Below are 267302 nucleotides of genomic sequence, written 5' to 3'. Positions count from 1 at the left end.
GAAAGAGCCAACATGGCGAACTCTGGCATCCAGTTTCATAACCGCCTCCGACAGGGAGGCCAGCCAATCAGACTCACATGCTGGGGATGGAGTGTTTCTACAGCCAATCAGACTCACATGCTGGGGATAGAGTGTTTCTACAGCCAATCAGACTCACATGCTGGGGATAGAGTGTTTCTACAGCCAATAATACGCGATGACTCCAACCAGACCCGCCTTCTGCTGGTGACGCTTTCATTTCAGTTCAGGAAATAGAGAGGTTTGTTTTGTTCATGTGTGGAGAGGTGGCTGCAGTTAGTGATGATTTTACAACACGCTGTCTCCTTCTGTTTAAAGTATTTAGGCTGGGATGAAATGTTTTCTAATAATTAGTGATTTTTGTGTTTGTTTATTACCTGCACGGAGTTCCGTGAAAAGGAAAGCATCCCTTTTCTGTGTTGAATTTCACACACAGAGCGGAGCGCGTCAGTCGCAGCTACAGACAAGTCGAGCTTTTCAATGAGATGATTTACTGAGAAACAAACGCGTTGAAGCTCCAGCAGAGCTCTGCGCGATTCTGAAAGACCAAAGTAAAGTTACTCCTTGCAAAGCCTGTTGTTTGTGTTCTTTCTTTATCACACCAGAAGAAGTCATGAATGTATTTGAATGGGAAGGCTACAGTAAAAAAATAAATATTACTAAATAAGAACCGCAGGCGGTGTTTCTGATTGAAAAGAGGATTCCGCTAGACCAGTCTGAAACTCAAACCAGTGAAGATGGACGCGTCAGTGTGTCCGTGTCGCTCTTTCAAGACGAGCTCGCCTCTACCATCGAGCACGCAGTGAAAGCGGCTCTACACACCGTCTTGTGCGCGATTACTAAAGGAAAGCTGTCGGCAGCAAATTCACTGAATTCAGAGTGGAAATGGAACAAAAAGGAGAAAGAGAATGAAAGTCTGAAGCTGAGATTGGAAATATCAGAGAGCGAGCTGAAAGCTTTGCGAGGGTGTATAAACGCTACACATGCAGACATTAAACAACCTTTAATATTTCAAGGTAAGATTGATGTTATTGTGTGTTATTGCTTGGTCAATCAAACACCTTAAACTACCTTCATTGGAAAGATTTTGGTTAGAATTTCTCTTAAGACAATGTGAATAAAGGGGCGGCAGCAGCACCCTGCCTGCACCAACCTGGTGTAAGATCTTGGACCCGAGTGGTTCCACAAGTTCAATTAAGGGTTGAAGTTGGAGGAAGTAAATACAACACAGTAAGGTGTCAACTGAGTTGTATCATTTTATTGAGTCTCTAGATTGAGTCTCTAAATAAAGTACTTTGTTCAGCTGATGGTAAGCATAATTAGGAAACGGTCGCTCATATTGCTTATAAACATTTACTAATACAGGTTATTATTTAAGAGCAGAGATGAGTTTGCACGGGATACATACAATAGGGAGAGCCACACCATTACAAATGTATTTTAATACTACAAGGGATGTTATTGGATTTATATCTACAGGTCATGTGAAGTTGCTCAAGTAAGCTTCCAATGTTGTGCCTAATGATTATTACACAGGTGGAGTTTGTACAAAAAACATATTGCTGCACTTTAAAAAGTTTGAGTTGTGTAAATCACCTGTTTAAATGAAACTGCTTTGAGAATAAGCAGGCTATCCTGCTGTAGTCGCTTGTCTGCTCAACTTGCATCCTGCATTGACCATTTCCTTCAAAACCATTCTCAATACTGTATCAGGTAACAAAAAGACATTCCTCAGACACTTTGCTAAGACTGCAAGTCTCCTGGCTTGGTTTCTAAGCATGTTTGCAGTAGAGAAATGGATGTTTGCATTAGAACAATGCAAAGGCAGAACGGCGGTCATGATGGTGATTGACAGGGAGGTAGAAGTGGATGCAATGCTCCAGTGTGAGGCTACAGGAGGTGAGAAAGACCAGCAGCACTGAATCTTGTACAGGACGTAGAATAAAAAGATGTTCATATGAAAATGCCTTTTCCTTCACTTTGTTCATAGGAACACAAACACAGCGTTAACCAATAATTGCAATGTAGAATAACAGGAATGGTATCAATGCCATCATGTACCTAAACCACCAAACTATTATACCGGCTCACCCCTAAACGAAATAACTGAGGAACAGTAACTTTAAATCCCTGATCAAAGCAACTAACAAACCTAGCTGGTAAGTAAGAGATCTAATTGTATACAGTTTTGTTTCCCACAGATCCCAAAGAGAGCCACGCTATCCCTGAATCTGAAGCACAGGAAGGGCCAAAGATAGAAGCAGGAGTGCTGTGCAAGTCTAATGCAGGTTACAGAGCTGGCATGTGTTAAAGATGAAGAGGTCCCTCAACAGGAATGTGTTCCTATTAAAGAGGAATTCATAGAGCAGGAATGTGTCCCCATCGCAGAGGAACTTCCTCATGAAAATCATGTCTGTACACTTGAGGAGAACAACAAGCTGGGATCCAACCTGTGTGATGACTCTCCATCTGAATGTGAACTGGGATTTAGAGGTAATCTTACAAAACAAGCAGCATTGAGCTGCCTATTCATCCTGCAGAACCTGGTACTGAACACCAGCAGTGTGCTTGAGATTCATATTTTAACCAAGGGGAGCTGCCCAACCACTATGTCAACAAGGACATCACTGTGCTTGCTTCTGAGGCACCTGCTAGATGTGCAGCCGCTGCCACGCCTCTTTAGAATGCTGTGAGATCAGCGGTGTCCAATCACGCTCCTGGAGGCCATTCCACTCCACATTGAACAGGTTCAGTTATATAAAGTGATACTCCTGTGTCTGGATGGACACCCCTGTGTTAGATCTTTGCCTTTCCTCATTCCTGGTAGGCTTTTTGCAGTTCTGCTCCCACAGCTTTACAGAGCTGCAGGGATCACATGTCCCATCACTGGGTGATGCCAAATCCAGTTGGGTTCCTCAGCGTCACCAGAAGAAACATTTCAGTAGAGAATTTCTGTGGAGAATGTATGCAGCAGGATCACCAACATGAGTCTTATTTTATTTCTTACACTTTATGCAAATACAATATCATTTTTAAACGCTCATCTCACTGCAACTATCCCGAGGATTGTAATGTTTGCTCGCAATGCCACATTTCACTTTTGTGTGTCTCACAGTAAGCATTGCTGTGTTATTATTGTCACAGTACAGTACGTATGTGTGTGGAGGTGTTCTGTACAGCAGACCAGCTCAACAGATAATTTCTATATTAATTATTAATTATCAAAAAACAAATTAAATATTAGATACATTGCAGTACTATCAAAATGCAGGTACTAAATAGGATTTTTCATGATGCTCTGTTGGCTCGATTTAAAATATTCCATTTTAAACATTAAAAAAAGCATGTTTTTCATTTTCCACTTGGCTGACATGTTGACATCATTTTTGCTGTGACTGAAACTTGCGGGACACTAACTGGTGAATGAATCCACCTCATCTCAAGCAACCAATCACTGAACTGCTCATTCACTTGTGTTCAGAACAGTGCATGTGGAAGAATTCTGTACAATAACCTTTGTCTCTCTTCTCTTTCTTTCTTTAGCTTCTAAAGTAGATGAAGGAGAACACGACTCCACTCTATCACCCCAGTGCAAAAACGCTTCTAGAGGCAAACCACAGTGCAAGAAACACAGAGAAACAACACCCCAAGAAGAAAATGTGAAGACATTGAGAACTCACTCAGTTACAATCCCTTCCTTCCAAGACAGACACCCACTTACTGTGGAGAGTACAGCGACGGCACATTCTGTATGTTTTAACAATTCTGAAACCCAGGGCAAGTTGAAGACCTTACCTCATTCTATTAAAGGTGGGAAGAGTTCCTGTCAATTAGATGTTCCTAAAACTCACAAGGGAAATCCCACAGGAGGGACTCCGTGTTCCTGAGCTGATTGTGGGAAGAGTTTCAATCATATATCACTGCTTAAAAGACACCAGCGCATTCACACAGGAGAGAAACATTATCACTGTGCTGTTTGTGGGAAGAGATTCAGTCAGTTAGGAAACCGCACAAGACACCATAACATTCACACATATGTGTAATCCTGTCCCTGCACTTAGTGTGAAGAAGTTAAGTCAGTTGCAGGCTCTTACAGGACTTGAGAACATTCTCAGAAATGCAGACACTTGGGGACACCTAAACAACAGGAGTGCATTCTACTAAATACAGAAATGATTTCCATTACACGAGAGTAGATGTTAAAACTTCATGCTGATTTGAACTCGGCTCTCGCCAAGATAAGCACCAACTAAGACGTAGCTTTACAGTAAACTAATGTGATCCATATGCGTCTCCATCCATTTACGTTTCCTTCCATATGATGATGTAGATATCCTTCTGTCTGGTGTTAATGGCTGAAGTGTAATGCTGGCTCCAGGGATCAGCTTATTTTGCCTCCCTGGCGCATCAGCACACACAACGGCTGCGATGCTGGCTCCGGGGATCAACCAAAGTGCGGCCTCCCCAGCGCATCAGCATGACAACCGTCTGGATTGAGCTAAGTAGGGTACATCTCTGGGGTTTTCAAGTGGGCACCTTCCATCCTCAGTGTTTCGTCGACTAGCCCACGACACCTCAAGAGGGCTCGACGGTGATTCTGGCGTCCCAGCATCACCCCCCTCCGTCCCCCACTCAACTCAGCCCAGCTTACTTACCTGTCCCCAGCCAGAATCTTTCCGTCTCAACCACAGCCAGTTGCTGCTCCTCTCTGCTGCTTCAGATAAGTTCTTCACTGTGCGACGCAACTCTTGGCCACTGAATCCGACGTCTCTGAGAAACCGGGTTGTAGAGTGTGCCACAAATCCTCGACAACCCACTTCCACTGGGTAAACCCGAACTCTCCATCCTCGCTGTTCCGCTTCAGTGGCTAGTTGAGCATACCGCAGTTTCTTCCTCTCATACGCCTCATCTACAGCGTCCTCCCATGGCACTGTTAACTCTACCAGGTGAACAAGGCGTGCTGATCCAGACCACAAGACAATATCTGGTCGAAGGTTAGTGGTGGCAATCTCAGGTGGAAAAATAAGCCGTTGACCAACATCTGCCAGCATATTCCAGTCTCTAGCAGCTTCCAGTTGTCCTGGGCGAGGATTGGTTTTAACACCTTTTCTTGGTGGTTGCTCTCCTGGGCGGAGGAATGTTGTCTTTTGTGTGTAATGTTTTGATGGAACAGGTGGCAACTTATTGGTCATGTTACGCTTGTCTTCCAATGCTAAGGCCAAACATCGCAGCACCTGGTCATGGCGCCAAGTAAACCGTCCTTGGCTAAGAGCCACCTTACATCCTGTCAAAATGTGCCTTAATGTTGCAGGTGATGAACACAAAGGACATGAGGGATCCTCTCCTACCCAGAGGTTTAGGTTCTGTGGTGATGGGAGAACATCATATGTTGACCTGATGAGGAAACTGATCCTGCTCTGTTCCATTGACCATAGGTCTTGCCAGCCAATCTTGCGTTGTTCCACACTCTCCCATCTCATCCATTCTCCCTGTTTGGCCTGGGAAATGGCCTTTATACACCTCATCCTCTCCTCCTGCTTTTGCACCTCGTTGACTACCAGCTTCCTTCTTTGAGCTGGGGCCGCCTTGTGCCATGTAGGAGGAGTTGAACTGAAACCAAGACCCCCTCTTCCATGCTGAACTTGCCCCATGATATCACCAATTCGAAGGGCAGCCTTTGCATCTTCCACAGCTTTCTTTGCCGCCCACTTTCTTCCAGTTTTCAACACAGGTGCTGCCTCCCTTACGCATTTATCGCGTGACTCTACTAATGTCATTTCCAGTCTGACCTTGGCGCACTTAAACTCCTCGGTTAGAGCAGAGACTGGTAGCTGCAGTATTCCTTTACCATAAAGTCCCACTCTGCTGAGGCAGCGTGGAACTCCCAACCATTTCCTGATGTATGAACTGATTAAAGCTTCCAGCTTCTCTACTGTTGTCAAAGAAACCTCGTACACAGTCAGTGGCCACAGCAACCTCGGCAGTAGACCAAACTGAAAGCACCAGAGTTTTAGTTTACCTGGTAGAGCGCAGCTGTCTATGCTCTTCAACCCTTCCACTGCTTGTTGTCTAACTTCTCCCACACGAACTGTGTCCTTTAGATCCCCGTCGTACCATCTCCCAAGACTCTTCACTGGCTTCTCAGACACTGTTGGTATTGCCTCACCATTAATGAAGAATGTTTTATCTACTACTTTGCCTTTAATTATAGAGATGCGCCTTGATTTAGTGGGCTTGAATTGCATTCGTGCCCATTCAATGTTATTGGTTAATTTGCCCAATAATCGATTAGTGCAGGCTACTGTTGTAGTCATGGTTGTCATGTCATCCATGTATGCTCGAATTGGTGGTAGTCGCATTCCAGAAGCCAAGCGCTCTCCTCCTACTACCCATTTTGATGCCCTAATGATTACTTCCATTGCCATGGTAAAAGCCAGTGGAGAAATGGTGCATCCTGCCATTATTCCAACCTCTAGGCATTGCCATGTAGTGCTGAATTCTGAAGTTGAAAAACTGAATTGCAAATCTCCAAAATAGGCTTTCACTAAATTTGTTATTGTCATCGGTACACTGAAAAAATCAAATGCTGCCCAAAGTAGTTCATGTGGCACTGAACCATATGCATTAGCCAAATCCAGGAATGTCACATGGAGCTCCTTCCTCTCCTTTTTAGCTGATTGAATTTGTTGCCAGATCACATTGATGTGTTCTAAGCAACCTGGGAAACCTGGAATGCCCGCTTTTTGTATTGAAGTGTCAATGAAGCAGTTCTTTAATAGGTAAGCTGACAATCTCTGAGCAATAATGCTGAAGAAAATCTTGCCTTCTACGTTTAATAGGGAAATGGGACGAAACTGACTGATGCTTGTAGAATCTTTTTCTTTAGGTATAAAGACTCCACCTGCTCGGCGCCATGCTCTTGGTACAACCTGTTTTTCCCATGCCACTTTCATCAATTTCCACAGAATTCGTAGAACTCCTGAAGCACTCTTGTACACTCTGTACGGAACTCCATTAGGCCCTGGAGATGATGAAGCCCTTGCTTTTTTCACAGCTTGCTCTATTTCTTTCCACTTAGGTGCACAGTCCTCCATTTGGTATTCTGGTGGATTGATAGGTGGGATGTCTGACGGAATTGACATAGGCTCCTGCCTTTTTGAATCTGTATGTGTTTCCTCCAAATATCTCTCCAGCTCAACCTTAGATGCTTTTAGTGTGCCATTCTTCTCACTGGTGAATAACTTCTTTACAAATTTGAATGGGTCTTTATAAAAGTTAGCTCTCGCACGCTCCTTCTTTTTGTAGCGTTTCCGTAGGCGCTCAGCTCTGCGCAATGTTGCAAGCTTATCTTTTATGACCCTTTGTAAGAGATTGAGTCCCTCCTTCTGACTTTGTTCTGCTCTTCTCCATTGGTTCCTCAGCTGTCTCCTTTCTCTAACTAAGCGTTCAATCTCCTGCTGCCGTCTAGACTTTCCAGGAATAGTTTGTACTTTTTCCTTCCTTTTTTCAACTCCAAACCTCTCACTTCCATATGCGTAGATGATGTCCCCAAATTTATCCAGCTTCTTTTCAACTGTTCCACTTAATCTTTCCAATGCAACGCAGAGATCTGTGTTTACTGTGTCCCATGCAGTTTTCTCACAAGCTCTTGGCCATTTAACTCCAGGCTTGTGCCCGTTGAGGTTCTTTTCTCTCTTATGCTGGTTTGTCTGACCGGGTTCACAAGGATCATTAGGTTCATCACTAACTGTGTCCATGCAAGTCCTCCTCACATCTATGACAGGGGTGCTGATATCCTGCGAACTGTGGTTTGCTTCCTGTCGCTGGATTTCATTCGACTGACTTGACTGACTTCGTAAGAAGTACTGATCAATGCGAGGCCCTTGTCCCTTCTCCCTCAAGCATTTCATTCTCCCTTGATGAATCTTCAAACCCCTGACCGTTGTCGCCTTGCTCCAGCCGCAGACACAAACCTGGAGTTCCATGTCTTTGTTAACTGCAGATCTTGAACTAGTCTTTTGTGAAGTACTCTCCATACTCATATCCGTTTCCGTTCCTAAGTCGTTAACCGTGTTGTCCAACGTTGAGTCATCTTCCGCCCCCGCTCTCGCAGACTCTAGGGGTATTTTTCTCTTTAATTTCTTAGAAGCCTTGGGCGGGTGTCTCCAGCATCCTGTAAACACAGAGCTGGATACTGCCGACAAGGGTAGCTAACCCTTACCAGCCCCAATGGGGTCTCTTTCCTCCTGTCAGCTGTCTCTCCAGGCTGTCACAAGGTCTTTCCCTTGTTGCCAGCTGCACTATTCACAGCAGTCACTGGACGTATCCAGATCTTCATGATTTCCATTACACGAGAGTAGATGTTAAAACTTCATGCTGATTTGAACTCGGCTCTCGCCAAGATAAGCACCAACTAAGACGTAGCTTTACAGTAAACTAATGTGATCCATATGCGTCTCCATCCATTTACGTTTCCTTCCATATGATGATGTAGATATCCTTCTGTCTGGTGTTAATGGCTGAAGTGTAATGCTGGCTCCAGGGATCAGCTTATTTTGCCTCCCTGGCGCATCAGCACACACAACGGCTGCGATGCTGGCTCCGGGGATCAACCAAAGTGCGGCCTCCCCAGCGCATCAGCATGACAACCGTCTGGATTGAGCTAAGTAGGGTACATCTCTGGGGTTTTCAAGTGGGCACCTTCCATCCTCAGTGTTTCGTCGACTAGCCCACGACACCTCAAGAGGGCTCGACGGTGATTCTGGCGTCCCAGCATCACCCCCCTCCGTCCCCCACTCAACTCAGCCCAGCTTACTTACCTGTCCCCAGCCAGAATCTTTCCGTCTCAACCACAGCCAGTTGCTGCTCCTCTCTGCTGCTTCAGATAAGTTCTTCACTGTGCGACGCAACTCTTGGCCACTGAATCCGACGTCTCTGAGAAACCGGGTTGTAGAGTGTGCCACAAATCCTCGACAACCCACTTCCACTGGGTAAACCCGAACTCTCCATCCTCGCTGTTCCGCTTCAGTGGCTAGTTGAGCATACCGCAGTTTCTTCCTCTCATACGCCTCATCTACAGCGTCCTCCCATGGCACTGTTAACTCTACCAGGTGAACAAGGCGTGCTGATCCAGACCACAAGACAATATCTGGTCGAAGGTTAGTGGTGGCAATCTCAGGTGGAAAAATAAGCCGTTGACCAACATCTGCCAGCATATTCCAGTCTCTAGCAGCTTCCAGTTGTCCTGGGCGAGGATTGGTTTTAACACCTTTTCTTGGTGGTTGCTCTCCTGGGCGGAGGAATGTTGTCTTTTGTGTGTAATGTTTTGATGGAACAGGTGGCAACTTATTGGTCATGTTACGCTTGTCTTCCAATGCTAAGGCCAAACATCGCAGCACCTGGTCATGGCGCCAAGTAAACCGTCCTTGGCTAAGAGCCACCTTACATCCTGTCAAAATGTGCCTTAATGTTGCAGGTGATGAACACAAAGGACATGAGGGATCCTCTCCTACCCAGAGGTTTAGGTTCTGTGGTGATGGGAGAACATCATATGTTGACCTGATGAGGAAACTGATCCTGCTCTGTTCCATTGACCATAGGTCTTGCCAGCCAATCTTGCGTTGTTCCACACTCTCCCATCTCATCCATTCTCCCTGTTTGGCCTGGGAAATGGCCTTTATACACCTCATCCTCTCCTCCTGCTTTTGCACCTCGTTGACTACCAGCTTCCTTCTTTGAGCTGGGGCCGCCTTGTGCCATGTAGGAGGAGTTGAACTGAAACCAAGACCCCCTCTTCCATGCTGAACTTGCCCCATGATATCACCAATTCGAAGGGCAGCCTTTGCATCTTCCACAGCTTTCTTTGCCGCCCACTTTCTTCCAGTTTTCAACACAGGTGCTGCCTCCCTTACGCATTTATCGCGTGACTCTACTAATGTCATTTCCAGTCTGACCTTGGCGCACTTAAACTCCTCGGTTAGAGCAGAGACTGGTAGCTGCAGTATTCCTTTACCATAAAGTCCCACTCTGCTGAGGCAGCGTGGAACTCCCAACCATTTCCTGATGTATGAACTGATTAAAGCTTCCAGCTTCTCTACTGTTGTCAAAGAAACCTCGTACACAGTCAGTGGCCACAGCAACCTCGGCAGTAGACCAAACTGAAAGCACCAGAGTTTTAGTTTACCTGGTAGAGCGCAGCTGTCTATGCTCTTCAACCCTTCCACTGCTTGTTGTCTAACTTCTCCCACACGAACTGTGTCCTTTAGATCCCCGTCGTACCATCTCCCAAGACTCTTCACTGGCTTCTCAGACACTGTTGGTATTGCCTCACCATTAATGAAGAATGTTTTATCTACTACTTTGCCTTTAATTATAGAGATGCTCCTTGATTTAGTGGGCTTGAATTGCATTCGTGCCCATTCAATGTTATTGGTTAATTTGCCCAATAATCGATTAGTGCAGGCTACTGTTGTAGTCATGGTTGTCATGTCATCCATGTATGCTCGAATTGGTGGTAGTCGCATTCCAGAAGCCAAGCGCTCTCCTCCTACTACCCATTTTGATGCCCTAATGATTACAATATTGAAATATTAACTGAAAACAAAATAATAAACTTGCTTGATAAATAGGGTCACCCCTAATCACAATCTGTTCAGATCAAAAACTCACCAAAATCTGTGTTCATCATGTTGTTGAGCATTCTGATTGTGTTACATCACATTAGTAATATATTAAATAGATTGTTATTATGAGTGCAAGTTTCTCTTTTTTTCCTCCTGCATTGCTCAGCCTCTTGCAGTGTGTTGTGTGGAAACTTCCCTGATACCATGGTGAATCTGCGGTACCTCAAGACCCAGTACAGTATACCACAGTTATCATGCGGGCAGCTTGAAGTGGAAAATCAATACTGTTTCCATCAGGGTGCGCCAGAGACCTTTTAGCACTTTAATGGGCTGCATACCATTGCTTCTTAACAAGGTGATTTCTGTTCCTGCTCCTGATGCTCTGGGGGACTCTATTAAACAAACAGGCACAAGGTATTTAGAAATCACAGCTTTATTACATCAGCTTAGATTCTCTCGTGTACCAGTTCTCTGTGCATGGAAACAACATTTTCATGAGCCATCTGTGAAAACAGCACAAGAACTTTACACATGGCTAATTTATATAGCAACCCCCACCTTTCCCCTTCATTTGCATGACGTTGTGTGAAAGCCAGGTTTTCTCAAGTAAAATAAACTGAGCGAATGGGAACCCGAAAAAGCATTTTGCGCAAGACATTTTTATTAAGCAATTCCAGTGGTTTGCAGAAGTATTCACCCCCCTGCACAAACTATTGCTGTCTGTTAGTTGCAGCGTTTCAGCCAAATACTTCAATTCGATGCATTGCTTCAAGGGTTCAGTCGTGTTTCCTCAGGTATTACACTGTCACATAGTTTAATATAGCAGCAACTCATTTAGAGCAAGAATACATTGTTTCGGCTATTGAGTCGGCTGTTTCCCATGACCCTGGTGATACCGAGTGTTTTCCTAGTATCAGCGTCGGCATTACTGTGTGTTTGGCATGCTTGCTGTACAATCTAGCATTGAATAACAAACCTACACTATGCCAGGACTTCGTGGCGCAATGGTAGCGCGTCTGACTCCAGATCAGAAGGTTGCGTGTTCAAATCACGTCGAGGTCAAAGCTTTCTTTATCTCTATTTCATTTTTTAACGTGTTTGCAAATACTAGTTTGGAAGAAATTTAAAGTACAGCAAGTAATAATTGATACCTTTAAGCTTAACAGACCTTTAAGAATTAACAACGAAGACATAAAAAGGGACACGACACCAGCAGTGTTCAAGTCCATCACCTTAACCACTTGGCCACGACTACTTGGTGCAACGTCCCAAGATCTATAAACACAGACCATATATATCACAAACCAAGAACAAATACACACACTTCGTTTTTAATAACATTTTAAATCGGACTAAAATAGCGTTCCTAGCACAGATTGTATTTTTGTTGTAAACAGACTACTTGGTGAAGTCACTGAAAAATATTTTGTGTCCAAACATGTTAGCGAAAGCTGGTCAGGTTTGGATGTAAGCTTAAAAAATGAACGCATTTCAAGGTCGTGTGCTCTTCAAGAACGTCATGTTTCAAGTCCAAACCACTGTATTATTTTTTTCCCTCCTTCGATATGTGCTGTTTTAAAACATAAATAATGTGTTTAATATAAATTGTGTGGATATCAAACTGCTTGCACACCCTGGTATGTTTCACAGGATTGGTAGATGTCCAGTTATTTAGCTTTTCTGTTTGAATAGTCGCTACACACCCTTGCTGCTGCAACATGGTAAAAACAGCTGAACTCTTTGAGCTGTATAGAGACTCTCGGTAGTTTCAAACAAGTTTTTCTAACTTGTGCGAGGCACTACCGTTCCTCTCAATTGCAACAAAATTACTAATTGGTCATTGTCATATAGCAATTGCTATTGTAAAATGTGTGCATTGTTTGTAACTATAACGATATTGAAATAAATAATCTTACTTTTTTGGGTTGGCTTCAATCCGTTTCTTTTTTACACTTGTCATTACATCATTCATGGAGCAACAGTTGGTATGTGCGTAATAAACCCATTCTGGCCTTGATACGAGAACCCTAGTGTGTGCTGAAATAAATAATGCGGTTTTCTGCTGTAACAAACGCAGCTTGTCAGGATGGCCGAGCGGTCTAAGGCGCCAGACTCAAGGACTCCGTCTTTCCAACGAAATGTGTGTTCTGGTCTCCAGATGGAGGCGTGGGTTCAAATCCCACTTCTGACAGTTCACTTTTACTTATTTTTAAAAGGAATAAATGTGTTCATTTTACTATAAAATATTGTTTCAATGAAATCAACAGCTGACACCAAACTCTTGTCAGCACTCAATACCATTTTAATTTCCATTTTAAATCCGACTAAAATAGTGTTCTTAACACAGATTGCATTTTGTTGTAAACAGACTACTTGTTGAAGTCACTGAAAAATATTTTGTGTCCAAACATGTTATTTAACTTAAGATTGTTTTAATATTCCAAATAACATATTACTTTTAAAAACATCTCCGTCTACCACTGGATAGTGGTCTCAGGCTGGGGTGCGGACCATTGAGAACAGTATAAACGATCTATTACTAGACGCAGCTTACAGGAGAAATGCCCTCGTTTAACATGCTAGGATGATCGACTTCGGCATTCTCCAACTGCTGTTTACATTTTCTAACACGTTATGAGAACGAATACAAAGTTTGACACTTTCCTTGTAAGTGGGGGTAAGCACAAGTTATTTTCAGATGTAATGTCTTTATTTAAGCTCATCTAGTCCTGCGTAATGCAAATCACATTACTATATTTTTATATCAGTCAAGACCTATTTAAAGTGTTCTTAAATAGTTTTAACATTAGCTTTGATCAATTTGAAATTTGCTTATTGATTTAAGCAACTGAACAATTGTAGGCTTGATGGTTTCTTTTTTCTGCGTTTCTACCAGTATGAGATACGCACTCAAAATGTGTCCCCTTCCTTCAACAACCCCCGACTGAAGATTGGAGTGTCATCACTAGCAGCGAGCAGGTGCCCGAAAACAACACTCATTGTCAGCTCGGTGCTGAGGAGAACACACCCCCACTCCTCCTGGTGGATACCGAGACCAATAACTTCAAAACATGTTTTCCATAAACGAGGTGTTCCATTAACAATACAAACTAACTTGAGACAGCCAAGTCGTTAAAGTAGACCTTAAGTGTGTCATGTGATACAAAAGCAAGTTTTGGCATTTTTGCATTGCCTGCCTCGTCCAACAAGCTCGAGGCACAGCACTCAGCGCTGCTGCATCGGGACACAGAGGTGGATTTTAAAGCGACTGAATCAACGAGCTGAGACTACTTTTTAAAGAAATTGAAAACATACCTCTAATATTTAGTTAATCAATTTATTTTTTGAATTCGCAAATGGCAGAGACTACATTGCCAATAAAAAATCTGACAATCTGAATTGCTCGTATCAAGCTGTGATGTAGCCTATGAGAATCGCTGACATAAATCAGGGGGAATTAGCTCAAATGGTAGAGCATTTGCTTAGCATGCGAGAACTAGCGGGATCGATGCCCGCATTCACCAAGTACTTTTAATATATCTGCGTATTTAGTCCCAACGCATTATGGAGATACATACAGTGTGACAATTCTTTGTAACAGAGACGCCCACCCTACATGTGTATTTTAAACCAGTCTCCTAATTTGTAATATTCCCGACTGAAAAACTGCAGTGCGCCCTCCATCGTATGCCTTCCGAGAAGCACAAAGGGATATTTTTTTTATATATTTTTTTAGCAATGGAAGAGTTTATGTTATTTGGGAATAAATATAAATGGCTTGAAGTTTGCTTGCATTGGTTTGAATACATGCAATTATTACACTTTCCTGCCCAGTGTTGCTTTCTTCTTAGATGTGGTCTCAGTTTCAGGTGAGAAGTTTGGTCTCTGTGGAGCAATCGGTTAGCGCGTTCAGCTGTTAACCGAAAGGTTGGTGGTTCAAGGCCACCCAGGGACGATGCTTTTTGCATATCTTAATCACATTAGAAAATGGCAACGTAATATGTTATTATTAACTACAATTACACTGAAGAAAAAAATGTTCTCTGTTTTTTAGTTCAAAATAATACAAAACAAAAAAAATTCTTGCTGTTTGCCGAAACCTGGGATCAAACCAGGGACCTTTAGATTTTCAGTCTAACGCTATTTCGGCTTGACAAGACTCTTTTTTCGAGATAACATTCTTTTTTAGAACAGTTGTAATATAATTTAAGTACATTTCTAAACAATCCGCTACTAACTAACTCAAAGCGCTATAATTTATTTCAGCTCTTATGAAAGACAAGTATCCTTGCGCATTATATGATCCTTGATTGCGAAATGTAATATTAATTAATTGCCTTCAGTTAATATTTTAGAAAAACTACTTTGCTAACAGAAGAAAAACAAGCTAGCAGAGGATGGTTTCGATCCATCGACCTCTGGGTTATGGGCCCAGCACGCTTCCGCTGCGCCACTCTGCTACAGCTGCCTCATCACTGAATTACCAAGCAGCAGAAAAAAACTGAACATCGTTTTAACCAGTCACACGGCAGTGGCCGGGCCAAACCATGGAAACGTCGCAAATCAGAGATGATCCGTTTTCTTTTCTCCCAAAAAAGGTATGCAAAGTATGCAACTTTGCTGCCCACTTTGATCACAGGCAGTTTTATCCCCCCGTTTCGGCTGCCAATTCCAATATTCTGTCTCTAAAGCATCTTAAATCGTGGAAAGCGCTCTTTGTTTAAAATTACACTGAAGACTTATTTTGTTCGACCAGGCTTACAATTAGATATGTTCTTGTTTTTAAGTAGAGTTTGTGAAGCGCATATGGGGCGTTATAGGATACCGAGACCAATCCCTTCAAAACGTGTTTCATTCTATAAATGATCCTTGCAAATATAGTCTTAACTTTTATTTGCAGACCGTCGCCCCCAACTGGCAAGCTCTACTTCATATGAAACAATGACTGGGCAACAATGAGGTGTTACATTAACAATACAAACTAACTTGAGACAGCCAAGCCGTTAAAGCATACCTTAAGTTTGTCATGTGATACAAAAGCAAGTTTTGGCATTTTTGCACTGTCTGCCTCGTCAAACAAGCTCGAGCCACAGCACACAGCGCTGCTGCATCGGGACACAGATTGTGGATTTATAAGCGACTGAATAAACGAGCTGAGACTACTTTTTGAAGAAATTGAAAGCATACCTCTCGTTGAAATATTTGCTTTTTATTTTATTTATTTATTTTTTGAATTTGCAATTGGCAGACTAGTCAGACAATCTGAATTGCTCGTATCAAGCTGCGATGTAGCCTATGAGAATCACATGCTCAATTCAAGGGGAATTAGCTCAAATGGTAGAGCGCTCGCTTAGCATGCGAGAAGTAGCGGGATCGATGCCCGCATTCTCCAAATAGTTTTAATGTTTCTGCGTATTTAGTCCCAACGCATTATGGAGATAAATACAAAGTGTGCCAATTCTTTGTAACAGAGACGCCCGCCCTACATGTGTGTTTTAAAGCACAGTCTCCTAATTTGTAATATTCCCCATACTGAAAAACTGCAGAGCGCCCTCCATCGTATGCCTTCCGAGAAGCACAAAGGGAGATTTTTAAATATTTTTTAGCAATTGAAGAGTTTGTGTTATTTGGGAATAAATATAAATGGCTTGAAGTTTGCTTGCATTGGTTTGTATACATGTAATTGAGATTAGACTTTCGTCCAGTGTTGCTTTCTTCTTAGATGTGGTCTCAGTTTTGGCTGAGCAGGATGGTCTCTGTGGCGCAATCGGTTAGCGCGTTCGGCTGTTAACCGAAAGGTTGGTGGTTCAAGCCCACCCAGGGACGATGCTTTTTGCATTTCTTAATCACATTAGAAAATGGCACTCTGATACGTTGTTATTTCTTCCAATTACACTGAAGAAAAAAATGTGCTCTGTTTTTTAGTTCAAAATAATACAAAACAAAAAATTCTTGCTGTTTGCCGAAACCCGGGATCGAACCAGGAACCTTTAAATCTTCAGTCTAACGCTCTCCCAGCTGAGCTATTTCAGCTTGACAAGGCTCATTTTTCGAGATAACATTCTTTTTTAGAACAGTTATAATATAATTGGGTACATTTCTAAACAATCCGCTAGTAACATATAATCTCAAAGCGCTATAATTTATTTCAGCTCTTATGATGGACAAGTATCCTTGCGCATTATATGATCCTTGATTGCGAAATGTAATATTAATTAATTGCCTTCAGTTAATATTTTAGAAAAACTACTTTGCTAACAGAAGAAAAACAAGCTAGCAGAGGATGGTTTCGATCCATCGACCTCTGGGTTATGGGCCCAGCACGCTTCCGCTGCGCCACTCTGCTACAACTGCCTCATCACTGAATTACCAAGCAACAGAAAAAAACTGAACTCATCGTTTTAACCAGTCACACGGCAGTGGCCGGGCCGAACCATGGAAACGTTGCAAATCAGAGATGATCCGTTTTCTTTTCTACCAAATACGGTATGCAAAGTATGCAACTTTTCTGCCCACTTTGATCACAGGCAGTTTTATCCCCCAGTTTCGGCTGCCAATTCTAATATTCAGTCTATCTAAAGCATCTTAAATCTTGGAAAGCGCTCTTTGTTTAAAATTACACTGAAGACTTATTTTGTTCGACCAGGCTTACAATTAGATATTTTCTTGTTTTTAAGTAGAGTTTGTGAAGCGCATATCAGGCGCTATAGAAAATATATATTAATAATTGATTGATTGACTGATTGAATGTTAGCCTGCGTTCGGTCTGGCAGGTTTAATTTTTCAAAAGACAACGCCAAAGGGTCTGATAAATGACACTGTAATTATTTGAGATGATGCATGTAGACAATAATGTAAAAAGGGTTGTTTTCGAATTTGTATCATTTAATTTCATTTTTCTTTTTAAATGTAGAGCTGTTTTATAGTTATTAATGTATTATTATTAGGCTTGTAGTATTAATATTATTCATAATGTTCATTATTAACGTCGGTATTGTCGGTATTAAACACAGACAGATATGAGGTTCAGTCCAAACAGAGCGCCGAACTCAGCGAGGTCCAGCAGGGGACAGTAACTTCACACGGGGCCATTTCATCAACCATCACCTCAGAAACACAAACAAGCAAATCATTATTATTCTCCATTTTTAAAAGTCGCTCAGCGCTCTCCTGTAGCAGAGCGTTAAGTCATTTAAATTCAGCTCCGTGTGCTTTCTGAGCGGCTCACTTACTTAACGCGCCTGAATGCATCGCATTGAACACAGCGCTGAAAGAGCCAACATGGCGAACTCTGGCATCCAGTTTCATAACCGCCTCCGACAGGGAAGCCAGCCAATCAGGCTCACATGCTGGGGATAGAGTGTTTCTACAGCCAATCAGGCTCACATGCTGGGGATAGAGTGCTTCTACAGCCAATAATACGCGATGGTTCCAACCAGACCCGCCTTCTGCTGGTGACGCTTTCATTTCAGTCCAGGAAATAGAGAGGTTTGTTTTGTTCATGTGTGGAGAGGTGGCTGCAGTCAGTGATGATTTTACAACACGCTGTCTCCTGCTGTTTAAAGTATTTAGGCTGGGATGAAATGTTTTCTAATAATTAGTGATTTTTGTGTTTGTTTATTACCTGCACGTAGTTCCGTGAAAAGGAAAGCATCCCTTTTCTGTGTTGAATTTCACACACAGAGCGGAGCGCGTCAGTCGCAGCTACAGACAAGTCGAGCTTTTCAATGAGATGATTTACTGAGAAACAAACGCGTTGAAGCTCCAGCAGAGCTCTGCGCGATTCTGAAAGACCAAAGTAAAGTTACTCCTTGCAAAGCATGTTGTTTGTGTTCTTTCTTTATCACACCAGAAGAAGTGATGAATATATTTGAATGGGAAGGCTACAGTTAAAAATAAATATTAATAAATAATAACCGCAGGCGGTGTTTCTGAATGAAAAGAGGATTCCGCTAGACCAGTGTGAAACTCAAACCAGTGAAGATGGACGCGTCAGTGTGTCCGTGTCGCTCTTTCAAGACGAGCTCGCCTCTACCATCGAGCACGCAGTGAAAGCGGCTCTACACACCGTCTTGTGTGCGATTACTAAAGCTGTCGGCAGCAAATTCACTGAATTCAGAGTGGAAATGGAACAAAAAGGAGAAAGAGAATGAAAGTCTGAAGCTGAGATTGGAAATATCAGAGACCGAGCTGAAAGCTGTGCGAGGGTGTATAAACGCTACAGATGCAGACACTAAACAACCTTTAATATTTCAAGGTAAGATTGATGTTATTGTGTGGTATTGCTTGGTCAATCAAACACCTTAAACCACCTTCTATTGGAAAGATCTTGGTTAGAATTTCTCTTCGGACACGTTTTAAAGTGTTTGATTATTATAAGCGTTGTTAATAACACAGTTCTGTCCTAATATTGGCTAGAAGGAGTCTAATCAAGGCATTGTATTATTTTATATATTTAAATAGGTATTCTAGAAAGTACTAGATTGCTAAATCTTAACCAGTCTAATTTAAGAGGCTTCAATGGTATCCTTCTGGTAAAGTGATGTCTTGTATAGAGTCCCACTGAGACAGTCACAGACCATATTGCAGAGGGTTAGAATAATGATTTGTGATCTAATATCAACATACAGGCAGCATCACATCGGGTTTCAGTGTTTGATTGAACTGTTTGACTGCGAATCTATTGTTAGATAAATGGTTTCATTGTATTCCGCTCCAGTGCTGTTGAGTTTGTCTTTGGTACAGTCGCGGCTCATTCGCTGCTCGTTCTTTTGCTTTAGTCCTGTTTCCTTCTTGTTCCACACACACACATTTACACGATCTTTCCAGACCTCACTGTGTGAATAAAGGGGCGGCAGCAGCAGCACCCTGCCTGCACCAATCCGCTGTAAGATTTTGGACCCGAGTGGTTCCACAAGTTCAATTAAGGGTTGAAGTTGGAGGAAGTAAATACAACACAGTAAGGTGTCAACTGAATTGTATCATTTTATTGAGTCTCTAGATTGAGTCTCTAAATAAAGTACTTTGTTCAGCTGATGGTAAGCAGAATTAGGAAACGATCGCTCATATTGCTTATAAACATTTACTAATCCAGGTTATTATTTAAGAGCAGAGATGAGTTTGCACGGGATACATACAATAGGGAGAGCCACACCATTACAAATGTATTTTAATACTACAAGGGATGTTATTGGATTTATATCTACAGGTCACCTGACATTGCACAAGTAAGCTTCCAGTGTTGTTGCTAATGATTATTACACAGGTGGAGTTTGTACAAAAAACATATTGCTGCACTTGAAAAAGTTTGAGTTGTGTAAATCACCTGTTTAAATGAAACTGCTTTGAGAATAAGCAGGTTATCCTGCTGCAGTCGCTTGTCTGCTCATTGTATTTGACACATTGAAACTTGTATTCTGCGTTGACCGTTTCCTTCAAAACCGTTCTCACAATACAGGATCAGGTAACAAAAAGACATTCCTCAGACACTTTGCTAAGACTGCAAGTCTCCAGGCTTGGTTTCTAAGCATGTTTGCAGTAGAGAAATGGATGTTTGCATTAGAACAATGCAAAGGCAGAACGGCGGTCATGATGGTGATTGACAGGGAGGTAGAAGTGGATGCAATGCTCCAGTGTGAGGCTACAGGAGGTGAGAAAGCCCAGCAGCACTGAGACTTGTTTTGTACAGGACGTAGAATAAAAAGATGTTCATATGAAAATGCCTTTTCCTTCACTTTGTTCATAGGAACACAAACACAGCGTTAACCGATAATTGCAATGTAGAATAACAGGAATGGTATCAATGCCATCATGTACCTAAACCACCAAACTATTATACCGGCTCACCCCTATACGAAATAACTGAGGAACAGTAACTTTAAATCCCTGATCAAAGCAACTAACAAACCTAGCTGGTAAGTAAGAGATCTAATTGTATACAGTTTTGTTTCCCACAGATCCCAAAGAGAGCCACGCTATCCCTGAATCGGAAGCACAGGAAGGGCCAAAGATAGAAGCAGGAGTGCTGTGCAAGTCTAATGCAGGTTACAGAGCTGGCATGTGTTAAAGATGAAGAGGTCCCTCAACAGGAATGTGTTCCTATTAAAGAGGAATTCATAGAGCAGGAATGTGTCCCCATCGCAGAGGAACTTCCCCATGAAAATCATGTCTGTACCCTTGAGGAGAACAACAAGCTGGGATCCAACCTGTGTGATGACTCTCCATCTGAATGTGAACTGGGATTTAGAGGTAATCCTACAAAACAAGCAGCATTGAGCTGCCTATTCATCCTGCAGAAACTGGTACAGAACACCAGCAGTGTGCTTGAGATTCATATTTTAACCAAGGGGAGCTGCCCAACCAGTATGTCAACAAGGACATCACTGTGCTTGCTTCTGAGGCACCTGCTAGATGTGCAGCCGCTGCCACGCCTCTTTAGAATGCTGTGAGATCAGCGGTGTCCAATCACGCTCCTGGAGGCCATTCCACTCCACATTGAACAGGTTCAGTTATATAAAGTGATTCTCCTGTGTCTGGATGGACACCCCTGTGTTAGATCTTTGCCTTTCCTCATTCCTGGTAGGCTGTTTGCAGTTCTGCTCCCACAGCTTTACAGAGCTGCAGGGATCACATGTCCCATCACTGGGTGATGCCAAATTCAGTCGGGTTGCTCAGCGTCACCAGAAGAAACATTTCAGTAGAGAATTTCTGTGGAGAATGTATGCAGCAGGATCACCAACATGAGTCTTATTTTATTTCTTACACTTTATGCAAATACAATATCATTTTTAAACGCTCATCTCACTGCAACTATCCCGAGGACTGTAATGTTTGCTCGCAACGCTACATTTCACTTTTGTGTGTCTCACAGTAAGCATTGCTGTGTTATTATTGTCACAGTACAGTAAGAATGTGTGTGGAGGTGTTCTGTGCAGCAGACCAGCTCAACAGATAATTTCTATATTAATTATTAATTATCAAAAAACAAATTAAATATTAGATACATTGCAGTACTATCAAAATGCAGGTACTAAATAGGATTTTTCATGATGCTCTGTTGGCTCGATTTAAAATATTCCATTTTAAACATTAAAAAAAAGCATGTTTTTCATTTTCCACTTGGCTGACATGTTGACATCATTTTTGCTGTGACAGAAACTTGCGGGACACTAACTGGTGAATGAATCCACCTCATCTCAAGCAACCAATCACTGAACTGCTCATTCACTTGTGTTCAGAACAGTGCATGTGGAAAAATGCTGTACAATAACCTTTGTCTCTCTTCTCTTTCTTTCTTTAGCTTCTAAAGTAGATGAAGGAGAACACGACTCCACTCTATCACCCCAGTGCAAAAACGCTTCTAGAGGCAAACCACAGTGCAAGAAACACAGAGAAACGACACCCCAAGAAGAATATGTGAAGACATTGAGAACTCACTCAGTTACAATCCCTTCCTTACAAGACAGACACCCACTTACTGTGGAGAGTACAGAGACGCCACATTCTGTATTTTTAACAATTCTGAAACCCAGGGCAACCTGAACACCTTTCCTCATTCTATTAAAGGTGGGAAGAGTTCCTGTCAATTAGATGTTCCTAAAACTCACAAGGGAAATCCCACAGGAGGGACTCCGTGTTCCTGGGCTGATTGTGGGAAGAGTTTCAATCATATATCACTGCTTAAAAGGCACCAGCGCATTCACACAGGAGAGAAACGTTATCACTGTGCTGTTTGTGGGAAGAGATTCAGTCAGTTAGGAAACCGCACAAGACACCATAACATTCACACATATGTGTAATCCTATCTCTGCACTTAGTGTGAAGAAGTTAAGTCAGTTGCATGCTCTAACAGGACTTGAGAACATTCTCAGAAATGCAGACACTTGGGGACACCTAAACAACAGGAGTGCATTTAACTAAATACAGAAATATTAACTGAAAACAAAAGAATAAACTTGCTTGATAAATAGGGTCACCCCTAATCACAATCTGTTCAGATCAAAAACTCACCAAAATCTGTGTTCATCATGTTGTTGAGCATTCTGATTGTGTTACATCACATTAGTAATATATTAAATAGATTGTTATTATGAGTGCAAGTTTCTCTTTTTTTCCTCCTGCATTGCTCAGCCTCTTGCAGTGTGTTGTGTGGAAACTTCCCTGATACCATGGTGAATCTGCGGTACCTCAAGACCCAGTACAGTATACCACAGTTATCATGCGGGCAGCTTGAAGTGGAAAATCAATACTGTTTCCATCAGGGTGCGCCAGAGACCTTTTAGCACTTTAATGGGCTGCATACCATTGCTTCTTAACAAGGTGATTTCTGCTCCTGATGTGTTGAATACTCCCCTCTCTCTCTGGGGGACTCTATTAAACAAACAGGCACAAGGTATTTAGAAATCACAGCTTTATTACATCAGCTTAGATTCTCTCGTGTACCAGTTCTCTGTGCATGGAAACAACATTTTCATGAGCCATCTGTGAAAACAGCACAAGAACTTTACACATGGCTAATTTATATAGCAACCCCCACCTTTCCCCTTCATTTGCATGACGTTGTGTGAAAGCCAGGTTTTCTCAAGTAAAATAAACTGAGCGAATGGGAACCCGAAAAAGCATTTTGCGCAAGACATTTTTATTAAGCAATTCCAGTGGTTTGCAGAAGTATTCACCCCCCTGCAAAGTTTTCACATTTTGTTGGCACCTGAGCGTACTCCACGACGCTTTCAAATTAGACTTTACATGTAGAATCTACACAAACTACTCCACATTGATAAAGTTAAAGGTCACAAAATTAGTGAAATAGTTTTAGCCTGTATGTACTCAAAGTGGTTTAACTTGTAGATAATTACATTCAGGCATATAAAGACTTTCAAGCTGCAACTCACATAGTGAACCAACAAAGCAACCATGAAGACCAAGGAGCTTTTGATACAAGTCAGGGATAAAGTGGTAGAGAGGCACAGAGAAGGGTACAAGAACATTTCAAAGGCTCTGATTATCCCTCTCAGCACAGTGAAGGCCATCATTAAGAAGTGGAAGATGCATCATACCACCCAGACACTACCCAGATCAGGTCGCCCTCCCAAACTGAGCAGCTGGACAAGCAGGAAACTGGTTCGGGATGTCACTGAAGCCACCAATGACCTTGAGAGATCTGCAAAGTTCTGTGTCTAAGGTGGGAGTCAGCATTCACACATCAACAATAAGCCAGTCCCTACACAAAGCTGGCCTGTATGGATGGGTGGCAAGAAAGAAGCCATTACTCAAAAAGCAATTGAACTACTGGTGACACATTTGCTTTTTATATTTCCATATTTCAGCACATGCATCAGTGATGTGATATCCATCAAAGTTCCTTTGAAATGCACAATCAGGTGTTCAGTGTGAGCAGTGGTCACGCTTTATTTGAAGTGCTGCTTGTTTAGTCTAGTAACTGTGAGCAACGAGCTCATTAAAACTATCAAACATTGTTCATTGTGTTCTTAATGGTTGGTTAATTAAAAGGTAACCTATTTATGTACTAATAATGTCATATTACTGGAATTGGGAGTGGTTTGTTTAAAGGAACTATTGAAGCTAGTACTGTATTAATGTTTAGCAGTGAGATCAGGTTTAGTTTTATTACCGTATACTCACTAGGAATTGACGCATGCGCTTATACTTGAGTATGTGCTGTTTTCTGTGCAGGTGCAGTTACTCCTTTGGTTTCATATAGAAGCTTATGCACCTGCATTTGAGTGTAATGCAAGGTGTGGAGGCTCACATGTTCATATATTGCATTACAAGTTAAACACCATATTTATTCTTTCTCTTTGAATTCCAAATGTTGTAAGACGGATAAGGGTGTCTGCTAAGAAATAAATAAATAATAATCTTTTTAGCTTGTAATAATATAATAATAATATCTTTATTTTTATATAGCACCTTTCATAGTGGACCACCATCTCACAGTGCTTTACAGAGGTAGGCTGTGAACTGTGCATTATATGCAGAGTCACTTACAATAGGGCATTGATTTAATAATATAAGAAAAGTTATGAACAAAATCAGGGAATTTAATGCATCAATACTTTTCTAGTAGCTGACTGATCCCTGGCTTTCATCTAGTTGGCTTTTAAAGACATCCTAATGACTCTGCAGCAGCACCATTCTAGTGACCCATTTCAAACACTCCCAACTCTGTGAGAAGTGTCTTCTCTAATCCTTCTTTGTTCCAGGCTAAATAGATTCAGTTCCCTTGTCTGTTGATTGTCTGTTAACTCCACTGCAAGGGATGTTGCCCAGTCGGAGGAGCACGTCAACCCGAGCCCTTTTTGACTCTGGGTGTAATAATAAATGTGTCAATTAGCAGACGCTGTTATCCAAAGCAACTACACAGACTAGGGAATGAACTATACACCAACAATTTCTGCTGCAGAGTCACTTCCAATAGGACCTCGGTTTTACATCTCATCCGAAGGACGGAGAACAAGGAGGTTAAGTAACTTACTGTGAGAAGATGTGTCTCCTAACCTCTGTCCTAAGTCTGTCTCCACTCAGTTTATAACTGTGTACTCTAGTCCTGGTCTCTCTGCTGTGCTTAAAAGAGTGACTACAGTTAACTCCAACTTTTTAAAAGCTTTTTAGTCTCCTCTAGTCTTTTTTTTGGTCCAGACTGAATAGATTTAGTTCCCTCAACTGTTCTCTCAGCATATTTAGGGTTGGTTGAGTGTACAAGGAAAACAACTGACTCTGGAGAGGAGTTACCAATCAATGCCAGCACACTGGAGATCCAGAATTCAGAACACAGAACCAGGGAGGACATTCGGCCCATCAGTGCAGCAGCTGATTAATCTCAAACCTGTTAAGTCGGGTCTTAAAGGATCCCAGCCCTAACAACATGACTTGGTAACCCATTCCATCCCCTCACCACACTCTGTGAGAAGGTGTCTCCTACCCTCCATCCTATAGCTATCCACACTTAATTTCCAACAGTGCCCTCTGACCCTGGTGTCAGTGCTATGCTTGAGGTATTAGTTTGGGTGAACTTTGTCAACACCTTTCAAGTTTTTAAAGACTTCAGTCAAGTCCGCCTAATTGTTCTGTGTTCAAGCTAAACAAATTCATTACCCTCTTCACAGCTCATTCCTTTAAGCCCCGGGATTAGTCTTCATCTTTATGATTGCATCCCTGTTGCTGGTAGAAATAAGTCTATCACAACACCAAGGTCTTTCTCTCACACCCACTGTGTATTTCAATCCTACTTTTTTCCTTCTAAAAAGAGACTTGGTAATACATTTGTAAAATGTTTCAATAAGAAACATGCACTCCACACCGTACAGCAGCTGACTGATTTGCTAATGAAAGAAGCAGCTCAACCACAACACCTGGTATAATGAACATGTTTGTGAGCCAGGTGTTTGCAGTACTGTACTGTAGATATGAAATTCCAGAGAATGCTTCATTTTGCATGACTGATAACTAATCATTCTTTTGCCTTTAATACTGTATATGGGGCCACCTGTCTGCACCTGCTGATCCCAGCACTGATCCTGCTCTGTGTTAAGAGAACAATGGAGATCACTGACACTGTGTCAATAGATTTGGATCATAGGGTATAGAGGAAATAGTTTTCAAGTGAAGTATGGAAATTTGGAAGAGGAGGGCATCACACAGTATCACAGTGTAGAGAAAGAAAGGGTCCTTGATGAGGGTTTAGTGGTGAAGGAGTGCATTTGCCAGGGAGAGGGTATAAAACAGAGCAGGGTGCAGGGACCAGAGCAGCTGAAGAGTGGAAAAGCAGCATCAGCACCTTGTCAAGATGAAATCCTGGACTACAAGAGCCATTCTCCTCTCGGTCCTGACAGCATGTCTTCTGTCAGGGGCTGGTAAGACTGCCTTTCTCCTGAGTAACATGGGGAGGGAGGGAGGGATTGCATTGATTGCCTTCAGCCTAAAATAAATGGGGGAAGAGATGGCATTGACTGACTTTCATCAGAATAACAGAAGGGTAGGGAGATAGCAGACAGTCTTCCATGAGATAACATAGTGGAGAAGGCAGGCTTTTCCTCAATGCTGCATCATTGAATAATCAATTTATCATAAGAATATCCTTCTTTGTTCTTAATTTGTACATTGCCATTTAAAAGAATGATTCCACCCCCTCCATTTCCTCTGTGTGCAGATGCAAGGAGCCTCCTTGAGGACTCTGAAGAGCTGGGAGATGATGATTACCAGGCCAGCAAGAGAGAACTGGGTAAGATCCATTCTTCCAGAACTCAATCCCATAATAAACCATTGCAGGGTGTGAATAAAATACACTGAGATTTTAAAATGTTCATTCAGTTTGATTTACCTTTTTCACAAAATATACATATCCTTGAAACATATAGACCTGCTCTTTCATTTATTGTGCTAATATTCAAACCACTTTTTATACAGCAGATTTAATATAATAATTTATTTAAGAGATATTAAAAATGCAAACTGTTTACTGCAAGTTGATTTATTACAGTTCCTTGCCTTATATAATATGTGGCACTTTAAAGTGGTTTATTTATATAATATTAATTAAACTATTCTACACTGTTGCAGTTATTAACAAAAGTGCAGAATTTTATGACCATAATTACATGTTTTCAATACAGATACAAAAATCTTAATACAATTTAAAAAAAATCCCAGTTTTCCTAATCGGTCCGTTTGCATTCTCCATTCCATGCTGTCATTCCTTTCATAGCACTGGATACAACACAGGACTGTTCTCATTAAAAATGTAACCACAGCCTGTGTTTACAGATCTCAGCAACACTTTGGAAGACTCAGAGGAGCAGGAAGGAGCACTGGAGAATAAGAGAGCGCTGGGTAAGGAAAGAAAGAAAGAAAGAAAGAAAGTAAGAAAGAAAGAAAGAAAGAAAGAAAGAAAGAAAGAGAAACAAACAGAAAGAAAGAAAAAGAATGAAACAAAGAAACAAACAGAAAGAAAGAAAGAAAGAATGAAAGAAAGAGAAACAAACAGAAAGAAAGAAAGAAACAGAAAGAAAGAAAAAAAGAGAAACAAACAGAAAGAAAGAAAGAAAGAATGAAACAAAGAAAGAGAAACAAACAAAGAAAGAAAGAAAGAATGAAATAAAGAGAAACAAACAGAAAAAAAGAAAGAAACAGAAAGAAAGAAAAAAGAGAAACAAACAGAAAGAAAGAAACAGAAAGAAAGAGAAAGAAAGAAAGAAAGTTTCTTATTTGCAGGATTTAAGTTAAGCAATGACAAAAAAGCACAGTCTTGCACAGACCACACAATTTGTTTAGAAACCCAATCTGACTAATCATCGCTAATCATGCATAACATCAAGGGCTACTGTATATCCAGGAATCTCCTGGTTAAACCTCACAGCTCTGCATTGCAATGTAATGGGGAACTCTCTGCCTCCCTGTGTTGAGTGTCCTATGAAGCTCTCTTCTCCCTGTTCCAGAGGCAGAGGATTCAGGTGACAGTGATGCTGAACTGGACAGTGATGGACTCAAAGGAGAGCGGGAGTTGGGTGAGTCCTTTGAAAAGCACGTCTGGGTAGTGTGTGGGTACAATGTTAAACCTTCAAGAGGAACACATTGTGAATTACAGATGATAGACTTAAGGCCAAACCCCAGTGAATCTGAGCACATTTAGCTGCTGTTTCTCTACTGGCACTAACACAAAGTGCCCAGATCTGTTTCCTAATGTACGTCTAACTGTATAAACCTATTTCTGTTTTACCTGATAGGAGAAAATATGATGGAGAAAAGAGCTGACAGTGAGTACAGATGGCCTGTAGCTTCTTCGGTTGAGTGTCTGTCTGTCTGTCTGTCTGTCTGTCTGTCTGTCTGTCACACTGATGCGGAAGAGGAAAACACAAAGCTTGAGGGATATACACTTTGAAAATATTTCACCTGTTTGCATTTAACATGTGAATTTAAATGTGTTGATGTAGCACCTTTAATAAGACGTATTGTATTAATCGATCACCTTAAATGTCAGTAAGAAGGATCGCCCAACTGAGATATAATAACTTGACTAAAAGGTTGTCCTGTTCCCTTACCTTTTTATCAATCAATATTTATTTTATATAGCGCCTTTCATAGTTCACCACAGTTGTTTTGTGCATAAGTCTGTGTGATTCTTTTCATATGTAATGCAGACTGAAATATCTTTCTGTTAGTAAGTGCCATCACCATCTAGTGCATAGCAGTCTTTCTATAAAGACACTTTGACTGATCCAGCCTACATTATGTACATATATCTAAGACAGGCAACTAGAACTGAAGAGCAGCTCCTGAACTCAGGTGAAAACATTGTAACACACACTCTAACAAAATGAAATCTGAAGCTCCTTACTGTTCAGCAATCTTCTTTAATGTACATTGAAATCCTAATCCAAATTTGGAGAGTTCCTCAACATGGTCTGTGTTTAAATAGAAGGGATGCAACCTACTGTTTGTTTAATGATCTTCACGTGCTTTCTGTCTCCTGAAGTGGATTCTGAAGTGGTCCTGACACAGTCCATGGTAGTGAAGAAGGATGCCCTGTCCAAAAGATACTACAGAAGTAAGTGTGTGTCTCTCTGGAGCTGGCTCCTGGTTTGGGTGAACTGCATGGATTGTAGACTGAAGGTCAATTGATTGAAGACATTGAGAAACACTTCAGTATTACAACATATTCTACCATGGAGTGGTTTCATAGTTCTGGACAGACTGGAGGAAACACTTTGAAATGTGCCCCTTGGTGTCTTCATTAAGCCAGTAACAGCTATCAAAATCAACTGATATTCTAAGAGGAACAGAAAACATTCCAGTAAATGGAACTCAAACATGAATATAAAGTGAACTATTAAATCCAATAACCACTGTTTCTGTTTTTCTTTTTCTTTGGAACAGCTTACTGTTGTAAGTATTTTATTTTATTATGGTACATTAATATGTAGAAATGAATTGTATATATATTTTTAAATTGTATTTAATGGTGTATGTTTATTTCATTTCCAGATTATAGCATCTGTGCTCGTGGTAAGTGTGAATCTGATATTTAAATAAAAATGTGACTGTACACTACAATACAATACACATGTACTGTGCGCGTCACAAGAAATGAATACATGTTAACAATGGGGCCTCCTACAGATGATGTTGAGAATATGGAATGGGGTATTATTGTATAATAGTATGAATTAGCTGCTCTTAATAAGAAATGCCATCTTCATTTAATACATACTCACATAGTGAGGTGTTCTGTATCCTGTGGGAGGGGATATAAAGAAGGAGCCCTGGCTTTGGATTTTGCCAATAATAGAAATGTACAAATAGAGAGACACTCCTTTGAAATATACAGCTCTCTAATACACTACTGAGGCCACTACATCCTTCACTCTTTAATCTCTACCCTCAGAAAAGGCTGCTCTGTCTATTCAATGACCTGACCATGGAAGTACTATGTTTAACTGCTCTTGTGAAGCACTTCCTCTGCAGGACTCCTGAAGGAACATAGTGCACCCTGTGAACTTACCATGACAACACCAGTGATTTACCGTTTAAAAAATAAATAAATAGAAAAAAGCAAGAGTTACCAGGACATCAAGGGGAATACAATGGAGAGACTCGGAGCGTTAAGCCATTTCAACGATGAGGTCTTGTGAACCATTCCGTGCACCCGGATACTGGACTTTCGCTGGCTGTAGTAATTTTACTACAGAATACTACACCTTGCAGTAAAAAAAAGTTAACCATGCCCAGTGTTAAACATTATTATTATTATTATTTATTTCTTAGCAGACGCCCTTATCCAGGGCGACTTACAATTGTTACAAGATATCACATTATACATTATTTCACATTATACAGATATCACATTATTTTACATATAATTACCCATTTATACAGTTGGGTTTTTACTGGAGCAATCTAGGTAAAGTACCTTGCTCAAGGGTACAACAGCAGTGTCCCCCACTGGGGATTGAACCCACAACCCTCTGGTCAAGAGTCCAGAGCCCTAACCACTACTCCACACTGCTGCCATGGTGGAGGTTGTGTGATGGTCCGCAAGTTTCAAAGCCCGGTCCCAGAAGCAGACCCCAACCCGTGGCAAGTTCCTTCTTTCAATCAGCTGGTGTTTCACTAAACTCCACACTCTTTAGCCTCCCCGAGTCGGCCTGCAGCCCAAAAATAGCACGCCAGTATCAGATTGTAATTCCTATTTGAAAACATACCTATCATTACTTTTGCATTTAATGCAAATTATTAGCAAACAGCATTTATAAATTAAATAAAATACCTTTAAGTGCGTTGCTCCGGCTGGTTGGTTAATGGAGTCAAAATTGAGTTTTTTTTTATTTATTTTTTTAGTAAATCGTAAAAATATACTTCATCTATTCAGGAATACAGTATTGCTTTAAGACAACTGGATAAAACAGCACCAGACACTACAGCACAATGCATACCAATAGGATTTATATGGAGACGAGCCTTCAGCTCCCACCGAGAAGAAGACAAAGAACACTTTGAGCAGAGTTCTTGCTTCAGAGTGAATCGTGGATTTCCTGAAGAAGCGGGTACAGAGACACTGGGTGGGGTACATAAATCTTGCCACCAAAATTCCCCAGATATTCCCCAGATATTTCCTGACAAGCTAAGTAAATATAACATCATCCTTTATGATATCTTGGAGGGGGCTATAAAAAGAGAAAGGATCAAAACTCACCATCTTTTCATGCACATCACTGCTCCCCGGAGAGATCTTAATAAATTCCAATTGCTCAATATATCGAGATCACTGGTTAAAAGGTAGGTAAGTTTTTAGTTTTGTTATATATATATATATATATATATATATATATATATATATATATATATATATATATATATATATATATATATATATGTATATATGTATGTGCGTATATATATATATATATATATATATATATATATATATATATATATATATATATATATATATATATATATATATATATATATATATATATCCACGTGATTTCCACAACATGATGGTTTAATCATATTGATAAAGTAGTATACAGTTTAAACACATTAGAAGCTGTTCAAGGACGCACATTTTAATGACTAGTCAACCAGCTAAAAAACATTATTTGATTTTCCTGTCTATTTTTAACAAAGACAATGACGTTTGCAGACAGCGTTAGTGTTCTGGTCAGCGAGAAGTACTGAATAACTGTTTGCACTGTTCCGTGTTTGTTTTCAACTCATTGAAAGATGACATTCTACAATGATATTTATCCACTTTACCCTCAACAAAGGACGCCCTTCATCTTCAACCTCAGCCAGCTCATACTCATTCTGGTGTTTTTAGTCCTTGCTTGCAGTTTCCTTGTTATACTAACAGTCATTTCTAATGAGAAAATACTGTTTCCAGCTAAACCGACACATGCACCAAAATGTGAGTGTAACCTAGATTATTCTGCTCCAGTTTCGGACTGCAAATGCATGTAATGAACTTCTCTTCCAGTAGGCGTCGCTTAAAACACAAGAATCCACTGTTATTTAATATTAATAACCCGCTTTCCAAACACTACACACTTAAACAAGGAGGCTGTGTGGTCCAGTGGTTAAAGAAAAGGGCTTGTAACCAGGAGGTCCCCGGTTCAAATCCCACCTCAGCCTTTGACTCATTGTGTGACTCTGAGCAAGTCACTTAACCTCCTTGTGCTCTGTCTTTCGGGTAAGACGTAATTGTAAGTGACTCTGCAGCTGATGCATAGTTCACACACCCTAGTCTCTGTAAGTCGCCTTGGATAAAGGCGTCTGCTAAATAAACAAATAATAATAATAATAAACTAGATAATATATTCTATCTTTATGAAACTTTATTTTGTAATACATATCACGATGCTAACAAATATAAAACGCCTTTTTATCTTTTGTTTACCATTTATAAAATGTCGCGAACCACTCAGCCTGTTTTCTTCCTCGACCCTCAAAAGAGAGCGGAACGTTCATCAATGATCAAGAACAGCTACAGTGAAGCAGCATTCAAGACCCGCTTCACGCTCAGAAGAAAACACTGTAACTCCTCATCATGGTTAGCGAGACCAGACACTTTAGACACGCATTTCACAAGAATCAAACTATAGAAATGATCCCTGAAAGTATAGTCTTAACAAATATGTGGGTAAAACAACTTCCCTACTCCCGGCATGATGGTGTCTGATTCGGTTTCCTTTCTAGTATCACACTTGTTCATAGTAATGTTAATAATTGCCAATGCGTTTCAAACACAAAACTCACGTTCTGACATGGTTCCATAGTGTAGTGGTTATCACGTCTGCTTTACACGCAGAAGGTCCTGGGTTCGATCCCCAGTGGAACCTTTGCAGTTTGTTTTTACAATATGACTCCCTGGTCAAGACAAGGTAGTTCTGGGTTTGGCCGATCATTAGATTGCGGATGTAAGGTCTCTGGTCCCATCGTAGAAGCAAGATAGTTTATTCACAAAAAATACATACACATGTATTTATGTTTCTTTTGTTGGTAAATTAACCCAATACATTATTGCATTCTGTCACGTCATTAGATGAGCAAAGCCCCTTTGTGCCAGTGCGCATTCAGAGGAGACGCGCTGAGAAAATCCGTCTTCTGTGTCACTCAGTACTGCCAGCTTTTCCCTATTGGTGATATATTGGTCAGCACAGCTGCTTTCCAAGTAATTGACCCGAGACGATTCCCAGCCAGTATAACTGTGTTTATGCCCACGTTTCAAATAATGAACATTATAAAAGCAAATCGCATTGTTTTATGTTTTCTTTACATTTAAAGCTGAGAATCAAACACACTTCCTTTAACTTCATAGCCCTGCTGGCTACGAACACGTATTGAGTCGGCTGTTTCCCATGACCCTGGTGATACCGAGTGTTTTAATAGTATCAGCGTCGGCATTACCATGTGTTTGGCATGCTTGCTGTACAATCTAGCATTGAATAACAACTCTACACTATGCCAGGACTTCGTGGCGCAACGGTAGCGCGTCTGACTCCAGATCAGAAGGTTGCGTGTTCAAATCACGTCGAGGTCAAAGCTTTCTTTATCTCTATTTCATTTTTTAACGTGTTTGCAAATACTAGTTTGGAAGAAATTTAAAGTACAGCAAGTAATAATTGATACCTTTAAGCTTAACAGACCTTTAAGAATTAACAACGAAGACATAAAAAGGGACACGACACCAGCAGTGATCAAGCCCATCACCTTAACCACTTGGCCACGACTACTTGGTGCAACGTCCCAAGATCTATAAACACAGACCATATATATCACAAACCAAGAACAAATACACACACTTCGTTTTTAATAACATTTTAAATCGGACTAAAATAGCGTTCCTAGCACAGATTGTATTTTTGTTGTAAACAGACTACTTGGTGAAGTCACTGAAAAATATTTTGTGTCCAAACATGTTAGCGAAAGCTGGTCAGGTTTGGATGTAAGCTTAAAAAAGGTCGCATTTCAAGGTCGTGTGCTCTTCAAGAACGTCATGTTTCAAGTCCAAACCACTGTATTATTTTTTTCCCTCCTTCGATATGTGCTGTTTTAAAACATAAATAATGTGTTTAATATAAATTGTGTGGATATCAAACTGCTTGCACACCCTGGTATGTTTCACAGGATTGGTAGATGTCCAGTTATTTAGCTTTTCTGTTTGAATAGTCGCTACACACCCTTGCTGCTGCAACATGGTAAAAACAGCTGAACTCTTTGAGCTGTATAGAGACTCTCGGTAGTTTCAAACAAGTTTTTCTAACTTGTGCGAGGCACTACCGTTCCTCTCAATTGCAACAAAATTACTAATTGGTCATTGTCATATAGCAATTGCTATTGTAAAATGTGTGCATTGTTTGTAACTATAACGATATTGAAATAAATAATCTTACTTTTTTGGGTTGGCTTCAATCGTTTCTTTTTTACACTTGTCATTACATCATTCATGGAGCAACAGTTGGTATGTGCGTAATAAACCCATTCTGGCCTTGATACGAGAACCCTAGTGTGTGCTGAAATAAATAATGCGGTTTTCTGCTGTAACAAACGCAGCTTGTCAGGATGGCCGAGCGGTCTAAGGCGCCAGACTCAAGGACTCCGTCTTTCCAACGAAATGTGTGTTCTGGTCTCCAGATGGAGGCGTGGGTTCAAATCCCACTTCTGACAGTTCACTTTTACTTATTTTTAAAAGGAATAAATGTGTTCATTTTACTATAAAAGATTGTTTCAATGAAATCAACAGCTGACACCAAACTCTTGTCAGCACTCAATACCATTTTAATTTCCATTTTAAATCCGACTAAAATAGTGTTCCTAACACAGATTGCATTTTGTTGTAAACAGACTACTTGTTGAAGTCACTGAAAAATATTTTGTGTCCAAACATGTTATTTAACTTGATTGTTTTAATATTCCAAATAACATATTACTTTTAAAAACATCTCCGTCTACCACTGGATCGTGGTCTCAGGCTGGGATGCGGACCATTGAGAACAGTATAAACGATCTATTAGTGGAAGTAGCTTACATGAGAAATGCCCTCGTTTAACATGCTAGGATGATCGACTTCGGCATTCTCCAACTGCTGTTTACATTTTCTAACACGTTATGAGAACGAATACAAAGTTTGACACTTTCCTTGTAAGTGGGGGTAAGCACAAGTTATTTTCAGATGTAATGTCTTTATTTAAGCTCATCTAGTCCTGCGTAATGCAAATCACATTACTATATTTTTATATCAGTCAAGACCTATTTAAAGTGTTCTTAAATAGTTTTAACATTAGCTTTGATCAATTTGAAATTTGCTTATTGATTTAAGCAACTGAACAATTGTAGGCTTGATGGTTTCTTTTTTCTGCGTTTCTACCAGTATGAGATACGCACTCAAAATGTGTCCCCTTCCTTCAACAACCCCCGACTGAAGATTGGAGTGTCATCACTAGCAGCGAGCAGGTGCCCGAAAACAACACTCATTGTCAGCTCGGTGCTGAGGAGAACACACCCCCACTCCTCCTGGTGGATACCGAGACCAATCCCTTCAAAACATGTTTTCCATAAACGAGGTGTTCCATTAACAATACAAACTAACTTGAGACAGCCAAGTCGTTAAAGCAGACCTTAAGTGTGTCATGTGATACAAAAGCAAGTTTTGGCATTTTTGCATTGCCTGCCTCGTCCAACAAGCTCGAGGCACAGCACTCAGCGCTGCTGCATCGGGACACAGAGGTGGATTTTAAAGCGACTGAATCAACGAGCTGAGACTACTTTTTAAAGAAATTGAAAACATACCTCTAATATTTAGTTAATCAATTTATTTTTTGAATTCGCAAATGGCAGAGACTACATTGCCAATAAAAAATCTGACAATCTGAATTGCTCGTATCAAGCTGTGATGTAGCCTATGAGAATCGCTGACATAAATCAGGGGGAATTAGCTCAAATGGTAGAGCATTTGCTTAGCATGCGAGAACTAGCGGGATCGATGCCCGCATTCACCAAGTACTTTTAATATATCTGCGTATTTAGTCCCAACGCATTATGGAGATACATACAGTGTGACAATTCTTTGTAACAGAGACGCCCACCCTACATGTGTATTTTAAACCAGTCTCCTAATTTGTAATATTCCCGACTGAAAAACTGCAGTGCGCCCTCCATCGTATGCCTTCCGAGAAGCACAAAGGGATATTTTTTTATATATTTTTTTAGCAATGGAAGAGTTTATGTTATTTGGGAATAAATATAAATGGCTTGAAGTTTGCTTGCATTGGTTTGAATACATGCAATTATTACACTTTCCTGCCCAGTGTTGCTTTCTTCTTAGATGTGGTCTCAGTTTCAGGTGAGTAGTTTGGTCTCTGTGGAGCAATCGGTTAGCGCGTTCAGCTGTTAACCGAAAGGTTGGTGGTTCAAGGCCACCCAGGGACGATGCTTTTTGCATATCTTAATCACATTAGAAAATGGCAACGTAATATGTTATTATTAACTACAATTACACTGAAGAAAAAAATGTTCTCTGTTTTTTAGTTCAAAATAATACAAAACAAAAAAAATTCTTGCTGATGCCGAAACCTGGGATCAAACCAGGGACCTTTAGATTTTCAGTCTAACGCTATTTCGGCTTGACAAGACTCTTTTTTCGAGATAACATTCTTTTTTAGAACAGTTGTAATATAATTTAAGTACATTTCTAAACAATCCGCTACTAACTAACTCAAAGCGCTATAATTTATTTCAGCTCTTATGAAAGACAAGTATCCTTGCGCATTATATGATCCTTGATTGCGAAATGTAATATTAATTAATTGCCTTCAGTTAATATTTTAGAAAAACTACTTTGCTAACAGAAGAAAAACAAGCTAGCAGAGGATGGTTTCGATCCATCGACCTCTGGGTTATGGGCCCAGCACGCTTCCGCTGCGCCACTCTGCTACAGCTGCCTCACCACTGAATTACCAAGCAGCAGAAAAAAACTGAACATCGTTTTAACCAGTCACACGGCAGTGGCCGGGCCAAACCATGGAAACGTCGCAAATCAGAGATGATCCGTTTTCTTTTCTCCCAAAAAAGGTATGCAAAGTATGCAACTTTGCTGCCCACTTTGATCACAGGCAGTTTTATCCCCCAGTTTCGGCTGCCAATTCCAATATTCTGTCTCTAAAGCATCTTAAATCGTGGAAAGCGCTCTTTGTTTAAAATTACACTGAAGACTTATTTTGTTCGACCAGGCTTACAATTAGATATGTTCTTGTTTTTAAGTAGAGTTTGTGAAGCGCATATGGGGCGTTATAGGATACCGAGACCAATCCCTTCAAAACGTGTTTCATTCTATAAATGATCCTTGCAAATATAGTCTTAACTTTTATTTGCAGACCGTCGCCCCCAACTGGCAAGCTCTACTTCATATGAAACAATGACTGGGCAACAATGAGGTGTTACATTAACAATACAAACTAACTTGAGACAGCCAAGCCGTTAAAGCATACCTTAAGTTTGTCATGTGATACAAAAGCAAGTTTTGGCATTTTTGCACTGCCTGCCTCGTCAAACAAGCTCGAGCCACAGCACACAGCGCTGCTGCATCGGGACACAGATTGTGGATTTATAAGCGACTGAATAAACGAGCTGAGACTACTTTTTGAAGAAATTGAAAGCATACCTCTCGTTGAAATATTTGCTTTTTATTTTATTTATTTATTTTTTGAATTTGCAATTGGCAGACTAGTCAGACAATCTGAATTGCTCGTATCAAGCTGCGATGTAGCCTATGAGAATCACATGCTCAATTCAAGGGGAATTAGCTCAAATGGTAGAGCGCTCGCTTAGCATGCGAGAAGTAGCGGGATCGATGCCCGCATTCTCCAATTAGTTTTAATGTTTCTGCGTATTTAGTCCCAACGCATTATGGAGATAAATACAAAGTGTGCCAATTCTTTGTAACAGAGACGCCCGCCCTACATGTGTATTTTAAAGCACAGTCTCCTAATTTGTAATATTCCCCATACTGAAAAACTGCAGTGCGCCCTCCATCGTATGCCTTCCGAGAAGCACAAAGGGAGATTTTTAAATATTTTTTAGCAATTGAAGAGTTTGTGTTATTTGGGAATAAATATAAATGGCTTGAAGTTTGCTTGCATTGGTTTGAATACATGCAATTATTACACTTTCCTGCCCAGTGTTGCTTTCTTCTTAGATGTGGTCTCAGTTTCAGGTGAGTAGTTTGGTCTCTGTGGAGCAATCGGTTAGCGCGTTCAGCTGTTAACCGAAAGGTTGGTGGTTCAAGGCCACCCAGGGACGATGCTTTTTGCATATCTTAATCACATTAGAAAATGGCAACGTAATATGTTATTATTAACTACAATTACACTGAAGAAAAAAATGTTCTCTGTTTTTTAGTTCAAAATAATACAAAACAAAAAAAATTCTTGCTGATGCCGAAACCTGGGATCAAACCAGGGACCTTTAGATTTTCAGTCTAACGCTATTTCGGCTTGACAAGACTCTTTTTTCGAGATAACATTCTTTTTTAGAACAGTTGTAATATAATTTAAGTACATTTCTAAACAATCCGCTACTAACTAACTCAAAGCGCTATAATTTATTTCAGCTCTTATGAAAGACAAGTATCCTTGCGCATTATATGATCCTTGATTGCGAAATGTAATATTAATTAATTGCCTTCAGTTAATATTTTAGAAAAACTACTTTGCTAACAGAAGAAAAACAAGCTAGCAGAGGATGGTTTCGATCCATCGACCTCTGGGTTATGGGCCCAGCACGCTTCCGCTGCGCCACTCTGCTACAGCTGCCTCACCACTGAATTACCAAGCAGCAGAAAAAAACTGAACATCGTTTTAACCAGTCACACGGCAGTGGCCGGGCCAAACCATGGAAACGTCGCAAATCAGAGATGATCCGTTTTCTTTTCTCCCAAAAAAGGTATGCAAAGTATGCAACTTTGCTGCCCACTTTGATCACAGGCAGTTTTATCCCCCAGTTTCGGCTGCCAATTCCAATATTCTGTCTCTAAAGCATCTTAAATCGTGGAAAGCGCTCTTTGTTTAAAATTACACTGAAGACTTATTTTGTTCGACCAGGCTTACAATTAGATATGTTCTTGTTTTTAAGTAGAGTTTGTGAAGCGCATATGGGGCGTTATAGGATACCGAGACCAATCCCTTCAAAACGTGTTTCATTCTATAAATGATCCTTGCAAATATAGTCTTAACTTTTATTTGCAGACCGTCGCCCCCAACTGGCAAGCTCTACTTCATATGAAACAATGACTGGGCAACAATGAGGTGTTACATTAACAATACAAACTAACTTGAGACAGCCAAGCCGTTAAAGCATACCTTAAGTTTGTCATGTGATACAAAAGCAAGTTTTGGCATTTTTGCACTGCCTGCCTCGTCAAACAAGCTCGAGCCACAGCACACAGCGCTGCTGCATCGGGACACAGATTGTGGATTTATAAGCGACTGAATAAACGAGCTGAGACTACTTTTTGAAGAAATTGAAAGCATACCTCTCGTTGAAATATTTGCTTTTTATTTTATTTATTTATTTTTTGAATTTGCAATTGGCAGACTAGTCAGACAATCTGAATTGCTCGTATCAAGCTGCGATGTAGCCTATGAGAATCACATGCTCAATTCAAGGGGAATTAGCTCAAATGGTAGAGCGCTCGCTTAGCATGCGAGAAGTAGCGGGATCGATGCCCGCATTCTCCAATTAGTTTTAATGTTTCTGCGTATTTAGTCCCAACGCATTATGGAGATAAATACAAAGTGTGCCAATTCTTTGTAACAGAGACGCCCGCCCTACATGTGTATTTTAAAGCACAGTCTCCTAATTTGTAATATTCCCCATACTGAAAAACTGCAGTGCGCCCTCCATCGTATGCCTTCCGAGAAGCACAAAGGGAGATTTTTAAATATTTTTTAGCAATTGAAGAGTTTGTGTTATTTGGGAATAAATATAAATGGCTTGAAGTTTGCTTGCATTGGTTTGTATACATGTAATTGAGATTAGACTTTCGTCCAGTGTTGCTTTCTTCTTAGATGTGGTCTCAGTTTTGGCTGAGCAGGATGGTCTCTGTGGCGCAATCGGTTAGCGCGTTCGGCTGTTAACCGAAAGGTTGGTGGTTCAAGCCCACCCAGGGACGATGCTTTTTGCATTTCTTAATCACATTAGAAAATGGCACTCTGATACGTTGTTATTTCTTCCAATTACACTGAAGAAAAAAATGTGCTCTGTTTTTTAGTTCAAAATAATACAAAACAAAAAAATTCTTGCTGTTTGCCGAAAGCCGGGATCGAACCAGGAACCTTTAGATCTTCAGTCTAACGCTCTCCCAGCTGAGCTATTTCAGCTTGACAAGGCTCGTTTTTCGAGATAACATTCTTTTTTAGAACAGTTATAATATAATTGGGTACATTTCTAAACAATCCGCTAGTAACATATAATCTCAAAGCGCTATAATTTATTTCAGCTCTTATGAAAGACAAGTATCCTTGCGCATTATATGATCCTTGATTGCGAAATGTAATATTAATTAATTGCCTTCAGTTAATATTTTAGAAAAACTACTTTGCTAACAGAAGAAAAACAAGCTAGCAGAGGATGGTTTCGATCCATCGACCTCTGGGTTATGGGCCCAGCACGCTTCCGCTGCGCCACTCTGCTACAACTGCCTCATCACTGAATTACCAAGCAACAGAAAAAAACTGAACTCATCGTTTTAACCAGTCACACGGCAGTGGCCGGGCCGAACCATGGAAACGTTGCAAATCAGAGATGATCCGTTTTCTTTTCTACCAAATACGGTATGCAAAGTATGCAACTTTTCTGCCCACTTTGATCACAGGCAGTTTTATCCCCCAGTTTCGGCTGCCAATTCCAATATTCTGTCTCTCTAAAGCATCTTAAATCGTGGAAAGCGCTCTTTGTTTAAAATTACACTGAAGACTTATTTTGTTCGACCAGCCTTACAATTAGATATTTTGTTGTTTTTAAGTAGAGTTTGTGAAGCGCATATCGGGCGCTATAGAAAATATATATTAATAATTGATTGATTGACTGATTGAATGTTAGCCTGCGTTCGGTCTGGCAGGTTTAATTTTTCAAAAGACAACGCCGAAGGGTCTGATAAATGACACTGTAATTATTTGAGATGATGCATGTAGACAATAATGTAAAAAGGGTTGTTTTCGAATTTGTATCATTTAATTTCATTTTTCTTTTTAAATGTAGAGCTGTTTTATAGTTATTAATGTATTATTATTAGGCTTGTAGTATTAATATTATTCATAATGTTCATTATTAACGTCGGTATTGTCGGTATTAAACACAGACAGATATGAGGTTCAGTCCAAACAGAGCGCCGAACTCAGCGAGGTCCAGCAGGGGACAGTAACTTCACACGGGGCCATTTCATCTACCATCACCTCAGAAACACAAACAAGCAAATCATTATTATTCTCCATTTTTAAAAGTCGCTCAGCGCTCTCCTGTAGCAGAGCGTTAAGTCATTTAAATTCAGCTCCGTGTGCTTTCTGAGCGGCTCACTTACTTAACGCGCCTGAATGCATCGCATTGAACACAGCGCTGAAAGAGCCAACATGGCGAACTCTGGCATCCAGTTTCATAACCGCCTCCGACAGGGAGGCCAGCCAATCAGGCTCACATGCTGGGGATAGAGTGTTTCTACAGCCAATCAGGCTCACATGCTGGGGATAGAGTGCTTCTACAGCCAATAATACGCGATGGTTCCAACCAGACCCGCCTTCTGCTGGTGACGCTTTCATTTCAGTACAGGAAATAGAGAGGTTTGTTTTGTTCATGTGTGGAGAGGTGGCTGCAGTCAGTGATGATTTTACAACACGCTGTCTCCTGCTGTTTAAAGGATTTAGGCTGGGATGAAATGTTTTCTAATAATTATTGATTTTTGTGTTTGTTTATCACCTGCACGGAGTTCCTTGAAAAGGAAAGCATCCCTTTTCTGTGTTGAATTTCACACACAGAGCGGAGCGCGTCAGTCGCAGCTACAGACAAGTCGAGCTTTTCAATGAGATGATTTACTGAGAAACAAACGCGTTGAAGCTCCAGCAGAGCTCTGCGCGATTCTGAAAGACCAAAGTAAAGTTACTCCTTGCAAAGCATGTTGTTTGTGTTCTTTCTTTATCACACCAGAAGAAGTGATGAATATATTTGAATGGGAAGGCTACAGTAAAAAATAAATATTACTAAATACAAACCGCAGCCGGTGTTTCTGTTTGAAAAGAGGATTCCGCTAGACCAGTGTGAAACTCAAACCAGTGAAGATGGACGCGTCAGCGTGTCCGTGTCGCTCTTTCAAGACGAGCTCGCCTCTACCATCGAGCACGCAGTGAAAGCGGCTCTACACACCGTCTTGTGCGCGATTACTAAAGCTGTCGTCAGCAAATTCACTGAATTCAGAGTGGAAATGTAACAAAAAGGAGAAAGAGAATGAAAGTCTGAAGCTGAGATTGGAAATATCAGAGAACGAGCTGAAAGCTGTGCGAGCGTGTATAAACGCTGCAGATGCAGACATTAAACAGCCTTTAATATTTCAAGGTAAGATTGATTTTATTGTGTGGTATTGCTTGGTCAATCCAGCACCTTAAACTACCTTCTGTTGGAAAGATCTTGGTTAGAATTTCTCTTCGGACACGTTTTAAAGTGTTTGATTATTATAAGCGTTGTTAATAACACAGTTCTGTCCTAATATTGGTTATAAGGAGTCTAATCAAGACATTGTATTATTTTATATATTTAAATAGGTAGTCTAGAAATTAATAAAGTACTAGATTGGTAAATCTTAGCCAGTCTAATTTAAGAGCCTTCAATGGTATCCTTCTGGTAAAGTGATGTCTTGTATAGAGTCCCACTGAGACAGTCACAGACCATATTGCAGAGGGTTAGAATAATGATTTGTGATTTAATATCAACATACAGGCAGCAGCACATGGGGTTTCAGTGTTTGATTGAACTGTTTGACTGCGAATCTATTTTTAGATAAATGGTTTCATTGTATTCCGCTCCAGTGCTGTTGAGTTTGTCTTTGGTACAGTCGCGGCTCATTCGCTGCTCGTTCTTGTGCTTTAGTCCTGTTTCCTTCTTGTTCCACACACACACATTTACACGATCTTTCCAGACCTCACTGTGTGAATAAAGGGGGCAGCAGCAGCACCCTGCCTGCACCAATCCGCTGTAAGATTTTGGACCCGAGTGGTTCCACAAGTTCAATTAAGGGTTGAAGTTGGAGGAAGTAAATACAACACAGTAAGGTGTCAACTGAATTGTATCATTTTATTGAGTCTCTAGATTGAGTCTCTAAATAAAGTACTTTGTTCAGCTGATGGTAAGCAGAATTAGGAAACGATCGCTCATATTGCTTATAAACATTTACTAATCCAGGTTATTATTTAAGAGCAGAGATGAGTTTGCACAGGATACATACAATAGGGAGAGCCACACCATTACAAATGTATTTTAATACTACAAGGGATGTTATTGGATTTATATCTACAGGTCATGTGATGTTGCTCAAGTAAGCTTCCAATGTTCTGCCTAATGATTATTACACAGGTGGAGTTTGTACAAAAAACATATTGCGGCACTTGAAAAAGTTTGAGTTGTGTAAATCACCTGTTTAAATGAAACTGCTTTGAGAATAAGCAGGTTATCCTGCTGCAGTCGCTTGTCTGCTCATTGTATTTGACACATTGAAACTTGTATTCTGCGTTGACCGTTTCCTTCAAAACCGTTCTCACAATACAGGATCAGGTAACAAAAAGACATTCCTCAGACACTTTGCTAAGACTGCAAGTCTCCAGGCTTGGTTTCTAAGCATGTTTGCAGTAGAGAAATGGATGTTTGCATTAGAACAATGCAAAGGCAGAACGGCAGTCATGATGGTGATTGACAGGGAGGTAGAAGTGGATGCAATGCTCCAGTGTGAGGCTACAGGAGGTGAGAAAGACCAGCAGCACTGAGTCTTGTACAGGACGTAGAATAAAAAGATGTTCATATGAAAATGCCTTTTCCTTCACTTTGTTCATAGGAACACAAACACAGCGTTAACCGATAATTGCAATGTAGAATAACAGGAATGGTATCAATGCCATCATGTACCTAAACCACCAAACTATTATACCGGCTCACCCCTATATGAAATAACTGAGGAACAGTAACTTTAAATCCCTGATCAAAGCAACTAACAAACCTAGCTGGTAAGTAAGAGATCTAATTGTATACAGTTTTGTTTCCCACAGATCCCAAAGAGAGCCACGCTATCCCTGAATTGGAAGCACAGGAAGGGCCAAAGATAGAAGCAGGAGTGGTGTGCAAGTCTAATGCAGGTTACAGAGCTGGCATGTGTTAAAGATGACGAGGTCCCTCAACAGGAATGTGTTCCTATTAAAGAGGAATTCATAGAGCAGGAATGTGTCCCCATCGCAGAGGAACTTCCTCATGAAAATCATGTCTGTACACTTGAGGAGAACAAGAAGCTGGGATCCAACCTGTGTGGTGACTCTCCATCTGAATGTGAACTGGGATTTAGAGGTAATCCTACAAAACAAGCAGAATTGAGCTGCCTGTTCATCCTGCAGAACCTGGTACTGAACACCAGCAGTGTGCTTGAGATTCATATTTTAACCAAGGGGAGCTGCCCAACCACTATGTCAACAAGGACATCACTGTGCTTGCTTCTGAGGCACCTGCTAGATGTGCTGCCGCTGCCACGTCTCTTGAGAATGCTGTGAGATCAGCGGTGTCCAATCACGCTCCTGGAGGCCATTCCACTGGGTAAGGAATGAAAGAATGAAAGAAAGAAAGAAAGAAAGAAAGAGCAAAAGAGAGAGAGAAAGAAAGAGAGAGAAAAAAAGAAAGAAAGAAAGAAAGAGCAAAAGAGAAAAAGAAAGAGAGAAAGAAAGAAAGAGAAAGAAAGAGAAAAAAAGAAAGAAAGAAAGAGAGAAAGAAAGAAAGAAAGAGCAAAAGAGAGAGAAAGAAAGAAAGAGAGAGAAAGAAAGAAAGAAAGAAAGAGAGAAAGAAAGAAAGAGAGAAAAAAAAGAAAGAGAGAAAGAAAGAAAGAAAGAGAAAGAAAGAAAGAAAGAAAGAGAAAGAAAGAGAGAAAGAAAGAAAGAGCAAAAGAGAGAGAAAGAAAGAAACAAACAAAGAAAGAAAGAGAGAAAGAAAGAAAGAGAGAAAGAAAGAGAGAAAAAAGAAAGAAAGAGAGAGAAAGAAAGAGCAAAATAGAGAGAAAGAGAGAAAGAAACAAAGAAAGAAAGAAAGAGAGAAAGAATGAGAAAGAAAGAGAGAAAGAAAGAGAGAAAGAAACAAACAAAGAAAGAAAGAAAGAGAGAGAAAGAAAGAAAGAAAGAAAGAAAGAAAGAAAGAACAAAAGAGAGAAAGAAAGAGAGAAAGAAAAAAAGAGAGAAAGAAACAAACAAAGAAAGAAAGAGAGAAAGAGAGAAAAAAAGAAAGAGAGAAAGAAAGAAAGAAAGAGAGAAAGAAACAAACAAAGAAAGAAAGAAAGAAAGAAAGAAAGAAAGTTTCTTATTTGCAGGATTTAAGTTAAGCAATGACAAAAAAGCACAGTCCTGCACAGACCACACAATTTGTTTAGAAACTCAACCTGACTAATCATCGCTAATCATGCATAACATCAAGGGCTACTGTATATCCAGAAATCTCCTGGTTAAACCTCACAGCTCTGCATTGCAATGTAATGGGGAACTCTCTGCCTCCCTGTGTTGAGTGTCCTATGAAGCTGTGCACTGCAGTCGAGGGAATCCTTCATTGCTTCATGAAGCTCTCTTCTCCCTGTTCCAGAGGCAGAGGATTCAGGCGACAGTGATGCTGAGCTGGACAGTGATGGACTCAAAGGAGAGCGGGAGTTGGGTGAGTCCTTTGAAAAGCACGTCTGGGTAGTGTGTGGGTACAACGTTAAACCTTCAAGAGGAACACATTGTGAATTACAGATGATAGACTTAAGGCCAAACCCCAGTGAATCTGAGCACATTTAGCTGCTGTTTCTCTACTGGCACTAACACAAAATGCCCAGATCTGTTTCCTAATGTACTTCTAACTGTATAAACCTATTTCTGTTTTACCTGATATGAGACAATATGATGGAGAAAAGAGCTGACAGTGAGTACAGATGGCCTATAGCTTCTTCTGTTGAGTGTGTTTCTGCCTGTCTGTCTGCCTGTCTGTCTGTCTGTCTGTCTGTTACACTGAAGCAGAAGAGGAAAACACAAAGCTTGAGGGATATACACTTTGAAAATGTTTCACCTGTTTGCATTTAACATGTGCATTTAAATGTGTTGATGCAGCACCTTTAATAAGACGTATTGTATTAATTGATCACCTTAAATGTCAGTAAGAAGGATCGCCCAACTGAGATATAATAACTTGACTAAAAGGTTGTCCTGTTCCCTTACCTTTTTATCAATCAATGTTTATTTTATATAGCGCCTTTCATAGTTGACCACAGTTGTTTTGTGCGATTGTTCTGTGTGATTCTTTTCATATGTAATGCAGACTGAAATATCTTTCTGTTAGTAAGTGCCATCACCATCTAGTGCATAGCAGTGAATTGAAAGCAGAAGGAAGCGTGATCCAGTCACTGGCTCTTCTATAAAGACACTTTGACTGATCCAGCCTACATTATGTACATATATCTAAGACAGGCAACTAGAACTGAAGAGCAGCTCCTGAACTCAGGGGAAAACATTGTAACACACACTCTAACAAAATGAAATCTGAAGCTCCTTACTGTTCAGCAATCTTCTTTAATGTACATTGAAATCCTAATCCAAATTTGGAGAGTTCCTCAACATGGTCTGTGTTTAAATAGAAGGGATGCAACCTACTGTTTGTTTAATGATCTTCACGTGCTTTCTGTCTCCTGAAGTGGATTCTGAAGTGGTCCTGACACAGTCCATGGTAGTGAAGAAGGATGCCCTGTCCAAAAGATACTACAGAAGTAAGTGTGTGTCTCTCTGGAGCTGGCTCCTGGTTTGGGTGAACTGCATGGATTGTAGACTGAAGGTCAATTGATTGAAGACATTCCAGTAAATGGAACTCAAACATGAATATAAAGTGAACTATTAAATCCAATAACCACTGTTTCTGTTTTTCTTTTTCTTTGGAACAGCTTACTGTTGTAAGTATTTTATTTTATTATGGTACATTAATATGTAGAAATGAATTGTATATATATTTTTAAATTGTATTTAATGGTGTATGTTTATTTCATTTCCAGATTATAGCATCTGATATTTTAATAAAAATGTGACTGTACACTACAATACAATACACATGTACTGTGCGCGTCACAAGAAATGAATACATGTTAACAATGGGGCCTCCTACAGCTGATGTTGAGAATATGGAATGGGGTATTATTGTATAATAGTATGAATTAGCTGCTCTTAATATGAAATGCCATCTTTATTTAATACATACTCACATAGTGAGGTGTTCTGTATACTCTGGGAGGGGATATAAAGAAGGAGCCCTGTCTTTGGATTTTGCCAATAATAGAAATGTACAAATAGAGAGACACTCCTTTGAAATATATAGCTCTCTAATACGCTACTGAGGCCCCATTCTTGTATAAAGCAGCCACTGCAGTGACTTCAAATGGACTGAACTCAATATATCACTTGTATCTTTCACAGTAAGGTACAGATGCTACTATGGTAAGTAAATGGATTCTACTTTATTTTATGCAGCAATCAGTGGGTTTTATTTATTATTTTCAATCAGGGCATGAATTGTTTATCAGTGTAGCTTTGCTGAGAGTCTTCAGTGACACAGTGACTAGAGTGCAGAGCTGCAGTGTGGAAGGTAGTGGGTTTGAGCAGTTTAGTGGTTAGTGCTGGGCTGTAGTATAGGAGTTAATGGGTTTGATAGCTCAGTGTTTAGAGAAAGTGGTGCCTTGCAGAGTGGAAGGCAATGTGCATGCTTGTGGATCTGAGTATTACTTTTTTATTCATTAGTCTTTTAGCAGTTGCTTTTCTCCAAAGTGCCTTCGAGACTAGGGGGTGTACTATGCATCAACAACTGCTGCTGCAGTCACTTACAATAGGACTCCAGTTTTACGTTTTGACTTGCTCAGGGTCACACACAGTGGCTGAGCCGGGATGTGAACCTCCTGGTATCAAGCCCTTTTCTTTAACCACTGGGCCACTGTCCCTGAGTAGCTCAGGGGGTTGAGTTCTGGGCTACAGTGTGGAAGGCAGTGGGTTTAAGAAGCTCTGTGTTAAAAATAGACTGTTCCTAATTATCTTTTCTTTTTTTGTGTAGCTCATCACTATCACTACTATTTCTACTACCATCATGGGTACCGCTGCGCTCGCAGAATCTCATCAAGCAGCTTCTTGAAGGATCCCAGGGTGTCAGCTTCAACAAAATTACTAGGGAGTTGGTTCCAGACCCTCACAATTCACTATGTAAAAAAAGTGCCTCCTATTTTCTGTTCTGAATGCCCCTTTATCTAATATCCACGTGTGACCCCTGGTCCTTGTTTCTTTTTTGATGTTGAAAAAGTCCCTTGGGCCAACATTGTCAATACCTTCTAGGATTTTGAATGCTTGAATCAGATCACCGCGTAGTCTTCTTTGTTCAAGACTGAATAGATTCAATTCTTTAAGCCTGTCTGCATATGACATATTCTTTCTATAGCAGTGTGGCAATGTGCTCCGCCCCTGTGTGAATTTCTGTGTTGTATGTTGCGTGTGTTAATGTTGGTGTATAGAGATTGGTACACAGGATATAAACGGGTCTGTGTTTCACGTGGTATTTAAATTGTATAATTGTATTTAGGCACGGGATTGCACATCACTGTACGTGCATTTAAAGTAAGTAATATGCGCGCACGAGGTTGCACATAATTAATTCACATTCTGGGATTCAAGTGAATAATTAATTATTAATTGAATCCCAGCACAACAGTATAAATAGATGCACGTTTCATTCATTCGTGGTTGTGTGTTCAGGGCGAAAGAACAGAGAGAGAGAGTGAGGAGAACGAGAACGAGAACGTGAAAGTGAGCAATTGCTACGTGGTGCTGCAGGACCAGCACAGTACGTGTTTGTTTAGTGTTCGTTTTTGTTTGTCTCTTTGTTTTGGCTACCAGTGCCGTGTTTTGTGTTACAACCTTTTTATTTTCTGTCTGTTACTTATTAAATGCTGAGCGCGATCACGCGCTCAGCTTCACCAAAACCCCAAGTCTCTGTTGTTTATTTCCTGGCTCTGGTCTGACGCTACCCACTCCGGCCGTCTTTGTGACAAGCAGCAATATCCTTTTTGTAGCGAGGTGACCAGAATTGAACACAATATTCTAGATGAGGTCTTACTAATGCATTGTAAAGTTTTAACGTTATTTGATTTAAATTCAACACTTTCCACTATATATTTGAGCATCTTGTTGGCCTTTTTATAGCTCCCCACATTGTCTAGATGTAGACATTTCTGAGTCAACATAAACTCCTTGGTCTTTTTCATAGATTCCTTCTTCAATTTCAGTATCTCCCATATACAGTCACAGACCACACTGTAGTGTTTAGATGACTGGATGTGAGGAGCTTTCTGTTAACAATGGGAGAACTGGGCTGACTGGGGAGGTAACTGCTGCCTATTTCCATTGTCTTGTTACTGTGTTATTACATTATGGACAGCAGTGGTGCTCTGGCTCCCTCTTGTATTCAGTGTGAATGATGGCAGTGTGTGCAGCTTGGCAGGGCACTGATGCCTGTTTCCAGGCTATACAAACACAGAGAGGGATTCAATCAAACACTAAGTTCACAGTTTAATAGAAGAGTGAATTAGTTCTATTTGTATATGTGTTCTAAGCGCTGCACTTGTTTCAATAAGTGTCATATTATGATATTTATAATGCACATTTTTATTACCTGCGTGCACTTTTCTCTATTAAATGTAATTTGCCATGTGTCTGCCCAGTTCTGAATGCTGTCTAGATCATTTTGAATGACCTTTGCTGCTGCAACAGTGTTTGCCACTCCTCTTATTTTTTGTGTTTGTAAATTTAACAAGTTTGCTTACTATACCAGAATCTAAATCATTAATGTAGATTAGGAGTAGCAGAGAACTCAATAATGATCCCTGTGGTACACCACTGGTTACCTCACTCCATTTTGAGGTTTCTCCTCTAATCAGTACTTTCTGTTTTCTACATGTTAAATACTCTCTAATCCATGTGCATGCATTTCCTTGAATCCCTACTGTGTTCAGTTTGAGAAATAATCTTTTATGCGGGACTTTGTCAAAAGCTTTCTGGAAATCTAAATAAACCATAAAATATGCTTTGCAATTATCCATTGTAGATGTTGCATTCTCAAAAAAAATCAAGCAGGTTAGTTAGACACGATCTCCCTTTCCTAAAACCATGCTGACTGTCTCCCAGGATATTGTTACCATATAGGTAATTTTCCATTTTGGATCTTATTATAGTTTCCATAGGTTTACATATAATTGAAGTCAGACTTATTGGTCTGTAGTTACCTGGTTTGGTTTTGTCTCCCTTTTTGTGGATTGGTATTACGTTTGATATTTTCCAGTCTGTCGGTACAACCCCTGTGTCAAGGGACTGTTGCATGATCTTGGTTAGCGGTCTGTAAATAACATCTTTCATTTCTATGAGTACTATTGGGAGGATCTCATCCGGCCCAGGGGATTTGTTTATTTTAAGAGCTCCTAGTCCCTTTAACACTTCTGCCTCTGTTATGCTAAAGTTATTTAAAACTGGATAGGAACAGGATGACATGTGAGGCATGTTGTCCGTATCCTACTTTGTAAAAACTTGTGAAAAGTAATCATTTAATATATTTGCTATTTTTTTTTTCATAGTCTATGATTAGACATTTAACCTCCTCTTTGAATGTTCTCTTGCTGTTAAAACATTTTGGAATTGGTTTTAGCCCCCTTAGCAATGTTCATTTATATCTATCTCTCTTGGCCTTTCTAACTTCCTTTTTGACTTGTGTTTGCAGTTCCAGATAGGAGGAGTGGCAAACACTGTTGCAGCAGCAAAGGTCATTCAAAATGATCTAGACAGCATTCAGAACTGGGCAGACACATGGCAAATGACATTGTGTTACAAAAGTGTAAGGTACTGCACACAGGCAATACATTTCTCCCGCCTTCCTTTCTATATTGGTTAATTGTGGGCTCTAGTTTTGTTTTTTTTTAACATCACTGAGTCCCTTGTCCCTGTGCAACCACAATGTAGAAACATATAGAGAATGTATGGGAATGGTCAATAAACATCACTGCTGTTTCTCTTAAAGCGTGTTTATTTATTTATAATACTGGGCCCTGTCTTAATACTGTATTACATTCTGAATATGAATATAGCTGAATTATTAATTGTTGATAATACTTAAAATACCAGATACATATTTAGCATTAAAAAGCAATACATGTGATTTATTTAACATTCGTTCATTATTTTGTGTATCAGCCGGCACACAAAGCTGAGCGCAGTGCGGTATACTGTAATGATGCTCCAGTCAGTCTGCCCGGACTGCACCTGAACCATTTTAAAAACACGAAGCCACTAATAACCTAATTTGTAAAAGTTAGTAAAGAATTGAGCTAATATAACGAAGCTAAATTTGAACTCATAGCTGGAGCAACGAGAGAGGGCGAGAGGGCGGGGCAGAGAAGGAGGGGGAGACGCTGCTAGGCAACCGGCTCGTGAACATTCCACTCCGCTGAGCAGAGACCGTTAGAATTTAAAAATGCGAATGTTCCAAGCGGTGTTAGGCGCTTCGTTAAATTAACACACCGTTGCTGTCATTTTAATTTTGAAGAAAACGATAGGTTGCGGATGCAACCCCGGTTCCCTGAAAGAGAAAATAACCATCAACATGAGATATTGCCGTCAGGCAGCACCGGTAGGCTGAGCTTTTATAGCAAAGCTGCCGATAGGCCCCCACGCCAGCTGCAGTGTAAGCCCGCCCCCCTGGGAGCTTACTTAACTGCGTGCGCGGGGATGCACTTCCTCTTTTGCTCTTCAGGCCGTGAAGGCTACCGGAGCGACCTCGCAGCTTGATGGTTATTTTCTCTTTCAGGGAACCGGGGTTGCATCCGCAACCTATCGTTCCCTTTCAAGTCGAAAATAACCATCAACATGGGATACAGTGTACCCTAGCTGTCGCGAGGGAGGATTCTCGGCAGTAGGACAGACTTACGTCATAACGCAACTGCGTAGGCAGTACATCTAGGCATATGCGGAGCTGCGCCTCAGCGTCTATGCTCGTAATGACACCTGTCTTAAAGGTGGAACATTCAACACCATGCTATCAATCACTCTATACTTCCGCATCCTGAGGCGTCGTAGAGTGTAAAACAGATGCTCCAAACAGTGGAGCAGAGGAATCCAGTACATTTAACCTGTAAAACCTCATGAAAGTATGCGTCGTAGCCCAACTGTCTGCCGCGCAAATATCAGACACCGGCACCCCTCGAAAGAGGGCCCAGGATGTCGCCATACCCCTGGTAGAATGCGCCTTCAACTGCCCTGGTGGTGGAAGGCCTGCAGATTCATACGCTAATTTAATAGCATCCACTATCCAGTGGGAAAGGCGCTGTTTAGACAGCGGCTGACCCAAATATCTAGAACCATGGCATATGAACAACTGTTCTGTCTGCCTCACAGTCTTTGTACGGTCAATATAACACCTCAATGCCCTCACGGGGCAGAGCATGTGTAACCGCTCTTCCTCTGGGGAAGAAAAAGGAGGAGGATGGAACGCCATCAACTCGACTGACTGGTTCATGTGGAACGGGGATATGACCTTTGGTAAAAAGGCCGGATTAGGGCGCATGGAGACCTTAGAACCGTCTCCTGCAAAACGAGTACAAGAAGGATGCACTGAAAGTGCATGTAACTCGCTCACGCGTTTTGCTGATACCACAGCCAGCAAAAATGCAGTCTTAATAGATATGAGCTTCATATCCACGCTGTGGAGAGGCTCAAACGGTGCCTTGGTAAGGGCTTCTAGCACCACATCAAGGCTCCACGACGGTAAACTGGTCGTTCTTGGAGGCCGCAAGCGTCTTGCGCCTTTCAGAAACTGAGATGCCAAAAAATGGCAACCAGGTGATAAACCGTCAATGCGTACATGACAAGCCGAAATGGCGGCTAAATACACTTTAAGTGTAGAAGGAGATTTCCCTTCATCCAGCAGTTTCTGCAGAAACTGCAATATTACTGCCATAGGACAGGAGACTGGGTCGTGGCTCTGAGCCAGACACCAACTCTGAAACAACTGCCACTTATACGCATACTGCGACCTAGTAGAGGGGGCTCTCGCACTCTGGATGGTCGATATAACTGCAGTCGAAAGCCCTAAGGCTGACAGGCGCTCCCGCTCAGGGGCCAAGCCCATAACTGCATGAGTTTGGGGTTCGGATGCCAAAGCTCTCCTTGAGCTTGGGACAACAGGTCCGCTCGCAGAGGGAGCTCCCTCGGGCGACCGTGCAGTAATTGCACTAGACTCGGGAACCATATTCTCCGAGGCCACCGAGGAGCGATCAGAATCACTGTCGCTCGCTCTACCCTGACCTTCTCCAAGAAGGCGGGGAGCATCGGAATCGGTGGAAAGGCATACAGGAGCCCTGGCGGCCATTCGTGAGCCAGTGCATCCACCCCCAGGGGGCTGTCGAGGTCCTTCACCGAGAACCATAGGGGACAGTGCGTGGTCTCTCGTGAAGCGATGAGATCGACTTGCGCTGTGCCGAACCATTCCCAGATGCGCTCTACCACCCGAGGGTGAAGACGCCATTCGCCCGCAAGAGGACCTCCTCTGGACAGGAGGTCCGCTGCGTAATTGACTCTGCCCGGCAGATGAACTGCACGCAGAGAGGCTAAACGCGGTTGAGCCCAGAGCAACAGCCGTGTTACCATCCGGTGAAGACCGGGGGACCGCAATCCGCCCTGGCGATTGATATACGCCACTACTGTGGTGTTGTCTGACCGCACTAACACGTGCTTGTCTAGAAGCACTGGCAAGAAGTGCCGAAGGGCGAGGTCCACTGCTCTGAGTTCCAGAGCATTGATGTGGGCTGACCTCCAGGGTCCTGACCACACTCCACGGGTCCCTGTCCCGTTCCAGACTGCTCCCCAACCTTGGTTGGAAGCGTCGGTTGTGATAACTTCCCTTCGGAAGACGGGACCCAAGCGCACGCCCTGGCGGATGTTCGACTGAACTTTCCACCAGCGTAATGCTTCCCAGCAGGTTCGGGATACCCTCAACCTGCGGTGCTTGTCTCTCCGCGGGTGCAACGCGAAGGCATTGAACCAGGCCTGCAGAGGTCTCTGGTGTAGTAAGCCCAAAGGAAGGGCTTGCGAGGCGGCAGCCATCAACCCCAGCATGCGCTGACACAGCTCCATGCTGACTGTTTCTCTCAACCTGAATAGGGAGAGACACCGCTCTAATGAGGCAACTCTTAGTGTCGATAGGGTCGCTTCCATGGACACTGAGTCCAGATGCAGACCCAAAAACTCGGTCTGTTGGCTGGGCACGAGGCGGCTCTTGTCTGGATTGACCTTCAGACCTAGCCGCTGAAGATGGTCTGTAACCATCACTGTGTGCTGTGCCAGCTGCTCCTTTGACTGCGCGCAGACGAGCCAGTCGTCCAGATAGTTCAGCAGTCGGATGCCTTGAGCCCGCAAAGGAGCTAAAATGGCGTCCATACACTTCGAAAAGGTTCGAGGAGCTAGAGACAGGCCGAATGGCAGGACGCAAAACTCGTAGACCCTGCTCTGGAATGCGAATCTTAGATACTTCCTGTGACCCGGACAGATGGGAACGTGAAAGTACGCATCTGTCAGATCTATGGTGGTAAACCAGTCGCCCTGCCGGACAGACTGGACAATGTGCCTGTGCGTGAGCATCTTGAACGACAACACCCGTAGGTATTTGTTTAGTACCCGCAGGTCTAGAATAGGGCGGAGCCCGCCGTCCTTCTTTGGCACAAGGAAGTACTTGGAGTAGAACCCCTGGTCGGTCAGAGCAGGGTCTACTAGTTGAATGGCAAGCTTCCTGAGCAATGCCTGTATTTCCACATTCAGAGCTGAGGACTGAACCACGTCCTTCACCACAGTTACCACCACCCCCCTGAAGGGGGGGGGGGGTTTAACCGGAACTGAAGGGTGTACCCAGTGAGTATAGTTTTGCGCACCCAGATATCGCTGGTGCATTGTTGCCAAAACAGAAGCTGTGGAACAGTATAGGGTTGGGTTAATGGCTGCCTGGTTTTCTCAGGGCTGCTTAGGCTTCGCTCGCTCATGAGGGGCCTGGCCAGAGCCACGAGGGCGTGGTCTGCCGCCTCCTCTAGGTCGCCACCCTGTGCGCTGCGGTCGTCCCCTTGGGATTTGGCCACGCGCTGCTGTATCCGCCGGGGAGGTCTTAGTACCCCCTGGACGGGGCTGGTGTTGCGGTGGTGTTCTACGCCACTGATGTTCTTGTGGGCGTTTGACCTGGAAAGGCCTACGCGGCCATATCGTAGCCAACTGCTGTGATGCCTCTCTAGCCTTAGCTGAGCTTTGCAGAATCTCTTCCACCGCTGGGCCAAATGTGTGCCCCTGTGTAATTGGGGCATCCAACAATGGAGCTTTGTCATGCTCCTGGACTCTCGCCTGCGAGAGCCAGAGCTGTCGTCTGGCCACCACCAGAGACGCGATGCTCCTGCCCTGGGCCCGCACGTTAAGCTGGGCTAGCTTGACCAGCAGCTGGGCAACTAGCCCCAACTCCGCTCTCAGAGACACTGAAGGGTAGTCTGGGAGATCCTTTATTAGCGCAGCCTGATAAACTGAGAGGAGGCTGGCCAGATTGGACAGCCTAACTGCCTCTGTAGCCGCCGAATAGCCCCTCTTGAGGTGCACCTCAGTGATCCTGCACTGCTTGTTAGGGCAGGTGGGGTCTTTCACCAACCCAGAGAGTGTTGGTGACTTCACCAACGCTGCGAACGCAGCGCCAACTGGCGGAAATGACGCCAGACCCGCTTCACTCGCACCTTGCATGGTAAAGGCAGCCGCCTTACGCGAGGTTGCCGGGGCGGAGGCTGGAGTCCCCCAAGTGGACTGCACCTCCTTAACAAAGTCTGGGAAGGCCGGAAGCATCCTAGACTGCTGGCCCTGTGCCAAAGGCGACTCAAAAAGAGAGCGCCTAGGTTCTTCAGTGGCAGGCCATTCTAAGCCCAGGTGGCGAGTCGCCCGCTCTACTAAGGACCATAAAGAGTCATCTACGCCTACCTCCATCTCAGACTCTGAGTGGTGGGACGTGAGCTCTGCCTCCACACTATCCTCTCCGTGGAGAGGCTCACCCTCTGATGCATCTCGAGAGATAGCATCCATGTCCCATGCGTCCTGTTGCGCAACTGGAACGGACAGGGGTTGTGGTAGGATGATCGGCTGGTTGACAGCCGGTCTGACTGGCTCCTCTGCGGCCCGAGCTGTGGCCAGGGACATGAGCAGCGATTGCTGCCCCATCATAAGGTCCATAAACTGAGACATCTTAATAGTAAGCTCAGTTACACCACCACGCCTGTCGCGACGAGGAGAACGGGAACATCCTCTCCTTCGGGGCGATCTAGAGCGGGATCTCGAGATCTGACGGGGGCGTTCACCGCGAGGAGAAGGGCCTCGCCTTACAGAAAGGCTGTGGGAGCGGTCTCTCTTGCGCCTAACGTCAGGAGATCGTTGACCAGGGGTAACCTGGGAAGGCGAACTCCTGGAAAAAGGCAGCTTCGCTGGCGGGGAAGCCAAAGAAGTCGAGGTGCGTGCACCGAGGCACCGAGCACCGAGCATCGAGGTGCGTGCACAGGTGCGTTGCGTGCACTGAGCCCAAGCACTAGGCGCCGAAGCGCTACACCAGGCGCCTAAGCGCTGACACCGAAAGCGCCGGAGCGCGTGTACTGCACCAGACGATCCACGTCAGCTGACCCGCAAAGCGGAGACGCTATGTGCTCTAGTACTGTGTCTGAGTCTCGAAAGACAAGGTTTTGTGCTGCTTATAAGGGCAACAGTTAATGCACTTGGTGGTCGTCTTCCTTATACTGTATGGGAAAAAAACTTTTTTTTTTTTTTTTGTTTGTTTGGACGCTGCAGCAGACACTACGTATGGTGTAAAACAGTGGGGCTATACTCAATAGCAGCCACGTGGCGGCAGAACGCGCCGCGGTGGGGGGGAGACTGCAATGCAGGCTGCACGCACACACACACACACACAAAAAAAAAAAAATAATTGTTACACAGTGTAATATGAATGTGCCTGTGTCTGATCGAGTCTCGCATCAAACTCTCCGTCTTCTTTATAATATAAACACATTACACCCCCCGTACTACACACGGGGTTTCCAGTGTAGTGAATTCAGTTCCAATAACTCACACACTCAAACATGAAGAGAACAACATGTTGTTAAGAAGCACTTTTTTGTGATACTAGAACAAGGTATATATAAGGAGTATTGATAATTTCACCCTAAACTTGCATATTGAAAGTAGCATGTCAAAGCAAGAAGGAATCTAATACGTAGATTATGCCTGTGTAATCACAACTCAGAGGCAGCCAGACCTATGGCATCACACATGGGACTACAGAAACTGGCAAGGGATTCTGGGAATTGTAGTTTGTTTGCAGTTTTACCGTTTTGTGGCTGAACGCTGGAGGCTGCATTAGCCACTGTATTCGATTTTTTTTTTAATCTAACGGGAGTAATACAAACTACACTAAGCAAAAATGTAAGAGATATATTAATGTTTTATATTTTGCATGTATATGTACAGAACTGTATAATAAAGTTTGTTTCTAGAATTCTGTTCTTTGCATGTGTGTGTTTTATAATATGCATACCTGTCAGCACTGAGCTTTCAAAGTAAGGGAGACTGCATGGGGCAGAACTCTGAAACAGGCCTTCACGGGCAGGGTTACCATATGACTTCATGCACACTAGAACACACTGGGATAGTTTAGGCTCTTCAACTCACACCCCAATACATTATGGGAAGTGTAGTCCTGCTGTGAACAGTGACCAAGAGGTGTAGAATGTACCACAATGCATTGCAATTGGAAAAGCCTGAATTGTCCCAATAAACAAGGAGTCACATGGTAACCAGAATGCATGCCTGCCACAGGCTTCCCATGGGCCCTAAAGTATGACCAATACAGACAGGAAGGAACTGCACTGCTGGAAATAGTGATTTTAGAACCTGAAATGTTAGCAAAAATAATTGCTTTTGCAAAAACTTATGTAGGAGCTGAACTGGAATTTTGATTATTAAAAAAAGGAATTGTCACGGACAGCTGAGTTGGGTGGAGGTGTAAAAATAATCAAGTCCAGACAATGGTATGATATGACACAAGTTGTTTTCTTTTCCTTTATTAGTGTCTGCAAACAGTGGTAATCAGGACAACAAACAAAAGAAAATGTCCAAACAAAAGAGAAACGCTAACTGAAATGTGGAGAGACAAAACAAACAACAAAGTAAAATTATCCAGACTCTGGGTGGCTGTCCTTGCCTTTCTGGCCATTCTGGTGTCCAACCTCCTGGTTGGTTGTCTCTCTTTTGAATTAGTTTGTTTATGTCTGTCAAAAAAGTCACAGTGAGCATTTGTTTGGTTTTATCCCTCAGTACCTCTCCCACACTCCTTTGTGCTTTCAGATACCACCCTCAACTGCTACAACACAGCCCCATTTTATGTGCTGCGGAACGCCCCCTGATCAGCGGAACACCAATCAGCAATTTTAATCTCCTCCCAATTCTGGGACTTTGCAGGACATTCCGTGTTGTTGCCCTCAACAAAGATGGAACTGCCATGTCACACCATGTCACACCATCTCTGTTGGGGCCTTCTAGGCTGGCTCACAGCCCGCTGGCGGCTGGGAGTAAGGCTTACAGCACGGGATCGCTTTATCTCGTCACAGGAATGTATTCTTATTTTAGTTTATTTAGGCGTGTATAATTATGATTTATGGATTGGTATGTGCTCCTTTTCTATGCACTGCACCCTCAAGTGGTAGTTTTCTTTATAGCTAATGAATTACAGAATTCAGTGTGGAAAGTAAACAATAAAGAACACAGATGACACAGTGAGGAGGAGCAGCAGCAAATACAGTTCAACTGAAGACAATTAGTTTGTACTTTTGAAAGGAGTTCCTGGTATGGAACATATTGCTGTAGTGGAAGGATTTTCCACTGGTTTTATTATTGGATGTAAGTTAATAAAAGCTTACTGTATTCTGAAGATTGGGAAGTTTACACACCTGGAATTATTCTAGAAGTTAAGAGCTGGAAGTGATGTGAAGCACAGTGACTGTATGATGAGTCGTAATGTAGAGGATACCTAGCCTACAAAAATTAACAAGTGGGAAAATTATTTATGAAGCCACCACAATGTAAATTTAAAAGAGACAAGAGAATCTGTCAGGGAGAAGGGCCCAACATAAGGGAAAGTGGACAAGCCTGGCTTTGGTGGACAGCTTTTAACTTTACACCAGCTTTTGTTTTCAAATGACCCCCCCCCCCCCCTCCATTACTATTTCTACACACGAGGCTTCAAAATAATTAACAGTTAAACATATATTCATAAATCAGTGATGCAGGGCTCTAGTTTGTTTCTTGTTGAAGCCTGGTTCATGACAATATATAAATTGTATACTGAAATAGAATTTCTATATGAAAATTGTTACCTAATACATATTTAATAAAAGGGACAAATGAGGGGGCAGGGGTTCTTCCTTAAATTTTATCATACTAAATAACTGAAAGTATAGTAATTGCCCTGTTACTGTTCAATATAAAAATAGTGTTACAGCTCAATGGAGGAGGAAAGTCTTTGCCCCCGGGTTCACACAGTGAATTAGTGAAGGGTCCTTGAGTAACACACCATATTGAGAATGGCCTGATCAGGGAAAATCAAAGCATTTGCTACAGCAAAGAGGAGGAAATCCCATTGACATGACCATTCTGACATATCAATGGTAGAATTAGTCAAGCACAAAAAAGAAGCTTTTACAAGTAAGATTTTTATTTATCAATACACACTTTTTGGCAGTTTCCAGAAAGATACAACTCCAGCTACGAAGATAACCACTGAACACACACCCATTGCAGCTCCCAGAAGGGACCACACATTGAATTGGCCTGCAAGAGAACAAAGAAATAGTTAGAGGAATAAAAAGTGTTATATTTTACTTGAACTGCAATTGTGTTCACATCATGCATATTACCACTTCTAGGCAGAAAGTGAAGGGACCCATCTCTCTTCAGCTCAATTGGGCCAGAAGACACAAACACCTTTAATGCACCACCATCCATCCCTTCAGCACTGCTACCTACAGGAGGAATTAGGAGGAGTCCATCAAATCAAACGGACAAAAAAGCATGCAAAATGTACCCCCCTTCTTAGACAGAGCTCTTACCAAGCCTCTGTTTCCCTGGAATGCACCGTCTGCTACAGAGGCTGTCTGATGGCCGGTTTGAATCACATATCACAACACTGCAGTGGAAGTAAATCTGAAACACAGCACACCTTGTCAAGCAAAACAAGCATCAATAGATCAGGCAGTACCATCATCCAATGAGGATTACTGAATTGAAAAACAAATATATTGCATCATAAGTGTTTCTTGCAAAAGTGTAGTTACATGTTTTCATTCCAACTCACTAAAGATTTGAGAACAGCAACTATTTGCTGCTTGCAAAGCAATCCAAACCATGCATTGTGGTACAAGATCCCCATCCTAACACTCCACTTTACCTGTCCTTTCAGTGCATCCCGGCCGCTTGAAGGAAAACATTTTCACTTCAAACCTCTTCAGATGGGAAGGGAACAGCACTCTTGCATTGCTGGAGACTGGGTGAAAGATGGTCAAGTACTCATCTGCAGAGTTCTCACAACTAGAAAGAGAAAGTAGGTCAGGAGCACATCAGCCACAACTCCAATCCCTAGGTTTTGTAGCAGAAATATCATATTCCAGCATCTTACCTGTCCACAACAACATCCCACTTTGGAGAGCTATTCCTGTCAGCAGAATAGGTTGCCCAGCAGTTCTCCAAAAACAATTCAGCCTGTGGATCCCTGCTGTACAGGATCTCTACCTCAAAATACAAGGGTCTTCGCAAGTACTTCACAACAGGGTAATCCTGAGCGCCATAGAAGTCATTGTAGGTTGAATCTGCAGAGATGCAAGGGAGAATTTTATAGGTGGAAACACACTACTAGAGCATCTATATTATTTAAATTGCCAAGTCATACCCAATGCAAGCCGCATGATGACTGCAAGGTCCCCCAAGCCAGGCTGGACTACAGGTGCAGGATTATTCTGGTACAAGAACTGCACTACCTTGGTGTCATTGACCAGGTAGTGACAGGCAACTCTCAACCTGGAAAGAGAAGATGAGGTTAGGAGAGTTTCAGGCTCAACCACAAGGATACTCAATTTGATTGCAATCCTTACCGGTAAGATGTGAACAGCACTTCATTCTCATAAGTCAGGAGGTTGTTGTCAAACTGGAAGAAATCACAAAAGGCTCAGGTTGCAATGAACTTGTAGATTTAGTATGGAGCTGCATACCAAGTTGCAGACTAGTTAATATGGTACTCAGGATCATCCCCAGCTGTGTACTAACTTTGTACCAATTTCACAATTTAAAAATAAAAAGCAGTGATTATGAATATTACAGTTAGATTATGTTTGTTACAGTTAGTATGATACCACAAGTCTGTCTACAGAAACTGCTAGACTAATTTGGTATTGTTTTAGTAACCGCCAAGAGGGCAACAGCAGTTATTTTGGATTTGTTGCAAATACACATTTGAATACACAGCTGGCAACTCTTGAGCTGCAATTGGTATTAACTCGTGTACTAGTTTAGTCCCATCCTACATACTAACCACGGGATCTTCCCGAGTTAGTACGCTCCTTCCAGTTCACTGCCATTGACCCAAAAAGGTCTATAGGCAGCACATGCAATGCCATAACCAAGAGTCATGTGTCGCAGCACCTTTGTCAACTGGACAAGCAGTTCAATACAAAGGTGGCATCCTTCAGATGTACACAATTCATGCAAGTAATTCAGCTGATGGAAAACACCAGTCACCATGGCTCCCCAGATTGATCCATGGGTGTTGTGGCCAACTTGTCAATATGTTGAACCTCCTCAAAATATGGTTTTAAATGTGTCAATACTAACCCTTCTAGTTGTGCCACAGGAGTTGACATTGAAGTAGAAAACCGCATTGATAGCATCAGACTGAAGAGGCCGGCAACTCGGATCCCTTAGAGTTAGTTGACTTGGAGACAAGCTGGGGACAGATTCCACTTTCTCAGCAAGAGCTGCCATAGTTCCATTGGTGAAGCAATCTGAAACACAGCATTTGGATCCAGGCTAAGGAAACAGATTATAGCTTCAATACCACTCCATGCAACCTTTGGCCAATCTCAAAAACAGCTAATTCTAAAGAATGCTTGGTCTGCAGGAGAGTTACCAATCATCTTTGTAGGGAAACTGCAGGACAGAGAAAAGTCAGCCACCACAACCATGGTCTCAATATCCTTCAAGGTCAAGTCAAGCCTGCTTCTGATGCCTGAAGAACTGATCACCTACAGAGACAATACATCAGGTCAGTAATGTGTTGAACCCAAGACAACTAAAAACACATTAAAGTTTCATCACTTACTTCATATGTGGCATCAACTGAATTGTATGGCAGTCATCCAGAAATTGGTAGCGTTGGCATTATACTTGTACAGGGCAAGCAGACTTCCACCAAGTTCTCTTGAGCCCACAAAAGGAACCCAGTTGCGACCCATGTTGCCATATGTTACCATGGTATAGAATGCAGCACCATCACAGTAGCCAGTTACTGTAGGTAGAACTGCAAGAGGAAGAGCAGTTGTCAGGGCAATGGACTGGATTGGTCAGAAAAGGGTAATTGTAGACCACAAACAAACAGTCAGGCACTTACTGATGTCTTTGAGAATGGCTTCAACTACAGCAGGATGAGTAAAGGGTGTATTCTCTGGCACTATATTCAGCAAGTAGGTCAGGGGCAGAATGTAGGTTCTGGTGTCTGGAGGAGTTACCTGAAAGAAAAGCAATGGTTTGTAGGATTAAACCCAAAGTCAGACAGCAAGCAACACATCCACAAGAAGCAAGTGTTTTCAAAGGGCAATTGGATGGTTGAACAGGTGGGATGTTACCTTTTGCTTCACATTGGGGTCCTCAAATGGCACCTGGAGAGTGTAGGTCTTGGATCCATTGGGAAAGACATGCTCCTGGACATTATAACCTTTTAGGTTGGCTTCTGGCACAGTTAACGTCTCTGATCCAACTATAATTTTGACCAGCTCCACATCAGGCAGGAATGTCCCCAGGGTCACATTGAACACTCTGGCTTTAGGAACAGTGTCTGAAATTAAAGCATGCAATTAAAATGAAGGCTATGAAGTGGAGCATTGCAACAAATCCCTTTGATTTACAGCATGTGGACAAGTTCTACATACTGTTTGTGACAACTGGTGGCCGAGGCATGAAAGGAGTGGTTATTGGATGAAGTACTGTGTACTTGGTCTTCTCAGGCCCATCTTGCCAGGTATGCTCCAGCATTGGTTCAATAGAGTAAGAGATCACATATGTGTTGTCCAATACATGGCTCTGAAAGCACAGAAGCATCTTAGGAGGAAAGCTTTAAAATGAGAAGGATTTAGAAGATGTTGAACTTCTACATACCTTGTAATATCCACCATCAGCTCCCACAGGAATTTTTACAGTGATTAGCTGGGGACCGACATCCAGTTTATAATCTCCATTATGAATCGTTGCAGGGTCAAGCTTGCAACCATCAACTCCCATTTGAACATCAAGGGTAGTAATTTGTTGTGTCGGAACAAGAGGAGGTGGAACACGGGGAACATTCCATGTAATCATCTGTTCTGTGAAGGCTGTTCCATCTGACAGAAAGGAACACCATAGACTTGGTATAGAAAATGCATACTTAAACGTAGAACAGTTCTTGAGCACCGTTACCCTCCATAAGCTTACTCACCAGTAGGACATGCAACTGCAGTGTCCACCATCATGACCATCCATCTTTGCTTATAAAAGGTGGTTGACCTTAGCACAGCCATTGGTACAGTTTGGATCTGTTAGAGGGGAGGGGGAATTTTACCAAAACAAAAGCAAGACGTGTCTACCTTCGTAGTCTGGATATACTGTACTGGAGAACAATGAAGCCTAGACTACTTACCACCTGAGGCTGGCTTTCTGTGGAGTTGTATGCAGCTCTAACCAGAATTCGAGTTGGTGTAGTGTTTATGCCATAGCCATTTGTCATGGCCTGAGCAACAGTCATAGTTGTCTTTCTATTTGCTGGGAGATGGAACACAATTTTCCAGATGCTGTTGTCAGCAGCAGTTGCCTAGCAAAGAAAAAAAAAAAAAAAAAAAAACACACATTAGAATAGGGAGTTTGAACACAAAGCATCCCCAGTCTAAAGGATTTGTCACAGCAGATGGCTTGTTTAATAAAACATGAACTAAAACTGAAGGGTGAAATTAACAATGTATCACTGAAACTGTTATATGATCACCAAACATCTCTAATGGAACAGAGAATCCTCAAATACAACTGCGTACGAAAGAGCCTACGTGAAAGCATGTGGTCTGGATCGGATACAGGCAGAGTTTGTAGCCACTCATTTGTACTGGACCTTAATATATCAGTGTAACAAACTTTAGGACAATACTTGAAATTGCTCCTATACAGCAGACTTCAAAAAAGGTATATCAGGACACATTTATCATGAAGGGTTTATAACCCTGCACATATGAAGCCACTACCTCAGTGGTTGAAATACAAGGCTTGCACACTGACAAGAAAGTGTTAACTTCACCACAATCATGGTTTTACCAAAACAAATAACAGAATATATGTATACAAAGCCAATGCCTTAAATGTTACACAATTCCAATATGACCACCCTATTGGGAGACAGGTTAAAGTTAATGGGGCCGTTAGATTTTGCTTCAACTAGATGAGACAGTAGAGTAGACCTCAATTAGGCAAGACCAAGGGGATGTGAATGAAGCAAATGCAAAGTCACATGATTCTACCTCAGGGTATGCAAGGGACCAATCAGGATCATCTTGAACAAAGTTTGGCTCAATAAGTGGCACACCTCTTCTCACAGAAACCTAAAGAATATTGAAATTAGTCATGAGTGAAACACTTCTGTAATGACAATTAACATACCCACACAACCCAACAAGTTATACTGAAACAGCATTATCACATCCTGACAGCCCTTACCTCCATGTAGTTTCTTTCACACAGAATCTCCCTCTCCACCCATGGAGAATAGCGGCATGTCATGCTCTGAACATAGGAGGAAGCTGAAGTCATAGCACTGTTTGAGAAGACACTGATTTGTACGTCTCATTCTGGAAACAAAGGCTAAAGTTAGTCCCAGCATGTCACCATTAGAAACAGGTTTACAAGAAATAAAATGATGACTCACTGTGTTCTGAGCAAAGCAACTCAGCACAGAAGCAAGGAACTTGGCATTTCCCAAGAAGTCAACAGTTAAGCTATATCCACACTGAGCAGCCAGTCTTGGAGAGAGGGACACAAGCGCCCCCTTATTGTCTATGGAAAATAAATTAAGTTGGCCTTTTAAGAAACTGTACACATGATCAAACAATGTAGAGATATAACAACGTGAACACCCCCACCGCCCCGTCCCATCTACTTTTTGCAATTTTTTAAAAAACTATTTATATTTGTAGAATTATACGCCCATTCGGAACAATAGGTTTAGAGTAAATTATTTCTAATTCTGCGCACTTGCAGTCAACAAATCTGACCAAGGTTGTAGCAGCACAGGTCTATTATTTAGTGTGATCAGCAACGCAAGAGTTTCATACCCTGTATTTGAAAAAAAAAAAAAAAACGAAGCCTGGTTGATGCCATACAGCGCGGGAGTGCTCTGTACTTAATTCAGGTTATTACATTACGAGTCAACAGGCTTTATACATCAAAAGCTTTCTATTCAAGAAAAATGATCACTCACCAATCACATTGATACGAAAATACTTTCCAACAAAAGACTTATCCAACATCATCATCATAACGATCCCTTGACATTCTGTCCTCACCGAGCCTGCAGAAGACAACGATACGTAAACACACAACCGGCAAATAAACAGGAAGCTGAAAGAACAGGTCTGCTGAAGTGACCGTTATCGTACCTAGAGGCGGGTTCTGCGTCCAAACTTCAGTGACTAACACTGCTAACAGCAATGTTATTCTGCATTGGAAAAAAAAACCCACGCAAGTGAGAAACACACAATAAAATGAACGTTTCTAAAGTAGAGAAAAAATCAACAATTACCCAAATCTAAGACAACACGGCATCATTAAATCCAAGGCAGCCCCGACCGTGAACTTCTTTCACCGTTATAAAGAAACAATAATAAAAACACAACCGTCAGTAGCTGAGTTTGGTGTTCCTTAGAGCGCAATGTGTTTATAAAGAGGTTCAGGTGCTAATGGGAGCTAATTAGCTGCAATTGATGAGCGCACCTCTTTCATATTAGTCCTCTAATTTTCAATCAGTACGTTAATTAAAATAAATAATAATAATAATAATAATAATAATAATAATAATAATAATAATAATAATAATAATAATAATCCATTTAGAAGATTGTACTTTGAATTTAAGTTTGGAAGAAGTACGTGCGGAACAAACTGGACTGTCACCGACAAGGACTGTCTGATTAAAGGCTCAGCTATGGAGGCATGTAGTAAACAAACCCCAATGAATAATAAAAAGCAGTCCGCGCAAATGAAGAAACACATTTATATCATGCAGGAATCCAGGCAGATGTGTTGCCTGCGCCAGTTTGAGGGGACGAGAATGACAGCTCGAGTTCTGATGTTAACATCCACAAGTCAATTACCCATTTTTACAATTTCCCCAGACTGATAGGTAGGCTAAGCAGATATTAAAGTAGACAATTTATTTGAGGCCACTTGATTTAAGAAACAGTGCAAAGCATCTCTTTAGCATGTCAGATTTGCCATGACAGGGGCAGTCCCGGGGAATAGAATGACCAAGTGGCAAATGGAAAGCACAGCGCTTAACCTGAAATACAACGCGCAGTATTGATTTAGAACAGACTAAACACAAATCGGATGGCGTGCTGGAAATTTGAATTGTAATCAATTTATTTAAGATTTGAAGTTCCCATTTCAATTATTGAGCTTAATTACATTCATTATTTTATGTATAATTAATTCAATTAGTGTGTTGAACATTTTCAATTTGATATATTATCTTCGAGTGTTGAGCTTTGTCTATTTGACAGCTGTTATTTCAATTCAAATGTTGAACTTTGTCGTTGATGTTTGACGCTCCGGCTTTTGCAGTTCACATTTTTGTTACATTCCACCTCTCATAGGTTTGAACACAAACGGGTTTATTTGTGAAATTGTCAGATTGTTTATTGTGTATCCAGCGATCTTCTGAACTAACTGGTTCAGTAGTCTGTTCCCGTGAATAGACAGCACATGTCTGAGGGGGGGGTGTTCTGTACAGCTGTGCATTTGAGTAAAGTTTGTCGCGGAGTTTTAAACGTTCCCATGGCAACTGAGTCAACAAAACCAACATCATCACGCATTGAGACGCAAGCTAAGGGCTAAGAAGTAAATGGTAAAAAGTGAAAGCAGTGTGAGTCAGTGGAATTTTTTGATTGTTTGATTTTATCAAATGTTCACGATAATCATGTATGTTCTGTAAATGCGGAATGCAATTAGTTGATATGTAAAAAAATGAATAAATGAATGGTGTCTATTCCTAACGCATCGGTAAAGTTCAGTATAGTGCCGCTTTTGTAGCAGCAAGCAGGCTTGTTCCGTCACTATGTAACACAATTTTTGTTCCTGGGTAGTAGGTGTTATTTCCTAATTGCTTATGACTCAAAAGTATAGAAAATGGCTACTATTCCCCACAAACTTTGCTTTTGTGACAAGGACAGTGATATTTTGAAATTTACCTTTTTCCAATGAGAAAACGGACGAATTTGTGTCTTTTGGTTCACATAAAGTCAGAAAAAAACAACATATGAATCCAAATTAATATGCATTTATACTAAAGTAATACAAAAATGACTACAAAAGATTTAGAAGTGAGTAGTTTTTCGAGATTTAAGATTATACTGTAAATCACTTTCACGAATCAGCCCCCAAATGTAGTCTCCCATCAAGTTCTCGTTATACTGTCCTTGGTAGCGGCATTCAAAGTCCATTATATCCTGGTGGAAGCGCTCGCCTTGCTCCTCCGAGTACACTCCCATGTTCTCCTTGAATTTATCAAGATGAGCATCAAGGATATGGACTTTGAGGAACATCCTACAGCCCACTGTGCCGTAGTTCTTCACCAGTCTCAACCAGCTCCACATAGTTTTCGGCCTTGTGATTGCCCAGGAAGCCCCGAACCACTGCGACAAAGCTGTTCTAAGCCGCTTTCTCCTTACTAGTGAGCTTCTTGGGGAATTCATTGCACTCCAGGATCTTCTTTATCTGTGGTCTGACGAAGACACCGGCTTTGAACTTTGCCTCAGACAGCTTAGGGAAGAAGTCTTGATGGTACCTGAAAGACCCTTCTCTTTACTTCTAAAGAAGGCTGCTCTCTCTCCGGAGGAGTGGGTACGGGGAGCTCATGGCAGTGTGGCACCGGAGCGATGGATGAAGGAAGGTCCGGATACGTGATAGCAGGTGCATTCTTGCCAGTCCGACATTTGGAAGGGTCCACCATGCAGAAGTAGCAGTTGCTTGAGTGGTCAGTGGGTTCCCGCCAAATTCTTGGGATAGCGAACTTCATGGCTCTCTTTTCCCCTCTGTACCATTCTACAAAAATACATTTATTTCACCCATGACTAATGTGTAAGAGATTCTCGCAACATTTTTCATATATGATATATTTATTCAATAACATTGAAAATTGTAAAACATTTTAAAATTAAAAACTTTTACAATTTTAAAAATGTTAACAAATTTTATAACATAAAATTCCGAGCAACAATTGTCCATCTTACCAGAGTTTTTTTTGCAGTGCTCGCAGGTGAAATGAGGTGCCCAGGGTTTGTCTTGATCCCCAACAGGCATGCCGAAATATGCCTCGTAGGCCTCACACATCTTAGCAGATGCTTCCACGGAGTACTTTTTCAATCTTGTCTTGATAAATTGGCCGCAGACATAGCAAAATGCGTCTGCCGGATGGTTGCAGCCTCTTGATGCCATCTCAGAAAAATGCAGATATGTATCCACTTAGGCAGCTGGAACTAAACTGAACTGGTGGGCTTAAGGCCCCTGTATTTATACTACTATTTATATTACTGGAAAGTTCTAGAAAGTTCTAGAAGTTACTCCAAGTTTACTCAGCACTTAATCTATCTGGAATGTTCTGGAAAATAGGTCAATTTCAAAATATCACTGTCCTGGTAACACGAAAGCAAAGTTTGTGGGGAATAATAGCCATTTTCTATACTTTTGAGGCATAAGCAATTAGGAAATAACACTTACTACCCAGGAACCAAAAAAAAAAAAAAAAAAAAAAAATTGTTACACAGTGATATCTGCCTCCGGTGGCTTCTTTGAGGATTGCGAACAAATTATGACTGAAAAAAAGATCAAGAATGTACCAATCTGGCGCGAAGAAGCGTAAAAAGAAAAAGACTGAGGAAGAAAAACAACATGAGAAAGGTATTGTATTATTTGATTTAGCTCCGTTTTTATTGCTGTAGCTTGCTTGCATGCTGGCTGTGCCCAGGCGCGTAGTCACAGTGTACACATTGAGGCAGCCGAGGCCCTCGGTAAAAATCGACTCAATTCTTAATTGTGAAGACCAAAATAATAATAAAAAATGTACCCACTTTCTTTTTTAAGAGTGTAAAATTTATATATATATATTTATATATTCACATTACTATAATCTTGGGCTGTGTATTTGCATCTATAGCGACCCGGCCTGTGCGCCAGGCAGCACCGGGACCTCTGCGACCGGTTTCCCCCGCCTGAAGTACTGTACTACTTCCTATCATCGATTTATACAGACAAAAAAATATTAAAGTTGAGTGAGAAACTGTGTGCTAAACTCGTTCAAAGCACGAGTCACAGTGTCAGCACCAGTCCCAGCAGTATCAGCACCAGTCTTACCGGTCAGCAGCAGTTACCAGTCCCAGCAGTGTAAGGCAACTTAAGTAGCAGTGAACCAAATGCAAGTCAATAAAGGTATGAACCCATCTACTTATTAATAGTGATGTTATATTCTTGTCCTTTTAAAATCACATATTTCTGACAGTGTGAATATGGTCATTGTAGGTTGCTGTGGTTTTGCTGGGAGACAATTAGTTTTAATCTTTGAAATAATATGGGTCATCAAATTTTAACATTAACATCATCATCCAAGAGACTTAATATTGCTTAGCAGTTTACATGAACAGTCTTCAGGCTTTGTAAGATGATAACTTTTACCTTTGTAACATGAACAGGATCTGCAAGAGGTTTGTTCAACTTTATTTATTTTTTGCCTCAGTAAAAATCTAAATGTTTATTTGTACATTGTATGTTTGCTCGTACATATGTGTGCTCTTACAAACGTTTCAAGAAAGACAGTAGTCTTAAGCCTATGTTGTTTTGATGTCGTGCCAAGTGGAGTGTGCTACTGGGGGGGGGTGGGGGTGGGGGTGGCGGGGTGGGGGTGGCGGGGGGGGGGGGGAAACCAAATCCTGCTTAGGGCCCCCAAAAGGCTAGTAACAGTCCTGTCTATTACCAGTACAAAACACACACACACACACACACACACACACACACACACACACACACTCACACACACACACACACACACACACACACACACACACACACACACACACACACAGGCAGCAGTTGTACAGTGTTATACAAGGAAAATAACAAGATATACTCATGACACGTTAAGTGTTGAGATGACGATATCACATTATTTTTACATTAGTAGCCTATTATTTATTTTACAGTTGTCACACACAGCCTACATAAAATAATAATAATAATAATACACATTTCAAGAATCACAAATGTATACAAATTCTGCCACCCTTTTATACAATTGGGTTTTTACTGGAACAATCTAAGAGGTACCGTAAAGTAGTTGCTTGCTAGCTGTCTGTCTGTCCATCCATCTAGTGCAGGAGTTGTTAACCCATGGTCCTAAAGAGAGCCTCAATCCTGCAGCGGCTCCCCTATAACTTTCCTGCCGTATCGGAGCGCCTGTCAGTCTGCGAGTGAACGGCGGTGTGAGCCGTGTCTTAGATCGCAGAACCTTCAAAGTAAAAAAATAAGATCCGTATTAATTTGGAATAGCATTAAAAAATTGACGCACACGTCTTCTTTTCATCCTTTCTTCATTCATCCCTTCCTCTTTTCTTTTGATATTTAGCGGAGAAATGGAACTTTTTATAGACCTCCTCGGAGTCTCCTCCCCACTCCCTCCCTCGCTTCTGAGCTCCGTCAGCGGGCACAGTGCCGGGTTTTGTATCCCGCCTTTGGCGCACAATGCCCCGGCTTGGCCCGTGTGGGTTTCCCGTCGCAGCCCCCAAGTGCTTCGTAGGCAGTGGCCCTCTATAATAGGCGCAGTCGAGCCGAAAGAGAGCACCAGACTCCAGCGGAGAGATAGCAGCAGCAGCGCCGCACACGAATACACCCGGCACAGAGTAGAAATGGGGACTCGGTCGATTTTACCAAGCGGTTCCCGTACTCGAAATGTCAAAGGTAAGTAAAAATAAATACTGAATCTTATGCAGTATGGATTTACATTGACAATGATGTGTTTTATTTATTTATTTATTGTCATTTATTTTAAGTCTTTGTTAAGTTTAACACGCAGTGAGGAGCATCTAATAACATAAATGAGCAGATAGACTTCGTTTGTTTATTTTTTTCATCTCTTTTCAAATATTCATTTATGTACTTTGAAATGTTATATATTTGATCATTCACATATATATTCAACAAAATCTATATTATATTATTAAATATACGGGTTTGGTCTATGTATGTATTTCTTTGTATCGCTTGTTTTGAGTTTGCGAACATGGTCCTTTTAGTATTCCTTATTTTTAGTCGTTTTTCCGTTTGATAGAAATGTCAGACATGCTCAATCCATATCAGGATCTGCTGCTGTGTATTATAAAGAGATTTCAGACATGCTCAATCCATATCAGTATCTGCTGCTGTGTATTATAAAGAGATTTCAGACATGCTCAATCAATATCAGGGTCTGCTGCTGTGTATTATAAAGAGATTAAAGACATGCTCAATCCATATCAGTATCTGCTGCTGTGTATTATAAAGAGATTTCAGACATGCTCAATCCATATCAGGGTCTGCTGCTGTGTATTATAAAGAGATTTCAGACATGCTCAATCAATATCAGGGTCTGCTGCTGTGTATTAAAGAGATTTCAGACATGCTCAATCAATATCAGGGTCTGCTGCTGTGTACTAAAGAGATTTCAGACATGCTCAATCCATATCAGGGTCTGCTGCTGTGTATTATAAAGAGATTTCAGACATGCTCAATCAATATCAGTATCTGCTGCTGTGTATAATAAAGAGATTTCAGACATGCTCAATCAATATCAGGGTCTGCTGCTGTGTATTATAAAGAGATTTCAGACATGCTCAATCAATATCAGGGTCTGCTGCAGTGGATTATAAAGAGATTTCAGACATGCTCAATCCATATCAGTATCTGCTGCTGTGTATTATAAAGAGATTTCAGACATGCTCAATCAATATCAGGGTCTGCTGGTGTGTATTATAAAGAGATTTCAGACATGCTCAATCAATATCAGGGTCTGCTGCTGTGTATTATAAAGAGATTTCAGATGTCAATCAATATCCGGGTCTGCTGCTGTGTATTATAAAGAGATTTCAGACATGCTCAATCAATATCAGGGTCTGCTGCTGTGTATTATAAAGAGATTTCAGACATGCTCAATCAATATCAGTATCTGCTGCTGTGTATAATAAAGAGATTTCAGACATGCTCAATCAATATCAGGGTCTGCTGCTGTGTATTATAAAGAGATTTCAGACATGCTCAATCAATATCAGGGTCTGCTGCTGTGGATTATAAAGAGATTTCAGACATGCTCAATCCATATCAGTATCTGCTGCTGTGTATTATAAAGAGATTTCAGACATGCTCAATCCATATCAGTATCTGCTGTTGTGTATTATAAAGAGATTTCAGACATGCTCAATCAATATCAGGGTCTGCTGCTGTGTATTATAAAGAGATTTCAGACATGCTCAATCAATATCCGGGTCTGCTGCTGTGTATTATAAAGAGATTTCAGACATGCTCAATCCATATCAGGGTCTGCTGCTGTGTATTATAAAGAGATTTCAGACATGCTCAATCAATATCCGGGTCTGCTGCTGTGTATTATAAAGAGATTTCAGACATGCTCAATCAATATCAGTATCTGCTGCTGTGTATTATAAAGAGATTTCAGACATGCTCAATCAATATCAGGGTCTGCTGCTGTGTATTATAAAGAGATTTCAGACATGCTCAATCCATATCAGGGTCTGCTGCTGTGTATTATAAAGAGATTAAAGACATGCTCAATCAATATCAGAGTCTGCTGCTGTGTATTATAAAGAGATTTCAGACATGCTTAATCAATATCCGGGTCTGCTGCTGTGTATTATAAAGAGATTTCAGACATGCTTAATCAATATCAGTATCTGCTGCTGTGTATTATAAAGAGATTTCAGACATGCTCAATCAATATCAGGGTCTGCTGCTGTGTATTATAAAGAGATTTCAGACATGCTCAATCCATATCAGGGTCTGCTGCTGTGTATTATAAAGAGATTAAAGACATGCTCAATCAATATCAGGGTCTGCTGCTGTGTATTATAAAGAGATTTCAGACATGCTTAATCAATATCCGGGTCTGCTGCTGTGTATTATAAAGAGATTTCAGACATGCTCAATCAATATCAGTATCTGCTGCTGTGTATTATAAAGAGATTTCAGATGTCTCAATCAATATCTGGAGCAGCAGTGTGGAGTAGTGGTCAGGGGGGCTCTGTACTCTTGACTGGAGGCTCTTGTGTAGGTTCAGTCCCAGGTGGGGACACACACACTGCTGCTGTACCCTTGAGCAAGCAGATACTTTACTTAGATTGCTCCATTAAAAAACCCAACTGTATAAATGGGTAATTGTATGTAAATAATAATATCACAATTGTAAGTCACCCTGGATACGGGTGTCTGCTAAGAAATAAAATATCAGAGTCTGCTAAACAGTAGAATGTATGCTGTGCCATAGGAGTCTCATTGAAACTGCTGTGCCATAGAAGTCTCATTGAAACTGCTGTGTCATAGGAGTCTCATTGAAACTGCTGTGCAATAGGGAGTCTTATTGAAACTGGCCTAGTCTTTTTTACTGAAGTTTATGCCATAGGGCTTCATCAGCAGGTTACAAGCTGACAAGCTAATTATTAAGTTGTATACCCTCTGTGTGTGTTTGTGTGTGTGTGTGTGTGTGTTCGTGTCTCAGTGAGTGTGTGTGTTTCCCTGTGTGTACGCGTGTTCATGTCTCTCTGTGTGTCAGTGTGCGTATTTCTCTGTGCATGTGTCACTGTGTGTGTGTTTCAGAATGTGCACCTGTGTCTCTGTGTTTGCGTGTCTATGATGTAAACCAATCATTCTGGTTTTCAAACAGCTTGCAGAGCAATAGTGAATCACTCAAATTGTGAATGAATGTGTAAATAAATAAATTAAACAAACTAATGAGAGAGTGGGAGGGAGAGGGAGGGAGGAAAAGGAAGTGAGAGAAAGAACAGCAGGAGGGAAAGCGAGAACGAGTGACTCGTTTGGAAGTGTAAAGGGATGAACTAATGAATGAATCAACAAATTAATCACTGGAATTCTCGAGACTGAAAGATACATAGAAGTTTATAACCGTTTGTCTGAGGGATGCTGTGACAGGAAATGACCGAGGTTGAGACTCAGAGACAGTTTAAACGTTCAAAAATAAAGTTTTTAATAAACAAAAATACAAAATAAACCGGCACAAGGGCCAACCAAAAAGGTTTTAAACATAAAATAAACAAAACAAAAAAAGCAAAACTTACAAAAATAAAGGTTTCCAGGCTGGACGTTGCCTTCACTGGATTCAAAAACAAACAACCAGAAACACAGCACACACAAAACACTCTTGTTTCTTCTCCTTCTAGAACACTCCCCCTAGCCAGGGCCTCTCCCCTGGCTTTTATCCCCTGTGGCTGGAGCCCAATTAATCAATAATTGCTGATTATTCAATTAGGGCTCCAGCCACATTCTCACATGTTTTCCTGGCACGGAGGAATTTAACCCCCTCCCTGCCAGTCCCAACCACGTTCTTAAAGACGGGGCAGTCCCCCGTCACAGATGCCTTTTCAAGCAGTCACCCCCTCAAATGTTAACATCAAAGCATATCAGTGTTTCTTTTTTTTTGGAATCGTCAATTATTTTTACCCCGTGATTTCTCCCCAATTTGGAATGTCCAATTGTTTTTAAGAAAGCTCCTGTCTCACTGCTTCTACAACCCCCCACCCCACCTCCCCACCTCCCCCCCCCCCACCCCCGCAGTGACTCCTCCTCGGCTGGGAGAGGCTGGAGACAGACAAGCGCACTCAAGCTTTAGTCCTCTGAAACAACACCGTACTTCAAGCTGTCAAGTCAAGCTGTCCACTTTCTTCTTTCTTTGTTTTTTTGTTTCTTTCTTTCACACTGCAAGCCCAGTGTAACACAGCCGGCTCACAGGCAGGCAGGCAGGCAGGCAGGCGGGCGTCTGCCACCCACAGGAGTCACTGGTGTGCGGTGAGACCGTGATTACCCAGCTGACTTGAGCCCCCCTGCCTGGGTGGCACTCTGCTAATTGTGCACTGTCCCCTGGGAGCCCCTTGGAAATCCTCTAGGAATCCCCTAGGTACCTCCTAGGAGCTCCTGGCCACAGCTGGCGATGGCATAGGCCCGGATTCGAAACAGTGCATTCTGCACTCCAGGGTGTGCCTTTACAGGATGCACCACTCGGGAGTCCCCTATTATTGTTAAAGATAATAAAATATTATAATCAGATTTGTAGGTCAACAGATCCACCATAAATAAAGCGGCTTCTTGTTCCTGATGAAGTCATTTCCACCATGCTGCTGATGTGCTGCTGTGTGAGAGTGCTAATCTGGAGTGAAATGTGTTCAGGCTTTCACACACACACATTGAGAAAGACACACACATTGAGAGACACACATACGCACACTGGAGCACACACACACACATTGAGAGAGAAACACACTGAGACACACACACACACATTGAGAGAGAAACACACTGAGACACACACACACATTGAGAGAGAAACACACTGAGACACACACACACATTGAGAGAGAAACACACTGAGACACACACACACTGAGAGAGAAACACACCAAGACACACACTGAGACACACACACACACACATTGAGAGAGACACACACTGAGACACACACATTGAGAGAGAGACACACACACACATTGAGAGAGACACACACACACACATTGAGAGAGAAACACACTGAGACACACATTGAGAGAGAAACACACTGAGACACACACACACACATTGAGAGAGACACACACTGAGACACACACTGAGACACACATTGAGACACACACACACACACACACACATTGAGAGAGACACACACTGAGACGCACACATTGAGAGAGAGACACACACACACACATTGAGAGAGACACACACTGAGACACACACACACACATTGAGAGAGAAACACACTGAGACACACATTGAGAGAGAAACACACTGAGACACACACACATTGAGAGAGAAACACACTGAGACACACACACACACACATTGAGAGAGACACACACTGAGACACATACATTGAGAGAGACACACACGCACACATTGAGAGAGACACATACTGAGACACACACACACACAGAGAAACACACCGAGACACACACACACACATTGAGAGAGACACACACACACACATTGAGATAGACACACACTGAGACACACACACACATTGAGAGAGACACACACAGAGACACACACTCACATTGAGAGAGACACACACTGAGACACACACAAATTGAGAGACATACACTCACTGGAACACACACACATTGCAAGAGAAACACACTGAGACACACACATATTGAGAGAGAAACACACTGAGACACACACACACATTGAGAGAGAAACACACTGAGACACACACACACATTGAGAGAGAAACACACTGAGACACACATTGAGAGAGAAACACACTGAGACACACACACACATTGAGAGAGAAACACACCAAGACACACATTGAGACACACACACACACATTGAGAGAGACACACACTGAGACACACACATTGAGAGAGAGACACACACACACACATTGAGAGAGACACACACTGAGACACACACACACACAGAAACACACCGACACACACACACACACACATTGAGATAGACACACACTGAGACACACACACACATTGAGAGAGACACACACAGAGACACACACACACATATTGAGATAGAAACACACCGAGACACAGACACACATTGAGAGACATACACACACACACACACACACACACAATGAGATAGACACACACTGAGACACACACACACATTGAGAGACACACACACACACATTGAGAGAGACACACACTGAGACACACACACACACATATACACACACATTGAGATAGAAACACACCGAGACACAGACACACATTGAGACACACACACACACACACACACACACACACACACACACACACACACACACACACACATTGACAGTGTTCTCCTCTATTCATTGTCTTCCCTGAATTATAGAAGGCGTTCCTGTTTTTCCGAGTATTCGGGTTCTTCTATAAATGTCACCAAAGTTTCCGAGCCTCTCTCTGAGTGACTGTTCGCCCAGTCAGTTCTGTTATGTGCTGAGAACATTATAGCATTGGGTCACTCGGGGTCAGGGGTCACTCTTAGAGAGATCTATGACAGACAACTGAATAAATGTTCATTGAGACATGACTTCAAATCTGTCTGTCTATTTGTTTATCTGCCTTTCTGTCTTGTCTGTCATTCTGTTTATCTATCAGTCTATCTCTCTCCCCTCCCTTCTCCTCTCTCACACTCTCTCCTCTCTCTCCCCACGCAGGCTCGGTGTCTGTCTGGCTGTTGCTCTGGCTGGCAGTCTGCTCCCCTAGCCCTGCCTATTCCTGCCCCAGGCTGTGTGTCTGTTACCCCTCCCCGATGACGGTCAGCTGCCAGTCTCAGAACTTCTCGGCGGTGCCGGCCGGCATTCCCTACGACAGCCAGAGAGTGTTCCTCCAAAACAACCGCATCACAGAGCTGCGGGCGCAGTCCTTCGGCTTCCAGACACAGGTACCATCTTGCCCTGTTCACACTTCACATTTATTTGTAACCCCCTTTTCTCCCTCAATTTATAAATTGTTTTTAAGACTATGTCTGCCTCACCACTGCTGCTGCTGCTGCTGCGATCTCCCCCGCAGTGACTCCTTCTCAGCTGGGAGAGGCTGGAGATAGACAAACGCACTCAAGCTTTTGTCCTCCGAAACAACAACGTGCAAGCCCACACAATAATCTAAATGTAATTCAATTCCAGTACTTATTTTGTTCATATATGTAGTCTTTTACAGAGTTTTTTAAACATACATATATAATTACAGGAAGGTAGGATGTCGGAGACAAATTGAAAATGTATGGGGGGGGTCCCTCTTTTAAGTGACACTATTTAACTGTCCCTTGAGTGCAGGTCTCTTAATCGAGGTTTGACTGTAACTCGAAATTGAGCTTGAAAATGATCTTCCTCTCTCTCCCCCACCTCTCTCTCTCCCTCTCATCAGGTCCTGTGGCTCTACTCCAACAACATCAGCTCCATCAAACCCGATTCCTTCAGCGACATGCGAGATCTGGAGGAGCTGGACCTGGGGGATAACCCCTCCCTGCGCACCCTCCACCCTGACTCCTTCCAGGGGCTGGACAAGCTGCAGAGCCTGCACATATACCGCTGCCAGCTGGGGACCCTGCCCGGAAACATCTTCAAAAAACTCTACAGCCTGCAGTTCCTTTACCTGCAGGACAACCTGCTGCAACACATCCAGGTGAGAGAGAGAGAGAGAGTTAGACCTCCTGTCTAATACAGTGCACCTCCAACCCTGCTCCTGGAGCCCCCCCCCACCCCCCCCCATCCTATCTAATACAGTGTGTCTCCAACCCTGCTCCTTGAGCCCCCCCCATCCCCCCCATCCTATCTAATACAGTTTGTCTCCAACCCTGCTCCTGGAAAGCCCCCCATCCTATCTAATACAGTGTGTCTCCAACCCTGCTCCTGGAGCCCCCCCATCCTATCTAATATAGTGTGTCTCCAACCCTGCTCCTGGAGAGCCCCCTCTATCCTATCTAATACAGTGTGTCTCAATCCTGCTCCTGGAGAGCCCCCTCTATCCTATCTAATACAGTGTGTCTCAATCCTGCTCCCGGAGAGCCCCCTCTATCCTATCTAATACAGTCTGTCTCAACCCTGCTCCTGGGGGGGGAGGGGTGACAGGAGGCAGATACATACAGGAGAGCTATAACACAAATAATTTTAATTTCATAATTTAACATACAACTTTTTGGTAGTACTGAATTTTCATGTGCCAAATATCAATCTCTGTCCCTCCCCTTCCCCCTCCCTCTCTCTCCCCCTCTCAGGACAATCTCTTCTCAGACCTGGTGAATCTCACTCACCTCTTCCTCCACGGCAACCGAATCCGAGTCCTGTCTGAAAATGTCTTCAGAGGGCTGGTCAACCTGGACAGGCTCCTCCTCCATGAGAACCGAGTGCGACAGGTCAACCGCAAAGCCTTCAGGGACCTGGGTCACCTCACCACCCTGTTCCTCTTCAACAACGCCCTAACAGACCTCCCTGCTTCGGCCCTCTCCGATCTCTCGTCCCTGCAGTTCCTCAGACTCAACGGAAACCCCTGGAGCTGCTCCTGCCAGGCCCGCCCTCTCTGGGAATGGTTCCGTCAGGTCCGGATCTCCAGCTCCGAGCTCCTCTGCGCCGGTCCCGAGGAGAGGAAAGGTCTAGATTTGAGGTTCTTGAGAGAAATCGATTTCGCTCCCTGCCCCATGATGCCTTACTATCCGAGAGCCCGCGTCACTTACACCTTCAGCACCAGAACGAGATGGTGGTTCCCCAAATCGGGCAAGGCAAGCGGGGGGAATTCGGACAAATCTAAAGGCTTGGATGGAAAGAAAGGACAACAGCAAGACAACAGTTACATCAGTCCAGATAAAAGTCAAACCAAAAGTTACGAAGCTGAGTCCACATTGACGAAAGTTAAAGAGCAAGACTACTGGGAGAAATATGAAAACGAAGACTCCACTATTCGTTGTTACAAGTTGGATTGTTTGAAAGAAGCAAATGGGAAATCCAGAGGCGTTTGTCCAGACGCGTCCCTCTTTCTCCTCTCTCTCTCCCTCACTCTCACCCTCTCCCTCTCTCTCACCCTTCACTTTCTTTTTCCTGAAACCATGTGAAGAGCATTTGTGAATTTCCCCTTAAAGTCTATATTGAAAAGATATTACGATTCAATTACTGCTCTGCAGTGTTGAGTTTCCTATAGACCAGCTCTGCTCTGAAACTGCTGTGCGATAACACCGTGTAACAATTTTTTATTTTTTTTTGGTTCCTGGGTAGTAAGTGTTATTTCCTAATTGCTTATGCCTCAAAAGTATAGAAAATGGCTATTATTCCCCACAAACTTTGCTTTTGTGACCAGGACAGTGATATTTTGAAATTTACCTATTTTCCAGAACATTCCAGATAGATTCAGTGCTGAGTAAACTTGGAGTAACTTCTAGAACTTTCCAGTAATATAAATAGTAGTATAAATACAGGGGCCTTAAGCCCACCAGTTCAGTTTAGTTCCACCTGCCTAAGTGGATACATATCTGCATTTTTCTGAGATGGCATCAAGAGGCTGCAATGATGGCATTCCTGATGGGTCTCCAAGGCGGTTTTACCAAGTTTCCCTGCTATCTTTGCCTTTGGGACAGCAGGGACACCAAGGCGCACTACCACAGGCGGGACTGGCCACAGTGGACCGAATTCTCTGTGGGAAGGAACAACGTCAAGTGGGAGCCACTGGTGGACCCCCGGAAGGTGCTGATGCCACCAAGTACATCAAATTGGGCCTTATGAAACAATTTGTCAGAGCTCTAGATAAGGAGTCGGCAGCCTTCAGGTACCTTCAAGACGTCTTCCCTAAGCTGTCTGAGGCAAAGGTCAAAGCCGGTGTCTTCGTCGGACCACAGATAAAGAAGATCCTGGAGTGCAATGAATTCCCCAAGAAGCTCACTAGTAAGGAGAAAGCGGCTTGGAACAGCTTTGTCGCAGTGGTTCGGGGCTTCCTGGGCAATCACAAGGCCGAAAACTATGTGGAGCTGGTTGAGACTCTGGTGAAGAACTACGGCACAATGGGCTGTAGGATGTCCCTCAAAGTCCATATCCTTGAGGCTCATCTTGATAAATTCAAGGAGAACATGGGAGTGTACTCGGAGGAGCAAGGCGAGCGCTTCCACCAGGATATACTGGACTTTGAACGCCGCTACCAAGGACAGTATAACGAGAACATGATGGGAGACTACATTTGGGGGCTGATTCGTGAAAGTGATTTACAGTATAATCGTAAATCTCGAAAAACTACTCATTTCTAAATCTTTTGTAGTCATTTTTGTATTACTTTAGTATTAATACATGTTAATTTGGATTCATATGTTGTTTTTTTCTGACTTTATGTGAACGAAAAGACACAAATTCGCCCGTTCTCATTGGAAATAGGTAAATTTCAAAATATCACTGTCCTGGTCACAAAAGCAAAGTTTGTGGGGAATAATAGCCATTTTCTATACTTCTGAGGCATAAGCAATTAGGAAATAACACTTACTACCCAGGAACAAAAATTGTGTTACATAGTGTAATGAGTCTTATTAAAACTGCTGTGCGATAATGAGTCCTATTGAAACTGCTGTGCAATAGGGAGTCTCATTGAAAATTCTGTGTGATAGGGAGTCTTATTGAAACTGCTGTGTGATAGGGAGTCTCATTGAAACTGCTGTGTGATAGGGAGTCTTACTGAAACTGCTGTGCAATAGGGAGTCTTATTGAAACTGCTGTGCGATAGGGAGTCTTATTGAAACTGCTGTGCGATTGGGAGTCTCATTGAAACTGCTGTGCAATAGGGAGTCTCATTGAAACTGTTGTGTGATAGGGAGTCTTATTGAAACTGCTGTGCAATAGGGAGTCTTATTGAAACTGCTGTGCAATAGGGAGTCTCATTGAAACTGCTGTGTGATAGGGAGTCTCATTGAAACTGCTGTGCAATAGGGAGTCTCATTGAAACTGCTGTGTGATAGGGAGTCTCATTGAAACTGCTGTGCGATAATGAGACTTATTAAAACTGCTGTGCGATAGGGAGTCTTACTGAAACTGCTGTGCAATAGGGAGTCTTACTGAAACTGCTGTGCGATAGGGAGTCTCATTGAAACTGCTGTGTGATAGGGAGTCATTGAAACTGCTGTGAAATAGGATAAGTCTCATTGAAACTGCTGTGCAATAGGGAGTCTTATTTAAACTGCTGTGCGATAATGAGACTTATTAAAACTGCTGTGTGATAGGGAGTCTCATTGAAACTGCTGTGTGGTAGGGAGTCTTATTGAAACTGCTGTGCAATAGGGAGTCTTATTGAAACTGCTGTGTGATAGGGAGTCTTACTGAAACTGCTGTGCGATAGGGAGTCTCATTGAAACTGCTGTGCAATAGGGAGTCTGATTGAAACTTCTGTGAAATAGGATGAGTCTCATTGAAACTACTGTGCAATAGGGAGTCTTATTGAAACTGCTGTGCAATAGGGAGTCTTATTGAAACTGCTGTGCAATAGGGAGTCTCATTGAAACTGCTGTGCAATATTGAGTCTCATTGAAACTGCTGTGAAATAGGGAGTCTTATTGAAACTGCTGTGCAATAGGGAGTCTTATTGAAACTGCTGTGCAATATTGAGTCTCATTGAAACTACTGTGCAATAGGGAGTCTTATTGAAACTGCTGTGTGATAGGGAGTCTTACTGAAACTGCTGTGCGATAGGGAGTCTCATTGAAACTGCTGTGCAATAGGGAGTCTGATTGAAACTTCTGTGAAATAGGATGAGTCTCATTGAAACTACTGTGCAATAGGGAGTCTTATTGAAACTACTGTGCAATAGGGAGTCTTATTGAAACTGCTGTGCAATAGGGAGTCTTATTGAAACTGCTGTGCAATATTGAGTCTCATTGAAACTACTGTGCAATAGGGAGTCTTATTGAAACTGCTGTGCAATAGGGAGTCTTATTGAAACTGCTGTGCAATAGGGAGTCTTATTGAAACTGCTGTGTGATAGGGAGTCTTACTGAAACTGCTGTGCGATAGGGAGTCTCATTGAAACTGCTGTGCAATAGGGAGTCTGATTGAAACTTCTGTGAAATAGGATGAGTCTCATTGAAACTACTGTGCAATAGGGAGTCTTATTGAAACTGCTGTGCGATAGGGAGTCTCATTGAAACTGCTGTGCAATATTGAGTCTCATTGAAACTGCTGTGAAATAGGATGAGTCTCATTGAAACTGCTGTGCAATAGGGAGTCTTATTTAAACTGCTGTGCAATAGGGAGTCTCATTGAAACTGCTGTGCAATAGGGAGTCTCATTGAAACTGTTGTGTGATAGGGAGTCTTACTGAAACTGCTGTGCGATAGGCAGTCTTATTGAAACTGCTGTGCGATAGGGAGTCTCATTGAAACTGCTGTGCAATAGGGAGTCTTATTGAAACTGCTGTGCAATAGGGAGTCTTATTGAAACTGCTGTGCGATAGGGAGTCTCATTGAAACTGCTGTGCAATAGGGAGTCTTATTGAAACTGCTGTGTGATAGGGAGTCTTATTGAAACTGCTGTGTGATAGGGAGTCTCATTGAAACTGCTGTGCGATAGGGAGTCTCATTGAAAGTGTTTGAGAGAGACCCAGGGAAAGCACTGTTTTAAAAGGAACTAATCTAAAAAGTTATATAAAAAATGAAATTGTGTCTTTCCTATAGACTTGCTCTGTACAGCTCTGCAGTGTTGATCTCTCTTTCCTTTTAACCTGTTCTGTACAGCTCTGCAGTGTTGAGTTTCCTACAGACCTGCTCTGTGCAGCTCTGCAGTGTTGTTTTCTATAGACCTGCTCTGTGCAGCTCTGCAGTGCTGAGTTTCCTATAGACCTGCTCTGTGCAGCTCTGCAGTGTTGGTTCCTATAGAACAGCTGTGTGCAGCTCTGCAGTGTTGAGTTTCCTATAGACCTGCTCTGTGCAGCTCTGCCATCTTGAGTTTCCTATAGACCTACTCTGTGCAGCTCTGCAGTGTTGAGTTTCCAATAGACCTGCTCTGTGCAGCTCTGCAGTGTTGAGTTTCCTATAGACCTGCTCTGTGCAGCTCTGCAGTGTTATTTTCTATAGACCTGCTCTGTGCAGCTCTGCAGTGTTGAGTTTAATATAGACCTGCTCTGTGCAGCTCTGCAGTGTTGAGTTTCCTATAGACCTGCTCTGTGCAGCTCTGCAGTGTTATTTTCTATAGACCTGCTCTGTGCAGCTCTGCAGTGTTGAGTTTAATATAGACCTGCTCTGTGCAGCTCTGCAGTGTTGAGTTTCCTATAGACCTGCTCTGTGCAGCTCTGCAGTGTTGAGTTTCCTATAGACCTGCTCTGTGCAGCTCTGCAGTGTTGGTTCCTATAGACCAGCTGTGTGCAGCTCTGCAGTGTTGAGTTTCCTATAGACCTGCTCTGTGCAGCTCTGCAGTGTTATTTTCTATAGACCTGCTCTGTGCAGCTCTGCAGTGTTGAGTTTCCTATAGACCTGCTCTGTGCAGCTCTGCAGTGATGAGTTTCCTATAGACCTGCTCTGTGCAGCTCTGTTCATAATGAATTACAAATTACACTTCTTTTAAAGTCTTTTGCCATTTCTTTCCCAGTTTTATGTCTCTCTCTCTCTTTGACTTTCTTAATTGCTACGAAAATCCCTACAAAATATTCTGCAACTGTTTTAAGATGTTTAAAGATGATATATATATATATATATATATATATATATATATATATATATATATATATATATATATATATATATATATATATATACAAAATGTGTTTCAGATGTTACAATTTGAAACTGTTTTCTTTTTAGTTTGGAATTGCGTGTATTTTATTTAATTTAAGTGCAAAATGACTTTTTTTTTTTTTTGAAGGGACTGGTCCATTTAGATGCAGTCAAAGAGAGGGGTGAGGGAGTTTGGACTAGTAATAATATTGTAATAATAATAATAATAATAATAATAATAATAATAATAATAATAATAATAATAATAATAATATGCACAATAGCCTTAGACCAATCACCCCCTATACTAACTATAATGGACTGTTCCGTGTTACTTTGTACTTTTTTTTTTTAAAAGGTGTTGAATTGACTGAATTTGTGTAATTTTAGGAATTTGTTTATAAAGTTGTGTATTGATTTTTTCATTTATGTATTTATTTGTTTATTTCGTTCATTCATTTTCATAAGTGTTATTTCTCAGGAATTTAAGATTTACAACATTTTATGGATTTTAAAAACAGCACTGTACTGTACTGGAGATCTGAGAGCCAGCTAATTCAATACAGTCCAGTCTAATCTAACAGCACGGCACTGTACTGGGGATCTGAGAGCCAGCTAATTCAATACAGTCCAGTCTAATCTAACAGCACTGTACTGTACTGGAGATATGAGAGCCAGCTAATTCAATACAGTCCAGTCTAATCTAACAGCACGGTACTGTACTGGGGATATGAGAGCCAGCTAATTCAATACAGTCCAGTCTAGTCTAACAGCACTGTACTGTACTGGGGATCTGAGAGCCAGCTAATTCAATACAGTCCAGTCTAGTCTAACAGCACTGTACTGTACTGGGGATCTGAGAGCCAGCTAATTCAATACAGTCCAGTCTAATCTAACAGCACTGTACTGTACTGGAGATATGAGAGCCAGCTAATTCAATACAGTCCAGTCTAATCTAACAGCACTGTACTGTACTGTACTGGACATTTTGGTAGGGAATGTGTTCACATGCGACAATTGACAAGCTCTTACCAAGATGGCAGCCCAACAACAAACAGAAAAAAAACAGAAAAAATATTTTAACTATTGTCATTCTTTTAACAAAAAAAAAACATTCCGTGTTGTATTGTGTTGTATTGTTATGTATTTTTGTAAAAAAAAAACATGTTGAATAAATGCTTTATTTTTAAAAAAAAAAACCTAAAAAAACACCTTTTGTGTTTCCTCTTTTCAAGCAAAATCCAATGGGACTTTATTTGATTTCATGCGAAACACACATACATCAAATATATTTCTGTCAATAAAAACATAATTCTTAAAGGTTATTAAATTAGTTTTATCTTTTCTTAATGAATGTCTTTTAAATTTGTAAAATTATAACCCATTAAAATAGAACAAATCGACAGAAATTAATGCATTTGTCGCTCGTTACCCTTTTTCATTTTTTTATTATTATAAAGTCCAGCCACTGTAAAATATCAGAAATTATCGCGATCGCTAAAACCCAGCCCATCACTGATGCATCATGGGAACAAAGAACAGTCGTTTGAATTTGAATACGAATATATTCAATATTTGACCAAAAAAGAGGGGATATGGCAGGTTGACAAGTAAGAGAATAATCTTTTTTTATTGTATTTTCTTAATTAAACAGGAAATAGAAAACTTTTTTTTTTCTCAGCGTCTTTTCTGTGTTTTCAACGTGTTGTGTTGTCAGGATACCGTACACACTTAACTCGCTCAGTCAAAAATAGATTTTTTGAAGCTTAACTATTTAATTTTTTTTTTTTGTAATATTTTAAAAAATTCTCCCAATTTGGAATATCCAATTGTTTTTTTTTATGGCGCTGCTGCAGCTTCCCGTATCGACTCGGGAGAACGAAGACTCATCATGCGCATCCTCTGAAACAAACGCCGTCAGCCACCCTAATCTTGTCACACTGCAACAGCAAAGCCAGCCGCACCTGGCTGTAGCGGTGTTTGAGGAAACGCAGTTCTGCCCACAACTCGCAGGAGACCGGTCGCCACAGGAGTTGCTGGAGCTTGTTGAGACAATGATTACCAAGCTGACCTAAACCCTCCCAACCCGGGTGGCACTCTGCCAACTGTGCGCCGCCCCCTCGGCGTTCCTGTCGGCGATGGCATAGTCTGGATTGGAACCAGCGATCTCCAGGCTATAAGGTACACCTTGCAATTCAGATGAAGCGCCTCAGCTGGATGCGCCACGCTCCCCCCAACAATTCAGCAATTCAGTAGGCTACGTTTGACCCGTTCAGTTAATCAGTGCAGTGTTTTTCACTAGTTTTCTGTTAGGTTATCATCTGTTTTCTTTCTCAGTATTAGCCGTGATTTCCTGGAAAATGTGACAGTGGCGACCTGCAAGTTTGGTCCATCCATAATTAAATACTCTACTGCAGTTACTGCTTGCTCTTAAATATAACTCTATTTAATGTATTGCAGCTGCTCTTATTTAAACTGCCTTTACATTGATTTCCACATTCCATTTTGCACTCGTTATTCGTCCGATTTGATCTCCATTCTGCTTCCAAGCTGATGGCTGGGAAGCCTATTGTTTCTGTTAGGATTAAATAGCTACGTATTTTGAAATAAAGATGTATTCATTATTATGAACGTTAACAGAAAGTATATTGTATTTACTTTTCCCATGTGTGCTTGCCTTGTACAAATCTGACAGTTTCAACAAAGGCATTTGACTTGGGTTCATTAGTTAGCCTATACTGCCATCTACAGCATTACTGCGAAAGCCGTTTACTTCTTTTGGATATTTTCACAATTAACCGTGCGAGCATGTAGTCGTGGCCGAGTGGTTAAGGCGATGGACTTGAAATCCATTGGGGTTTCCCCGCGCAGGTTCGAATCCTGCCGACTACGTAAGCTTTGTTTTTAATTGATTGTATGTGTTCATTGTTAATACATGTTTAAAGCACAGGAAGTCTGAAATATTACTGGTTGTACTTCATATCGCTTCGGTTCATTTTGTTAAATAATGTTCATTTTGGCACCATTACAAATGCTGTGGTTTCTTTAAAGAAGAAAAGCCATGGCCCGTACGGGGATCAAACCCGCAACCTTGGCGTTATTAGCACCATGCTCTAACCAACTGAGCTAACCGGCCACACACTCAAAACTTGATACTAGAACCCGAGGAAAATAAGTCCTGCGGACATTATGATTGTTCTACCAAGATGTTCTCATGTTAAACTGAACAATAACACATTCAAAGTATTGGAAAGGCATAATTAGAGGCCTCGTCATAATGAGGCAGTTTAACAGTGTGAAGGATGTGGTGAGGTGCAGGCTTGCGGTGACTTTCTCTCATTTAACGACCTTGTGATTTGAATACTAACAAGAAAAACAAATCAAATTACCAAGCATTCGGTGGACGTTTTAAGAAATAAATGAACAAAAAGGTTTGTCAGAAGTGGGATTCGAACCCACGCCTCCAGAGAGACTGCGACCTGAACGCAGCGCCTTAGACCGCTCGGCCATCCTGACTTACACCGACGACTTTGCACAACACTGCAGTACACTGCTGAACCTCCAATGTCTGACGCTACAGTAAATCACCTGGTGTGTGCGTGAACTTATTCTTTATCTGTTTATATTAAGGAGGGCGACCTGTTTCGTCGCATTCTATATGGGATCACAAGGACACTCCTCTTACAGACAGAAAATTTACGGCAAACAGAGCGATCGCTTCACGGTTAGAAACAAATCAGAACAGTCTGTTAGCAAATTAACTTCATGAAAAAAACACACAGGCATTACATAAATGTTACAGATATGTTTCGTAGACACAAAAGTTGTAACATAATTGAGTACATTTGTAAACTATCCGCCAGTAACAGACATTATCTCACATTATCTCTAGTTTCAAACGCATTATCACAGGCGGCACAATTACGACATGGAAAAAATCCAGTATATTTGTCCAGTACACCGAGATCTCTCGAACGTTTCAATGAGTCAGCCCTTAATAAACACACTCCGTGTTCATTTCTGTGTATATGACATTGTCTATACACAATACCTGCCATGTAAGCCTATTGGTATCAAACCGATCACAATTAATGTGATCCGTGTTTTCAGTCAGAATGATAGTTTTAATCAATCGTCGAAAAAGCAGCAGTGCTTTGCAACTGTAGTTCGTCTTGCGTACCTTTAGGAAAGATACCCACTCAGAACGTGTCCGCTTCCTCCAGCCCCCTAAGGAACACTGGAGGGGTCATCAATAACAGGGAGCAGCTGGCCAAAAAACAACACTCACTGCCTCCTTCACGCTCAAAAGTGAACACTCTCATTCTTCCTCGTGGATAGCGAGTCCAAACACTTTAAAAACGCATTTCGCTAGCAAATCGCTATAGAAATGATCTCTGAAAGTATTGTTTTATGGGCAAGTGGCCGACCGTCTCCCTCCAACTCTGAGTGGCACCGGCAGCTGTGCCGCTGAGAAATTAACAGGGACTTTCATATAATGCAATTGCTGTTGCCCAGTGAGGTGTTACAACAACATTTCAAACTCATTCCAAACTGCAGGCGGTTAAAAGCTTAATTGGGTTCAAGTTTCTCGTATGATTTAAAAAGTAGGAGCCAGTTGTCTCATTTCAATTGTCTGCCTTCCTCCTTTGCACTGTGAAGTCTATCAAATTTGTGCTTAAAATCTGAATACGATTCCCATTTGAATCGTGTATATTTGGTTTCCATTTTAGCAATATGCATACACACTGTTCTGTTGAGCTCCCAGGGTGTTATCTAATAAAACACCATAATCGGTTAGCACGATCGGCTGTTAATCGAAATTTTGGTGTTTCAAGCCCACGCAGAGATGATGCTTTTTGCATTTCTTTATCGCATTAGAAAATGGCACTATAATACGTTTTTATTTCCTCCAATTACACTAAAGAAAAAATGTGCTGTTTTTTTAATTCAAAAAATTAATTAAGAACAAATAACCCTAGTCGTGCTGTATACAAAAACCCGGTATCGAAGCAGGGACCGTTACAGTCTAACGCTCTCCCAACTGAGCTATTTCAGCTTGACGCGATGTTGCTATCGAGACAGCATTCTTTTCGTCACTCGCCTTTTTGTCAAGCCAGTAAACCTGCATGTAATGAGAAACGTTCAGCAGTTCGGAAACACCACAATAGAATCCAATGCCTTTGCAAATGTGTTTCCAAACTGTTAGTTTTTCTCCCAAATGCGGTTTCTCAAAAAATGGTTTTGCCTACATTTTATTATTATTATTACTTTTTCCAGAGTAAGACCAAAAGGCAAACATCCAGGAAATAGTTAAACACTGCTACAGCGCTTGAACTGTCTCAGCAAACGTTTAGCTCTAAAACGTGTACATTAAAAGTCTATTAACATCTTTAACACAATCATCTGTGTTCCAATAGCGGTTAATCCACATGGTGATCAATAAAGTGAATGCTGGCTTTGTTCACATATGCGCAAGACGTTTTCACGATTCACGCATATTCTGAACAAGCACACTAGAATATGGTAATGAAAGGAAAGGAAAATAACTGCTTTATTGGCTCTGGTCTTGTATCGTCACCTTGATTACTGTCCGTAAGAAAGTGGCATTAATCAAAAACCTAATTATGTAAGGTTCCCAATGCGCAAATACGCAGCATACTTAAACTTCTTCACAATCTTAAATCTTCCCACATGAATGTCAAATACGTACTGACAAGTACGGCCCTTTCCCAGTGTAACACTCTGCTGTGTTTGAACAGCAACGATGGCTTGGATATGATGTATTAAACCACGATACTATTGTTCCCACTTTCTTTATTACTACCAAATGTGCTTTTCGCGTCAGCCCTTGTGGCCTAATGGATAAGGCACTGGCTTTCTAAGCCATGGATTGTGGTTTCGAGTCCCATCTGGGGTGTGATTTTGTTATAGGAGGCTGTGTGGTCCAGTGGTTAAAGATAAAGGGCTTTTAACCAGGAGGTCCCCCGGTACAAATCCCACCTCAGCCACTGACTCATTGTGTGACCCTGAGCAAGTCACTTAACCTCCTTGTGCTCCGTTTTTCGGGTGAGATGTAAATGTAAGTGACTCTACAGCTGATGCATAGTTCACACACCCTAGTCTCTGTAAGTTGCCATGTATAATAAAAACGAACATAATTATGGTATGTTTTATTAGCATGAAATACTTTGTAGATCTTGTTATCTGCTAAGTCCGCTCACGCTAGCCAGAACGTGCTCGAGTGCTCTGGCAACAGCCATGAAGCAAGTCGATTTTTCAGTTCAATTAAATAACTACTTTGTTTTTGTGGATGGGGGTGTTTCTTGAAAAGATCAGTTAAATAGCTACGTATTTTGAAATAAAGATGTATTCATTATTATGAACGTTAACAAAAATTATATTTTATTTACATTTTCCACGTGTGCTTGCATTGTACAAATCTGACAGTTTCAACAAAGACATTTGACTTCGGTTCATTAGTTAGCCTATACTGCCATCTACAGCATTACTACGGGTTTCGTTTACTTCTTTTGGATATTTTCAAAAATAATCGTGCGAGCATGTAGTCGTGGCCGAGTGGTTAAGGCGATGGACTAGAAATCCATTGGGGTTTCCCCGCGCAGGTTCGAATCCTGCCGACTACGTAAGCTTTGTTTTTAATTGATTGTATGTGCTCATTGTTAATACATGTTTAAAGCGCAGGAAGTCTGAAATATTACTGGTTGTACTTCATATCGCTTCGGTTCATTTTGTTAAAGAATGTTCATTTTGGCACCATTACAAATGCTGTGGTTTCTTTAAAGAAGAAAAGCCGTGGCCCGTACGGGGATCGAACCCGCGACCTTGGCGTTATTAGCACCACGCTCTAACCAACTGAGCTAACCGGCCACACACTCAAAACTTGATACTAGAACCCGAGGAAAATAAGTCCTGCGGACATTATGATTGTTCTACCAAGATGTTCTCATGTTAAACTGAACAATAACACATTCAAAGTATTGGAAAGGCATAATTAGAGGCCTCGTCATAATGAGGCAGTTTAACAGTGTGAAGGATGTGGTGAGGTGCAGGCTTGCGGTGACTTTCTCTCATTTAACGACCTTGTGATTTGAATACTAACAAGAAAAACAAATCAAATTACCAAGCATTCGGTGGACGTTTTAAGAAATAAATAAACAAACAGATTTGTCAGAAGTGGGATTCGAACCCACGCCTCCAGAGAGACTGCGACCTGAACGCAGCGCCTTAGACCGCTCGGCCATCCTGACTTACACCGACGACTTTGCACAACACTGCAGTACACTGCTGAATCTCCAATGTCTGACGCTACAGTAAATCACCTGGGGGGTGTGTGAACTTATTCTTTATCTGTTTATATTAAGGAGGGCGACCTGTTTCGTCGCATTCTATATGGGATCACAAGGACACTCCTCTTACAGACAGAAAATATACGGCAAACAGAGCGATCGCTTCACGGTTAGAAACAAATTAACTTCATGAAAAAAAAAACACACAGGCATTACATAAATGTTACAGATATGTTTCGTAGACACAAAAGTTGTAACATAATTGAGTACATTTGTAAACTATCCGCCAGTAACAGACATTATCTCACATTATCTCTAGTTTCAAACGCATTATCAAAGGCGGCACAATTACGACATGGAAAAAAAATCCAGTATATTTGTCCAGTACACCTAGATCTCTCGAACATTAAAATGAGTCAGCCCTTAAAAAAACACTGTCCGTGTTCATTTCTATGTATATGACATTGTCTATACACAATACCTGTCATGTAAGCCTATTGGTATCAAACCGATCACAATTAATGTGATCCGTGTTTTCAGTCAGATTGATAGTTTTAATCAATCATCGAAAAAGCAGCAGTGCTTTGCAACTGTAGTTCGTCTTGCGTACCTTTAGGCAAGATACCCACTCAGAACGTGTCTGCTTCCTCCAGCCCCCTAAGGAACACTGGAGCGGTCATCAATAACAGGGAGCAGTTGGCCAAAAAAAAAAAAAAAACACTCGCTGTCTCCTTCACGCTCAAAAACGAACACTCTCACTCTTCCTCGTGGATAGCGAGTCCAAACACTTTATAAACGCATTTCGCTGGCAAATCACTATAGAAATGATCCCGGAAAGTATTGTTTTATGGGCAAGTGGCCGACCGTCTCCCTCCAACTCTGAGTGGCACCGGTAGCTGTGCCGCTGACAAATAGACAGGAGCTTTCATATAATGCAATTGCTGTTGCCCAGTGAGGTGTTACAACAACATTTCAAACTCATTCCAAACTGCAGGCGGTTAAAAGCTAAATTGGGTTCAAGTTTCTCGTATGATTTAAAAAGTAGGAGCCAGTTGCCTCATTTGCATTGTCTGCCTTCCTCCTTTGCACTGTGAAGTCTATCAAATTTGTGCTTAAAATCTGAATACGATTCCCATTTGAATCGTATATATTTGGTTTCCAATTTAGCTCTATGCATACACACTGTTCTGTTGAGACTCCCAAGGTGTTATGTAATAAAACACCATAATCGGTTAGCACGTTGGGCTGTTAATCGAAATTTTGGTGTTTCAAGCCCACGCAGAGATGATGCTTTTTGCATTTCTTTATCGCATTAGAAAATGGCACTATAATACGTTTTTATTTCCTCCAATTACACTGAAGAAAAAATGTGCTGTTTTTTTAATTCAAAAAATTAATTAAGAAAAAATAGCCCTAGTCGTGCTGTTTGCAAAAACCCGGGATCGAAGCAGGGACCGTTACAGTCTGAGCTATTTCAGTTGGACGCGATTTTGCTATCCAGGCCGCATTCTTTTCGTCAATCGCCTTTTTGTCAAGCCAGTAAACCTGCATGTAATGAGAAACGTTCAACAGTTCGGAAACACCACAATAGAATCCAATGCCTTTGCAAATGTGTTTCCAAACTGTTAGTTTTTCTCCCAAATGTGGTTTCTCAAAAAATGGTTTTGCCTACTTTTTATTATTATTATTACTTTTTCCAGAGTAAGACCAAAAGGCAAACATCCAGGAAATAGTTAAACACTGCTACAGGGCTTGAACTGTCTCAACAAACGTTTAGTGGTTAAAGATAAAGGGCTTTTAACCAGGAGGTCCCCCGGTACAAATCCCACCTCAGCCACTGACTCATTGTGTGACCCTGAGCAAGTCACTTAACCTCCTTGTGCTCCGTTTTTCGGGTGAGATGTAAATGTAAGTGACTCTACAGCTGATGCATAGTTCACACACCCTAGTCTCTGTAAGTTGCCATGTATAATAAAAACGAACATAATTATGGTATGTTTTATTAGCATGAAATACTTTGTAGATCTTGTTATCTGCTAAGTCCGCTCACGCTAGCCAGAACGTGCTTGAGTGCTCTGGCAACAACCATGAAGCAAGTCAATTTTTCAGTTCAATTAAATAACTACTTTGTTTTTGGGGGTGTTTCTTGAAAAGATCAGTTAAATAGCTACGTATTTTGAAATAAAGATGTATTCATTATTATGAACGTTAACAAAAATTATATTTTATTTACATTTCCCACGTGTGCTTGCATTGTACAAATCTGACAGTTTCAACAAAGACATTTGACTTCGGTTCATTAGTTAGCCTATACTGCCATCTACAGCATTACTACGGGTTTCGTTTACTTCTTTTGGATATTTCACAAATAATTGTGCGAGCATGTAGTCGTGGCCGAGTGGTTAAGGCGATGGACTAGAAATCCATTGGGGTTTCCCCGCGCAGGTTCGAATCCTGCCGACTACGTAAGCTTTGTTTTTAATTGATTGTATGTGCTCATTGTTAATACATGTTTAAAGCGCAGGAAGTCTGAAATATTACTGGTTGTACTTCATATCGCTTCGGTTCATTTTGTTAAAGAATGTTCATTTTGGCACCATTACAAATGCTGTGGTTTCTTTAAAGAAGAAAAGCCGTGGCCCGTACGGGGATCGAACCCGCGACCTTGGCGTTATTAGCACCACGCTCTAACCAACTGAGCTAACCGGCCACACACTCAAAACTTGATACTAGAACCCGAGGAAAATAAGTCCTGCGGACATTATGATTGTTCTACCAAGATGTTCTCATGTTAAACTGAACAATAACACATTCAAAGTATTGGAAAGGCATAATTAGAGGCCTCGTCATAATGAGGCAGTTTAACAGTGTGAAGGATGTGGTGAGGTGCAGGCTTGCGGTGACTTTCTCTCATTTAACGACCTTGTGATTTGAATACTAACAAGAAAAACAAATCAAATTACCAAGCATTCGGTGGACGTTTTAAGAAATAAATAAACAAACAGATTTGTCAGAAGTGGGATTCGAACCCACGCCTCCAGAGAGACTGCGACCTGAACGCAGCGCCTTAGACCGCTCGGCCATCCTGACTTACACCGACGACTTTGCACAACACTGCAGTACACTGCTGAATCTCCAATGTCTGACGCTACAGTAAATCACCTGGGGGGTGTGTGAACTTATTCTTTATCTGTTTATATTAAGGAGGGCGACCTGTTTCGTCGCATTCTATATGGGATCACAAGGACACTCCTCTTACAGACAGAAAATATACGGCAAACAGAGCGATCGCTTCACGGTTAGAAACAAATCAGAACAGTCTGTTAGCAAATTAACTTCATGAAAAAAAAAACACACAGGCATTACATAAATGTTACAGATATGTTTCGTAGACACAAAAGTTGTAACATAATTGAGTACATTTGTAAACTATCCGCCAGTAACAGACATTATCTCACATTATCTCTAGTTTCAAACGCATTATCAAAGGCGGCACAATTACGACATGGAAAAAAAATCCAGTATATTTGTCCAGTACACCTAGATCTCTCGAACATTAAAATGAGTCAGCCCTTAAAAAAACACTGTCCGTGTTCATTTCTATGTATATGACATTGTCTATACACAATACCTGTCATGTAAGCCTATTGGTATCAAACCGATCACAATTAATGTGATCCGTGTTTTCAGTCAGATTGATAGTTTTAATCAATCATCGAAAAAGCAGCAGTGCTTTGCAACTGTAGTTCGTCTTGCGTACCTTTAGGCAAGATACCCACTCAGAACGTGTCTGCTTCCTCCAGCCCCCTAAGGAACACTGGAGCGGTCATCAATAACAGGGAGCAGTTGGCCAAAAAAAAAAAAAAAAACACTCGCTGTCTCCTTCACGCTCAAAAACGAACACTCTCACTCTTCCTCGTGGATAGCGAGTCCAAACACTTTATAAACGCATTTCGCTGGCAAATCATTATAGAAATGATCCCGGAAAGTATTGTTTTATGGGCAAGTGGCCGACCGTCTCCCTCCAACTCTGAGTGGCACCGGTAGCTGTGCCGCTGACAAATAGACAGGAGCTTTCATATAATGCAATTGCTGTTGCCCAGTGAGGTGTTACAACAACATTTCAAACTCATTCCAAACTGCAGGCGGTTAAAAGCTAAATTGGGTTCAAGTTTCTCGTATGATTTAAAAAGTAGGAGCCAGTTGCCTCATTTGCATTGTCTGCCTTCCTCCTTTGCACTGTGAAGTCTATCAAATTTGTGCTTAAAATCTGAATACGATTCCCATTTGAATCGTATATATTTGTTTTCCATTTTAGCTCTATGCATACACACTGTTCTGTTGAGACTCCCAAGGTGTTATGTAATAAAACACCATAATCGGTTAGCACGTTGGGCTGTTAATCGAAATTTTGGTGTTTCAAGCCCACGCAGAGATGATGCTTTTTGCATTTCTTTATCGCATTAGAAAATGGCACTATAATACGTTTTTATTTCCTCCAATTACACTGAAGAAAAAATGTGCTGTTTTTTTAATTCAAAAAATTAATTAAGAAAAAATAGCCCTAGTCGTGCTGTTTGCAAAAACCCGGGATCGAAGCAGGGACCGTTACAGTCTAACGCTCTCCCAACTGAGCTATTTCAGCTTGACGCGATTTTGCTATCCAGGCCGCATTCTTTTCGTCAATCGCCTTTTTGTCAAGCCAGTAAACCTGCATGTAATGAGAAACGTTCAACAGTTCGGAAACACCACAATAGAATCCAATGCCTTTGCAAATGTGTTTCCAAACTGTTAGTTTTTCTCCCAAATGTGGTTTCTCAAAAAATGGTTTTGCCTACTTTTTATTATTATTATTACTTTTTCCAGAGTAAGACCAAAAGGCAAACATCCAGGAAATAGTTAAACACTGCTACAGGGCTTGAACTGTCTCAACAAACGTTTAGTGGTTAAAGATAAAGGGCTTTTAACCAGGAGGTCCCCCGGTACAAATCCCACCTCAGCCACTGACTCATTGTGTGACCCTGAGCAAGTCACTTAACCTCCTTGTGCTCCGTTTTTCGGGTGAGATGTAAATGTAAGTGACTCTACAGCTGATGCATAGTTCACACACCCTAGTCTCTGTAAGTTGCCATGTGTATAATAAAAACGAACATAATTATGGTATGTTTTATTAGCATGAAATACTTTGTAGATCTTGTTATCTGCTAAGTCCGCTCACGCTAGCCAGAACGTGCTCGAGTGCTCTGGCAACAGCCATGAAGCAAGTCAATTTTTTCAGTTCAATTAAATAACTACTTTGTTTTTGTGGATGGGGGTGTTTCTTGAAAAGATCAGTTAAATAGCTACGTATTTTGAAATAAAGATGTATTCATTATTATGAACGTTAACAAAAATTATATTTTATTTACATTTCCCACGTGTGCTTGCATTGTACAAATCTGACAGTTTCAACAAAGACATTTGACTTGGTTCATTAGTTAGCCTATACTGCCCTCTACAGCATTACTACGGGTTTCGTTTACTTCTTTTGGATATTTCACAAATAATTGTGCGAGCATGTAGTCGTGGCCGAGTGGTTAAGGCGATGGACTAGAAATCCATTGGGGTTTCCCCGCGCAGGTTCGAATCCTGCCGACTACGTAAGCTTTGTTTTTAATTGATTGTATGTGCTCATTGTTAATACATGTTTAAAGCGCAGGAAGTCTGAAATATTACTGGTTGTACTTCATATCGCTTCGGTTCATTTTGTTAAAGAATGTTCATTTTGGCACCATTACAAATGCTGTGGTTTCTTTAAAGAAGAAAAGCCGTGGCCCGTACGGGGATCGAACCCCAGACCTTGGCGTTATTAGCACCACGCTCTAACCAACTGAGCTAACCGGCCACACACTCAAAACTTGATACTAGAACCCGAGGAAAATAAGTCCTGCGGACATTATGATTGTTCTACCAAGATGTTCTCATGTTAAACTGAACAATAACACATTCAAAGTATTGGAAAGGCATAATTAGAGGCCTCGTCATAATGAGGCAGTTTAACAGTGTGAAGGATGTGGTGAGGTGCAGGCTTGCGGTGACTTTCTCTCATTTAACGACCTTGTGATTTGAATACTAACAAGAAAAACAAATCAAATTACCAAGCATTCGGTGGACGTTTTAAGAAATAAATAAACAAACAGATTTGTCAGAAGTGGGATTCGAACCCACGCCTCCAGAGAGACTGCGACCTGAACGCAGCGCCTTAGACCGCTCGGCCATCCTGACTTACACTGACGACTTTGCACAACACTGCAGTACACTGCTGAACCTCCAATGTCTGACGCTACAGTAAATCACCTGGGGTGTGTGTGAACTTATTCTTTATCTGTTTATATTAAGGAGGGCGACCTGTTTCGTCGCATTCTATATGGGATCACAAGGACACTCCTCTTACAGACAGAAAATATACGGCAAACAGAGCGATCGCTTCACGGTTAGAAACAAATCAGAACAGTCTGTTAGCAAATTAACTTCATGAAAAAAAAAACACACAGGCATTACATAAATGTTACAGATATGTTTCGTAGACACAAAAGTTGTAACATAATTGAGTACATTTGTAAACTATCCGCCAGTAACAGACATTATCTCACATTATCTCTAGTTTCAAACGCATTATCACAGGCGGCACAATTACGACATGGAAAAAATCCAGTATATTTGTCCAGTACACCTAGATCTCTCGAACATTAAAATGAGTCAGCCCTTAAAAAAACACTGTCCGTGTTCATTTCTATGTATATGACATTGTCTATACACAATACCTGTCATGTAAGCCTATTGGTATCAAACCGATCACAATTAATGTGATCCGTGTTTTCAGTCAGATTGATAGTTTTAATCAATCATCGAAAAAGCAGCAGTGCTTTGCAACTGTAGTTCGTCTTGTGTACCTTTAGGCAAGATACCCACTCAGAACGTGTCTGCTTCCTCCAGCCCCCTAAGGAACACTGGAGCGGTCATCAATAACAGGGAGCAGTTGGCCAAAAAAAAAAAAAAACACTCGCTGTCTCCTTCACGCTCAAAAACGAACACTCTCACTCTTCCTCGTGGATAGCGAGTCCAAACACTTTATAAACGCATTTCGCTGGCAAATCACTATAGAAATGATCCCGGAAAGTATTGTTTTATGGGCAAGTGGCCGACCGTCTCCCTCCAACTCTGAGTGGCACCGGTAGCTGTGCCGCTGACAAATAGACAGGAGCTTTCATATAATGCAATTGCTGTTGCCCAGTGAGGTGTTACAACAACATTTCAAACTCATTCCAAACTGCAGGCGGTTAAAAGCTAAATTGGGTTCAAGTTTCTCGTATGATTTAAAAAGTAGGAGCCAGTTGCCTCATTTGCATTGTCTGCCTTCCTCCTTTGCACTGTGAAGTCTATCAAATTTGTGCTTAAAATCTGAATACGATTCCCATTTGAATCGTATATATTTGGTTTCCATTTTAGCTCTATGCATACACACTGTTCTGTTGAGACTCCCAAGGTGTTATGTAATAAAACACCATAATCGGTTAGCACGTTGGGCTGTTAATCGAAATTTTGGTGTTTCAAGCCCACGCAGAGATGATGCTTTTTGCATTTCTTTATCGCATTAGAAAATGGCACTATAATACGTTTTTATTTCCTCCAATTACACTGAAGAAAAAATGTGCTGTTTTTTTAATTCAAAAAATTAATTAAGAAAAAATAGCCCTAGTCGTGCTGTTTGCAAAAACCCGGGATCGAAGCAGGGACCGTTACAGTCTGAGCTATTTCAGTTGGACGCGATTTTGCTATCCAGGCCGCATTCTTTTCGTCAATCGCCTTTTTGTCAAGCCAGTAAACCTGCATGTAATGAGAAACGTTCAACAGTTCGGAAACACCACAATAGAATCCAATGCCTTTGCAAATGTGTTTCCAAACTGTTAGTTTTTCTCCCAAATGTGATTTCTCAAAAAATGGTTTTGCCTACTTTTTATTATTATTATTACTTTTTCCAGAGTAAGACCAAAAGGCAAACATCCAGGAAATAGTTAAACACTGCTACAGGGCTTGAACTGTCTCAACAAACGTTTAGTGGTTAAAGATAAAGGGCTTTTAACCAGGAGGTCCCCCGGTACAAATCCCACCTCAGCCACTGACTCATTGTGTGACCCTGAGCAAGTCACTTAACCTCCTTGTGCTCCGTTTTTCGGGTGAGATGTAAATGTAAGTGACTCTACAGCTGATGCATAGTTCACACACCCTAGTCTCTGTAAGTTGCCATGTATAATAAAAACGAACATAATTATGGTATGTTTTATTAGCATGAAATACTTTGTAGATCTTGTTATCTGCTAAGTCCGCTCACGCTAGCCAGAACGTGCTTGAGTGCTCTGGCAACAACCATGAAGCAAGTCAATTTTTCAGTTCAATTAAATAACTACTTTGTTTTTGGGGGTGTTTCTTGAAAAGATCAGTTAAATAGCTACGTATTTTGAAATAAAGATGTATTCATTATTATGAACGTTAACAAAAATTATATTTTATTTACATTTCCCACGTGTGCTTGCATTGTACAAATCTGACAGTTTCAACAAAGACATTTGACTTCGGTTCATTAGTTAGCCTATACTGCCATCTACAGCATTACTACGGGTTTCGTTTACTTCTTTTGGATATTTCACAAATAATTGTGCGAGCATGTAGTCGTGGCCGAGTGGTTAAGGCGATGGACTAGAAATCCATTGGGGTTTCCCCGCGCAGGTTCGAATCCTGCCGACTACGTAAGCTTTGTTTTTAATTGATTGTATGTGCTCATTGTTAATACATGTTTAAAGCGCAGGAAGTCTGAAATATTACTGGTTGTACTTCATATCGCTTCGGTTCATTTTGTTAAAGAATGTTCATTTTGGCACCATTACAAATGCTGTGGTTTCTTTAAAGAAGAAAAGCCGTGGCCCGTACGGGGATCGAACCCGCGACCTTGGCGTTATTAGCATCACGCTCTAACCAACTGAGCTAACCGGCCACACACTCAAAACTTGATACTAGAACCCGAGGAAAATAAGTCCTGCGGACATTATGATTGTTCTACCAAGATGTTCTCATGTTAAACTGAACAATAACACATTCAAAGTATTGGAAAGGCATAATTAGAGGCCTCGTCATAATGAGGCAGTTTAACAGTGTGAAGGATGTGGTGAGGTGCAGGCTTGCGGTGACTTTCTCTCATTTAACGACCTTGTGATTTGAATACTAACAAGAAAAACAAATCAAATTACCAAGCATTCGGTGGACGTTTTAAGAAATAAATAAACAAACAGATTTGTCAGAAGTGGGATTCGAACCCACGCCTCCAGAGAGACTGCGACCTGAACGCAGCGCCTTAGACCGCTCGGCCATCCTGACTTACACCGACGACTTTGCACAACACTGCAGTACACTGCTGAATCTCCAATGTCTGACGCTACAGTAAATCACCTGGGGGGTGTGTGAACTTATTCTTTATCTGTTTATATTAAGGAGGGCGACCTGTTTCGTCGCATTCTATATGGGATCACAAGGACACTCCTCTTACAGACAGAAAATATACGGCAAACAGAGCGATCGCTTCACGGTTAGAAACAAATCAGAACAGTCTGTTAGCAAATTAACTTCATGAAAAAAAAAACACACAGGCATTACATAAATGTTACAGATATGTTTCGTAGACACAAAAGTTGTAACATAATTGAGTACATTTGTAAACTATCCGCCAGTAACAGACATTATCTCACATTATCTCTAGTTTCAAACGCATTATCAAAGGCGGCACAATTACGACATGGAAAAAAAATCCAGTATATTTGTCCAGTACACCTAGATCTCTCGAACATTAAAATGAGTCAGCCCTTAAAAAAACACTGTCCGTGTTCATTTCTATGTATATGACATTGTCTATACACAATACCTGTCATGTAAGCCTATTGGTATCAAACCGATCACAATTAATGTGATCCGTGTTTTCAGTCAGATTGATAGTTTTAATCAATCATCGAAAAAGCAGCAGTGCTTTGCAACTGTAGTTCGTCTTGCGTACCTTTAGGCAAGATACCCACTCAGAACGTGTCTGCTTCCTCCAGCCCCCTAAGGAACACTGGAGCGGTCATCAATAACAGGGAGCAGTTGGCCAAAAAAAAAAAAAAAAACACTCGCTGTCTCCTTCACGCTCAAAAACGAACACTCTCACTCTTCCTCGTGGATAGCGAGTCCAAACACTTTATAAACGCATTTCGCTGGCAAATCACTATAGAAATGATCCCGGAAAGTATTGTTTTATGGGCAAGTGGCCGACCGTCTCCCTCCAACTCTGAGTGGCACCGGTAGCTGTGCCGCTGACAAATAGACAGGAGCTTTCATATAATGCAATTGCTGTTGCCCAGTGAGGTGTTACAACAACATTTCAAACTCATTCCAAACTGCAGGCGGTTAAAAGCTAAATTGGGTTCAAGTTTCTCGTATGATTTAAAAAGTAGGAGCCAGTTGCCTCATTTGCATTGTCTGCCTTCCTCCTTTGCACTGTGAAGTCTATCAAATTTGTGCTTAAAATCTGAATACGATTCCCATTTGAATCGTATATATTTGGTTTCCAATTTAGCTCTATGCATACACACTGTTCTGTTGAGACTCCCAAGGTGTTATGTAATAAAACACCATAATCGGTTAGCACGTTGGGCTGTTAATCGAAATTTTGGTGTTTCAAGCCCACGCAGAGATGATGCTTTTTGCATTTCTTTATCGCATTAGAAAATGGCACTATAATACGTTTTTATTTCCTCCAATTACACTGAAGAAAAAATGTGCTGTTTTTTTAATTCAAAAAATTAATTAAGAAAAAATAGCCCTAGTCGTGCTGTTTGCAAAAACCCGGGATCGAAGCAGGGACCGTTACAGTCTGAGCTATTTCAGTTGGACGCGATTTTGCTATCCAGGCCGCATTCTTTTCGTCAATCGCCTTTTTGTCAAGCCAGTAAACCTGCATGTAATGAGAAACGTTCAACAGTTCGGAAACACCACAATAGAATCCAATGCCTTTGCAAATGTGTTTCCAAACTGTTAGTTTTTCTCCCAAATGTGGTTTCTCAAAAAATGGTTTTGCCTACTTTTTATTATTATTATTACTTTTTCCAGAGTAAGACCAAAAGGCAAACATCCAGGAAATAGTTAAACACTGCTACAGGGCTTGAACTGTCTCAACAAACGTTTAGTGGTTAAAGATAAAGGGCTTTTAACCAGGAGGTCCCCCGGTACAAATCCCACCTCAGCCACTGACTCATTGTGTGACCCTGAGCAAGTCACTTAACCTCCTTGTGCTCCGTTTTTCGGGTGAGATGTAAATGTAAGTGACTCTACAGCTGATGCATAGTTCACACACCCTAGTCTCTGTAAGTTGCCATGTATAATAAAAACGAACATAATTATGGTATGTTTTATTAGCATGAAATACTTTGTAGATCTTGTTATCTGCTAAGTCCGCTCACGCTAGCCAGAACGTGCTTGAGTGCTCTGGCAACAACCATGAAGCAAGTCAATTTTTCAGTTCAATTAAATAACTACTTTGTTTTTGGGGGTGTTTCTTGAAAAGATCAGTTAAATAGCTACGTATTTTGAAATAAAGATGTATTCATTATTATGAACGTTAACAAAAATTATATTTTATTTACATTTCCCACGTGTGCTTGCATTGTACAAATCTGACAGTTTCAACAAAGACATTTGACTTCGGTTCATTAGTTAGCCTATACTGCCATCTACAGCATTACTACGGGTTTCGTTTACTTCTTTTGGATATTTCACAAATAATTGTGCGAGCATGTAGTCGTGGCCGAGTGGTTAAGGCGATGGACTAGAAATCCATTGGGGTTTCCCCGCGCAGGTTCGAATCCTGCCGACTACGTAAGCTTTGTTTTTAATTGATTGTATGTGCTCATTGTTAATACATGTTTAAAGCGCAGGAAGTCTGAAATATTACTGGTTGTACTTCATATCGCTTCGGTTCATTTTGTTAAAGAATGTTCATTTTGGCACCATTACAAATGCTGTGGTTTCTTTAAAGAAGAAAAGCCGTGGCCCGTACGGGGATCGAACCCCAGACCTTGGCGTTATTAGCACCACGCTCTAACCAACTGAGCTAACCGGCCACACACTCAAAACTTGATACTAGAACCCGAGGAAAATAAGTCCTGCGGACATTATGATTGTTCTACCAAGATGTTCTCATGTTAAACTGAACAATAACACATTCAAAGTATTGGAAAGGCATAATTAGAGGCCTCGTCATAATGAGGCAGTTTAACAGTGTGAAGGATGTGGTGAGGTGCAGGCTTGCGGTGACTTTCTCTCATTTAACGACCTTGTGATTTGAATACTAACAAGAAAAACAAATCAAATTACCAAGCATTCGGTGGACGTTTTAAGAAATAAATAAACAAACAGATTTGTCAGAAGTGGGATTCGAACCCACGCCTCCAGAGAGACTGCGACCTGAACGCAGCGCCTTAGACCGCTCGGCCATCCTGACTTACACTGACGACTTTGCACAACACTGCAGTACACTGCTGAATCTCCAATGTCTGACGCTACAGTAAATCACCTGGGGTGTGTGTGAACTTATTCTTTATCTGTTTATATTAAGGAGGGCGACCTGTTTCGTCGCATTCTATATGGGATCACAAGGACACTCCTCTTACAGACAGAAAATATACGGCAAACAGAGCGATCGCTTCACGGTTAGAAACAAATCAGAACAGTCTGTTAGCAAATTAACTTCATGAAAAAAAAAAACACACAGGCATTACATAAATGTTACAGATATGTTTCGTAGACACAAAAGTTGTAACATAATTGAGTACATTTGTAAACTATCCGCCAGTAACAGACATTATCTCACATTATCTCTAGTTTCAAACGCATTATCACAGGCGGCACAATTACGACATGGAAAAAATCCAGTATATTTGTCCAGTACACCTAGATCTCTCGAACATTAAAATGAGTCAGCCCTTAAAAAAACACTGTCCGTGTTCATTTCTATGTATATGACATTGTCTATACACAATACCTGTCATGTAAGCCTATTGGTATCAAACCGATCACAATTAATGTGATCCGTGTTTTCAGTCAGATTGATAGTTTTAATCAATCATCGAAAAAGCAGCAGTGCTTTGCAACTGTAGTTCGTCTTGTGTACCTTTAGGCAAGATACCCACTCAGAACGTGTCTGCTTCCTCCAGCCCCCTAAGGAACACTGGAGCGGTCATCAATAACAGGGAGCAGTTGGCCAAAAAAAAAAAAAAACACTCGCTGTCTCCTTCACGCTCAAAAACGAACACTCTCACTCTTCCTCGTGGATAGCGAGTCCAAACACTTTATAAACGCATTTCGCTGGCAAATCACTATAGAAATGATCCCGGAAAGTATTGTTTTATGGGCAAGTGGCCGACCGTCTCCCTCCAACTCTGAGTGGCACCGGTAGCTGTGCCGCTGACAAATAGACAGGAGCTTTCATATAATGCAATTGCTGTTGCCCAGTGAGGTGTTACAACAACATTTCAAACTCATTCCAAACTGCAGGCGGTTAAAAGCTAAATTGGGTTCAAGTTTCTCGTATGATTTAAAAAGTAGGAGCCAGTTGCCTCATTTGCATTGTCTGCCTTCCTCCTTTGCACTGTGAAGTCTATCAAATTTGTGCTTAAAATCTGAATACGATTCCCATTTGAATCGTATATATTTGGTTTCCAATTTAGCTCTATGCATACACACTGTTCTGTTGAGACTCCCAAGGTGTTATGTAATAAAACACCATAATCGGTTAGCACGTTGGGCTGTTAATCGAAATTTTGGTGTTTCAAGCCCACGCAGAGATGATGCTTTTTGCATTTCTTTATCGCATTAGAAAATGGCACTATAATACGTTTTTATTTCCTCCAATTACACTGAAGAAAAAATGTGCTGTTTTTTTAATTCAAAAAATTAATTAAGAAAAAATAGCCCTAGTCGTGCTGTTTGCAAAAACCCGGGATCGAAGCAGGGACCGTTACAGTCTGAGCTATTTCAGTTGGACGCGATTTTGCTATCCAGGCCGCATTCTTTTCGTCAATCGCCTTTTTGTCAAGCCAGTAAACCTGCATGTAATGAGAAACGTTCAACAGTTCGGAAACACCACAATAGAATCCAATGCCTTTGCAAATGTGTTTCCAAACTGTTAGTTTTTCTCCCAAATGTGGTTTCTCAAAAAATGGTTTTGCCTACTTTTTATTATTATTATTACTTTTTCCAGAGTAAGACCAAAAGGCAAACATCCAGGAAATAGTTAAACACTGCTACAGGGCTTGAACTGTCTCAACAAACGTTTAGTGGTTAAAGATAAAGGGCTTTTAACCAGGAGGTCCCCCGGTACAAATCCCACCTCAGCCACTGACTCATTGTGTGACCCTGAGCAAGTCACTTAACCTCCTTGTGCTCCGTTTTTCGGGTGAGATGTAAATGTAAGTGACTCTACAGCTGATGCATAGTTCACACACCCTAGTCTCTGTAAGTTGCCATGTATAATAAAAACGAACATAATTATGGTATGTTTTATTAGCATGAAATACTTTGTAGATCTTGTTATCTGCTAAGTCCGCTCACGCTAGCCAGAACGTGCTTGAGTGCTCTGGCAACAACCATGAAGCAAGTCAATTTTTCAGTTCAATTAAATAACTACTTTGTTTTTGGGGGTGTTTCTTGAAAAGATCAGTTAAATAGCTACGTATTTTGAAATAAAGATGTATTCATTATTATGAACGTTAACAAAAATTATATTTTATTTACATTTCCCACGTGTGCTTGCATTGTACAAATCTGACAGTTTCAACAAAGACATTTGACTTCGGTTCATTAGTTAGCCTATACTGCCATCTACAGCATTACTACGGGTTTCGTTTACTTCTTTTGGATATTTCACAAATAATTGTGCGAGCATGTAGTCGTGGCCGAGTGGTTAAGGCGATGGACTAGAAATCCATTGGGGTTTCCCCGCGCAGGTTCGAATCCTGCCGACTACGTAAGCTTTGTTTTTAATTGATTGTATGTGCTCATTGTTAATACATGTTTAAAGCGCAGGAAGTCTGAAATATTACTGGTTGTACTTCATATCGCTTCGGTTCATTTTGTTAAAGAATGTTCATTTTGGCACCATTACAAATGCTGTGGTTTCTTTAAAGAAGAAAAGCCGTGGCCCGTACGGGGATCGAACCCCAGACCTTGGCGTTATTAGCACCACGCTCTAACCAACTGAGCTAACCGGCCACACACTCAAAACTTGATACTAGAACCCGAGGAAAATAAGTCCTGCGGACATTATGATTGTTCTACCAAGATGTTCTCATGTTAAACTGAACAATAACACATTCAAAGTATTGGAAAGGCATAATTAGAGGCCTCGTCATAATGAGGCAGTTTAACAGTGTGAAGGATGTGGTGAGGTGCAGGCTTGCGGTGACTTTCTCTCATTTAACGACCTTGTGATTTGAATACTAACAAGAAAAACAAATCAAATTACCAAGCATTCGGTGGACGTTTTAAGAAATAAATAAACAAACAGATTTGTCAGAAGTGGGATTCGAACCCACGCCTCCAGAGAGACTGCGACCTGAACGCAGCGCCTTAGACCGCTCGGCCATCCTGACTTACACTGACGACTTTGCACAACACTGCAGTACACTGCTGAATCTCCAATGTCTGACGCTACAGTAAATCACCTGGGGTGTGTGTGAACTTATTCTTTATCTGTTTATATTAAGGAGGGCGACCTGTTTCGTCGCATTCTATATGGGATCACAAGGACACTCCTCTTACAGACAGAAAATATACGGCAAACAGAGCGATCGCTTCACGGTTAGAAACAAATCAGAACAGTCTGTTAGCAAATTAACTTCATGAAAAAAAAAAACACACAGGCATTACATAAATGTTACAGATATGTTTCGTAGACACAAAAGTTGTAACATAATTGAGTACATTTGTAAACTATCCGCCAGTAACAGACATTATCTCACATTATCTCTAGTTTCAAACGCATTATCACAGGCGGCACAATTACGACATGGAAAAAATCCAGTATATTTGTCCAGTACACCTAGATCTCTCGAACATTAAAATGAGTCAGCCCTTAAAAAAACACTGTCCGTGTTCATTTCTATGTATATGACATTGTCTATACACAATACCTGTCATGTAAGCCTATTGGTATCAAACCGATCACAATTAATGTGATCCGTGTTTTCAGTCAGATTGATAGTTTTAATCAATCATCGAAAAAGCAGCAGTGCTTTGCAACTGTAGTTCGTCTTGTGTACCTTTAGGCAAGATACCCACTCAGAACGTGTCTGCTTCCTCCAGCCCCCTAAGGAACACTGGAGCGGTCATCAATAACAGGGAGCAGTTGGCCAAAAAAAAAAAAAAACACTCGCTGTCTCCTTCACGCTCAAAAACGAACACTCTCACTCTTCCTCGTGGATAGCGAGTCCAAACACTTTATAAACGCATTTCGCTGGCAAATCACTATAGAAATGATCCCGGAAAGTATTGTTTTATGGGCAAGTGGCCGACCGTCTCCCTCCAACTCTGAGTGGCACCGGTAGCTGTGCCGCTGACAAATAGACAGGAGCTTTCATATAATGCAATTGCTGTTGCCCAGTGAGGTGTTACAACAACATTTCAAACTCATTCCAAACTGCAGGCGGTTAAAAGCTAAATTGGGTTCAAGTTTCTCGTATGATTTAAAAAGTAGGAGCCAGTTGCCTCATTTGCATTGTCTGCCTTCCTCCTTTGCACTGTGAAGTCTATCAAATTTGTGCTTAAAATCTGAATACGATTCCCATTTGAATCGTATATATTTGGTTTCCATTTTAGCTCTATGCATACACACTGTTCTGTTGAGACTCCCAAGGTGTTATGTAATAAAACACCATAATCGGTTAGCACGTTGGGCTGTTAATCGAAATTTTGGTGTTTCAAGCCCACGCAGAGATGATGCTTTTTGCATTTCTTTATCGCATTAGAAAATGGCACTATAATACGTTTTTATTTCCTCCAATTACACTGAAGAAAAAAATGTGCTGTTTTTTTAATTCAAAAAATTAATTAAGAAAAAATAGCCCTAGTCGTGCTGTTTGCAAAAACCCGGGATCGAAGCAGGGACCGTTACAGTCTAACGCTCTCCCAACTGAGCTATTTCAGCTTGACGCGATTTTGCTATCCAGGCCGCATTCTTTTCGTCAATCGCCTTTTTGTCAAGCCAGTAAACCTGCATGTAATGAGAAACGTTCAACAGTTCGGAAACACCACAATAGAATCCAATGCCTTTGCAAATGTGTTTCCAAACTGTTAGTTTTTCTCCCAAATGTGGTTTCTCAAAAAATGGTTTTGCCTACTTTTTATTATTATTATTACTTTTTCCAGAGTAGACCAAAAGGCAAACATCCAGGAAATAGTTAAACACTGCTACAGGGCTTGAACTGTCTCAACAAACGTTTAGTGGTTAAAGATAAAGGGCTTTTAACCAGGAGGTCCCCCGGTACAAATCCCACCTCAGCCACTGACTCATTGTGTGACCCTGAGCAAGTCACTTAACCTCCTTGTGCTCCGTTTTTCGGGTGAGATGTAAATGTAAGTGACTCTACAGCTGATGCATAGTTCACACACCCTAGTCTCTGTAAGTTGCCATGTGTATAATAAAAACGAACATAATTATGGTATGTTTTATTAGCATGAAATACTTTGTAGATCTTGTTATCTGCTAAGTCCGCTCACGCTAGCCAGAACGTGCTCGAGTGCTCTGGCAACAGCCATGAAGCAAGTCAATTTTTTCAGTTCAATTAAATAACTACTTTGTTTTTGTGGATGGGGGTGTTTCTTGAAAAGATCAGTTAAATAGCTACGTATTTTGAAATAAAGATGTATTCATTATTATGAACGTTAACAAAAATTATATTTTATTTACATTTCCCACGTGTGCTTGCATTGTACAAATCTGACAGTTTCAACAAAGACATTTGACTTGGTTCATTAGTTAGCCTATACTGCCCTCTACAGCATTACTACGGGTTTCGTTTACTTCTTTTGGATATTTCACAAATAATTGTGCGAGCATGTAGTCGTGGCCGAGTGGTTAAGGCGATGGACTAGAAATCCATTGGGGTTTCCCCGCGCAGGTTCGAATCCTGCCGACTACGTAAGCTTTGTTTTTAATTGATTGTATGTGCTCATTGTTAATACATGTTTAAAGCGCAGGAAGTCTGAAATATTACTGGTTGTACTTCATATCGCTTCGGTTCATTTTGTTAAAGAATGTTCATTTTGGCACCATTACAAATGCTGTGGTTTCTTTAAAGAAGAAAAGCCGTGGCCCGTACGGGGATCGAACCCCAGACCTTGGCGTTATTAGCACCACGCTCTAACCAACTGAGCTAACCGGCCACACACTCAAAACTTGATACTAGAACCCGAGGAAAATAAGTCCTGCGGACATTATGATTGTTCTACCAAGATGTTCTCATGTTAAACTGAACAATAACACATTCAAAGTATTGGAAAGGCATAATTAGAGGCCTCGTCATAATGAGGCAGTTTAACAGTGTGAAGGATGTGGTGAGGTGCAGGCTTGCGGTGACTTTCTCTCATTTAACGACCTTGTGATTTGAATACTAACAAGAAAAACAAATCAAATTACCAAGCATTCGGTGGACGTTTTAAGAAATAAATAAACAAACAGATTTGTCAGAAGTGGGATTCGAACCCACGCCTCCAGAGAGACTGCGACCTGAACGCAGCGCCTTAGACCGCTCGGCCATCCTGACTTACACTGACGACTTTGCACAACACTGCAGTACACTGCTGAATCTCCAATGTCTGACGCTACAGTAAATCACCTGGGGTGTGTGTGAACTTATTCTTTATCTGTTTATATTAAGGAGGGCGACCTGTTTCGTCGCATTCTATATGGGATCACAAGGACACTCCTCTTACAGACAGAAAATATACGGCAAACAGAGCGATCGCTTCACGGTTAGAAACAAATCAGAACAGTCTGTTAGCAAATTAACTTCATGAAAAAAAAAAACACACAGGCATTACATAAATGTTACAGATATGTTTCGTAGACACAAAAGTTGTAACATAATTGAGTACATTTGTAAACTATCCGCCAGTAACAGACATTATCTCACATTATCTCTAGTTTCAAACGCATTATCACAGGCGGCACAATTACGACATGGAAAAAATCCAGTATATTTGTCCAGTACACCTAGATCTCTCGAACATTAAAATGAGTCAGCCCTTAAAAAAACACTGTCCGTGTTCATTTCTATGTATATGACATTGTCTATACACAATACCTGTCATGTAAGCCTATTGGTATCAAACCGATCACAATTAATGTGATCCGTGTTTTCAGTCAGATTGATAGTTTTAATCAATCATCGAAAAAGCAGCAGTGCTTTGCAACTGTAGTTCGTCTTGTGTACCTTTAGGCAAGATACCCACTCAGAACGTGTCTGCTTCCTCCAGCCCCCTAAGGAACACTGGAGCGGTCATCAATAACAGGGAGCAGTTGGCCAAAAAAAAAAAAAAACACTCGCTGTCTCCTTCACGCTCAAAAACGAACACTCTCACTCTTCCTCGTGGATAGCGAGTCCAAACACTTTATAAACGCATTTCGCTGGCAAATCACTATAGAAATGATCCCGGAAAGTATTGTTTTATGGGCAAGTGGCCGACCGTCTCCCTCCAACTCTGAGTGGCACCGGTAGCTGTGCCGCTGACAAATAGACAGGAGCTTTCATATAATGCAATTGCTGTTGCCCAGTGAGGTGTTACAACAACATTTCAAACTCATTCCAAACTGCAGGCGGTTAAAAGCTAAATTGGGTTCAAGTTTCTCGTATGATTTAAAAAGTAGGAGCCAGTTGCCTCATTTGCATTGTCTGCCTTCCTCCTTTGCACTGTGAAGTCTATCAAATTTGTGCTTAAAATCTGAATACGATTCCCATTTGAATCGTATATATTTGGTTTCCATTTTAGCTCTATGCATACACACTGTTCTGTTGAGACTCCCAAGGTGTTATGTAATAAAACACCATAATCGGTTAGCACGTTGGGCTGTTAATCGAAATTTTGGTGTTTCAAGCCCACGCAGAGATGATGCTTTTTGCATTTCTTTATCGCATTAGAAAATGGCACTATAATACGTTTTTATTTCCTCCAATTACACTGAAGAAAAAAATGTGCTGTTTTTTTAATTCAAAAAATTAATTAAGAAAAAATAGCCCTAGTCGTGCTGTTTGCAAAAACCCGGGATCGAAGCAGGGACCGTTACAGTCTAACGCTCTCCCAACTGAGCTATTTCAGCTTGACGCGATTTTGCTATCCAGGCCGCATTCTTTTCGTCAATCGCCTTTTTGTCAAGCCAGTAAACCTGCATGTAATGAGAAACGTTCAACAGTTCGGAAACACCACAATAGAATCCAATGCCTTTGCAAATGTGTTTCCAAACTGTTAGTTTTTCTCCCAAATGTGGTTTCTCAAAAAATGGTTTTGCCTACTTTTTATTATTATTATTACTTTTTCCAGAGTAGACCAAAAGGCAAACATCCAGGAAATAGTTAAACACTGCTACAGGGCTTGAACTGTCTCAACAAACGTTTAGTGGTTAAAGATAAAGGGCTTTTAACCAGGAGGTCCCCCGGTACAAATCCCACCTCAGCCACTGACTCATTGTGTGACCCTGAGCAAGTCACTTAACCTCCTTGTGCTCCGTTTTTCGGGTGAGATGTAAATGTAAGTGACTCTACAGCTGATGCATAGTTCACACACCCTAGTCTCTGTAAGTTGCCATGTGTATAATAAAAACGAACATAATTATGGTATGTTTTATTAGCATGAAATACTTTGTAGATCTTGTTATCTGCTAAGTCCGCTCACGCTAGCCAGAACGTGCTCGAGTGCTCTGGCAACAGCCATGAAGCAAGTCAATTTTTTCAGTTCAATTAAATAACTACTTTGTTTTTGTGGATGGGGGTGTTTCTTGAAAAGATCAGTTAAATAGCTACGTATTTTGAAATAAAGATGTATTCATTATTATGAACGTTAACAAAAATTATATTTTATTTACATTTCCCACGTGTGCTTGCATTGTACAAATCTGACAGTTTCAACAAAGACATTTGACTTGGTTCATTAGTTAGCCTATACTGCCCTCTACAGCATTACTACGGGTTTCGTTTACTTCTTTTGGATATTTCACAAATAATTGTGCGAGCATGTAGTCGTGGCCGAGTGGTTAAGGCGATGGACTAGAAATCCATTGGGGTTTCCCCGCGCAGGTTCGAATCCTGCCGACTACGTAAGCTTTGTTTTTAATTGATTGTATGTGCTCATTGTTAATACATGTTTAAAGCGCAGGAAGTCTGAAATATTACTGGTTGTACTTCATATCGCTTCGGTTCATTTTGTTAAAGAATGTTCATTTTGGCACCATTACAAATGCTGTGGTTTCTTTAAAGAAGAAAAGCCGTGGCCCGTACGGGGATCGAACCCCAGACCTTGGCGTTATTAGCACCACGCTCTAACCAACTGAGCTAACCGGCCACACACTCAAAACTTGATACTAGAACCCGAGGAAAATAAGTCCTGCGGACATTATGATTGTTCTACCAAGATGTTCTCATGTTAAACTGAACAATAACACATTCAAAGTATTGGAAAGGCATAATTAGAGGCCTCGTCATAATGAGGCAGTTTAACAGTGTGAAGGATGTGGTGAGGTGCAGGCTTGCGGTGACTTTCTCTCATTTAACGACCTTGTGATTTGAATACTAACAAGAAAAACAAATCAAATTACCAAGCATTCGGTGGACGTTTTAAGAAATAAATAAACAAACAGATTTGTCAGAAGTGGGATTCGAACCCACGCCTCCAGAGAGACTGCGACCTGAACGCAGCGCCTTAGACCGCTCGGCCATCCTGACTTACACTGACGACTTTGCACAACACTGCAGTACACTGCTGAACCTCCAATGTCTGACGCTACAGTAAATCACCTGGGGGGGGTGTGAACTTATTCTTTATCTGTTTATATTAAGGAGGGCGACCTGTTTCGTCGCATTCTATATGGGATCACAAGGACACTCCTCTTACAGACAGAAAATATACGGCAAACAGAGCGATCGCTTCACGGTTAGAAACAAATCAGAACAGTCTGTTAGCAAATTAACTTCATGAAAAAAAAAACACACAGGCATTACATAAATGTTACAGATATGTTTCGTAGACACAAAAGTTGTAACATAATTGAGTACATTTGTAAACTATCCGCCAGTAACAGACATTATCTCACATTATCTCTAGTTTCAAACGCATTATCAAAGGCGGCACAATTACGACATGGAAAAAAAATCCAGTATATTTGTCCAGTACACCTAGATCTCTCGAACATTAAAATGAGTCAGCCCTTAAAAAAACACTGTCCGTGTTCATTTCTATGTATATGACATTGTCTATACACAATACCTGTCATGTAAGCCTATTGGTATCAAACCGATCACAATTAATGTGATCCGTGTTTTCAGTCAGATTGATAGTTTTAATCAATCATCGAAAAAGCAGCAGTGCTTTGCAACTGTAGTTCGTCTTGCGTACCTTTAGGCAAGATACCCACTCAGAACGTGTCTGCTTCCTCCAGCCCCCTAAGGAACACTGGAGCGGTCATCAATAACAGGGAGCAGTTGGCCAAAAAAAAAAAAAAACACTCGCTGTCTCCTTCACGCTCAAAAACGAACACTCTCACTCTTCCTCGTGGATAGCGAGTCCAAACACTTTATAAACGCATTTCGCTGGCAAATCACTATAGAAATGATCCCGGAAAGTATTGTTTTATGGGCAAGTGGCCGACCGTCTCCCTCCAACTCTGAGTGGCACCGGTAGCTGTGCCGCTGACAAATAGACAGGAGCTTTCATATAATGCAATTGCTGTTGCCCAGTGAGGTGTTACAACAACATTTCAAACTCATTCCAAACTGCAGGCGGTTAAAAGCTAAATTGGGTTCAAGTTTCTCGTATGATTTAAAAAGTAGGAGCCAGTTGCCTCATTTGCATTGTCTGCCTTCCTCCTTTGCACTGTGAAGTCTATCAAATTTGTGCTTAAAATCTGAATACGATTCCCATTTGAATCGTATATATTTGGTTTCCATTTTAGCTCTATGCATACACACTGTTCTGTTGAGACTCCCAAGGTGTTATGTAATAAAACACCATAATCGGTTAGCACGTTGGGCTGTTAATCGAAATTTTGGTGTTTCAAGCCCACGCAGAGATGATGCTTTTTGCATTTCTTTATCGCATTAGAAAATGGCACTATAATACGTTTTTATTTCCTCCAATTACACTGAAGAAAAAAATGTGCTGTTTTTTTAATTCAAAAAATTAATTAAGAAAAAATAGCCCTAGTCGTGCTGTTTGCAAAAACCCGGGATCGAAGCAGGGACCGTTACAGTCTAACGCTCTCCCAACTGAGCTATTTCAGCTTGACGCGATTTTGCTATCCAGGCCGCATTCTTTTCGTCAATCGCCTTTTTGTCAAGCCAGTAAACCTGCATGTAATGAGAAACGTTCAACAGTTCGGAAACACCACAATAGAATCCAATGCCTTTGCAAATGTGTTTCCAAACTGTTAGTTTTTCTCCCAAATGTGGTTTCTCAAAAAATGGTTTTGCCTACTTTTTATTATTATTATTACTTTTTCCAGAGTAGACCAAAAGGCAAACATCCAGGAAATAGTTAAACACTGCTACAGGGCTTGAACTGTCTCAACAAACGTTTAGTGGTTAAAGATAAAGGGCTTTTAACCAGGAGGTCCCCCGGTACAAATCCCACCTCAGCCACTGACTCATTGTGTGACCCTGAGCAAGTCACTTAACCTCCTTGTGCTCCGTTTTTCGGGTGAGATGTAAATGTAAGTGACTCTACAGCTGATGCATAGTTCACACACCCTAGTCTCTGTAAGTTGCCATGTGTATAATAAAAACGAACATAATTATGGTATGTTTTATTAGCATGAAATACTTTGTAGATCTTGTTATCTGCTAAGTCCGCTCACGCTAGCCAGAACGTGCTCGAGTGCTCTGGCAACAGCCATGAAGCAAGTCAATTTTTTCAGTTCAATTAAATAACTACTTTGTTTTTGTGGATGGGGGTGTTTCTTGAAAAGATCAGTTAAATAGCTACGTATTTTGAAATAAAGATGTATTCATTATTATGAACGTTAACAAAAATTATATTTTATTTACATTTCCCACGTGTGCTTGCATTGTACAAATCTGACAGTTTCAACAAAGACATTTGACTTGGTTCATTAGTTAGCCTATACTGCCCTCTACAGCATTACTACGGGTTTCGTTTACTTCTTTTGGATATTTCACAAATAATTGTGCGAGCATGTAGTCGTGGCCGAGTGGTTAAGGCGATGGACTAGAAATCCATTGGGGTTTCCCCGCGCAGGTTCGAATCCTGCCGACTACGTAAGCTTTGTTTTTAATTGATTGTATGTGCTCATTGTTAATACATGTTTAAAGCGCAGGAAGTCTGAAATATTACTGGTTGTACTTCATATCGCTTCGGTTCATTTTGTTAAAGAATGTTCATTTTGGCACCATTACAAATGCTGTGGTTTCTTTAAAGAAGAAAAGCCGTGGCCCGTACGGGGATCGAACCCCAGACCTTGGCGTTATTAGCACCACGCTCTAACCAACTGAGCTAACCGGCCACACACTCAAAACTTGATACTAGAACCCGAGGAAAATAAGTCCTGCGGACATTATGATTGTTCTACCAAGATGTTCTCATGTTAAACTGAACAATAACACATTCAAAGTATTGGAAAGGCATAATTAGAGGCCTAGTCATAAGGAGGCAGTTTAACAGTGTGAAGGATGTGGTGAGGTGCAGGCTTGCGGTGACTTTCTCTCATTTAACGACCTTGTGATTTGAATACTAACAAGAAAAACAAATCAAATTACCAAGCATTCGGTGGACGTTTTAAGAAATAAATAAACAAACAGATTTGTCAGAAGTGGGATTCGAACCCACGCCTCCAGAGAGACTGCGACCTGAACGCAGCGCCTTAGACCGCTCGGCCATCCTGACTTACACTGACGACTTTGCACAACACTGCAGTACACTGCTGAACCTCCAATGTCTGACGCTACAGTAAATCACCTGGGGGGTGTGTGAACTTATTCTTTATCTGTTTATATTAAGGAGGGCGACCTGTTTCGTCGCATTCTATATGGGATCACAAGGACACTCCTCTTACAGACAGAAAATATACGGCAAACAGAGCGATCGCTTCACGGTTAGAAACAAATCAGAACAGTCTGTTAGCAAATTAACTTCATGAAAAAAAAACACACAGGCATTACATAAATGTTACAGATATGTTTCGTAGACACAAAAGTTGTAACATAATTGAGTACATTTGTAAACTATCCGCCAGTAAAAGACATTATCTCACATTATCTCTAGTTTCAAACGCATTATCACAGGCGGCGCAATTACGACATGGAAAAAATCCAGTATATTTGTCCAGTACACCTAGATCTCTCGAACATTAAAATGAGTCAGCCCTTAAAAAAACACTGTCCGTGTTCATTTCTATGTATATGACATTGTCTATACACAATACCTGTCATGTAAGCCTATTGGTATCAAACCGATCACAATTAATGTGATCCGTGTTTTCAGTCAGATTGATAGTTTTAATCAATCATCGAAAAAGCAGCAGTGCTTTGCAACTGTAGTTCGTCTTGCGTACCTTTAGGCAAGATACCCACTCAGAACGTGTCTGCTTCCTCCAGCCCCCTAAGGAACACTGGAGCGGTCATCAATAACAGGGAGCAGTTGGCCAAAAAAAAAAAAAAAACACTCGCTGTCTCCTTCACGCTCAAAAACGAACACTCTCACTCTTCCTCGTGGATAGCGAGTCCAAACACTTTAAAAACGCATTTCGCTAGCATTATATATAAAGTTTATTAAAAAAAGTCTGAAATATTACTGGTTGTACTTCATATTGCTTCAGTTCATTTTGTTAAAGAATGTTCATTTTGGCACCATTACAAATGCTGTGGTTTCTTTAAAGAAGAAAAGCCGTGGCCCGTACGGGGATCGAACCCGCGACCTTGGCGTTATTAGCCAAGGAAACCCGAGGAAAATAAGTCCTGCGGACATTATGATTGTTCTACCAAGTTGTTCTCATGTTAAACTGAACAATAACACATTCAAAGTATTGGAAAGGCATAATTAGAGGCCTGGTCATAATGAGGCAGTTTAACAGTGTGAAGGATGTGGTGAGGTGCAGGCTTGCGGTGACTTTCATGTATTTCATGTCATTAGATGATCAAAGCCCCTTTGTGCCAGTGCGCATTCAGAGGAGACGCGCTGAGAAAATCCGTCATCTGTGTCACTCAGTACTGCCAGCTTTCCCTCGTTGGTGATATATTGGTCAGCATAGCTGCTTTCCAAGTAATTGACCCGAGACGATTCCCAGCCAGTACAACTGTGTTTATGCCCACGTTTCAAATAATAAACATTATAAAAGCAAATCGCTTTGTTTTATGTTTTCTTTACTTTTAAGCTGAGAATCAAACACACTTCCGACAACTTCATAGCCCTGCTGACTACGAACAAATATTGAGTCGTCTGTTTCCCATGACCCTGGTGATACTGAGTGTTTTCCAAGTATCAGCATCGGACTTAGCATGCCTTTGGCATGCTTGCTGTGCACTCTAGCATTGCATAACAAGCATGCACCACGACAGGAATTCGTGGCGCAACGGTAGCGCGTCTGACTCCAGATCAGAAGGTTGCGTGTTCAAATTACGTCGAGGTCAAAGCCTTCTTTGTTTCTATTCCACACTATTTAATTTTGTAATGTGTTTGCAAATACTAGTTTGGACGAATTTAATGTACAGCAAGAAATAATTGATACCTTTAAGCTGAACAGGCATTTAAGAATTAACAACGAAGACATAAAAAGGGACACAACGCCAACAGAGTTCAAGCCCATCACCTTAACCACTTGGCCACGACTACTTGGTGCAATGTGCCAAAATCTATAAACACAGACCACATATATCACCAACCAAGAACAAATACACACACACTGTTTTAAATAAAACTGACGAAACCATAATCCCTGGTTTAGGAGGCCAGTGCCTTATCCTTTAGGTGACTTCCAGGTGGATAGCAGTCAGCGAGACAATACACGACCAGAGGAATAAATGTGTTCATTTTACTATAAAGATTGTTTCAATGAAATCAACAGCTGATACCAAACTCTTGTCAGCACTCAATACCATTTTAATTTATTTTTAAATCGGACTAAAATAGCGTTCCTAACACAGATTGTATTTTTGTTGTAAACAGACTACTTGTTGAAGTCACTGGAAAATACTGTGTGTCCAAACATGTAATTAACTTGATTGTTTTAATATTCCAAATAACATATTACTTTGAAAAACATCTCCGTTGGCCACTGGATCGTGGTCTCAGGCTGGGATACGGACCATTGAGAACAGTATAAACGCTCTATGACTGGAAGTAGCTTACATGATAAATGCTCTCGTTTAACATGCTAGGATGATCGACTTCAGCATTCTCCAACTGCTGTTTACATTTTCTAACACGTTATGAGAACGAATACAAAGTTTGACCCTTTCCTTGTAAGTGGGGGTAAGCACAAGTTATTTTCAGATGTAATGTCTTTATTTAAGCTCAATCAAGTCCTGCGTAGTGTAAATCACATTACTATATTTTTTATATTAGTCAAGTCCTATTGAAAGAGTTCTTAAATAGTTTCTACATTATCAATGATCAATTTGAAATTTGCTTATTGATTTAAACCAGTATGAGATGCACACTCAAAATGTGTCCCCTTCCTTCAACAACCACCCGACTGAAGATTGGAGTGGTCATCTTAAGTATACCTTAAGTTTTTGCATTTCTTAATCACATTAGAAAATGGCACTCTGATACGTTGTTATTTCTTCCAATTAAACAGAACAAAAAAAACCGCTCTATTTTTCAGTTCAAAATAATACAAAACAAAAATAGTCTTGCTATTTGCCGAAACCCGGGATCGAACCAGAGACCTTTAGATCTTCAGTCTAACGCTCTCCCAACTGAGCTATTTCGGCTTGACAAGACTTGCGTTTTTTGTCACCCCAGTAAACCTGTGTATTATGAGAAACGATCAACAGCTCGGCAACACAATAGAATCCGATGCCTTTACAAATGCGTTTCGAAACACTTAAGTTTTCACCCAGATGCGGTTTTCAGCCGAAACGGGGGGATAAAACTGCCTATGATCAAAGTGGGCAGAAAAGTTGCATACTTTGCATACCGTATTGGGAGAAAAGAAAGCGGATCATCAAATTGATCAATGCTAATGTTAAAACAATTTAAGAACACTTTACATAGGCCTTGACTAATATAAAAATATAGTAATGTGATTTGCATTACGCAGGACTAGATTGAGCTTAAATAAAGACATTACATCTGAAAATAAATTGTGCTTACCCCCACTTACAAGGAAAGTGTCCAACTTTGTATTCGTACTCATAACGTGTTATAACATGTACACAGCAATTGGAGAATACCGATGTCGATCATCCTAGCATGTTAAACGAGGGCATTTCTGATGTAAGCTACTTCCACTAATAGATCGTTTATACTGTTCTCAAAGGTCCGCATCCCAGCCTGAGACCACGATCCAGTGGCCGACGGAGATGTTATTCAATTTAATACATTATTTTTAATATTAAAACAAGTTAAATACATGTTTGGACAAAATATTTTTCATTGACTTCAACGAGTAGTCTGTTTACAACCAAATGCAATCTGTGTTAGGAACGCTATTTTAGTCTGAATTAAAATGGAAATTAAAATGGTATTGCGTTCTGACAAGAGTTTGGTATCAGCTGTTGATTTCCTTGAAACAATCTTTTATAGTAAAATGAACACATTTATTCCTTTTAAGAATAAATAAAATTGAGCTGTCAGAGGAGGATTTGATCAGACACCTCCACTTGGAGACCAGAACACAGAATTCTTTGGAAAGACAGAGTCCTTAAGTCTAGCGCCTTAGACCACTCGACCATCCTGACAAACTGCGTTCATTACAGCAGAAAACCGCATTATTTATTTCAGCACAGCCTAGGGTTGTCATATCAAGGCCCGATCGGGTTTATTACGCACATACCAACTGTTGCTCCATGAATGATGTAATGACAAGTGTTAAAACAGAAACGGTTTGAAGCCAACCCACAAAAGTAAGACTATTTATTTCAATATCGTTATAACTATAAACGATGCACGCATTTTACAATAGCAATTGCTATATGACAACGACCAAAAAGTAATTTTGTTGCAATACTGTATACAGTGTGAACAGAATCAGATATTGCTCTGTTGCCTCGAAGAAACATCTACATTTTGTATTTAAAAAGGACATCCAACGTGGGGCTCGATCCCAAAAGAGAGCGGAATGTTCATCAATGATCAAGAACAGCTACAGTGAAGTAGCATTCAAGTCCCGCTACGCGCTCAGAAGAAAACACTGTAACTCCTCGTTATGGTTAGCGAGACCAGACACTAGAAACGCATTTCACTAGAAACAAACTATAGAAATGATCCCTGAAAGTAAAATCTTAACAAATATATGGGTAAAACAACTTCCCTACTCCCGGCATGATGGTGTCTGATTCGGTTTCCTTTCTAGAATATTACTTGTTCATAGTAATGTTAATAATTGCCAAAGCGTTTCAAACACAAAACTCACTTTCTGACCAGGTTCCATAGTGTAGTGGTTATCACGTCTGCTTTATACGCAGAAGGTCCTGGGTTCGATCCCCAGTGGAACCACTTCAATTTGTTTTTACAATATGACTCCCTGGTCAAGACAAGGTAGTTCTGGGTTTGGCCGATCATTAGATTGCGGATGTAAGGTATCTGGTCCCATCGTAGAAGCAAGATAGTTTATTCACAAAAAATACATACACTTTTATTTATGTTTCTTTTGTTGGTAAATTAACCCAATACATTATTGCATTCTGTCACGTCATTAGATGAGCAAAGCCCCTTTGTGCCAGTGCGCATTCAGAGGAGACGCGCTGAGAAAATCCGTCATCTGTATCACTCAGTACTGCCAGCTTTCCCTCGTTGGTGATATATTGGTCAGCATAGCTGCTTTCCAAGTAATTGACCCGAGACGATTCCCAGCCAGTACAACTGTGTTTATGCCCACGTTTCAAATAATAAACATTATAAAAGCAAATCGCTTTGTTTTATGTTTTCTTTACTTTTAAGCTGAGAATCAAACACACTTCCGACAACTTCATAGCCCTGCTGACTACGAACAAATATTGAGTCGTCTGTTTCCCATGACCCTGGTGATACTGAGTGTTTTCCAAGTATCAGCATCGGACTTAGAATGCCTTTGGCATGCTTGCTGTGCACTCTAGCATTGCATAACAAGCATGCACTACGGCAGGAATTCGTGGCGCAACGGTAGCGCGTCTGACTCCAGATCAGAAGGTTGCGTGTTCAAATCACGTCGAGGTCAAAGCCTTCATTGTTTCTATTCCACACTATTTAATTTTGTAATGTGTTTGCAAATACTAGTTTGGACGAATTTAATGTACAGCAAGTAATAATTGATACCTTTAAGCTGAACAGTCATTTAAGAATTAACAACGAAGACATAAAAAGGGACACAACGCCAACAGAGTTCAAGCCCATCACCTTAACCACTTGGCCACGACTACTTGGTGCAACGTGCCAAGATCTATAAACACAGACCACATATATCACAGACCAAGAACAAATACACACACACTGTTTTAAATAAAACTGACGAAACCATAATCCCTAGTTTAGGAGGCCATTGCCTTATCCTTTAGGTGACTTCCAGGTGGATAGCAGTCAGCGAGACAATACACGACCAGAGGAATAAATGTGTTCATTTTACTATAAAGATTGTTTCAATGAAATCAACAGCTGATACCAAACTCTTGTCAGCACTCAATACCATTTTAATTTCTTTTTTAAATCGGACTAAAATAGCGTTCCTAACACAAGTTGTATTTTTGTTGTAAACAGACTACTTGTTGAAGTCACTACTTGTTGAAGGAATTGTGGGAAATGTCGTTTTAAGACCTTGAAATATACCTTTGCTTCTATACCTGATCCAAAATTGCCCACAATTATTTTCAACGTCCCGTCCCTGCCTATTGGCTGAGCGTCGCAGAGCATGCAGGGGCGGCGCATTTAAATTTCAAACTTGTACAGACAGACACGGAGTATTTCGCTTATTTGTTTTTAAGATACTGACTGTCTGTTGAACAATACAAACTAACTTGAGACAGCCAAGCCGTTAAAGCATACCTTAAGTCTGCCATGTGATGCAATAACAAGTATTGGCATTTTTGCATTGTCTGCCTCGTCAAACAAGCTCGAGCCACAGCATACAGCGCTGCTGCATCGGGACACAGAGGTGGATTTTAAAGCGACTGAATCAACGAGCTGAGACTACTTTTTGAAGAAATTGAAAACATACCTCTCGTCAAAATATTTGCTATTTAGTTAATTTATTTATTTTTTGAATTTGCAATTGGCAGACTACATTGCCGACAATCTGAATTGCTCATATCAAGTTGCGTTGTAGCCTATGAGAATCGCTGGCATAGCTCAAGGGGAATTAGCTCTAATGGTAGAGCGCTCGCTTAGCATGCGAGAAGTAGCGGGATCGATGCCCGCATTCTCCAAATAGTTTTAATGTATCTGCGTATTTAGTCCCAACGCATTATGGAGATAAATACAAAGTGTGACAATTCTTTGTAACAGAGACGCCCGCCCTACATGTGTATTTTAAAGCACAGTCTCCTAATTTGTAATATTCCCCAGGCTGAAAAACTGCATTGCGCCCTCCATCGTATGCCTTCCGAGAAGCACAAAGGGAGATTTTTTATATATTTTTTTTTAACAATGGAAGAGTTTGTGTTATTTGGGAATAATTATAAAGGCTTGAAATAACGCCTTGGCTGTGACTTATTGCTTTTATAAAACGGCTACACCAATATTTGTAACGTTAGTCACTTTTTGAGATCTAGTCAGCTATAACTATGCTAAGCTCCGCTAGCAAATCGACTAGCCGTCCTGTGCTAACTAGCTAGCTGGGTTGCTAAAAAATATATATATATATATATATATATATATATATATATATATATATATATATATCAGCTCAAACATTTCCCAGGTCGCCTCTCTCTCTTCGCCTCTCTCTCTCTGCCTCTCTCTCTCTCTCTCTCTCTCTCTCTCTCTCTCTCTCTCTCTCTCTCTCTCTCTCTCTCTCTCTCTCTCACACACACACACTCTCTAATTTTTAAAAAAAATAAGATACGATACTACAGGTTTAAATACAGTAAAATCGGGAGCAGATAAGTGCAAGTTAAAGTGCATTAAGGGCAGAGTGCTATATTGTCCAGAAGGGGAGAGCTGAGTTTTACAGGTCCTGTCTGAAGAGGTGTGTCTTGAGGAGGTGCCAGAAGGTGGTCAGGGACTGGGCAGTCCTGACATCTATAGGAAGGTCGCTCCTCCACTGCGGGGCGAGGGTGGAATCTGCAGTATCAGTAGTGTATCCTACAGATGTCAGGACTGCCCAGTCCCTGACCACATTCCGGCGCCTCCTTAAGACTCACCTCTTCAAACAGCACCTGTAGAACTCCTCTGTTTGTATCCTGGGACACTATCACCCTTCATTTAAATGTGCTTTATTTTGCTCTTATCTGCATTTAATCCTGTACTTCAGAATACTGTAATCTGTCAAGTGTTTAACCTGTAGTATTTTGTATTTAATCATATCCTGATGTAACTATCACTATTTAATCATATCCTGATGTAACTATCACTATTATCTTCTGTATTATAGAATTATGGTTTGTCACACTTGAACAAAAGTTATTGTATTTCTTGCTCTTATTGTATTACTTGTATTGCAACACTTGAAATGTATTTGCTTACGATTGTAAGTTGCCCTGGATAAGGGCGTCTGCTAAGAAATAAATAATAATAATAATAATAATAATAATAATAATAATAATAATAATAATAATAATAATAATAATAATAATAATAATAATAGTTACTTTGAAAGACACTAAACCAGTTTAAAGCATTCGTTATTTAAACCAAAACCAGTGTATAAAGTGTTTTTGTAAGACAAATAAAACACAAATGCACCGAGATTTGAACTCAGCTCGCTAGATTCAGAGTGCTAGCCATTACACCATGAAACCACCCATACAGTTCCTCCATTGCAGGGACTCTCGTCAATGTTTCGTCAAAACACCAAACAGCACAAACTGCACTACACTCTGTGACCACAAGAGGGAGAGAGAGCGTAATAAAATGATGCTCTTTAATCCAGAGCAGTGGTTCTTAACCTGGGGTCCTCAGAGACAGTCCAGGAGGTCCACAGGAAAAAAACTTGAAACTTTTCACTCAACATTAGTAATGTGCAAAATCAAAATGTTTGCTTCTTGAATTGATTTGATTTCACAAAGTTTATGATGGATCTGTTAACCTGCAGCTCTGATTTTAATATTTTACAATTAATAATTATTTATACTGTGTAACAAAGCTACATAATCACAGCCGTGGCTAAGATGAATGGTTTGAGAGAAGGGAGAAGAGAGAGAAATAGCTGTGTTTGTACAAACTCAACACAAAGAAAACTATATTCTATTTTTTCGTTTTGCTTGCAAGATCAACTTTTTTCAGTTTTTTTCTGAATTGCAAACAAACTGCATCATCTGAAAATGAGTTTACACTTAAGAGCACTGCTTGACTAGAAGTGGCTGCTGTGCCAAGGAAGACAATTTGCAAAGAAAAGACACTTTGCATTGGCAGCACATGCTTCAGTGCTCTGGGAGTGTTTATAGCCCTGTGAGTTTAACAAGTTGTCTGAATTTAACCTGTCTGGTCAGGCTCTGAAATGGATGGAGTCTGACTTGTTAGATAGAAAACAAAGTGTTAAAATAAGCAATAGAGAATCAGCGTTTAGGATCTGTACTATGGGGGTCCCACAGGGATCTATATTTGGGCCTTTGTTATTTAGTCTCTACATTAATGATCTACCTTTGGTCTGTCCAGAAGATCAACCACAAGAGGAGACTGTAGTGTCTTGACATCACACTACGTTTGCACAAACAGCTTGCTCAATTAAGGGTGCCATGTTCTGGAATACGCTACCAGACTTTATGAAAAGTATATCAGACTACAAGAGTTTTTTTTTTAATAGAACTGAAAAAATGGTTGAAACAGGACCAACTTTGTGACCATGTCTAGTCCCCCTCCATTTGTTGACATTAAATAATAATAATTTAATGTTTGAGAGCTGCCCTTCATGGCAACAGAATCCACAACAACAATGACTTTTATCAGCATCTTCATCTGGGCACTTGTCATCTGCACTCAGGGTAAGAATCATTTAGAAAAACACTTTCATCAATTTGTGGGGCTATTCTTAATATATAAGTGTAAAACAGGGGCAAACTAATGGAAAATAAATTAAACTTCAATAGAAAAGGCTTTCATTTAAATGGGTTTTCATTAGTTAATTCACTGATGTACTTTATTTTTACAGACCCCCCACTAATTTAGTCTCATTCCAAATGAAAGAAAGCTGGTTTTTCCAACTTTCTCAAAACAACATATCAATACAAGAGCCATGTGTTTCTCAGTGAGCTGGAATCGCCATGGCAATGGAGTGTGATCAGTCACTGTGTGCGCCCTTTCACAAACATCAAACAAAATCAATCAATAAAGAAATCAATACACGAGTGTGATGGAAATATAATGAGTTCTGGTTGTAAATCTCCCTCTTGACCTGTGAGGATACAAAGTAGCGAAAGGGAAAGGCTTTGGACGGGTTGGCCTGACAGTTCATTCCCTGGGTCGGGAAGTCAATCAGCCTGGAAAAAGACGAGACTCCAGTGCGGGAATGTATTGACCTGGAAGGTAAACGAGGTAGCAGCTGCAGGCAATAGAATCAGCTGCAATCGTTTACCAAGGGGTCATGCATAACCGCATAAAAGGGGCTGGAGAATCTTTTCCTTCGTTTTTGGTTTTGAAATAGACCCAGAAGGACCCGTGCACTGTGTATTAAGAATATTGTGAGTTTTTGTTTTGTTTGTCTTGTCTATAATTGCTATTTGTGTGTTTATAGACAGCTAACACGTTCTGGAGCTGTTAGTAAGAGCCAGCACTGAACCCGGAACAGCACTGCACTCTTTGTCACTCTTTAACCTGTATCACCCACCACGAGCACTACAGCATGCACCCAGGACTGGTGACCGTGGTTGTATATTGTGGGAGAGATGCTGTGTTTATTGTTTAGGGCTGCAATCCCTGTTACTGTACTCCGTGTTTTACGCATCGCTTATTATTTGGTCACCAGACCTGGATTATAACTAAAAATAAAACGTATATTTTTCCATACCGGATTACAAATCTCGTCCGTTTATTCCTGCACTGCATCAGCTCTGCACCTGTTCATAATCAGCAACCACTTTGCCACAAGGAGTTTGATACCTTTTCCCCTGGCTTGTTAAATATCATTCTGATTGACATAATGAAAACGCACTCCTAGCAGCTTGCTCAAGGTACATCTTGAAAAGGCCTGTGAAAGACAGTGAAGTAGATGTCCAATTTATAACAGTAAGAAGCAGTCAAAATGTGACCAATGAAAAGAAAAATGACAGGTCCATTACTTCTACAGCAGCAGCAGCAGCACGTGGGAAGGTATACCACTAGGGGTAGGGCACTACATACCCTTTAATACACAATAGCATTGAAATGATGACAGAAACAGAAATATTACTGTCAGTTTAGACAAACAGATCAGTTATATTAGACAGCAGTGATATACTGAGAGCTTTGACTGGGGGAAAAATAGAAGAAAACAGTCAAAGTGAACCCGACCCTATCAATTGCACTGGTGCTCACTCACGGCTCAGATCTCCTCTATCTGTGACAGCAGCAGCAGCAGCAGGATTTGTAGAAAGGAAGCTGCTTTGTATACCGGTGCCTGCCTCACTGCTCCAAACACTTTGAGACACACAGTATTGATGAGTCACTGCTCAGCCCTTTCAGAGTCACTGAAACACACAGTACAATGATGCCATTGCTTCTACTGCTGGGGACACGGGGGCTCTTTGCTCAAGGTGATAATTAAATAGTTATTTATAAATCTGAAAGCTTGACTGGAGTTCATTTTAAACAGAACTTTTCATTGAAGTAAATCTGTCTAGCCGCTTCTTTACATTTTGTTTGTATTCTAACACAACACTATTTAATTTGACTCTTGCATTATTATTTTATAATCATTTTTTGTTGTATTTTTTCTCCAGAGTCCAGTGCAGACGTTGTTCTGACTCCGTCTCCAACAGCTCAGTCTGTTCTCCAGGACACACGGTCTCTATCCGCTGTACAGCCAACAGCTTTGTTAGTACCAGCTCCATCCACTGGTACCTGCAGAAACCTGACTCCTGATTTATTCTACTTCTAACCGTCACTCTGGGACTCCAGCTTCATTCAGTGGCAGTGGATCAGGGACACAGTTTACACTGAGCATCAGTGGAGTGCAGCCTGAAGATGCAGGAGATTATTACTGTCAGCAGGGCAATAGCTACACATTCACACAGTGATACACGTCCGTACAAAAACCTCCCTCAGCTCTGCAGGAACTGCTCTGGCTCATAGACAGTAACCACAGGGGCTGAGGCTGAGAGCAGCTGCAGAGCTGCTACAGTCGGACTGCACAGAGCTGGGTTTGATTAGGCTGTGTCAGTGGTATAGCCTGGATTCAAACCAGCGCTCTCCGGGCTATAGGGCACATCCTGCACTCCGGCACAGTGCCTTTGCTGAATGCTCCACTCAGGAGCCCCTGAATTTTATAATTTTTAGAAGATTTGTTTTTATTTTATTAAGTAAGCAATATTAATAAAATAATTTCAGTATGAATGTAAAATGTTGTTTAATGACAGTGATGACATTTGAATGTGTCCAACGTGAAAGATCATTTAAAGAAAGACCAGGTCAATGATCTAGTCTTAGAGCCCACCGTGGGGGACATTAGTGCTGCTATTACTTAACAATGTGAGGAAGTAAACAATAATCTATTTGCTTTACTTCATTCTTTTTCTTGTTTTCATCATTTAAAAACCTGCATACAGAAGAGATGTGTTCATACTCAGAAAAGTAGTCCAAAGAGTTTGATGATAAAAACAGCATTTTAATGACAAAGAGCAATTAATTTGACCTCCGAGAGACACACAGCAGATATTAATAGTGACCACAAGAGGGAGCCAGAGCACCACTGCTGTCCATAATGTAACAACACAGTAATAAGACTATTGAAATAGGCAGTAGCAGTTACCTCCCCAGTCAGCCCAGTTCTCCCATTGTTAACACAAGGCTCCTCACACCCAGTCATCTAAACATTCCAGTGTGGGTCTGTGTCTGGAGGAAGGAGCTGCTCACAGTGATGCATGCAGGGAAACACTGACTCTAAAATCTCAACCTGCAACTTCCACCCCTGACACTTCTAGTATATTTGTTGTCTTACATTTGATTTCTATAAGAATCCAGACTGACGCAGATAGTCAAAGTAAACAGCTTTTATTTCCCTAATCAAATACAGCTCATCGCTTAGCTTGTGCCCTGCTTGTTGTGTTATCTGGTTTTACACTTTGAATTTGCACAAGGTGGGGCAAGCAGCAACACACAGTCTAAAAGCGCATCCACATTTACTCTATTACAGCTGCCTTGTGCCATTCTATGCAAAATAATTAACAATAGCAGTTTGTTTCCTCCTTCAAAGGGTTTACCAGGAGAGCTGCTCTGTGATACATGAGCACTCAGATTCTGATCCAATCCGAAATTATGTCTTTCGTATTACAATGTGAGTGTGTGTCTCAGTCACTTCAATCATACAAAGAGCATTTCAAGAGGAGCGATAAAGTGGAGCGAAGCGATCAAAAAAAAGGCGCCAAGTTAGAAGCAAGAATTGTGTGAATCTTGGGCCCCAGCACCTTTCCAATTGTGCCTATTTGCTTGACAAGATTGGCCTAATTGCTTCTCCTAACTTGGATTTTTGCATTTGAGATCACCCCTTTAAACAGCTGTTTGTCGAACTTGTTTTTGTCATGGGATATATTTAATATAGGGAGGTAATCACTCCATAGTGGTTGGCTTTGTGCTAAGGGCGAGGTCGTTACACTAGTAAATTCCATTTAAGGATTTTTTCTGACTGTCTCCTCGGCTTGGGCAGCCACACTATTCAGCAGCACACTGCTGTGCTGAAATGCCAGGAAGCAAAATGGATAAAAGTTATTTTTATGCAGGAACATTATTTACATTTTCTTTTTTTTTTCTCTCCTGTGTGAATTTGCTGGTGTGTAACACGGGATCTTGACTGACTGAAACTCTTCCCACAATCAGAGCAGCGGTACGGTTTCTCTCCTGTGTGAACGCGCCGGTGTGAAACAAGGTGTCCCGACCGTCTGAAAGTCTTTCCACAGTCAGAGCAGCGGTACGGTTTCTCTCCTGTGTGAATACGCTGGTGTGCAGCAAAGGATGCCAAGTGACCGAAACTCTTCCCACAGTGAGAGCAGTGATACGGTTTCTCTCCTGTGTGAATGTGCCGGTGTACAGCAAAGGATGCTGAGTGACGGAAACTTTTCCCACAGTTAGAGCAGTGATACGGTTTCTCTCCTGAGTGAATTCGCTGGTGTGAAACAAGGTTTGCTAACGAACTGAAACTCTTCCCACAGTCAGAGCAATGAAACGTTTTTTCTCCTGTGTGAATCCGCTGATGTTTTCCAAGTTGTCCTGACTGACTGAAACTTTTACCACAGTCGGAGCAGTGATATGGCTTTACTCCTGTGTGAGTTCTCTGGTGTTTTACAAGGTCTGTTGAATCCCTGAAACTCTTCCCACAGTCAGAGCAGTAATATGGTTTCTCTCCTGTGTGAATTCGCTGGTGTGTTACAAGTTGTCCTGATCGACTGAAACTCTTCCCACAGTCAGTGCAGTGATACGGTCTCTCTCCAGTGTGTATTCGCTGATGTATTAATAGGTGTTCTGACCGACTGAAACTCTTCCCACAGTCAGAACAGTGATATGGTTTCTCTCCTTTGTGAGTTCGCTTATGCAATTCAAAATTTCCAGACCGACTGAAACTCTTCCCACAGTGCGAACAGCGATAAGGTTTCTCTCCTGTGTGAATTCGTTGGTGTTTTGAAAGGTCTCCTGAGTTCCTGAAACTCTTTCCACAGTCAGAGCAGCAATGCGGTTTCTCTCCTGTGTGAATTCGCTGGTGTGCTGTACGGTGTCCTGATGACTTGAACCTCTTTCCACAGTCAGAGCAGCGATAGGGTTTCTCTCCTGTGTGAATTCGCTGGTGTATCACAAGGTCTCCTGAGTGCCTGAAACTCTTTCCACAGTCAGAGCAGTGATACGGTTTCTCTCCTCTGGTATATTTTAATTTCTCTCCTGTCAGTATTTTTAAATTCCTTAACTGGGTCCTTGCTTTAACTGCTGGACTGGAACCTGGAAAAAACAAACAGGAGTGAAAAATCAGAGCCGGTTTTAAGTAAGAAATGCAGAAAATGTTCCTTCCTCATTATGTCGTTTCATGACCTTTTCTGGGTTAGGTAGTGTAGGTAACTGTAGTGTAGTCCGCACCAGGGAGGCTGCAAAACTGATTTGATTTCATCCATCTGAACGCATGAAGGAACCTTCTAACCTCTCTTTAACTGAACTTTAGAGGAATACTAAGGATGAGTGAGTATAAGTTTAATTTATTCATCACAGGAATAGTAACCTACTATACTGTTTTTTCTGGTGTTGTTGATTATTGTTTATTATTTGTCAAAAAGGGTTGCAATGGGTACCTATCTGTTATTAATACTAGCCCGATCAGCTAGATTAGGATAGGGAGATTGTAGGAGGTAACAGAGCTGTACATTTCTACGAGGAATCTGTGCACTCTGATTCTGGGGCCCTGTGCCGATCTCGGAAGGTTTGATCAGGAGAGTCAGCCTAGAACTTTTAGTCTTTTTCGAAAAACAGATTTAAGGGGTGGTGTAAAGTAGACAGAGATTGGGTGTTTGAAATACTATACCAGAGTTGCCAGGTCCGCGGTTTTCCTTTAAAAAGACAGCCGCGGGAAATATTTAGGAGTCGCTGGTTGCTACTTTTTGGGCTACTTTCAAGAGGTCTCGTGGTTTTTTGGGCTAGTTTACTTTATACATATAAAAAAAGAATAACTTTATTAAAAATGTATAAACTTTTGCAGCCTACCCGCCGCAGTGCACACAAACTATGTAAAACTTTGTTTCCCAATAAAATAACATATTGCGCATGACCACAACCACCACTGCGCATGACCATGCGAGTGAACAGGAGTGAGAGACGAATGATTGTGTTAATTGACAGTGAAAAGCAGCCATTTTAAGAAACAGGGTAGAAACATCGAAACCGCTAAAAAGCAGGAAAAATAAAGAAGTAATCTAAATACTGAAAAAAATACTGCAAAGACTGAGAAAGAAAAAGGGTTACAAGCATGGATTAGCCGTGTACCTGGCGATGACTCAAAAGCAGCGTGTAGGTACTGTAAATGTGAAGTGCGAGCGCATCACAGCGATCTGTTAGCTCACAGGAAGACAGAGAAACATATTAGAAATGCAGCTCCCTATTCAAATACAAGAAGCTTATTTGACACAGGATTTAAGAAACAAGTTGACAATTCCATTAAAATATGCGAGTTGAAGCTGGCAGCCCATATTGCTTGCCTTTCCAGCATCCTCACCGTAGATCATTTGGGATGCATAGTCAGGGAAGTTGTACAGAAGGATATTAGTCTTCATAGAACAAAATGCTCAGCACTTATAAAATGTGTCATCGGGCCCATTGTTCATCAGGAGATGCTTGAAGACATCGCCAAAGAGCCATACTCTCTAATTGTGGACGAAAGCACAGACATCAGTGCAAACAAGCAACTGTGTGTGGTGTTCAGGTACTTCAGCAGAAAACATGAACGTATCATTTACCGGGATTGTTAGCTTGCCAGCCGGTGATTCTCACAGCATTGCAACAGCCTTGTTAAAAATTCTTAAAGGAAAACAAAAGAAGTGGAAAGATGCATTGGTCTGGCAACAGACGGTTGCAATACAATGTGTGGGAAAAATAATTCGGTACTAACAAAGTTAAGGGAGGTGAATCCAAAAATTGTGTACATCAAGTGTGTTTGTCATTCACTGCAGCTCTGTGCATCAAAAGCAATGGACGTACTTCCTCGAAACATCGAGTACATGGTATCACAGACATACTCGTGGTTTTCCCACAGCACTCAGCGTCAAAAGAAGTACCGCGATCTCTATGCCACCATTAATGTTGGCCCGCTGAAGATTTTGCAGCTTTCTGACACAAGATGGCTTGCAATTAGCCAGTGTGTTGATCGAGTGCTTTCTCAGTATGAAGAGCTAAAGTTGCACTTTCAGCTTACAAAGGACACTGAAAGGAATTACAATGCTGAACTGCTGTACCAGATGCATTCAGACCGCGTAAACAGAATGTATGTGTTTTTTTTTCAGCCCCTCGTCACTGAGGTCAACAGAATAAACAAGCTGTTTCAGCTTGATGGTGCCAATCCAGCGAAACCTCTTGCTGATTTAATGACATTTTACCGCAGTTTGATCCAACGAATCATGAAACCTCACGATTTTCCAACATGGTCATCTGTAATGGATTTTGACATAACGTCCGACAGAAACAGCTTGCCACTTTCAGCAGTGGACTTCGGGATCAAGTTCCAGTTAGAACTGTCACAATCAAAGATCGAACCTCAGAAAGCAGAGGATATCAAACACAGATGCAGAGATTACATGTTCGAGTTTCTGAAAGAGATCAAACAAAGATTGCCTCCTAATATCCAGCAACTTGAGTCACTTACCGTTCTCAGCCCAACTGTTGTACTCAGTTCCAAAAAGGAACAGATGGCAAATTTATCATTTTTGTACAATGGAGATCTTGGCAAACTCGAACAGCAATGGCGAGCTTTGAACAATGTACACTGGGAGCACACTGAAGACAACCAAATTAAAGAGTTCTGGGTTGAAGTGGCTAAACACTCCGATGCAGCTGGTGATAAAGATTTCACTGAACTTGGTCTTTTTGCCTTATCTCTTTTAGCCCTACCATTTAGCAATGCATCAGTGGAACGTGCTTTTTCACAAATGGCCCTAATCAAAACCAAACTAAGGACCCGCATGCAAGAGAAATTGTTGGAAAACATTCTTAGGGTCAGAGCATATATGCAGCGTAATAAGTGTTGCTGCAACCAATTTCAGCCATCCAAAGCAATGCTGTCACTGTTTACAGGCGACATATATGAAGCAAATAACGCAGAAGATGGTGCAGACTCAGAGGAGCTTTTTTGAAACTAATATTATATATATATATATATATATATATATATATATATATATATATATATATATATATATATATATATATATATATAATGATTTCCATTACACGAGAGTAGGTGTTAAAACTTCATGCTGATTTGAACTCGGCTCTCGCCAAGATAAGCACCAACTAAGACGTAGCTTTACAGTAAACTAATATGATCCATATGCGTCTCCATCCATTTACGTTTCCTTCCATATGATGATGTAGATATCCTTCTGTCTGGTGTTAATGGCTGAAGTGTAATGCTGGCTCCAGGGATCAGCTTATTTTGCCTCCCTGGCGCATCAGCACACACAACGGCTGCGATGCTGGCTCCGGGGATCAACCAAAGTGCGGCCTCCCCAGCGCATCAGCATGACAACCGTCTGGATTGAGCTAAGTAGGGTACATCTCTGGGGTTTTCAAGTGGGCACCTTCCATCCTCAGTGTTTCGTCGACTAGCCCACGACACCTCAAGAGGGCTCGACGGTGATTCTGGCGTCCCAGCATCACCCCCCTCCGTCCCCCACTCAACTCAGCCCAGCTTACTTACCTGTCCCCAGCCAGAATCTTTCCGTCTCAACCACAGCCAGTTGCTGCTCCTCTCTGCTGCTTCAGATAAGTTCTTCACTGTGCGACGCAACTCTTGGCCACTGAATCCGACGTCTCTGAGAAACCGGGTTGTAGAGTGTGCCACAAATCCTCGACAACCCACTTCCACTGGGTAAACCCGAACTCTCCATCCTCGCTGTTCCGCTTCAGTGGCTAGTTGAGCATACCGCAGTTTCTTCCTCTCATACGCCTCATCTACAGCGTCCTCCCATGGCACTGTTAACTCTACCAGGTGAACAAGGCGTGCTGATCCAGACCACAAGACAATATCTGGTCGAAGGTTAGTGGTGGCAATCTCAGGTGGAAAAATAAGCCGTTGACCAACATCTGCCAGCATATTCCAGTCTCTAGCAGCTTCCAGTTGTCCTGGGCGAGGATTGGTTTTAACACCTTTTCTTGGTGGTTGCTCTCCTGGGCGGAGGAATGTTGTCTTTTGTGTGTAATGTTTTGATGGAACAGGTGGCAACTTATTGGTCATGTTACGCTTGTCTTCCAATGCTAAGGCCAAACATCGCAGCACCTGGTCATGGCGCCAAGTAAACCGTCCTTGGCTAAGAGCCACCTTACATCCTGTCAAAATGTGCCTTAATGTTGCAGGTGATGAACACAAAGGACATGAGGGATCCTCTCCTACCCAGAGGTTTAGGTTCTGTGGTGATGGGAGAACATCATATGTTGACCTGATGAGGAAACTGATCCTGCTCTGTTCCATTGACCATAGGTCTTGCCAGCCAATCTTGCGTTGTTCCACACTCTCCCATCTCATCCATTCTCCCTGTTTGGCCTGGGAAATGGCCTTTATACACCTCATCCTCTCCTCCTGCTTTTGCACCTCGTTGACTACCAGCTTCCTTCTTTGAGCTGGGGCCGCCTTGTGCCATGTAGGAGGAGTTGAACTGAAACCAAGACCCCCTCTTCCATGCTGAACTTGCCCCATGATATCACCAATTCGAAGGGCAGCCTTTGCATCTTCCACAGCTTTCTTTGCCGCCCACTTTCTTCCAGTTTTCAACACAGGTGCTGCCTCCCTTACGCATTTATCGCGTGACTCTACTAATGTCATTTCCAGTCTGACCTTGGCGCACTTAAACTCCTCGGTTAGAGCAGAGACTGGTAGCTGCAGTATTCCTTTACCATAAAGTCCCACTCTGCTGAGGCAGCGTGGAACTCCCAACCATTTCCTGATGTATGAACTGATTAAAGCTTCCAGCTTCTCTACTGTTGTCAAAGAAACCTCGTACACAGTCAGTGGCCACAGCAACCTCGGCAGTAGACCAAACTGAAAGCACCAGAGTTTTAGTTTACCTGGTAGAGCGCAGCTGTCTATGCTCTTCAACCCTTCCACTGCTTGTTGTCTAACTTCTCCCACACGAACTGTGTCCTTTAGATCCCCGTCGTACCATCTCCCAAGACTCTTCACTGGCTTCTCAGACACTGTTGGTATTGCCTCACCATTAATGAAGAATGTTTTATCTACTACTTTGCCTTTAATTATAGAGATGCTCCTTGATTTAGTGGGCTTGAATTGCATTCGTGCCCATTCAATGTTATTGGTTAATTTGCCCAATAATCGATTAGTGCAGGCTACTGTTGTAGTCATGGTTGTCATGTCATCCATGTATGCTCGAATTGGTGGTAGTCGCATTCCAGAAGCCAAGCGCTCTCCTCCTACTACCCATTTTGATGCCCTAATGATTACTTCCATTGCCATGGTAAAAGCCAGTGGAGAAATGGTGCATCCTGCCATTATTCCAACCTCTAGGCATTGCCATGTAGTGCTGAATTCTGAAGTTGAAAAACTGAATTGCAAATCTCCAAAATAGGCTTTCACTAAATTTGTTATTGTCATCGGTACACTGAAAAAATCAAATGCTGCCCAAAGTAGTTCATGTGGCACTGAACCATATGCATTAGCCAAATCCAGGAATGTCACATGGAGCTCCTTCCTCTCCTTTTTAGCTGATTGAATTTGTTGCCAGATCACATTGATGTGTTCTAAGCAACCTGGGAAACCTGGAATGCCCGCTTTTTGTATTGAAGTGTCAATGAAGCAGTTCTTTAATAGGTAAGCTGACAATCTCTGAGCAATAATGCTGAAGAAAATCTTGCCTTCTACGTTTAATAGGGAAATGGGACGAAACTGACTGATGCTTGTAGAATCTTTTTCTTTAGGTATAAAGACTCCACCTGCTCGGCGCCATGCTCTTGGTACAACCTGTTTTTCCCATGCCACTTTCATCAATTTCCACAGAATTCGTAGAACTCCTGAAGCACTCTTGTACACTCTGTACGGAACTCCATTAGGCCCTGGAGATGATGAAGCCCTTGCTTTTTTCACAGCTTGCTCTATTTCTTTCCACTTAGGTGCACAGTCCTCCATTTGGTATTCTGGTGGATTGATAGGTGGGATGTCTGACGGAATTGACATAGGCTCCTGCCTTTTTGAATCTGTATGTGTTTCCTCCAAATATCTCTCCAGCTCAACCTTAGATGCTTTTAGTGTGCCATTCTTCTCACTGGTGAATAACTTCTTTACAAATTTGAATGGGTCTTTATAAAAGTTAGCTCTCGCACGCTCCTTCTTTTTGTAGCGTTTCCGTAGGCGCTCAGCTCTGCGCAATGTTGCAAGCTTATCTTTTATGACCCTTTGTAAGAGATTGAGTCCCTCCTTCTGACTTTGTTCTGCTCTTCTCCATTGGTTCCTCAGCTGTCTCCTTTCTCTAACTAAGCGTTCAATCTCCTGCTGCCGTCTAGACTTTCCAGGAATAGTTTGTACTTTTTCCTTCCTTTTTTCAACTCCAAACCTCTCACTTCCATATGCGTAGATGATGTCCCCAAATTTATCCAGCTTCTTTTCAACTGTTCCACTTAATCTTTCCAATGCAACGCAGAGATCTGTGTTTACTGTGTCCCATGCAGTTTTCTCACAAGCTCTTGGCCATTTAACTCCAGGCTTGTGCCCGTTGAGGTTCTTTTCTCTCTTATGCTGGTTTGTCTGACCGGGTTCACAAGGATCATTAGGTTCATCACTAACTGTGTCCATGCAAGTCCTCCTCACATCTATGACAGGGGTGCTGATATCCTGCGAACTGTGGTTTGCTTCCTGTCGCTGGATTTCATTCGACTGACTTGACTGACTTCGTAAGAAGTACTGATCAATGCGAGGCCCTTGTCCCTTCTCCCTCAAGCATTTCATTCTCCCTTGATGAATCTTCAAACCCCTGACAGTTGTCGCCTTGCTCCAGCCGCAGACACAAACCTGGAGTTCCATGTCTTTGTTAACTGCAGATCTTGAACTAGTCTTTTGTGAAGTACTCTCCATACTCATATCCGTTTCCGTTCCTAAGTCGTTAACCGTGTTGTCCAACGTTGAGTCATCTTCCGCCCCCGCTCTCGCAGACTCTAGGGGTATTTTTCTCTTTAATTTCTTAGAAGCCTTGGGCGGGTGTCTCCAGCATCCTGTAAACACAGAGCTGGATACTGCCGACAAGGGTAGCTAACCCTTACCAGCCCCAATGGGGTCTCTTTCCTCCTGTCAGCTGTCTCTCCAGGCTGTCACAAGGTCTTTCCCTTGTTGCCAGCTGCACTATTCACAGCAGTCACTGGACGTATCCAGATCTTCATGATTTCCATTACACGAGAGTAGGTGTTAAAACTTCATGCTGATTTGAACTCGGCTCTCGCCAAGATAAGCACCAACTAAGACGTAGCTTTACAGTAAACTAATATGATCCATATGCGTCTCCATCCATTTACGTTTCCTTCCATATGATGATGTAGATATCCTTCTGTCTGGTGTTAATGGCTGAAGTGTAATGCTGGCTCCAGGGATCAGCTTATTTTGCCTCCCTGGCGCATCAGCACACACAACGGCTGCGATGCTGGCTCCGGGGATCAACCAAAGTGCGGCCTCCCCAGCGCATCAGCATGACAACCGTCTGGATTGAGCTAAGTAGGGTACATCTCTGGGGTTTTCAAGTGGGCACCTTCCATCCTCAGTGTTTCGTCGACTAGCCCACGACACCTCAAGAGGGCTCGACGGTGATTCTGGCGTCCCAGCATCACCCCCCTCCGTCCCCCACTCAACTCAGCCCAGCTTACTTACCTGTCCCCAGCCAGAATCTTTCCGTCTCAACCACAGCCAGTTGCTGCTCCTCTCTGCTGCTTCAGATAAGTTCTTCACTGTGCGACGCAACTCTTGGCCACTGAATCCGACGTCTCTGAGAAACCGGGTTGTAGAGTGTGCCACAAATCCTCGACAACCCACTTCCACTGGGTAAACCCGAACTCTCCATCCTCGCTGTTCCGCTTCAGTGGCTAGTTGAGCATACCGCAGTTTCTTCCTCTCATACGCCTCATCTACAGCGTCCTCCCATGGCACTGTTAACTCTACCAGGTGAACAAGGCGTGCTGATCCAGACCACAAGACAATATCTGGTCGAAGGTTAGTGGTGGCAATCTCAGGTGGAAAAATAAGCCGTTGACCAACATCTGCCAGCATATTCCAGTCTCTAGCAGCTTCCAGTTGTCCTGGGCGAGGATTGGTTTTAACACCTTTTCTTGGTGGTTGCTCTCCTGGGCGGAGGAATGTTGTCTTTTGTGTGTAATGTTTTGATGGAACAGGTGGCAACTTATTGGTCATGTTACGCTTGTCTTCCAATGCTAAGGCCAAACATCGCAGCACCTGGTCATGGCGCCAAGTAAACCGTCCTTGGCTAAGAGCCACCTTACATCCTGTCAAAATGTGCCTTAATGTTGCAGGTGATGAACACAAAGGACATGAGGGATCCTCTCCTACCCAGAGGTTTAGGTTCTGTGGTGATGGGAGAACATCATATGTTGACCTGATGAGGAAACTGATCCTGCTCTGTTCCATTGACCATAGGTCTTGCCAGCCAATCTTGCGTTGTTCCACACTCTCCCATCTCATCCATTCTCCCTGTTTGGCCTGGGAAATGGCCTTTATACACCTCATCCTCTCCTCCTGCTTTTGCACCTCGTTGACTACCAGCTTCCTTCTTTGAGCTGGGGCCGCCTTGTGCCATGTAGGAGGAGTTGAACTGAAACCAAGACCCCCTCTTCCATGCTGAACTTGCCCCATGATATCACCAATTCGAAGGGCAGCCTTTGCATCTTCCACAGCTTTCTTTGCCGCCCACTTTCTTCCAGTTTTCAACACAGGTGCTGCCTCCCTTACGCATTTATCGCGTGACTCTACTAATGTCATTTCCAGTCTGACCTTGGCGCACTTAAACTCCTCGGTTAGAGCAGAGACTGGTAGCTGCAGTATTCCTTTACCATAAAGTCCCACTCTGCTGAGGCAGCGTGGAACTCCCAACCATTTCCTGATGTATGAACTGATTAAAGCTTCCAGCTTCTCTACTGTTGTCAAAGAAACCTCGTACACAGTCAGTGGCCACAGCAACCTCGGCAGTAGACCAAACTGAAAGCACCAGAGTTTTAGTTTACCTGGTAGAGCGCAGCTGTCTATGCTCTTCAACCCTTCCACTGCTTGTTGTCTAACTTCTCCCACACGAACTGTGTCCTTTAGATCCCCGTCGTACCATCTCCCAAGACTCTTCACTGGCTTCTCAGACACTGTTGGTATTGCCTCACCATTAATGAAGAATGTTTTATCTACTACTTTGCCTTTAATTATAGAGATGCTCCTTGATTTAGTGGGCTTGAATTGCATTCGTGCCCATTCAATGTTATTGGTTAATTTGCCCAATAATCGATTAGTGCAGGCTACTGTTGTAGTCATGGTTGTCATGTCATCCATGTATGCTCGAATTGGTGGTAGTCGCATTCCAGAAGCCAAGCGCTCTCCTCCTACTACCCATTTTGATGCCCTAATGATTACTTCCATTGCCATGGTAAAAGCCAGTGGAGAAATGGTGCATCCTGCCATTATTCCAACCTCTAGGCATTGCCATGTAGTGCTGAATTCTGAAGTTGAAAAACTGAATTGCAAATCTCCAAAATAGGCTTTCACTAAATTTGTTATTGTCATCGGTACACTGAAAAAATCAAATGCTGCCCAAAGTAGTTCATGTGGCACTGAACCATATGCATTAGCCAAATCCAGGAATGTCACATGGAGCTCCTTCCTCTCCTTTTTAGCTGATTGAATTTGTTGCCAGATCACATTGATGTGTTCTAAGCAACCTGGGAAACCTGGAATGCCCGCTTTTTGTATTGAAGTGTCAATGAAGCAGTTCTTTAATAGGTAAGCTGACAATCTCTGAGCAATAATGCTGAAGAAAATCTTGCCTTCTACGTTTAATAGGGAAATGGGACGAAACTGACTGATGCTTGTAGAATCTTTTTCTTTAGGTATATATATATATAAAAGTAAAAATGTTTTATTTGGTACATACTTTTTTCTTTGTACATTTAAAATTGACTTGAGATACACCTGCGTGATGATAACAGCTGGCCCTTACACGAGGAGTTTGAAGGTAAGAGGTTAAAAATGTTTTTTTATGTGTTATTTCAATGCATGGGGTATACTTTCAATTAACTTAACTTTTTTGTGTTTGCAAAAAAGAGCCAACAACTTGCCTTTTTTAATTTGTTAGGTGTATTTAATTGATGTGGCTGTTTAATTGATTTAAATGATGTGATCATCTAATTAGATTGGTGGCATAACTTTAAAAGATTGAACTGTTTTCTTCTTTGGGAAACAGTAGCAGCATTGAAGGATAGGGCTACATGTTAATGGTAATAAGCTTGGTTTCAGTAAAAAAAAAACAAATGAGGCTAGTTTTGAAGTGATTTTGGGCTATAAACACTGTAGAAATCTGGCAACCCTGTACTATACAGAGTATAATGGTCCTGATCCCATTCTGGTTGCGAAGACCAGGGAGTCAAGTTGTTTATTGCTAATTTCCTGAGAGGGACTGTACATACAGTTAAGCTTGCCTATGCTGGGGGGTTCCCGAGTGGCACATCCAGTAAAGGCGCTCCACGTGAGTGCAAGATGCGCTCTATAGTCTGCAAGTCGCGAGTTTGAATCTAGGCTATTCCTTTGCCGATCGAGGACAGGAGCTTCCAAGGGACGGCGCACAATTGGCCGAGCGTCGCCCGGGGGGAGGGAGGGCTTAGGTCGGACAGGGTGTCTCGGCTCACCGCACACCAGTGACCCCTGTATTCTGGCCGGGCGCCTGCGGGCTTGCCTGTAAGCTGACCGAGAGCTGCGTTGTCCTCCGACGCTGTAGCTCTTGGGTGGCTGCATGGTGAGTCTGCAGTGTGAAAAAAAGCGGTCGGCTTGATGGCACACGCTTCGGAGGACAGCGTGTGTTCATCTTCAACCTCCCGAGTCAGCGCAGGGGTGGTAGCGGTGAGCCAAGCGTAATAAAATAATTGGCCATTCCAAATTGGGAGAAAATAATAAATTACTGGCAACGACTAAGTTTATAAAAAAAATAAAAAAAGCTTGCCTATGTTGAGAGTAATTGAACATGCAAATGGGAAAGGCTAGCCTAGGTTGCAAGAGAACCCAGAGAGTCATTTGTTAGATTGGGTTGCAGGAGAAACCAGAGAGCAGTTGAATGCACAATAAGCTTGTCAAGGTTACAGGAGTTTTCTGGGAGTAATTGTGTGTACGATAACCTTGTTTGTTGATTGTAAATGAGAGAGTAATTGGAAATAAACTCATTGATTATATGTTGATTCACAAATCTGCTGTATAAAAATAGAATAAATGAATAAGAGTGATTGAATATTAACTCCAATATATCGGAGGACAAACCCGCCGATTAGCAATAAAGATCATTTTAAATCTGTGTATTAGAAATAAATGAATAAGAGTGATTGAATATTAAGTCTAGTATATTGGCAGGGGGGGGGGTAAGCCTGCCGATTCGGAATAAAGTCATATTCCCCAATAGATGTCATATTAACCCTGTAGACCCCAGATTAAATACAGAACCCTCCTGTAGATTCCTGAGAATTTTGACCAACAGTGGCGATTCCAACTAAGTTTGATTCAAATAAACATAACTAAAAAAAACAAGTAAAATGTATAATTACAGGTTTTATTAATTCTAAACAGGACAAATTATTCTTTGAAACAACACCAGCCTTGACAGTTTGTGCAAAGCAGACAGCAGAGTGAAGAGATGGGTAAGACGAAAGGGCTTCCGGGTCGCGTCCGCCACTGAAAAGAAAGGAGACGAGAAGGAAGGAGGGGCTTCTGTTCCATTAGCCAGTAAAATAAGAAGAGGCGGAAAAGGCGGCGGGGCAGAAGAAGGCAGCTGCCATCCTGTTGGTCAGGAAAGAAGGAGCTCTCAGCCTAGCAGTCTAAAGGGGAGGAGCTACCGCCAGCCAAGTTACCAGAGAAGGAGGCGGAGCTCTCAGCCCAGCATTCTCAGGGGGAGGAGCTACCGCCAGCCCAGGAAGGGGGAATGGCAGTCATGTCAACCAGAGGGGGCGGAGCTATGGTTCCCACGGGGAGAGAAAGTGAGCCTGTCGGAGCGTCTGGAGCCGACAGCACCCGTGCCTGAGTGGCCGTTTGCCCCAGCAGCAGCAGAGGAGTGGCTGTTGTCACCACTAGCAGCAGTGTGGCCACTGCCACCACCACCACCGCCAGAGCGGGTGTTGCTGACCCTATGCCCTGCACTGCAGCCAGATGGGTTAGTGCTGCTACATGGGGACATGGGGCTTAAGGGAAAATGTGGTGGTTAAACGTGCGCCTTCTAACAGAAACCCAGGGGGCAACAATAGGATAAAATTAGAGACAGCGGTTAGCAGACGGCAGGGCATCCAGGTTAGAAAAGGCAGCCATGTCCGTCTGGTATTTGACAGGTGTCAGGGTCAGGGTTGGCTGGACTCTAACTTTCCCACCCTCCCGCCCAGAGGTTAAACGTTATTAGGAGGGAAGGAAGGTAGCCTTTTCTGTTGGAACGGCTTTTGTGAAAGTGGGAGGAATATGATCAGGCAGTTGTCAAATGATTGGGCTTTTAAAAGAGAACTGAGTGCCAGTCAGTGCCAAAGTCATAGTCTTCAATGTCAAGTGTCAAAATGCTTGAGTGATGTTATGGGAAACATATAAAAGTTCAAAATGTATGTGAATTGTTTTTGAAAAAAAAAAAAAAAAAAGTACCAGAAAACTCTGACTATTCAAAAAGGTCGCTGTAAGAGATAGCCGTCTCTTTTAAAGAAGAACATAACATTAAGTTTCATATTGCACACACTATAGCTTCTAGAGGGAGAGTGAATTAGAGGACTGGGAATGTTAATCAAATCTCTTAACTGTTTCATCGATTTTTACCTACATAATTGGGTACAATTTGGTTTCGACAAACAAATAAATACAATAAATTGAACTGTGTTTGGGATCTCAAGCTGTGTTGTACGGACTGTGTGAGAATGGAGAGAAAGATGTCCAGCTGCATTCTGGGACTACAGGCTCTCACCACACAGACACACACACACACACTCATTTCAATGCCCACTTTTTAAATAATATACTTTGAATACTTAGAAGTGATTAGGAAGAAAATAACATGAATTTGGTGATTGATTTTGCATAGAATTAATTAACACATAAAGCATTTTGTTGTAAGAATCATTTAAATTGTTTATTTCTTACTTTTGATAAACACTGAAAGACCTTGGCTGTTAACTCAATCTGGTAGTTATGGACATGTTCATTAAATTACATTGAAGTTTTACCCAATTAGCCAAATTTGATAAATTACTGTGGATGGTCTTTAGGAGCAGATCCATTACGATGTTTATCTACCAGTTCCACTGAGAAAGATCCATGAGAATAAATGCAATTCATATTACAAAAATTAAAAGTAATCTGAACATTTTAAAAGTAAGACACATTGACATTGTAATAAGAAAACAAGTTTTACTTTAGCCATTAACTAATTAATGGCTTGTAGACTGAGATTATGGAAAAGCTAATGATTAAAAACTTTACAAAAGTGGCCTTGGGCAGCAAATTGGACGGGACCACGTGAAATTATAGACACATGTGGCGAGGGGAATATGATGGTTTGTAAAAACAAGGAAACAGCCGACATATAAATGGTTTCATGTGGATTAGTGCAAATTGTTTAAAGGCTGATATTGTCTAGAATACATTCTAAATTAAAGTCTTAGACCTATATTTCAATGGGGAGGTTGGGGCAAAAGTCATGCAATATATATTTAAGGTTTTCAAATATTAACAAAGAATAAATCCTTCACTTGATTTTTCATTTCAGAAGCTGCTGTTCTGTGTGCATTGGTGAGCCTGCTAGCAGTCACTGAAATGCACCCTTTAGTCCAGATCCCTGTGTTCCCTCAATGAGAGATCAACAAGCCGATTACTGCTTTGCTATGAACTAAGATCTGGTGGAAGCAGTGATTAACAAACAAGGAGAACTACACAGTGATGTTAACAGAGGGGAAGCGAGAACCCGCAATTGATACAGGCAGTACCTCCAGAACAAAATACTGATGAACAAAAACACATAAAACCTACTGCTTTGCCAAAGATTGGAGATGTCAAATCCCTAAAGAAAGAGGAACATGGAGGCTGGGTAATGACTTCATTCAAAGATTGGAGATGTCAAATCCCTAAAGAAAGAGGAACATGGAGGCTGGGTAATGACTTCATTCAAAGATTGGAGATGTCAAATCCCTAAAGAAAGAGGAACATGGAGGCTGGGTAATGACTTCATTCAAAGATTGGAGATGTCAAATCCCTAAAGAAAGAGGAACATGGAGGCTGGGTAATGACTTCATTCAAAGATTGGAGATGTCAAATCCCTAAAGAAAGAGGAACATGGAGGCTGGGTAATGACTTCATTCAAAGATTGGAGATGTCAAATCCCTAAAGAAAGAGGAACATGGAGGCTGGATAACGACTTCATTCAAATATTGGAGATGTCAAATCCCTAAAGAAAGACGAACATGGAGGCTGGGTAATGACTTCATTCAATATCCATTGTTGTTGAAAAATTCCTAATGGGGGGGGGGGGGGATCGGACATTCCCTTTAAGGAGTTGCGAATTCATCCCTTCAATGCAAAACACACTGGAACTTACTGGTTGCAATATACCACACAATAAACTTGGACCACTCTCAATGTGTTTCAGCTTTCATTTCTGAAACAAAAACCCATTATTATTGCCACGACCATGACCAAAACCACTGATACCACATAGTCCACAGACTACTCCAGGATCCGCAAACAGACTTGTGTTTACTCGTTTCAAAAAGACTACTGTTGAAAATGTTCAAATAATCAATGTTGACTGTGCTTATTAATGTTGATAGTTGGAATAATATGCTAGAAATGTATTGTTTAAACGACATTAGGTCTAACTCGAATGTTATCCAGGGTGCCGTTTCCCAAAAGTAACTCGACCATCGTAACAGCAACGTGTCAAATCTGATGTGTTTCCCAAACACCGTCGTTAGTCAAGTAGCTCATGAATAGCATTGTGGGTTCACGAGCGGTCTGGGGTAATTGCGAGGAGACTTTGTGAGCACACAAGGGCTGCGGAGCACCACTTGAAGTGTGTGTGTTGAGGGCATCAAACATATACATTCTGGTTTAAGTTTAATAATTCTTGCTTTGAACAGTATATCGCGTTGCTTTGTGTTGAATTTATTGCATTTATAACAAATAAAAAGGGTAATTTTATTAAGAATAAAAAAGACCAGTATTTAATTGTATCGTTTTGAAGCCAGGTTACCTTCAATTGCAATGTGTAAAATAAAGACGCATTATATGAGGGCAGAAGTACAAAGTTTAGTAATACAAAGTGTACATAAGATCATGATTTAAATGGAAATTGAAATGATATCTGGAAGATGCTGTTATCACAATACATAATGGTTACTCCCCATGACCCTGTAAAGGATTAAGCGGTTATGGAAATGGTTACTTGGATATACTGAACGGAGACATCACCACCAGGGGCCATAAGAAAAAACAAACTATTATTATTATTGCGCTGTAAGCCTAACCTACCTGCATTCTATATCTGGGATGGATTGAACTTATTATTACCAGTATTAGACCTATTATTATTTCATTACTTATCTTTATTAATAGACAACATTGATCTATATTTATAAACAAAAGTGCTAGTAGTTTATATCTTTAATTTACTTATTTGTATATAGAGCTTGTTTTTACTGTACCGTCAGTTCAGGGGAGTCCAGATGAGAAGAGAAAGATTGAGTTTGGCACGGTTGTTTTGTATCCCTTTTCACTGTAATAAACCCTCCATGCTTGATTCAAGTGGCCTGTTCGCATTTATATAACCCATGCCTGGCTGTCTAATCTTTTTAAACCCTTACAATATTACAGTATATTAACAATACAAATTTTTATTTCTGCTTGTTCATTTTCCAAAGTTTCCTCGTCTATATAATCGCCAGGTCTCAAATAAATTGGCAGTCTCCAATAGGCGCTGGTCTGCTTGTGAGTTTTGTAAATAAATGCCTGGCCGTTTAATAGAAGTTTCACGGTATGTGTTAATGTCCATTTAACTGCTGTTAAATACTTTTGTACATGTCCGGCTACAGAGATTAGCACTGTCTCTCAGAGCCGGCCGTAGGGCAAGGCAAGCAAGGTGACCGCCTAGGAGGGCCCCACCCCCAAATTGTGTATATGACGTCTTGAAATGAATCCCGATTCAGACTCTTCACAATAATCACCTCCAAAATATATTGATTTCTGCTGACCAATTTACTGTATGCACAGACTGACAGAGTGGATGTATTTCCTCATGTGTGTACTTGTTCTGCCATAACGGCCCTTTTATTGAAGGATGGGTCCTGATCATGACATGCTTTTATTAATTAGTAAAAAAAAATACTTTAAAAAAAAAAAAGAAAAAACTCAAGCAAAAAAGTAAACCTACAAAAAGGACCCTTCACTACAGCATTCACACAGCGATATTACAGGCTCAGCTGCAATTTGGCAGCATACCTCCATTTACATAGAAGGCAGATCATGCAGTGTTAAAACATGCTGCCGGTGTGTCACACTTCAAAAGAATATACTGTATGCTGCACACATTAAATAGGGATTCGTTTTTTAAAAAACAAAAACATTCTGTTCTTCAAATCTGCAAGAGCACAAAACATAAAGTCTACCGGTAACTCACATTTCAGTATGTTGCTTAGACAAGTTAAACTGATAGTTTGTTTCAATCTTTTTGTGCCAAGTAATCATACACATAAAACAGTAGGCTACAGTATTTTAATTAAAGAATAAACCATTTTAGCCAGAACTCTAACTTATTCTAATAAATTAAACTTTGTTTTATAATATAAAGCAGAAATGCTGTTAACATATGGTATTTTTAACAGTATTTGTGTTTTTATCATTTATATTCTGAGGTGAAATTAAATATTTAAGCTATTTATTACCCAACCTGTGACATAAAATATACAATATTGTAGCCTACGCTGGTCAGACAGTTGGTTTCGAACTTCAGCCCCGTGTCATCAGCTGCAGATGTGGGCAGGACCAGATTTCAGAACACGAAAAAATAAGGGGAGTTTTAGGACTGTACCAGTAACATCTATTACACACATTATAGGGTGTTACATACTGTCCTATATAAAATGTGGTGTCTGTTCACAGTGAGAAAAATCTGCTTCACACCGGCACTGTGCCTCCACTGAACCACCTTGAGAGTGTCGCTGCATTTACCAGGATTTCCCATTGACACTGAAAGTGATTCCGCATCAGTGCCGCCACAGACACAGTGATTTGCTTCAGTGTAGACATGTGAAATGAACCTGGATGCTAATGTGGAGCCCTGCTATCTGTTCTCAGCCTCTCAGTCACATTGTGGCCATCACTCAGTGTAGAATGACAATGTCACAGCTAGTCAGTCACTCACCTGCTGGACTGCACTCTGAATGTGAGCTCTCGTCGTCCTGTCCACCTCCTTGTGTGCTATTGGGAGAGCCTTCCTCTCCAGAGCCTTGCTTTCTCACATAGATTCTCTCCAGCACCACGCTACACTCCCGCAGGTGTACCGGACCCAGCTCAGTGGGGGCTGCTTTCAAGTCTTCGGATTCTTCCTTCCCTGGTTTCAAGAGTACCTCCTCTTTCAGGGGCTCCAGTTTAATACGCACCATTTCCAGCACCTCTTCTTTCATAAGAACTGGTTCTTCTGTCTGGGAGATCTCCAGTTCGTTGCGCTCAGCTTTAATTCCAGACACCACTGGCTTGATGCTGTCACAGGGCGTCTCACAGAGCTCCTGTTTAATGGGGAGGGCAGCCAGTCCAGTGAACTCCAGTCTAATGGGGACCAGTTCAAGTTTAGGGAGCTCCTCTTTAATCGGGACAGATTCCATCTTCACATTGTCCAAGGCATCAAACGTGGTTCTGCTTGGTAACTGTCAGAAAACAAAAGAAAAAAAGATTAAGGGCTGGTTTCATATCTGATTAGCACTAATCACCGTGTTTGTGGCGGCACTGATGCGGAATCACTTTCAGTGTCAATGGGACATGCTGGTAAAATGCAGAGACTCTTTATTCTGTCACTGACCCGTCTCTCGAGGTGGTTCAGTGGCGGCACAGTACCGGTTCTGAAGCAGATGTTTCTCAGTGTAAACTGCAATGCCACAACAGACACTGCATTTTACACAGAACAGTACGTAACACCCTATTATATTTGTAATGGACGTTAATGGTACAGTCCTAAAAAAACATTTTTTTGTGTTTTGAAATAGGGTTCAACCCATCTGCAGCAGGGAGCCGAAGTTCAAAACAAACAAACTGCAGTGTACAAAAATGAGGGTCGATAGAATAAAAGAAGTCATTTTTAAATTACTAAATGATGCTTTAATCATGTCAGACTTTGTGTAGATCAACTTATTTAAAAATGGATTGATTTGATCGATTGCTCAAAGTAGGTGTTAATCCGCAGGGATCCTAGAAATCTGTTTATAACAGAATACTGTGGAAAAATGCGCAATTTGCATTTTGGCAGAGAATTTGTATTTTTTACATTTTGTGAAGAATGCAAAGAACATCTATGAACCCCACCAACTGAATGAGTTGTAAATGTTTTAATGTAAGCACCAGTGACACTTCTGCAATGTGCACATCATCACCCTGTTGTGTTTGATCAACCGCTACACCTACACTCTACAAGAAGCCTGGGAAAGTACTGGATGCACTTCATTCATCCCGTGGGGATAAAATAAAATAAGGGTTTTGGAGGTTGCCTGTGCTTTGAAGTTTCGGTTAGGATTGTTAGGATTATGGTAAATTATAAAAAAAAAAAAATCATGTGATGAACGAATAGCAACTGCCCACCAGCATCGAGTATGTGAGACCTCAGCCCCCCTCAGGCAAAGTCAGCATTTTAAAAGGGGGCTCAACCCCCCCTGTGTTTTGAGACATGTCAGGGCATCCCTGCTGATCACAAATGAAAAGAAAAATGGTTTCACATTACTAGCGTGAAATACATTGAAAGCACTTAGATCAAAATACCTATACAGTTTGTATACACAGCAATGCAGTCGAATACATTTGCCTAGAGATTTATTGGTAGAGAACTTCTGACAGATATATCTTATAGTCAGTCTGACATACATAACCAACCCATAAATAATTCTTTAAAAAAGAAAATCTTATAACTGCTGTGACTACATTTTCACCATTCTGGTTGTGGTCACGTTCATGGGTTCTTTGTTAAAGATCACTTAACTCTGTTATTTTACGGTCAAAACTACAGATATATATCTATAGATAGATCTAGAGCTACAATCAGCAGAGTTCAAGTGAGATTTTGGTCCATCATCTTGGGTGATGATAAGAACACGAGAGAGTACACATAGTTCTATATATGTCTCTGGAGGGGTTCCAGTTTAGTAATACACACCATTTCCAGCACCTCTTCATTCACAGGAAGGGGTTCTTCTGTCTGGGAGATCTCCAATTCATTGCGCTCAGCTTTAATCCCAGACACCTCCGACTTGATGCTGTCAGATGGCATCTCACAGAGCTTCTGTTTAATGGGGAGGGAAGACAGTCCAGAGAACTCCAGTCTAATGGGGACCAGTTCAAGTTTAGGGAGCTCCTCTTTAATCGGGACTGATTCCATCTTTAAACTGTCGCAGTATCAAATGGGGTTCTGCTCGGTAGCTGCCAAAAATAAAAAAAAAAGAAAGATTATAAGTCCTGTCAAAGAGGTTTAAGTGGGGGCTCCTGACAGGCACACCCAGTAAAAGCGCTCGCCCGAGTGCAGTGGATTTGTATTTCACTTTCAGACTCCAGAAACTTAAAAATACCAGAATTATTCTGATCTGACTCTTAAGGTGGATTTCACTTTTAAATCGCCACAAAACATGAAGATGTTTAGTTTAAATTACTGATTGCGCGTGCGTCTATTAAAAAACACTCCTGCAAATTCGGCGATTTTTCGGTTTAACCCTGAAGCAGAAATCGTGTTAACCATTGACACACACACACACACACACACACACACACACACACACACACACACACACACACACACACATATATTAAACATGGATTACATTGTCAATGTGTAGTTTATACTAACGTGATAATGTTTCAGAAAATGCGGAAACATTTGACTACATGATGTATTCACACACAAACAGGAAACAGGCTGCTCTCGTACAAGCAGTGTTATAAATTATGGGGTTTCCACAAACGATTAGACTCACACTGTGTATTACTTCTAAATGAACACACTTTATTGAAAATCACACATCCGGTACAACGAACTCCGCTCTTCCCAGAATCCCGCTCTCCAACATCTTCCTACCAGACCCCATCTCCCTGTAACAAAGGTTCCCACCGAGTAAGCGCTACAATTCATTGAATCACCAGACTGTTACATTTGCTTAGTTGCAGGTTAGTAATATTACGAAAGCACACAATTACTTTAATTGCTTGTTCTTATATCACTGACCAATATAAATCCAGGATTTTATGAAATGGTTAACAACTCACCCGCTACTAATCTTCAAAACTCAAACCCGCCGCAAATCTTGCGCTTTAAAATGATGCGTCCGGTTCAGTTGAGTTTTTGGAAACCAAGCTTGTTCTGGGGGCAGAACGAATGCTTTGCTTCTGATTGGTTACTTGCGACTCTAAAATGTTTAATGGAACATTTGATTGGCCAGATTATGTGACAAAAAGTTGGTGGGGAAAGACTGGGAAAAATTTAGGTGTGTCTGACTTTGCGGTTAGAACTACCCACTGAAATGCATAGAATTATATAAAATATTGTATAGAAGAACAGAGGCTGTATCAAACTACCGATATATATATTTTTTTTTTAATTTTGCAAGATTCGTACATATACAATATTTTAATACCAGTGTTTCCAAAGATGGTTTATTCAAGTTTTTCATGGCAATGCAGTGTTGGTGATACAGAATGAGACTTGAGTTTAAAATATGTCTGCCTTGAGCAAGTGCAGGTCTGTGTCCCTCCTGACCGAATCATCTGACGAGCATAAACAAATAACCACTAAACCTACTGCTGCCCCTCGTCAGCGGAGTCCAATGACACATCTAGCCCTTTATCATTCATTACACAATACAACTGAGATCGGCTGTTTTAATAACGGTGTGTGGATTTCATTTCTGCTTCTTTACGTGTTTGTTTTCCCTTCAGTATAATGTTTGCTTTTCAGGTTGTGTGTGTGTGTGTGTGTGTGCGTGTGTGTGTGTGTGTCGTTTTATGGCCGTGCATATGCGTTTCTTATTTTTTATTTGTTCTTACCCCGTGGTCAGTTTTGGTGTCGTTTAAATTTGGTATTTAGGCTACTGAAAGAACAATACAGACGAGAATCTTGTTTGAAGTTTGTCCGACCACCTGCAATTATCGAAATAAATAAAGTAATATGTAAATATTGGAATGAATAAATAAATACGTATGGGAATAAATACATTTATGTCGATATTTATGAATTCATTCATTCATTTTAAGCAATGCTTTTTTTCTCGTGTAGCACTATTCCGGTATTAGTTACTATGAAACATACTAAACCACCACAGCTTTCCGCTTACGGCCATACCACCTTGAGACCGCCCGATCTCGTCTGATCTCGGAAGCTAAGCAAGGTCGGGCCTGGTTAGTACTTGGATGGGAGACCGCCTGGGAATACCAGGTGCTGTAAGCTTTTCTACCTCAGCTTGAAAGGGGGCGCTATTTCCCCACATATTTCGAATAATATTCTCACACTTGCTCCAACTAGAAAAAAAATTACATTTTATTTTAACATTTAACATGAAACTTTTAAAATAAGTAAATGATATGAACTCAATCCATCCTGCCCTTTTCCCATGTGTGTGTTCGAGTTTGTTAAAACATAAAAAATTACATTATTTTTCAGTTTGATAAATAGATATTGTTGTGGAATTACGTGATTTCAAAGACATTGAGATTCAATGTATTATCAGTATATCAGCCTATATATGTACAGTAAAATGGTACATGCATATTTAAATATGCTTTTCTATTTTCTAGCTGCCATGAAAACTTACTGGTGTTCCTTAAAAAGAAAAAGCAACAAATCCAACATTTGGAACAGACGGCATCTTGAGGAGAGAAGAAGAAAGTCAATAAGAAATGTAAGTGGTTTTACTATACGGTTGCAATTAAGGACAAATATTTTAACACATTGAAATGGTCTTTGTTATTGTTAACTTTTTCTTAACTAAAATTTTGAAAGATAAAAGTCAAACCATGAGGTAAAATATTACGAATTAACAAATTGTCTTAAGAATTGTATAATTGTTGATGTAGACCTGACTTGGAACCTTAAAAGTTTTGCTGAATGTATCGGACACTACTTCAAAAATTCCACATTGTATTGGACAGGATTAAGCAATATGAAAATGTCAGACGCATGGAGAGGTGTCATTCAATAGTTGAAATGCTTTGTAAAAGAAAATGTCAAAATGAAATTTGTTTATTGCTAATTTCTCCAGAAACTACAACGTCGTCTCCAAGTCCTGTCAACAGCTGAGAACAGTAGTTAGGCCCAGGCGATGGGCATCACCAGCATTTAAAGAGGTGAAGAAACACCTTGACTTACAATCCAGGCCGAGAAGCCCACAGGCAAAACCACCCAAAAATTGGGTCATACTTAATTAGAGAGCATCCTGAATTTGAATCAGCCTGGATTACTCGGGAGAACTGAGCAGTATTCACTCAAATATGTCATGATAACAAAAAACTCCAAGTCCCATAAGCAAGTTGATAACTCCTCAGCTCCAAGCTAGTGCCACTGGAAGCAAACTCTGTCACTTGTTTCTCTAGATCTAACTCCGGACAATGCAAAATTGAAGAAACATGGCAGTTTGATTACAACATAATTTATCATTTTTTGTTGACCCTTGCAAGGTCATAGGTCGAAGGAGAAATAAAAAAAAAATAACAACCATAGTTTCTGCACTCAGCATGTCAGAAAAACCCCAGGTAATTTATTCTAGTAAAATCTGCACTGGTTGAGTTGGTATTGAATGACCCATATATTAACATGGTGTGCACCTCAAATAGATGGAAGATTGGGTGTTTTAGTTTTCTTTTTCTAACTTGGATTATAACTTATAATAATAAAAATGATGTTATCTCAATTTCAGACACATTTTTAAATGAGGAACTCAGAAGTCCCTGAATGAATTTTTATTTTTTATTCAGGATCAGCACATCAGCGTTATTAAAGTCAGTTTATTCTTTATTGTCTTGCCTCCTGTGTCATCCTTGTTACCCACCTGGTCTCCTTCATTCCTTATGTGTGCAGCAGCTCCCTGGCACACATGTCTCAACACTTATGGGCCAGTTCATTCTGAACAGGCAGATTTCTAATGCCCCTCCTAGAGAGCAGGAAAGCACTGAGAGGCTAAACATAAAACTACTGGAAGGATAATCTAACTGTACTGTGAGTCATCCAACCCTATCAAGTCCCACCTGTGTTCACAGCTCAGATCTCATAGAACTGTCTGTGACACTTATTGAAACACAAGTGCAGCGCTTAGAACACATATACAAATAGAACTAATCCACTCTTCTATTAAACTGTGAATTTAGTGTTTGATTGAATCCCTCTCTGGAAACAGGCAGCAGTGCCCTGCCAAGCTGCACACACTGCCATCACTCACACTGACCACAAGAGGGAGCCAGAGCACTACTGCTGCCCCATACTGTAACACAGTAATAAAACAATTGAAATAGGCAGCAGCAGTGAGCTCCCAAGTCAGTCCAGTTCTTCCGTTGTTAACACAAGGCTCCTCACACCCAGTAATCTAAACACTCCAGTGTGGTCTGTGTCTGGAGGAAGGAGCTGCTCACTGTGGTGTAGTTTACATGTATGTGTCACGGGTAGGGTGTCCACGGTAACCTGTATGATACCAAGAGATTTTGTCGACTACGCCACCTTGGGTTTGGGAAGGACAAGGACCTTTGTGGCCGAGAGGAAAAGGACCTTTTTGCCCCACGCGGCTTGGCAATTTTGAGTGAGTATTTAGGGTGCTGGCCTAAATCTTCTATGGCGCTGGTTTGTGGACTGACCACGACCTGCGTTCGGTTACCTGCTGGTGTGCCCTGAGGGCGATGCCTTAGGTCACCCAGTGGAGCTGTGGGGACTGGGACTGTTCGTGTGACAGTCCGAGTCTGGGGAGCTCGCCAGCGGCTCGACCTACCCCATGCAGAGGCAAGGGGAGGGAGCAATGCAGCCACCTGACTGGATGCCTCGCGTTCCTGGTGAGATCTTTGCAAAATCTCCTCCACTGCTGTCCCAAACGTATGACCTGGGGATATCGGCGCATCAAGCAGCGCAGCCTTATCCGCATCAGGTACCCTGGCTTGAGACAGCCATAGCTGCCTACGAGCCACCACTAAGCTAGCCAGGCTCCAGCCAAGGGCTTGCCCTTGGAGACCGGAGACTTGCAGCAGTGTGCTGGACAGGAGGCGCAGCTCCGTGGCCACAGGCCCGGGGAGTGGGGCTTCACGCAATACACCATCTAAATACGTGGTCAGCACACTAGCTGTATTAGCCAAGCGAGTTGCCTGCGCTTCTGCTGTGTAGGCTCGCTTCAAATGTGTCTCCGTCACCCTGCATTGGGGGTTCGGGCACGCCGGGTCTTTAATAAGACCACCCACTGGCGGGGCCTTAACCAAGGCTGCAATGGTGGAGTCTACCAGGAGGCGAGCGATGCGGCCTGCTTCAGCACACTGAGTCCCGCGGCCGGGTGGTCCCAGGAGGAGTGTGCCTGCTCCAAAAAATCTGGGAAGGCCGGGAACCTCTGGGGGCGGGGAGCCAGCACCTGCGTCCGGAAAACGGACCAGCATGGTTCTGATGCTGGCGTCCAAGGGAGCTGCAGGAAAGCTGCAGCACGTCCCACGAGTGCCGAAATGGAGCTGGACAGCGGGGTGGTACTGGCTTCTGAGACACTCTCAGAACCAGGCTCTTCTTCGGCAAGGGTCTCACCCACTTGCATCTCTGAGGAGAAAGAAGCCCCGTCACCTGAGGCCGCTATAGACAGCGTGTCCTCCTGTACCAGCTGAGACGACCCTGCCCACCCCTCCTGCACTCCAAAGGAAGAGGGGGGGGGGGTATGGCGACTGGGGCTGCGGGACCTGGACAGGGGAAGAGCTCCAGGACCTGGGTCATCTTGGCCTTGAGATCCATAATGTCCTTACAGGGATGAGACCCCGACATAGGCCTGGCCTTGTGCATTAGCACTGAGGCACTGCTTGCACTGCGACGAACACTGGCAAGTGTTAGCATAGTGTATACAACCACTATTGTTGCAGCAAGGGTATTAACCTTGTGCACCTTGTGCCGAGTACCCTGTTTACACTGGGTACTGCGCAGCACTGTGAGCTATATGCTAGGTTGACCTGTGCCTACACAATTAGCGCAACGTGCACCACATGCACTGCTTGCACTGTGCATCCCAGGCACCGTATCTACGTGAACTGTGTACCGTGTGTAATCACACTAGAGTGGTAGAGGTATCAGCACGCGTGCACATGTGTTCTGTGTGATCCGAGCACTGCACACTCCGAGTACTGAGGGCACTAAGTGCACCGCGTATCGTGCAGCATTGTTGTGCACTACCACTGAGGCGCTGGGCACCGTGTGTCGCTTATATTAAGCACCTGTGCCCCGAGATAATAACATCACGGGCTATGCGTGCGCCGCGGTACCGCAGCACCAGGGAGGCCGCTACGCTATGTGCCGACCCTAACCGCGTGGTCAACACACACACCTGGTCAGCGCAGAGCGTGTACCGGGGGGGACGCAGGGCCGAAGCCGCGGTTGGCGAGTATAAGCAGACAATAAACACGGTGAAAAATAGTACACTGTTTGTTTACAGCATTGCAAACACCATGCTGCCTAAAGAGCACACACACCACAAACAATACATTCAAAGTAATACCAATAAATATGACACACAAATAACATTAGTTTAAAATATTATTATTCAACATATACATCATTCAATAATAATAATAATAATAATAATAATAATAATAATAATAATAATAATAATAATAATAATAATAGGCTTGTAATCAATAAACTGCATTTCTATTATTACTTTGGAAGAGAATTCAATTGCTGAATATTTGTAGGAGGCACAGAAAACAACAAGACACAGCAATTATTTGACACATGAAGGGAAGCAGGGATTCAGGATTTAACTGTGGAAAATTAGCAGAGAACAGAGCATACAGTGCAATAATGAAGTGAATTCGAGAAACTCATCAATATAATGAGATCTGATTTGGACAAAGCAATTCCACACTCAGTGCAGTAATGAAGTGAACCTTTATACGCTTTGGATTCCAAACTAATCTCAACAGAAGACTTTGCTCTTGTTATTATTAAGTACGATTTCATCAACTCTACTTTACTTGTGTGTGCAGGCTAGCTTTAACCCTACCAGGACACCTGTCCTTGGCTCTAATAATATGACTATAGTAGCTTATCCACCTGGCTGAAAACCAGAGAATCCAGCACTGTGATGGATTTTTTTTCAGCTTTAGCACAAACCAGAGGTATTTACAGATACTGTAAAAAGATCACAGAATGAGTGCAATAAGGAGCCCAGTTAGAAGAAATTGAAAATCAACAAGATGAATAAACCTTGTTTGTTTGTTTATATTCTTTCATTATTTTTCTGTAATGGGGCAAGATTATCACTTTATTCCATCTTTCATTTTCTAATATTATTTAAGGTTGTTGTTTTTTGTTGTTGTTTTGTTTTTTGCTGATAGTAATCCTATACACACATTTACAAGTACAAGGAAAGCTCACCAGAGGGCACCAAAACATTACTTGTGTGGAAAAGGCCTCAACATGGCTGTCCAGGGTATTCTGTTGGGAATGGTAATGGACAGAATCTTCAGTATTAAAGCGACCACACTCCAGGATAAATTACCCTGAGAGGGAATACCTGCATCATAAATATACAGTAAAATAGACTATACAATTAAAAACAAACTCAAATACAATATATACTGTATACTATACAATAAAAATAAACTCAAATACAATATATACTGTATGCTATACAATAAAAATAAACTCAAGTACAATATATACTGTATATTATACAATAAAAATAAACTCAAATACAATATATACGGTATACAGTATATACTTGTAATACAGTTTGCTATGATATAGAAAAAAGTGCTACACCATACAAACTCAGAGAAAAAATTATCAGTGTTAATAGTATAAAATATATTCAGTATATGCTTTTTCTATATTTTGTAGTTAAATACTTTCAAATGTATACAGCAAGATAATAGAAGCCAGGCTTAAATTGAGTCAAATAACAATTTGTATGAAGTGCTTATTTATTCAGCACTGCCATTGTCAATGTTTCACTCCAACATAAAGATATATTGAAAAACAAACAGAAGCTTGTAGATAACTAAACTAAACTAATACTCCATTCTGGCAACACACAATCACACACTGACTAACCCCAGTCAGTGCAAGGAGGACACCTGTCTAAGGGTTCACTGTCATAATGAGGGTGCTTTTCATTCCTACTGGTTACATGGCTGAGCAAGACGCTTCACTTCCAAGCACACTTATGCTCGTTTTTGGACCAATCGAGAACCCAGTTCCCAAGACCTTTGCCTCAATTCCCTCCACTCCTATAGAAGCCCCTGTGTCAATTCCCAGCCGAACCTTCACACCTACAGGGCCTATTGATGCAGAGGCACTTGCCAGCTCGCCTCGGACCATTGCAGAAGCTCCCACAGCACTGACTTCAGCACGTGCTGCTGCACTGCTGCCCTTGGCTTCTAATTGAATCTCACGGAATTCTACCTTGGTAGATTCAGCTTCCATTTCTATAAAACCTCCGATTTTAGGAATCGTCATGGCAGGGTGACTTCCAGGCACATGTTTGTCCAAGTGTAACCCAAATGGACTATATTTGAATGAAGCTGGTTTATTGTGGATCACAATGCCTTCTTCGTGTTGCATATTAACATATTTAATTGAGACACTGCCTTCTTCGTCTGTAAAAAAAGAGATAGTTATTTATTTTTTATCACATTTTTATTAGGTTTTAATGATAACAAACAAAATACATACAATAATGCATGCAAAATGTGGTACAGTACATAGGGGGTTAACATAAGATGAGATCAAACAAATACATGAATACATCAATACATAATAGAATAAAATAAAACTTAGGGAGTGAGGGCTCCCACACTTAAAATAAAAACATGAATTATGTGGACCGCAGATGGCCCAAACATGACTTAATGTTATCCTGACTTTCGAATAACATTCTCATAACGTTCTGAAACATCATTGTGTTCGCGGGGTTACTGTAAAATCTATTACTGACACCTTGTGGTCATGATACGCAACTGCACGTCATCACATTGCTTATCATTGAATTTCTGCAAGTGTGTCACGTGATTGTAGTTTCGTGTTGTTTGTATACTCTTGTATACAGCGGCATTTATTTACTTTAACAACATAGAACAGCATAAACATTCTGCATGGACAGATGTGAACGCACAGTTTCGTTTTTCCAAAGCTGGTAAAGGATTTACTCGTGACTTAGGGCAGTACATGTGCTTATTAGAGTGACTGTATTTTGTTTATGACTGTAAGTCGCCCTGGATAAGGGCGTCTGCTAAGAAATAAACAAATAAATAAATAAATAAATAAATAAATAAATAAATAAATAATAATAATAATAATAATAATAATAATAATAATAATGATAATAATAATAATACTTACAGCGCATCGACTCCAACAACACCGGTGTAAAAGAAACCCATGAGTGTGTGTGTGTGTGTAAACATGTGTTTGCCTCTGCAGAAATGCAGAAGTACAACTGCAATACGCAGGGAAATGCATAACCGTTATCTAAGAAAACAATGTGAAACAACTTATTTGGAATCAGGTTAACAACGCGAATGTAGATGCATTTATTGAAATGTTCTTTAATCAGCAACACTGTGCAGGGAATGCGAGTCAGCAGTTTGGTGGTTAACACGCGCTCACAGACACGGCTCAGTGGTGGGCGGGTCTAATGTGTGCGCGCTCTTCTTTGCTGGCTTCTTTTTCAATCAGGTCCGGTCTGCGTGTATGTAATAGAACCTCAGCCCTCGTTTCAAGTATTGTGTTATTTTTATAATACGGATCTAGAATATGTCTGGAAGAGGCAAAGGTGGTAAAGGACTCGGGAAAGGAGGCGCCAAGCGGCATCGCAAAGTGCTCCGTGATAACATCCAGGGCATCACCAAGCCCGCTATCCGCCGCCTGGCTCGCCGCGGAGGAGTGAAGCGAATTTCCGGGCTGATCTATGAAGAGACCCGCGGGGTGTTGAAGGTGTTCCTGGAGAATGTGATCCGGGATGCCGTCACCTACACTGAGCACGCCAAGAGAAAGACCGTCACCGCTATGGATGTGGTGTACGCTCTGAAGCGCCAGGGTCGCACTCTGTACGGATTCGGGGGTTAAAGATTTGGACACAAGGACACGAACACAAAGGCTCTTTTAAGAGCCGCCCACCTTTTCATTTAAAGAGTTTTCAATTCTGAAACAAGCTAAATTTTAGTACACCACTAAAATCTTCAAAAGAATAAAATCACATTTTTCAAAATGTTTTATACTGTTATCTCCCCAGTGTTTTCTTTGTTGTTTTAAAATGGCTATTTAGACCTATTTCACGCTGTGTAACGAGAGTATTTTAGGCTTAAACTTAAGTGTTGGATTTTTAACTCTTTACACAGATCCAGAAAAAAATAAAATTAAAATAAGCATTTCAGTTAATAAATCAATAAAATCAATTAATTGAATGGAATTGTATTTTAAAAAGTGAACATTTTCGGTAATAATGAGAAAATACGAGCTCGGTTTTATCCGATTCCGTGCAGAATTAAAGTCAGATAAGAAATAAAACACTTAAAAAAAAAAAAAAAAAAAAGTCTTATCTAATTTTATTTTCAGTACATTTTGTAATCAGTATAATAAATTAAAAGCAGCAGATCCTGATTCAGCTTTGAGCTCCACGATGTCGTCTTTTCTGAATTTGAGTTGAAGTTTCGCCATTCAAGCTGCTGTGAAACAATCGGTACTCTGGGATGAGGAAGAAATCAAAGAGCATCAGCATTGATCGTGTGTTTCTACATTTAACGTGTTTAATGAGCACAAAAGGTGACGTGGGTTTGATTATTTATATTTCTATATTTAAGACGCATCGGGTGTGGATTTCAGTATTGCTGTATACCGAGTTCTTCATGTATTTAATAAATGAAAAACAAAAGACCTAAACTAACCGCTCAAGAAAAAAGGCGCCGAATTCAAACCTGAACTCGAGAGAGAAAAAAAAAAGAACTCAGCTCGCGGCAAAGTTACCACCCCCTCTGTTGCGTTTCCAGTGAACAACCAATCACATCGAAGTACTCCGTCACTCGGGAGCGTTGCTAGGTTACCAGGTCAACATTCTCACTCTAAAGGGTTGTTTAGTAATAATTTGCATACAGACTCTATAAATACTGGGGCTCTGGGGGCTGGTTACTCATTCATCTTTCAAAAAGCATCAGAGAAGGAAAATGCCAGAACCTGAAAGCTGCACCCGCGCCGAAGAAAGGCTCCAAGAAGGCTGTTGCCAAGACCCAGCCTAAGGGAGGGAAGAAGCGCAGAAAGACCAGGAAGGAGAGCTACGCGATCTACGTGTACAAAGTGCTGAAGCAGGTCCACCCCGACACCGGCATCTCTTCCAAGGCGATGGGCATCATGAACTCGTTCGTCAACGACATTTTCGAGCGCATCGCCGGTGAGTCGTCCCGCCTGGCTCACTACAACAAGCGCTCCACCATCACTTCCCGGGAGATCCAGACAGCCGTGCGCCTCCTGCTGCCCGGAGAGCTGGCCAAGCACGCCGTGTCTGAGGGCACCAAGGCCGTCACCAAGTACACCAGCTCCAAGTAAACCGAGACCGCCCCCGCTCCGTCTTTACAACACAAAGGCTCTTCTGAGAGCCACCCAAATACCGCAAAAAGAGTACAATTCTCATTTCAGTTCTCTGCACATTTTAAAATGGAAATGTTTAAGGTAAGGAGACTTACGTATTTATTTGGGAATGCATTTAGTTTTAGTTTCATAAACTTAAATGTTTATCGGGTTTTATGAATTGTATTTTTCTTGTAAAAATCGATTCGAATCTGTTTAATTTCGGCGGGAAAAATTAAATATGGATTGTTTCGACAAAACTGAATATTACAAGAAACATTACATTTGAGTTATAATAAGCGTTCTTAATTATTGAACAATCTGCTTTTGTTGGTATCTCATTTATTTCATGTATATCGCTGCCTCCACGGCATGCATTCTGTTGTACTTTGCAATTCAAAGGTTTGGTTGTGCATTGTTTTAAATCGAGAGTAGAACCGAGGCCAGTTTGAATTTCAGTGTTTACATTCATATATCATGTTTGTTTTTTATTAACCCAGTGAAATACACCGCCCAACTATCAGTGTATTCATAAACCTTGATTTAAAAAAAATAACTGCTTGATAATGTTAGTTGTCCAGTTTGTTTACATGCTCTCCATTTGCAAGCAGCAGCGCTTGCTGGAGCATCTTGAGAAACGCAGCCGTCTGTTTAAGTGAGATAGAGAGATCTCAATGACACGACACGTGATCTTCGTTCTGTTTGCACCAAGATCACCTCGAACAACGAAATGGACCTGGATCAATATGGAGATGGAGAGATTCGCCTGTAACAGAACTCCCAAAGGCTATACTGCAGAACGTGTCTATTGCCATTGTGCTTTTTCTTTCTCCACTAGATGGCACTCTTCTCTCATTTGTAACGTCTTTATCTTTGGTTCATTATAAAGAAACTTCCTTGAAAGTGGGGATAAGCATAAGTTATTTTCAAATGTAATGTTTTTATTTAAGATCATCTAGTCCTGCGTAGTGCAAATCACATTACTATATTTTTATATCAGTCAAGGCCTATTTAAAGTGTTCTTAAATTGTTTTAACATTAGCAATGATCAATTTGAACAGAAGGAAAACAAGCTGGCAGAGGATGGTTTCGATCCATCGACCTCTGGGTTATGGGTCCAGCACGCTTCCGCTGCGCCACTCTGCTACAACTGCCTCATGACTGAATTACCAAGCAGCAGAAAAAAACTGAACTCATCGTTTTAACCAGTCACACGGCAGTGGCCGGGCCGAACCATGGAAACGTTGCAAATCAGAGATGATCCGTTTTCTTTTCTCCCAAATACGTTATGCAAAGTATGCAACTTTTCTGCCCACTTTGATCACAGGCAGTTTTATTCCCCAGTTTCGGCGGCCAATTCCAATATTCTGTCTCTCTAAAGCATCTTAAATCGTGGAAAGCGCTCTTTGTTTAAAATTACACTGAAGACTTATTTTGTTCTTCCAGGCTTACAATTAGATATTTTGTTGCTTTTAAGTAGATTTTGTGAAGCGCATATGGGGCGCTATAGAAAATATATATGATTAATTAATTAATTAATTAATTAATTAATTAATTGATTGATTGATTCATTGATTGAATGTTGGCCTGCGTTCGATCTGGCAGGTTTAATTTTTCAAAAGACAACGCCGAAGGGTCTGAAAATGACATTGTAATTATTTGAGATGATGCATGTAGACAATAATGTAAAAATGGTTGTTTTCGAATTTGTATCATTTAATTTCATTTTTCTTTTTAAATGTAGAGCTGTTTTATATTTATTAATGTATTATTATTAGGCTTGTAGTATTAATATTATTCATAATGTTCATTATTAACGTCGGTATTAAACACAGACAGATATGAGGTTCAGTCCAAACAGAGCGCCGAACTCAGCGAGGTCCAGCAGGGGACAGTAACTTCACACGGGGCCATTTCATCAACCATCAGCTTAGAAACACAAACAAGCAAATCATTATTATTCTCCATTTTTAAAAGTCGCTCAGCGCTCTCCTGTAGCAGAGCGTTAAGTCATTTAAATTCAGCTCCGTGTGCTTTCTGAGCGGCTCACTTACTTAACGCGCCTGAATGCATCGCATTGAACACAGCGCTGAAAGAGCCAACATGGCGAACTCTGGCATCCAGTTTCATAACCGCCTCCGACAGGGAGGCCAGCCAATCAGGCTCACATGCTGGGGATAGAGTGTTTTTACAGCCAATAATACGCGATGGTTCCAACCAGACCCGCCTTCTGCTAGTGACGCTTTCATTTCAGTACAGGAAATAGAGAGGTTTGTTTTGTTCATGTGTGGAGAGGTGGCTGCAGTCAGTGATGATTTTACAACACGCTGTCTCCTGCTGTTTAAAGTATTTAGGCTGGGATGAAATGTTTTCTAATAATTAGTGATTTTTGTGTTTGTTTATTACCTGCACGGAGTTCCGTGAAAAGGAAAGCATCCCTTTTCTGTGTTGAATTTCACACACAGAGCGGAGCGCGTCAGTCGCAGCTACAGACAAGTCGAGCTTTTCAATGAGATGATTTACTGAGAAACAAACGCGTTGAAGCTCCAGCAGAGCTCTGCGCGATTCTGAAAGACCAAAGTAAAGTTACTCCTTGCAAAGCATGTTGTTTGTGTTCTTTCTTTATCACACCAGAAGAAGTGATGAATATATTTGAATGGGAAGGCTACAGTAAAAAATAAATATTACTAAATACAAACCGCAGGCGGTGTTTCTGATTGAAAAGAGGATTCCGCTAGACCAGTGTGAAACTCAAACCAGTGAAGATGGACGCGTCAGTGTGTCCGTGTCGCTCTTTCAAGACGAGCTCGCCTCTACCATCGAGCACGCAGTGAAAGCGGCTCTACACACCGTCTTGTGTGCGATTACTAAAGCTGTCGGCAGCAAATTCACTGAATTCAGAGTGGAAATGGAACAAAAAGGAGAAAGAGAATGAAAGTCTGAAGCTGAGATTGGAAATATCAGAGAACGAGCTGAAAGCTGTGCGAGCGTGTATAAACGCTGCAGATGCAGACATTAAACAGCCTTTAATATTTCAAGGTAAGATTGATTTTATTGTGTGGTATTGCTTGGTCAATCCAGCACCTTAAACTACCTTCTGTTGGAAAGATCTTGGTTAGAATTTCTCTTCGGACACGTTTTAAAGTGTTTGATTATTATAAGCGTTGTTAATAACACAGTTCTGTCCTAATATTGGTTATAAGGAGTCTAATCAAGACATTGTATTATTTTATATATTTAAATAGGTAGTCTAGAAATTAATAAAGTACTAGATTGGTAAAGACAGCCATATCCTTTTACGATTTATATTAAAGGGTAAGCATTAAGCAATTATTATTATTATTTTATCTCACATGCATTGCATGTATTGCCATAAGAAACTCACGCTAAGTTTTAGAAATAAGAGAGAGTTTTGTTGAATGTGCTGAAATAGACCATTGGGTACTTTAGGTGACGTGTTCTTGGCCTGCTTGTCGGCCTTGATTAACACATATATACATGTATTAAAGTGTTAACGTTGATATCTGTTAAGACACTGGACTGCCCAGTGTGTCTTTAAGCTGGGGATATGAAGTAGCCTGTAGCTACTCTATCCAATATTTAACCACCACCCTCTTGCTCTGTATAAGATTGTTCACCTATCCTTAAAACAAAACCCTATTTCTATCTTTACATGCTCTATTCATTTGTACCCTTCCCTTGTGTTACCTCTCTCTCCAATTCTTCTTTCTTACTAATTTTGGTGAATAAACCGAGACCCTGAAAAGAACCCCAGACCCCGTGTGAGTGTGTTCAAAGAAAGAGAACAAAACACGAGGACCCTGGTAGAGGGGGGGGGGGGGGTTACATAATAATAATAATAATATTATAATAATAATAATAATAATAATAATAATAATAATACTTACAGCGCATCGACTCCAACAACACGGGTGTAAAAAAAAAAAAAAAACATGTGTGTGTGCGTGTGTAAACATTTGTTTGCCTCTGCAGAAATACAACTGCAATACGCAGGGAAATGCATAACCATTATCTAAGAAAACAATGTGAAACAACTTATTTGGAATCAGGTTAACAACGCGAATGCAGATGCACGTATTGAACTGTTCTTTAATCAGCAACACTATGCAGGGAATGCGACTCAGCAGTTTGGTGGTTAACACGCGCTCACAGACACGACTCAATTGTGGGCGGGTCTAATGTGTGCGCGCTCTTCTTTGCTGGCTTATTTTTCAATCAGGTCCGGACCGGGGGAATGCGTTGCTCAGATGCGCGGGATTATACAGCGGGTGTCGAGGCCGAGTTGGTAACACGATGGACTGGGAATCCATTGGGGTCTCACCGCGCAGGTTCCAATCCTGCAGACAACGTGTAAATATTCATTTTGTATTATTCCGTGCCATTGTATATTCTCAATGAAACCATAGATAGGATGTCTATGAATGTTTTCATGTGGGCAAAAATCTGAGCCTGTGTTACTGAACCTCATCCCGAGGATACTCGGGTTAAAACAGGCACGGAGATCTAAAAATCTACAGCGATATTTCGGTTATTTGTACTTTGGGGGGGGGGGATGTTTTAATCAAACTGTTTTATAATGTAAATAAATTATTGGAACATATAATTTAAATTGGTATCATTGCAGATATAACTGCCTTTACACAATGTAAACAAACTGGACAGTCAACAATATCGACTTTCTAGTTAACTGAAGTGCCCAGAACTCTAAACTGTAAACTAAAACCTAGGAATTATAACAACTCAAACACGACTGTAGGGCAGTGTGGTTTTAAACACTTCTAAACGGTTACATTTTGTTACAGCTGTCTTCCAATTTAAAAATGTGCGCCAAGAGGAAACAAGACAAACCGCAGCAGAACAGCGCCAAACCAGAAACAGCGGGCAGGGAATGATACAACCAATCAGAGGCATGCAATAAGATTCTGCACGCCCTCATCCACTATGACGTCTTTTAACATTCTAACTAGTATTGCACCGTTCTGTCCAATCACGAATGAGCCGGTGTGTATAATAGCAGGAGAGCGGTCGCGCATTTATTGTTGTGATATTCTGAACTACAGTGAAGATGTCTGGAAGAGGAAAGACTGGCGGTAAAGCCCGTGCTAAAGCAAAGACTCGCTCCTCCAGGGCAGGACTGCAGTTCCCAGTCGGTCGTGTTCACAGGCTACTGCGGAAGGGAAACTATGCCCAGCGTGTGGGCGCTGGAGCCCCGGTCTATCTGGCCGCTGTGCTCGAGTACCTGACTGCTGAAATCCTGGAGCTGGCCGGGAACGCCGCCCGGGACAACAAGAAAACCAGAATCATCCCGCGTCACCTGCAGCTCGCTGTCCGCAACGACGAGGAGCTCAACAAGCTGATGGGAGGCGTCACCATCGCTCAGGGCGGAGTGCTGCCCAACATCCAGGCCGTGCTGCTGCCCAAGAAAACCGAGAAGCCAGCCAAGAAATAAATCACTCGGACGCCGCTTTTACATCTTATAAACCCCCAAAGGCTCTTTTAAGAGCCACCCACTTTTCTATAAAAGCGCATCGAATCGGTTTATTTTTATTGTCTGAAAAATACCGACTGGTGAGAATTGAAGCAATAAATAGTTAGTTTGTATTTGTGTGTGGCAGTGCAGCGCTGCCATGTCTGTTTGGAGCGATATCAAACCCACGCCTCGCCTCAGCGCGTGTAGCTCACGTTCCCACATTAATGCCACGTTCTTTACAAAGAGACAATCTGATACAATATCAATTGACTGCTTTACTTTGTTTTCGATCGAGCTACCTTGAAACATGCTTCCAGTTGGAAATCCACCCCCTCCCGCGTTTGTGTTTTATTGCGGGGATATGTATTTTCCGTGTTTTGTTTTTTGTTTGTTTGTTTTCAGTCTGATTATAGTTTTTGAATTGGTCTATTTTCTTTAGTGTTAAGGGTACATGCTTGGTTTATGTATTTTCTCTCGCCATAAATAAGTATTGCTTGCCTATTGTTGAGCGTTTCTCCGTTACAATTTTGAACCCAGACTGCTTAATCTGAATGGAATGCATTTCTTATACTGGGGATAAGCAATGTTGTCCTGAATGACTGACTATACTGTATTTATTTAAAAAAGGCGCCAACAGCTCCGAAACAATAACTGCTTAACAGAATGCGCGCGCGCAGAATTCAAATGTTCCAATCAATCATTGAGAGTCTGGAATATAGCCAATGAGGAACAGAGACCCGCCCTTCAGATCTCATAGCCTATCAGAGTAGCTCAGTTCCTATATAGTCTCTGGTATCGGCTGCTTGTGCCATTTACAGTTTTTTTTTTTTAATACTGTGTAGTAGAGTTTGAAAATGGCAAGAACTAAGCAGACTGCGCGTAAGTCCACCGGTGGAAAGGCGCCCAGGAAACAGCTTGCTACCAAGGCTGCTCGAAAGAGCGCCCCCGCTACCGGCGGCGTGAAGAAACCTCACCGTTACAGACCTGGCACTGTGGCTCTGAGGGAAATCCGCCGCTATCAGAAATCCACCGAGTTGTTGATCCGCAAACTGCCCTTCCAGCGGCTCGTCCGAGAAATCGCTCAGGATTTCAAGACCGACCTGCGCTTCCAGAGCTCCGCTGTGATGGCGCTGCAGGAGGCTAGCGAGGCTTACCTGGTCGGGCTCTTTGAGGACACCAACCTGTGTGCCATTCACGCCAAGAGAGTCACCATCATGCCCAAAGACATCCAGCTGGCCCGCCGAATCCGAGGAGAACGCGCTTAAACTGCAAAACCCTTAAAATACAGCGAAACTCAAAGGCTCTTCTAAGAGCCACCCACTTCTCTGAAAGTGTTATATTCCAATTTTAAATAAACAGCTGTAGTTTACACGGTAAGTGTTATATGTGTAAGTTTCGCAATTGGAACATGTTCACATTATATTAAGAGCGCTTTTCCTTCCCAACGTTGTGTTTCTTTTAAACCATCAAATCTATCTAGATGGAAAGAGAGGCTACATTTTAGGCCAAAATAAAAATCTGATATCAGATATAAAAAAATGCCTCGTTTATTATCGGCGGAATTCCGGGAGGTGAACCGGCTCGGACTCGCTCAGCTTGTTCGGTGTGTATCAGGAACAGCTTCGAGTCTTTTCTCAGAATCAGTTTGTTCTGTTTCTGTTCTAGCATCTTGGCTGACAGCGATGTGGGGATGATGGGGTTTGTGCTTGGTGATGTTTTTTCAGTCGACAAGTTCAAACCAGTATTTATATCATATGTAAAATAGCAACATTAATAAAATTGAGTCAAATACATAAAAACAATCTCGCTGTACAGTACAGACCATCGTAAATCGAGTCTGTTTATTGCAGTTTCCCAGTATTGCAGATACAGCTGTCATTGATCTAATGTATAATGTGTACAATGTGATAGATTTTAATTGTAAGTCGCCCTGGTTAAGGGCGTCTGCTAAGAAATAATAATAAAAATAAAAGTATTGAACAATGTGACGTTTCCAAATCTAACACGAAATACTGTACAACTGCATTATGGCTTTTGATACTTTTACGACATCATTTCGTAGTTTATTTGATTACATGTCAAATAAAAGATCTAAATGAGGTTATTAATTATTTTAAAGGTGTTTCAATCATAGAATTCGAGATAATGCAACACCTTTGTCCACAGCTGTACCGTCTTGGACTGCTCGCCGAGGAGACCGGGCTGTTCCACCGAGAAAGAGGAACACGTTCCACGGCAGCACATTCCACACATCGCCTTGTGTTTACAAGGACAATCTGCTCTTTTAGAAAGATGTTTTGGCTCTGAAAAGAGCCTTTGGGTTCACTGTCGCATCGTCGCTTTAACTGATCACTTCTTTTTAGGAGCCGCCTTCTTCGCTGCGGGTTTGGCAGCCTTGGTCACCTTTTTAGGTTTAGGCGCTGCCTTCGCTTTCTTCGGGCTCTTCTTCACGACCTTTTTAGGCTTGGCAGCCGCTTTCTTCGGGCTCTTGGGCGCCTTCTTTACAGCTTTCGGTTTCTTCGCTTTCGTAGGCGTCTTCTTGGGTGTCGCTGCTTTCTTTGCCGAAACCTTTTTCGTTGTTTTCTTGACAACCGCTTTCTTTGCCGCTGGTTTCTTTGGAGCTGCCTTCTTCTTGGCCGCCTTCTCCTTGGCTTCAGCTGCTTTTTTGTTGAGCTTGAAGGAGCCCGAGGCGCCGGTGCCCTTGGTCTGTAGCAGGGTCTCCTTGGTCACCAGGCTCTTGAGGGCTCTATTGACGTGGGAGTTGTTCTTCTCCACATCATAGCCGCCGGCCTGCAGGATCTTCTTGAGCGCCGCCACAGACAGCCCGCTGCGCTCCTTGGAGGCAGACACAGCCTTGACGATGAGCTCCGACACGCTGGGACCCGATTTCTTGGGCTTTGCCGCGGTCTTTTTCTTGAGAGCTTTAGCCGGAACAGGAGCGGCTGGTGCTGGAGCAATTTCTGCCATTTCTAATATTTCAACACGGAGAAAACTCAAACTTAATACTAAACTGTTCTGTGTGTCACAGAATGTGAGCAGGAAGGCGGAGAGCGGAACTTATCCACACGATGAGAACCGTGTAGACTCAACTTACCCGCAGGCAACAGATTCATTATGAAAACGTCCTGTCTTGTGTTTTCACGCAGCACAAAATATACAATTTGACAGTGAAATTGGAACAAATGTACACAAACAACCGGGGGTATCAAAACAGAAGGGTTGTGTTTACAATATAACGTATTCTTTAACCAGGACCTTTACTGCATTTTTAATTGAGGTGACCAAAACTGCACTATCCTCCAGCGAAACCAAACTGCTCGCTCTGTACTTCGCTAGATTTTTTTGAATATAAGATGACAATTGTATTATTTAAAGTAACTGTATGATTGGTTTCACAAACGAGAAAGCTAGGCAAACACAACTTAAGTTTGAAGCGTGAAGTTTGTAAAACTGGACATTTAATCACCTTTATGTGCGGTGCGGTTAACACACTGCATCACGTTCTGCTGGATCATCCCCTTGTAATCGATTGGGAGAATTACTTTGTTGAATTGTATTTCTCTTCACCCCTGACCCACACTTGTTGCAACAATGTAAGTACCCTGGCATCAGCACAGCATTCTCTGAGTAGTTTAAATATTTCATTAGTAGTGTATTTCATAGGCAATGCCACCTCTGCCTCCTGGTGAGGAAAAAAGATTATTTTTCCACTGTGTATTTGCCTGCAGAAATACATAACCATTATGTTGGAAAACAATGTGTAAAAACTTATTTGGAATCAGGTTAAAGGACATTTCCATAAATTCATTCACATTCGCGTTGTTAATCAGCAACACTATGCAGGGAATGCGAGTCAGCAGTTTGGTGGTTAACACGCGCTCACAGACACGGCTCAGTGGTGGGCGGGTCTAATGTTTCCGCGCTCTTCTTTGCTGGCTTCTTTTTCAATCAGGTCCGGTCTGCGTGTATGTATTAGAGCCTCAGCCCTCGTTTCAAGTATTGTATTATTTTCATAATACGGATCTACAGCATGTCTGGAAGAGGCAAAGGTGGTAAAGGACTCGGCAAAGGAGGCGCCAAGCGGCATCGCAAAGTGCTCCGTGATAACATCCAGGGCATCACCAAGCCCGCTATCCGCCGCCTGGCTCGCCGCGGAGGAGTGAAGCGAATTTCCGGGCTGATCTATGAAGAGACCCGCGGGGTGCTGAAGGTTTTCCTGGAGAATGTGATCCGGGATGCCGTCACCTACACTGAGCACGCCAAGAGAAAGACCGTCACCGCTATGGATGTGGTGTACGCTCTGAAGCGCCAGGGTCGCACTCTGTACGGATTCGGGGGTTAAAGATTTGGACACAAGGACACGAACACAAAGGCTCTTTTAAGAGCCGCCCACCTTTTCATTTAAAGAGTTTTCAATTCTGAAACAAGCTAAATTTTAGTACACCACTAAATCTTCAAAAGAATAAAATCACATTTTTCAAAATGTTTTATACTGTTATCTCCCCAGTGTTTTCTTTGTTGTTCTAAAATGGCTATTTAGACCTATTTCACGCTGTGTAACGAGAGTATTTTAGGCTTAAACTTAAGTGTTGGATTTTTAACTCTTGACACAAATCCAGAAAAAAATAAAATTAAAATAAGCATTTCAGTTAATAAATCAATTAATTGAATGGAATTGTATTTTAAAAAGTGAACATTTTCAGTAATAATGAGAAAATACGAGCTCGGTTTTATCCGATTCCGTACAGAATTAAAGTCAGATAAGAAATAAAACACTTAAAAAAAAAAAAAAAAAAAGTCTTATCTAATTTTATTTTCACTACATTTTGTAATCAGTATAATAAATTAAAAGCAGTAGATCCTGATTCAGCTTTGAGCTCCACGATGTCGTCTTTTCTGAATTTGAGTTGAAGTTTCGCCATTCAAGCTGCTGTGAAACAATCGGGACTCTGGGATGAGGAAGAAATCGAAAAGCATCAGCATTGATCGTGTGTTTCTACATTTAACGTGTTTAATGAGCACACAAAGTGGCGTGGGTTTGATCATTTATATTTCTATATTCAAGACGCATCGGGTGTTGATTTCAGTATTGCTGTATACTGAGTTCTTCATGTATTTAATAAATGAAAAACAAAAGACCTAAACTAACCGCTCAAGAAAAAAAGGCGCCGAATTCAAACCTGAACTCGAGAGAGAGAAAAAAAAAAGATCTCAGCTCGCGGCAAAGTCACCACCCCCTCTGTTGCGTTTCCAGTGAACAACCAATCACATCGAAGTACTCCGTCGCCCGGGGGCGTTGCTAGGTTACCAGGTCAATATTCTCACTCTAAAGGGTTGTTTGGTAATAATTTGCATACATACTGTATAAATACTGGGGCTCTGGGGGCTGGTTACTCATTCATCTTTCAAAAAGCATCAGAGAAGGAAAATGCCAGAACCGAAAGCTGCACCCGCGCCGAAGAAAGGCTCCAAGAAGGCTGTTGCCAAGACCCAGCCTAAGGGAGGGAAGAAGCGCAGAAAGACCAGGAAGGAGAGCTACGCGATCTACGTGTACAAAGTGCTGAAGCAGGTCCACCCCGACACCGGCATCTCTTCCAAGGCGATGGGCATCATGAACTCGTTCGTCAACGACATTTTCGAGCGCATCGCCGGCGAATCGTGCCGCCTGGCTCACTACAACAAGCGCTCCACCATCACTTCCCGGGAGATCCAGACAGCCGTGCGCCTCCTGCTGCCCGGAGAGCTGGCCAAGCACGCCGTGTCTGAGGGCACCAAGGCCGTCACCAAGTACACCAGCTCCAAGTAAACCGAGACCGCCCCCGCTCCGTCTTTACAACACAAAGGCTCTTCTGAGAGCCACCCAAGTACCGCAAAAAGAGTACAATTCTCATTTCAGTTCTCTGCACATTTTAAAATGGAAATGTTTAAGGTAAGGAGACTTACGTATTTAATTGGGAATACATGTAGTTTTAGTTTCATAAATTTAAATGTTTTTCGGGTTTTATGAATTTTATTTTTCTTGTAAAAATCGATTCGAATCTGTTTAATTTCGGCGGGAAAAATTGAATATGGCGACAAAACTGCGAATATTACAAGAAACATTACATTTGAGTTATAATAAGCGTTCTTAATTATTGAACAATATGTTTTTGTTGGTATCTCATTTATTTCATGTATATCGCTGCCTCCACTGGCATGCATTCTGTTGTACTTTGCAATTCAAAGGTTTGGTTGTGCATTGTTCTAAATTGAGAGTAGAACCGAGGCAGGTTTAAATTTCATTGTTTACATTCATATATTATGTTTGTTTTTTATTAACCCAGTGAAATACACCGCCCAACTATCTGTATTTATAAACCTTGATTTAAAAAAAATAACTGATTGATAATGTTAGTTGTTGTTATTATTATTATTATTATTATTATTATTATTTATTTCTTAGCAGACGCCCTTATCCAGGGCGACTTACAATTGTTACTTTTAAGTTTAGTTGTCCAGTTTGTTTACATGCTCTCCATTTGCAAGCAGCAGCGCTTGCTGGAGCATCTTGAGAAACGCAGCCGTCTGTTTAAGTGAGATAGAGAGATCTCAATGACACGACACGTGATCTTCGTTCTGTTTGCACCAAGATCACCTCGAACAACGAAATGGACCTGGATCAATATGGAGATGGAGAGATTCGCCTGTAACAGAACTCCCATAGGCTATACTGCAGAACGTGTCTATTGCCATTGTGCTTTTTCTTTCTCCACTAGATGGCACTCTTCTCTCATTTGTAACGTCTTTATCTTTGGTTCATTAATAAAGAAACAGATGCCACTCCTCCTTGTAAGTGGGGATAAGCACAGGTTATTTTCAAATGTAATGTCTTTATTTAAGCTCATCTAGTCCTGCGTAGTGCAAATCACATTACTATATTTTTTATATCAGTCAAGGCCTATTTAAAGTGATCTTAAATTGTTTTAACATTAGCATTGATCAATTTGAAATTTGCTTATTTATTTAAACAACTGAACAATTGTAGGCTTGATGGTTTCTGATTTTCTGCGTTTCTACCAGTATGAGATACGCACTCAAAATGTGTCCCCTTCCTTCAACAACCCCCGATTGAAGATTGAAGTGTCATCACTAGCAGCGAGCAGGTGCCCAAAAACAACACTCATTGTCAGCTTGGTGCTGAGAAGAAAACACTCCCATTCCTCCTGGTGGATACCGAGACCAATCCCTTCAAAACATGTTTCACTCTAGAAATGATCCTTGCAAATATAGTCTTCTCTTTTATTGGCAGACCGTCGCCCCCAGCTGGCAAGCTCTACTTCATATGATACAATGACTGGGCAACAACGAGGTGTTCCATTAACAATACAAACTAACTTGAGACAGCCAAGTCGTTAAAGCATACCTTAAGTTTGTCATGTGATACAAAAGCAAGTTTTGGCATTTTTGCATTGCCAATAAAAAAAAAAAAATCTATAGGACAATCTGAATTCATATCAATCTGTGATGTAGCCTATGAGAATCAGTGGCCCCATTCAAGGGGAATTAGCTCAAATGATAGAGCGCTCGCTTAGCGAGAAGTAGCGGGATCGATGCCCACATTCTCCAAATAGTTTTAATGTATCTGCGTATTTAGTCCCAACACATTATGGAGATAAATACAAAGTGTAACAATTCTTTGTAACAGAGACGCCCGCCCTACATGTGTATTTTAAAGCACAGTCTCCTAATTTGTAATATTCCCCCGACTGAAAACTGCAGTGCGCCCTCCATCGTATGCCTTCCGAGAAGCACAAAGGGAGATTTTTTTTAGCAATTGAAGTGTTTGTGTTAATTGATAATAAATATAAATGGTTTGAAGTTTGCTTTCATTTGTAACGTGTTTGTAATTAAATATGTTTTTGTGGTTCCCTTTTACCAATCATTGTACTATATACTAACTATTGTTCTATGTCCATGATTTTGCTACATAGCTTCCTATATGGTCTAGTGGTTAGGATTCCTGGTTAACACCCAGGCGGCCCGGTATCGACTCCCGGTAAGGGAACGTCTTTGTTATTGTCATTTTGTTACAGAACTAAAGTGTGTAATGTGTTTTCATTATGATAATAAATCTACAGTTACTTGAAATATATATATATATATATATATATATATATATATATATATATATATATATATATATATATACAGAATGATGCAAATGTATTTGACTCTATTCACATACACTCACATTTTAAATCCTCTTGTTTCTAAGCGACAATGAATCTGGAATAACATTCTTAGGGTTCGTGTCATACGACTTTGTCTCATCAAAGCTGTTTCTGGTGACGTCCAGTGGATTATATTTGGAATCTTTGGTTCTGTCGTTAAGTATTTTCTCAAATAAGATGACAAATTAATAGCTCAGTTGGTTACAGTGAAAGTCAGCCCGGCTAGCTCAGTCGGTAAAGCATGAGACTCTTAATCTCAGGGTCGTGGGTTCGAGCTCCATGCTGTGCATCCTTTTTAAATACAAATTGAAGATGTTTCTTCGAGGCAACGGAGCAATGTCTGATTCTGTTCACATTGTATACAGTATTGCAACAAAATTACTTATTGGTCATTGTCAAATAGCAATTGCTATTGTAAAATGCATGCATCGTTTATAGCTATAACGATACTGAAATAAATAATCTTACTTTTTTGGGTTGGCTTCAATCCGTTTCTTTTTTTACAATTGTCATTACATCTTTCATGGAGCAACAGTTGGTATGTGCGTAATAAACCCAATCGGGCCTTGATACAATAGACAACCCTAGTCTGTGCTGAAATAAATAATGCAGATTTTTACTGTAATGGCCGAGTTGTCTAAGGCGTCAGACTCAAGAACTCTGTGTTTCCAAAGAATTGTGTGTTCTGATATCCAAATGGAGATGTGGGTTTAAATCCCACTTCTGACAGTTTGATTTTTACTTATTTTTAAAATGAATAAATGTGTTTACTTTACTATAAAAGATTGTTTCAAGGAAATCAACAGCTGATACCAAACTCTTGTCAGCACTCAATACCATTTTAGAAGTTGATTTGCTATTTGTTTGGTTTCCACACTGTTTAGCTGTTCTTTTCCCACCCAGCTGTTATATTAATCAGGAAGGCTATTTCCGTGGCCAGCACGAAGCGCCAGCAAACAGAAGAGCCTCAACAAAAGAGCCGGGAGTCTAGCTGTGGGAGTCCAGCGAGGGGAGGCCTGCCTCGAGACGCTGTTCGAATAGATCCTAACCTAACAGCGCTCTGGATGATGCCATCTACTAGTCAGGTCTGTACCCTCCACCGCACCGCTCCCACTGTGCCTATTTGTCTTACCTGTCCTGCTATGACTGTCTCTCAATTCCCTGTTCTGTCCTCTCGTCCTCGTCCTCTGCCCTCTCTCCACTGCTGCTCCTCCAACCCCTCTAACCTCATCCCGCTGCCTCTCCCCCCTCCCGCACACTCTCTGGTGCACTCTGGAACTGTCACTCTTCTGCTAACAAAGCTGATTTCATCTCTGCCTTTGCCTCCCACCTCTCTCTCGATTTCCTTGCTCTCACTGAAACCTGGCTGTCCCCTGATAACACTGTAACTCCTGCTGCCCTGTCCTCTCTCTACGTCCTGTCCCATACCCCGCGTCTCCCTGGACAGGGAGGTGGGACTGGTATTCTCCTCTCACCCTCCTTACTCTTTTCGGTCCACTCCAACCTCTCCTCACTTGCCTTCAAACAACCCCCTATCACTCCCCTCCTTAAAAAACACCCTCGACCCCACCTCCCTCCAGAGCTACCATCCTGTCTCCCTCCTACCCTTCCTCTCCAAAACCCTCGAGCGGGCTGTACACCGCCAGCTCTCTGCTTTCCTGTCCAGCCACTCTCTGCTCAACCCTCTCCAATCTGGCTTCCGCTCTGCTCACTCCACTGAAACCGCCCTCCTGTCTGTCACCAACTCACTAAACTCTGCCTTAGCTGCCTCTCTGTCTTCTGTCCTAATTCTCCTCGACCTCTCTGCTGCCTTTGACACTGTCGATCACTCAATTCTACTATCCTCTCTCGCTGACCTGGGAATCTCTGGCACTGTTCTGGCCTGGTTCTCCCCTAACTCTCCAACTGCACTTACCAAGTAATAAAAGGTTTGAACACAAAACAGGACAAGGCACTTCACGCCAAAATAAAGAGACAAACAAAACGGACTATACAGTGCACGGACAGACACACAAACAAACACGGTGAGTTTTAAATAAACAAGTATTGTGCTGGTCCTACCAGCACGTAATAGCAATTGATATTTTAAAGTTATTCTCCTTCTCTCTCTCACCCGTTCTCCACTCTCGAACACCCAACCCTGAGTGAATGGTACGTGTCTCTATATATACTGTTGTGCTGGGATTGAATTACTAATTAATTTTTCACTTGAATCCCAGCACGTGAATTAATTCTGTGCAACCCCGTGCTCACATATTACATTTAACCAGCACGTGAAGTGATTTGTGCCCTCCTCGTGCCTAAATACAAATCTACCTTTTAAAATCACACGTGAAACACAGACCCGTTTATATCTCGTGTACCAATGACTATACACCAACATTAACACACGCATGCAACATACAACATATAACACACAAATGCACACAGGGGCAGGGCACATTGCCACAGACACTCACTTGCCGATTCTTCCTGAGCAACATATGAAGAATCCGACCCTTCCTCACCAACTACGCCACCCAGCTCCTGGTCCAGGCCCTGGTACTCTCCCGTCTAGACTACTGCAACTCCCTCCTGGCTGGCCTCCCTGCGTCCGCCACCTGTCCGCTCCAGCTCATCCAAAACTCTGCTGCTCACCTGGTGTTCTCTCTGCCTCGCTTCTCCTACGCAACCCCACTGCTCCGCTCACTCCAGTGGCTCCCAATCACCGCTCGCATCCAGTTCAAGACTCTTGTACTAGCCTACAGATGCCTTGACCAGACTGCACCCAGCTACCTCCAGACCCTCATCTCTCCCTACACCTCCACTCGACCTCTCCGCTCCTCCTGCACTAGATGACTGGCTCTACCTCCTCTACACTCCCCTGCCTCCATAACTCGCTCCTTCTCCACCCTCGCCCTGCAGTGGTGGAATGACCTTCCTACAGATGTCAGGACTGCCCAGTCCCTGACCACCTTCCGGTGCCTCCTCAAGACTCACCTCTTCAGACAGCACCTGTAGAACTCCTCTGTTTTTCCCTCTGGACACTTATCACTCTTCCTTAAATGTGCTTTACTTGCTCTTATCTGCCCCCTATTTTACTACATCTAATCCTGTACTTGAGAGTACTCTAATCTGTCAAGTGTTATTTAAACTATAGTATTTTGTATTTAATTATATCCTGATGTAACTATCACTGACACTGTTATCTGCTTCGTTATTGAATTGTATTTTGTCATACTTGTACTTGCTTGAACCAAAGTCATTGTATTTATCTTGCTCTTAATTGTATTAATACTGTACTGTGATTCTTGAAATGTATTTTGGTTTACGACTATAAGTCGCCCTGGATGCAGCAGCAAAGGTCATTCAAAATGATCTAGACAGCATTCAGAACTGGACAGACACATGGCAAATGACATTTAATAGAGAAAAGTGTAAGGTACTGCACACAGGCAATACATTTCTCCCCCCTTCCTTTCTATATTGGTTAATTGTAGGCTCTAGTATTTTTTTTAAACATCACTGAGACCCTTGTCCCTGTGCAACCACAATGTAGAAACATATAGAGAATGTATGTGAATGGACAATAAACATCACTGCTGTTTCTCTTAAAGCGTGTTTATTTATTTATAATACTGGAGCCTGTCTTAATACTGTATTACATTCTGAATATGAATATAGCTGAATTATTAATTGTAGATAATACTTAGAATACCAGATACATATTTAGCATTAAAAAGAGCAGTGTGCTATACTGTAATGATGCTCCAGTCAGTCTGCCCGGACTGCACCAGAACCATCTTGAAAACACGAAGCCTCCAATAAGCTAATTTGTAAAAGTTAGTAAAGAGTTGCGCTAATAATGAAGATAAATTTGAACTCCTAGCTGGAGCAACGAGAGAGGGCGAGAGGGCGGGGCAGAGAAGGAGGGGGAGACGCTGCTAGGCAACCGGCTCGTGAACATTCCACTCAGCTGAGCAGAGACCGTTAGGATTTAAAAATGCGAACGTTCCGAGCGGCGTTAGGCGCTTCGTTAAATTAACACACAGTTGCTGGCATTTTAATTTTGAAGATAACCATATTTTAAATACTCAAATAGCACAGTATTAAAAAAAATATACTTTACTTCAGTTCCAGACCGTTTTCCAACAAATTAAAAGAAGTGCATATTTATAATATGCATATTTGTTATGATATTAAGACTAAACAAATGTTCTACAGTTTGGTGTATAATTTATTTATTTATTTAATGTTGTAGTATTTCTTTTTTAATATTGTCTTGTTTTCACAAAATAACACCCATACATTATCAGTTCATCTGCTAGAGTAATCAAATCACAAATATTACTCTTCAGTAATTCATACACAGACATGCTGTGGTAACTTCAAGAAGTTAAAATGTAAGGCTGGATTCAAGTTTAACCAGATAAATAAGTAAATACATTAATAACGACATGAACAAAAATATGTTTTGGTAGCTCATACGTAGGCCTATTTAAATTACAAAATGCGACCTGTTTTAGAAATTGATTGATATACTACCTGCCATTTAAATCTAAATTATATTTAAAACTGTTTGAGGGGCAGACTAGTATAGATGATTTCTAAAATCCATTAATATGTACACCACATTAGCACTCAGAGAAACATAGAAATTGATAATTTGTAAATAATTAGCTGTGGGATTATAATCAGAATTATGGATCATGGATTTTTGATTAAAATACACCCACATGTATTTCTGTTTCATGTCGTAATTTATTTATTAATTTCATTTTAACCTCTTGCTGGTGCCACGGCTTGTCTCTGTATCAATTCACTGATATTTGAGGTTGTGTTTAGTACACACTAGCAGGTGATCTGATAATCTTATTGATGTTATTTTGTGAAAACAATAACACGTTAATACTGTGCTACAAAAAATGACTCGCCGTGTTGTAACTTGTGCGGGTGATGTCATGGGTTGTCATGGCAGCGTCGATCATCACGGGAGGGGTTATCAGTGGTTGTCGGAGAAACGCTGGAGTTCCGCTGGCTTCCGAGGTATCCAACCCGAATATCTAAATCAATACATTGACAACAAAGGAATGTGACATATAAACCTAATGACTACATTAATGAAGCAGTAATACACGACAGGGTGTGTGTGTTATCATGAGGTAATATCACCATGCCTTGGGTGCGTTGGGAGACACTAGACGAAGTCGAGTTCTTGAACCGCCCAGGAAGTGGTGATATATCTCATGATAACACACAGACCCTGGAGTGTATTATTGCTATTATTAAATGGGTCTAGGAGTGTGGTGTTGTTGACAAATGAAGACTTTAAACCTTATTTTAATAATTCACTGAGAGAAGTAGTTCTACAGTAACTAAAAATGGTTAGATTAACAATTAAATATTTGATTTTAAACTGTTTTGTATAATATTTTCTTTTTCGGGGCTTTGCTAATAGTTTCTTGTTTAGGCTTTGTAGATATTGAAGTGGATCATTGTTTCAACGTGTATGTCTGGGTTTTGTCCAGTAGATGGCGCTGCTGCTGCTGCTGTGATGTTTTGTTTAGCAGAATGCAGTTCACGTACCGTGTTACAAACGGTACGGCGCTGCACAGAGCGGTACAAACTGTGCAATTAAAATCTCCGGTAGTACTACAGACGGGCCGCCGATAATCATCTCTGATTAACCCAACATGAATATAAATACAAACCCAGTCTGTTTCAAAGAGCACTCAGAGTGATGGCGCCGGAGAGTCTGATAACAGGTTTAATAATATGAATGTGGCTGCTCGAGTTTTGCATCAAACTCAGTGTCCTCTATATAGTATAAACACATTACACAAGGGGTTGCCAGCGGGTGTAGTGAATTCAGTTCCAATATCTCAGCTCTCTCATAGATATGTTAAAGCTCAAAGAATGGAACTTCTGGTTCAGACTGGTGCGCGGATCTAAAGATTCCCCGCATCGGGTGTACCGGTTTGTTACGGAACGTGTTTCGTAAAATGAGTTTATCCAGTAACAGACAATATAAACCACAGTCAAAACAAACATGAAGAGAACATGTTGCCAAGTAGTGGTTTGTTTAACCAGTAACTCAAATTACTTAAAAAAAACAAACAAAAAAAAACACAACCTCATTTCTATAGTGTTAAAACTGAAGAAGTTAAACTAATACCTTACTTGGAGCTCTCACCAGGGACCACTTTCAGTAAAAGACGTATTAATCTCAGTGAACAAAATGAATACAAACTTGTACTCATAACAAAAAAAAAAAAAAAAAACAAGCAATCAGACCATATAAATCTACACACTTTTTGTGATGCTAGAACAAGGTTTATATATATATATATATATATATATACATATATAAAGGAGTGTTGATAATTTCACCCTAAACTTGCATACTGAAAGCAGCATGTCAAAGCAAAAAGGAACATAAAAAGAGGGTTACAACTCAATGGAGAAGGAAAGTCTTTGCCCCCAGGTTCACTCAGTGAATTAATGAAGGGTCCTTGAATAACACACCATATTGAGAATGGCCTGATCAGGAAACAAGCAAAGCATTCAATGCAGTAAGAGGAGAGAATCCCATTAACATGGCCATTCCGACACTCACCAATATATAATCTATGTAGAATTAGTCAAGCACCCACCAAAAAAATAAAAACAACACACAATCCAAAAAAGTCTTTAAAAGCAAGATTTTTATTTATCAATACACACGTTTGGGCATTTTCCAAAAATATACAACTCCAGCTACAAAGACAACCACTGGACACACACCCATTGCAGCTCCCAGAAGGGACCACACATTGAATTGGCCTGCAAGAGAAGAAAGAAATAGTTAGTGGAATATAAAGAGATAGTTATATATTTCACTTGAACTGCAATTGTGTTCACATCATGCATATTACCGCTTCTAGGCATAAAGTGAAGGGATCCATCTCTCTTCAGCTCAATTGGGCCAGAAGACACCAATGCCTTTACTGCACCACCATCCATCCCTTCAGCACTGCGACCTACAGGAGGAATTAGGAGTCCATCAAAACAAATGGACAAAAATGCATGCAAAATGTCGTCCCCCCCCCCCCTCTCAAGCAGAGCTCTTACCAAGCCTCTGTTTCCCTGGAATGCACCGTCTGCTACAGAGGCTGTCTGATGGCCGGTTTGAATCACATATCACAACACTGCAGTGGAAGTAAATCTGAAAGACAGCACACCTTGTCAAGTAAAACAAGCATCAATAGATCAGGCAGGACCATCATCCAATGAGGATTACTGAATTGAAAAACAAATATATTGCATCATAGTAAGTGTTTCTTGCAAATGTGCAGTTATAGGTTTTCATTCCAACTCACTAAAGATGTGAGCACAGTGACCATTTGCTGCTTGCAAAGCAATCCAAACCAAGCATTGTGGTATAAGATCCCCATATCAACACTCCACTTTACCTGTCCTTTCAGTGCATCCCGGCCGCTTGTGAAGGAAAACATTTTCACTTCAAACCTCTTCAGATGGGAAGGGAACAGCACTCTTGCATTGCTGGAGACTGGGTGAAAGATGGTCAAGTACTCATCTGCAGAGTTCTCACAGCTAGAAAGAGAAAGTAGGTCAGGAGCACATCAGCCACAACTCCAATTCATAGGTTTTGTAGCAGCAATATCATATTCCAGCATCTTACCTGTCCACAACAACATCCCACTTTGGAGAGCTATTCCTGTCAGCAGAATAGGTTGCCCAGCAGTTCTCCAAAAACAATTCAACCTGTGAATCCCTGCTGTACAGGAGCTCTACCTCAAAATACAAGGGTGTTCGCAAGTACTTCACAACAGGGTAATCCTGAGCTCCATAGAAGTCGTTGTAGGTTGAATCTGCAGAGATGCAAGGGAGAATTTTATAGGTGGAAACACGCTACTAGAGCATCTATATTATTTCAATTGCCAAGTCCTACCCAATGCAAGCTGCATGATGACCGCAAGGTCACCCAAGCCAGGCTGGACTACAGGTGCAGGATTATTCTGGTACAAGAACTGTACTACCTTGCTGTCATTGACCAGATAGTGACAGGCAACTCTCAACCTGGAAAGAGGAGATGGGGTTAGGAGAGTTTCAGGCTCAACCACAAGGATACTCACTTTGATTGCAATCCTTACCGGTAAGATGTGAACAGCACTTCATTCTCATAAGTCAGGAGGTTGTTGTCAAACTGAAAGAGAAATCAAAGACCCAGGTTGCAATGAACTTGTAGATTTAGTATGGAGCTGCATACCAAGTTGCAGACTAGCTAATATGGTACTCTGGATCATCCCCAGCTGTGTACTAACCTAGTACCAATTTCACAATTTAAAAATAAAAAGCGTTGGTTATGAATATTGCAATTTCATAATTGAACACTTTTTCGGGACCTCATGATTGTTACAGTTAGTATGATACCTCAAGCCTGTCTACAGAAACTGCTAGACTAATATGGTATTGTTTTAGTAAACTCTAGGAGGGCAACAGCAGTTATTTTGGATTTGTTGCAAATACACATTTGAATACACAGCTGGTGACTCTTGAGCTGCAGTTGGTATCAACTCATGTATTAGTTTAGTCCCGGCCTCACCACGGGATCATCCCCAGTAAGTACGCTCTTTCCAGTTCACCGCTATTGACCCAAAGGTCTCTAGGCAGCACATGCAATGCCATAACCAAGAGTCATGTGTCACAACGCCTTTGTCAACTGGACAAGCAGTTCAATACAAAGGTGGCATCCTTCAGATGTCCACAATTCATGCAAGTAATTCAGCGGATAGAAACACAGGTCACCATGGCTCCCCAGACTGATCCAGGGGTGTTGGGGCCACCTTGTCAATATGTTGAACCTCCTCATAATATGGTTTTAAATGTGTCAATACTAACCCTTCTAGTTGTGCCACAGGAGTTGACATTGAAGTAGAAAACCGCATTGATAGCATCAGACTGAAGAGGCCGGCAACTTGGATCCCTCAGAGTTAGTTGACTTGGAGACAAGCTGGGGACAGATTCCACTTTCACAGCAAGAGCTGCCATAGTTCCATTGGTGAAGCAATCTGAAACACAGCATTTGGAACCAGGTTAAGGAAACAGATTATAGCTTCAATACCACTTCATGCAGCCTTTTTCCAATCTCAAAAGCAGCTATTCTAAAGAATGCTTTGTTCGCAGGAGAGTTACCAATCATCTTTGTAGGGAAACTGCAGGACAGGGAGAAGTCAGCCACCACAACCATGGTCCCAATATCCTTCAAGGTCAAGTCAAGCCTGCTTCTGATGCCTGAAGAACTGATCACCTACAGAGACAATACATCAGGTCAGTAATGTGTTGAACCCAAAACAGCTAACACACATTTTAAAGTTCCATCACTTACTTCATATGTGGCATCAACTGAATTGTATGGGACAGTCATCCAGAAATTGGTAGAGTTGGCATTATACTTGTACAGGGCAAGCAGACTTCCACCAAGTTCTCTTGAGCCCACAAAAGGAATCCAGTTGCGACCCATGTTGCCATATGTTACCATGGTATAGAATGCAGCACCATCACAGTAGCCAGTTACTGTAGGTGGAACTGCAAGAGGAATTGTCACGGCAATGGACTGGATTGGTTAGAAAAAGGTAGTTGTAGACCACAGTCAGGCACTTACTGATGTCTTTGAGAATGGCTTCGACTACAGCAGGATGAGTAAAGGGTGTATTCTCTGGCACTATTTTCAGCAAGTAGGTCAGGGGCAGAATGTAGGTTCTGGTGTCTGGAGGAGTTACCTGAAAGAGAAAGGGTTTGTAGTATTAAACCCAAAGTCAAACAGCAAGCAAAACGTCCACAGGAAGCAAGTGTTTTCAAAGGGCAATAGGATGGTTTAACAGGTGGGATGTTACCTTTTGCTTCACATTGGGGTCCTCAAATGGCACCTGGAGAGTGTAGGTCTTGGATCCATTGGGAAAGACATGCTCCTGGACATTATAACCTTTTAGGTTGGCTTCTGGCACAGTTAACGTCTCTGGTCCAACTATAATTTTGACCAGCTCCACATCAGGCAGGAATGTCCCCAGGGTCACATTGAACACTCTGGCTTTAGGAACAGTGTCTGAAATTAAAACATGCAGTTAAAATGAAGGATATGAAGTGGAGCACTGCAACAAATCCCTTTGATTTACTGCATGTGGACCGGTTCTACATACGGTTTGTGACAACTGGTGGCCGAGGCATGAAAGGAGTGGTTATTGGATGAAGTACTGTGTACTTGGTCTTCTCAGGCCCATCTTGCCAGGTATGCTCCAGCATTGGTTCAATAGAGTAAGAGATCACATAGGTGTTGTCCAATACATGGCTCTGAAAGCACAGAAGCATCTTAGGAAGAAAGCTTTAAAATGAGAAGGATTTAGAAGATGTTGAACTTCTACATACCTTGTAATATCCACCAACAGCTCCCACAGGAATTTTTACAGTGATTAGCTGGGGACTGACATCCAGTTTATAATCTCTACTATGAATCGTTGCAGGGTCAAGCTTGCGGCCATCAACTCCCATTTGGACATCAAGGGTAGTAATTTGTGGTGTCGGAACAAGAGGAGGCAGAACACGGGGAACATTCCATGTAATCATCTGTTCTGTGAAGGCTGTTCCATCTGACAGAAAAGAACACCATAGACTTGGTATAGAAAATTCATACTTAAACCTAGAATAGTTCTTGAGCACCGTTGCCCTCCATAAACTTACTCACCAGTAGGACATGTAACTGCAGTGTCCACCATCATGACCATCCATCTTTGCTTATAAAAGGTGGTTGATCTTAGCACAGCCATTGGTACAGTTTGGATCTGTTGGAGGGGAGGGGGAACTTTTACTAAAACAAAAGCAAGATTAAATCTACCTTCATAGTCTGGATATACTGTACTAGACAACAATGAAGCCTAGACTACTTACCACCTGAGGCTGGCTTTCTGTGGAGTTGTATGCAGCTCTAACCAGAATTCGAGTTGGTGTAGTGTTTATGCCATAGCCATTTGTCATGGCCTGAGCAACAGTCATAGTTGTCTTTCTATTTGCTGAGAGATGGAACACAATTTTCCAGATGCTGTTGTCAGCAGCAGTTGCCTAGCAAAGAAAAAAACCTCATTAGAATAAGGAGTTTGAACACAAAGCATCCCCAGTCTAAAGGATTTGTCACAAATGGCTTGTTTAATAAACAGGAACTAAAACTGAAAGGTGAAAGTTTAACAATGTATCACTCAAACTGTTCTATGTTCACCGGGCATCTCCAATAGAACAAAGTAAATCCTCAAATACAACTGCGTACAAAAGCCTATGTGAAAACATGTTGTCTGGATCCGATACAGGCAGAGTTTACAGCCATTCATTTGTACTGCACCTTAATACATCAGTGTACCAAACTTTAGGACAATACCTGAAATTGCACCTATGCAGCAGTCCTCAAAAAGGTATATCAGGACACATTTAGCATGAAGGGTTTATAACCCTGCACATATGAAGCCACTACCTCAGTGGTTGAAATACAAGGCTTACACCAACAAGAAAGGGTTAATTTCTCCAATCAATTTCTATCAAAGCAATCACAGAATACATGTATGCAAAGCCAATGCCTTAAATGTCACACAATTCCAATATGGCCACCCTCTTGGGAGACAGGTTAAAGTTAAGGGGGCCGTTAGATTTTGCTTCCTCTAGACGAGACAGTAGAGTAAACTTCAATAGGCAAGACCAAGGGGACATGAATGAAGAAAATGCAAAGTCACATGATTCTACCTCTGGGTACGCAAGGGACCAATCAGGATCATCTTGAACAAAGTTTGGCTCAATGAGTGGCACCCCTCTTCTCACAGAAACCTAAAGAGAATTCACATTAGTCATGAGTGAAGTACTTCTGCAGTGACAATTAAATACCCACACAACCCAACAAGTTATACTGAACAGCATTATCACATCCCGACAGCCCTTACCTCCATGTAGTTTCTTTCACACAGAATCTCCCTCTCTGCCCATGGAGAATAGTGGCATGTCATGCTCTGAACATAGGAGGAAGCTGAAGTCATAGCACTGTTTGAGAAGACACTGATTTGTACTGTCAGCTTGTACGTCTCATTCTGGAAACAAAGGCTAAAGTTAGTCCCAGCATGTCACCATTAGAAACAGGTTTACAAGAAATAAAATGATGACTCACTGTGTTCTGAACAAAGCAGCTCAGCACAGAAGCAAGGAACTTGGCATTTCCCAAGAAGTCAACGGTTAAGCTATATCCACACTGTGCAGCCAGTCTTGGAGAGAGGGATACAAGCACCCCCTTATTGTCTATGGGAAAAAATTCAGTTGGCCTTAAACTGTACACGTGATCAAGCAAGGTAGAGATATAACAAAGTGAACACCCCGACCGCCCCGTTCCATCTACTTATTGAAATTGTCATAACTATTCCATCTACTAAATGCAATTTTATAAAAACGATTCATACAAGTAGAATTATACGCCCATTTGGAACAGTGGGTTTAGTGTAAATGATGTCTATTTCTGCGCACTTGCAGTCAACAAATCTGACTAAGGCTGTAGCAGCACAGGTCTACTTAGTGAGATCAGCAACATGCTTCTAAAACTAAGGCAAGAGCCTTTCATACCCTGCATCCTAAAAAAAACAAAGCCTGGTTGCTGTCATACAGCGCAGGAGTGCTCTGTATTTAATTCAGGTTATTACATTACGAGTCAACAGGCTTTGTACATCAAAAGCTTTCCATTCAAGAAAAATGATCACTCACCAATCACATTGATGCGAAAATACTTTCCAACAAAAGACTTCTCCAACATCATCATCATAACACTCCCTTGACATTCTGTCCTCACCGAGCCTGTAGAAGACAACGATACTTGAAAACACACAACCGGCAAATAAACAGGAAGCTGAAAGCTGTTGTGCTGAAGCGACCGTTATCGTACCTAGAGGGGCACAAACTTGCGTCCAAACTTCTGTGACTAACACTGCTAATAGCAATGTTATTCTGCATTGGAAAAAAAAAACGCAAGTGAGAAACACACAATAAAATGAACGTTTCTAAAGTAGAGAAAAGATCAACAATTACCCAAATCTAAGACAACACGGCATCATTAAATCCAAGGCAGCCCCGACCGTGAACTTTCACCGTTATAAAGAAACAATAATAAAAACAAACCCGTCAGTAGCTGAGTTTGGGGTTCCTTAGAGTGCAATGGGGTTATAAAGAGGTTCAGGTGCTAATGGGATCTAATTAGCTGCAATTGATGCACGCACCTCTTTCATATTAGTCCTCTAATTTGCAATCAGTACGTTAATTAAAACTGATAATAATAATAATAATAATAATAATAATAATAATAATAATAATAATAATAATAATAATAATACTTTTTAAATTATATTACAACCCATTTAGAAGATTGTACTTTGAATTGAAGTTTGGCAGAAGTACGTGCAGATCAAACTGGACTGTCACCTACAAGGACTGTCTGATTAAAGGCTCAGCTATGGAGGCATGTAGTAAACAAACCCCAATGAATAATAAAAAGCAGGCCGCGCAAATGAAGAAACACATTTATATCATGCAGGAATCCAGGCAGATGTGTTGCCTGCGCCAGTGTGAGGGGACGAGAATGACATCTCGAGTTCTGATGTGAACATCCACAAGTCAATTACACATTTTTACAATTTCACCAGACTGATAGGTAGGCTAAGCAGACATTAATGTAAACAATTTATTTGAGGCCACTTGATTTAAGAAACAGTGCAAAGCATCTCTTTCGCATGTCAGATTTGCCATGAAAGGGGCAGTCCCGGGGAATAGAATGACCAAGTGACAAATGGAAAGCACAGCGCTTAACCTGAAATACAACGCGCAGAATTGATTTAGAACAGACTAAACACAAATCGGATGGCGTGCTGGAAATTTGAATTGTAATCAATTTATTTAAGATTTCAAGTTCCCATTTCAATTTTTGAGCTTAATTACATTCATTATTTTATGTATAATTCATTCAATTAGTGTGTTGAGCATTTTCAATTTGGCATTTTATCTTCGAGTGTTGTGCTTTGTCTATTTGACAGCTGTTATTTCAATTCAAATGTTGAACTTTGTCGTTGATGTTTGACGCTCTGGCTTTTGAAGTTCACATTTTTGTTACATTCCACCTCTCATAGGTTTGAACACAAACGGGTTTATTTGTGAAATTGTCAGATTGTTTATTGTGTATCCAGCGATCATCTGAACTAACTGGTTCAGTGGTGTGTTCCCGTGAATAGACAGCACATGTCTGAGGGGGGGTGTTCTGTTCAGCGGTGCATTTCTGTGCGCTCCCCAGCCCGGCCAGCTCTCCCTCCCACCCGATCTGCAATCTTGGGAATATCTTGGTAGCTTTGACCAATCATAGCCCGTGTCACTACCAAGAATTGACCAGGAGCGAGCCAATCAGATTTCGCAGAGCTACCACGAATGAAGTGACGGAATTATCCAATCAGATCTCGTAGAACTCCCAAGAATCCTGCGCGTTCTCAACGGCGGGAGATTATTGAATCGTGAAGACTTTTGGTTTATTTCGAAATACAATCATCTGAAGGGAAGAATTTTATTACAGTATTATTTTAATTGTCACTAGTACTGTACGTATAGTCACCAAAAATTAAAAAAAAATGGCAATAATAATATATGTTCGTATTGACATTTTTACAATAGGTGTCAGTTCTGAGTGTTAAAAAAATGTAATATTTACAACAGCTAGAAACTTGTTTGAGGGACTGTTTTATCCAAAGCGCAATTATATTTAATACATTTCTCCGTTATAATGTTACTGTAATACTTGTATCCGGGACAACAGAAATCGTACCATGGTAAAATAAATAGTACCATATAGTACCGTGGTGTAGTGTTGCATTATACTGTAGATACCAGGATACTTCTTAGAAATAAAAAGGACAATCATATTATCATGATGGTACTGCATTATAGTACCAGAATAGTGCATTGTACATTGATAGTATCGGATACATTGTGTTTTTCTATCATTTATTTTTAATTATGTATCCATGAACGTTATAGTACTGTATTTAACTTCAGGTTTTTAAGTCTAATTTAGTTTCATTGAAAAATGATCTTGTTTTGAAAGCAATACTTAAAAAATGTGAACATGGATACTCCATGCTTTTTAAAAAAAATAATCTCTCTTTTTCAACAGTAAGTCCCTTTTGTCATTGTATAGTAGTGTTTATTTGTTTTCACCCAGTGAACCCCTTTTTGATTTCTTGTTGTTTTGTGTAGAAACCTTTTATTTGGCCATTGTGACTATTTTGTGTTTAGGCTATTTGTTTAATTGAAGTCTTTTGTTTAACTGCAACCTTGCTATTTTGTCACAAATGCTCTTTTTTCAGGTTCAGATGGAACCCTTGTTTAGAAGAAAGGCTGATGGCAGACTCAGCCTGACTGATACAAAGTAATCTATAAGCTGGTATCGCCCCAGAAGGTTCAACCATGTAAGTTCGAATTTGAATCAATGCTTATAAAAATAATGATCTTCACATTATAACTACTTTATAGGTCTCCCTTTCAGTGCTAATTTCATTATCGATTACAATGCATTTTTATAACTGATGGTGTGATTTAAACTTGGGTGCTATATAATGAATGTTCTAGTATACACATATCAAATACTGGCATTATAATATTTCGAGGAAAACAGTCAGTTGATATAAATGATATGTGGTCCAGTTACCATACCAGGTACCTATTGCTGTTGTTTTTCAGCTCTGATGACTGGTGCTGAACTGAGCAACCAAGAACTCCAGAAAAATCGTATCTTCTTATACTGGACCATGCAAATACACAGGTACAGTGAACTTGATAAAGGATTGTCAGTATTACCATTAAAACTATAGGAATAAAGCTGCTAAATTTTTAGCGCAATTTTCTATGAAATTCCACACAGGAGTTGGTAGCAGTGTTTGATTTTTATAATCTTTCATAAATAATTATAAGGTAGCTGCATTTCTTAATTACAAATACAAAATTAATTAATATTACATTTCGCAATCAAGGATGATGTAATGCGCAAGGATACTTGTCTTTCATAAGAGCTGAAATAAATTATAGCGCTTTGAGATTATATATGTTACTAGCGGATTGTTTAGAAATGTACTTAATTATAGTACAACTTTTCTAAAAAAACAATGTTATCTCGAGAAAGGAAGCTTGTCAAGCCGAAATAGCTCAGCTGGGAGAGCGTTAGACTGAAGATGTAAAGGTCCCTGGTTCGATCCCGGGTTTCGGCAAACAGCAAGAATATTTTTCTGTTTTGTATTATTTTGAACTAAAAAACAGAACACATTTTCTTCTTCAGTGTAATTGGAGGAAATAATAACATATTACAGTGCCATCTTCTAATGGGATTAAGAAATGCAAAAAGCATCGTCCCTGGGTGGGCTTGAACCACCAAACTTTCAGTTAACAGCCGAACGCGCTAACGGATTGCACCACAGAGACCAACCTGTTAAACCACCAAAGCATACGGGAGATGCTGCACAACGTGATCGAGGGAGCAGAAAGCCGAAACAGACCACATCTAAGAAGAAAGCAACACTGGGCAGGAAAGTCTGTAATCACAATTACATGTATTCAAACCAATGCAAGCAAATTTCAAACCATTTATATTTATTCCCAAATAACACAAACTCTTCCATTGCTAAAAAAAATATAAAAAAAACTCAGTTTGTGCTTCTCGGAAGGCATACGATGGAGGGCGCACTGCAGTTTTTCAGCCTGGGGAATATTACAAATTAGGAACTGTGCTTTAAAATACAGATGTAGGGCGGACGTCTCTGTTACAAAGAATTGACACACTGTATGTATCTCCATAATGCGTTGGGACTTAATACGCAGATACATTAAAACTATTTGGAGAATGCGGGCATCGATCCCGCTACTTCTCGCATGCTAAGCGAGCGCTCTAACATTTGAGCTAATTCCCCCTGAATTATGCCAGCGATTCTCATAGGCTTCATCGCAGCTTGATTTGAGCAATTCAGATTGTTGGCAATGTAATCTGCGATTTGCAAATTCAAAAAATAAATTAATTAACTAAATAGCAAATATTTCGACGAGAGGCATGTTTTCAATTTCTTCAAAAAGTAGTCTCAGCTCGTTGATTCAGTCGCTTTAAAATCCATCTCTGTATCCCGATGCAGCAGCGCTGTGTGCTGTGGCTCGAGTTTGTTTGACGAGGCAGGCAATGCAAAAATGCCAAAATTTGCTTTTGTATCACATGACAAACTTAAGGTATGCTTTAAAATAAAATTGAACTGTCAGAAGTGGGATTTGAACCCACGCCTCCACTTTGAGACCAGAACACAATTCTTTGGAAATACAGAGTCTTTGAGTCTGGCGCCTTAGACTACTCGGCCATCCTGCCAAGCTGCACATACTACAGCAGAAAACCACATTATTTATTTCAGCACAGCCTAGGGTTGTCATTATCACGGCCCGATTGGGTTTATTACGCACATACTATTTGTTTATTTAGCAGACGCCTTTATCCAAGGCAACTTACAGAGACTAGGGTGTGTGAACTATGCATCAGCTGCAGAGTCACTCACAACTACGTCTCACCCGAAAGACGGAGCACAAGGAGGTTAAGTGGCTTGCTCAGGGTCACACAATGTGTCAGTGCTTGAGGTGGGATTTGAACCGGGGACCTTCTGGATACAAGACTTTTTTGTTTAACCACCGGACCACACAGCCTCCTAACTGTACATAGTGTAAAAAAGAAAGGGATTGAAGCCAACCCAAAAAAGTAAGATTATGTATTTCAATATTGTTATAGCTATGATGCACGCATTTTACAATAGCAATTGGTATATGACAATGATCAATAAGTAATTTTGTTGCAATACTGTATACAATGTGAACAGAATCAGACATTGATCAGTTGCCTCGAAAAAACATCTACCCGGGACGTTGAAAAGAATTGTGGGAAATGTGGGCTCAGGCATAGAAGCAAAGGTATATTTCAAGGTCTTAAAACAACATTTCCCACAATTCTTTTCAACGTCCTGTCCCTGCCTATTGGCTTAGCATCGCAGAACAAGCAGGGGCGGCACATTCAAATGTCAAACTGTACAGTCAGACGCGGAGCATTTAGCTTGTTTGTTTTTACGCTACTGACTGTCTCTGTTGAACCGAATACTGTTTTGTTTTTAGCCGTATTTTTATTTTCATCGGCAGACGTGCTCTGGATGCAGGCACAGTGCTGACATGTCATTTCCTAAAATTATATTAAGCAAGGTTTCGGGTAAATATATAAAGAAAAAAGGGAGTGTATATTTGAGCACTAGTACAACAAGACCATGTACGGAATTAAAATGAATGGACTATAGAATAGTCTTTTTTGGGTTTTTTTTTTGGAACAATTTAATTGGTTTAAAAGCAAAAAAGATTATCCATAAACTAATGTTAACAGAAAATACATATAAAAATAGAATTTCGACAAAAGCTGCCGGGAAGCACTGTCGCTGCTGATTGCTTGTTTCTACGCGCTTTGAAAAGGGAGTCTCGTCTTCCAGAATATCACTTACAATGTGCGCCATCAAAAATAAGAATAAAGTTTCTAAAGAAGATGATTTCAGCAAGCTAAAACACCACACGAACACTTGTCATGTGACACTTTCTATATTGGCTTGCTAGCTTGCAATGGTCTGCTGGTCCGCGGCGGTGCGGCACTGAGCGCTGGTTTAACATGTTACAGGTGTTACACACCAGCGCCAGTAGCACTGAGCGCTTTTCACCTCCAGCGACAGTGTGTCACTGACGCTGGCATGCGTATCTGGTGTTAAACGAACCATCTGAAATGGTTCTATATAGACACTTTTAGGGTTCCATATATGAAGCACGCCAAAGAACCTTAAAAGGTTATAGAACTCTTTATTCTAAGAGTATACTAGCATGCGCTTGATGCGTAGGCTACATAACTCTGAATGTTTGTAGCAATTGACACAATAATATATAACGCAAATGCAAATTACAAAATGTACACTACATAATCTGATGGCAAGAAAAATAGAACACAAATTAGTTGTATTTATCTTTATTAATAACAGCATGTTATATTATTTTACATAATGTTAGTAGTGTACGCTATATGTGCTATCACCATGTTAATTTTTAACCAATGAGAATGCAGCATTTGGTTTTGACAGGTCCCCTAGCCAATCAGAATCGACCAGAGGTTCCGACTCCCAGTTTCGGTCATGTGTTTGTAGTCTTTAAGCAATTCCGGAAGTCCCACCCTCCCGTCAAAACTAAAATGTATCAAGTGTTGAAAAAATTAAATGAGTAAAAAGGGAAAACAAAAATGTATAAAATGTTGAAAAGATAAAGCACGTTTTGAAAATAAAATGAGCAGTAAAATGTTAAAAACAAGTTTACAATGCATGTGCTTAAAATGAAAAACCGTTTAAAAACAGAGAAATGTGAATTGTTAAAACCTGCAGAGAACAGAGAACCGTGTCTGTTGAAAAAAGACTAAAAACGTGCTAAACAGTTTAAAACACTTCTTAACTACCACATAGATAGATAAATAAATAAAACAAAGTAAGATGTGAGAACCTGTAGACATTGTTAACATTTAAAAAAAACGTATTTTACATAGCTTTAGACCTAAGCACAAGTTCCAACTTTGTTACAATGTATTTGCTTAAAGAATTTTTTTTTTTTTTTTTTTAAATAAAATACTACAAACCTTAAATGTGTCTGCGGGAAAGAGAACACTGCTGTACACTAATCTGTGCCCTGCAGGAGCTAAGGGCGTCGCTCGAAGATAAGAAACTAGGGGAACCCCAGCACTGGCTAGCAGCATCGCTGGGCATGTGCGAAGGGTGTTGCTGGTACGTCTGTTCGAAGATAAGAAACGGTACAGAACCAAACGGCGAATCTCTGCAATAAATGGTAAAAACAAGGTTGCAATGCAGTTACTTAAAAATGAAGAACAATTTTAAAAGGGGAGAAATGTGAATTGTTAACACGTGTAGAGGTTGCATGTCCAGAGCTATTTTGCGGCGACACAGAAGGAAGCGACACAGGATGGCTTTAAACAGAGCAGTGTGTATATTTAATAAAGACAAAATGTTTAAAATAAGGAACAACCTGTTAAAAATGTACATACTTACTTAACCCAACACAAACAAACAAACAAACAAACAAACAAACAAACAAACAAACAAGGGCTCTGCACTCTTGACCGGAGGGTCGTGGGTTCAATCCCAGGTGGGGGACGCTGCTGCTTGAGCAAGGTACTTTACCTAGATTGCTCCAGTAAAAAAAATAACACCCAACTGAATAAATGGGCAAGTGTATGTAAAAATAATGTGTAAAAAATAATGTAATTTAATTGGTTTAAAAGCAAACAAGATTATCCATAAACTAATGTTTACAGAAAATACATATAAAAAGAGAATTTCGACAAAAGCTGCCGGGAAGCACTGTCGCTGATGATTGCTTGTTTCTACACGCTTTGAAACGGGAGTCTCCTCTTCCAGAATATCACTTACAATGAGCGCCATCAAAAATAAAAATAAAGTTTCTAAAGAAGATGATTTCAGCAAGCTACAACACCACACGAACACTTGTCATGTGGCACTTTCTGTATTGGCTTGCTAGCTTGCAATGGTCTGCTGGTCCGCGGCGGTGCGGCACTGAGCGCTGGTTTAACATGTTACAGGTGTTACACACTGAGCGCTGGTTTAACATGTTACAGGTGTTATACACCAGCGCCAGTAGGCACTGAGCGCTTTTCACCTCCAGCGACAGTGTGTCACTGACGCTGGCATGCGTACCGGGTGAAAATGTAAGCAAGTTTATCTTTGACAGATATTTACAAATCCCTATATTTATAATAAAGAATGAACAGTTAAGGGTTTGGAATGAACTTTTCTTCGTGTTGACAGGATATTTGTGTTAATAATCTCAAGAGTGCGATGTACGTCAGAGGCATCGACAGACATGTTAACACATGGACGCTACAGCGTTTGACAGCTGACCAGTTTGTGTGGCATAGAGGATGGACTAAACTAATATCTCGACACACAAAGCATAGTGTTTACAGCTGGGCATTAGATACAATTTGATCATGTAAATGAAGCACGTTTTACTATGGAGGTGACATTGGTACCTAGTTTCACTTCAGTCGTGTTAGAATTCCCCTGGTAAAAATGAAACGGTGGCACTACCTCCCAGCTCAGGGAGATATTTATGTTCCTTCATTTCAGTGCATTCAAACTTTAGCTTTTTATGTTCAGGATCTTTGAGGAGGAGCCCCTCTGTCAAAGAGTCTGCATACTGTATTGTGAAGAATGTGGTTATCAAGTGACTGCATTACACCCCAGATAGGGCAGGTGTAAGTTAGATAGCCACGAGAGACGACAAGTTAAAGAAGAGCCCCTCACCCCCTTGTTTTTACACACTCTGTTTTAACAAGTCAATTTGTAACCAAGAAAAAATCCTTAATGTGAATTTAGGATACCTTCATAAATTATTCTTTGCAAAGAAAATGCTTAACATCTGCTTAAAGTATTTGTTGGTGTTTTCTTTATATATACATATTGGATATATGAGTGTTTGTAGACAAAATGCACGCATACAGAATGCAAAATGTGTGCTCACACACCCCGAACTATGTGTGTGTTGCAAATAAATAACAAGAAGCAGCGGATCCGTCCTGTAACGTGGAAGCGCAATACAAGCGAACCGTTTCACAGGATGTGGATAAGTACCTGTTTGTAAATATTGTAAATGTTTTGTAAGCAATGTTTTCTGATGACTAAATTGGAATATTTTTTAATTTATTGTTTTTTTTAAGATTTCAGTTTGCATAACTGAATTACTGGCACCACATGTTTCAATACTACACAGTAGTTGTTTGCAGAACACTGACACAAAACCGTTTCTAAAAGGACAATAATGTGAACACCATGAGGTCGGTTGGCCACTTGGCATCTTAAAACACCACATTTTCTTAGCTGACATCACAAACTGGACATTCTCAAGAACACCCATCCCAGCTAATGAGGGGCCCAACTAGCATTTCTAAAGTTTAGTTATTTTCATCTTGGCTAAAATAACAAACTCTTGAACACCGTAGCTTGGAAAAATATAACTAGCACACACACGCACGCACGCACGCACACACACACACACAGTGTGAAGTGTAAGGGCAACAAAAGAGGATAGTTTTACAGTGTGTGCCCTGTGCTAAGAACTCCACAACAATTGTTTATCGCAATTGCATTGCCGATTCTCTTGTGAAACTGGCTGGACAACCTCTAGATAGCACCGCAGGACACAGCAGGTTGTAGGCTTTGAAATGCGCTGTCCACTTCTTTAGCTGTCTTGCTTGTCAAAGGGCCAGGCCCTGCATCCTTAGACAGCGCAGCTATACATGCTATAATGTAACCTAAAATCATCGTTGAAGTTTCAATACCAGCACATCTCTAATCTCTAGTTCATTTTGCCATTGCTACTCAATGTCAGCAACCACCGTTCTGTTTCTCTTGAAAAATGCTCCCTATTTGGTTTATGCATCGTGTAAGCTTACTGGTCTGTTAACCAATTTGACACTTATTTTCTTTATGCAGACACCCCACTATTCTGCACACTTTTTAACAGGATATCTGGAATAGTTTTTCGTGCAGATTTCTGTAAATGCAGTCCTATGTATGAAAAACTTTAAAACGGGAGTGACATGCTGTGTAACGAGAAGTGTTCTATGTCATTTTATTAACTTTTTAAAATTGTTTAACATTCCCCTCTTTAAAACTGTTCTCATTCTACCTAAAGGAATTACAGCAGACTCTTGTACTTATCGCCTCTAGCCTATCACCACAGGCCAGTGCAATCCCCAGCCCCTCGCTCATGAGGGGGATCTGTCGCTTGTACAATTCTCTCTCAGTCTGCCATGCTCACACAAGAATAGACACAGCCGAAGTTTATCACATTTTATTTTAAAACAGTTTTTTGCTTTAAGTAAATACGTTGTAACAAAGTTGGAAATTGTCTAAAATATGACCGCTGATAGTCAATGTTTGTACCATATTGTTTTGACGTTTTGAAGCTTTAAAATAAATAAACTTAAATAGACATTCATGATCCGTGCATTTCAGCATAAACGCCTGGTTTCAAAGTGTTTAAATACGTGCCTAAAGACTGTTTTGTTCAGATGATAATCCTTCAATCTGTACTTTTGAAAACTTTTGTGTTTTTTGTATACTTCTGTATAAGCTACAGGCCTCTTCAGCATTGCCAAGAGAGACCCAAACTGATCTTTCTGCACAGCTGGGTCAACATATGCCTTATTTTAATTGTATAAATTAAAAAAAAATACATCAACAACTCTATACTTTAGTTTTATTTACCGTTTTACGGTAACAATTTGTTTTCTTTATATCAAAATTGACTTGAAAACTTTAAAACTGTTGTTTTAAAACTAAACACATGGCCCTGAACCGAGGTAAAACTTCTGTAAAAACTACAATCACGTGACAGGAAGGGGCGTGGCGCTTCCACAACGCCCTCAGCACCCTGGGGGAACTGCAGCCACACTCGCAATTCTCTCTGTTTGTTCAGATACAGACAAGCACTGACACTGAAAAGGTTTGTAGCGTCTTATTTTAAAACTGTATTTTTTTTCTTCAGTTTATGTAAACACATTGTAACAAGTCTAACATAGCAGCAGCCGATAGTCAAGGTGTGTATTCTTTTTTTATTTTTTATTTGACATTTTAATGTTTTAAAGCAGGGGTGCCCAAGTCTGGTCCTGGGGGGCCGATGCCCTCCTGGTTTTTGTTTAAACTGTACACTAAATTGATTAATTGGACAAATTAAGCTTCTAATAAGGGCTTGATTGGTCCAATTAAGTAATTTTGGGCACAGTTGCAACAAAAGTCAGGAGGGACATCGGCCCTCCAGGACCAGGATTGGGCACCCCTGTTTTAAACTCAAGACACTTGGTACAGACATTTCAGAAGCCGACCCTGCTGTTTTAGACATGCTTGTACATCCAGCTGTGTAAAATAAATAATGCAAGAAGGTTTTTTTTTAAATGTTAACAATGTATACAGGGTCTCACATTATTATTATTTAATTTAATTTATTTATTTATGTATTTATTTATTTGTGTTGGGTTAAGTATGTACATTTCTTAAACAGGTTGTTCCTTATTTTAAACATTTTGTCTTTTTTCAACAGACACGCTTCTCTGTTTAAGACCATCCTGTGTCGCTTTCCTTCTGTATAGGTCCATTTAGCTCTGTACATACAGCATCGGATCGTTGTTCATTATAAAACACTTTATTTTATTTATTTATTTTTAAACGGACACGCTTCTCTGTGTAATGTACTTGTTTTTAACATTTTACTGTCTTCGTTTTCAAGCTCGTTTATTTTTTCAGCACTTCGTACCCTTTTTGTTTTCACCCATTTTACTGCTCATTTTATTTTTCTGAAATAAAGAATAGAACAAACTGTATACCCTTGTTTTCAAACTTATTTTTATTTTTCTAAAAAGCTTATTTTATTTTCTGAAATGACACATATAACAAAACAATGTATTCTCCTGTTTACCCATTTCACTCTAAATACATTTAAATTAAAAATGAATACCCCAAACCTTTGTTTAATTCGCTATTTTAATGTGATAAACTACAATCATGGAACACGGATTCCAAAAGTGCATTAACAACTACATACACGTGACAGGATGGGAGGGTGGGACTTCCGATATTGCTTAAAGACTACAAACACATGACCGGAACTGGGAGGTGGGACTTCTGGTCCTGATTGGTTAAGGCCGCCTGTCAAAACCAAATGCTGCATTTTCATTGGTTAAAAATTAACATGGTGATATCGCATATAGCGTATTCTACTGACGTCACACGTGAGAAGTTTTGGACATTTTTGCGGGTATTTTATTTGGTTATATTTTGAGTAGTTTTAAAATATTTACGATATGACTAAGCAAAATACTAAGCTGTATGATACACAACCATTAGTGTTTACATCACTGTTGCTAAACATTGTAACAATGACACGCATCAATATTTGTCATATTATGTACATTTCATTATTACCTTGGGCTACAAAGAAAGCACTTTCTAAAAGGCACAGTCTGGTAACAGGCGTTATTGCAAATAAGAATTTGTTCTCAAAGGTTTTACTTGATTAAAGAAAAGGAATGATTTTTCGTATGATTCGTATCAGCGTTATTCCACAATTAAAATAAAAGGCTAAAATTGAGTGCCCCCAACATCTTTAAACAGCTTGTTGAGTAGTAGAAACGCGCTGGATACTGAACTAAACTGCAGCTACGTTTCAGCATGAATGTGACACTGACAGTGTGCCTCGTTCGCCAGAAGCAGTTTTATTGAACAAGTATGTTCACTAAATTTAAGCATTGCCTGTGTCGATGATGATTATATATGAGAAGTGTATTGATATGGTTACCAAACAACCAAAAAAAGCCTTCATAGTTTTTGCAAGTGTACAAATAAAAACTCTCCGACAGCAACTTATTCCGCAGCAAACGGATTCCGAGGATCCCTGGTAATTAAGCACATAAAACACAAAAAGTTTTAATTTTGCAAAAAAAATTGCAAATAATGTAGTTGCTATTTGTTACACTGGGGAACATCAGAGGTGAGTGTGATGTCACAACTTACGCTCCTGCTTGGGTTGGGTTTGGGCGGGTTTTTAGGAAGAATTGGTGAGTTTTTGTAAAAATAGTTGGCAACCCTGTCGAGCACTAGAAAAGGCAGCACTGGTGCTAGTAGTACATGTGACAAGAGTATCTTGCTGCCAGTGTTAAGGAACAGAATTTAGAACACTATATTTATTTTTATTTCTTTAAACAATTTCAGGCACACAATGGGTCTGTGGAATTCCATTAGGTACTACAATACAGTTAAATACTTGCAGATTAAAAGCAAAAAACTGGCATGCCTGAAATGGAGTATACACGGAATCATTTTCATATCGATCTGGTGAGTCACAAGTCAAAGACTTCTACTGACAAAGCACTAATGCTCTGAAAGAAATTGGACATATTTAATTGACGACTTTCCTCTAGTAAAATATCGGGTAAAATGTACTTGTTGTTACTATTAGTAGTACTAACCTTCTTCTTCTTCTTCTTCTTCTTCTTCTTCTTCTTCTTCTTCTTCTTCTTCTTCTTCTTCTTCTTCTTCGTGGTAGTCGTAGTAGTTGTTGTTGTTGTTGTAGTCATAGTCGTAGTGGTAGTATTAAGAATAACACACAACATAATACAATTCATTTATTTACATCACTTCTTTTTTTGTGAAATATCATTAATAAATTCGTTTTTTTTCTTCTATGCTGAAGTAGCATAGTTCAGATCCCTGAATTTGCATTGTTTTGAAACGAAGGTCTTAAAGTGAGACTGGCCACAACGAAGGAGAGAATTATTAAACTATTCATTCCTGTTGTTTGTCATCATCCTGAGTGATTCAGAGTTCTGTTGCTCCCGTATTGAGATTAGTGTTCCTTCTATTTGACAACATATTTGAGTTAAATGCACTTCTACCTATGACATGTAACACTACCATTGCACTAAGATCAAACTATCCGCCTGATTTTCAGAAGGGGCAAAGTGAAAAACATGTCGCAAAACACCTTTGTGACACCAGATAGCTGGCAAGCTGTATTTTCAAAAGCCAGCTGCTCGGAGGCATTTCAGGGTTCGCGCTTTATGAAAATACACTCGCATTACAGCTTGTTAAGCAATTGAAGTCCGCAATTATTCTGTTTTGCAAGTCGAGTGCCGTCCAGCAACAGCTGGGGACAGATCAGGCATCTGTCAGTCTTCTGTGTCAGAGATACTGGCTGATGTCACAGATGCGCTTTTCCGTAGGGCACGGGAGTATAATATTTCCAATTGGAGGTGAGGAACAAAATAGAACCAAACACAAATGCTATCAGTTGTCTGGCTTCCCAGATATGCCCTGGTGTAATAGATTGCACACACGTTGCAATATCGCCGGATTCAAGGAATTAAACTGCTTTCCGAAACATAAAACATCATCATTCTTTATATTATTTACTGAGTCTCACACGTGCAGCCAATACAACTTTAGTACACTCTGTCAATATAAACTTGGTACTTCACGTATTCTCCTAGAATAGGGCACCATCTATTGGCATATCCCGGTATTGCAGGTACACCGACATAACTGAATCCCAGTAACTTAACACAGTATCATTACATCTCCCCTTCTTTATAAGTATTCCAGTGTTTTGTAAGTGCAGGGGTGGACTACCCTGACCCTAGTGGCTATACAGGGATTATTCTGTCCCAGACGCTATCCAGTAAGAATTCAGCTTTCTGAATTCTAACTGGATAGTGTCTCTTCATGAATATAATATTAGTGGGTACAGAATATAATATTAATGGGTACACACTGTATAGGAAAGACAGGCAGGACAGAAGAGGCGGAGGGGTAGCGCTATACATAAGAAATAGTCTTGAAGCCCAGGTGTTCAATCAGGACAAAGAAAACAATGCAGAATCAATATGGGTCAGAATAATGGACACAAATTCAAAGGGAATAATAATAGGAGCATGCTATAGACCGCCAAATTCAGACGCTGAGCAAAATAATCTGTTATACTATGACATTCGAAATGCGTGTAGAAAAGGAGAAGCCATACTAATGGGGGGTTTCAACTTCCCCCGTATAAAATGGGAAAACCCGATGGGGGGCACGACGGACGAAATTGAAATGGTGGAAATGACAAATGACTGCTTCCTAACGCAATTTGTCAAGGCACCGACTAGAGGGGAGGCATGCCTTGATTTAGTCTTTTCAAATAATGAAGACAGAATAACTAAAACAGAGGTCAGAGAGCCATTGGCAAACTCAGACCACAACATGGTCTCATTTGAAATATTTTTTAAAACCCCAAAAGTAATGACTAAAGCTAAGGTTTACAATTTTAGAAAAGCAAACTATGAAGGTATGAAACAGAGACTAACAGAAGTAGATTGGAGTAAAATAGAGAAAACATCCACAGAAAAAGGATGGCTGTTTTTTAAAAATGTAGTACTAGAGGCGCAAAACAATTATATCCCAAAAATAGACAAATCTAAATCTAAAACAAAATGGCCAAAATGGTTTAATAGATCAATTAAAAAAATATTCAGCGAAAAAAGGCACTTTACAGAGCATTTAAAAGGGACCAAAAACAAAGTAGACAGAAAGAGTACTTGGAACTGCAAACATAAGTCAAAAAGGAAGTTAGAAAGGCCAAGAGAGAGATAGAAATCAATATTGCTAAGGGGGCTAAAACCAATTCCAAAATATTTTTCCAATATTATAACAGCAAGAGAACATTCAAAGAGGAGGTTAAATGTCTAAGAGACACAAATGGCAAACTCATAGATGAAGAAAAAAATAGCAAATATATTAAATGATTACTTTTCACAAGTTTTTACAAAGGAGGACACGGACAACATGCCCGACACATTCGACCTGTTCCTATCCAGTTTTAAATAACTTTAGCATAACACAGGTAGAAGTGTTAAAGGGACTAGGAGCTCTTAAAATAAACAAATCCCCTGGGCCAGATGAGATCCTCCCAATAGTACTCAAGGAAATGAAAGAAGTTATTTACAAACCGCTAACCAAGATCATGCAACAGTCTCTTGACACAGGGGTTGTACCGACAGACTGGAAAATAGCAAACGTAATACCGATCCACAAAAAGGGAGACAAAACCGAACCAGGTAACTGCAGACCTTAAGCCTGACTTATATTATATGTAAACTTATGGAAACTATAATATGATCCAAAATGGAAAATTACCTATATGGTAACAATATCCTGGGAGACAGTCAGCATGGTTTTAGGAAAGGGAGATCATGTCTAACTAACCTACTTGACTTTTTTGAGGATGCAACATTGAAAATGGATAATTGCAAAGCATATGTCATGGTTTATTTAGATTTCCAGAAAGCTATTGACAAAGTCCCGCTTAAAAGATTAATTCTCAAACTGAACACAGTAGGGATTCAAGGAAATGCATGCACATGGATTAGGGAGTGGTTAACATGTAGAAAACAGAAAGTACTGATTAGAGGAGAAACCTCAAAATGGAGTGAGTTAACCAGCGGTGTACCACAGGGATCAGTATTAGGTCCTCTGCTCTTCCTAATCTACATTAATGATTTAGATTCTGGTATAGTAAGCAAACTTGTTAAATTTACAAACATTACAAAAATAGGAGGAGTGGCAAACACTGTTGCAGCAGCAAAGGTCATTCAAAATGATCTAGACAGCATTCAGAACTAGGCAGACTCATGGCAAATTACATTTATTAGAGAAAAGTGTAAAGTATTGCATGCAGGCAATACAAATGTGCATTATAAATATCATATGGGAGATACTGAATTTGAAGAAGGGAACTATGAAAAAGACCTAGGAGTTTATGTTGACTCAGAAATGTCTTCATCTAGACAATGTGGAGAAGCTATAAAAAAGGCCAACAAGATGCTCTGATATATTGTGACAAGTGTTGAATTTAAATCAAGGGAAGTAATGTTAAAACTTTACAATGCATTAGTAAGACCTCACCTAGAATATTGTGTTCAGTTCTGGTCACCTCGTTACAAAAAGGATATTGTTGCTCTAGAAAGAGTGCAAAGAAGAGCAACCAGAATTATCCCGGGTTTAAAAGGCATGTTGTATGCAGACAGGCTAAAAGAATTGAATCTATTCAGTCTTGAACAAAGAAGACTACCCAGCGATCTGATTCAAACATTCAAAATCCTAAAAGGTATAGACAATGTCAACCCAGGGGACTTCTTTGACCTGAAAAAAGAAACAAGGACCAGGGGTCACAAATGGAGATTAGATAAGGGGCATTCAGAACAGAAAATAGGAGGCACTTTTTTACACAGAGAATTGTGAGGGTCTGGAACCAACTCCCCAGTAATGTTGTTGAAGTTGACACCCTGGGATCCTTCAAGAAACTGCTTGATGAGATTCTGGGATCAATAAGCTACTAACAACCAAACGAGCAAGATGGGCTGAATGGCCTCCTCTCATTTGTAAACTTTCTTATGTTCTTATGTTCTTATGTTCTTAATCCTCTCCTGATGTTCACTTTTTTCAGCCACTTGTTTCCTTTGATGCTTCACTTCATTTGCTTCAGGTTTCTGTTGTCTTTATCAAATCCCTTCAGTTTCTTCTGTACTGATGCCCTTCTGATTCCACAATGCATGAGTGTGGCTGTGTGCTATTTGTTAGAACAACAGCAGGTCTCCACGTTCTCTCCTCCCTTACCCTCACTGTATGTCCTGGCTGAGGCTTCAGAAGTTTTGACCCTCGGTCGTAGTATTATTTTTTCTTGGTTTACTTTTAGCTTTTGTGTAACTCCTCTTGCTACTTGTGGTTGGAGCAGCTTCTGTGAAGAGGGGAGTCTGGTTTTTGTCCTTTGTCCCACAAGTAATTGAACTGTTGATGCCAAACCCTCCAGTAGTGTGTTGCGATAGTCCAGAAATGTAAGATGTGGATGTTGACAATCAGCTTGGGCTTTTCTTAACAATTCTTATTCTTTTTATTTGCATGGCTTTTTCAGCCTTTCCATTAGATTGAGGATATCTAGGCAATGCTGTAGTATGCTTAAGCCCATACTCTTTGCTGAACTGTTGAAATCCTGCAGATGCATACTGTGCGCCATTGTCAGATATCACTTCATCTGGAATTCCATGTCTGCTGAACTGTTTGCAGTAGGTAATTACCATTGAGCTCTTGGCATTTGCCAGCTTGTTGATTTCAATGCAGTTTCAATATGGGAGGAGTCATACGAAAAAAAACACTTATTATCATATAATAGACGTATCCCCCCAACTTAACACGACCATCATGACAGTAAAAATAAACATAATGAAGCGTTCTTACTTTTGTATAAGCCGCACGAAGACTAACTCGACTGTGCAGAATACTTTTTTTTCTATGGGTAAATATCGTGACTTTCTTCCTAAGCATCGGGACGCGGGACATTTGCTAGGAAATCGGGACTGTCCCGACCATATAGGGACTGTTGGCATGTATGCATGTATTATTTACCGAGTCTCACACATGTAGCCAATACAACAACTGTATTAGTACATTCTCTGTCCCTACAAACTTGGAACTTAATATACTCTCCTAGAGTAGATCACCATCTATTGGCATACCCCGGTATTGCACAAATATAGCAAATGCATATTAATGTTTACCGTTTAGATTCTGATTGTTCACAAACATACAGAAACATTCAGGTATTGCATGTAAAGAATATGAATATTAATATTACATCATAGAATACATTTATATTGAAATAAGTTAAAGATGTATTTTTCTATAGGCACGCTGTAGTAGTAGTATTATTTAGTCATTTAAAAGACGCTTTTATCCAAAGCGACTTACAGAGACTAGGGGGTGAACAACTGCTGTTCTGTGCTTTAGGTCGCATAGTCATTTTTGGACTTCTTTATTTGACATTTTTTATGGAAGACGTTGCGTTTATTTTTTCAGTTATATCCTTCCTTATTTTAAATTTGCCAGTGGCTCTAAACCTTTGCCGAAAAGAACAGTTTGATGTGCTAAAATCTCATCATCGAGCAAAACTCAACTTGGGTGGCTATTAATGTATTTTTCCTTTTTTTCTCATTGTTGATCAGTGCTTGAATTATGGGACAAAAAGTAGGGGGCCCTAAAATGTGAATGCGAAGTGACTGTTAGCCCAGCCAATCAATGTGTTCCTCTCAGACTTCACAAGCATATACAAACTCCAGTATGTAAATCACAGTATTCCAGTACGCACTAGTGATACAAAATCACCATATTTGTCATGTTTGATTTTTTTCTGCTTGCATTTTTTTTCTCAAGGAAACAAAGTGAGTCAACACTCGCTTAGTTTATAGATAGATCTTTATTTTTATATTATTATTATTATTATTATTATTTGTTTATTTAGCAGACGCCTTTATCCAAGGCGACTTACAGAGACTAGGGTGTGTGAACTATGCATCAGCTGCAGAGTCGCTTACAATTACATCTCACCCAAAAGACGGAGCACAAGGAGGTTAAGTGACTTACTCAGGGTCACACAATGAGTCAGTGGTTGAGGTGGGATTTGAACCGGGGACCTCCTGGTTACAAACCCTTTTCTTTAACCACTGGACCACACAGCCTCCAACTTTTTTAAAAAAGTTGATTGAATTAATAAAAGCTGAAAAACACAGTACAGAAAACATTCCTTAAAACAGACCGTCCTTAATGTTTTGCAAATAGGGACCTCGTATTTCTTTCACAAGAGTATAGTTTTTTTTTTTTTTTTTTGTTTTTTTTTAAATCAATCTCAAACTTTATTTACTTTGGGGGAAAAAAATATTCTTTACATAACTCATAAGTTAAATCTTTATGAATACGTGTAGGCATATATCCATGGCAACCAATACTTATTTTAATTTATACCCCTAGCTTTGAAGACAAGAAATCCCTTAATATGATATTGCACTGTATATACCATCACAAAGTGCTTTACAGAGGCAGGCTGTGAACTGTGCATTATATGCAGAGTCACTTACAATAGGACATTGACTTAACATCTCATCTGCAGGGTGGATTGCAAGAAGATGAAGTGACTTGCTCAGGGTCACACAGTGAGTCAGTCAGTGGCAGAGGTGGCATTTGAACTGGTTACAAGCCTGGGACTGTAGCCACTGGACCGTACTGCCTCCTTGATATATTATATATATATATATATATATATATATATATATATATATATATATATATATATCTATTCCCTGTGTTACTCCCTCTCTCCTGCATCACACAAGAACTGAGACAGGGAATCCTCAGGTTCTCCAATAGACGGTTTATTGAAGGCAGTACTTGCAGCCATTCCCACTCATGCAGTAACTTTAAAATAAAGAATCCAAATGGTTTCAGCTTCATTTATTACTCCCTATCCCTCCTTCCCAATCATGCAGTAATACAAAATACAATTATATTTAGAGATAGCATGCTGAAATAAAATACATTTCTCAGTCTATACACATTATTGCATGTTTTATCATTTACATTGAACCTTATTTTTCTAACAGTTTCATAAAACATTTAACACTACTACTCATTTAATGTAAACAACAGAAATAAACATGAGAACAACTTACCTGTAAAATAAACCATTCCAATGGTTTCAGCCAGCTTCGGGTCTGACTCCCTATCTCCTCTACAGAAAACATAAAGTAATGAATATACTAGCTGAGCCATTGTCATTGAAGTCAGGCCAAAGCCCAGTGAAACACAATGCAGTCTACACATCAGCACCCACGTGTGGACATCCAATAATCAGAAATGCACTAAATACAGATTTCAAACTGTGTGCACTCATATGGAAGTATTACATTAACCGTCCAGCTGCCCATTTATTTTGGCAATTTCCAAATTTTTCGTTCTCAGCCCTCAAATAAGTAATTTAGATAAAATTACTTTGCTATAGTTTAAAAAAATAAATTCTTATATTGTTATGAAACATGGAAATATATTATTTTCAATAGGACTTAAACAACAACAACAATGTGTTTACAATTATAGCATTATAACAATATAAATCACAACATCCCCCCCATGGCAGCATTATAATTACAGTGCAGCAAAAAGTCATTATGCAGGCATATCACTTTTTAGAAATAATTTTGGTGTGATAGATTTCAAAGCAGATGCCCTTCAAACTCTGATCAATGCTAATGTCTTTATTTAGCACATATATGTAGCGGATGCACTGTGACTTTCTCCCACCCCCCCCCCCCCCCCCGTATGCGGTTCAGATAACTACAGGTCAAAACCGCATAGACAGTAAAAAAAGAGCTAAAATAAACAAAGCGAAACCCTTTAATCAAATCATGATACAAGAAACAGTGGCGGTCACACTCCTCGGCGAGTTGAATTACCGTGGACACGGAGTTTCCCTGATCGCCCTTCTCTGAAGAGTAACAAAGGAACTCGCTGGCAGTCCTGATCGAAAAACAGCGTTGCGGTCAAGAGCAGTCAATGGAACACAGCTTTTATAAGGTACATTAAATCAGTTTCAATTAACACGCAATTAGGTTGTTAGTAGCAGTTGTCTTACCTGCTACATTTACATCAGAAAACTTGTCTCATATTTTCAATCGCGTCATATACTGTATCTTCCACAGTTTCAGGTACAGGTGTATATTGCTGTTATATGCATTATTATCTGTGTAGGTTACTTCATCGGTCGTTTTGAACAGTGCCAATTCTAACAAGGGCCAAACCAAATCAAACCCTGATCGCTGTTGCGAAAGATTGTTTATGCGATAATATCGCGAGTTTCCATATCGCATTTTCTTAATCCCGAAACCAAAAAAGCCATTTCCAATCTGCGAAATGAGCAGGACTGGAGGGACCGCCGAATACAACATGAAATCAGCTGTTGACCAATCCCCAGCCGGTATGTGTGACATTTTGAAGGGGCGGAAACAAGGCGGTAACATGCGAAAAGGCAGGCAAAGACAGCCAGGGCAGAAAAAAAAAAAATCTGTTTATTATTATTATTATTATTATTATTATTATTATTATTATTATTATTATTATTATTATTATTATTATTATTATTTCTTCTGTAAAACCCAAAGCAAATTTAAAAACCTCATCTTGATGCTTCTGAGATGACAGTTAGGCTACCATTCTAGGTATTTGTGACAAAGTGGCTGCTGATTAGAAACAGGTGCAGAGGTGATGCAGTGCAGAAATAACCACACAAAGGAAACTGTAATCCGGTTTAGAAAAAGGGGTTTCTTTTATTTGTAAACTCCCGGTCTGGCGGAAAAAACAATAATCCTCCAGCAATATACACCAATGTGTAAAGCACGGAAGGAAACAATTATAATGGTGTGCAGGCCAAATAATAATAACACGTTATCCGCCCCACAATAATACTAACACGGTCACCAGTCCAGGTGCGTGCAGTAGTGCTCAGGGTGGGTGATAACAATAAACAGTGACTGTGGTGTTGTTGCTCCAGGTAGTGCTGGCCCAAGGCGACAGCTCCGGAGACATGTTAGTCGTCTAGTGAATTTACAAAACAAAAGACAATAACTAACAGCGCTACAAACAAACAAAACATTCACAAACTCTTTTCTCTAATACAATTCAATGGGGATCTCTCCTGGTCGTTCCAGTTCCTTGTCACTCTGATGCAAGTGAAGGAAAAGATTTACGATCCTCCGTCCCCTTTATGCTATCACGCATGACCCCTTGGTAAACGACTGCAGCTGTCTCTACTGGCTGCAGCTGCTACCTCGTTTCCCTTCCGGGTCAATACGTTCCTGCAACGGAGTCTCGCCTTCTTCCAGACTGACTGACTTCCCGGCCTGGGGAAAGAACTGTCAGGCCAGCCCGTCCAAAGACTTCCCCTTTCGCTGCTTAGTGCCCTCACACGTCGGGAGGGAGATTTACAACCAAAACTCATATTTCTGTCACAGTATTACATTTTGTTATCTACATGGATTTATACGTTTCGAGGGGACCGCTTGGCATGCTGACATGGTAAGCCAAAATACAATTTGTGCTCCCTTGAACTGGAACGATGGCCTTGTTCTTACATGCTGAGACTTTGGGCTTCATAATGTTTCTGTGTGCTCGGAACGTATCCAGTTTCCACGCTCCGCTGTACAGAAACAATCTGCACTTTAAACTTCTTGTTGTCCTGCTTAGAACCATCTCTGTGTATTCCCAATCACGGCCACCCTAATGCATAACCAAGTGCAGTTCTTATGGGCTGAGCAATCCCCCAAGGCCTGCCTCTCAGCCACTCAGAGAGAGGGAAAGCCAACACACCCTCTTCCCCACCTCTCTGTGTCATCGCCATGACTGACAGGCGGATCTTACGAGGCTGCTGCCCTCTTCCTGCAGAACCATGCATGCGCCAGACAGTCAGTACAGATCTCCCCTGTTACAAGCAGTTTTTATCACCTGATGCAGGCCAGGCAAGTCTTCTTAACCACGACTCTTCATCAAAAATTAAAACTCCCGCTCACTTGTACAGTCTTGTACACACTGCAGATTGATTGGTTACATCTCCAATCATTCATACTGCGTGCGACCAAAACAGCAGTTTGGTTGATAGTAAGCTACCATGTACACCTTCTACAATGCTCACCCACAAATATTTTAAATATAAAGTATGTAAAGGTAAAGCTAATTCAGTGGTGTTCATCACTGTCTTGCGTATGTTGCCAAAAACTGACTTTCCCCACAAAATTTAAAAACATGCAATATCTGGCTAGATAAAAAGTCTTCCCGCAGCAAACAGATTTCAAGCATCCCTGATGAGAAGTTATGGGGCCAAAAGTTAGGGGGCCCGAAGCAGAAGTTGCAAAATTATTTTCAAGTGGGAGAAATGAACCTGCCCCTGTTGAAAACAAAGATGTATAATTTGGTGGCAAAAAAAAAAAAAAAAAAAAAAAAAAACTTGCAGTGCAATGCATTGTGACCTCGATTTTCTCTCTAAAAATGTGCCTTCTGAAGATCAGGCTGAATGTGCCTACTTTTAAAATCCCTAAATTGAGATATAATACAGGCCAATGTGCTGTTGTGTATCAGGCATCTGATCTCTGGAATTCATTCTTCTAACATAAAAGCAGCCTCTTCACAATATGTTTTTAAATCACTCCGAAATATTTATTATATTACCAGGCTTGTAAATCCTATAAATATTGACTCTGGGCAGGATCATGTAAATCTGTTTGAAGTTTTATGCTTATATTTTGTATTTATGTTTTTATGACTGTTTTAGTTGTTTTTGTCTTTGTTTTTGTTTTTGTCTTGTTTGAATTGATGTCTTTTTTGCCATTAATTTTGTAATGTTGCCAGGATTTAATTTGTAAACGAGAAGTATATATCAAGAGTTCTGTACTGGTTAAATAAATACATTTGTCATGCTGTTTTTTCTCTATCCATTCTCTCTGCTAACACTGTGTTTGAACTCAGCAGTGTCATGCTGTTTTTTCTCTATCCATTCTCTCTGCTAACACTGTGATTGAACTCAGCAGTGTCATGCTGTTTTTTCTCTATCCGTTCTCTCTGCTAACACTGTGTTTGAACTCGGCAGTGTCATGCTGTTTTTTCTCTATCTGTCTTCTCTGCTAACACTGTGTTTGAACTCAGCAGTGTCATGCTTTTTTTTCTTTATCTGTCTTCTCTGCTAACACTGTGTTTGCACCTCAGCAGTGTCATGCTGTTTTTTCTCTATCCATTCTCTCTGCTAACACTGTGTTTGCACCACGGCAGTGTCATGCTGTTTTTTCTCTATCCATTCTCTCTGCTAACACTGTGTTTGCACCTCAGCAGTGTCATGCTGTTTTTTCTCTATCCATTCTCTCTGCTAACACTGTGTTTGCACCTCGGCAGTGTCATCCTGTTTTTTCTCCATCCATTCTCTCTGCTAACACTGTGTTTGCACCTCGGCAGTGTCATCCTGTTTTTTCTCTATCTGTCTTCTCTGCTAACACTGTGTTTGCACCTCAGCAGTGTCACGCTGTTTTTTCTCTATCCATTCTCTCTGCTAACACTGTGTTTGAACTCAGCAGTGTCATGCTGTTTTTTCTCTATCCATTCTCTCTGCTAACACTGTGTTTGATCTCAGCAGTGTCATGCTGTTTTTTCTCTATCCATTCTCTCTGCTAACACTGTGTTTGCACCTCGGCAGTGTCATGCTGTTTTTCTCTCTATCTGTCTTCTCTGCTAACACTGTGTTTGAACTCAGCAGTGTCATGCTGTTTTTTCTCTATCCTTTCTCTCTGCTAACACTGTGTTTGAACTCGGCAGTGTCATCCTGTTTTGGAAAAAGGAATACCAGGAAAACAGTCACCTTGTCAGCTCGGTGACCGCGAAAGTGAAGGGCGTGGCAGTTACCAATGACTCTGAGCTGGAGAGAGTATTATGGGATGTCGTCGATCACAGTAGTTTATCACAGGTAACATGCTAACAGAATACCTCGTCACGTTGACAAACTTTACTGATACTATGGTATAAGGTGCAGCAATTCTACACAATTGTTACTATGAGTTTCTCATAGAACAAAGTACAAACATTACATGTGCAGCGAGCTAATATGATCAAACTCAAAAGAGCTACAAAGAAAAGCAAACATAAAAAGAACATAATGAAAACCGTGATAGACGCTGCTCAGGCAAGCTATGATTGTGTGAACAGCCAACTCTGCACAGACTCGCACTATTGTAAATAGGAATGAAACCAATGTTATTTGTCTTTCTTTCACAGGAGCAGCTTACAGCACACCACCCCTGTGTTCACCTCCATTCACAAACAATGGCTACTTTATATAACCACAGATTACTGCAGCAGTATGGAGTAGTGGTTAGGGCTCTGGACTCTTGACTGGAGGGTCATGGGTTCAATCCCAGGGGGGGGGGACACTGCTGCTGTACCCTTGAGCAAGGTACTTTACCTAGATTGCTCCAGTAAAAACCCAACTGTATAAATGGGGAATTATATGTAAAAATAATGTGTAAATAATAATGTGGTATCTTGTAACAATTATAAGTTGGATAAGGGCGTCTGCTAAGAAATAAATAATAATAATCAAGTATTGCTGGACTAGAAAAAGGATCCCACAGGTCCTGCGCTCCTATCCGCTACACTTGAATTCCTTCTCACTGATATTATAATCGATCATCAGAGTGCCTTTACTTTCATCATCATACAGTTAATTCAATATTCTGCTTCATGAAACAACATCTAATTGGTCCTCATTTGTTTATTGCTCTAAATAATAAACACTTCATGAGGCAGGAGCCAGGCCTGCGTAAAGGGACTACTAAAATAAAGACAAAGTGCTTGTGGCTTTAGCAACAGAAGAGGGGCTCCCCTCGACTACTCGAGAACCGCCCTCGCTGAGGTGAGGCCGAACCGATCGACCTCCAAGACCGGTAATGTTGCACCCTTAAAAGAAACAAGCAGCAGCCCGCTTTCTTCTTCTACTTGCAACTTTATTAAGCCACGGTCCCAATCGGTTTTTAACAAAGCAAGGCGTATCACTTCTTTCGTACATACAACTCAGGTTTTTTTCTACACACAGATCTAGCATTTTCAGTTGTATTTTCTTTATTTTTTAATAGCAGTTCACTGTTATCACACGTGCACACTTCCTTTTTCTTTTTTTGTCTTCTTTTTGTTTTGTTTGTATTTTTTCTTTTCCTCTACCTTTCACACTGTGACCTTCCACCTCCCCACGTTCAAAACTGTCTACGTCTTAAAGGTACAGTGCTCCATTACAAACTAATTTGACTCTGGCTACTATAAACAGCAGGTATTGTATGTGCCTTTGGTTTTCTGCATGAAGGTTTTAAATGCATCAACTAATGCCCAACGTTCATATTTTTATTCCCAGCATTTTCTAGGGCTCAACACCCTCCCGTACTAAGAAAATAAAAATGTTGTCAAAACATTTTATTAACAGTAATAAACAATTTAACCTTAAAGTGGTGTGTGGCAAGTTTTCTTTTACAAAGATTACATTTTACACCTTTCATCTCAATACTTATGGCATAAATACAAGAAATAGTAAAACTGTCCTATTTTTCTTGTTTTTCAGGAGTTTAAATTAGCCTACAGTTATGCTGGTTGGCCAACCAACAAAAATGATGAGACAGGCATGACATCTACCATTTCACTCCTTTTTTCTCTGTGTTTTAAACACGTACATGCCACTTTTCACTTAGATCACAAATACTTGAATAGTACCAATCAAAATTCCGTCAACTGTACTAGTACTCTGTATCTTTAACTCACTGAAGAACAGGTGTCACCTTTGTGTTCAGTTATACTCTGGTAGTCTAACCCAGTAGTTACTAGGGACTGTAAATAGACAATTACTTCAAAACTACACTAACTGTCAGTCAGGCATTGTAAATAAACATGTACTTTAAAATACCTTAATGGTCCACACATAACTTTTGTTATTTAACATTTTTTTAACAAGAACATGAAACATTTAATAGTCTCTGAGTCCTTTGTTCAGCATCCTTGGCCTACCAAGCAGAAGTGACCAGACTTGGGTGGCGTCTCGGTGGAGCCCAAACAATCGGTACAGGTTTCCTTCTAAGCATTGCAGGTCCCTCCATCTCACTGTGTACTCTCTGGTCAGCAGGTCGATAGGTAGGTTCCCCTAAACGATCGTAGGTATACAGCATTCATGGCTGTCTCACTCACACAGATTGTCTGTTACATCTGAAGTTTGTTTCTTCTCTTGTAACAGTTCTAGGTGCTGTTATAAAGAAACCATATGGTTCTTCACCCAAGCTTTCAGAATTTTCCTGATTCACTGAAACAGTATAGTCTCTGCGCCGGGGTGTTTTTTTCTTTTGACTGAGGGGTTTTTGTTTTGGCTGTGCGTTACTACTCATTTGTCCATCTACAAGATATGGACAGGGCATTAGCAAGTTTCTGTGCAGAACTCTTATTCTCCCACTTCCTTCTAATGGCTCAACCTCATACACTGGACTGTCTGTCCCTCTTCTTTTTTCACTGCATGTATCTTATCTTCCCAGTGTGCACGTAACTTCCCAGGTCCTCCTCTCTCAGACAAATTTCTTACCAGCACGTGATCTCCTGATTCCAGAACTGAACTCCAGGCTCGCCGATTGTAATACTTGTTTCCACGTGCTGCAGAATTTTTTAAGTTTTTAGACACAATCTCATAGGCTTCCTGCATAGCTGTTTTGCACTTTTCTGCATAACTTTCATGGGACTGCTTTTCCATTTCTTGTTCTCTTGGAAAACAGGTTGATTGGTAGCTTTGGTTCTCGGCCAAAGAGCAGAAAAAACGGGGAAAATCCAGTTGCCTCGTGGACAGTAGAATTATAGGCATGGACCACTTTATTGAGGTAATCCTTCCAGTTCGACTTCTGGACTTCTTCTAATGTCCGCAACATGCTCAGTAATGTCCGGTTAAAACATTCTGCAGGGTGGTGGTAGGGACTTGTCCTTGAGTTAAGTATCCCACTGTATTCTTGCAGTTTCCTGAAGAGCTCTTCAAACTCCCTTTCCTGGTCGTGATGGATTTTCAATGGGAATCCAAATCTCAGGATGAAATCATTGAATATTTTCTGTGCTGCAGTCTTTCCAGATTTGTTTGATGTTGCATAGGCCTGAGCAAACTTGGTAAAATGATCTACAATGACTAGAATATATTCATATCCACCTTTGCTTCTTTCTAAGTGCAGGTAATCAATGGAGATCATCTCGAACGGTGCAGTGGTTACAATACTTTGTTGCAGAGTTCTTGTTGTTCAATTTGGTTTCTTTTGTTTTAGACATCTACACACTTTAGTTATGTAGTGCTCGATTTCTTCTCTCATTTTCGGCCAATAGTAACGATCTCTGGCTAAAGCAAGCATCCTGTCAGCTCCCAAGTGCCCCATCTTCTCATGAAGTTGCTTGAAGACTACCATCTTATACTTCTCTGGCAGGACCATTTGAAGTTTTGTTGCTGTTTGCGGCAAAGTATTCCATTCTTGTCCACTTGCAAGTGAGGCCACTCTCTCGGTAGATGTCTTACTGTTGCAGGTTCTTTTTGCCTTTCCTTATTCTTCAGGACATTGTTCTGCAGCTTTAGGGCTAGCACTCTACTGATAACTGGGTCCCCTTTCTGTGCATCTCTGATGTCCTCAGTCATCTGTAGTTGGGCTGTAGTCTCACATTCCCATACAGTTTCTGCCAAAGTGGCCACATCACACGACACAGTGGCGATCCAGTCAACATCACCTCTTTCCTGAGCATCAAGTGCTTCTTCCATTGCAGCTAGAGTATCAGGCTGGCACTCTTGTGTACATTCAGTCATAAGCTCGTCGATCTTTGTGGGCCTCCTTGATAAGAAGTCAGCATCTCTATTGGCAGATCCCGGACGGTACTTCAAAGTAAATCGATAATCTGCAAGTTCTGCCACCCAGCGATGGCCTGTAGCGTTTAGCTAGGCTGTCTTCATTATATAGGTCAACGGATTGTTGTCACTATATACTGTAAAGTGAGGAGCATAGAAGAGGTAGTCACGGAAACGCTCTGTGATGACCCATTTTAAAGCTAGGAATTCCAGCTTTCCTGAGTGAAGTCTGTCATTTTTTTCTGCAGGAGTCAAGGTTCGGGATCCATAAGCAACAACTCTCAGTACACCCTCCTGCCTCCTGACTGCTCCCAGACCTTCTTCTGAAGCATCAACATGCAACACAAACGGTTTTTCACAATCAGGGTATGCCTTCACTGGTGGACTTGTCAGGGCTTCCACTAACCTCTCTAGTATGTCCTGATGCCTCGCAGTCCATTCTACTGGTTGGGATGGTGGTGGCTGGAATGACCGCTTGGCCTCTGTTCTCCATTTTGAGTTCTTCCTCCTTACCCCTCCCCCTCTGGGAACTGAAAGAAGTTCACAGATCGGCTTGGCAAGGCTGGAGAAATCTGGTATGTACACTATATAATGGCTCAGGAAGCCAATCAGTTTTCTTTCTGCTACCTGAGCCTCCCCAATCAGGCAGGGTCCCAGCTGGCTTGCCCAGAACTCCCGCAGCCATGACATGGTGGTGGCCAACCGCTCAAGCGTGACCAGGTACGCCTCTGGGTCATCCTCCGCCGACACCTTCATTGCCCGAGCCTTCGGTGCTGACATTACTGGTGTTCCTGTAGGGGCTGGTTTTGTGGAAAGTGCCAGTCCTACCCATGAGCACAGTGTAGCGCTCCTCCCTCATTCTCTCCACTGTCTCCCATCTGCTGTCCAGTGCCTCCAGCAGCTCCGCCAATGCACCATGATCCATGTCCCGTGTCTAACATCACATGTGACAAAGTGGCTGAGGGGATACAGGTGCAGGAGTGATGCAGTGCGTGAATGAAGCAGACAGAGATAATTGTAATCCAGTTTGGAAAGGGTTTTATTTATAATTTCCAGATCTGGCGACCAAACAATAATCTCCTGGCAATACACAATGTGTACTGCACGGGGTAAATAACAACGGGATTGCTGTCCCAAATAATAAACAATAATATCCACCCCACAATAATACAAACACGGTCACCAGTTCTGGGTGTGTGCAGTAGTGCTCGTGGTGGGTGATACAAGTTACAAGTATTTTGTGACGGTGGTGATGTGTTGTTCCGGCTCTGTGCTGGCCCATGGTGACAGCTCAGAAAACGTGTTAGCCATCTGACAATTTACAAAGAAGACAAATTACTAACAGACAAAACAAACAAAACACTCATGATACTGTTACGTTCACTGGGGTCTCTCACAGTCCTTCAAGGTTCAAACACAAACCAATGCGAAGGAACAGATTATGATTTATGCTGTCACACATGACCCCTTGTTAAACGAGTGCAACCGTCTCTCCATTCTGCGGCTGCCACGTCGTTTCCCTTCCGGGTGAATGCGTTATTGCAACAGAGTCTCGCCCCCTTCCCCTTCACCGACTTCCCTTGAACCCTGGGAAATAACTGTCAGGACAGCCCGTCCAAGTAACTCTGTTCTCGCTGCTTAGCACCCTCACAGGTCAGGAGGGTGATTTACAACCAAGAATCATCGTATTTCTGTCAAGTCTTCCATGAGAATCTTTGCTTAATGAAAAAGGCAGCACAGAAGAATTAATAGGAGAAACTGCAGACGCGCAATTCCTGAAGAAAGGAGTGTTGTTGAGAGCAGGGGAAGAATAATTGGAGGCTGCGTTTGGACACAGAGGTAGAATAGGCGGTGGAAACCCAAACTCCTCAAGTGTTAGCGCGAAGAACACTGAAGAATCTGTTAAACAGATCAGGATTGGGTTGAGACCAGTCAATCAAACAAGTGTATTGTCCGACGCAAACTGAGAAGCTGCTTTGGCTGAAAAAGCTTTATGATACTCATAAAAAATGGTACCGCCATATCTGACCGTCGGTGAGCATAAACTTCACAAAGGACATCGCGAAAAACAGAGAAAGCAAGCACAAATTCTCCAAGAGTAAGTGTGACGGGGGACTGCCCCGTCTTTATGATCATGGTTGGGACTGGCAGGAAGGGGGTTAAAATTCCTCCCTGCCAGGAAAACATGTGAGAATGTGGCTGGAGCCCTAATTGAATAATTAGCTATTATTGATTAATTGGGCTCCAGCCACAGGGAATAAAAGCCAGGGGAGAGGCCCTGGCTGGGGGGAGTTGTAGAGAGAGTTCTGGAAAGAGAAGGAGTGTTTTGTTTGTGCTGTGTGTTCTGTTCCAGTGAAGGCAACGCCCAGCCTGGAAACTTTATTTTGTAAGTTTTTGTTTTGTGTTTGTATTTTGTGTTTGAAACCTTTTTGTTTGGCCATCGTGCCTATTTATTTGATTATTTTTGTTTATTAAAAACTTTATTTTTGAACTTTAAAACTGTCTCAAACCTCGGTCAATCCTGTCACAGTAAGATTTTTACACAGCCAAGGATCCGTGAACAGACAAATCTCCACAGTCTACTACCCTGTGATCCAGAAATTCTGAGGTTTGAATAAGTATTGAGACCAAATTAATATCTTTACCTTCAATAATATTACGTCTCAATTGAGGAGAGAGAGAGTGGCGATGAACTACTGAAGCAGAAGAGGATCCTGAACTAGTCGAAGTCACTAGAGTGAAGATTGGCAGCTCGATATCAGGAGTGGGCGTGGCTGAAGCAGCGGGAGAGACGAGTGCTGCTGCTGGTGCTACTGATGAGAAAGTAATGGCTGCCGGTTCCAAGCGAGTGATCCTGATATCGAGCGCATCCAGGCATCACATACTGTAGAAATTGAGGTGGAAAGAGGATGAATGAGTTGCTTCATATTGTTAAAAATCTGATAATGCAAATCGGACGAAGGATCGGATGAAATAGATCATGAGTGAGTGAAGCTTGCACTACAGGGGCATAGTGTGAACTGATAAGCTTGGATTTCTGTTGTGACTTTTGAGGGGAAAAACAGGCTCTGCCGATATGGAATTGCAGTATGAAACAAATAAAGCAGCCCAATCACTCCCGGATTTCTTTGAGTTTTGTCGGTGGATTATTTGTTACAGGCAGACAGCCAGAAGGAGTGAAAAAATCTTCATCTGAATCATATGAAAACGAAAGCTGCATCGGGTTAGTAGTCATTTTAAGCCGATTGAAAACAAAAGGTTTGTTTTAAGATTGGGTCTGCAGGTCTGCTAGCTAACCACAAACTGAAAAGCAAGATGAGAATTAGGAAGCTGACTGTGGTTTAAATAGGGTGACTGACAGGTAATTAAAGGTTGACTGACAGATATTTTAGTGGGATGACACCAAGGTTCTACTAATGCTTAAAGTGACAGTTATGTCCTAATTTCCTTTGTATTACAATTCTCATTTTCTTCCACAGGGGAAGGACTCCTTTTTTGTTGTTACTAATGCAGTAGTCACAAAGAATCAAACTCAAGGAAACTGTCTGGAGGTAACTACTTTTAAAGATGCTGGCATCTATATTGTATATTAGCAAAGGTATATAAAAAACTGTATAAATAGGTAATTGTATGTAAAAAAATAATGTAAAAAATGTAATTGTAGGTAAATATAATACGATGTAACAATTGTAAGTCACCCTGGATAAGGGCGTCGGCTCGGAAATCAATAATAATAAATATGTATATATGGACTCGCCTCCCAGCCAATCATTTACAATCGTTCCCAGGGCTGGATTAAGCCATCACTGGGCCCTAGGCAAGCATACACTTGTGAGCCCCCTACCACTGAACAAACAGCCACACACATATATACAAACATACACACATACACACACACACACATATACATACAAACATACACACACACACGCACACACCTCTATACACTACAGCCTTTATAACTAGTGCTCCACCTAGGGTTGCCACCTTTTCCACAGACCAAACCCGGTCTGTGGAATACAGTTTAACACAATTAAGCAGGTTGGTGATTCCCAGTCCTTGCATAAAATATGCCTTTACCATTAACAGAATGCTTTATATTACATGTATGATTTTACTGAACTAATATGAAGTCACAGAAACATCATCATTTATAATATTTTTAAAAGCACAATAATTGCAAACTGCATTAATCTACCTGTCATTTTAGGCTACTTGAAAACTAAACCGAAATCGTTATGCATGTAACTTACATATTGTTAATGCTGTGCTCCTTTTTGCACAGCATAGTCCTTTTAGTATCTTATTTGAACTGTTTAGCTGTCACTCGCTGAAGCAGATTTTACAGCAAATTTACAGATTCCAGTTACTGACGCTTCGTAGAACAAAATCTTTTTTTAAATTTATTTTTTATCCCGGTACAAAGCTTCTATATCAAATATAGGCCTACATTACTTTAACTGCGATATAGAATGAAAGATGTTACATGTTTATATACAACAACACTGTAATTAGGGCTTCTGATTTTTTTTTCTTCTTCGGTGGATAGCCAATAAACACTGAAACACCGGGAAAACTGGAAATGGTTAATCAATTCACGTTGACTTTACCCTTTTCACATTAAAAAAAATAAAAGCTTCTACAAAAATAATAATAAATACATTTTCCTGTGCTGCAGGGCAATGTCCCGCCTTCTTGACTTGTATTTATCATTGATTCGTTCTGAATACTTTAGACCCGCCCAACAACTGAGTGACAGCACATTCCTACATTTCTATTGGAGACTCTGCTTGCCAGATTTAAAACAAGATTACAATCAGGATGATTTAGTGAATAAAAAGGCAACAAGGAGCACCATATGAAGTTGATATATAGGTAATATATAGAAGGGTGTTCAAGCTTTTGTTCATTAACGGTAGCTCCATAATAGTCCACAAAAATAAATAGTAAAAAACAAACATACCTGTACATTGTTGTGTAGTCAAATACGTTACAGTTTACTGCATGCAAAATCTGCAATAATGTTTCCTTTTTTTTTGTTTTGTTTTTTTGTTGATCCAGTGGGTTTTGACTTCCTTCATTAAATAAAATGCCCTTTTCTCCAGAAGAGCAGAGAAATCGCCAGTGTTTTGGCATACAAGTTCAGTGAGTGTTGTTTTCCAGTTTAGGCGTAAATCTGTATATGTTTAAAAAAAAAAAAAAAAAAAAAAAAAAAAAAAAAAACATTTTGGGGCCCCCCCTTGAGTTCGGGCCGTAGGCACATGCCTACTTTGCCTATGCATCCGGCTCTGATTGTCCCTCTCCCAGTGTCAGAAATAATGAGATGCCGTTTTTAGCCTGTATATTAGCATGCCATTCATTCAGTGTTCTCTTACTTGACAGCCCATTGTGAATTCCACAGCATTCTTCCAAAACTTTTAGTGATTTATAAACAGGTTTGATTTGATTTCTGTTTTTCAAAATTTGTCTGATGTTACATGTTCTTAAAAAAAATAACAAAAACAGGTCCAATGATGCAGCATGTGTACATAAACCGCCCTTTTCCATCTTCTTTAGGGACCAGACTCTGGAACAATATGCAGATCAAATGAGGATTGCACAAAGGAATATACTAACCAGAAGAGTAATGGTATGTCATCTTTTGCTCTACTGTTTGATTCAGTTGAGCTGCTATCGTTTGTGTGAATGGAATATAGATTCTGCAAAACTCCACGGCAAGGATTATTCCTGTGAGGGCTTGACCGTGCTGGACAAAGACAGAATGGTAGCAAGCGCTGATACACTGGAGTAGGAGTCAGAGGATGCAGTTCCAGCACAGCACTGCACACGTTTATTAAATGAAATCTAAAACTAAATACTTTTAACCATTCAAAAACAAAAGTTACCTAATAGACTTCTAACAAAATAGCTCTCTGTAGCAGAGCAGGATCGCACACAGGTAGCCAGCCTCTCCCATGAGTCCAAAACAGAACTAGCAGCAGCTCAAAGGGCTGCGCATCCAGACTACATTGACAATCATTTAAGCAATTCAGCTAAACCAGCTGCATTCACATGAAGATGAACAGATCATTGAGGCTCAAAATGAACTTTCATGAAAACAAGTACCGGTACAAAACAGACTAACAAAATAAAATTCAACCCAAATAAACACGATTTACAAGTGAGGGGTTTTCATCCTGTCACAATTCCATTGTTAAATTAAACAGTGGAATACTCCCAGATACACAGTGTTCTAAATGTTAGTTACATCCAAACAAGCCTGGCTTAAAGGTATCATTTAAAGGTAAGGTTTTAAAACAATCTACATTTTCCAACCAGTTTCACTGCTCCTATACCCACCTATATCATTGTTTCCTTAACTTACCTATCTTAGTAAACATCTTAGTACATCAGATAGTTGAGTATGTGAATCTGCCACTTTTTAGATCATTCAAGTAGTACCATTAGAGACCTTTCAAAGGAAGAAAATATAGTGGTGAAAAAGCTTAGTAAAACTGATTTTAAAGCTTAGAATATTTATTTTTTTATCCTCAGGGGATCCGACTGGCCAATGTGTTGAATTTAACTCATCAGTAAAAACCTGTGAGGTGTTTGCCTGGTGTCCGATCGAGGGAATGAGGAATGCTTCCAAGTATGTGTGTTATAGATCACAGTGTGTGTATGTTTTGTACAAACTCAAAAGTTATTGCCTTTAGTTAAGCATGTTATATATACTATCTGTTCCTAATTTCAGTTAGTCTTAACGTCTTGTGTGTATAGATCTCTGGATGGGTTGCTTTCAGAATGTGGGTTTATTATCCCCAAAAAATCACTTTACCAGACTGCTTGCACCACCCTATACTATAGTCTGGTAAATTGACGGGGTGTCTGTATTTTAGTTAGAATACAGTTTCTGAGGGGGGTCCAAGAGTGGCTCACCTGGTACAAGCACAGTGTGTGATGTGCAGGTGAGTCATATAGTCAGGGGAGCACAGGTCCGGGTCCTGGCTGTGTGATGTTGCTGGTACAAGCACAGTGTGTGATGTGCAGGTGAGTCATATAGTCAGAGGAGCACAGGTCCGGGTCCTGGCTGTGCGATGTTTCCAGAGGGAGTGTCACAGTGGCTCTGGTGCTCCTGCAGGTTAGGGAGGCAAACCCGGCACACTGTTTCTCATCATCATGCTACACAGGACCCTCCTGGCCAGACGCCTAGCGAGCTCGGCAGACACCTGCAGAGCTGGCCTTTGTCCTCCAGAGGCCGGTAGTTCCCTGACATCCTCTCTCTAGTTCCTGGGTGTAGAAAAGGAAACTGGCTCGATCATGGGATCGGAGGATACTCACTGAACCTTCAGTTCAACTGAGCAGCTGTGTGGGGAATTTCTGCGGTGAGGGGAAAAAATGATTGGGCATTCTAAATTGGGGAGAAAATCAGGGGTAAAATAATTAAAATTATTTATATATATATATATATATATATATATATATAATATATATATATAATATTATATATTTAAAAAATCTGATTCTTTCTGAGTGAGTCCACTAGAGAGCTCTGCTGCTTGATTAAGATCTGAGTACGTACAGATCGCACAGGAGTCAACTGGATGGCATGGTCGGGGGTTCACTGATGGGATCAAATCAGATGTGCCTAATGGCTTATATTTATAATGTTACACTTTCTTATAAAATACATGATAAAAGGCATAGGCTATGGGAGCCACTCGTCAGTGTTTGCCTAATAATAAAGGCTCAAAGGGCATGAAAGATGATTCTCAGTAAATAATGTCATTCTTTTTTCTACCTAGACCTGCTGTTTTGGAATCAGCAGAAAACTTCACCGTCTTTATTAAAAACAACATTGGATTCATTAACTTCAATTACACAAAGTAAGGCTCTAGATTACAAGCTAATTTACTGTAGTAATATAATGTCACCTTTATAATCATTTATTAATTTATTTATTTATTTTTCACAGGAGAAACATCTTGATGGATATGAACGAAACCTATCTAAAACAGTGTATGTTTAACCGAAAGACAGACCCATACTGCCCGATATTCCGCCTGGGAAATATTGTCCAAGAAGCCGGGGAGAATTTCACAGAAATGGCTGTTAAGGTTAATTCCTGGTTCTTTTCTTTTCATAGAATCACACAAGAGGGCTTCTGTTCCCAGGGTCAGGGCTGCCAATTGCAACCGTCTACATTTCATTGTAGAGAAATGAGAAAACAAAACAGAAGGCAATTCAAAGGAGAGATCATTGTCTTGCTTCTTACTGTGCCTCTGTTCTTGTGCTGAAGAGTATGCTTATTCATTTTCTTACTGTGCCCCTGTTCTTGTGCTGAAGAGTATGCTTATTCATTGTCTTACTGTGCCCGTTCTTGTGCTGAAGAGTATGCTTATTCATGTTCTTACTGTGCCCCTGTTCTTGTGCTGAAGAGTATGCTTATTCATTTTCTTGCTGTGCCCCTGTTCTTGTGCTGGAGAGTATGCTTGTTTGGATCAGAGTGATGCAGGTGTAAGGAAACTACATCCTGTCTGTATCTGTGTGTGCAGGAGTGCACACAACAAGGATCGAAGCAGAACTGAACCTGTTTCCTTTATTGATTCCAGTAATCAAGTGTCACACTTCTGCAGCTTAATCAGTATTAATGTGGCTTTGTGGAAGGGTGAGGGTATTCACTGACACGGGAGACCAAAGATTGTACTTGAAAACACCGCCCAGGTGCCCAGTTTTATTTCTTTTCTTTTGTATTTATTTTAGCCCGCAGAGGGCGTTGTTGTCTGTGGCCTGTATACCGGCAGTGGTAATCAGGACTACAGGTTACCAACACAGGTATAGGCAGGTGCACTCACAGGTGCTCAAAAATAATAATGAAAACCAAAGGCGAAATGAAAAAGGAAAATAAAACACAGTAATGAAACTACAAAACAAAAGTGCTGCTTACGTAGCCCCCCACTGCTGCTATGCCAGCCAGCTCGGATCTTGTCCTACGCTTCGCTGTGCACTATACACTAGGGTGGCCAAGGTTCCCCTAGTTCTACATTCGTCCCCTCGGGTACGTAACCAGAGATTTTAATAAATGGTTTGTTTAAGGCTGGCTGTCTTCCTCAGCCGTGCTTGCCTGATTTTATTTTTCTTGCTTCTACCACTGGCGTTCCTGCCTGGTGTTTGTGTACGCTCGCCACCTCAGCTAGCGTCCCTGGGCTTCCTCTGTCATGGCCACCCGAATGCACAACCAAGCGCAGTTCTTATGGGCCGAGGAATCCCCCAAGGCCCGCCTCTCGGCCACTTAGAGAGAGGGAAAGCCAACACACCCTCTTCCCCACCTCTCCGTGTCATCGCCATGACTGACAGGCGGATCTTCCGAAACTGCTGCCCTCTTCCTGCAGAAACACGCATGCGCCAGATAGTCAGCACAGACTTCCCCTGTTACAGGCTTCTAGTTATTAGCAGAAATGAATGAGTAATGAGTTCTCTAATCTCTGGGAGAGCATCCGACACAATGCTGGTGTGTGTTCATGGAGGATCCTCTTGAATTCTTCTCAAATGCCTGTCTTATATATCTTGCCTAAACATGCTGTGAAGCTGAACCTTGTTTTTGCAAGCTCTTTGTGTCAGCAGTGTTCCAAGTGTTCCAGCATACCTTGCAGCTGTGCTGAGCGCAGTGCGTCTGATTTGTTTAAATTAATTACATTATCCTTGATTTAAACTACAAATGTGTTTCTTAATATAAATTGAGTATCTGCAATAACTTTTATTTGATCTATTTCTCTACAGGTTAAATGTGGGGGTTCTTGTATCCTTAAAACTAGAAGTACTAAATATTCTGCATCATATTATCAGACTTCAGCAGGGAATTGTATTTGATGGTCTTTACATTTAAATTCCCATTGCTATCCCTCGCAGAGGAATCCCTAGCAATGGGAATACAGTATAGGCAGTCGTACCTCTGTATGTCTCACTTACATTTTTACATATATCTGGACAATCTCTTATCAAACCAGAATGAAACATGGTATTCACATTATTCAGCACATGCTATTGGGAGTATGAGATTGTGGGGCTATATGGAGGTGTCTCTGTCTGTCCACATGTCAGTCATTACCATTACTTTATCCTATTCTGTACATGCTCTTATACCTCATGGTCATGTTTGTGAGGGTGATCGTACTTCCACTTGAATTACAGGGAGGAGTGATAGCAATACAGATTAACTGGGAATGTGACCTGGATTGGCTGCTTCACAAGTGTGTCCCGGAGTACAGCTTTCGAAGACTGGATGAGAAAAACGACAAGAAGACCCTATTCCCTGGCTTCAGCTTCAGGTCAGAGCAGGAGTACAGTCTTGTATTAGAGGGAAGGGGTATGCTTCCAGTGTCTAATATACTGTTAGCTAGAGCTGGCGATGGTGGTATTGCTTACTGTTGACTGGTAGGCTTGAGTTGTCAGCCACAGTGAAAACTGTTTGCCATTTGTCTTGGTTGTTTCAAAGTGTGACAATGCCTTAGAGCTGGAGCGCCATCCCGTGGCAGGCACAGGAACTGTTGCGTTCCAGTTTAAACCTCCTAATTCTGGCAGTGAGGGGATGCAGCTGGATAACAGCGCACTCGCTTTGCAACAACATTATGCCGTTAAATCATTCCTTTTATTTCAGCTTTGCTGAATTGCAGCTGTACTGCTGCAAATTGAACGAAACCATAATAGGTACGGATTTGCATCTTGATAATTCCTGTGGGTATGGCAGACAGGACTGTATACCAGAGAACAATCTGCTGGTCTTTATTTACAGGTTTGCAAGATACTATAAACAGAACGGAGTGGAAGAGCGCACATTGTTCAAGGTGTATGGAATCCGGTTTGATGTCATGGTGACTGGAAAGGTGATTAAGACTCTTAGTTTGAACACTGTTTAGTGCATATCAAATTAAACCAATTTATCACATGAATATGTACACTGAAACAAGTACACCTGTCCTGTGAAGAAAAGTACGTTTCTTTCATAACCACTATTTTGAAATGTAACCAAGAGCACTGCATTCAGAATAGGATTTATTAATTAGCTTTCAGTCCTTCAAACAGGTCACTGCTCTGCTCAAGATGATTCTTTCAGGACGGACAGTTTTAATGTGAGCCCCCCTTCCCATTCAAACCTTTAGCCTAGTTTAGAGTCCTGACACAATGAAAGACTTATTATTATAATAAACATTTACATTTTTTTTTTTTTTCAAAAGGCTGGAAAATTCAGTCTAATTAAGCTGATTACATACATTGGATCCACACTCGCCTACTTCGGTATGGTGAGTCTAAAACAGTTGCAATGTATTCTGCTAATGCATCCCTGTCTTTGTGTATAAAGTGCATTCACAGTTTTAAATCAGTGTGGATCTCATGAAGGTCATTTTCCTCTACGTACCTTTCAGACAATAATCGTGGTTGACTTCCTCCTTGCAAACTACGTTCATCCCAGTTGCTGCAAAAAAGAGGTCAAAAGTTACTATACTGGGAAGAAATATGAAACTGTGGAATATCAGTTAGAGGTAAGGACTGGTTACCAGTGCTTCTACATTGAAGTTAATGAGAAAAGGTTAGCTGGGGGTCTGCAGTGGCTCACCTAGTAAAGACACTACTGCATGGTTAGTCATATGATCCAGAGCTCACTGTTTTGAATCTTGGTTGTATCTAGTACTGTAGTTGCCAGTCTAGTGGCTGCATTTGCAATTGCCAGTTGGCTGGGATTAGTTCATCTCACCAGGCAACAGCACTCTCCACCATACAGTATAAACGATTGGCTAAAGTGCCCCAGGTGGTTTGTGGGTAGCTGCCTAGGTTAGCAATCAAATTGGGCATTCCAAATTTGGGAGAAAACGGGTAAATACTGGGCATTTCAATTTAAAGAAAAATCGAGGTGATGAGATTTTCATGTATGTGCTTCTTCACATGGTTTACAAATACTGTATTTATTTTCTTATTTTTTTAGATGAGAGACGTCAGCAACAGAGAAGGTCAGGATTGTGAATCCAGCCCTTAGTGCATTTTTATACTGTGTTTATTGTTGTTGTTGTTATTTTAACATGTATTGTGCACACAGTATATTTTTCATTGCTAATCAAAGGCAGATAGTTAATTCAGTTTTGTTCTGACAGCAGTTTTCATAAACTGATGCTTTGCAACACTTTTGTATCACGCTGAAATGAATAAAAATGAACAAAATACAGTAAATGGAAAATGACCTTTTAAAAGCCTCAGGGTAAGGAATTGCTCTGAGTACCTAGTGCTTACTGCTGTGAATAACACGGTCATTATAGGAGACAGTAACGCTCCATTTCACACTGCTGTGAATAACACACTCCTATAGAGACAGTACTGCTCCATTTCACACTGCTGTGAATAACACACTCCTATAGAGACAGTACTGCTCCATTTCACACTGCTGTGAATAACACACTCCTTATAAGAGACAGTACCGCTCCATTTCACACTGCTGTGAATAACACACTCCTTATAAGAGACAGTACTGCTCCATTTCACACTGCTGTGAATAACACACTCCTTATAAGAGACAGTACTGCTCCATTTCACACTGCTGTGAATAACACACTCCTATAGAGACAGTACTGCTCCATTTCACACTGCTGTGAATAACACACTCCTTATAAGAGACAGTACTGCTCCATTTCACACTGCTGTGAATAACACACTCCTTATAAGAGACAGTACTGCTCCATTTCACACTGCTGTGAATAACACACTCCTTATAAGAGACAGTACCGCTCCATTTCACACTGCTGTGAATAACACACTCCTTATAAGAGACAGTACTGCTCCATTTCACACTGCTGTGAATAACACACTCCTATAGAGACAGTACTGCTCCATTTCACACTGCTGTGAATAACACACTCCTATAGAGACAGTACTGCTCCATTTCACACTGCTGTGAATAACACACTCCTTATAAGAGACAGTACTGCTCCATTTCACACTGCTGTGAATAACACACTCCTTATAAGAGACAGTACCGCTCCATTTCACACTGCTGTGAATAACACACTCCTTATAAGAGACAGTACTGCTCCATTTCACACTGCTGTGAATAACACACTCCTATAGAGACAGTACTGCTCCATTTCACACTGCTGTGAAAAACACACTCCTATAGAGACAGTACTGCTCCATTTCACACTGCTGTGAATAACACACTCCTTATAAGAGACAGTACTGCTACATTTCACACTGCTGTGAATAACACACTCCTTATAAGAGACAGTATCGCTCCATTTCACACTGCTGTGAATAACACACTCCTTATAAGAGACAGTACTGCTCCATTTCACACTGCTGTGAATAACACACTCCTATAGAGACAGTACCGCTCCATTTCACACTGCTGTGAATAACACACTCCTTATAAGAGACAGTACTGTACTATTGTATTTCTTGTTCTTATTGTATGACTTATATTGTAACACTTGAATGTATTTGTATTTGCTTGCGATTGTAAGTCGCCCTGGATAAGGGCGTCTGCTAAGAAATAAATAATAATAATAATAATAATACTGCTCCATTTCACACTGCTGTGAATAACACACTCCTTATAAGAGACAGTACTGCTCCATTTCACACTGCTGTGAATAACACACTCCTTATAAGAGACAGTACCGCTCCATTTCAAACTGCTGTGAATAACACACTCCTTATAAGAGACAGTACCACTCCATTTCACACTGCTGTGAATAACACACTCCTATAGAAACAGTACTGCTCCATTTCACACTGCTGTGAATAACTCACTCCTTATAAGAGACAGTACCGCTCCATTTCACACTGCTGTGAATACGCTCCTTATAAGAGACAGTACTGCTCCATTTCACACTGCTGTGAATAACACGCTCCTATAGAGACAGTACTGCTCCATTTCACACTGCTGTGAATAACTCACTCCTTATAAGAGACAGTACGCGTCCATTTCACACTGCTGTGAATAACACACTCCTTATAAGAGACAGTACCGCTCCATTTCACACTGCTGTGAATAACACACTCCTTATAAGAGACAGTACCACTCCATTTCACACTGCTGTGAATAACACACTCCTATAGAAACAGTACTGCTCCATTTCACACTGCTGTGAATAACTCACTCCTTATAAGAGACAGTACCGCTCCATTTCACACTGCTGTGAATACGCTCCTTATAAGAGACAGTACTGCTCCATTTCACACTGCTGTGAATAACACGCTCCTATAGAGACAGTACTGCTCCATTTCACACTGCTGTGAATAACACACTCCTATAGAGACAGTACCGCTCCATTTCACACTGCTGTGAATAACATGCTCCTTATAGAGACAGTACTGCTCCATTTCACACTGCTGTGAATAACACGCTCCTATAGAGACAGTACTGCTCCATTTCACACTGCTGTGAATAACACACTCCTATAGAGACAGTACTGCTCCATTTCACACTGCTGTGAATAACACACTCCTTATAAGAGACAGTACTGCTCCATTTCACACTGCTGTGAATAACACACTCCTTATAAGAGACAGTACTGCTCCATTTCACACTGCTGTGAATAACACACACCTTATAAGAGACAGTATCGCTCCATTTCACACTGCTGTGAATAACACACTCCTATAGAGACAGTACCGCTCCATTTCACACTGCTGTGAATAACACACTCCTATAGAGACAGTACCGCTCCATTTCACACTGCTGTGAATAACACACTCCTTATAAGAGACAGTACCGCTCCATTTCACACTGCTGTGAATAACACGCTCCTTATAAGAGACAGTACTGCTCCATTTCACACTGCTGTGAATAACACGCTCCTATAGAGACAGTACCGCTCTATTTCACACTGCTGTGATTAACAGGCTCCTATAGAGACAGTACTGCTCCATTTCACACTGCTGTGAATAACTCACTCCTTATATGAGACAGTACGCGTCCATTTCACACTGCTGTGAATAACACACTCCTTATAAGAGACAGTACCACTCCATTTCACACTGCTGTGAATAACACACTCCTATAGAGACAGTACCGCTCCATTTCACACTGCTGTGAATAACACGCTCATATAGAGACAGTACCGCTCTATTTCACACTGCTGTGATTAACAGGCTCCTATAGAGACAGTACTGCTCCATTTCACACTGCTGTGAATAACTCACTCCTTATAAGAGACAGTACGCGTCCATTTCACACTGCTGTGAATAACACACTCATTATAAGAGACAGTACCGCTCCATTTCACACTGCTGTGAATTACACACTCCTATAGAGACAGTACCACTCCATTTCACACTGCTGTGAATAACACACTCCTATAGAGACAGTACTGCTCCATTTCACACTGCTGTGAATAACACACTCCTTATAAGAGACAGTACCGCTCCATTTCACACTGCTGTGAATAACACACTCCTATAGAGACAGTACTGCTCCACAACACACTGCTGTGAATAACACACTCCTTATAAGAGACAGTACCGCTCCATTTCACACTGCTCTGAATAACACGCTCCTATAGAGACAGTACTGCTCCACAACACACTGCTGTGAATAACACGCTCCTATAGAGACAGTACCACTCCATTTCACACTGCTGTGAATAACACACTCCTATAGAGACAGTACCACTCCATTTCACACTGCTGTGAATAACACACTCCTTATAAGAGACAGTACCGCTCCATTTCACACTGCTGTGAATAACACACTCCTATAGAGACAGTACTGCTCCACAACACACTGCTGTGAATAACACACTCCTTATAAGAGACAGTACCGCTCCATTTCACACTGCTGTGAATAACACACTCCTTATAAGAGACAGTACCGCTCCATTTCACACTGCTGTGAATAACACGCTCCTATAGAGACAGTACTGCTCCACAACACACTGCTGTGAATAACACACTCCTATAGAGACAGTACTGCTCCATTTCACACTGCTGTGAATAACACGCTCCTTATAAGAGACAGTACCGCTCCATTTCACACTGCTGTGAATAACACACTCCTTATAAGAGACAGTACTGCTCCATTTCACACTGCAGTAAATACACACTCCTATAGAGACAGTACCACTCCATTTCACACTGCTGTGAATAACACGCTCCTTATAAGAGACAGTACTGCTCCATTTCATATATTATATATATATATATATATATATATATATATATATATATATATATATATATATATATATATATATATTGTGATTGTCAGAAGCCTTTTGGCCACTTTCAGGCAATTTGTTTGGTCCTTGTTTTTGCTGAAATTTGCATATATTGATTACCCATAATTCCATAGCTACTGTGTTCAATCAAAAATAATCTAAACTTCATTGATATAGCACCTTTCAACTGATGTAGCTCTTCTGGGATGAGGTTGCTGTGCATTCCACAATCTGGGAGCACAAGGACTAAAAGATCAAGTGCTCTCTCTGTCTTATTGTTTTTCTTTTGTGTTGTTCAATAAAGGGATTTTAAAATTCAATTATCTCTCTCTCTCTCTCTCGAGCTGAGAGCGGTGTGTTTGAATAGTGCAGGTCCGTTTTTAGAGTCTTGGTTTTACTATTTTTACACGGTTAATTTAAAAGGAATTTTATAAGTTTCTTCAAAAAAGCTTTATTTATTTATAGCCTTTCTATTTCAAATTGTATTGTTATTTATTTATTTATCTATCTATTGGCCTTGCCATTTGGGAGGCTAAGTTAGTTTGTGTAGCCCAAGATGGGCTCACACTCTGGCGGTATAGAGGGACTGACACGGAGACATGGGTTCAGGTGTGTGCCCGACAATGAAGTTTCCGTGGAGGACGTTCTGTTATCGGTCGGTAAGACAATTGGTTTTAACAATATTAAATCTGCTTCACGTATGAATAAGGCCATTGTTGTGTTTTTAAGTCAAGAAACTCTCGTAAATAAGATTGTGGAGGAAGGATTTTCTGTCAATGGTGCTTTTATTTCTGCTTTACCTCTTTCAATTTCTCTGAGGAAAGTGGTTTTATCAAATGTCCTCCCTTTTATTCCAAATGTAGAGATTGAAAGAGAATTGGCAAGATACAGTAAAATCATGTCCCCTATTAGAATGATTCCGCTCGGCTGTAAGAACCCCGAGGTGAAACATGTGTTGTCTTTTCATAGACAAGTGTTTGTATTGCCGCATAACCCGGGGCAGGATCTTAATGTAGCCTGGAGATTTATTATAGAGGGGAAAGAGTGTGTTATTTTTGCAACCTCGGACACAATGAAATGTTTTCATTGTGGCGAGGAAGGGCATATGAAGCAAGCCTGCCCTAAGCTCAGATCAGCGGCTGCGGCGGAGGGCAGCGCTGAAAGGCAGGGGGCTGGTCAGGCTGAGGGTGTTCGCTCATCCTGCTGCTCCTGGGGAGCCGAGCCATGGCTCGCTGGTTGGTGGAGATGCGGGGTCTCAGCCCAGCGCTGCCGCTGTCGGAGAGTCGGGGCTGGGGGAGAGCGGCGGCGACGGCGGTGATCAGGCCGTGGCTGCGGAGCTTCCCCGCACAGGGAAGGAGGCTAGCGGCAGCGTTGGACTAGCATCCAGTGACGCCATAGCCCTGCCCTCAGCAGAGTCCTCACAGCCGGAGGAAGATGAGTCGGGAGCCACAGAGGAGGATTCGGCCGAGGAATGGGAGGCGTTCGCGGGAGAAGACGAGGATGAGGAGGGAGAGCTCTCTGACACCTCGATGCTCTCCGACACCCCGGTCAGTCAGCCCATAAAAAAACTGTATTCGCTTGAACAGTTTATTAATTTTATGGATTGCACGAAGGGTAAAAGGGGAGTTGAAATTCCACTTCCCTTTCAAGTCGAAGACGACCACCAACATTAAGTATGGGATATTCCCTTCCCTTGAGGTAGGTAATACTGAGCTCTCTATATCAGAGCTGCCGAAGGCCCCTTCCTGTGATGACGTGTGTCTAGACTGTGTCTAGAACTGAGCGTGTTGATAGAAAGAGCCCTCGAGTCCATTTGGGTTAGTTGTAGTTCCTAGCATTCGTTCTGAAAGCTGGCTTGCCGCTTTCCTGGAATCAACGACTCTTGAAAAAGACAGAGTCTTTCATCTTTCTGTCTTTCAACGGCCCCCTTGGTGGGCCGCTCTCTTTTTACTGTCTGTCATATGTGAGCGGCTGTGTGCAGCCACCCGCGAGTGAGTCTTTTCCTAAAGAGAGTTACACAAGTATCCTCCTCGGGGCTAGGCCTGCCATATCCCCGCTGTCGAGTGACCCAGCCGCGCTCCCTTCCTCGGGGCTAGGTACTACCGTATCCCCGTCTGAGTGGAGTAGCCGGCCGAACCTGACCGCTGCGGTGAGTCGGTTCATGTGCGTTCGGTGTGCTCTCTCTCTCTCTCTCTCTCTCTTTCCTTCCTTCTTATAAACTGTAATTTTTGCTTGACATAAACTTCACCCACCGCGGCTTCGGCCTCTGTCCCCCCCTGGTACACGCTTTGCGTTGACCACGCGGTCTGGGTACGCACTTTGCGTAGCGTCCTCTCCGGTGCTGCGGTACCGCGGCGCACGCATAGCCCGATTTCTCTTGGCACAGGCTGCGTATTATCCGACGCCAGCGTAGGAGCATAACGCACACGGTACTTGGTTCCCAGTACGCAGTGTACGTAGAACGATATTCACAGCGCATATAACGTGCCTGTGCTCGTTGCTCCTTCCAAAAAGTTACACACAGAGCGCAGGGTATGCAGTTTACGCTCCAGCTGCACGAGGCGTCTAGAACGTTCGACGTTGCGCTTGATCTAAAGTGCAGTTACGCACAGTGTGCACGATACGCAGTTCACGCAGTGTACTGTACCCGTTGTGCAAGGCGTTTGGAACGCTCGTGGCAAGCAGTGCGGTGCACGTTGCGCTCGCTGCGTAAGTACTGCTCTACTAGCGCATAGCCTGTGGTGCTGCACGGTAATAGCAGTACGCACTGAGCTCAGCTCAAGCGCTGCAAGCAGTGTACATTTTACACGGTGCAGGCGTAGTTGGTTGTACACTAGTGCCCATATGCTGCGTAGTACACGGTGCACTTGTGCCCACGGTACCCGGCGCTGGGTAAGTGGTGTTAATAGCCTTACTTGTAGCCATAGCGAAATTACACTGTGTTAGTACCTGTGGGTCAAACGCAGTGAAAGCAGTGCTTAGTGCTATGCACAAGCCAGACGTCCTGTCTCAGGACTCTCTGCCTAGCATCTCGAATGCAGTACACAGTGCGCTTGGGACGCACGGGTTATTGCGTAAGCACTGCTCAACCTGGCACATAGCTCACGGTGCTGCACAGTATCTGTGAAATCAGGATACTCGGTGCGCACGGGGCTCAGCATACCTTGCTGTAACGCTAGTGAGTGGACACACTACGTTAACACTTACCAGTGTTCAACGTAGTGCAAGCAGTGCCTCAGTGCTAATGCAGAGTCAGCACCATATCGAGGTCCTTCCCTGTACGGCCTGCGACACATCATACCCACAGGACGTATGGTGCTTAGTAGGCAAGTGCTTAGTACATCAGGGCGCATAGCGCCTCGGGTGCTCGATGCACGAGGTGCCTCGTTGCCTTCTGCCTGTAGAAGGTGCAAGGTGCTTCACTCCGCGGTAAGCTACACGCTGCTCCGGTCGTGTGACTGCACGTAGTCCAGGCTAGACACCCCTGTCCAGTTACTACGCTGTGTTCACTCTTTTTCTGCTTAACAGCCTACATCGCTTTGCGATTGCAGTCTGCTGAAAGCCTTACAGCGATCGCTGTTTTCTGCTTTCCTCTGCTGTTAAGTCGCCCTGGATAAGGGCGTCTACTAAGGAATAAAATAATAATAATGTTGCAGTTTAAAAGAAAAAGAGACACGTGTTCCCCCACCGGGCTCCGGCTCTGCCGTGCCCCGCTGTGGAATTGACTCTGCTGGACTGCCTCAGCCCACCCTCTCGGTGCGCTTAAAATATTCAGTTCACCCAAGTTGCCGTGGTGTCTGCGTTATTACCCTCACAGCTTGCTGTTGTGGGCGTGAATGTGTGTTTTTATTTCACTGCCTTGTGTTTTTAAAAATAATAAAAACGATACAAGCGCAATTCCTCCATCGGGATCCAGCTATGCTGAGACTCGCTGTCGAGATGCTTACGCCGGCTTGTTTAAAAAAAACAAAAACAAAATCAGTTACCCGCGTTGCCGTGGTAACTATTATTTTTACCTGCACAGCTTGCGTGGAGGGTGTGTATTTTCGGTTCTTGACTGCCTTGCAGTTTGAAAAAAAATATACAGCGTTATTTCCACCGGGACCCCGGCTGAGCTGTACGCTGCGCTGGTCCTGGCCAGACAGCAGGCTCAAGCCCTTGCTGTGGCCCTGGAGCTGACCCCGCCTGCACCGGTGGTTGCCCCGGATGTTACGCGCTGGCATCTGCCGTACTCGGCAGGCTGTCTGGCCGGGCGAATGGTTTATCACACTGGACTGAAAGAACTTGGATTCCACGTTGCTATTCGTCTAGTGCACAGGAAGTATCTCCGCTTCACCTTACAGGGGAGTGTATTTCATATTTCAAAGTGCATGGATGCCATCCTAGCTCCCTTGCGGCTGCAAGTGATCAGGGTGATGAAGCAGCTGAACGACTGGTTGATCTGCCCAGTCGCAGGAAGGAGCAGTGGCCCACACAGTGCAAGCCTGCCTGTCGGACGACAGAGTGGCTGCCATTTGCAACTGTCTCGCCCTGTTCAGCAAGGGTTCACAGTATAATTGGTGTTGTGTTAAAAACTATTGGGTCTGATGGCCTCGGCTTCATCACTCACCCATCTAGGGTTACTCCACAAGCGCCCGATCCAAGTGTGGCTCAGTGCCTTAGGCTGCACCCCAAGCATTACAGACACTGTCAGCTGACCGTGTCTCGCCTAGGCTGGGAAGCCCTATGCTGGTGGAAGCAAACCTCTCTTCTAAGCAAAGGATCAAACATAGGAGTGATACAAAACTATCAATTGGTGATGACAGACGCACCCAACTCTGTTGGGGGCCGGTCTGGGCAGGTGGAGGACTTCGCGGACCCTGGTCGGATCGCTGGATATAATGCGTGGGAACTGAGAGCAGCCCACGAGTGGTCCAAAGCGTTTTTTTGTACGCTTTCCCGCCTATACCGCTGCTCCTGGCTTTTCTACGAAAAGTCGGGTTAGAGAAGCATTAGTTCTCCAGGTGGCCAAGAGAATGTGGTTTTCGACCCTGTGCCAGCTGTTGCATAGCCAGCCCTGGGAGATTCCACTTCGTTGGATCTCCTCAGTCAGGCAGAAGGCTCTCTTTGGCACCCGGAGCCACGCAGGTTCCAGATATGGGTCTGGCCCCTGTAAGGGACTGCTGGCTAGAACTAGGGCTATCGGACCCAGTTGTGGGTACCATGCATAGCGCTAGGGCAGACTCCACTAGGTTTTTTGTATACCTATAAGTGGAAATATTTCCAAGCTTGGTGTCTGGCTAGAAACCTTGACCCCATCACTTGCCCTAGGCCAGTCATATTGCAGTTCCTGCAGGAACTGCTTGGTGCTGGACGGTCACCTTCCACCTTGCAGGTGTATTCAGAGGCTATCTCTGCTTGCCATGCCCCTGTAGATTCTATGTCTCCGGGTGTGCATTTTTGACTACCCATTTCCTTAAAGGTGCACGGTGATTACGCCCTCCTAGGAGGACTGTTCTCCCCGAATGGAGCCTTAATATTGTGCTAGAGGCTCTCACGAAGGCCCGTTTGAGCCCTTAAATTCCATTGAGCTGAATTATCTGTCTATGAAGACAGCCTTCCTCTTAGTTATCACCTCCGTAAAGCAGATCAGTGAGCTGCAGGTGCTGTCTGTGCACAGCTCCTGCATGCACGTGTGGGAGGATGGAAGTGGAGTGTCGCTGCGCACCAACCCCGCTTTCCTCCCCAAGGTGATTACAGCTTTCCACATTAACCAGTCTGTGGAACTGGAGTCTTTTCATACACCTCCGTTGCTTCAATGGAGGATGAGAGATTGAATTTCTCTGCCCAGTGCAGGCATTGAGATGTTACGTGCTAGGACAAGAGCGCTGTGTCAATCTGACCAGCTGTTTCTCTATCACTGAACACTGACCCTAGGACAGCCCCTCTAGCAGCTTTTGTCACACTGGATTGCAGACACGGTGTCGACTGAATATGATGGTGTAGGGTTACCCCCAACTGGTAAAGTAGCTGCGCATTCGACTGTCTGAGATTGTGCTGTGGCTAGCTGGGCTACGCCGCATACTTTCACCAGATTCTACCACATTAATGTGGTAGATCCTGTTGTGCCATCTGTGGGCACAAGGGTCCTTGAGGGTGTAAGTTCACACCGCTAACCTCTAGGTTAGACAGTGCTTGTGCGTCCCTCATATGCTGCCGTTCCTTCTCCCTCGCGACGGCTCTGGTATACATTATCCCATACTTAATGTTGGTGGTCGTCTTCGACTTGAAAGGGAACGTTAGGTTACCTACCGTAACCCTGGTTCCCTAAAAGAGAAGACGACCACCAACCATGAGGTCGCTCTGGTCGCCCTCACGGGTTTGGCGGAAAAAGAGGGAGATCTTCCGGTGAGTGACGGTTTTATACCCTCGGTAGGCGGGACCGAGTGCGTCATCACAGGAAGGGGCCTTCGGCAGCTCTGATATAGAGAGCTCAGTATTACCTACCTCAAGGGCAGGGAATATCCCATACTTAATGTTGGTGGTCGTCTTCGACTTGAAAGGGAATTATTAATTGTTGATAATACTTAGAATACCAGATACATATTTAGCATTAAAAAGCAATACATGTGATTTATTTAAACAGTCGTTCATTATTTTGTGTATCAGCGGCCACACTGAGCTGAGCGCAGTGCGGTATACTGTAATGATGCTCCAGTCAGTCTGTCCGGACTGCACCTGAACCATATTAAAAACACGAAGCCCCTAATAAGCTAATTTGTAAAAGTTAGTAAAGAATTGCGCTAATATAACGAAGCTATATTTGAACTCCTAGCTGGAGCAACGAGAGAGGGCGAGACGGCGGGGCAGAGAAGGAGGGGGAGACGCTGCTAGGCAACCGGCTCGTGAACATTCCACTCAGCTGAGGAGAGACCGTTAGGATTTAAAAATGCGAACGTTCCGAGCGGCGTTAGGCGCTCCGTTAAATTAACACACCGTTGCTGGCATTGGAATATAACCATATTTTAAATACTCAAATAGGACTGTATTAAAAAAATATATATGTTTTTCAAAGTAATATGTTATTTGGAATATTAAAACAATCAAATTAAATATCACATGTTTGGACACCAAAATATTGTTCTTCCTCATAACGTGTTAGAAAATGTAAACAGCAGTTGGAGAATGCCGAAGTCGATCATCCTAGCATGTTAAAGGAGGGCATTTCTCCTGTAAGCTGCGTCTAGTAATAAATGGTTTATACTGTTCTCAATGGTCCACGTCCCAGCCTGAGACCACGATCCAGTGGTCGACGGAGATGTTTTTCAGTAATATGTTATTTGGAATTTTAAAACAATCAAGTTAAATAACATGTTTGGACACAAAATATTTTTCAGTGACGTTAACAAGTAGTCTGTTTACAACAAAAATGCAATCTGTGTTAGGAACACTATTTTAGTCCGATTTAAAATGGAAATTAAAATGGTATTGAGTGCTGAAATTTATTATTTTTAAAAATAAGTAAAAGTCAACTGTCAGAGTGGGATTTGAACCCACGCCTCCATTCAGAGACCAGAACACACAATTCTTTAGAAAGACAGAGTCCTTGAGTCTGGCGCCTTAGACCACTCGGCCATTCTGACAAGCTGCGTTTGTTAATGTTGAAAAACGCATTATTTATTTCAGCACACACTAGGGGATCGTATCAAGGCCCGATTGGGTTTATTACGCACATACCAACTGATGCTCCATGAATGATGCTAAGACAATTTTAAAAAAAAGAAACGGATTGAAGTCAACCCAAAAAAGTAAGATTATTTATTTCAATTTCGTTATAGCTATAAACGATGCATGCTTTTTACAATAGCAATTGCTATTTGACAATGACCAATAAGTAATTTTGTTGCAATACTGTGTACAATGTGAACAGAATCAGACTTTGCTCCGTTGTCTCGAAGAAACATCTTCAATTTGTATTTAAAAAGGACGCCCAACGTGGGGCTCGAACCCACGACCCTGAGATTAAGAGTCTCATGCTCTACCGACTGAGCTAGCCGGGCTGACTTTTCGAGGTGTCTTTCACTGTAACCAACTGAGCTATTAATTTGTCATCTTATTTGAGAAAAAAGTGAATGACAGAACCAAAGATTCCAAATATAATCCACTGAACTGTAGTTTTCTTATCATAATGAAAACAGATTACACATGACCACAGTTCTGTATCAAAATTAAGTCGTAAGTATATGGTTTCCATTGTAGCTATTTACACACACTGCTCTGTTGTCTCCCAGGGTGTTATCTAACAAAACGACATATGCTGTGCTTCCATAATCGATTACATAGACTTTCCTGCCCCGTGTTGCTTTCTTCTTAGATGTGATCTCAGGTTCTGATGAGTTCTGCTCCCTCGATCACGTTCTGCAGCATCTCGCCTTGCTCATCACTCCCGTATGCTTTGGCTGCTTAACAGGTTGGTCTCTGTGGCGCAATCGGTTAGCGCGTTCGGCTGTTAACCAAAAGGTTGGTGGTTCAAGCCACCCAGGGACGATGTTTTTTGCATTTCTTAATCACATTAGAAAATGGCACTCTGATACGCTGTTATTTCATCCAATTACGCTGAAGAATGAATGTGCTCTGTTTTTTTAGTTCAAAATAATACAAAACCAATATCGTGTTGTTGTTTGCCGAAACCCGGGATCGAACCAGGGACCTTTAGATCTTCAGTCTAACGCTCTCCCAACTGAGCTATTTCGGCGTGACAAGACTGATCTTTCGAGATAGCATTCTTTTTGGCAATCCAGTAAACCTGTAATGAAAAACGTTCAACAGCTCGGCAACACCATAATAGAATCCGAAGCCTTTACAATTTCGAAACTGTTAAGTTTTCTCCCAAATGCGGTTCTCAACAAATGCTTTTTTTTTTTTTTTTTTTTTTTTTTGTATTCCTTCCAGAGTAAGTCCAAAAGGCAAACACTGGAACTGGTTGCCTGAAAGTGCCGCGCTTGAACTGCCTCAAGAAACGCTTAGCTCTAAAACGTGTACATAGAAAGTCTATTAACATCTTTAACACAATCATCTGTATTCCAATAGCGGTTAATCCACAGGGTGATCAATAAAGTGACTGCTGGCTTTGTTTAAATATTAACGAGATGTTTTCAGGATTCACGCGTATTCTGAACAAGCACAATAGAATATGGTAGTGAAAGGACAAGCAAATAGCAGGTTTATTGGCTCTGGTCTTGTATCATCACCCTGACTACTGTCCGTAAGAAAGTGTCATTAATAAAAACGTCATTATGCAAAGTTCCCAATGCGCAAATACGCAGCATATTTAAACTTCTTCACAATCTTAAACCTTCCCAAATGAATTTAAAATACTTACTGAAAGGTTACACACATTTTCACTATCTCATGCAAGGAAGTGTTAATATGACTTTATTACCCAACTGTGTCAATGAAGACTGGTCAACAGTAATTTCTTATTCACTTTAGTTTATTGTGCTGTATCAAATGAAACATACAAATGAATCGCAATACAATAAATATCTGTTTGATCGCTATACAATCAATATGTTGTATAGGCTAAATTGTATAAATAAATGTCCGGAAACAGTCAAATTCAAACACGTTAAAAAATGAAATAGTGCGGAATAAAAACAAAGGCGGCTTTGACCTGGACGTGATTTGAACACGCAACCTTCTGATCTGGAGTCAGACGCGCTACCGTTGCGCCACGAAGTCCAGGTGTAATGGCAGCTTGTTATGCAATGCTAGAGTGTACAGCAAGCATGCCAAACACATGGTAATGCCGACGCTGATACTAGGAAAACACGCGGTATCACCAGGGTCATGGGAAACAGCCGACTCAATACTTGTTCGTAGCCAGCAGGGCTATGAAGTTGTCGGAAGTGTGTTTGATTCTCAGCTTTAAAAGTAAAGAAAACATAAAACAATACGATTTGCTTTTAGAAATTTCATTATTTGAAACGTGGGCATAAACAGAGTTGTATTGGCTGGGAATCATATGCCTGTGTTTATTTATTTATTTTCTGCACGTATTAATTAGTATTGTGTGAATATTTTATTTAGATCGTTTTTTTTTCTTTTCATAATTTTCTGTTTGCTTTGCACTGTGTTTTTTGCTGTGTTGATTATTATTTGTCTATTTTGTTTGGTGCACGGGTGAAACGGAGTTCGTAATTAAAGTCTTTTTTTTGTTTTGTTTATCAGAAGCTCTGTGCACACGGTCCTCAGGTCCCGCCCCAAACAATTGCAGGTACCTGTACACACCTGGAATTAGAAGGGCTTTGAGGTATAAAAAGGGTGAGTAACTAAGAGACTGGGAGCATGGAACTAGGAGATACCGGAATAGGAAAGAGAGAGAAGCTGAGGGAAGTAAACGAAAATAAAGAGGACGAGATTAGACAGCAAGTGGTTGGGGTTTTTTTTGTGCACGGACAGTGTCAGTTTCGTTTTGTTATTTTTTTCTCGTAGACTCACTCTGGGAGGACTGCGGAATTTGGCAATTGAAGACATTTGAAAAGAGGTACTGACAAGAACCTTTGCGTTCGTGGTTTATGTCAGGATATCAGGATCTCTCCTGAGGACTTCAGCTGAAGCGCAGCACCCTATGGAGATGGCTGCCCAAACAGGCGTCTGGACAGGAGCCCTAAGAGGAGGTCTGGACCAGAGAGCGGATGACGTATGGTTAAGTGAACAAATACACATTAAAATGCATCTAATGCTCAAAAATAAAACAATAATTCAAATAAACAAACTGCAAAAAAGGAAAACCAATCCAATTAAAATTCAAAAATCATAAGTGATAACACTGAATAAAGTAATAATCAACACATGCCACAGAATTTAAGATCTGAAACGGAATGTTTGGCATCTACAAAATGTCTAGCTAGTGGTGAATGAATATATTTTCTCCTAATTGATCTTTTATGCTCGCTCATTAATGCGCAATTGTAACTGTCTAGTAGTTTTACCATCATATTGCAAATGGCTAGGACAAGAAATCACATTAATGACATGAGCTGAAGCAAAATCACTTGTAAGATACTGTACTCTTTTTTTTTCGTTGTATGGCTTGTGCATTTTCTTAGTTTTAAATGCATTATCACAGGCAGTACACTTACGATTTGGAAAAAATCCAGTAGATTTGTCCAGTACACCTAGATCTCTTGAACATCTAAACGAGTCAGCCCTTAATAAAGGCCGTCCGTGTTCATTTCGGCGTTTATGACATTGCCTATACACAACAGCTCTTATATAATCCTATTGGTATCGAATCGATCGCAATTAATGTGTTCCATGTTTCCAGTCAGTTTGATAGTTTTAATACTGTATTACATTCTGAATATGAATAGAGCTGAATTATTAATTGTTGATAATACTTATGTAAGGGATTATTTTGTGTAACAATGCAGCTTGAACACGTGGTGCCTCCAGGGGAATATAGGTTCCCCCACCTTAACTCTCCAGCTGTATTTCTGAAGAGGTATTGTGCAGCAACACAGTCAATACTTCACTTCAATATTATAATGACCCCAAACCTTTTTTTCCCTATAGTTAACTCAGGATATATTTAACTACGCAGGGGAATATTACTGTAGTAGTAGTATTAACAATTATACACAGCTTAGCATATATATATATATATATATATATATATATATATATATATATATATATATATATATATATATATATATATATTATTATTATTTATTTCTTAGCAGACGCCCTTATCCAGGGCGACTTACAATCGTAAGCAAAAACATTTCAAGCGTTACAATACAAGTAATACAATAAGAGCAAGAAATACAATAACTTTTGTTCAAGTAAAGAACAAGTGTGACAAACCACAATTCAATAATACAGCAGGTAATAGTGATAGTTACATCAGGATATGATTAAATAGTGATAGTTACATCAGGATGTGAGTAAATACAAAGTACTACAGGTTAAAAACTTGGCAGATTACAGTATTCTGAAGTACAGGATTAAATGCAGTAAAATAGGGGCTGATAAGAGCAAAATAAAGCACATTTACATGAAGGGTGATAGTGTCCCAGGATACAAACAGAGAAGTTCTACAGGTGCTCTTTGAAGAGGTGAGTCTTAAGGAGGCGCTGGAATGTGGTCAGGGACTGGGCAGTCCTGACATCTGTAGGAAGGTCATTCCACCACTGCGGAGCAAGGGTGGAGAAGGAGCGGGCTTTGGAGGCAGGGGAGCGTAGCGGTGGTAGAGCTAGTCTTCTAGTGCAGGCGGAGCGTAGAGGTCGAGTGGGGGTGTAGGGAGAGATGAGGGTCTGGAGGTAGCTGGGTGCAGACTGGTCAAGGCATCTGTAGGCTAGTACAAGAGTCTTGAACTGGATGCGAGCGGTGATCGGGAGCCAGTGGAGCGAGCGGAGTAGTGGAGTAGCATGGGCGAAGCGAGGCAGAGAGAACACCAGGTGGGCAGCAGAGTTCTGGATGAGCTGGAGCGGACGGGTGGTGGACGCAGGGAGGCCAGCCAGGAGGGAGTTGCAGTAGTCTAGGCGGGAGAGTACCAGGGCCTGGACCAGGAGCTGGGTAGCATAGTTGGTGAGGAAGGGTCGGATTCTTCGGATGTTGCTCAGGAAGAATCGGCAAGTGCGTGCCAGAGTGGAGATGTGCTGGGAATAAGAGAGGCAGGGGTCCAGGGTGACTCCAAGGTTCTTAGCGGAGGAAGAGGGAGAGAGTGTGGTAGATTCCAGAGGAACAGAGATAGAGAGATCAGAGGAGGGGGAGGAGGAGGGAAAGAAAAGGAGGTCAGATTTAGAGAGGTTGAGTTTGAGGTGATGCGAGTGCATCCAGGAGGAAATAGCAGACAGACAGGTAGAGATACGGGAGGAGATGGTGGAGTCAGAGGTGGGGAAGGAGAGGAAAATCTGAGCATCATCAGCATAGAAATGGTATGAGAAACCATAGGATGCGATGAGGGGGCCCAGGGAGCGGGTGTAGAGAGAGAACAGGAGAGGACCCAAGACTGACCCTTGGGGGACTCCAGTTAAGAGAGGGTGAGGTGTGGAGGTTGCTCCACGCCAGGTTACCTGGTAAGTGCGGTTGGAGAGGTAGGAGGAGAACCAGGCCAGAGCAGTGCCAGAGATCCCCAGGTCAGCAAGAGATGATAGTAGAATAGAGTGATCAACAGTGTCAAAGGCAGCAGAGAGGTCGAGGAGAATTAGGACAGAGGAGAGAGAGGCAGCTCGGGCACATTTAAGTGAGTTGGTGACAGACAGGAGGGCGGTTTCAGTAGAGTGAGCAGAGCGGAAGCCAGATTGGAGAGGGTCAAGCAGAGAGTGGTTGGACAGGAAAGCAGAGAGCTGGCGGTGTACAGTCTGCTCGAGGGTTTTGGAGAGGAAGGGTAGGAGGGAGACAGGACGGTAGCTCTGGAGGGAGGTGGGGTCGAGGGTAGGTTTTTTGAGGAGGGGAGTGATAGAGGCTTTTTTGAAGGCAGAGGGGAAGATGCCAGAAAGTAGAGAGGTGTTGAGGAGGGAGGAGATGAAGGGGAGTAGAGCAGGAGCAGCAGCTTGAAAGAGGTGAGTGGGGAGGGGGTCCAAGGCACACGTGGTGGGTTTGTGACCCTGGAGCAGGGAGGAGAGGTCAGAGTCTGAGAGGGGCAAGAAGGTGGAGAAGGAGGGTGAGTTAGTAGGGGATGTAGTGGGTGTAGGAGTTGGAGCAGGAGGGGTTGCGGGGGAGGGAGAGGTGTTAAAGAGTTTGCGGATATCTGAAATTTTAGAAGAGAAGAAGGAGGCAAAGTCATCAGGGGAGATAGAGGAGGGAGGAGGAGGGGGGAGGGTTTAGGAGGGAGGAGAAGGTAGAGAATAGTTTACGTGGGTTGTTAGTGGAGGATTGGATTACAGATTGGAAATAAGCACATTTAGCAGAGGAGAGAGTAGAGGAGAAGGAGGAGAGGAGAGTGCGGTAAAGGTCTAGGGCAGCAGGGAGTTTGGTTCTCTTCCATTTCTTTTCAGCAGATCGCAGTGTGATTCTTGCCAAGCGGAGCGCAGAGGAGAGCCAGGGATGGGGAGGGGAGGGGCGAGCAGGACGGGAGGTGAGGGGACAGAGGGAGTCGAGGGAGGAGGTGAGTGAGGAGAAGAGGGTGGAGGTAGCAGAGTCTACGGAGAGTTGTGAGAAGGAGTCGATAGGAGGGAGGTGAGAGAGAGCAGTGGAGGCAAGGACAGAGGGGGAGAGAGAGCGGAGGTTACGGCGAGAGGTGACAGTGGGGGTAGGAGGAGCAGGGAGGGGGGAGAGACAGAGAAAAAGAGATGAAATAGTGATCAGAGAGGTCCAGGGGGGTGACAGAGAGGGTGGAGGGGCAGCAGGCCCTGGAGAAGGTGAGGTCCAGTTGACGGCCAGCTTTGTGGGTAGGAGGGGACGGAGAGAGACAGAAGTCGAAGGAGTGCAGGAGAGGGAGGAATCCAGCAGAGTGGCTGGGGTTGGAGAGATGGATGTTGAAGTCACCCAACAGGACAGTCGGGGTAGACATAGAGGGGAGGGAGGAGAGTAGATAGTCGAGTTCATCAAGAAAGTGAGTGAGAGGCCCAGGGGGGCGGTACAGAACAATGAGCAGGAGTTGACAGGGAAAGGTTAGTTGGACTGCATGAAATTCAAAGGTACTGACAGAGAGTGAGATGAGATCGGAGGGGACCGAAAAGAGTAAGGAGGGAGAGAGGAGAAGACCCGTCCCACCTCCCCGTCCAGTGAGACGCGGGGTATGGGACAGGACGTAGAGAGAGGACAAGGCAGCAGGAGTAACAGTGTTATCAGGGGACAGCCAGGTTTCAGTGAGAGCAAGGAAATCGAGCGAGAGGTGGGAGGCAAAGGCAGAGATGAAATCAGCTTTGTTAGCAGAAGAGTAACAGTTCCAGAGTGCACCAGAGAGTGTGCGGGAGGGGGGGAGAGGCAGAGAAATGAGGTTAGAGGGGTTGGAGGAGCAGTAGCGGAGGGAGGGCAGAGGACGAGGACGGGAGGACAGAACAGGGATGTGAAAGACAGTCATAGCAGGACAAAAGGCACAGTGGGAGCAGTAGGGTGGAGGGTACAGACCTGACTAGTAGAGAGCTTCTTCTAGCCCTTTGCGGTCCATTGTCGGACTGGGTCCGACATTGCAATTATTCCTCACAGGTCCTTTGTCGGACTGGGTCCGACATCATTATAGCAACGCAATAAACGGGTGTTTAGTCGTTTTTTCTCCGGAAAAAGCCGAGAAAACCATTCAATTGCCGAGTGGTAGCGACAGGAGCCGAGACAAGTCGGAAAAAAAAAAAAAAAAAAAAGGCGTATTTCATGAATAGTCATACATGGTATCAGGTATCAGATAATGGGCGTCCATAATAAACAAGCTGGCTAAGTGCGTCAGCGCACTGAGACTATCATGGACATTTGCAGAGCTTTTTTCAGATGTTATAGTAATAAAATAATGACTTTGATCGCATTATTGAGGAGTTTGGTGATAAAACGAGTGATCTGGAGATGATCGATCGGTATGTACGACTATTATTATTATTATTATTTATTTCTTACACAGCTGAACGCTATAGCAAACAAAAGGCTGGGGAGGGGCTGGAGATGCCTAGTGTGTGCTTTGTTGATATGCAGGGCCATTTAAACCCGTTTGACTGTGAAAAAAAATACTTTTAAACAGCGCGTATAAAATTAACTGCGCGTGTGAAAATTAATTATTCCTGGCATGCCTGACGCGCGATTAATAAATGGACCGCAAAGGGCTAGAGCTCCGTGTATATATATATATATATATATATATATATATATATATATATATATATACACAAATTACACAACAATAGTATACTTTAACAACAATGATTGGGTTTATTATAGTAATATAGATTATATTTCTAAATAAATGCAGTTCAGCTTAAAGGGCAACAAACATTATAAACTAAAGAAAAGGGTGCTATTCAATCTATATCCCTCCCACTGTGCACATGTATTGTTTGTTGTATTTTTTACAGTCAATGTTCCTGTTGTGCAGAACTAGTTCTGTGTTTTATTTCGTTGGAGTACTCTTATTTTCCACGAGGTTTGTGAATGTCATTGACTTTCAGGTATTTTACGTTATTAAACTGTCGTTCCTTTTTTTTATTTTCAGCTTCCAATTATTCCTTCCAGTCAAACGTAATTTTCCTCAAATTCACAATACACTTCCGAATATATTTTCTCACTATTCACAAAGGAATATCCCGCAATTCAAACTGACCTGAGATCTGTTTTTCTCTTTTGTGGCGAGCGTGGGCCAAGCTGCAGGGTCGGCCGTCTAGTCTGCAGTCAACGTGACTGTCCCGTGTCAGGCGGCGTGCAACGTGAGCAGTGTCGTTTTATTCAAACTGGTGTTTTCTTTTTCATTTGTAGATGCATCCAGCGATTGGATACTAGGTATTTACAGATTGATTTAAACTGTAATAGTTTTGACAGTGAAAGCGTCGCTCCACCGTCTGTATTGGGTCTTTCCGTTTATTTACTCCCGATCAGCTGCCAGGCGTCTGTTTTCAGTCTCGGGTCTCCTCCTTCCTTTCGCTTTGCCCAGCTCAAATTGAAACACACATCCTGCCCAGGCGTCATCACAGGCAGAGGCACAGATTCCCTGCGGTCCTAAAGAGATCAGTCACTCTACCGTAGCTATACAAATAACCTGCTTTGCTGTCTGATGCCCCCATCAGATTAACTTCTATACACGATCGGTACCGATCTGGTCTGGTCATGATCCAGTAGGCAATGCCCTGTGTATGTTTTCGAACGACATGTAGCGGTTCATCCCTAGAAGTACCTGGTGAATCATAAGTAAGACGGACAATCGGCTTTACTTCACGACCACTTCGTCTTGGCTCTAAGGTCTTTGGCTCTGAAACTGAGGGAATTCTCCCCTCTTCATATTCTGTATCCGGTGCTGGATCTACTTCAACAGGATCCAGCACACTTTCAGGTTCACTATCTGCACGCACACTAACCTCCTCTTCTTCAGGTGGTACGTCTGCCTCCACAGGTAAGTCTGCATCGTTCTCCCCAATATTCTCAGTTTCAGCAGAGGGTTCTGGGCTCTGTAATTTGTCACTCCCAGAATAATCAAAGATCTGAGTGACCTCACCTTCCTCTGATTCTGAATCAGAACTTGAATTTAACTGTTCGAGCGGATGTTATTCTTGGCTAGTTTTCTGGGCTTGATCCAACAGTCCCCTAGTCCTAGGTCTGGACACAGATGTACTGGGTTCAGTTATAGAAGGAACGGTCACTAACTGCCCAATAGGTAGTAAGTGGTTTCTGTGAAGCACTTTTATCAGTCTCCGACCCATCTCCTTCTTGAGACGATAAACAGGTATGTTTGGCAGTTTTCCAGAAACCACAAATGGTTCAGCATTCCACCTGTCTCCCAGTTTATTTTTTCCAGGCACGCCTAGACTTCTTATCAGCACCCGATCTCCAGGAAACAACTCTTGATCCCGGACCCTGAGATCATATCTGGCTTTGTTCTTCTGGGCCATCTTCTGTGCTGACTCAAGGGCTAAGCGGTAGGCATCTTGCAGTTCTTGTTTCAGTTTTTTGACATACTGAAGGTAAGTTTCTGTACCAGCTCCATCAGGTGAAACACCAAAACAAATGTCCACTGGTAGGCGAGCCTCTCTCCCAAACATAAGAAGGTAGGGTGAAAATCCAGTGGACTCATTTTTGGTACAATTGTAAGCATGCACTAGGTGCGAAACATGCTGGCTCCATTGGATTTTCTTGCACTTCTCCAGTGTACCTAACATGTTTAGTAAAGTCCTGTTAAATCTTTCGGGCTGTGGGTCACCTTCAGGGTGATAAGGAGAGGTTCGTGATTTTTTCACTCCCAACATCTGTAGCAGTTCTTTGATCACTCGGCTCTCGAAATCACGCCCCTGATCCGAATGTATCCGGGCCGGCCATCCATAATGTACAAAATACTTCTCCCAGAGTACTTTGGCCACGGTACAAGCTCTTTGGTCTCTAGTGGGGAAGGCTTGAGCATAGCGGGTGAAATGGTCCGTTATGACCAGGATGTTGCTGAGACCTTTGCTATCTGACTCCAGAGATAAAAAGTCCATGCACACTAGTTCCATGGGCCTTTGGCTTCGTATGTTGACCAGTGGGGCGGATCTCTTGGGCAGCGTCTTCCGGGCTATACAACGAAGACAGTTTTTGCAGTGTGTCTCCACATCTTTGCTTTGATGGGGCCAGTAGAACCGTTTTCTCACCTGGTCCAAAACCTTGTCCACACCAAGGTGTCCACTGTCATCGTGCAGGGCTTTCAGAACAGTTTTTCTATACTCCTGGGGTAACACTGGTTGTTGGAGCTGCCGAGGGGGATCCTTAACTACTCTGTAGAGGACTCCTCCCCTGAGCACGAGCTTGTTCCATTCCCTCAAAAACAGTTTGGTGTCAGGATGATCAATCTTGACCCATTGAACAGGCTTATCCAGTTTCTTTGCAAGCAGCACTCCCTTGAGGCAGGGGTCTGTCCTTTGAGCTCTCTGCAGATCCCCATGACTTAGTCTGGGAAGCGATGTTACTTGCAGCTCGGACGAGTAAGCATAGGCATCTGGGATTGCAGCAGGGGGTGCTCCCAGGGTATCTACAGCCCTAAGATGGTTTACTGTGGCATTCTCTGATTGCATTGTTACCATCTTACACATGGCTCGGATCCCAGGGGCAGATATCTCAACCCACTCATCATCAGCATGTCTGTTGGGGTGAGGCCTTCTTGACAGGGCATCTGCATCGATGTTATGACGTCCGGCACGGTACACGATTTGGAAATCATAAACAGCTAATGAAGCAAGCCATCTGTGTCCAGTTGCATCCAATCGCGCCGACTTCAAGATATAGGTTAGGGGGTTGTTGTCAGTTCTTACAGTGAACTTGGCTCCATACAGGTAGTCATGGAATCTATCGACAACTGCCCACCGCAGTGCCAGAAATTCCAGTTTGTGGACTGGATAGTTTCTTTCTGATGCAGATAGGCTTCTGCTAGCGTATGCTACTGGCCTCAAACTGTCAGGATATTTTTGATATAGGACGGATCCGAGTCCCTCCAAACAGGCATCTACATGCAGGAGATATGGCTTTGTGGAATCAGCAAATGCTAGGACCGGGGCATTGGTCAATTTTTCAATCAGTGTGCGGAACGCATGCTTGCAACCTTCCGTCCACCTGGCAGCAAAAGGCACATTAGTTTTGTAGTACGTCTCCTTGGAGTTTGAAGACTTCTTATCCTTCCTTGTAGGTGGATAGCCTTTGGTCAGATCATGGAGGGGCCTACAAATGGAGGAGTAGCCCGGTACAAAACGCCTGTAGTACCCACAGAATCCTAAAAAACTCTGCAATTCCTTCAAATTGGTCGGCCTCGGCCACGTAGTGAGAGCCTCGATTTTAGCAGGGTCAGTTGCAATGCCTTGCTGAGACACTATGTGACCTACATACTTGACACTGGTTTGGCAGAATTGGCATTTATCCAATGATAGCTTTAAGCCTCGTTCCTGCAAGCGATCCAACACTTTAAGGAGACGTTCTTCATGCTCCTCAAGTGTCCTTCCAAAAACTATGAGGTCATCCAAATAAACCAAGACTTCCAGGAGATTCATATCTCCAACTGTCTGCTCCATTAGTCGTTGGAACGTTGCCGGTGCTCCAGATATCCCCTGTGGCATGCGCTGGAACTCATAGAATCCCAGGGGACAAATGAACGCGGTTTTCTCCATGTCTTCAGGGCTCATCGGAATTTGGTAATATCCGCTCCGTAGATCAAGAACAGAAAACCAGCAGCTTCCTGACAAACAGTCCAGAGCTTCTTCCACCCGAGGCATAGTATATTGATCAGGTATGGTTCGCTTATTTAATGTGCGATAATCAATGCACATTCTTACATCACCATTTTTTTTCCGAGCTACCACAATGGGCGATGCGTAAGGGCTTCTAGACTCTCGAATGATGCCAATCCTTTGCAAATCCTGAAGATGTTTTCGGATGTCTTCCACATCGGCAGGTGCAAGTCGTCTTGATCGCTCTCTGAACGGGGTGTCATCTCTCAAGCGAATATGATGTTCTACTCCACGCGCACATCCCACGTCCCAATCACAAGTCGAGAAAACATCAGCTCTTTGGGCTAATTTGGTTTGCAGCCGTTCTTTCCAACTGGAAGGCAAAGGGGAAGTTCCAAAATTCAGCTTAGCCATATCAAAACTTGGTGTTCGCTGCTTAGTTGGAATGGAGTGAGCCACGGTGGCGGCCTGGTACACATGTGCTATCAGTGTGCCCACCGGTATTGTGACAGGATGTGCTGAGGCATTACAAACGGGGACCTGGACTGTGGCAGTCGTCTTGTGTGACGTTTGAGCTACTCCCCTTCTAATAAAAAGACCGTTCGGCAGTCGGTCATCTTCAGGAGCTTCGATGAGAATCAGCTGATTTTTCCCATCATCTGAGACTTGGGCTTTTCCCTCAACCACCTGTACGGTACCAGGGGGTATGGTCACTGGCAAACAACCCAGCGTCTGAATGGTTCCTATTGGCCCTCTAGCTGTCTGCAAGAGTTCTCTCTCTTTCTTGATGTAAGCATCGAGGCACAAGGCATGAATCTTTAGTTTCCTGGCGTAATTATCTCCTGCTCGGTCGCGACACACACGAGCCAGTATCCCAAATATGGTGGCATTTGTCCCTATTAGGCAAGGGATATGGTTAGGAGAACCAGTAGAAGGACAAACCAGGGCTAAGGTTTCTAATGTTTGCTGCACACCCACAACATCTGCAGGGAATTCCAGGAATACATTGATATATCCCAGATATGGATACTGTCCCTCCCCAAGGCCCCAGATAGCAAGACCAGTAAGTGGGTGCAATGGTAGGTGACTGAGGTGCTCCCTGTAGTAATGCTCAAAGATTATCGTAACCTGTGATCCAGTGTCAAGAATGGCACAGCATGGGCGACCTTCTATTCGCACAGTTACTTCTGTCTTAGGGCCACACAGACCAGCAGGCCATGGATTTGTTGGTGTATTTCCCACAGTGTTACTTTCCAGGCTAAATAGCTCCTGTGAATCGGAGTGCGCTTTTGACGATAGGGGCCCAGGGCACTCGTTTACTGGGTCCCATCGTAGTTTCCCAACTGATTCCCATACATGGCTTCAAGACGTTCAGCAACCAAAGTAGCATTTCCAGTGTTGACACACTCTTTTATCCTATGACCCTCCAATCCACAACGGTAGAAAAAGGATCTGAATGGAGCTCTGATAGTAGTTGGAAGTGGCTGCCTTCCAGCAGAGTGGAGATTTGTTCCATCTTGTCCAGTTCCTTCAGCTGAATTTTCCCTCTTGTAGAATGGCTGACGACCCCTTGCGCGGACATCTTGGCGTGGCCGGGCATCCTGATAGTGATGCTGCTGCTGCACAATCAAGGATGATATTTGTTTCCTAATCTCCTGTAGCTGCTCTTTTAGGCTATCCATTTCTGCATTAGGGGCTGGTGTGACATCAGGTGTGTTAGCATGATGCACTCTAATGGGCGCTGTGGGGGGGGGGGGTTTGCTTGATGCTCTCTCTCTCCTCTTCCTCTCTGATCTCTTTTATCAGAACAGAAAAAGTGGGAGGATTTTTCTGCCGTTCTTTAAGCCGGAGTTTAACTAGGCACATGTCAGAGTATATGGCTCCTTTAAGTAGCTGATTTAAGCGTGCTTTTCCTAATGCACTGGCTTCTATGCCTCCCTTCACATATACTTTCTGTAACAACTTCTCCAACCGGGCCAAGAATATAGACAGCTTTTCTCCCTGCCTCTGCATGGTAGTGCGAAATCGTAAATATAAGTCCTCTCCGCTCTCTATGCTTCCAAACATGTGCTCAAGTGTACTGAGGTATTCTTGAGCCGATGCATCCGGGTTTGCCACATGCAGTGGTCTGACAACATCAAGAGCAGGGCCTCTCAGACTTTCCACTAACCTTTTCCGCTTTTCTCCTTCTCCACACTGCCATTCTTGGATCATATGTGCTGCTTGGTCCATCCAGGTGTCATAGTCATCCTCCGGGCTACGGGTGGGCTTGACGCCAGAAAACACTCTAAGCCGTTTGTAGGAAGTGCCTTCTGAAGATGGCTTCAAAGCTTTTTCAAGTGCTTTCCCAATAGTAGATAGTAAGTCATCTGTAGCGTTCGTTGAGGAGGCTGCTTGAACTCCAGCTACTTCTTGCAGATCGTTCAGTGTCTTTCCTTCAGTCTCCAAAAACATTTGCAGCTTCTTTTTGGAATCTGGAGTTGGAGTTTGGGGGTCAGGCATTAAAAGTACTTGCTGCAACGTCAAAGGTGGACTATCACTATCTGTATTCATGGTCTCGGTCAGGTCCACCTCAACCAGATCTTTGTCACTGCAACACAATGCGAACCACTGATCATCATTCAGGTTGTAATATCTTCCCAAACACTTTAGTCTTCCCAAATCATCAATAGTGCGGAGTACTTCTAATAATTTTTGTGTGGTAATGTTCTCAGGGAGATTGCCTACCCAGAAAGCACGTGGTGGAGCAACACCTTCGGCAGCGCACCATGCCAGTAACTTAATTTTGTCCATTTTGATGGCTCAGAAACAACAACAGCAATGCTGGTCAAACTAAATGGTTGCACAATTTCTGCTTGCTTAGCAATTAGCCTCCCAGCGGAGCCTCCATTATGTAAGGGATTATTTTTTGTATTGTATAACATGCAGCAGGTGTGATGGTAAACAGGAGCCCCTTACCCGCTGTCCTCTCTGGTGTTGTAGAGGTCTCGGCGGCCTGGGTTTTTGTGTAACAATGCAGCTTGAACACGTGGTGCCTCCAGGGGAATATAGGTTCCCCCACCTTAACTCTCCAACTGTATTTCTGAAGAGGTATTGTGCAGCAACACAGTCAATACTTCACTTCAATATTATAATGACCCCAAACCTTTTTTTCCCTATAGTTAACTCAGGATATATTTAACTACGCAGGGGAATATTACTGTAGTAGTAGTATTAACAATTATACACAGCTTAGCATATATATATATATATATATATATATATATATATATATATATATATATATATATATATATATATACACAAATTACACAACAATAGTATACTATAACAACAATGATTGGGTTTATTATAGTAATATAGATTATATTTCTAAATAAATGCAGTTCAGCTTAAAGGGCAACAAACATTATAAACTAAAGAAAAGGGTGCTATTCAATCTATATCCCTCCCACTGTGCACATGTATTGTTTGTTGTATTTTTTACAGTCAATGTTCCTGTTGTGCAGAACTAGTTCTGTGTTTTATTTCGTTGGAGTACTCTTATTTTCCACGAGGTTTGTGAATGTCATTGACTTTCAGGTATTTTACGTTATTAAACTGTCGTTCCTTTTTTTTATTTTCAGCTTCCAATTATTCCTTCCAGTCAAACGTAATTTTCCTCAAATTCACAATACACTTCCGAATATATTTTCTCACTATTCACAAAGGAATATCCCGCAATTCAAACTGACCTGAGATCTGTTTTTCTCTTTTGTGGCGAGCGTGGGCCAAGCTGCAAAATCGGCCGTCTAGTCTGCAGTCAACGTGACTGTCCCGTGTCAGGCGGCGTGCAACGTGAGCAGTGTCGTTTTATTCAAACTGGTGTTTTCTTTTTCATTTGTAGATGCATCCAGCGATTGGATACTAGGTATTTACAGATTGATTTAAACTGTAATAGTTTTGACAGTGAAAGCGTCGCTCCACCGTCTGTATTGGGTCTTTCCGTTTATTTTCTCCCGATCAGCTGCCAGGCGTCTGTTTTCAGTCTCGGGTCTCCTCCTTCCTTTCGCTCTGCCCAGCTCAAATTGAAACGCACATCCTGCCCAGGCGTCATCACAGGCAGAGGCACAGATTCCCTGCGGTCCTAAAGAGATCAGTCACTCTACCGTAGCTATACAAATAACCTGCTTTGCTGACGGGGGTTACATTTGAAAGGATCATTTTCAGAGTGAAACATGTTTTGAAGGGATTGGTCTCGGTATCCACCAGGAGGAGTGGGAGTGTTTTCTTCTCAGCACCGAGCTGACAATAAGTTCAGTTGTTTAAATCATGAAGCAAATTTCAAATGGATCACTGCTAATGTTAAAACAATTTAAGAACACTTTAAACAGTAATGTGATTTGCACTACGCAGGACTAGATTGAGCTTAAATAAAGACATTACATCTGAAAATAACTTGTGCTTACCCCCACTTACAAGGAAAGTGTCAAACTTTGTATTCGTCCTCATAACGTGTTAGAAAATGTAAACAGCAGTTGGAGAATGCCGAAGTTGATCATCCTAGCATGTTAAACGAGGGCATTTCTCATGTAAGCTACTTCCACTAATAGATCGTTTATACTGTTCTCAATGGTCCGCATCCCAGCCTGAGACCACGATCCAGTGGTAGACGGAGATGTTTTTCAAAGTAATGTGTTATTTGGAATATTAAAACAATCAAGTTAAATAACACATGTTTAGACACAAAATATTTTTCAGTGACGTTAACAAGTAGTCTGTTTACAATAAAATGCAATCTGTGTTAGGAACACTATTTTAGTCGGATTTAAAATGGAAATTAAAATGGTATTGAGTGCTGAGAAGAGTGTGGTATCAGCTGTTGATTTCCTTGAAACAATCGTTTATAGTAAAATGAACACATTTATTCCTTTTATAAATAAGTCAAATTGAACTGTCAGAAGTGGGATTTGAACCCACATCTCCACTCAGAGACCAGAACACACAATTCTTTGGAAAGACAGAGTTCTTGTAGATGCCTGTAGATGCCAGGCATTCCGTTTCAGATCTGAAATTCTGTGTCATACAAAAAATCATTTCAAGATCGCGGTGGTGGTGATCTCGATCAAAAACTATTACAATGTGAATCAAAAAGGATCTTCTATCTCCATAAATAAATTATAGCGCTTTGAGATTATATATGTTACTAGCGGATTGTTTAGAAATGTACTCATACAGTGTGACAATTCTTTGTAACAGAGTCGCCCGCCCTACATGTGTATTTTAAAGCACAGTCTGCTAATTTGTAATATTCCTGCAGACTGAAAAACTGCAGTGCGCCCTCCATCGTATGCCTTCCGAGAAGCACAAAGGGAGATTTTTTATATTTTTTAGCAATTGAAGAGTTTGTGTTAATTGAGAATAAATATAAATGGCTTGAAGTTTGCTTTAATTTGTAACGTGTTTGTAATGAATTAGTGTTTTTTTACTATCATTGTACTGTATACTAGCTACTGTTGCATGTCCAGGAGCTTGTTAATCAGCTTCCCATATGGTCTAGCGGTTAGGATTCCTGGTTTTCACCCAGGTGGCCAGGGTTCGACTCCCGGTATGGGAACGTTTTTGTTATTGTCATTTTGTTACAGAACTGTGGTCATGTGTAATGTGTTTTCTTTATGATGATAAACCTACAGTTACTTGAAATTATATATATATATATATATATATATTCACAGAATGATGCAATGTATTTGCCTCTATTCACATCACCTCACATTTCACTGGTTGCCTACGAGGGCATCCTCTGGCTGCTGGCATTTAGTGGAACAAGAGACAGGAAGGGGACCAACAGGACAAAAGGACAGATCCTTCGCAACTCAGTGCAGCATCCTCAGGCAACTAAGCTGTCAGCTGGGCAGCGTGGAGAGCTTAGGAAATGTGTCTCGGGTCCGTTTAGGAGAGACAAAAACAGAGAACCCCCTCCGTTTAGGACAGACGGAAACAGAGAAACGATGGAATGCTGTCAGTAGTGTGCAGTGGCCTGCTGTAGCGAGCAGAGATCTGCTGAATGCAGTGGAAATTGGTATTTGAGAGTTAAGGCATTTAAGATGATGTCGGAGATGGGTCTGCCTTTGGGCAGAGATGAAGAATGCGTAGATCTGAGGCCTCTGCAGAACCTGAGAGGATGAGAATGCGTTGCTCGGAGGCTGCTGCAAAACCTATTGATTTGATCAGGAGCAGTCTAAGAGTGTATTGTCTATTGCGGTGTTGGAGGACTCTTGACTGAAATGTTGATAATCGTAGGACATAGTTTCAGTATGTGCCTGGAAGCTCAAATTGAATGAAATGGACTTTGAAAGTGGTGTTAAGTGCCTTGATGAAGTTGGGGGCAAATGAGGAAGTGCAAATCCGGGAGCAAGAAGGTTGCAGGAATGTGACAGTGGATTCTTAACATCTCAGAAAGCTGATAAGCATGGCTTCATGACCAGATCCTCGAAGGGAGGGGTTTTGATTTGAAATAATCAAGTTAATATATGAAGCAAAAGAGGTTGAGGCAGGACGGGACTGAGAATCCCTCGGAAAGACAACGAACTGCAGGAATTGATAGAAAGTTTGGAGTGTGCGAGATTCGCAGCGATAGCAAATCAGTTTAAATTATGTAGTTTGTGGTGTTATGCTGCCATCTCGAGGTTGCGATTGGAATTGAAACTATTGGCTTCAGTGAAGCAGGGTAGCATATATTTGGTTATTGCGATTAAAATCCTTGTCTATGGATAAAACGTTTGCTTTAGAACAGTTAGTGATGATATAAGTAAGTTAACGTAGGTCTAGAAGAGGAGCCTGAAGTATTTAGATGTCATAATTCGGCGAGTTGACGCTCTCATCTTGCAAAAGCGCAGCAGCAGGAGCCAGAAGATTGCAGTAGTGAGGCACAGGCTCGCATTGCCTGTTAAAGCTGCCTGGTTGCCATGGCAACTTACAACTCCCAGTAGTCACTCGATGAGGCGTTGCCGTGGTAACCATGGTCTGTGAGGCGCCGGTGTGAAAGAGTTGCAGTGCAGCGGTGACGTAGGAACAGTCTTTCTGATCAAAAAGCAGAGCAAGCTGAGAATGACGCTGCGCTTTGAACTGCGCTGTAGCTGCGCTGGAGACTGGAGGGAGCAGAAAAGACTAACGATGGAACTCCTGCAGAAAAATACCGAAGCTGAATGATGAAAAGAATCACCTGAGCAGGTAGGAAAAAAGCTGATACTGTCTTACCAGCGCTGAGCAGAGAAATGACCTGCAGTGAAAGGAGCGAACAACAAAATAGGAATGTGGATAGAGTCAAATACATTTGCATCATTCTGTATATATATAATATATATATTTCGAGTAACTGTAGCTTTATTATCATATTGAAGACACATTACACATGACCATAGTTCTGTAACAAAATGACAATAACAAGAACGTTCCCATACTGGGAGTCGAACCTGGGGTGCCTGGGTGAAAACCAGAAATCCTAACCGCTAGACCATATGCGAAGCTGAGGAACAAAATCATGGATATGCAACAGTAGCTAGTATACAGTACAATGATTGGTAAAAACACAAGAACCGATATTTCATTATAAACACGTTACAAATGAAAGCAAACTTCAAGCCATTTATTTTTATTCTCAATTAACACAAACTCTTTAATTGCTAATAAATAAATAAATAAATAAATAAATAAATAAATAAATAAATAATCTCCCTTTGTGCTTCTCGGAAGACATACGATGGACGGTGCACTGCAGTTTTTCAGTCTGGGGAATATTACAAATTAGGAGAATGTGCTTTAAAATACACATGTAGGGCGGGCGTCTCTGTTACAAAGAATTGTCACACTTTGTATTTATCTCCATAATGCGTTGGGACTAAATACGCAGATACGTTAAAACTATTTGGAGAATGCGGGCATCGATCCCGCTACTTCTCGCATGCTAAGCGAGCGCTCTACCATTTGAGCTAATTCCCCTTGAATTATGCCATCGATTCTCATTGGCTACATCGCAGCTTGATATGAGCAATTCAGATTGTCTTTTTTTGTGGGGGGGGGGGGGCAAGGCAATGTAGTCTGCCATTTGCAAATTCAAAACATTTTTTTTAATTAAATAGCAAATATTTCGACGAGAGGCATGTTTTCAATTTCTTCAAAAAGTAGTCTCAGCTCGTTGATTCAGTTGCTTTAAAATCCACCTCTGTGTCCCGATGCAGCAGCGCTGTGTGCTGTGGCTTGAGCTTGTTTGACGAGGCAGGCAATGCAAAAATGCCAAAACTTGCTTTTGTATCACATGACAAACTTAAGGTCTGTTTTAACGGCTTGGCTGTCTCAAGTTAGTTTGTATTGTTAATGTAACACCTCGTTGTTGCCCAGTCATTGTATCATATGAAGAAGAGCTTGCCAGGTGGGGGCTGTTTAAAGCTTGATGTGTTCCCCGGCGTAAGAAGTCGACACAAATCCAGATGTGAAACAAACAACTTAGCTTTTATTACTCAGGACTCATTTGCTGCCTTTCTTTCTACTCTGCTCTTGCTCAATGACCTGTTGGAGCAGACCCGCGCCTAAAGCGCCCCCCCAGGAACACAGTAACACACAACAATAGGTTCCGCACATATTGCTACATCCTTTCTCTTTTTTTTTAAACAACTAAACATTATCAACTAACTTTTGTTAGCATTTGTACTCTCTAGTACCTGAACTAAAACAAATGATGATGAACATCTCTATTGATTCAAACAAAGTCTTTTAGGTGTGTGGGCCTGCAAAGGGGTCTTCCATATCTACTGTGGGCATACTCTGCAACCGCTGAAGACTCACGGTAGGCTGGCTGACCCTGGTCCTCGGAACTCCCTGGACCCCTGATGTCCTCCGCAAGGCCCTCTGTACTCTGTGTACTTTTCTGTAGTTCTTTGTGCTCTTCATCCTCAGTGTTTGTCTCCTTCAGTTCTTGGGGCTTATCCAGAGTTGGAAAGTGGTTTCCCTGTTCTTTAGACCTCCTAAGGTGTCTTCGGTTTCTTCTTAAGGTCTGTCCTTGTTCTGTTAGTATCTCATAAGACCTCATGTTTACTGGCTTAATCACCGTGGCTTTCTGCCACCATTTACTCTGTCCACCCCATGGCTGTACTCTCACCTTGTCATTTCTTTGTAGTGGAGGTAGATCTTTTGCTGATGTATTGTAGTACTGTGCCTGCCTGTGTTGGCTCTCCATGATCATCTTCTGCTTATTGCTGGTCACCCCAGGCCTTAGTAGATTTTCACTCATCAGCAAGAGGGTTTTAGTTCTCCTGCCCATCAGGCTTTGTGCTGGACTGCTGTCTACACCCTGAGAGGGGGTGTTTCTGTGGTCCAACATGGCCAGATATGGATCAGATCCTGCTCTTTTTGCTTTAGCCATTAGCCTTTTGGCTGTTTTCACTGCTGATTCTGCTTTTCCGTTGCTCTGCGGGTAGCCAGGGGATGAAGTTTTGTGTTTAAAGTCCCATTTTTTGCTGAACTCTTTGAACTCTTCTGCTGTGTATTGTGGTCCATTGTCAGAGTACAGTGTGTCTGGAATCCCATATCTTGCAAAGTGTGCTTTTAGCTTCCGTACAATTGTCCTGGATTTCGTGTTCTCCAGGAAGTCAACTTCCCAAAAGTTGGAGTAGTAGTCAACGGTAATCATATAGTCCTTCTCGTTGACTGTAAAAAGATCTGTTCCCACTGTTTCCCAGGGTCTACTTGGTGCTTCGTGTGATTTTAAAGTTTCCTTTTGCTGCTTGATTCCCTGTGCACTGCACACACTGCATTGCTCCATGTATGTTTTCAGCTGTGCATTCATGCCTGGCCAATAGATACTCTCACGTGCTCTTCTTAGGCATCCTTCTATTCCAATGTGTGAGGAGTGGACTCTTCGCATAATATCTGCTCTGAGAGAAGCTGGTATAACTACACGCTCACCCCTGAAGACAATTCCATTTTGTACACTTAGCTCATCTCTGCTATGGGAAAACACTGTTGCTTCCCGAGGTACGTGTTCCTTAGTGTCCGGCCAACCCTGTAGGATCACTTTCTTTAACACCTGAAGATCCTTGTCCTGCTCTGTTGCTTTTTGTATGGCCTTTAGCCTCTCGTCAGAGATGGGCAAGTAGTGCACCATGTTAATGGATTCAATTTCAGTTTCTACTGGATGTTTTGAGCTGGAGTCTGGTAGGTATGCCCTGCTTAGCGTATCTGCCAGTAGTAAATGTCTTCCTGGGTAATATCTGAGTCTGACATCATATCTCTGCAACCTCAGTAGCATCCGCTGTAGTCGTTTGGGTGCACAAAGAAGGGGGTTCCTTATTATACTCTCTAGTGGTTTGTGATCAGACTGTACTTCTACCGTGTGTCCATATGTGAACTGATGAAATCTCTCTATTCCAAACAGTACTGCCAGCAGCTCTTTTTCTATCTGAGCGTAGCCTTGTTCTGTATCTGTCAGGGCTCTGCTTGCGTAAGCAATTGGCTGTCCTGATTGCATGAGTGCCGCCCCCAATCCAGTTTCTGATGCATCACATTGCAAAACAAGCTGTTCTTCTGGGTTGTAGTATTTTAGTACTGGAGTTTTTGCAATTGCCTCTTTAATTTTCTCAAAGGCCTCTTCATGCCAATCAGTCCACTCCCACAATACGTCTTTGTGTGTCAGTTGTCTCAAAGGTTCGCACATCCCTGACAGGTGTTCACAAAATTTTGCTAGGTAGTTCACCATACCCAGGAATCGTTGCACTCCCCGAATGTCTGTTGGTCTGGGCATCTGCCTAATGGCCTTGACCTTCTCCGGATCGACTTTCAGACCCTGTGATGTCAAAAGGTGTCCAATATATGGCACTTCTTTCAGCCTGAGCTGAAATTTCTCTGGGTTTAGCTTCACATTGCATTCTTTGCACCTTTCCAGGAGCTTTCTCAATTTATCATCATGGTCTTGTGCAGCTACTATATCATTGTTTCCTTCCCCAACAATAAGGATATCATCAGCTATGATTTTGATTCCTGGTACCCCCTCTAACACTTGGTTTAGTTTTCTCTGAAAGACCTCAGGTGCAGGACTGATTCCCATCGGCATGCGCAACCAACGATAACGTCCAAATGGAGTTGCAAAAGTGGTGAGATAGCTTGACTCTTCTTCTAATTCAATGTGCCAAAACCCATTCTTAACATCACATACTGAGAAAACTCTTGCTTTTGCCAGATCCGGCAAGACATCATCAATGGTTGGAAGAGGGTAATGGCTTCTTTTGAGTGCTTTGTTTAGTGGCTTAGGGTCTATGCATATCCTTAACTTTCCTGCGGGTTTTTTCACAACCAATAAACTGCTGATCCAGTCTGTGCATGTCTTAACTGGAGCTATGATTTCATGTTCTTGCAGTCTAGCCAGTTCCTTCTTCAGTGGTTTTGACAGCGCCACCGGTACTCTTCTCTTTGGTAGTTTCACAGGCTCTACACTATCATCTACTTCTAGCTTGAGTTTTCCCTCGAGTCGTCCTTCCCCTTGGAATACATCTGCAAACTCTTGTCGGATTGATTCCATGCTCCACGAGTTAATGTCTCTGTTGCTGGTGGATTGATCAACTGCTAGAATGTTTGGTGCTGTACTGTTATTAACTCCATAGCCTGTATGGCTTTGCTGCCTAGCAGTGGTCTGATAACATTATTGTTGACAACAATGAATTCCAGCCTATACGCTTTTTTGTTGCGTGGATTTCTTAACTTAAGTTTGCATTTTCCAACGGGCTTCAGTGTGCTTTTATTATACATTACTAACACTTGCTTGCAGTTTTCAAGGTGGATGTCTCTTTTTAGGAGGTTCTCTGGGATTACATTGCAGCTAGCACCACAGTCAAGTTGAAATTTAACTGGTTGTTTGTTCAGTAACATGGTTGCAAACAGTGCTGCGTGAGGCTGTAGTGTTGACGCTTGTACTGCATTGATGTTCTCTGATTCCGGCTCCAAGGATACACATAGGATATCCTCGCCACTGTCTGACTGAGTTGAAACATTCTCCAATGCTAACACATTTTGCTTTCTCCTGCTAATGC

General features: G+C 41.5%; 8 protein-coding genes, 3 long non-coding RNA genes, 55 other non-coding genes and 2 pseudogenes across 76 annotated transcripts; 26 read left to right on the top strand and 42 right to left on the bottom strand.

Moving 5' to 3' along the window:
* Window positions 1-11630: 11630 nt before the first annotated feature.
* Window positions 11631-11702, top strand: trnaw-cca (transfer RNA tryptophan (anticodon CCA)). Its single transcript has one exon. It is a non-coding gene; the product is annotated as a tRNA-Trp (tRNA).
* Window positions 11703-12720: 1018 nt separating this feature from the next.
* Window positions 12721-12831, top strand: trnal-caa (transfer RNA leucine (anticodon CAA)). The gene is made up of 2 exons: window positions 12721-12758; window positions 12786-12831. It is a non-coding gene; the product is annotated as a tRNA-Leu (tRNA).
* A 3561-nt stretch (window positions 12832-16392) lies between these two features.
* On the top strand, window positions 16393-16466 carry trnan-guu (transfer RNA asparagine (anticodon GUU)). Its single transcript has one exon. It is a non-coding gene; the product is annotated as a tRNA-Asn (tRNA).
* Window positions 16467-32572: 16106 nt separating this feature from the next.
* LOC117395813 (small nucleolar RNA U3) lies at window positions 32573-32783 on the bottom strand. Its single transcript, XR_004543725.1, has one exon. It is a non-coding gene; the product is annotated as a small nucleolar RNA U3 (small nucleolar RNA).
* Window positions 32784-32922: 139 nt separating this feature from the next.
* Window positions 32923-32995, top strand: trnav-uac (transfer RNA valine (anticodon UAC)). The gene has a single exon. It is a non-coding gene; the product is annotated as a tRNA-Val (tRNA).
* A 629-nt stretch (window positions 32996-33624) lies between these two features.
* trnaw-cca (transfer RNA tryptophan (anticodon CCA)) lies at window positions 33625-33696 on the top strand. The gene has a single exon. It is a non-coding gene; the product is annotated as a tRNA-Trp (tRNA).
* A 1016-nt stretch (window positions 33697-34712) lies between these two features.
* On the top strand, window positions 34713-34823 carry trnal-caa (transfer RNA leucine (anticodon CAA)). Its single transcript has 2 exons — window positions 34713-34750; window positions 34778-34823. It is a non-coding gene; the product is annotated as a tRNA-Leu (tRNA).
* A 5426-nt stretch (window positions 34824-40249) lies between these two features.
* Window positions 40250-40323, top strand: trnan-guu (transfer RNA asparagine (anticodon GUU)). Its single transcript has one exon. It is a non-coding gene; the product is annotated as a tRNA-Asn (tRNA).
* Window positions 40324-41902: 1579 nt separating this feature from the next.
* Window positions 41903-46220, top strand: LOC131703032 (uncharacterized). The gene is made up of 3 exons (XR_009309650.1): window positions 41903-42755; window positions 44456-44990; window positions 46017-46220. It is a non-coding gene; the product is annotated as an uncharacterized LOC131703032 (long non-coding RNA).
* A 1150-nt stretch (window positions 46221-47370) lies between these two features.
* On the top strand, window positions 47371-49416 carry LOC131703045 (uncharacterized). Its single transcript, XR_009309664.1, has 2 exons — window positions 47371-47890; window positions 48498-49416. It is a non-coding gene; the product is annotated as an uncharacterized LOC131703045 (long non-coding RNA).
* Window positions 49417-60478: 11062 nt separating this feature from the next.
* Window positions 60479-61578, bottom strand: LOC131703005 (zona pellucida sperm-binding protein 2-like). The gene is made up of 5 exons (XM_059005882.1): window positions 61479-61578; window positions 61209-61398; window positions 60981-61120; window positions 60643-60736; window positions 60479-60555 (listed from the first exon to the last, which is right to left on the bottom strand). Exons 1-4 carry the CDS (start codon window positions 61492-61494, stop codon window positions 60705-60707), a joined length of 378 nt encoding a protein of 125 aa, XP_058861865.1. The 5' UTR covers window positions 61495-61578; the 3' UTR covers window positions 60479-60555; window positions 60643-60704.
* Window positions 61579-66300: 4722 nt separating this feature from the next.
* On the bottom strand, window positions 66301-66697 carry LOC131703023 (uncharacterized). Its single transcript, XR_009309641.1, has 3 exons — window positions 66615-66697; window positions 66472-66530; window positions 66301-66383 (listed from the first exon to the last, which is right to left on the bottom strand). It is a non-coding gene; the product is annotated as an uncharacterized LOC131703023 (long non-coding RNA).
* An 11811-nt stretch (window positions 66698-78508) lies between these two features.
* LOC131702985 (reticulon-4 receptor-like 2) lies at window positions 78509-81060 on the top strand (the record flags this gene model as incomplete). Its single annotated transcript, XM_059005862.1, has 3 exons — window positions 78509-78733; window positions 79216-79473; window positions 80066-81060. Coding segments are annotated over 3 exons (1314 nt in total), but the record flags the coding sequence as incomplete, so codon positions are not given.
* Window positions 81061-88326: 7266 nt separating this feature from the next.
* Window positions 88327-88408, top strand: trnas-uga (transfer RNA serine (anticodon UGA)). Its single transcript has one exon. It is a non-coding gene; the product is annotated as a tRNA-Ser (tRNA).
* A 170-nt stretch (window positions 88409-88578) lies between these two features.
* trnai-aau (transfer RNA isoleucine (anticodon AAU)) lies at window positions 88579-88652 on the bottom strand. The gene has a single exon. It is a non-coding gene; the product is annotated as a tRNA-Ile (tRNA).
* Window positions 88653-88950: 298 nt separating this feature from the next.
* trnal-cag (transfer RNA leucine (anticodon CAG)) lies at window positions 88951-89032 on the bottom strand. Its single transcript has one exon. It is a non-coding gene; the product is annotated as a tRNA-Leu (tRNA).
* Window positions 89033-89710: 678 nt separating this feature from the next.
* Window positions 89711-89926, bottom strand: LOC131703409 (small nucleolar RNA U3). The gene has a single exon (XR_009309867.1). It is a non-coding gene; the product is annotated as a small nucleolar RNA U3 (small nucleolar RNA).
* A 2152-nt stretch (window positions 89927-92078) lies between these two features.
* trnas-aga (transfer RNA serine (anticodon AGA)) lies at window positions 92079-92160 on the top strand. The gene has a single exon. It is a non-coding gene; the product is annotated as a tRNA-Ser (tRNA).
* A 170-nt stretch (window positions 92161-92330) lies between these two features.
* On the bottom strand, window positions 92331-92404 carry trnai-aau (transfer RNA isoleucine (anticodon AAU)). The gene has a single exon. It is a non-coding gene; the product is annotated as a tRNA-Ile (tRNA).
* Window positions 92405-92702: 298 nt separating this feature from the next.
* trnal-cag (transfer RNA leucine (anticodon CAG)) lies at window positions 92703-92784 on the bottom strand. The gene has a single exon. It is a non-coding gene; the product is annotated as a tRNA-Leu (tRNA).
* Window positions 92785-93447: 663 nt separating this feature from the next.
* On the bottom strand, window positions 93448-93670 carry LOC131703358 (small nucleolar RNA U3). Its single transcript, XR_009309824.1, has one exon. It is a non-coding gene; the product is annotated as a small nucleolar RNA U3 (small nucleolar RNA).
* Window positions 93671-95207: 1537 nt separating this feature from the next.
* On the top strand, window positions 95208-95289 carry trnas-aga (transfer RNA serine (anticodon AGA)). Its single transcript has one exon. It is a non-coding gene; the product is annotated as a tRNA-Ser (tRNA).
* A 170-nt stretch (window positions 95290-95459) lies between these two features.
* Window positions 95460-95533, bottom strand: trnai-aau (transfer RNA isoleucine (anticodon AAU)). Its single transcript has one exon. It is a non-coding gene; the product is annotated as a tRNA-Ile (tRNA).
* Window positions 95534-95831: 298 nt separating this feature from the next.
* On the bottom strand, window positions 95832-95913 carry trnal-cag (transfer RNA leucine (anticodon CAG)). Its single transcript has one exon. It is a non-coding gene; the product is annotated as a tRNA-Leu (tRNA).
* A 684-nt stretch (window positions 95914-96597) lies between these two features.
* On the bottom strand, window positions 96598-96821 carry LOC131703421 (small nucleolar RNA U3; annotated as a pseudogene).
* A 1560-nt stretch (window positions 96822-98381) lies between these two features.
* Window positions 98382-98463, top strand: trnas-aga (transfer RNA serine (anticodon AGA)). The gene has a single exon. It is a non-coding gene; the product is annotated as a tRNA-Ser (tRNA).
* Window positions 98464-98633: 170 nt separating this feature from the next.
* Window positions 98634-98707, bottom strand: trnai-aau (transfer RNA isoleucine (anticodon AAU)). The gene has a single exon. It is a non-coding gene; the product is annotated as a tRNA-Ile (tRNA).
* A 298-nt stretch (window positions 98708-99005) lies between these two features.
* trnal-cag (transfer RNA leucine (anticodon CAG)) lies at window positions 99006-99087 on the bottom strand. The gene has a single exon. It is a non-coding gene; the product is annotated as a tRNA-Leu (tRNA).
* A 682-nt stretch (window positions 99088-99769) lies between these two features.
* On the bottom strand, window positions 99770-99991 carry LOC131703348 (small nucleolar RNA U3). The gene has a single exon (XR_009309814.1). It is a non-coding gene; the product is annotated as a small nucleolar RNA U3 (small nucleolar RNA).
* A 1537-nt stretch (window positions 99992-101528) lies between these two features.
* trnas-aga (transfer RNA serine (anticodon AGA)) lies at window positions 101529-101610 on the top strand. The gene has a single exon. It is a non-coding gene; the product is annotated as a tRNA-Ser (tRNA).
* A 170-nt stretch (window positions 101611-101780) lies between these two features.
* trnai-aau (transfer RNA isoleucine (anticodon AAU)) lies at window positions 101781-101854 on the bottom strand. Its single transcript has one exon. It is a non-coding gene; the product is annotated as a tRNA-Ile (tRNA).
* A 298-nt stretch (window positions 101855-102152) lies between these two features.
* trnal-cag (transfer RNA leucine (anticodon CAG)) lies at window positions 102153-102234 on the bottom strand. Its single transcript has one exon. It is a non-coding gene; the product is annotated as a tRNA-Leu (tRNA).
* A 684-nt stretch (window positions 102235-102918) lies between these two features.
* Window positions 102919-103142, bottom strand: LOC131703367 (small nucleolar RNA U3; annotated as a pseudogene).
* Window positions 103143-104679: 1537 nt separating this feature from the next.
* On the top strand, window positions 104680-104761 carry trnas-aga (transfer RNA serine (anticodon AGA)). The gene has a single exon. It is a non-coding gene; the product is annotated as a tRNA-Ser (tRNA).
* Window positions 104762-104931: 170 nt separating this feature from the next.
* trnai-aau (transfer RNA isoleucine (anticodon AAU)) lies at window positions 104932-105005 on the bottom strand. Its single transcript has one exon. It is a non-coding gene; the product is annotated as a tRNA-Ile (tRNA).
* A 298-nt stretch (window positions 105006-105303) lies between these two features.
* trnal-cag (transfer RNA leucine (anticodon CAG)) lies at window positions 105304-105385 on the bottom strand. The gene has a single exon. It is a non-coding gene; the product is annotated as a tRNA-Leu (tRNA).
* Window positions 105386-106068: 683 nt separating this feature from the next.
* LOC131703347 (small nucleolar RNA U3) lies at window positions 106069-106290 on the bottom strand. Its single transcript, XR_009309813.1, has one exon. It is a non-coding gene; the product is annotated as a small nucleolar RNA U3 (small nucleolar RNA).
* A 1537-nt stretch (window positions 106291-107827) lies between these two features.
* trnas-aga (transfer RNA serine (anticodon AGA)) lies at window positions 107828-107909 on the top strand. Its single transcript has one exon. It is a non-coding gene; the product is annotated as a tRNA-Ser (tRNA).
* A 170-nt stretch (window positions 107910-108079) lies between these two features.
* Window positions 108080-108153, bottom strand: trnai-aau (transfer RNA isoleucine (anticodon AAU)). The gene has a single exon. It is a non-coding gene; the product is annotated as a tRNA-Ile (tRNA).
* A 298-nt stretch (window positions 108154-108451) lies between these two features.
* On the bottom strand, window positions 108452-108533 carry trnal-cag (transfer RNA leucine (anticodon CAG)). The gene has a single exon. It is a non-coding gene; the product is annotated as a tRNA-Leu (tRNA).
* A 683-nt stretch (window positions 108534-109216) lies between these two features.
* LOC131703346 (small nucleolar RNA U3) lies at window positions 109217-109438 on the bottom strand. The gene has a single exon (XR_009309812.1). It is a non-coding gene; the product is annotated as a small nucleolar RNA U3 (small nucleolar RNA).
* A 1560-nt stretch (window positions 109439-110998) lies between these two features.
* Window positions 110999-111080, top strand: trnas-aga (transfer RNA serine (anticodon AGA)). The gene has a single exon. It is a non-coding gene; the product is annotated as a tRNA-Ser (tRNA).
* A 170-nt stretch (window positions 111081-111250) lies between these two features.
* trnai-aau (transfer RNA isoleucine (anticodon AAU)) lies at window positions 111251-111324 on the bottom strand. Its single transcript has one exon. It is a non-coding gene; the product is annotated as a tRNA-Ile (tRNA).
* Window positions 111325-111622: 298 nt separating this feature from the next.
* trnal-cag (transfer RNA leucine (anticodon CAG)) lies at window positions 111623-111704 on the bottom strand. The gene has a single exon. It is a non-coding gene; the product is annotated as a tRNA-Leu (tRNA).
* A 683-nt stretch (window positions 111705-112387) lies between these two features.
* LOC131703345 (small nucleolar RNA U3) lies at window positions 112388-112609 on the bottom strand. Its single transcript, XR_009309811.1, has one exon. It is a non-coding gene; the product is annotated as a small nucleolar RNA U3 (small nucleolar RNA).
* A 1560-nt stretch (window positions 112610-114169) lies between these two features.
* On the top strand, window positions 114170-114251 carry trnas-aga (transfer RNA serine (anticodon AGA)). Its single transcript has one exon. It is a non-coding gene; the product is annotated as a tRNA-Ser (tRNA).
* Window positions 114252-114793: 542 nt separating this feature from the next.
* trnal-cag (transfer RNA leucine (anticodon CAG)) lies at window positions 114794-114875 on the bottom strand. The gene has a single exon. It is a non-coding gene; the product is annotated as a tRNA-Leu (tRNA).
* Window positions 114876-115559: 684 nt separating this feature from the next.
* Window positions 115560-115781, bottom strand: LOC131703344 (small nucleolar RNA U3). Its single transcript, XR_009309810.1, has one exon. It is a non-coding gene; the product is annotated as a small nucleolar RNA U3 (small nucleolar RNA).
* Window positions 115782-117341: 1560 nt separating this feature from the next.
* Window positions 117342-117423, top strand: trnas-aga (transfer RNA serine (anticodon AGA)). Its single transcript has one exon. It is a non-coding gene; the product is annotated as a tRNA-Ser (tRNA).
* A 542-nt stretch (window positions 117424-117965) lies between these two features.
* trnal-cag (transfer RNA leucine (anticodon CAG)) lies at window positions 117966-118047 on the bottom strand. Its single transcript has one exon. It is a non-coding gene; the product is annotated as a tRNA-Leu (tRNA).
* A 681-nt stretch (window positions 118048-118728) lies between these two features.
* On the bottom strand, window positions 118729-118945 carry LOC131703476 (small nucleolar RNA U3). The gene has a single exon (XR_009309928.1). It is a non-coding gene; the product is annotated as a small nucleolar RNA U3 (small nucleolar RNA).
* Window positions 118946-121021: 2076 nt separating this feature from the next.
* On the bottom strand, window positions 121022-121094 carry trnaf-gaa (transfer RNA phenylalanine (anticodon GAA)). The gene has a single exon. It is a non-coding gene; the product is annotated as a tRNA-Phe (tRNA).
* A 1301-nt stretch (window positions 121095-122395) lies between these two features.
* On the bottom strand, window positions 122396-122608 carry LOC131703484 (small nucleolar RNA U3). The gene has a single exon (XR_009309935.1). It is a non-coding gene; the product is annotated as a small nucleolar RNA U3 (small nucleolar RNA).
* Window positions 122609-122747: 139 nt separating this feature from the next.
* trnai-uau (transfer RNA isoleucine (anticodon UAU)) lies at window positions 122748-122820 on the top strand. Its single transcript has one exon. It is a non-coding gene; the product is annotated as a tRNA-Ile (tRNA).
* A 628-nt stretch (window positions 122821-123448) lies between these two features.
* Window positions 123449-123520, top strand: trnaw-cca (transfer RNA tryptophan (anticodon CCA)). Its single transcript has one exon. It is a non-coding gene; the product is annotated as a tRNA-Trp (tRNA).
* A 6711-nt stretch (window positions 123521-130231) lies between these two features.
* On the bottom strand, window positions 130232-153173 carry LOC117395238 (zinc finger protein ZFP2-like). Of its 4 annotated transcripts, XM_059005783.1 has the most exons (5): window positions 153047-153173; window positions 152758-152872; window positions 151947-152209; window positions 149952-150453; window positions 130232-132570 (listed from the first exon to the last, which is right to left on the bottom strand). In XM_059005783.1, exons 3-5 carry the CDS (start codon window positions 152166-152168, stop codon window positions 131369-131371), a joined length of 1926 nt encoding a protein of 641 aa, XP_058861766.1. In that variant the 5' UTR covers window positions 152169-152209; window positions 152758-152872; window positions 153047-153173; the 3' UTR covers window positions 130232-131368. The 4 variants fall into 4 exon arrangements, with proteins under 4 accessions (XP_058861766.1, XP_058861764.1, XP_058861763.1 ...); XM_059005781.1 differs by lacking the exon at window positions 152758-152872; XM_059005780.1 differs by lacking the exon at window positions 153047-153173 and having other exon boundaries at window positions 152786-153034.
* Window positions 153174-154104: 931 nt separating this feature from the next.
* Window positions 154105-154223, top strand: LOC131703419 (5S ribosomal RNA). Its single transcript, XR_009309877.1, has one exon. It is a non-coding gene; the product is annotated as a 5S ribosomal RNA (ribosomal RNA).
* A 7486-nt stretch (window positions 154224-161709) lies between these two features.
* Window positions 161710-173437, top strand: LOC117970033 (uncharacterized). The gene is made up of 5 exons (XM_059005953.1): window positions 161710-162033; window positions 168922-168968; window positions 169893-170309; window positions 171830-171952; window positions 173024-173437. The coding sequence occupies exons 1-5, from the start codon at window positions 161751-161753 to the stop codon at window positions 173387-173389; spliced, it is 1236 nt and encodes a 411-aa protein (XP_058861936.1). The 5' UTR covers window positions 161710-161750; the 3' UTR covers window positions 173390-173437.
* On the bottom strand, window positions 171341-172059 carry LOC131702999 (histone H1-like). Its single transcript, XM_059005875.1, has one exon. The coding sequence runs from the start codon at window positions 172012-172014 to the stop codon at window positions 171397-171399; it is 618 nt and encodes a 205-aa protein (XP_058861858.1). The 5' UTR covers window positions 172015-172059; the 3' UTR covers window positions 171341-171396.
* A 2678-nt stretch (window positions 173438-176115) lies between the features above and the next one.
* LOC117415517 (small nucleolar RNA U3) lies at window positions 176116-176320 on the bottom strand. Its single transcript, XR_004662768.2, has one exon. It is a non-coding gene; the product is annotated as a small nucleolar RNA U3 (small nucleolar RNA).
* Window positions 176321-183923: 7603 nt separating this feature from the next.
* On the bottom strand, window positions 183924-186544 carry LOC131702972 (zona pellucida sperm-binding protein 2-like). The gene is made up of 9 exons (XM_059005835.1): window positions 186432-186544; window positions 186138-186307; window positions 185390-185442; window positions 185188-185315; window positions 184918-185107; window positions 184688-184829; window positions 184347-184440; window positions 184151-184255; window positions 183924-184058 (listed from the first exon to the last, which is right to left on the bottom strand). The coding sequence occupies exons 1-9, from the start codon at window positions 186484-186486 to the stop codon at window positions 183949-183951; spliced, it is 1047 nt and encodes a 348-aa protein (XP_058861818.1). The 5' UTR covers window positions 186487-186544; the 3' UTR covers window positions 183924-183948.
* An 8-nt stretch (window positions 186545-186552) lies between these two features.
* LOC117970189 (uncharacterized) lies at window positions 186553-190462 on the bottom strand. Of its 2 annotated transcripts, XM_059005784.1 has the most exons (13): window positions 190341-190462; window positions 190198-190259; window positions 190020-190109; window positions 189436-189563; window positions 189215-189358; window positions 189021-189101; window positions 188181-188351; window positions 187978-188074; window positions 187662-187882; window positions 187436-187586; window positions 187133-187341; window positions 186901-187018; window positions 186553-186824 (listed from the first exon to the last, which is right to left on the bottom strand). In XM_059005784.1, exons 1-13 carry the CDS (start codon window positions 190364-190366, stop codon window positions 186568-186570), a joined length of 1755 nt encoding a protein of 584 aa, XP_058861767.1. In that variant the 5' UTR covers window positions 190367-190462; the 3' UTR covers window positions 186553-186567. The 2 variants fall into 2 exon arrangements, with proteins under 2 accessions (XP_058861767.1, XP_058861768.1); XM_059005785.1 differs by having other exon boundaries at window positions 186685-187018; window positions 190341-190460.
* A 12590-nt stretch (window positions 190463-203052) lies between these two features.
* Window positions 203053-231849, top strand: LOC117962990 (P2X purinoceptor 4-like). 7 transcript variants are annotated; one of them, XR_009309625.1, is made up of 12 exons: window positions 203053-203302; window positions 215180-215327; window positions 222734-222805; window positions 224811-224883; window positions 225789-225885; window positions 227039-227119; window positions 227209-227350; window positions 229425-229561; window positions 230026-230116; window positions 230468-230528; window positions 230657-230773; window positions 231214-231849. XR_009309625.1 is itself a non-coding variant. In XM_059005813.1 (12 exons), exons 1-12 carry the CDS (start codon window positions 203187-203189, stop codon window positions 231262-231264), a joined length of 1191 nt encoding a protein of 396 aa, XP_058861796.1. In that variant the 5' UTR covers window positions 203053-203186; the 3' UTR covers window positions 231265-231835. The 7 variants fall into 7 exon arrangements, 6 of the variants coding, with proteins under 6 accessions (XP_058861796.1, XP_058861800.1, XP_058861801.1 ...); XM_059005813.1 differs by having other exon boundaries at window positions 230468-230533; window positions 231214-231835; XM_059005816.1 differs by lacking the exon at window positions 215180-215327 and adding an exon at window positions 219503-219829 and having other exon boundaries at window positions 203218-203302; window positions 230468-230533; window positions 231214-231843.
* An 11097-nt stretch (window positions 231850-242946) lies between these two features.
* Window positions 242947-243058, bottom strand: trnal-caa (transfer RNA leucine (anticodon CAA)). Its single transcript has 2 exons — window positions 243020-243058; window positions 242947-242992 (listed from the first exon to the last, which is right to left on the bottom strand). It is a non-coding gene; the product is annotated as a tRNA-Leu (tRNA).
* Window positions 243059-243401: 343 nt separating this feature from the next.
* Window positions 243402-243474, bottom strand: trnak-cuu (transfer RNA lysine (anticodon CUU)). Its single transcript has one exon. It is a non-coding gene; the product is annotated as a tRNA-Lys (tRNA).
* A 622-nt stretch (window positions 243475-244096) lies between these two features.
* trnaf-gaa (transfer RNA phenylalanine (anticodon GAA)) lies at window positions 244097-244169 on the bottom strand. The gene has a single exon. It is a non-coding gene; the product is annotated as a tRNA-Phe (tRNA).
* A 914-nt stretch (window positions 244170-245083) lies between these two features.
* Window positions 245084-245155, bottom strand: trnaw-cca (transfer RNA tryptophan (anticodon CCA)). Its single transcript has one exon. It is a non-coding gene; the product is annotated as a tRNA-Trp (tRNA).
* A 15612-nt stretch (window positions 245156-260767) lies between these two features.
* Window positions 260768-260839, top strand: trnae-uuc (transfer RNA glutamic acid (anticodon UUC)). Its single transcript has one exon. It is a non-coding gene; the product is annotated as a tRNA-Glu (tRNA).
* Window positions 260840-267302: the final 6463 nt, after the last annotated feature.

The sequence above is a fragment of the Acipenser ruthenus genome, chromosome 32, assembly GCF_902713425.1.
Source record: "Acipenser ruthenus chromosome 32, fAciRut3.2 maternal haplotype, whole genome shotgun sequence".
NCBI lineage: Eukaryota > Metazoa > Chordata > Actinopteri > Acipenseriformes > Acipenseridae > Acipenser > Acipenser ruthenus.
The sequence above is the reverse complement of the archived record's forward strand: the minus strand, read 5'-3'. Positions and strand labels throughout refer to the sequence as shown.

What these genes read in the sequence shown, in the direction of transcription:
- LOC117970033 (XM_059005953.1), top strand. Translation starts at nt 161,751, where the DNA reads ATGTCTGGAAGAGGCAAAGGTGGTAAAGGACTCGGGAAAGGAGGCGCC. An exon ending in GAATCCGAGGAGAACGCGCT is followed by an intron (nt 170,310 to 171,829) that starts TAAACTGCAAAA and finishes TCCACATCATAG; the next exon opens with CCGCCGGCCTGCAGGATCTT. An exon ending in ATTTCTTGGGCTTTGCCGCG is followed by an intron (nt 171,953 to 173,023) that starts GTCTTTTTCTTG and finishes TGTATGTATTAG; the next exon opens with AGCCTCAGCCCTCGTTTCAA.
- LOC117970189 (XM_059005784.1), bottom strand. Translation starts at nt 190,366, where the DNA reads ATGATGCCGTGTTGTCTTAGATTTGG. An exon ending in TGCAGTTACATGTCCTACTG is followed by an intron (nt 187,883 to 187,977) that starts GTGAGTAAGTTT and finishes CTTTTCTGTCAG; the next exon opens with ATGGAACAGCCTTCACAGAA. An exon ending in AGCCATTCTCAAAGACATCA is followed by an intron (nt 186,825 to 186,900) that starts GTAAGTGCCTGA and finishes TTCCTCTTGCAG; the next exon opens with TTCCACCTACAGTAACTGGC.
- LOC117962990 (XM_059005813.1), top strand. Translation starts at nt 203,187, where the DNA reads ATGGGTCTGTGGAATTCCATTAGGTACTACAATACAGTTAAATACTTG. An exon ending in TCACAGAAATGGCTGTTAAG is followed by an intron (nt 227,351 to 229,424) that starts GTTAATTCCTGG and finishes CTTGAATTACAG; the next exon opens with GGAGGAGTGATAGCAATACA. An exon ending in TTCCCTGGCTTCAGCTTCAG is followed by an intron (nt 229,562 to 230,025) that starts GTCAGAGCAGGA and finishes CTTTATTTACAG; the next exon opens with GTTTGCAAGATACTATAAAC.
- LOC117395238 (XM_059005783.1), bottom strand. Translation starts at nt 152,168, where the DNA reads ATGGAATCAGTCCCGATTAAAGAGGAGCTCCCTAAACTTGAACTGGTC. An exon ending in ATGAAGAGGTGCTGGAAATG is followed by an intron (nt 150,454 to 151,946) that starts GTGTGTATTACT and finishes GTTTTCTGACAG; the next exon opens with TTACCAAGCAGAACCACGTT. An exon ending in TTCAGAGTGCAGTCCAGCAG is followed by an intron (nt 132,571 to 149,951) that starts GTGAGTGACTGA and finishes TGTTTTTTCCAG; the next exon opens with GTTCCAGTCCAGCAGTTAAA.
- LOC131702999 (XM_059005875.1), bottom strand. Translation starts at nt 172,014, where the DNA reads ATGGCAGAAATTGCTCCAGCACCAGCCGCTCCTGTTCCGGCTAAAGCT.
- LOC131702972 (XM_059005835.1), bottom strand. Translation starts at nt 186,486, where the DNA reads ATGGTTGTGGTGGCTGACTTCTCCCTGTCCTGCAGTTTCCCTACAAAG. An exon ending in GTGCTGTTCACATCTTACCG is followed by an intron (nt 185,316 to 185,389) that starts GTAAGGATTGCA and finishes TCCTCTTTCCAG; the next exon opens with GTTGAGAGTTGCCTGTCACT. An exon ending in TGGGATGTTGTTGTGGACAG is followed by an intron (nt 184,830 to 184,917) that starts GTAAGATGCTGG and finishes TTCTCTTTCTAG; the next exon opens with CTGTGAGAACTCTGCAGATG.
- LOC131703005 (XM_059005882.1), bottom strand. An exon ending in TGGGATGTTGTTGTGGACAG is followed by an intron (nt 61,121 to 61,208) that starts GTAAGATGCTGG and finishes TTCTCTTTCTAG; the next exon opens with TTGTGAGAACTCTGCAGATG. An exon ending in GGGATGCACTGAAAGGACAG is followed by an intron (nt 60,737 to 60,980) that starts GTAAAGTGGAGT and finishes GCTGTGTTTCAG; the next exon opens with ATTTACTTCCACTGCAGTGT.